Source organism: Populus trichocarpa, chromosome 14 (genome assembly GCF_000002775.5).
Source record: "Populus trichocarpa isolate Nisqually-1 chromosome 14, P.trichocarpa_v4.1, whole genome shotgun sequence".
Classification (NCBI taxonomy): Eukaryota; Viridiplantae; Streptophyta; class Magnoliopsida; order Malpighiales; family Salicaceae; genus Populus; species Populus trichocarpa.
Window position 1 is genome coordinate 8,617,043 of NC_037298.2, and position 227,501 is coordinate 8,844,543.

The 227,501-nt window shown below is 34.1% G+C and overlaps 34 protein-coding genes, 2 long non-coding RNA genes and 1 other non-coding gene across 66 annotated transcripts; 17 read left to right on the forward strand and 20 right to left on the reverse strand.

The window, feature by feature from the left end:
- Positions 1 to 1,337: 1,337 nt before the first annotated feature.
- Positions 1,338 to 8,001, forward strand: LOC7491297 (gamma-tubulin complex component 4 homolog). Its single transcript, XM_002320303.4, has 16 exons — positions 1,338 to 1,623; positions 1,719 to 1,998; positions 2,093 to 2,229; positions 2,390 to 2,488; positions 2,671 to 2,791; positions 3,335 to 3,607; positions 3,844 to 3,924; positions 4,009 to 4,092; positions 4,654 to 4,740; positions 4,892 to 4,947; positions 5,046 to 5,228; positions 5,440 to 5,665; positions 6,233 to 6,321; positions 6,477 to 6,630; positions 7,159 to 7,281; positions 7,361 to 8,001. Exons 1-16 carry the CDS (start codon positions 1,469 to 1,471, stop codon positions 7,427 to 7,429), a joined length of 2,217 nt encoding a protein of 738 aa, XP_002320339.2. The 5' UTR covers positions 1,338 to 1,468; the 3' UTR covers positions 7,430 to 8,001.
- Positions 8,002 to 11,895: 3,894 nt separating this feature from the next.
- LOC18105287 (blue-light photoreceptor PHR2-like) lies at positions 11,896 to 14,415 on the forward strand. The gene is made up of 4 exons (XM_006375392.3): positions 11,896 to 12,960; positions 13,504 to 13,730; positions 13,825 to 13,935; positions 14,158 to 14,415. The coding sequence occupies exons 1-4, from the start codon at positions 11,998 to 12,000 to the stop codon at positions 14,240 to 14,242; spliced, it is 1,386 nt and encodes a 461-aa protein (XP_006375454.3). The 5' UTR covers positions 11,896 to 11,997; the 3' UTR covers positions 14,243 to 14,415.
- LOC7491299 (magnesium/proton exchanger) lies at positions 14,155 to 21,043 on the reverse strand. 9 transcript variants are annotated; one of them, XR_008057338.1, is made up of 11 exons: positions 20,679 to 20,841; positions 19,896 to 20,358; positions 18,916 to 19,091; positions 18,269 to 18,387; positions 18,033 to 18,163; positions 17,204 to 17,328; positions 16,615 to 16,831; positions 16,375 to 16,504; positions 15,353 to 15,746; positions 14,988 to 15,248; positions 14,155 to 14,874 (listed from the first exon to the last, which is right to left on the reverse strand). XR_008057338.1 is itself a non-coding variant. In XM_052447236.1 (10 exons), the coding sequence occupies exons 2-9, from the start codon at positions 20,287 to 20,289 to the stop codon at positions 15,390 to 15,392; spliced, it is 1,503 nt and encodes a 500-aa protein (XP_052303196.1). In that variant the 5' UTR covers positions 20,290 to 20,358; positions 20,679 to 20,841; the 3' UTR covers positions 14,155 to 15,248; positions 15,353 to 15,389. The 9 variants fall into 9 exon arrangements, 6 of the variants coding, with proteins under 6 accessions (XP_052303196.1, XP_024440435.1, XP_024440431.1 ...); XR_008057337.1 differs by having other exon boundaries at positions 14,155 to 14,888; XR_008057336.1 differs by having other exon boundaries at positions 14,155 to 15,248.
- A 4,014-nt stretch (positions 21,044 to 25,057) lies between these two features.
- Positions 25,058 to 26,369, reverse strand: LOC7455994 (60S ribosomal protein L22-2). The gene is made up of 2 exons (XM_002321148.4): positions 26,029 to 26,369; positions 25,058 to 25,391 (listed from the first exon to the last, which is right to left on the reverse strand). The coding sequence occupies exons 1-2, from the start codon at positions 26,256 to 26,258 to the stop codon at positions 25,247 to 25,249; spliced, it is 375 nt and encodes a 124-aa protein (XP_002321184.3). The 5' UTR covers positions 26,259 to 26,369; the 3' UTR covers positions 25,058 to 25,246.
- A 142-nt stretch (positions 26,370 to 26,511) lies between these two features.
- On the forward strand, positions 26,512 to 30,604 carry LOC7495247 (outer envelope pore protein 16-4, chloroplastic). Of its 4 annotated transcripts, none has more exons than XR_008057340.1 (7): positions 26,512 to 26,680; positions 26,784 to 26,835; positions 26,921 to 26,952; positions 27,041 to 27,074; positions 27,571 to 27,638; positions 28,295 to 28,509; positions 30,299 to 30,604. XR_008057340.1 is itself a non-coding variant. In XM_002320305.4 (6 exons), the coding sequence occupies exons 1-6, from the start codon at positions 26,609 to 26,611 to the stop codon at positions 28,396 to 28,398; spliced, it is 393 nt and encodes a 130-aa protein (XP_002320341.1). In that variant the 5' UTR covers positions 26,512 to 26,608; the 3' UTR covers positions 28,399 to 28,679. The 4 variants fall into 4 exon arrangements, 2 of the variants coding, with proteins under 2 accessions (XP_002320341.1, XP_024441545.2); XR_008057339.1 differs by having other exon boundaries at positions 28,264 to 28,509; positions 30,299 to 30,593; XM_002320305.4 differs by lacking the exon at positions 30,299 to 30,604 and having other exon boundaries at positions 28,264 to 28,679.
- Positions 30,605 to 32,485: 1,881 nt separating this feature from the next.
- LOC18105288 (caffeoylshikimate esterase) lies at positions 32,486 to 36,894 on the forward strand. Its single transcript, XM_006375396.3, has 8 exons — positions 32,486 to 32,875; positions 32,971 to 33,067; positions 33,191 to 33,223; positions 35,520 to 35,666; positions 35,771 to 35,901; positions 35,998 to 36,135; positions 36,243 to 36,341; positions 36,425 to 36,894. The coding sequence occupies exons 1-8, from the start codon at positions 32,849 to 32,851 to the stop codon at positions 36,785 to 36,787; spliced, it is 1,035 nt and encodes a 344-aa protein (XP_006375458.2). The 5' UTR covers positions 32,486 to 32,848; the 3' UTR covers positions 36,788 to 36,894.
- Positions 36,895 to 38,607: 1,713 nt separating this feature from the next.
- LOC7491301 (uncharacterized) lies at positions 38,608 to 41,147 on the forward strand. The gene is made up of 6 exons (XM_002320306.4): positions 38,608 to 38,761; positions 38,868 to 38,915; positions 39,636 to 39,660; positions 40,140 to 40,214; positions 40,646 to 40,750; positions 40,852 to 41,147. Exons 2-6 carry the CDS (start codon positions 38,911 to 38,913, stop codon positions 40,966 to 40,968), a joined length of 327 nt encoding a protein of 108 aa, XP_002320342.1. The 5' UTR covers positions 38,608 to 38,761; positions 38,868 to 38,910; the 3' UTR covers positions 40,969 to 41,147.
- A 3,033-nt stretch (positions 41,148 to 44,180) lies between these two features.
- LOC7491302 (UDP-glucuronic acid decarboxylase 2) lies at positions 44,181 to 47,530 on the reverse strand. Its single transcript, XM_002320969.4, has 6 exons — positions 46,605 to 47,530; positions 46,097 to 46,176; positions 45,910 to 45,993; positions 45,683 to 45,757; positions 45,096 to 45,188; positions 44,181 to 44,677 (listed from the first exon to the last, which is right to left on the reverse strand). Exons 1-6 carry the CDS (start codon positions 47,371 to 47,373, stop codon positions 44,450 to 44,452), a joined length of 1,329 nt encoding a protein of 442 aa, XP_002321005.3. The 5' UTR covers positions 47,374 to 47,530; the 3' UTR covers positions 44,181 to 44,449.
- Positions 47,531 to 60,198: 12,668 nt separating this feature from the next.
- Positions 60,199 to 61,605, reverse strand: LOC7495248 (pectinesterase inhibitor 6). Its single transcript, XM_002320970.4, has one exon. It carries the CDS (start codon positions 61,179 to 61,181, stop codon positions 60,594 to 60,596), a length of 588 nt encoding a protein of 195 aa, XP_002321006.1. The 5' UTR covers positions 61,182 to 61,605; the 3' UTR covers positions 60,199 to 60,593.
- A 1,137-nt stretch (positions 61,606 to 62,742) lies between these two features.
- LOC7495249 (uncharacterized) lies at positions 62,743 to 64,100 on the reverse strand. Its single transcript, XM_002320971.4, has 2 exons — positions 63,230 to 64,100; positions 62,743 to 63,146 (listed from the first exon to the last, which is right to left on the reverse strand). Exons 1-2 carry the CDS (start codon positions 63,963 to 63,965, stop codon positions 63,043 to 63,045), a joined length of 840 nt encoding a protein of 279 aa, XP_002321007.2. The 5' UTR covers positions 63,966 to 64,100; the 3' UTR covers positions 62,743 to 63,042.
- Positions 64,101 to 68,671: 4,571 nt separating this feature from the next.
- Positions 68,672 to 72,143, forward strand: LOC7495250 (NADH dehydrogenase [ubiquinone] iron-sulfur protein 5-B). The gene is made up of 2 exons (XM_002320307.4): positions 68,672 to 69,073; positions 71,822 to 72,143. The coding sequence occupies exons 1-2, from the start codon at positions 68,924 to 68,926 to the stop codon at positions 71,918 to 71,920; spliced, it is 249 nt and encodes an 82-aa protein (XP_002320343.1). The 5' UTR covers positions 68,672 to 68,923; the 3' UTR covers positions 71,921 to 72,143.
- Positions 72,144 to 73,924: 1,781 nt separating this feature from the next.
- Positions 73,925 to 77,706, forward strand: LOC7491303 (peter Pan-like protein). 2 transcript variants are annotated; one of them, XM_002320308.4, is made up of 8 exons: positions 73,925 to 74,084; positions 74,424 to 74,513; positions 74,631 to 74,813; positions 75,029 to 75,259; positions 75,780 to 75,872; positions 75,958 to 76,145; positions 76,727 to 76,920; positions 77,390 to 77,706. In XM_002320308.4, the coding sequence occupies exons 2-8, from the start codon at positions 74,496 to 74,498 to the stop codon at positions 77,479 to 77,481; spliced, it is 999 nt and encodes a 332-aa protein (XP_002320344.3). In that variant the 5' UTR covers positions 73,925 to 74,084; positions 74,424 to 74,495; the 3' UTR covers positions 77,482 to 77,706. The 2 variants fall into 2 exon arrangements, with proteins under 2 accessions (XP_002320344.3, XP_024441482.1); XM_024585714.2 differs by having other exon boundaries at positions 73,926 to 74,084; positions 74,433 to 74,513.
- Positions 77,707 to 79,192: 1,486 nt separating this feature from the next.
- On the reverse strand, positions 79,193 to 79,970 carry LOC7491304 (mitochondrial zinc maintenance protein 1, mitochondrial). Its single transcript, XM_002320972.4, has 2 exons — positions 79,648 to 79,970; positions 79,193 to 79,514 (listed from the first exon to the last, which is right to left on the reverse strand). Exons 1-2 carry the CDS (start codon positions 79,889 to 79,891, stop codon positions 79,438 to 79,440), a joined length of 321 nt encoding a protein of 106 aa, XP_002321008.1. The 5' UTR covers positions 79,892 to 79,970; the 3' UTR covers positions 79,193 to 79,437.
- A 1,748-nt stretch (positions 79,971 to 81,718) lies between these two features.
- Positions 81,719 to 86,509, forward strand: LOC7462688 (serine/arginine-rich-splicing factor SR34). Of its 7 annotated transcripts, none has more exons than XR_008057342.1 (15): positions 81,764 to 81,837; positions 81,973 to 82,067; positions 82,321 to 82,386; positions 82,466 to 82,540; positions 82,642 to 82,753; positions 82,862 to 82,908; positions 83,071 to 83,128; positions 83,843 to 83,892; positions 84,002 to 84,058; positions 84,140 to 84,255; positions 84,328 to 84,423; positions 85,047 to 85,099; positions 85,188 to 85,703; positions 86,034 to 86,122; positions 86,250 to 86,509. XR_008057342.1 is itself a non-coding variant. In XM_002320309.4 (14 exons), the coding sequence occupies exons 2-14, from the start codon at positions 81,981 to 81,983 to the stop codon at positions 86,251 to 86,253; spliced, it is 891 nt and encodes a 296-aa protein (XP_002320345.4). In that variant the 5' UTR covers positions 81,764 to 81,837; positions 81,973 to 81,980; the 3' UTR covers positions 86,254 to 86,509. The 7 variants fall into 7 exon arrangements, 2 of the variants coding, with proteins under 2 accessions (XP_052303197.1, XP_002320345.4); XR_008057343.1 differs by having other exon boundaries at positions 85,538 to 85,703; XR_008057344.1 differs by having other exon boundaries at positions 85,670 to 85,703.
- Positions 86,510 to 87,717: 1,208 nt separating this feature from the next.
- On the forward strand, positions 87,718 to 89,234 carry LOC7491305 (phytochrome A-associated F-box protein). Its single transcript, XM_002320310.4, has one exon. The coding sequence runs from the start codon at positions 87,882 to 87,884 to the stop codon at positions 88,884 to 88,886; it is 1,005 nt and encodes a 334-aa protein (XP_002320346.1). The 5' UTR covers positions 87,718 to 87,881; the 3' UTR covers positions 88,887 to 89,234.
- Positions 89,235 to 90,454: 1,220 nt separating this feature from the next.
- Positions 90,455 to 92,269, reverse strand: LOC7491306 (universal stress protein PHOS34). The gene is made up of 4 exons (XM_002320973.4): positions 91,812 to 92,269; positions 91,611 to 91,705; positions 91,150 to 91,271; positions 90,455 to 90,750 (listed from the first exon to the last, which is right to left on the reverse strand). Exons 1-4 carry the CDS (start codon positions 91,993 to 91,995, stop codon positions 90,663 to 90,665), a joined length of 489 nt encoding a protein of 162 aa, XP_002321009.4. The 5' UTR covers positions 91,996 to 92,269; the 3' UTR covers positions 90,455 to 90,662.
- Positions 92,270 to 97,545: 5,276 nt separating this feature from the next.
- Positions 97,546 to 100,927, forward strand: LOC7457940 (probable E3 ubiquitin-protein ligase BAH1-like 1). Of its 3 annotated transcripts, XR_002977872.2 has the most exons (7): positions 97,547 to 97,941; positions 98,242 to 98,486; positions 98,587 to 98,841; positions 99,439 to 99,576; positions 100,280 to 100,338; positions 100,539 to 100,725; positions 100,757 to 100,927. XR_002977872.2 is itself a non-coding variant. In XM_002320311.4 (6 exons), exons 1-6 carry the CDS (start codon positions 97,782 to 97,784, stop codon positions 100,642 to 100,644), a joined length of 963 nt encoding a protein of 320 aa, XP_002320347.1. In that variant the 5' UTR covers positions 97,548 to 97,781; the 3' UTR covers positions 100,645 to 100,927. The 3 variants fall into 3 exon arrangements, 1 of the variants encoding a protein (XP_002320347.1); XM_002320311.4 differs by having other exon boundaries at positions 97,548 to 97,941; positions 100,539 to 100,927; XR_002977873.2 differs by lacking the exons at positions 100,539 to 100,725; positions 100,757 to 100,927 and having other exon boundaries at positions 97,546 to 97,941; positions 99,515 to 99,576.
- Positions 100,928 to 102,217: 1,290 nt separating this feature from the next.
- LOC7491307 (nucleolar protein 16) lies at positions 102,218 to 103,714 on the reverse strand. The gene is made up of 3 exons (XM_002320974.4): positions 103,294 to 103,714; positions 102,581 to 102,702; positions 102,218 to 102,499 (listed from the first exon to the last, which is right to left on the reverse strand). The coding sequence occupies exons 1-3, from the start codon at positions 103,634 to 103,636 to the stop codon at positions 102,374 to 102,376; spliced, it is 591 nt and encodes a 196-aa protein (XP_002321010.3). The 5' UTR covers positions 103,637 to 103,714; the 3' UTR covers positions 102,218 to 102,373.
- A 5,929-nt stretch (positions 103,715 to 109,643) lies between these two features.
- On the reverse strand, positions 109,644 to 117,954 carry LOC7457941 (ABC transporter C family member 14). Of its 3 annotated transcripts, none has more exons than XM_024584522.2 (12): positions 117,779 to 117,954; positions 115,002 to 117,181; positions 113,854 to 114,174; positions 113,493 to 113,579; positions 112,762 to 113,391; positions 112,446 to 112,610; positions 111,898 to 112,192; positions 111,297 to 111,511; positions 110,750 to 111,055; positions 110,567 to 110,630; positions 110,224 to 110,463; positions 109,644 to 109,988 (listed from the first exon to the last, which is right to left on the reverse strand). In XM_024584522.2, the coding sequence occupies exons 2-12, from the start codon at positions 117,099 to 117,101 to the stop codon at positions 109,888 to 109,890; spliced, it is 4,524 nt and encodes a 1,507-aa protein (XP_024440290.2). In that variant the 5' UTR covers positions 117,102 to 117,181; positions 117,779 to 117,954; the 3' UTR covers positions 109,644 to 109,887. The 3 variants fall into 3 exon arrangements, with proteins under 3 accessions (XP_024440290.2, XP_052303198.1, XP_002321011.4); XM_052447238.1 differs by having other exon boundaries at positions 115,002 to 117,177; positions 117,775 to 117,954; XM_002320975.4 differs by having other exon boundaries at positions 117,775 to 117,954.
- Positions 117,955 to 122,158: 4,204 nt separating this feature from the next.
- On the forward strand, positions 122,159 to 126,498 carry LOC7457942 (WD repeat-containing protein GTS1). Its single transcript, XM_002320312.4, has 7 exons — positions 122,159 to 122,622; positions 122,707 to 122,802; positions 122,909 to 122,983; positions 123,821 to 123,931; positions 124,902 to 124,993; positions 125,256 to 125,340; positions 125,910 to 126,498. The coding sequence occupies exons 1-7, from the start codon at positions 122,302 to 122,304 to the stop codon at positions 126,264 to 126,266; spliced, it is 1,137 nt and encodes a 378-aa protein (XP_002320348.2). The 5' UTR covers positions 122,159 to 122,301; the 3' UTR covers positions 126,267 to 126,498.
- Positions 126,499 to 129,753: 3,255 nt separating this feature from the next.
- Positions 129,754 to 132,300, reverse strand: LOC7491308 (probable U6 snRNA-associated Sm-like protein LSm4). The gene is made up of 8 exons (XM_002320976.4): positions 132,146 to 132,300; positions 131,875 to 131,911; positions 131,738 to 131,779; positions 131,495 to 131,593; positions 131,287 to 131,364; positions 130,936 to 130,975; positions 130,383 to 130,553; positions 129,754 to 130,110 (listed from the first exon to the last, which is right to left on the reverse strand). Exons 2-8 carry the CDS (start codon positions 131,875 to 131,877, stop codon positions 130,088 to 130,090), a joined length of 456 nt encoding a protein of 151 aa, XP_002321012.1. The 5' UTR covers positions 131,878 to 131,911; positions 132,146 to 132,300; the 3' UTR covers positions 129,754 to 130,087.
- A 1,515-nt stretch (positions 132,301 to 133,815) lies between these two features.
- LOC7457943 (DNA mismatch repair protein PMS1) lies at positions 133,816 to 140,446 on the reverse strand. 2 transcript variants are annotated; one of them, XM_002320977.4, is made up of 11 exons: positions 140,063 to 140,446; positions 139,659 to 139,982; positions 138,282 to 139,457; positions 137,860 to 138,131; positions 137,648 to 137,780; positions 137,268 to 137,336; positions 137,026 to 137,099; positions 135,626 to 135,691; positions 135,415 to 135,518; positions 134,498 to 134,679; positions 133,816 to 134,244 (listed from the first exon to the last, which is right to left on the reverse strand). In XM_002320977.4, the coding sequence occupies exons 1-11, from the start codon at positions 140,282 to 140,284 to the stop codon at positions 134,119 to 134,121; spliced, it is 2,748 nt and encodes a 915-aa protein (XP_002321013.2). In that variant the 5' UTR covers positions 140,285 to 140,446; the 3' UTR covers positions 133,816 to 134,118. The 2 variants fall into 2 exon arrangements, with proteins under 2 accessions (XP_002321013.2, XP_024440171.2); XM_024584403.2 differs by lacking the exons at positions 133,816 to 134,244; positions 134,498 to 134,679 and adding an exon at positions 134,686 to 134,835.
- Positions 140,447 to 145,197: 4,751 nt separating this feature from the next.
- LOC7457944 (thiamine pyrophosphokinase 1) lies at positions 145,198 to 150,101 on the forward strand. The gene is made up of 6 exons (XM_002320313.4): positions 145,198 to 145,699; positions 145,808 to 145,904; positions 146,595 to 146,667; positions 146,913 to 147,014; positions 147,531 to 147,780; positions 149,790 to 150,101. Exons 1-6 carry the CDS (start codon positions 145,573 to 145,575, stop codon positions 149,903 to 149,905), a joined length of 765 nt encoding a protein of 254 aa, XP_002320349.3. The 5' UTR covers positions 145,198 to 145,572; the 3' UTR covers positions 149,906 to 150,101.
- Positions 150,102 to 150,493: 392 nt separating this feature from the next.
- On the reverse strand, positions 150,494 to 163,638 carry LOC7491309 (uncharacterized). Its single transcript, XM_024584740.2, has 27 exons — positions 163,420 to 163,638; positions 163,169 to 163,343; positions 162,979 to 163,094; positions 161,355 to 161,471; positions 161,054 to 161,200; positions 160,183 to 160,829; positions 159,518 to 159,642; positions 159,331 to 159,422; positions 158,928 to 159,144; positions 158,739 to 158,805; positions 158,350 to 158,498; positions 158,165 to 158,235; positions 157,896 to 158,069; positions 157,712 to 157,783; positions 155,415 to 155,516; positions 155,232 to 155,321; positions 154,516 to 154,591; positions 154,303 to 154,399; positions 154,142 to 154,211; positions 153,875 to 154,054; positions 153,672 to 153,794; positions 153,490 to 153,573; positions 152,669 to 152,853; positions 152,444 to 152,582; positions 152,311 to 152,370; positions 151,501 to 151,605; positions 150,494 to 150,893 (listed from the first exon to the last, which is right to left on the reverse strand). Exons 1-27 carry the CDS (start codon positions 163,504 to 163,506, stop codon positions 150,780 to 150,782), a joined length of 3,681 nt encoding a protein of 1,226 aa, XP_024440508.1. The 5' UTR covers positions 163,507 to 163,638; the 3' UTR covers positions 150,494 to 150,779.
- Positions 163,639 to 169,031: 5,393 nt separating this feature from the next.
- Positions 169,032 to 171,387, reverse strand: LOC18105290 (uncharacterized). Of its 2 annotated transcripts, none has more exons than XR_002977734.2 (3): positions 170,567 to 171,387; positions 169,983 to 170,208; positions 169,032 to 169,290 (listed from the first exon to the last, which is right to left on the reverse strand). It is a non-coding gene; the product is annotated as an uncharacterized LOC18105290 (long non-coding RNA). The 2 variants fall into 2 exon arrangements; XR_002977735.2 differs by having other exon boundaries at positions 169,983 to 170,315.
- A 1,608-nt stretch (positions 171,388 to 172,995) lies between these two features.
- Positions 172,996 to 175,044, forward strand: LOC7457946 (uncharacterized). The gene is made up of 4 exons (XM_002320314.4): positions 172,996 to 173,333; positions 173,433 to 173,464; positions 173,591 to 173,797; positions 174,575 to 175,044. The coding sequence occupies exons 1-4, from the start codon at positions 173,117 to 173,119 to the stop codon at positions 174,887 to 174,889; spliced, it is 771 nt and encodes a 256-aa protein (XP_002320350.4). The 5' UTR covers positions 172,996 to 173,116; the 3' UTR covers positions 174,890 to 175,044.
- A 291-nt stretch (positions 175,045 to 175,335) lies between these two features.
- LOC7491310 (protein HIGH ARSENIC CONTENT 1, mitochondrial) lies at positions 175,336 to 177,981 on the reverse strand. The gene is made up of 6 exons (XM_002320980.4): positions 177,743 to 177,981; positions 177,560 to 177,637; positions 176,946 to 177,019; positions 176,316 to 176,386; positions 175,837 to 175,890; positions 175,336 to 175,610 (listed from the first exon to the last, which is right to left on the reverse strand). The coding sequence occupies exons 1-6, from the start codon at positions 177,757 to 177,759 to the stop codon at positions 175,497 to 175,499; spliced, it is 408 nt and encodes a 135-aa protein (XP_002321016.1). The 5' UTR covers positions 177,760 to 177,981; the 3' UTR covers positions 175,336 to 175,496.
- An 807-nt stretch (positions 177,982 to 178,788) lies between these two features.
- Positions 178,789 to 179,844, reverse strand: LOC7457947 (translocator protein homolog). Its single transcript, XM_002320981.4, has one exon. It carries the CDS (start codon positions 179,557 to 179,559, stop codon positions 178,960 to 178,962), a length of 600 nt encoding a protein of 199 aa, XP_002321017.3. The 5' UTR covers positions 179,560 to 179,844; the 3' UTR covers positions 178,789 to 178,959.
- A 6,126-nt stretch (positions 179,845 to 185,970) lies between these two features.
- Positions 185,971 to 193,168, forward strand: LOC7457948 (dol-P-Man:Man(5)GlcNAc(2)-PP-Dol alpha-1,3-mannosyltransferase). 3 transcript variants are annotated; one of them, XM_052447239.1, is made up of 13 exons: positions 185,971 to 186,264; positions 186,366 to 186,400; positions 186,550 to 186,687; positions 187,057 to 187,125; positions 188,012 to 188,169; positions 188,254 to 188,320; positions 188,399 to 188,452; positions 188,734 to 188,822; positions 190,336 to 190,452; positions 190,990 to 191,084; positions 191,228 to 191,342; positions 192,647 to 192,703; positions 192,806 to 193,168. In XM_052447239.1, exons 1-13 carry the CDS (start codon positions 186,123 to 186,125, stop codon positions 192,975 to 192,977), a joined length of 1,308 nt encoding a protein of 435 aa, XP_052303199.1. In that variant the 5' UTR covers positions 185,971 to 186,122; the 3' UTR covers positions 192,978 to 193,168. The 3 variants fall into 3 exon arrangements, with proteins under 3 accessions (XP_052303199.1, XP_052303201.1, XP_052303200.1); XM_052447240.1 differs by having other exon boundaries at positions 185,974 to 186,264; positions 191,228 to 191,306; XM_052447241.1 differs by lacking the exon at positions 192,647 to 192,703 and having other exon boundaries at positions 191,228 to 191,306; positions 192,823 to 193,168.
- Positions 193,169 to 193,926: 758 nt separating this feature from the next.
- Positions 193,927 to 195,478, forward strand: LOC7491311 (heat shock factor-binding protein). The gene is made up of 5 exons (XM_024585569.2): positions 193,927 to 194,130; positions 194,346 to 194,399; positions 194,738 to 194,761; positions 194,838 to 194,880; positions 195,108 to 195,478. Exons 1-5 carry the CDS (start codon positions 194,128 to 194,130, stop codon positions 195,236 to 195,238), a joined length of 255 nt encoding a protein of 84 aa, XP_024441337.1. The 5' UTR covers positions 193,927 to 194,127; the 3' UTR covers positions 195,239 to 195,478.
- Positions 195,479 to 196,274: 796 nt separating this feature from the next.
- Positions 196,275 to 196,872, reverse strand: LOC7491312 (protein RALF-like 1). The gene has a single exon (XM_002320982.4). It carries the CDS (start codon positions 196,787 to 196,789, stop codon positions 196,442 to 196,444), a length of 348 nt encoding a protein of 115 aa, XP_002321018.2. The 5' UTR covers positions 196,790 to 196,872; the 3' UTR covers positions 196,275 to 196,441.
- Positions 196,873 to 199,234: 2,362 nt separating this feature from the next.
- Positions 199,235 to 201,732, reverse strand: LOC112324094 (uncharacterized). Of its 2 annotated transcripts, XR_002977772.2 has the most exons (3): positions 201,581 to 201,732; positions 201,139 to 201,358; positions 199,235 to 200,913 (listed from the first exon to the last, which is right to left on the reverse strand). It is a non-coding gene; the product is annotated as an uncharacterized LOC112324094 (long non-coding RNA). The 2 variants fall into 2 exon arrangements; XR_002977771.2 differs by having other exon boundaries at positions 201,139 to 201,732.
- Positions 201,733 to 205,100: 3,368 nt separating this feature from the next.
- Positions 205,101 to 206,699, reverse strand: LOC7457950 (heavy metal-associated isoprenylated plant protein 36). The gene is made up of 3 exons (XM_002320983.4): positions 206,477 to 206,699; positions 206,277 to 206,352; positions 205,101 to 206,146 (listed from the first exon to the last, which is right to left on the reverse strand). Exons 1-3 carry the CDS (start codon positions 206,522 to 206,524, stop codon positions 205,389 to 205,391), a joined length of 882 nt encoding a protein of 293 aa, XP_002321019.1. The 5' UTR covers positions 206,525 to 206,699; the 3' UTR covers positions 205,101 to 205,388.
- A 6,831-nt stretch (positions 206,700 to 213,530) lies between these two features.
- On the forward strand, positions 213,531 to 213,601 carry TRNAG-CCC (transfer RNA glycine (anticodon CCC)). The gene has a single exon. It is a non-coding gene; the product is annotated as a tRNA-Gly (tRNA).
- A 43-nt stretch (positions 213,602 to 213,644) lies between these two features.
- LOC7457951 (pentatricopeptide repeat-containing protein At5g43790) lies at positions 213,645 to 215,938 on the forward strand. Its single transcript, XM_024584800.2, is given in 3 exon segments — positions 213,645 to 215,033; positions 215,035 to 215,429; positions 215,609 to 215,938. Coding segments are annotated over 2 exon segments (1,530 nt in total). The 3' UTR covers positions 215,176 to 215,429; positions 215,609 to 215,938.
- Positions 215,939 to 217,942: 2,004 nt separating this feature from the next.
- On the reverse strand, positions 217,943 to 221,915 carry LOC7491313 (glutathione S-transferase F13). Of its 3 annotated transcripts, XM_052447242.1 has the most exons (5): positions 221,726 to 221,915; positions 219,760 to 219,902; positions 219,516 to 219,650; positions 219,379 to 219,427; positions 217,943 to 218,685 (listed from the first exon to the last, which is right to left on the reverse strand). In XM_052447242.1, exons 3-5 carry the CDS (start codon positions 219,633 to 219,635, stop codon positions 218,228 to 218,230), a joined length of 627 nt encoding a protein of 208 aa, XP_052303202.1. In that variant the 5' UTR covers positions 219,636 to 219,650; positions 219,760 to 219,902; positions 221,726 to 221,915; the 3' UTR covers positions 217,943 to 218,227. The 3 variants fall into 3 exon arrangements, with proteins under 3 accessions (XP_052303202.1, XP_024440765.1, XP_002321020.2); XM_024584997.2 differs by lacking the exon at positions 221,726 to 221,915 and having other exon boundaries at positions 219,760 to 219,938; XM_002320984.4 differs by lacking the exons at positions 219,760 to 219,902; positions 221,726 to 221,915 and having other exon boundaries at positions 219,516 to 219,746.
- A 712-nt stretch (positions 221,916 to 222,627) lies between these two features.
- LOC7457952 (autophagy-related protein 18a) lies at positions 222,628 to 226,857 on the reverse strand. Its single transcript, XM_002320985.4, has 4 exons — positions 225,584 to 226,857; positions 224,378 to 224,585; positions 223,443 to 223,569; positions 222,628 to 222,922 (listed from the first exon to the last, which is right to left on the reverse strand). Exons 1-4 carry the CDS (start codon positions 226,481 to 226,483, stop codon positions 222,829 to 222,831), a joined length of 1,329 nt encoding a protein of 442 aa, XP_002321021.3. The 5' UTR covers positions 226,484 to 226,857; the 3' UTR covers positions 222,628 to 222,828.
- Positions 226,858 to 227,501: the final 644 nt, after the last annotated feature.

Sequence of the window (227,501 nt, forward strand, 5' to 3'; positions counted from 1 at the left end):
TTGAGATTTTAGATGTTGAGAAGTTTAAAAAGAATCCAAGATACTATTTGATAAATCAAGCATGATTTTTAATTAACTGTTAGATTGAGCTGAAATTTTGACTGAAAATTTTGGCTCTATAATCAGAGATTGAAAAGACGTGCTTGGAGATTATATTTATTTTCTTTACTGTATTTGGATTCTTTTTTTTATTTAAATTAAAATTTTAATTTAATTAATATTTTACTATTTAAAAATCTTGATGTAAAATAAATTTTATTAATGAAGTAAGTTTTTATTAGGAATCATTTCTCATAAAGAATTTAGAATTAATAGAAATAGAAATATAATTTATTTTAAAAAATTATTATTAAGAATTTTAATAAAAAACAAAATTTTCTTTAAAAGTTTATTTTTTTTAGTACGGCATGTTTGAAGTGTGATTACGGTTGTTTTTTACTCGAAAATATATTAAAATAATATTTTTTTTATTTTTAAAAATTATTTTTGACATCAACACTTTAAAATAATCTAAAATATTAATTTAAAATAAAAAAATAATTTTTTTAAATTTTTTTTAAAAGATACAAAAATAAATAAGACGAGGTTTATTTTTGAACCTCAAGGTTTGAAAACCCCATTTTTTATCCGCACTATACCTGGCATCAAAGTTTGAACTGGTTATGTTCGTGACCTGAGCTATGTAGTTCAGCAGGGCGTCAATCAACCTTGACGCTTGGTGTTTGAGCCGTTATTTGAAGCTGTGTTGTCGGTTTTTTTTGGTTCGAACTAAGAAAAATACCAAATCTTGTAGTTCTGTAGTTTGTGACTTTTTGTATTTCTCTCTCTGCCCTTCGAGAAAATAGGTATTCATTTCAAGATGAAAGTTTTATTTCAGATTATAGAATTTCAGTTTTTTTCCTCCGAAATGGCAACATACAACTTCTCTCTTCTTTTTTTTCTAATTTTATTTATTTTTGTATATGGAAAGTTTTTTTTTAATATTTTTTTTGTTTTTTTTAATTATTTTGATGAAGTAATATTACAAAAAATAATTTAAAAATTATAAAAATATTATTTCAGTATGTTTCTAAAAAAAAATAATTACATATTGAAAGGTTAAAAACAAATTTACACCGCCGTCCCGTTCCATCGATATTTGCCTTTTTGGTCAGCTTGGCTTCGTTTGATTGGTTGTGATACAGTTAAAAAAAGAATGATATGAATGTGAAAAATATTAAAAAATTATGTATCGTCGTCCACACATATATCCACGCTCCCAAACACTCTGTAATCTGTACAACCAAATCCGGCCATTCCGAGGCAAATTTCAAATCCACCCTTTACTCATATATTATTATTATTATTATTATTAGTATCCATAAAAAAGAAAGGGAAGCTACGAACACTACCACTGCACTAAATTATCAAATGAGAACAACTATGTACTAGCCAATTTGGTGATCAAAAACAGAAAAAGAAAAGGAAGATGTTACACGAGCTGTTACTCTCACTCTTAGGCTACACTGGAGATCTCATTATCGATGAGAGAGAACACCAGAACTCTCTCGGCATTCCCGTCTCCGACGAACACCGCTCTTTCAAGCTCGCTCCTGATATCTCCTTCATCCAACCCAGCGACAGGTACCCACCTCCCACACTCTTCGTTTTGTACTCCTCTTTCTTTTACCTATTTTACTAATTCTGATTTTTTTTAAAAAAATAAAATAAAATTGCAGGGATCTTATTGAGAGGATAATCAGTCTAGGGTTTTATTATAGAGAGCTTGATCGATTTGCGACAAAGTCTCGGAATCTGAGTTGGATTAGGTCTGCAAATCCTAATAATGAATTGTCGAACAAGAATGTACAGGACAAACAGAGTGTTTATCGCAGAGCTATTGCTAATGGCATTGTTGAGATTCTTTCAGTTTACAGATCTGCTGTTCTCCACATTGAACAGAAGTTACTGTCAGAGAGCATTCCTATTTTGGCTACTATCACACAAGGTCTTAACAAGGTTGGGTTCGGAACTTAAAAATGGTTTGATTTTCTTTTTATTGTTGGGGAATTTGCTGGTTTTTTTTTCTTAATTTCCGAATTATTTTTTGCAGTTTTTTGTTCTCTTGCCGCCACTTTATGAGCTTGTTCTTGAGATTGAGCGCGATGATATTCGCGGAGGACAACTTCTAAACCTTTTGCACAAAAGATGTCACTGTGGGGTTCCTGAATTGCAATCATGCATTCAAAGGTTTATTTTAGTGCTGTTTATTATTTTGGTTATCGCGAATTTAGCGTTGATTGTAATTTTATAGCATAAGAAATGAAACATGGTTGTTTATTTATCTACAAATGTGGAATTCCAAGGTAATGACCTTCTTTACTGTTTATTCCTGTGTCTAAAAGTATAGGCTTCTTTGGCATGGGCATCAGGTCATGTATAATCAACTTGCTTCCTGGGTGGTTTATGGGATTCTTCAGGATCAGCATGGTGAATTTTTCATCAGAAGGTAATGTGCAAAGTCATTTTTCTGACAATGATATGCTATGACATCATTCTGCTCTAATGACCAAAATTGGATGAGTTAAGATTAATTTACGCGGTGAAAGTTAAATAAACTTTGTTCTTTTTAGTTTACAACCTTCTTACAAAAACCACCAAAATTGGTTAAATAATTACATCAATTTTCAGGCAGGAAGATAGGGATGTGGAGCATGGCTCATCTAATCAAGACATGTCAGAAAAATTGGCTCGCTTGTCAACTGATGATGCATCTTTAACAGATTGGCACTTGGGATTTCATATTTTTTTGGTATCTCTAAACTCTCTCCTCCTATATTTATGTTCATCTCTCGCTTAACAATCAACACTAAAATCATGCTTTTGTTTTGCATATTAATGAAAGTGGTTGGGTAAGAGTTGGATGATGATAGGAATACTGACAATGATCAGTTAATGGCTTGTCTTTGACTTTCTCTTTCTTGTCTTTCATTCTTCTTTTATTTTTCATTCCCCCCTGCCCTCCTTTTGATTTTTATTCAATATGCAATTGCTTGAATGATAATCATTTTAATCCAAGTTAAAGCTTTTTTGTGGAAACAGTGTTTTCTTCTCATTCCTGCACGTGAAACTTTGATGGATTGATTTTCTTTCTTCAATGCCTGAAGAACTTTTGCGTTTCCTGTTCATACATCTGCTTTATATTTAACTTAGCATCTTTGCTCATTGCTTAAACAATGCTTCGATAAGAAGGATATTGGGCTTTCTTCAAGCCACAACAAACAGATCTGTTCTAATATACCTCTTTGGGATTCATTTTTTCTGATATATTTACTCTTTCAATGAATTTCCGCAGGATATGCTGCCTGAGTATGTCCATATGCGTGTTGCTGAATCAATTCTTTTTGCTGGAAAAGCCATCAGGGTTCTCCGGAATCCAAGCCCAGCATTTCAGTTTAAGGATCCTGTATATAATCAGCAGATACCAAAAGGTGCTCAAAAAAATCAAGTATCAACAGGACGCTTCCCCTTTCAGAAAGAGTCTTTTGAAGATACAAACTTGATTGGAGAAGAATTACTTCCACAGTCCGAGGCTGACAAGATTGAAAATATGCTTCGAGACCTAAAGGTTCACTTCCTCAATTTGGATCATCATAGATAACATCTTGTGCTGCCCTTTTCTTGATAGATAGCTACACTGGGAGACATTAATAGCTCCATATTGTATTTAATCCATTTCACAATAAATGCACCTATATTTAGTTGTAATTGTTTTGTATATTTGGATAGAATGGACCTTTCCCTTTTCATTGAACTATAATCCACAGCAGAGTGTATACTGAATTTTGGTTCCATTATATGTAGGAATCATCTGAATTTCACAAAAGATCATTTGAATGTGCTGTCGACTCTATTCGTGCTATCGCAGCTAGTCATCTTTGGCAGGTGCTGTATGCAACCCTCTTGTATTTATTTACTTTTATTTATCATAGCAACCCTGATTCACCTGTGTTTTCTTTACTTTTGAAGCTTGTGGTTGTGCGTGCTGACTTGAATGGCCACCTGAAGGCACTTAAAGACTATTTTCTTTTGGCGAAAGGAGATTTTTTCCAGGTGACGGACGGATAATATTTTATCTCTGCAAAATTGACATTTATCATGCCTCAAGTTTCTTTCCGGGGCCTTGCCCTTCCTAGAGTCACTGATATATTTAGCCTGCATCACTTTGTGAATCTATACAAACTTTGGAATGGATTACAGTGCAATTTGGATGAATGTGTAGCCTTTTTAGGAAGGATGCTCTTATTGAAATTATGTAGCTCTGTTTTGAGATAATTCATATTCCTATGCAATCTTTGGTTTGTGGTTTATACTTTGTAGGAACTTCTAAAATTCTATAACAAGATTGGTTCAGCATTGTTGCCTAATCACAAATAAACTACAACCGATCAAAATCATTCTTGCAGAAATTTCCTGAACTTTGGTCTAGGGTTTCACTGAACATATTTTTATTCAAAATTTTAATTTTCTATTGGTTGTTGGAAAGGTTTTTCTCACAAGTTAACTTTGCTTTAAAGTCCAGGAGTTTGAGATTGCGCTGACATTGGTGCGTATTTTGCAATTATAAAGTGAACAGAAATTTCAATTCTAACAAAGCAGGATTAATTATGCCAGTGTTTTCTTGAGGAAAGTCGGCAAATGATGCGTTTGCCTCCTCGACAATCAACTGCTGAAGCTGATCTCATGGTCCCATTCCAGCTGGTAAGCTTGGCACAACATATTTCCCTAGCAAACATAATTATACTCCTTGTTTTAACTTAAATGTTGATAATATCAGAATGCTCCACGTCAAATTCACTAATTGTCTACTATAAAAAAATTAAAAAAATCGTTTGCACTATTTGCTTTGTAGGCTGCTATAAAGACGATTGGTGAGGAGGAGAAGTACTTTTCCAGAGTATCCTTGCGGTTAGAACCTATATTTTTAATGAAAAATTTTATCTGACAATATTTCTATCAATCTTCATTTGATTTTAAATTTTATTAATTTTGGTTTTCCATACAAGGATGCCTTCATTTGGATCTGCGGTTAAATCCTCCCAAGTAGATTTACCCAAGACTGGGAGTACAAGTGCTTCATTATCAAATGCTTCTTCAGAGATTTCTCTGGATGGATGGGATGGTATTGCTCTGGAATACTCTGTTGATTGGCCCCTACAGTTGTTCTTTACTCAGGAAGTGTTGTCTCAGTAAGATGCTGCTGATACTTATGGATGCCACTCTGTCTTTCTCCTTCTCTTCTTCTTAATATGCATTCTTTTGCTATCTGATAAAGTTGAAAGATAGTTCCTTAATTGCTTATCAAATAATATTTAAAAAATACTACCACAAAATGTAGTTCATAGTTGCTGAATAATTCCTCTCTATCTCATGCACATGTTAACCTCAAGAATGTTCCAGGTACCTAAGGGTCTTTCAGTATTTGCTACGGCTGAAACGTACGCAAATGGAATTGGAGAAATCATGGGCTTCTGTGATGCATCAAGATCACACAGATTTTGCCAAGCGTCGCAATGACCGTTTGAACTGCTCAGTATCTCAGCAACGACGCCAACGTTTTAGGCCAATGTGGCATGTTAGAGAGCACATGGCATTCTTGATCAGAAATCTTCAGTTCTATATCCAGGTATTGATGCCATCTGTAGGTCAACTTTTTTTGAAGATAGTCTCTAAAAGACAATGCAACATAGGAATTGCCAAATTTTTTAATTATAAAGCAGCACGGGACTGGTGACTGATATGCATATCAGATCTTATCCAAGAACCTTGTTTTGGATAAGATGTTGAAAGTGTTGGACAAAATAAAGTCTTTACATTGGACAAGCCATATGCTGGTCACACGTAACTTGATAAATTAAATAATATTTTGTGATATCTTGAGAAAAGTTTAACCATCATCATGAAGGATGGTGGGAATAATACTAGGACAATGTAGGGAAATTGATTGTGACGTCTTTTTTTAAATTGTACCCCAATGATTGACTAGATAAAAAATTTATTGTTATGCTATATTTCTTTTTCTAATAACAGTCAGAAATGTTAGGAGATAAAACTTTATTTTCTTTATTTTTCAAGTCTGTTCACTTTTATTTACCCTTTTCTTTTCCCCCTTCCATGAGTTTATTCTATATTTTCCCTTTACTGGTTGATTTCAAGATCATTTTCTTTTTAATTTTTTGCATTTGTATTTTAGGTGGATGTAATAGAATCCCAATGGAATGTTTTGCAAGCTCATATTCGAGATTCTCATGACTTTACTGAACTTGTGGGCTTCCATCAAGAGTAAGTGAAGTGAATGGTTTCAGTAACCTCCTGCCTGTTTAATTCATTGAATTGCACACCTTTGTTCTACATAATTGCTGTTTTCTGAGTTTATACTCTGCTCATACATTGATAGTTGCAACATGATGCTTACACAACATGACATTAACTTGCAGGTATTTATCAGCTTTAATTTCACAATCGTTTTTGGACATTGGTTCCGTGTCAAGGATATTAGACAGCATAATGAAACTTTGCCTGCAATTCTGCTGGAGCATTGAAAACCAAGAAAACAATCCAAATACATCTGAACTGGAGCATTTAACGGAGGTATTTCTGCTAATGTTTTGTTATTTTGAGTTGGCAGTTCATGCTTTGCTGAAACATTAAGCTCTGAAAGTATCAAACCTCAATTTTGTGTGCCTTGTCTTATGCAAAAATTGCAAATTCACATTGTTGTTTGGTGCTTTTGCACTTCAATGATGGCTATTTTGCATTGTTTTCCATTGACATGCTTATCTCTTAAGCACTTGACCAAACACCATCTACTCTGGATTTCATTGGAAAGAGGAGTGTTTGTTATATAGATATGACATACGCCTATAACAAACATTTGATCTTGCCTTTGTGTTCCATTGGAGATTTGGAGTTGTGGGAAGTTGTCATGTTGGTGATCACATAATCATATATTTATTTTGGACATTCATTCCTGAAAGTCAGCAGTATATGTGTCAAATCTAGTTATGCTCTTCTAATAGACCAACTGTGTTTTTTTTAATAATAACCATTGATTATTTTAGCAATTTTGTTGCCACCAAATCTAAATGGTTCCTCGACTTTTAATGTTCTTTTCCCCAGGAATTTAACAAGAAATCAAATTCGTTATACACTATATTGCGCAGTAGTAGGCTAGCAGGGAGCCAGCGAGCTCCATTTCTCAGGCGTTTTCTTTTGCGTCTAAACTTTAATCTGTTCTTTGAGGTAATTCTTCCCTAAACACGTCATCTTATTTTAGTCCTTCAGTTTTATGACCTGTTTGATCACTTTTATTTTCTGACAGACAACTGCACAAGGTGTACTGAATATTGTTAGACCATCTCCAACACTCCCTGTTTTTAATCAACAATAGCAAAAGTTATTTACGAAGTCAAATCAGCTCCATGCAAGTACTGTTGTCATTTGTGTTGAGGAAGTATAATCTCACCCGAGGTTGGCAATAGACTCTGAAGCATACTTCCATTTGATCAGGCAGTCCTTTTGGTGGCTGTGATGAGGGTGCCTGTCTCCATAGCTTGAAGATTTTTCTATTAACAACCGTATTAGGTGGTTCTCTGCAAACTGGCTTGTTCAGGTTGCGGGTTGATTTTTTGCTTACTCCATGTTAACTAAAAAGTAACCATCCCCTGGAAGTGAGACAAATTTCAGTAGCCAGCATTGTCCGTTTCACACAGCTTGTTGACCCTGGCGTAGCATTCCTTGTCATTTGGTGCTTGTGGTAGGCAGCTCCATTTAGTGCTTATACCAACTCATCAATTGGTATTTAAGCTTGTACTTTATAGAGATGTGTATCCATAAGCTCCATTGCCAAAGTGAAGTTTCGTTTGTAAATGTGTGGTTTGCATCTGTGAAGTGAATTGTGGGGTTTGTAAGGCATTGACATGAAATATATAACGATTGAATGGAGGTTTTGATGCTTGCGGATATGCTTCACAGATTTGATGTCTTTCTGGCCAGGGAATTACAGTTAGAAAACTGTCTTCAGTTATTCAAATAAAAAGAAAAGTTGATTTTCATATTTGTATATAACATGGATGGAGTAAATAGCAGTCTCCATGTTGTAACTCATCTTCAACCAATATTGGAGCCGTAAGGTTATCCTAACAGTAATATTTCCTGCGCCAGGGTCCAGGAAGCCGCTGGGAAGCACAGTTAATTTTTCTTTATTTATGTAGTGGACCGACTCTTTAGGAGTGCGCAAGCAGGAGATACTCGTAGCAGAAGAAGTGGGCTCTTTCGATGGAGAAAAGATAGCAAGGTAAATTTTATCCATGTGGCTTTTAGCTCATAAAGTTCAAAAATTCCTATTGTCAATCAAAAAAATTTGAAATTTGTTTTAATGCCAACCTTCCAATCTAAGTTGATTAACAATAACCAATAAATCTTTGGATAAGATTGTTTGTCTTATAATTTACAAAATGTTCCAGTTTGATCCTTGAAGTTTGAAATCTCCCTATATCAACCTCAAGGTTTAAACATTGATATCTGAATGTTTAATAAAATCATCATGAAGCATTTCGTGTATTAGAATCAAATGTATTTGCTTTAAATAATGCTATTATGCTCGCTTTATGTTTTATATTTATAATTTTTAAATAATCATGAATGCATGCCTAATTTAATTATGATCATTATATGAATTTTGTTTTGCGCTATAATCCATGCATACCATACAGGGAGATTGAGGACTTCATCAAAACTCCCACTTCATTTCCAGATTACCTCTCATTGCTTCCATGCTGAAACCAAAAGGGAACCTGCGCATATATTCCCAATCCACACATACCATGCATGGAAATAGAGTGTCGTCACTACATTTAGCTCGTAGTTCTTCCATTGCTAAAACCAGACGTTTTCATCAAAGAACCTACCGAGAAGTGGGATATCAGGAATTGTAATTTGAAAAATTACAATAAATTGCAACATATGAGGATAATTCTGAATATTTTTGAACTGTAGGAACCAAAGTGAAAAATCTTGCAAACGATAGGGAGACACTATACTTTATATAAAAAAAAAAGATAAAAGGGGAGATGAAGAAACCGGAACAAGCAACAATTTTTGCTATTTAAAATGAAAGGCATGGTCATACTAATTTGTTTCGATAAAGAAAGTAGAGTTCAAAATAAACTTGGAGAATTGATCCAATGGCATTATTCTTTGTTTACATTAGAGCTCCTCGAACACTTCTTCACCCCCTTCCTCCTCAACCCTCTGTAATTCTCTCCTCCAAGTTTCCATCCGGCAAGAGAGAGAGAAGAAAAGATAACGAGAAGCAAATACATCAAATAGCTTGTGACATTGGTAAATCATCTTCACAGGAGCTTGATGCTTCTGGCATTTATAACCTAGTCATCTATTTCTCATGATAAGGAACAAAAACTGGAAAATCACGATACGAATGAATGTTCATATAGATGTGTTCAAGAAACACACTGCAGGGGAGAAAAGACAGAAGAGCAGAAGCACATCTTTGTTGTTGAACAACTTTATGCGACAATAACCTTTAGCATCAGAATGAAGAACTGTATAAGAAATATTTGTAATTTGACAGTTGCTAATCCTCGAAACATCAAGAGTTACAGTTACACATGCTTCAACATATATAGTTGTAGGTATGATTCCAATTACTGTCACTTTTTGAGAATTTTATATCAACAAATAGAGAATTAGGAGAGAAGGTATTTAATGATTAGGCCCCTCCCTTATCAAGCAAAACCACGAAATCCAACAGTAAGTGCTTTATATTCAGAATCATAAATAAGTTGCCACACATGATCATCTGAAAATTGCAATTGGTCTGCAACAAATAATATATATTCTTGTACTCTCCTGGTGCTACTTCCTTGCCTGAACTCCCAGCAACTTCATCATAGCCAATTATGTCCCTCCCGGAAGCCATTGCTCCTGAAGAGTTTGTTCATCCATTTCTCTGTGCTGGGCTGTGCGAGCGACCAGACAACAGGATAGGGCCTTGTTCATTGAGATAAAAGGTGAAGAAAAGAAAAGGCAGTTTTGAAGTCAGAATCTGACCTCGATCCCAATTTCAGTTTCTGCAAATCATGCAGGTAGTTTGCCCAGGAACAAACATAACAGGCAGTCCCTGTAAAACCCTGTGATAACAGTGATTCTCTCATTAATTTAACAAAGTTACATGTTAGAACAACTTCCTCACAAAGTAAAAGTGAAATATTATCAACCATCTAGGTGGTGGTCCAGTTATAAAAAGCTTGGGACCAAGAGGTTTGCTCCCTCTGTGGTCTCAGGTTCGAGCCCTGTGGTTGCTTATATGATGGCCACTGGAGGCTTACATGGTCGTTAACTTCAGGGTCCGTGGGATTAGTCGAGGTGCACGCAAGCTGACCCGGACACCCACGTTAAACTAAAAAAAGTGAAATATTATCAATGCAACATTAGAAGCCTCGACCCTTAAAAAAATATAGAAGCCTCAATCACCTGGATAGCACTTATACTAAGGAATTGGTCTTCCAAGATCATGACGCTACTCCCAACAATCTTTAGAAGGTTTGTACATGCATGATATATAACAGAGAATCAAACTATATTGAAGAATTTAGTGATTTTTATGTTTAGCTAGTGATACGCTTTAACACTAGTATACCCGTCAAGAAAAATTCCACAAAACTTTTTAGTATTGTCCAGAGGATGAGTCTACACGGATATATTTAAGGAGATTCAATTAGGAGATACTCAAGGTGGAAGAATTACTTGAGCCAATAGCCTTAAAAACTTTGATAAGAGGAGTAAAGGAACATGTACTCTAGAGAAAACTTTATGTCTTACCAGATAGAAACTTGTTCAAAAAGAAACAATTGATGAAAAATTATAAGGTAAAGGCTCAACCTTATTGGGTGCACGTAATCACTTAAATTTTTTTATAAATGATTGGCATGATACCCTCAATCTCTTAGAATTTTTCTGAGTACAGGTTTTTAATACTTTGTGTTTGAAAGAATTTTTCACTTTAAATTCATATTGTTTCCGGCTTACACCCTCTTTTTATATGAGAAAAACTCATCGATCTACCTGAACTGGAAAATTAATTAAAGTATTTGCATATTATTATATCACAAAGATTGAGAGTTATTGATGAATCAAAATTTTATTAGTATATATTTATATATCTTTGCCAAAAAAGTCAAATCAAGAAAAACATATGGGTATATTTTTCTTGAATTCTTGAGTGTGTTTGGTTGGCACGCGCCAGCACAAATACATCCTAATGCAGACGCACTGGGTCTGGCTAGCGCTAGAACCAGCCACGGTTGGGCTTGGCAATATGCCAAGACCCGGGCGTGTTAGGTCTCGCCAACACTAGACCCAATTATTGATGGGTCTGGTGTCAGCCAGACCCAGAAAACACCAGGGTTTGGTGCTGCCCGACCTAATATTTGGGTCTAATGCTGCTAGATCTATGTTGGGGCCTGTTGGGGCCAATCAATATTTGTCAGACCTAATATTTTTTACTTGAAAATATATTAATATAATATTATTATTATTTTTTTAAATTGATTTTTGATATTAATAAATCAAAACTATTTAAAATTAAAAAAAATTAACTTTCAAAAACTTTTTTAAATGTGAAAACAAAGAAACTCGAAATCTACATATCATAGTCATGGCAATAGAAAAATATATAACCTTTTAATGACTAACCAAATATTATTTGCATTTTGCTCGCAGGCAGCCTTCCACGTTCTACCAACCCAAGTGCGTAATTCCCAAAACACCCCTCCAAGTCCGAAGTCCAAGTTGGTGAGGTGAGGGCAGTCAGACACGAGGTTGATACATATAATAATAAAGTTTAAAAGAAACGAGAAGGAGCGAACCAAACACTCAACCAACTTTTCTCTCCCGCAACAACAACTCTTTCTTCCCCAAACCAAATCCAAAACCAAAATGGATTCCAAACTTCGAAACCCAGAAACCCCAGAATCCATTTCAGAAGAAGAAAAACAGCAACTTGCCATTGTCTCTTCATCCCCTTTTGCCACTGCTTCTCTTTCTCTTTCACTTTCTCTCTCCACCATTCTACCTACCCATTTTTTAACTCAACCTAAAATCTCAGCTCTTTTTTCCTCTCCACCAACCAAGGCGAAAATACCTACTCAAGCCACCTCTCTAACTCACCTCTCTCTCTTTTCCTCCACTTCTTCTCCTAAACGCTCCTTTAAGTCTACCATCTCTGCCAACCCTCTTCAAACCCCCCTCACTCTTGGCCCCCGCCGCCCCTCTGACCCCTCCAATGCTGCCGGAACTCGCCGAGCATGCATCGTTTGGTTTCGCAATGACTTGCGTGTCCATGACAATGAGTGCCTCAACTCTGCCAGCAACGACTCTATGTCTGTTTTGCCTGTTTATTGTTTTGACCCGAGAGATTATGGCAAATCCTCTTCTGGGTTTGATAAAACTGGACCTTATCGTGCCAATTTCTTGATTGAATCTGTCTCTGACCTGCGCAAGAACTTGCAGGCTAGAGGATCTGATCTTGTGGTGAGAGTGGGGAGACCGGAGACCGTGTTGGTTGAATTGGCAAAGGCTATTGGAGCTGATGCTGTGTATGCGCATAGAGAGGTGTCTCATGATGAGGTTAAGGCAGAGGACAAGATTGAGGAGGTTATGAAAGATGAGGGAGTTGAGGTTAAGTACTTTTGGGGAAGTACTTTGTATCATTTGGATGATTTGCCTTTCAAGTTGGAAGATATGCCATCGAATTATGGTGGGTTTAAGGAGAAAGTGCAGGTTTTGGAGATTAGGAAGACCGTTGAGACCTTGGATGAATTAAAGGGTTTGCCTTCAAGAGGAGATGTGGAGCCTGGGGATATCCCTAATCTATTGGATTTGGGTCTCAACCCAGCTCAGGTTCGGCCTCTTTATAACTGTTTTGTCTTTTTTTTCTATGCTTGTGTGCTTTGATTATCATGTTAGAGATGTTGGCATGGTTATGAAAACTGTGTTTATGATGACTGTGCTTTGCTAGGAAGAATGTGAATAGAAATTAGGCTTTGATTAGAAGGCTAAGATATAACTTGAAATGAAAAGGTTTTATAAGTGAACAATATGATGTTCAAATATGAAGGATGGATACTGGATGAAAACAGTGTTTATTTAGTAGATCAATCTTACCTCGTAATGCTATAATCTTGTAATCTGAATTGCCAACATTCTGCATCATTAGCCTGAATACTTTCTGATCCCAGGTTCTCATTTTTCAAAATGGATACACTGTTGAAAATTGGTCTTCTGTTTGCTACCTTTTTGGATTTCCATTCCTCTTGAAACTGCAACTTCTAATCCTGTTTGTCTTGCATATTCAGAAACCATTGATCCAAACAGAATGCTTTGCAACCTTCTTATCGTCACCTTTGATTGCACTGATGATACTGTCCTTCAATGAAAATGCAGGATGGGAAGGCAACTGCAAATGCTTCTATGGTGGGAGGCGAGGCTGAAGCACTACAGAGGCTCCAGAAATTTGCAGCTGAGTGCCAAGCACAACCTCCCAAGGGAACCAATGGCAGCCATGACAGCATATATGGCGCAAACTTTTCCTGCAAAATCTCTCCATGGCTCACAGTGGGATGCATCTCTCCCCGTTCCATGTTTGATGAGCTTAAGAAGACTGCTGCAAGGTGTGCCCTTAATTTTTTTCTCTTTTCTTTCCCTTTTAATGCTGTTGCAATATTTAGAAAGCATGCACTCATTAATGATACATTTGATTGATAGAACAATTTCTGGTGCCTCAAATTGCGGTGGTGGTGGTGGTGGTGGTAGCGGCTCACCTGATACTGGAATGAACTGGTTGATGTTTGAGTTGCTATGGAGGGATTTCTTCAGGTAACTTGAAAATTCATATAACTTGCATGCCTACATTTAGTATTCCATATTTCCTTGATTTCAATACCTTTGTTGGCATTTTATGGTGTGAGCATTGCATAAAGCAGGTTTTCCTTTAATTTCTGCGAGGTTATCTTATTCTTGTTCTCCATCTAAGTAAGCCGTTTTAATCTCTTAAAAAAAATGTTTTTGCCAGCTTCTTACATCATTGTTCTCTTGCAGATTCATTACCAAGAAATACAGTGCTCCAAGGAAACAGCTGGAAGCAACTCCAGCCACAGCTTGCACCACGGGTGCATTTGCTTAGGCAAGACATTGTTTTGTTGGCGAAAAGGAAATTTGTCCTGAATTGGGGGATCGTTTCCTACCCACTGATGAATGGAGCCGCTAGACGTTGTAGTAGGATTGTTAACGGGAGTTGCTGCAATAAATTGGTTGAATTGGGACTCCTGCCTTATTATTTAGAGAATTTTATATTCACGTGCCCTCTTGTGAATATGCATTAAGTATTTTTTTTTTTTCCCCTGCTTTTCGCTGAGGATCAAATTCACCTTGCAAAACTGGAATTATATTTTCACAAATTGGGTAGTTGATCCCCTAGCCAAGTCAGACAATGAGACAAATGCTTTTAAGTATTTGTCGCGTGTAATCCGAATTACTGAATGGTTTTTATCCATGAGAACGCTATAAAACTTAGAAACCTAAAAAAGACGAAAGTAGCTGTTTATACATGCTGTTACATCTCATTTTCCATCATCAGCTGCAGTGTTAGGTCCTAGCGTTTATCGGATTTCAACCCCAGAAGCTCGTCAAGATTATTGAGACCTAGGTTTGCTAGCATCTTGAATGAGGTGGTTCAAATTGTTAGATGTCATCTGGTGTTGGTACTTGATAGTACAGTCCTTGACAGTTCTGCTGCTTCCACAGCTTGCAGATGAACTGAGAAATCACCACTTCACGTAAACAATATTAGTATTTAGTTTTTACGGCCATGCCGCGGGGCTGTAGGGATGAAAGATGGATGCATTGATTTTATGTTCTTGCCATCTTACCTATTCTCTGCATGTGCTGGCCTCCAACGCTGTTGTCAGGTGATCCTTTTTTGCTTTGGAGCAAGATTCTTCTGTAGACAATGCACCTTGGTGTCTCACATCTGCTTTCAAGGCTTTACACAAAAAGTTACATGCTTGGCCATTGTGAAAACAAACATGAATGGCCAAATCGAGCAGCCTGTTAAAGTCTTGCCCACACTTAGCAAATTACAATACATGCGCACTGGATCTTTCTCGGGGTTAGTTCAAGCTAATGGGATCCTGTGTTGTGAGCAAAATTAGCATAGCAGATCAGACCAATGCCGTTGATTCGAATCTGTAGTGCTGTATTATAACAGAATGATACAAAGGGAATCCTAAAAGACCTTAATTGGAGAGAATTCAATGGATACAAGAGACCTTTCAAATAATGGAAAGCAACCCAAAAAGAACGGAAATAAATTTTAGCGAAAAGCTTTCTATCAAATAATGCCAGAGACTCTGAGGGAGGAGAGCACGACAAAAATAATCCAAAGCAACATGAAATACACAAAGGTTACCCATGCCCAGATCCTTGGCCCTCCAAGTTCTGCTTTCAGTGTCAAACGCCTGAGCACGAGAACAGCAATACAGCCTATAGAAGTACAGAAGAAAACAAGCAATGAAAAGCTGAGTCCAGCAGCATTTTGAATACGCAACGGTTCGTTGTACATGAAAAAATTGTAGGCAGTGTCAATAAGCCATGGAACACCGATTCCTACATATATGTTCACCGAATTGCTGGAAAGAAAAGAAAGGGGCAGATCAGTTCATGTTTGTGCAACTCCATCTGCATGATAATAGAATTTTATATCTCTCAGCAGGTGGTAAAACAAAGTTTCACAAAGAGAGAATTTGAAGGCTAGAAAGATGAGGAGAATAAACAAAACTCCAGTCCTTGTACATAGAATTCTCTACCTCTCAAATTTACCACTTGTAATTCCTAAGAGTATTATCATTTCGGAGAACATCTCTCCACTGTTAATTTGCTTGAACAACTTCAAAGAGATTGAAGATTTGGCACGTGTCCTCCTTTACCATTTCAGTTTTACATATCATAATAGTATTACATAAAGGTCAGCGTTAGACTTGCATGAATTTCTGTCTTTGGGTTTGGATTTTAACTTAAACAGCACACTACAACAAGATAAAAAAAAAAAATAGCTGTCTTTCCTTAATCTGACACCAAGATCCAGTATTCAGAGCCACAAGCATAACAAAAACCCATTACCAGCTATAATACTCAAACCAATGAGGTTTCCCTGAATCTCTTTTGGAATAAGAAACATTGTGATGGAAACATTTAGGTATTTGAAAACGACCAAATATTATGTAAGAATGTCCCAAATAAAGTACAGCAATGAAAAACCTGCAAGTGATGTTTGCAATGGCAGAGTCTGCTGTTGTCTGGCGTTCAGCAGCAATCTTACTCGCCACTAAATCCGGCCATGAAGTTCCACTAGCTAATGCTGTGAATGCAATGACATAAGCATTTATTCCTGCAATGATATAAACCATTTGTGAAAACAAAGGGTGAGTAGATATAGCATGATAATCAACAACTCCAGGAAAGGAAACTGGGATAATAATTTGTAGAGAGTTTGGAAACCTGTGACACAGCTTATGACATCAGTGAGCTTTGTTACAATGTAAGCTATTCCACTGATGAATAGTAGAGAGAAAATAAAGGCAATCCAGCCATGAGCAAAATGATATGGAGGCACAAAAGCGAACAAAAGTCTCCAAGGTGCAAGGATTAGTTGCCAGGAAATTCTTGCTACCCGTAGATGAATACTGTTTAGTTTTCTTGTTTCTAGACTTTCCAACTGTTTAAAAAAACTTGAAATTATTCCCCCAAAATAGCAGGAAAAGAAACGGAAAATAAGAAAATTTTGCAGACAACCATGAGCAAAAAGAAGGTTAATCGGTGCCAGACAATATTACAAATTTACAATGGCATGAGATGTGTGAAAATTTATTTAACACAGAGAGAAATGATCCCGAGCGTTATTATTTTTTACCAGTAAGGAAAACATATTGATTAAAGCAAAAGGTGACAAAAAAGGGAACGCCCATCTGGATACAGGAAGTATCCAAAGGACTCCTGGAATAATTCTTGGCCAGAAAGAATTAGCCATCAATTTCTTACAGCAGTCACTAAAAATACACACACATATATATAGCATGAGTTGCAATACCGTGAGTGCATCCACAAATTGCTCTTTCCAAAGAGAAAGCACATGTAAATCTTTCTCCTGGTGAAAATGTTTGTTGGAGGATTCAGCTGCGTCATCTGTTACAGGCACTTTTTGATAGACTGGACCTGAACAAAAAAAATTCTAGGTTGAAAATGATACAGTTACAAAAATTCATGGTTGGGTTCTAATCTGTCATCGTCTCACATATGCAAAACCTAATTGATGCAGCAACTTGATTGTTTGACTATAATGATTTCATTTAAACACTATACAGGGTGTCTTATCTTTCTAGCATTGAGTATGTATGTGCTTATTTGAGAAAAAAAGAGAGAAGCAAAGCATGCTCGATAGGCTAAAGGAAAAAGATTTACAGAAAAGATCCTAGCTAGAAAAGAATCCTTAAGCCTTGCTTAGGGAATAAGATATAATTTTAATGCCCCTTCACATAAAGAAAACCTCACAGTTCAGTTTAATTTCTCATTTTTTTGGTAAGAACATGGAAAGCATTAATACATATGTTCTTAATTAACATGTCTTAAGTTGCATTCCCATTCCACCACCAATTCTGTTAGTTGCAAGTTTAATATTCTATTATCATCTTATATCATTGTAATCTCACGGTGACTTTTAAGGCCTAATACTTCTATAAGATGAATCGGGTGGAAAAATATTTGCAGTGTTAACCATGCCAGTCACTCCCACAATTCATGACCACATATGAAAATTAACAATAAATGCTATGTGGCCCACTTTTCATGAACTGTCTAAGAGTAGAGTGCTGAGGTATCAAAGTTGTTAAACTACCATTAGTATTAATGCAGAAATGCACCTGTACCATTATTTGAATGGATAGAGAATATGTCAACAACATTCCTATTTTCTTCTCCATACACATTGTTCTCGTGCGTAGGAGAAGGGACCTCTCCCGGCACCCACTCCTCTGGCCTTTCCGTTCTTGGACTTCAAATTACAAGAAGCATCAGAAACAGGATGATTGAACACAGAGCCAGATAAGTGATTGCTTTTATTCAACAAGAAAATAAAAGGGGAGAAAGAAAGACATACATAGGAAGAGATAAGTAAGGCCAGCGCTTGTCTTGAGCATAAGCATGCATTAGCAGTAAACCATATTGCAATACCGTCAATAAGGCTTCCCAAAGCGTAATGACATTTGGGGTCCATACCTGCAACACAAGCAAGAGTCAAGACCTTTTTATTGCCAAGAAAGTGCTTGATATATGTAAACTTCAATCACAAATACATCTTTTCAAATGCAGTTAAGTTTTCTGCTTCTATTAAAAAAAAGGAAAGAAAAGAAAAAAACATGAGATAATCAGATCATGAACCCCACCTGTAGTGACATTATTTTATCCATTTGATGCAATCCAGATATAATTTCAAGAACCGCTAGTGGGGAACAGGGAGGTTTAGTTAATGACAACTATCCAGCTATAACATATCATAGCATGACCAGTCTATATTAAAATAAACTAATGCAAAATGCATATGTACATATGTAGTGGAGTTGAGAACATTGACAATATAACATAAGAGCAACAATATGAACATGTCCAGGAAAGTTAAAAGATCCAGTGGCTAAAAGCAAAAATGAAGATCTTAATCAATGAATCAAAACATATATAGCAAATCCATAATATACTCCAAAATTGTTCACTGTTGCAGTTCACATGAGAGGGGAATGCGGAAATTACCTCTAAAATTATATAAAGCCAAATGTATGCCCAGAAAGACCAAAACAGCTCCACCAGCCAAACTCCTATATCAGCTATCTTTTTCAATTCTCCAGCTTTCGGAACCACAACACAAACAGCATGGATTGGAAAAAGGTCAAATGCAGCAGAGCCAACAAGTGTTCCAGGACCCATCCCTATACATTAAGTAATTTTGCAAACTGTCAAAAATGTCAACTTGAGACACCACTAACTTTTCACACAAATTTTGCAAACTGTCAATAATAGGAAGCCAAATGATTCAAAATGTAAGACAAACATCACCAATCTGATTATTATCGACCACTACTAACATGTCAACAGGCAATAATACATACATTAAAAAAAGTTTATACAAGGATGAGAGAGGCGGTGAAAAAGATTGTTAACTTCATCAAATCAAACTTGATAGAATTTTATTTGCATCATTACAAATTAACAACATAATCAATACAGGAACATAAAAAAAAACAGCATATTCAATCTGTAAATTTCAAAACCTTATAACTTTTTTCTCTCACAATAACATTTTCACTGATTATAGATATGCAAGAACTTTCATTAACCATAGAAAATCAATCAGGTAACTCCAAGCTGAGCTCACTGATGGCCAACCCCACCCAGAATATGAAAGATATAAGGAAACAGTGATGTCATTTTCCTAATATTATTTGGCTTGGCAAGATGAGAGCAGGGCATAAATTGCCAACGCCTGGCAAAAACAAAGAGGCAAACAGCCTATAAATAAATAAATAAAATTGACTCCACTTGTTTCAACTGCTAGTGAGTGAGGGAATCATGGATGGCCGAAATAGTAAAGACAACAGCTTAGGATTAAACAACAAGCGCACAGGTTCAATATATATGATATCACAAACCTCATACTTATGCATCCAAATTCAATTGAAATGTCTGTATAGAAAGAAATTTGAAATGATTTACAAAAGTTACAATTTACAAACCTCCAGCATACAGGTTGCCAATATTTTGTATGGCATCAATAGTAGCTAGTGAAATCTGAGGAAAGCTGGTCCCGAAGGCAAGCAAAGAAATGTCTGCAATTGCATAATTCCACACCTTCTCATATCTGATAACTTCAGCATTCGTGTATGGGTCAATCTCCACCACTTTCCTCGACTGCTTAACAACATTCTCCATAGACCGGAAAAAACGAGCAGTTATAGCTGATAATCCAATGAAACAATAAGCAAGACCAAGAAAATATAAGAAGGTCCGAAAACCCTCTCCAAGGGTAGTTTCGCCTCGGAAAAGAAAGTAGCTTTCACATTTTTCATGCCCAACAATATTGGTATCTCCAAATCTGCCGCCATCACTTTGGTTATACGCGGAGGCCATCGTAGTAACCTCAAGCTGCAGCTTAAATGAGCTGCAGCATCAGCAATTATTGCAGAACACTAACAAAACCTGAAGAATTAACAACTAATAAGTGAGTCTAAGCCGCAGAGAAATCCAATAATTCAAGACCAAAATTTAATTTGTTTTTGCTCTCATTAAATGCCACTGTTAGATTGAACAAAGATGCTCTTGCTTGTTAATTTCTAAAATTAAATAATAATACTAAGAAGAAGAAAAACGATCATGTATCGAAAAATTAAATCTAACAGACTAAAACCAAATCAGATTAAGTAAATGCAATCTCGAGATGGAAAACTGTCTATGATCATGTACTAGAGACGCGCATTTTGATATGATACGTAGGAACTGGATTGATAAAGAAAACTAACCAAGAACAGGTTCACCGGACAATCGCTGACGACCGAACGGCAACAGATGAGGAGGGTGCGGGTTCAAATTGTTAATAATGTTTTTAGAGAAAAATATAGCGACAGGTGCTGCTTTGATTTGTCTCAATCCAAACTTTATTTACTATATTTGACTTCTTCATGTATATAATAAAGACGTGGAGCCATCATTTACCAATCCCTGCTAGAACTAAGATTCAATCAAGTGATTAAAGTACAAACTAGGTGAATTGAAATCAGATATTGTGTTTTTTAATTCTCGAATTAATTTATACATTAACTGAATTTTTTTTAATTATATAGTATGATGTATTTAGAGAAAAAAAAATCAAATAATAGACTTCTTTAGTCATAAAATCAACTCTTTAGAGTTATAAATGTTTACTTTTAACAGCTCCTTGTACGCGGAACCTATAAATGAAACAAATATGGAGCAATTATTATCTCTTTAGAAAAAAATATGCATGTTGTTTTTTAAATGTATTTTTTATTTAAAAATATATTAAAATATTTTTTAAATTTCTATTATATGAAAATCATCAATAAATATTAATTTAATAATTTTTTCAAGACAAACATATTTTTAAAAAACATCTAAAAGGGAAAGCTATTGCAATTCTAAATGGTACATAATATATAAAAATATTAATTTAATAATTTTTCAATATAAATATTCTCTTAAAAAATATATAAAAACAAAAGTAGATAGAAATAGGCAATGAACAAAGCATAAAAACGCGGTTCAAAGGAAAAAAAAAGAAAAAAAATGTGCCTAATTGAGTTTTTATTTGACAGGCATGTTATTGCTTAAGAAGAATGGCAGTGGCGTGAAAGGCTGGTACTTGCGTGTATCCGACACACGTTGATTTGATTGATGTTGCTAGCATCTAATAATCATGTTTAACCCATATTAAATGGTTATATAGTATTTTTAGTTGTTTTGTAAAATATTTTTTATTTAAAAATAAATTAAAATAATATTTTTTATTTTTTAAAAAGAATTAGTTTTAATATTAGAATATGAAAGGATATAAAAGCACGAAAAGTTATTAATTTAAAATAAAAAAATTAAATTTTTTTAAAAATATTTTTAAAATATAAAATCAAACGTGCTCTTAAAAAATATTTTGAGAACTTGCTTGTTAAAGATTTTTCCATTGGCCCACTATGTTCTCATTTCCCCTCTGCAGATATCCCTGTCCAAATAAATTGAAATTTTTTTCTATTTTATTTATTTTTTAAAATTAAATTTAAAAAATAATTAATACGGTGCTATTAATTATTTTTTCATTAACATAAAATTTCTATATTTATACTATTTGTTTAAGATTCAACGTTTTATGAAGTGCATAACGCATCATTCCATGGAAATCACGAATGTAGACAGTTGGGAGTGTCTTCTTCTTCCTCTACAGTATTGTTATTTTTGTCCATTGCTTTTAAGCAAGATATTAAGTGCCAAGTGAATACTCATAACCTATTTTACTACGTCATAAATCTCGTGTTTTAAATTATGGTTTAGGATTAAAAATATTATTTTGATTGTTTTTTATTTGAACCACAGTTTAAAACTCTAAACAAATAATACCGTATTTTAGCAGATGACGAATTAAATAATGTCGGTGTATCAGTTTTGACAAATTGGCCATCATTTGCTACCTCTTTTCTCTAGGAATGGACGTTGGCAAATCTTTCTTGTCGACGAAAGCATTTAATTAATGCCAGATATTTTGTAGATGTGAGTATTTTAATCTGAGTCATATGGTGCGTTAGAGTTTAGAAAAAAGTTTTGATTGTGTTTGTTATTGAGGTAATTTTCATAGTTATGAATTAAAAAAATAAATTTAAAATGTGTGTTTAAGTGTGGTTAGTTGAATTTAAATACGTGTTTGGTAAAAATTATAGTTGAAGTTTACGTGTAGCAAAAATCATGTATAACATGTTTACGAAACTCAGTTAAAAAAAACATGTAAAAACTGTTTCACAAAACCTACATTTCAAGCTCAATTTTTTAGTGCACCTTGCAGTACAAAACACAGTTTGGTTTGTTACCAAACACCTTGCTGTGTTTGTTGTACCGCAAACGCAAAAGCAGTTGCAAAAAAAAACGCAACAAAAAGAAATCATTGTTACCTCCTTTTAAAATATTATTCATTTAAACAATATCTTTTTATTTTAAATTTAGTGTTTTTTATCCTCTAATATTAACATTATATCTATTAAATATTGAGATTTATAATTTATTTTGATTTATTTTGATTTATTTTTTATAAAATTATTTTAATTTCATAATTCTGATCGTGGATTTTATGTATTAGCCCAGTTGACTTAGGTTTTTTGTCATTTTTGTTATTGAGTTTTTTTTTTCAATCTCATCCTTCAATATTTGGGTTCATTGGGAATAAAGCTTCACGATTTATTTTGGTTTGTTTTTTACAAAATTATCCTAGTCTCATGACCCGAGCCAATGGATTGACGTGTTGACCCGGGTTGGCTCAAGTTTTTTTTGTTCCTTTTTAATTGATTTATTTTTTAATCTCACCCTTCAACATTAAATTGATTGGTAATTGAGTTTCATAATTTATTTCGATTTGGTTTCTATTAGGTTATCCCGGTCTCGTAATTCAGGTTTGACAGATTAACCTAGATTGACACTGTTAATTTTTTTATTTCATCATTATACATTTGAACTGTTAGATATACATTCTATTTTTATTATCAAGTCTGGATTAGATTTGATAATATCCATACCCTATCCATTACCAGCAAGATAAGTTAACTATAAAAAAAACTCATTCATTAAGGTTGGGTCAGTATCTATTGGGTTATGATTAAATTGTCGTCCCTGGTTTGTAAGTGTTTATTTTTTTTGGATTTGTTTTTATTGACTGATTTTTTTTTATTTCATCATTTTATATTTAAATTGTTGAAAATTGATTAAAATTGGCGTAGCCTCACGACTCGAGTTATAAGTTTTTTATGCTAGCATAAGATGCTTTATTTTGTTATTTTTAATATTTATTTTCAATTTCATCATTTAATATTGAGTTATATTGAAATCCACCGTTATAATTTTTCCCCCTTTGACGAGCATTCTTTTCCTTATGGTCATTGTTATAATCTTTTCTTTAAAAATTCACTATATTTATTATTGCTATTTTTTCTATCATATAATTAAAAGAAACATCTAATTAGACATAGTAAAGTCTGTAGATTGAGTCGTGATTTTTTTTTCCCCTTCTTTAAAGCTTGCCAGCAACGTGTGGACATCATTTTTTACGTTATAAAAAAATCAACCCGGCTTCAATGAAACGCGGGCCACCCATACAGTGATATCCAAAATCTAGAGGTGCATATATTTATTTTCTATCAAATAATCCTTAACTTGAAGGGTATAATTTTTTTAAAAAATAAGATTCAAGGACTAAAATGTACACAGATCTCAAATGTTCCCCGCCCCACTCCGAGCATCCCCTGGTTTCTTGTTGGGTGAACTCAATCTTAACTTGCAACCAAGTTCTATAAAAAAGATTGAAGAGTTCGTGGAAAATCACCTTCTTCACGTCATAGTAGCTCGATGGGTGTAGATGCTAGAATTTAGGCAAGAGCTATAACCCACCCCACTTTGTTAATGTTGTCGAATTCCACCCTTATGTTAAGAATTTATTCAACCAGCTCCTGCATCATCTTATTTTGTTTAGTTTCAATCCATATCAACATTTTAAATCGGATGAAATTTAACAAAATTAAATGACATTACAAATTAACCAGATTTATAACAGATAATTAAATAATCATCCCAACATTAAAAAAAATCGATACGAATATAAATATAAAATAAAAGACGATGCATCATTCCATGATTGATTTGTTCATAATCCTAATAAATTAATGAAGCAGATTCACCTAATAATTTCTTTTAAAGAGGCACTTGCTATTTAAGCTTGGCCAATACAAGTATATTCTTCAGGTTTTGTGGTGTCAAAGATCATCTCAGAAGGACACGTGCATACAAGATTAAAACATTTACCGTCTTTGCAAATTGATAAGATATCTCTAAAATGATGAAATGCATGGCAGCACTTTTCAAAATATATTTTTTTATTTTTTTAAATTTATTTTTAATATCATACACAATTTAAAAATATCCCTTAAAATATGAAAGACAGCTACCAATTTCTCAATTCGAAGTCTACTTGATTCGACCAAATCTGCCATATTAGCCCCTTTAAAAATCATATAAAATAATAACATTTTGACTATTTTTTAAAAAAAAATCTATCGAGTTGTCTATCAACCTAAGATTATAACACCAAGGCAGAAACAAGAACCTTGCCGTGACAATCTCTATAGCCAAACCCTAGAAAGAAATTAGGATTGTATTAATAGCATCTAATACATGAAAATTGAAAATAGAAATCCACTTATCAGTAGCCAAAATTTCAAAGAACAAGCGAGGAAAACCCAACCGCTGATATCGATAACGGAGGCCCTAAAATGAGTAAACAGAACAGATAATCAGAAGAAATACTGAACCGAGTCTTCAGTCCTCAGTCTTCCTCCTCTCCCTCATTCTCGGCAATGTTAAAGTAGCGCAATTCGTAAACATTCCTGTCTTTGTTGGAAGAAATAACTCGAAGCCAGTCCCTCACATTGTGTTTCTTCAAGTACTTTTTGGTCAGGTACTTTAAATACCTGGAAAAAAAGAAGCACAAATTGTATGAAATAATATTTAGGTCAGACAACCAGTAGAAGTTGGATGCGAAATAGAAAATAATAACATCAGGGATCTTAAAATTCTATGCATGAACAACAATCAATATATTCCATCAATCCAAAGATACAAAGCGTGCTTCAGTCTAGCTGCTTGTTAGTCAATTGCATAACAAATAATATCGCAAAACAAAACTACAAATAATAATGCGTTATCCCCCATTTTCACTTAGTACCTTAGAAAATTATCAACCAGCCCAGTAGTCACATGAAGCATGTAATAAAGTGAGAAGGAGACGCTTGATTTTCATCATCTGCAACTACATTCAAGACTACGAGCATATTTTGTTCGTTTTTTTTTGAAATATATATTTATAATCAAGGATTGCTGAGACAATGATTTATTGTTCTTCCAGACAAAACAAAACGTATAGTTCTCATGAACATGAATCAAACTCCTAATTCTTAAGAAACTTGGTTATTTGCATCACCAACATAGAGGATTCCGTAAGAAGAATTTCAAGGATTGATTTTTATAGAAAAAAAATCTAAGCAGAGAAGAAACTGAATGAGGATGGATTCAAGCAACGAACATAAATAAAGATTGATGAGCAAGTACCGCTTAGAGAAGTTGCTGTCGGAGGTAACGGTGATCTTGTTCTTCTCACGAGTAACGGTAACAGAGTCACCAAGAGCACCGGCCTTTCCACCAACCTTGATCCTCTCCTGGAGGAACTTCTCGAGAGAGGCGATATCCATGATCTTATCCTCCACCGGCTTAGCGCAATCAATGACGAAGGACGCTCCCTTCTTCTTTCCCTTAGCTCCTGCTGCTGCCGCCCGACTCATTTTTGCTCTCTAATACACAGGTAAAAACTGAGCCCTCTTTCCCTCCGTCAGCTGAATAAAGAGCGCCGTGGGGGTGAGACAGAGACTGAATATATTGGGACGAGATGGAAAAGGGATCTAGGGTTTTTCTTTTCTTTTGGAGGGCCTCCTTTCCACGACGTCGTTCAAGGCCTTTTAGTAATTTACACATACGGGTTTTGCTGAAATAATGACGTCATCTTCGTAGATAAAAAGTAACACTTGCATACTACGTCGTTTTTATCCCTTTTCAGCTATGGCTTTGGTCTTGGTAACCGGAAGGTGAAAAGGGGGAGAGAAATGGGAATTCAGAAGTGGGAAAAGAGAGGGAGATGGAAGAAGAACTCATCGGCGCGGTGCCGTGCTCTTCCCTCGCTGTTGATTCCGTACTCCGTGTTGGAACGGTAATCATAACTCTCCAAAGGAACTCCATTGACAGACAGAGAGAAACCTAGACTGATTGTTTGATTACTGAAAACTGAATGAACCTTTGTGATTTCTGTTCAGGCAGGTGCAATTTGGGGGTCATGCATAGGTCCTTATGATGCTCGTAAAAGAGGTGCTTTCCTTCTCAACCTGTTAGTAGCTACCATCTATTCAAAATTGACACTTATTGAATTTGTTTTCTTTTTGTATACGTACAGGCCTGACTGGCGTAGCTCAGGCTTCCTTTGTGGTAAGATAGTTTCTATTACTATTTCATATCTTGAATCTTCTTCTTTTTCATTTAGCGTGGCTTTTTTTATTATTATTTTCATGTGCAGGCAAAGACAATAGGGAAATTCGGTTTCCAATGTGGTAATCCGCTGAATATCTCTTATTTGGTTGGCTTTTTGAAGCTATAGCATTGCACTTTAATTTATATTTCAGACAATGCTATCAGAGGGAGATGATTTAGGTGGTTTCCGACAAGCTTGTAACCAGTAGAAAAGCATAATGTATCTGGGGATCGGTCAGGTGCAAATGCAAATGGGCTTGGATGGGTGTGTAAGCACTTATCCATCCGATTACAACTGCATATGAAATAAAAGACATATCATGAGGTCGATAAAGAGTAAACCAATGAATTAGTCAATTAGGATTAGACATCTACGTTTTAGGAAATAGAATCATAGAGATGTAAGTTCTATGGTATGTGTAGCACTTTGATATTTAGTTATAATACAGCATCAGTGTATGATTATTACATATTGGCTGTTCCTTTCAAGACACATTTGCTGCTTCTTTCGGAACATTTATCAGCTGTTTCCGAAGCTCACTTATTTCGATCTTGCATTACTGTCTTATTGCTCAGGGCTTGTTGCTGGAGTTTTTACTGCTACTTGTTGTGGAATTCAAAGATATAGGAGGCAGAATGACTGGGTTAGTTATATATCAACCTTGTTGCCATTGCTACTCATAGATCAACACAACTTGAACCATTATCAGTTTGATAATTGTAAGATCTAAGTTATTGAAATATTTATTTTTTTCTCCTGCACGCATCAAATTGTTAGCGAGATCCCCTTTTTTAGGAGGGAGCTGCGCATGAGAAAAGCAAGGATAAAGATCATAATAATATGAACTTCATTTTATTATGAATATTATCAAGGGCAGTTTTAGACCGTATATTTTAGTCTCTGTTGTTTTCTTTTAAGGAAATATAATGTTTTAAGGCGATGATTTTATATAGTTTGCTCTTTACTGGGTCTTTCTACAAAGGCTCTACCCTTAGGTTGGTGTCGTTCCTATTTTCGCGAATTGTTGTTTCCACTCCACTATTATTTTCAGTGACTGATAAGATCTTATTCAATATTTGAATTATAATTTAAATTACAAATATCAAATAGATGCCTTTTGCATCTTTACATGGTTGTGTATTTAGGATGATTATTTGCAAGTTGTTGAATTGCACAAAAAAAAAAAAAAGTTCATTTATCAAGCACGGTGCTCTTGGAAACTCTTGATGATTAAGTGAAGAACATATCAAAGTTTTTTCTTCATACAGGTGAATCCTCTAATTGCGGGTGCTGTGGCAGGGGCAGCTGTTGCTGCTGGGACAAGAAGTTGGACACAGGTCGTTGGGATGGCTGGTCTGGTTTCTGCCTTTAGTGTTGCCGCTGACTATTCCAAAACCTTTTGATTTATCTGCTAAAAAATAACAGAGTTGGTCAAGCTAGGTGATCTTTCCTCGTTGGCCTCTACCATATACACCTGGTTACCATCTACATCCCACCTGTTTGATTTTTTTTAGGTAATTATCTGTTACTGGAACATTATTATCTGATTCATCTGAAATTGAACTTAGGGGAGTGTTACTTGCTTCCATTTGATAAAAGACTCGCCTAGCTAAATTTTCCAACATGGATTAGCTTTTCTTTCCTTATTTATTTGGATTAGGGTTGACCCCTACAATTAGCTATACCTTGAAGTGCCATCTTTCTTTCGAGTATATTTACTTCTTCCTATATCCTCTCTTAGGATTTCACCCTCAGATCTTTCTATTTCACGTTTCACGGCAGTGTCACCGATTCTTTTTATGAACGACTTATTCTTTTTATCATACATACTTTTCAGAATCGTTTTTTAACGGGCCCCTTTGATGAGCAACTGATTCTTTCTCTAACGATTGCGTGCATTACCAAGTCTTGCAGTTTTAAGGAAATGTTTACCTTCATTCGAAGATCATTATCATTCACCGAATCACCCTTTGGTAATGCATGGGAACAATTTTGGAATCAAAATATTTTCATATAAGAGGCAAAATATAAATTTTTGTTTCTGGCTTTCATGCTTCCATTAAATTGCTCACGTTAGTTATCTTTGTGCGGCATATAATGATTGCATTGCTCAATAACTCTACTAACTACAGCTTGCTTTCACCAATTTTGCACGAATTGGGAATGCAAACTGGAGCCCAAAAGCAAGGACTGTGAAATGATCCGTATTAGATGTGGCATGAACCAAGTTAATTAGGATTAGTTGTGGAATATGTAGTTAATCTTTAGATTACTGGGATGTTATATGGAAAGGTCATCTTGATTAAACTTGGAGAAAGTCCATACTCCATAGGGATGACCCAACTATTTACCCAGCAAGCGTATTAGAGCTTTGGTATGGTACAGCAATTAGTAGTGGAGCATTAGGTTAGTTTTGTGTCTGTTTTGTTGTTTGTGGAATTCTAAATTTAAAATTCTCTTATGATGAGCGAATTTTGTTTGTGGTAGTATTAGAGAGCACACTGTTGACGGGGAGGTTTAACCACTTGGTGTTCTATTGTTGCTGCCATGGAACACTTTGAGATAGTTTGTAAAAAGCATTTAAGATTGAACTATTTTGTTTCAACTCGGTACAATATAAGGCTTTAAGCTACTGTAGTAATGTGAAAGGTTGCTGGGTTTTTTAGTTTGTATCGAAGTGATACGAGATGTTTTAACTGATTATAGACCTCAATGCGTGGAAAAATATCATATAAAATATTTGATAGAATATACAAGTGTGAGTTAGCTTTTTTAAAGGCTTAATCAGGTTTTGTGCTAGTAGCCAATCTAGTCCAAACAATTATCAATGTGGATATAAAGGAAGAACCCTCTTTTGAGACCTTGTGTTTTCATGTTCATGCATGTACAGGGGTGTTTAGATTGTGTTTCTGAAAAATCTTGAATTTTTTTAGTTTTATTTTTGTGTATTTTTTAATTATTTAGATATGTTGATGTGAAAAATAAATTTAAATAATTAATAATAAGATATTATTTTAATTTATTTCTAAACTAAAAGGATTTTGAAAAGAAAACTCTATTATGGGTAAAATATTAATTACATGACACCCTATTTTGACTAAAATGCTCGGTTCTATTTTTTTTTTCGTAACAATAATTTTTTAATTTTTTTTCAAGTTAAAGATAGACCTGATATGAAAAATATTAATTGATAGGTGTTTTTTTTTAAAAAATCTTTTTCTATATTCAACTGCCACGTATTAATGTTTTGTTTTTTTATTATTATTACGGTAGAGAATCAAGACTAACTGATTTGTCCTTTAGCCAAAAACAAACAGCGTCTAAACTAGCAGCCATCTTGATTGGAACATGTGTCACCTGATTGGTGCAACGGGGAGAAAATTGAAAGGAAAGGTGCTCAAAAGACTGACCTATGGACAGAATATCCTCTGCAATCTGGCCCGACTCGTTGAAGATGGAAGAAGGATTTCTTAGAGCATGCACCACCTGGAGACAGCCCGTTTCCAGTAGCTCCATCCTGTAACCCATGTCTAAAGCAATTTGCAAATCAAAGCAAGCAGTCTGCTGGCAAAATTTTGGAAAAATTAACTCTATCTAACTAAAAATAACATTGTGTAAATTTTCAAAATTATTTTTAAAAATTATATGAAGTCTAAGTTTGACCAGTTTAGCCACACTACATCAGCTTCCATCCGATATATATTGAAACTCGATCTAAGTTATCTATTAAATAGGTTGAGTTTAGCAACTTATACCTCACCAAACACAACTATATAAGAGTCGACATTTAATGCTCTATTGAGTTTTATAGTTTTGATTTTTTTTTGTGTTAATGTACAGGGTCAAATTTTAACCTATTAGCATACTGGGATTGTGACTAATCACTTACTTGACGAATATATGTTCTTAATAAATATTTATTTAAACCTTTCTTTTTGTTTGTGTGCGCGCACTTGTGAGTTATTATGTACTGTGAGGATAGCGTATTTGAGATTCAAATCTAAGAGTTCTCTAAAATTATATATATTGATTCTAATAATTGTAGAATTTCTCCTCTTTGATTATAGATATATAGACATAGTTTAGCCACATAAAATCATTGTTCTGTTATGTGATTATTTCTTTTTGTGTATTGTTATGTTTTTATATCTTAATGTATGATTTAGAAAAAACACAAAAATGTTAAAAAAACAAGAAAGTCTTCGGATGAGAAATTTTATAGTGCTCCTAGGATAACTAATGACATCTTAGCAGTTATTTTAAGAATTTATCTTAAAAAAGAGACGGTATAAAAATAAAAAAAAATATAAAATTCATAATACACCAAAAATAATAAGAATATCTTTACGTATTAGTTCTCTCTTCTAGTTGTGTCTATTTTTTTAAAAAAATAGACTAAATAATAACTAATAGGATATCATTAGTTATTCACTGTGCACTATAAAATTTCTCATAAAATCTATATTTATTGTAGTAGTTTATTATCTAGACATGAGAGATCAGCTATAATAAAACCTTTTATTATATTTTTGAACATAATTAAAATGATTTTATATATTATAAAGTTCAAGCACAATGAAAATTGTTTTTGTTTTATGCGCGCTACTTCGGATATTTTTATAGCTCCTATTTAATTTAATTTTTCAGGCGTCAACATAACTTTTTCTCTCTCATTCATTTCAAAAACACGTCTGGGGCCACATCTTTATTTGTTTGTACTTTATTTTTTCTTTATCTTTCTTGACTGGGATAACGTGAGAGAATTTAGTAGACGAGGTAGATGAGAATGTCAAGTTTTTCACAAAACAACATTGTTTCTTGTGGAAAGACTCGACTAAGAACAGAAACTTCAGGTAACAAATTAAGCTTAAACAAAAATGAAGATCAAGACTATCTATACTACCTATATATATTCAAGAATTAAGGGTATTTTAACCATCTAGTAGATGATCAAATGGTAAAAACTTGAAACCAAGAAATTTGCTCCCATGTGATCTCAAGTTCGAGTCATGTGGTTGCTAATATGATGGTCACTGAAAACTTACATGGTCGTTAACTTCAGGGCCCGTGGGATTAGTCGAGGTACGCGCAAGCTGGACCAGACACCCACGTTAATAAAAAAAAAAGAATTAAGGATATTTTAAATATATAAAATCTGAATTGGTCATATACAAATCATATAATATGTTAATTTTAGTTTTGATGATAGAAATACAACGAAATGATAGATTAGAGACACAACAATATTTTAAAAATAAATTATATATTATTAAACATACAAGAATAAATTAGAATTGAGCTGAAGAAAATAGAGGAAATTAATTTAACAATTTATACTTGAGCTGAGCCGGACCCACCAACTACCGTTAAAAGAAAAGAAAGAAAAATAAAAATAAAAACTCTGAAGAACGGTGAATCACATTAAATAATTTAGTCAAAATTAGTATTATGGGTATATAAGTGATAAGGATGAGAATGGAGTTGGAAGGAATTTTGGAGGTGCTTGCAATCTTTGCTCTATTTTATTAATCTCCGTGCCAAGGCGGTGGCAGGATGGTCTGCACACGTGCCACCTCATAACTCGTGGAACTGCTCAACTCCTATAAATATTATCAAGGGATCCTAACTGTTCAAGGATTAAGGCTAGTAAACAATCCTCACCGGATCCCTCTCGGCTTTCCCCAAATATTTTCATTTTTTTCGTGTTAATATATATTTCTCTTCCGGTGTGGAGAAGAGTTCTCACCTTTTGACCTTAAGCCACTCATCATCTCCCTTCGATCTTTTCAAACTTTGATAATCAGTTTATGCCGCTTAATTTCTTAACGTTGTGTTCTTTCTCCTTAGTTCTGCATGAGGATGGAGTTTGAATATCGGGAGGTAACAATCTAAGGTTTTGAATCCATCTGTTTCTCTTTTCTGGGCTGTTAGTGGAGATATGTGTGATGATGATATTTATGATCGTGTTTCGACAGGAGTATATAAAAAGTTCGAGAGGAGTGCAGCTCTTTACATGTAGATGGTTGCCTGCGAATTCATGTTCTCCAAAAGCACTTGTTTTCCTTTGCCATGGTATTTTTCTTCCATGAACTCTATCTCTCTCTTTGTCTGGGATCTCTCAGTCTCATCAGTGGTACTGGTCTGTGTTGTTGGACGTTTGGTGTGAATTATTGAGCTCATTAATGGAGTTTGCAGGGTATGGCATGGAGTGCAGTGGTTTCATGAGAGGTAATGAATTCCCTTTAGTGCCGTCTTTTGTTTTTCTCTATGTTCTTTATTTTAGTTGCAACATCCTACTGTTAATGCTAGCTATTGAATGCTTGCCCTGTTTTCTTCTTCTGATCACTTGAAACCTAAAATCAAAGCTAAAAAAACAATTGATTTTGTGTTTCCTGTGAGCATGTTTGTCTTTCTGTACATGGTGTGATTTTTAAATAAACTTAATTCTTTTTATTTGTTATATCAAAAATAAATTTTAAAAAATAAAATATATATATTTTTTAAAAAAATATCTATTACAATACAAAATATTATATTAGACGAGTTTGAAAGTGGGTAGCGGTTGTGTTTTTTTGTTTATAAATATATTAAAATAATATTTGTTTTTGTTTTTTAAATTTACTTTTGCATTGATACATTATAATAATATAAAAAATTTAAATTATTGCAAACAGAGCGCAGTCCCAAAAATTAATTATATGGATATCATTTATTGATCGATTATAATACAACACCCACTACACCATGAGCTGCACCTTTTTGACCATCCTCCTGCCCGTTGGATTTAATGGTGACCTCATGCAGAACGACCACTTTATTTTTTATGGGTATTCCATCTATAGGCACTACCAATTTAGCAGTGACAGTAATTGCTTATGAAACATGACCAATTTAACTTTAAGGTATTCTGTCCATATCTTGCCGCAGTTTATTTTTAAATTTTAGAAGTGGATTTTGCAGAAAAGCTTGGTTCAATTTTTTGTATGGAAGGGAAGGCAGTCTAGGGTGCCCATTTAATTGAGTATTTTTTAATAATTATTCTTTCTTGTGAGTAATATATAGATATTATCAACTCAACTAGAAAATCCCATTTAATTCAAGATATATATATATATATTAGTATAATATAGCATGTATATGTAAGATATTTATAATTTTTTTTAATTCAATACATACTTAAATATCTAAAATTCAATAAATGTAATACAAATATCTTAATTTGTAAAGCTAATAACCCGAGTATAAATATAATAAAACTCTTACCCGTTCTCATTCCTAACCCCGACCAGAGCCTTTGCTTTCACACACACGACACATCTGTCGTCTTGCATGCATATAGTTAGAAAAATAGGGATAGTGCCAGACGGAATGGGCGATTAGTGCTAATAATCAGACAAGAGGTTGAAGCTGGCCATGGATGTCCAGTCAACTCATGTCCCACGCCTGTCATTTTTATGTTACATCACGATAAACTCAGGCCACTAAAAGGGAGGATCACGACGATATTGCTTATCTTATCCCCGTCACATCTTCATGGATTTGGGACACGCTCCTCCGTGAAGCCTTTCTTTGGCAACTTGAGCCCCATAACTCGGTGTCCACACGTGTCTATGCATGCTGAAGTTACTGTAAAATGGAGATCTTCTAGTCGGATTTCCATTGATCTAACTCCTAATTTCTTATGCTACTTTAACAACCTGGTTTGAATATGATTGTTAGTATTTTTTTATAGATTAAAGTAAGTTTACTAATTATTCCCACCACATTCGAGTATGAATTAGTGCACCTGAGTGGGTCAGCTAAAAATTATGGTTAGTAGGTTTGGCGACCGGTCTCTTGTTGGGCTGTAAGGCCCACCAGCATATTTTTTCTTGCACTTGCGTAACAGTTGTGACCTACCAGACTCTATGAAATAGAAATCGTAGGATTATTAATCTTTTTAAACATTAGTAACAAATTTTTGTTCAATGACATGCGTGTTACAATGTTGATTTGTTTGGTAAACAACTTGAAATTCACTAGCAGTTTCTTGGTGCTAAAGACACAAAAAGAAGAAGATGGGAACAAAGAGAAACATTAAACGAGGAGATACACGAAAGAAATTATTTTTCTCCTCGTGTCTCTCTCTTTTAATGCTGTAAATATTATTAATATTTACAATTTAGATAGTGTTTGAGATTATAATAGTAATTATTTTTTAAAATATTTTTTATTTGAAAATATATTGAAATAATATTATTTTAAAATTTATTTTTATCAGTATATCAAAACAATATAAAAAAAAAAAACATTTTTAACGCAAAAACAAAACTCTGACATATAATTTCTCCTGTCTAAATTTGGAACTGCTATGCGCCTATGCTTTACTGCAATACCTAACACTGTCTTTGATATAAATGTTGGATCGTAATTTAATGAAGCAAATTTTGATGCTAACCGCCTATGCTTTATTGCAATACCTAGCCACTGTCTTTGATATAAATGTTGGATCGTAATTTAATGAAGCAAATTTTGATTGGAATAGAATGTGGAGTCAGGCTAGCAAGTGCTAGATATGCTGTGTTTGGAATTGACTACGAGGGGCATGGACGGTCCTCTGGTTCTCGTTGTTACATCAAGAAGTTTGAAAACATAGTGAACGACTGCGATGAGTTTTTCAAGTCAGTTTGTGGTAAGCTAGCCACCAGTTTTCATCACTCGTTACCAAATGCTACGGTGAATTTATGACGGTGAACTGCAGACAGCTTAAATTAATTTGTTTGCATTGCTTTTCAGCCGAGAAAGAATACAGGTATAAGGGCAGGTTCCTGTATGGAGAGTCCATGGGAGGAGCAGTTGCCCTGTTACTCCACAAGAAGGAACCTTCTTTTTATAATGGCGCTGTTCTTGCCGCCCCTATGTGTAAGGTAAATAGTGTGTTGGCTAATCGCATATTTTATTTTCGATAGATATTTAACCATTACTGGGGATGCTTATTTACTGGGGTGGAATTTTTTTGATAGATATCGGAGAAGTTGAAGCCACACCAGGTGGTTATTAATATCTTGACTGGTTTTGAAGATCTTATACCAAAGTGGAAGATTGTCCCGTCAAAAGATGTCATTGACTCTGCCTTTAAAGACCCTGTTAAGAGAGAAGAGGTAAGCTTTTTTTCCCTTTGTTTAAAAATGATATGTTCTGATAAGGAAATTGCCGGAAATTTATAGAAGTAAAATTTTTCTGGTGACAACTCCTGATGATGGTTTAGATAAGGAATAACAAGCTGATATACCAAGACAAGCCTAGGCTGAAAACAGCGCTGGAAATGCTCAGAACTAGCATGAGGGTGGAGGAAAGTTTAAATAAGGCGAGTCACTAGCCCTGCTTTTAGCTCCCTTTATTGACGATGCATCTACAATGTTTGGTTAATTTGGGTTGTTGAATTTACAGGTGACACTACCATTCTTAGTGTTGCACGGTGACTCAGATACGGTGACGGACCCTGAAATAAGCAAGGCCTTGTATGAGCGAGCAAGCAGCATAGACAAGACCATGAAATTGTACCCTGGAATGTGGCATGGTTTGACGGCGGGAGAAACTGATGAAAACGTTGGAATCGTTTTTACCGATGTTGTAGCTTGGCTTGACAAGTACACCGCCGAGGGAAGTAATCTTGTTGTTGAACCATTGCATGAAACTTTCAACATTGGCATAGAGAAACTTCCATCTCCGCCGCCTACGACTTACAAGCCATCACTTGGTTGCTATCTTTGTGGATTTAAGGAAACCCGCACGCTTCATTCCGCTATGTAGCTCTTCTCCCATGGCTGTTATCCAAGAGCTTGGTTTTTTTCTTTTTACTGAAAATGTGAACATCATGTTCACAGGGAAAAGGAAATAAAGTGATTGTCTTTGTCCAAGTTACCTCCCCCTCTTTTCCTGCTGTTGTTTCATGGATGAGCTTATGTCTCCAAGCTTATTCGGAAACTAGCACATTAATCCATGCGAGGAGTACTGTTGAGTGAAAACTGATGGAGAGATGTGGGAGGAGTAAAATATCATCATACTATATATAAATAGAACCTCCCATGAAAATCTAAGTGGCTTAAAAAGGAACGATCCAAAATTTTATCTGGTTAATTGAGATGTACAAAGGTCGGAAACTTTGCAGTTAGCAAAATAGATCGGAAAAAAGCTCACAAGCTTCGTTAAAGTGGAAAATGTATCCCAAGTACGGCAAGGCACCGTATAATATTTTTTTTTAATTGTTTTATTACGTTGATATTAAAAATAAATTTAAAAAAATAAAAAAAATATATTTTATTATATTTTCAAACAAAAAATACTTTAAATAATAAACACTACCATAATATGAATTATAAAAATACAAATGTAACAGCCCAGCCTAACATGTTGTATATTGTCCGCTTTGAATCTTACCGCCCTCACGGTTTTGTTCTTGGTGACGCGAGCCCACTTATGAGCTTGACGCCCCAAAACACGTACAACATGTTAGCAACCAACACTACTAATAAGACCATGACTCTGGACGCTTGCTTTCGATGTGGGATATCACAATCCCCCCACCTTAAGACGAGCTGTCCTTGACTTTGATATCAAATGTAACAGCCCGACCCAGCATGTTGTATATTGTTCGTTTTAGGTCTTACCGTCCTCACGATTTTGTTATTGGTGACGCGAGCTCACTTCTGAGCCTGACATCCCAAAACATGTATAACATGTTAGTAACTAGCACTACTAATAAGGCCCTGACTCTGGATGCTCGCTTTCGATGTGGGATATCACAATAAATCCACGGAAAACCATATTACGCATTCTCAAATCCAAAATACTTGTTTTAAACTGGATTGAAGAAGCAAGATTAATTTTAATTTGTATAAACTCGCATGAGATTATCAACTAATTGTAACCAAGAGAAGAGAAAGGTAAAGAGGAATTCCTACATGCAATAACCTCACCATATTTATCAAACAGCTAATTTGAACAATTTTTTGGATTGTTTTCCAGATTATAATGTGGACAATGCATAATTAGAGTCATATACAATTCACATGCATAATTCATGCTATTAATTTATACAGAATGACATTATTGTAAGAGATTCATTGTAGATTTGACTACAAAACAAGTAGAAAGGTTGCAATCAAACATGTTGGGTGTCAAGAAAATATATATAGACAACTTAAAAAAAATAAATTGCCCTCCCTTTTATTAATTCTATGATCTAACATTAGGATAAACATTAGGTATAATTTAATTACGTGGTTGGCCGAGTTTTAAAAAAAATTAATTTTTTTTATATGTAAATATCAAAAATAAAATTTTAAAAAATAATAAAAAATATTATTTTAATATATTTTAAAATAAAAAATACTTTAAAAACCAAATACTATCACATAAACACTAACTAAATCCAAAACTTGCTGGACAAAAAAGGCAATGTAAAATCCTAAGCATTATCCTGGTGGTCGGAGTGGATTTATTTTAATGACAGATGCAGGAAAGCTGACCGAAAACAATTGGCAGCTCACAAAGAAAAAAAGAAAAAGACTAGCATGAAGATAATTGGGCCATGAATCTCAAAATTCGTATAGGATAAAAAAGCCCATTGGACCCACTACTACATGGTAAAGTGCCAACTGTATTATAGTACTAATCTGCACCGTCTCGGACCCCTTGTTATTTTGTTCCCCAATCGTCCAGATCTGAGTGGCGAAAGAAAGAAATCCCTAAACCCACACTCTAAACCCTAGCTTGCTCTTTCTTGTAAGTTCACAAAAATCCTCTTTTTTTCTCTTGCTTCGTCTCTTGATTACTACTTGCAGTTTCTCGTGGAGAAAAAAATACTAATTCTTTCTTTATTTATCTGCAGATTTTGATAGCTTGCTTCTAGAGATTCAAGCTCAAAAGTCAAAATGAGGTAACTTCGTCTAACCCTAATCTCCTTGTTTTTAGCTATGGATCGATTTATTTGATTCCTCTATCTACTTAGTAGCAAACTAGGGCATGTTTTAAGTGACAGTGTTGGTAAAATTTGTGCGTCGTTTTGAAACTCGAAGATCTTTATTATCGTTTACTTATTGAAATAGTAACTGATTATCATTATTATTTTTTATTTCTGGAGTTGCTTGCTGGAGATTAGAGAATGTTGTCATTTGAAAAGAAAAGAAAACAATTTTTTTTTGTCTTTGCTGTAATTCTTTATATGGTTTCACGAAGCTTAAAATGTGTTGATGCGTGTTCAATTTCTCAACAGTGAACACAGTTTTTATAAACTATTATGTTACCTCTGGACTACTGGGGAATGTGTAATTTGTCAATCACTTACTTTTTTTTTGGTGGCGAAGAAAATACAATTTTCATGGAACTCAAAAGCATGCTTTGTAAAATCATCTCATTTCGTTGATGTCTTTCTTTACTTGCACAGTCAAGATATTTCAGTTATAGTAATCAACCACGCCATGCTAGCATATTTTTGTATGACAATTTCCAAGGGAAACAGGTGCTGTGATTTGTCTGTTATTTCTTAGAAGTTGTACTCTTGATACTTATCTGAATGGGTACCCTTTTTTTTTCAATATTATATTAAACTTGACCATAAAATATACTAACAGTTAGTTTTTTCCTCTATCTTTTGCAGTCGGCCGATGGAAGAGGATGCCCCGGTATGTTACTTTTAGGAAATATAAGTGCTCTGTTTTATTTTTCCAAATGTTTAAACTTTTTGCTAGAGAGAAAATTAGATTGAATTAGATACAACTTGTTATTCTACCCAACTTTATTGTAACATGTGGGGAGCATTTGTGCTGGATTGATTCTCTTTCATGCTTTTTAAGTCAAGTTTTTGCACCTCTCTGTCTTCCTGAACCCGAAGAAAAATCAGTACCTTTATTTTTCTATGCGTATTTGAGCAATATCCTTTGCTGAGGGCAAACATTGTTAAAATTCTTACTTAGAGAGAATTGAATTCAAGTCAAATGTGATGTTCATTTTGCAATTCAACTAAGAATGAGCTATTACTATCCGTTGATAGACCAATTTACATCTGCTAGGAAAATGTTTTCAATTAGTTAGATGCCTAGTCACTACTTTTGTCTTATAACTTCTTTGGTTGCTTGTAACACTCCTTCAAACTGTTTTACAGAGCAAGAATGAGGAGGAGGAATTCAGCACTGGACCGCTCTCTGTTCTGATGATGAGTGTCAAAAATAATACCCAGGTAATGTTTTCAGACCTAGTATATCATTAAGGGATAAAGAATAGAACCATTAGATTACTAGTTTTGAAGTTAAAGTTGAGTTATTCATAAACATTCTGATTTGTGGCATTTTTGCTAATGGTGCGTTTTGGAGAAAACTTTGTTATGGTGAGTTTGCAGTAATGTAGACTTGTTTCCTAGGAATAAAGAGACTTTAAAAACATTGTTTTGTTGACTTCTTTCACCAGAACTAGTTTGTACCTTGCATGTTGGGCTCCAATCAAAGTTCCCTAATTAACAGATGCCATTTTTTGGAATTGGAGTTATCAGATTTATCAGATTTGATATTGGCTGATGAAATCACTTAACTGTATATTGAATAGGTATGATTTTGCTTATATGCTGTTAGAATCGTGGTCAGTTTTACATTCTAATGGTTGTTGGTCATTCAGGTACTAATTAACTGCCGCAACAACAAGAAGCTTCTTGGACGTGTGAGGGCATTCGATCGACATTGCAACATGGTTCTTGAAAATGTTAGGGAGATGTGGACTGAGGTTGGTTACTGACAGAGACTCTACAACTTCTAAGTCCTAAGCTGCATTTTCCATCTAAGTAACTACAGTATCAATTAAATGCTCATGGCTTTCTGTTTCAGGTGCCAAAAACTGGGAAAGGCAAGAAGAAAGCTCAGCCAGTCAACAAAGATAGATTCATCAGCAAAATGTTCCTCCGTGGTGATTCTGTTATTATTGTCCTTAGGAATCCGAAGTGAAATGTGATAATCCTGTGGGTCTTTATGTCGAACAAACTAATATGCCTTCATGTTTGATAGAATCTCTATTGAGAAATGGATGAGAACCATCTATCCTGTGTGGAACTAACATGCCATGCTTAAATTTTCGTTGTAGTACCATTACTTGAAAGTTTGTTTGCTTAAAAGCTATTTTGTTATGATGGGGCTGTTCCCTCTCCTTTCCAGCGAGCTGGTTAAGCTGTCCGAGGTTTTATGCTGTATTGATCATGACTGTTTCGAGTTTTTGATATGCTAGTCTAGTCAAGGAAACCAATGCATTTGCGCAGCTCAGATTGGTTTGTTTTGGTTGCTGCCATGCTGGACGCTCCATGGTCTCTGTATATTGCCATGTTTTACAATCAGACAGCTGACGGTTTGCCTGAAACATGTATATGATCGTGGTTGCTAAATTAAGGGAGAAGTCTGGTCTTTAATGATCAACATAGGGATGTGATGAGATCGTTTTAAGAGATGTCTATGAGTAAAGGATAATGCCAGGGATGTTTAGACTTTTGTTTATTAAATGATTTGGCAGTATATGATTCATGATTAATCAGTTAATGCATTATATAATTATTATCGCACCATCACATATGATAAGGTTATTTGTTATATAATTTGAAAATCTTTTACTATAATAAATATCAAATCACTTTCAAATATACATATAGACACACACACTCCTAGCTAGGTCTTAGGAGGCACACGGGAGTGGATTTGTTAACCAAAAAAGGTCTTGTAAAAGAGATTCACATGGATTGGTTTCCTGAAATGATACATACCACTTTTTATCAAATTAGCTAAAATTAGATACGACAAGCATCTAATTAAATAAATTAATAATTATTTATATATAATAACAAAACAAAAATTTAGAAAAAATAATAAATAGATAAATATAAATTAAAATATTTAATTTTATAAAATGAAGCTTTTAATCGATTGTGTTTACTGAATTTATTTATTTAAATTAATAATAGAAATACAAATACAAACGAAATTAATTGAATAACATAAAAGGTAAAAATTATTATGCAAGAACAAACATATTAGAAATATTATTTAAAAATAAATGTTTTTTTTATTTTGAAAACTAAAGTTCATGTGTATAAAACAAAAAAATATATAGATCAATCAGAATAATATCTTCAAAAATTAAGTATAAACAAAATATTTTTTTTTAAATAATGTAGAATGATAAAATCGTAAAAGAAAATGTGCAAAAAAAAAATGTCAAACTATATTAACTTTTCAAATTCGTAAGTCGGGTCATTAGATCAAAAGCATTACAAAAGTAAAAATGTGAAACTCAATCTCCAACAAATCAAATATTGAATGAAAAAATCAGAAAAAAAAGTTACACAAAAAGATCTAAAATAAATTATAATTAAAAGAATGAGGGTGAAAGTCAAAATAAAATATAAATTAGAGAGCAACAAAAAATGTTCAATTGAAAGAAAAATTAAAACAACGAAAACTTTGATTGAAAGATGAAATTGAAAACCAATAAAGCTTTAACAAAAAAGTCAAGGAAAAAAAATATAAATCAAGAGAGCAAGGACCTAAATGAAAAAAATAATACACGATAAATGGTAATTGAATGACTAAATTGAAAACAAACAAAACTTTTATAAAAGAGATAATAACATAAATAAATAAAATTGAAAAAATTAGGATTGAAATTGAAATGTCAAAAACAAAGGAGATAAATGTGTACTTTTTCGTGTAAGAGAGAGAAAAGAAGGGGGGAAGAAACAACTACTAGCAATAAATCGTCCATTATCCGTCGTCGCATGCCATACTCAGAGGAAAAGGACTCGATGATGTTTTCAAAGACACAATGAAACGATAAATTAGGTCACTGAATGGTATCGCACGAGCCACTCAAATAACTCACAATTATTTATTGTCTTTTTTAAGGGAAAAATGTTTCTTTACTGTAAAAACCTGAAAAGCCCTCAGTCATTTGATAAATAAATAATTTTATTGTTTTAAAGTTTTTGAAGGGCAAAAAAACATTTGATAAACTATTCTAAATTTTATTGATCATGAGGGTAAATATTTTATTTTATTGTGTAAAATATTAAAAAAAATAGCATGCCCTCTGACAATCTAAAAATTAAAAAAAAAACTAGTATATTTCTAACAATCTTTCAATAACCATTGAAAAAGAATAAACTACCCCCACTATCGAGGCTCTATTTTATCCATTCAAGAGCAAAATAATAATTTTATTTTTAATATCCATAATAAACTTTATCCAGTGTTACAATAAAATACCCACGTCCTATGTTGATTCTGTTCATTCTACTCATGACTAATAAATGGTAGATATTTGTTTGCGACATCTTTTCTAGCTATCCGATGAGGGGGATCCATAAATCAGATGATTCTGGATTTCCGGGGCCAGGGGATTTATCATTGTCTTTTCTTTTGACCTGACGGAACGGCGTCGTCTCTTCAGGGTATTACCCAAGTATTTTACTAGCCTCGCTTATATATATATATATTAATTGAAATTGATCCATCGTAGAAACACTAAATAATTGGTCCGTTGAAAAAAAAAAAACAATTGACACGTTAATTTGTATGAAATTCTTGTAAAACTTAATTGTTTGTATAGCGTTACTAAAAAGAAAATGAAGTGGAAAATTAATTGCAAATGCAAAAGTCTTCAATATTACGATGGGCGACAGCAAAATCGAGCTGCTCTCTCTCTCTCTCTCTCTCTCTCTCTATATATATATAAAATCTTGGTTCCTCCATTCACCGTGGTTTTGTTAAGGGTGTCTTTTCCTCTGATCAAAATATGGTGCGGTAGAAATGGCTCATGCATCTGAGCGGGGGAGCATGAAGATTTGCTTAAGGTTATTGTCACCAAAACAATAATGTAAAGTAATCCAACTCGAGATTTTACTACAATTCTTTCATGGTAAAGTCTCAAAACTTGTCTAGACGATGCACACGCTCGTTGTCAGGCAAGAACAGAAAATATCCTGCAAGCTTTAAAAGCCGTAGAACAATGGCTGCTACAAATGTCAATTCATTCAAACAATTAAATTCTTTCATGTGATTTCCAACTTTTCTTGTGGCAATAAGAAGACTTGGTGTATGAAACAAAACAAATTCATTCAAACAGTAAATGACAGGGCAGAGGTAAAGCTTATTTCTATGGCTGCTACACATGTCAATTGCATAAAAAAAACTAGTAAAATTTAATTTCGATTGCAGTGTTCACTGTCTAACATTCTTTAAAGGGGATAGTAACATTGAAATTACAAAGATGACTTCAAACAAAGGCCAAAAGAACAACTCCGAACCTATTCCTCATAGGACAATGCTCAGTTTGCTGCTACCACCGCTATCTATACTGCTTGGGATTGGGAAAAAATAAATTTGGTTATCCACTGGAAAGATTACCATTCTGTTGCCTCTCAAGCATATATATATATATGCCAACTTAAGATGTTGATGTATTGGTGGCCGTGCCTTCTTCCCTGTGGTCACCGAAGATGCGTTGCCTGAAGTCTGAGACCATCATTGGCAGACCTTTACGAAGGGGAATCTTGGGTTCCCATCCAAGGAGATCTTTAGCCTTGGTAATATCAGGTTTCCTCTTGTGTGGGTCATCTTCTGTGTTAGGCCTGAACTCTATCCTTGCATTTGGATCGATGGTTTCCTGGACCACCTGGACAAACACATGGAGATTTCTAAGCTTGCTGGAAACAGAAGCATCTGACCAATACACTACACAACACTTTCAGATCTAATGTAATGAACAGCAGTGCCATAGCTGGAAGAGATATAAAGCAATTACCTAGAGCACTTTCAGATCTAATGTAATGAAGAATAAATAAAAACAAGTTGCTAGCTCCTATTTTTAAAATTACCAAACCAGCTGCTGCCACAACCAGCACAATCTTTAAATAAAAATTACTACCAAGGTAATCTAGAACATACATACATTATGAGACCGCAAAAACAATTCATACATAAGAGAAATTCTCAGTTTTTTTATTTATTTATTTTTATAAAAGAAGAAAATAAGACGACAATCCTGAAACCTGAACCAGTAATAGGGATATCATCAACGGAAACACACTCACCTGAGCAAGCTCAAGCATGGTGAATTCACCCGGATTCCCAAGATTGAAAGGCCCTACATGTTCTCCTTCCATAAGGCGCATCAGGCCCTCAACCTATTTCAACACACATATAACAAGTTGGCTAAGTAAACCCTGCGCAGCAGCTATCAATGAGCACTCAAGAGTCAAGATGCTTAAACATGCATAAACTATCATATAATAATCATCAGAATATGTTATCTTGATGGAGAATGCTCTGCACCATAAAGCATAAAGAGAACTTTCAGATAACCGAGCAAGATATTCACATGCTGAAAGTTCAAAACCAATCACTGGTTGCCCAGCACCCATGTTTTCAGAGTTTGAAGTTGGAAGAGCACCCCACTCAAAGCAGAAATTGTTTTCCTTTAAAATGTGCGATGCACAAGCAGAATGAAATGTTCACAACCCATTTTCAAATTTGTATTGGACAACAAAAGTTAGTATAAAGAAAGCTAAATCAAAACGAAAAGCAATAAAGCATCAATCCAAGCACCAACAAACAGAATAAAAGTTTTGGCTTTTCTTTTTCTTTTTTAGAAAACAACCAGTGGGCTACAAAGGCTTACCAAATCAGAAACAAATTGAAAACTCCTAGTCTGTTTCCCATCACCATAAACAGTCATAGGTTCCTTCCTCAGTGCCTGCACAATACCAGGTAATTACTAAAAATAAATCATTTTTTATAGAAAAATTAACATTTGATTAGCAAATGCAACCCAATCAATGTATGTATTCGAGTGTCTAATATCTTCGAGTGTACACGCAGATTGGAAAATCATTAGAAGAAGAATACCTGAGCAACAAAATTACTAACAACACGGCCATCATCAATGCACATCCGGGGTCCATAAGTATTGAAGATTCTAGCAATCCTGACCTGAACAGTTTAGGTTACAAGCAATAATGCGTTGACTGTTAATAATGAGCTGGTTTTATTTTATATAAGAAAACGTGTTGGGTCACTATCAAATTACACCCACCTCAACACCGGCACCACGGTGATAGTCCATAGCCAATGTCTCTGCTGTTCTCTTTCCTTCATCGTAACAACTCCTGACACCTGTACAAACGAAATATATCGCAATTGTCAAGATCTCTGTCTTGAGAAAATGAAAAAATCAAAACTCGACTAGATCGCTACTTTTCTCTTGTTTACGAATTCTTTTGTTGTTTAATAACCGTCCGATTAACCGACCCACCAATCACGGGCTGCTCCTTCACCATACAAAACTGCCACCACCGGATCTAAGGTCCAAGAACCCCACTTCCACACCGGCCGCCACCGATGTCACACTTTTACCGAAAATAAATAATAAAGACAACAGGTCTGCATTGTCTTTTTCATAGTAACCTAGGCGGCACATGTTAGCTACAGGCTTTATTTCAATGCTATGATACACGAACCACAATATCTGTTAAAATATATCGATTACCGGCTATCAATTACAATTAAATTAATTGATTAATTAAAGAAAAGAAAAAACGCACCGATGGGATTAACGTTGCCCCAGTAAGTCTCGACCTGAGGATGCTGTAGAGGATCACCATAAACCTCGCTGGTACTGGTAAGCAAAAACCGAGCACCAACTCTCTTAGCCAAACCCAACATATTCAATGTGCCCACAACATTAGTTTTTATCGTCTTGACCGGATTGTGCTTGTAGTGGACAGGCGATGCAGGACAAGCAAGGTGGTAGATCTGGTCCACTTCTAACAACAGTGGCTCGACAACATCGTGTCTGATCAACTCAAATCTCGGGTTCTTAAAATGATGCATCACGTTCTCTTTCCTTCCCGTGAAAAAATTATCCACCACGATCACGCTATCTCCTCTAGCGATCAGACGGTCCACTAAGTGGGACCCAACAAACCCAGCTCCACCTGTAACGACAATTCGGAGCCCTTTTCTTTTGAGTCCAAGCGGAATCTTGCCGCCCGAATTGGCTGATTGGAATCCCACCTGAAGGGGCTCGTAGTATTTGTAACGCACAGGGGTTGTTAACTCGTGAGAGATGTGAGAGAAAGAGTCTGGGAGTGGATCATATTTGTGAGCATGCGGGGAAGAGGAAGGGAGGATAGTGAAGAAAACAGTAGCAATAGCCATGCCAACAAGGAAAAAGACGAGTCGCTTCTCGCGAAGCAGGTAACGAACGGGTCGGATGACGAAGAGCCATGGCTTCGCTGGTTTAGGCGAGTAAGCATCAGGTGTTGGTTGAGTCTCGTCGTGACCTCTAAAAATAAGCTCTGAAGATCCCATTTTTGTATCAGATCACAAGAACCAACAATGGATACAAAAATGTATGGGGAGTTGTTTGTTTTGGTCAATTCAAAAGGAGAGACAGAGTCGCCGGGAGATGGGGAGTGGGCTACTCTTCCTTTCGATTCACGGAGGTGGCGATGGTGTGGGTTTGGATGCGTGTTGGGTTTCGGTATTTAATGAGTAAGGGAGATTTAAACAAGGTTTGGAATTGCAAGGAATTACTGAGAACTGCCACTGCTTCGCTTTTATTGTTTTTGAAAAGTAAACGGTTTCGTTAGGAGAGATACCAAAGGAAAAAAAAGGGAAATTAATAAAAGAGTGGAGTATTTTGTATTAGTTATTTACTATTTTACCCTTACTAGTGGGGGCTCATTTCTCCGGTATCTGATTTGACTTCACTTTCATGGTTAAGTCCGTTTGGGGTAGTATTTAAACGTATTTTTTTAATTAAGATAATATTTTAAAAAAAGTTTAACTTTTAATATTAGTAAATAAAAAATATTTAAAAAACTATCATTTAATATTCTTTCATGCAAAAAAACTACTTAAAAAAAAAAGTTAAATAAATAAAAAAACATAATTTAAGTCAGATAATAAAGATGGATGTTTAATTGGGGAACCGAGGCTGATAGCGAGTGATCAACTCCAAACCTGGTCAAATGCTTCTAAACAATATGAGGGAAAAGCTTCATTAATGTACTAGGAATTATGGGGTGAGAGTAAAAAAAAAAAAAGGACAAAAGCAAACAGAGTGATTGACAGAGCTGGTTGGCATATTAAGGCTGATTTTGTGGTTGCAGAGGGTTTTTTTTATATAAATTTTTTAAAAAATAAAATTATTTTAATATATTTTAAATAATAAACGGCTGTTAAAACAATGTATGGTAGTGGTGATTATGCATGGAGGAAGATTTCGTGCTGTAATATCGAGGGGAAGCTTCATGTGTTACTGTTTTTTTCTTGTTTTATCTGTTTCTACTGTTTGTATGTGGACAGGACTTGTCTATTGATTGTCTGGCCAAGCATGTCCTAATATAATGCAATTATCAGTTAGGTAGGGATGTTGAAATAAGATAGTGTTTTCTTCAAAAAAAAAAAAAAAATTGATTTAGTTTTTTAGGGCCTTATTTTGTTTTTTTTGTTAGTTTTTATTACATGGTAGTATTAATTTGTACCATATACTAACCTCATGTGGATGAGATGTAACGTTGGTGTATCTAGCCTCCGTAAATATGTTTGATTTTAATTATTATTACTAAAAGTACAATAACCAAGATCTCACTAAATTAATATTATTTATTGTTTTAAAATAAATAAAAAATGAAGATGATAAGAACATAAGGGACATATCTCCTCACCCCTTTTATTTCAAAAGTATATAATTTAAAAAAAATAATCATAAAAAAACAAATTTATTTTATGTTTTTATTTTTATCTTTTTAATCAAATATGTTTTTGTCTTGTATGTATTTTTCTTTTATATCATGGAACACTAACCGGATACAACCCAAAAGAGTTTTTACCAAAAAAAAAATTTCATGAATAGATCAAATTTTGTTGCTATATATTATTTATTTTATATGTTAGTTTACAATATTGGTTTTTCATATATATATATATATATATATAAAAACTAATAACCCTCAATCTCTCGAAGTAGATTGTGAGAGAAAGCATTCTTCATTTGAGTAACGCTTCTTCTTTTTTTTTTTCAGTCGCTAAGATTTTTTAAACTTTTGGACCCTCAATTTGTTTTCTTCTAATTTAGTCCTTCAAATTACTATGATTTACAATTGGTCTTGGTGATGTGTTTTTTGTGCGTGCACACATGAATCTTAAAGTGTCAAGAAAATGTTACATTTCTTGATTAATTCTTGATTTTATGAAATAGAATTCAATTTAACTGATTTATATTAATTAAAGCTTCAATGATCGAATTTGAAATTTAAAAAAATATCCAGTCCCTTTTTGCATGGTCAAAAGGGAACTTCATGTATCTTTTTATATCTATCCGTCAACGTTTTTTTCAAGTTGATCCCTTCACGTTAGCTTTATTTAAAATTTGATTTTGTAGTTTATTTTGGTTTCCCTGGTACAAGGATCTTGTAATGTTGAGGGAATTTTTTTTATGCTTGGTTGATGCTCGGTTTTACAAAATAAAATAAAATTTAGCTAATTAAAAACAATTAAGTGTTAAGGGACCAAAATTAAAGCTAGAACAAGTATGGAGATCGAGATAAACAGGCAAAAAAATAGGTTAGTGTTTGCAATGCAAGTACTAACAGGTGAGATGTTTATGTAATATTTAAGTGGCACATGATGTATCTTTTTCTAGTTGAATGATGACTTTTGCAATGGGGTTGAAAGCATCACACCACATTCTTCTCAGTGGTGCGACGCATGTCAAAGGTGATGCAACAATTAGATTTTGATGAGTTTTTTCCTCTTTTTTTTTTCACTCTTTCCTCTTATCAGAAACCGCGCTGACCTGCAAGATTTAAAAGGTGTCGTGCCATCTGTTCATTGTATTAGATATAGTTCTCATTCTTTTGATTGCTATTTATTTTATTTTCAATTTTTTTATTGATTTTTTTCAATTTTTTTCTTAGCATTTGGTTTCATTTGATTATCGTTTTTTTTATTGATTTTTTTTTCAAATTCATCACTCATAATTTTGCTTTATTTTATCTTTGTGTCAAACTTGGTCAACAATTTTATAATAGCTATTTGTTTTTTTTCATTCTTTTATTATTTTTTTCTTAAATTTATCCCTCAATATTTTGTTGATTGGCAATTTGGCTTCATGATTTTTTTAAATTTATCTTTTATAGGGTTGGTTAAGGTTTCATGACTCGAGTCACAAGTTTGAAGATTAGTTTGGGTTGACTTCAGTTTTTGTGGTTCTTTTTTAAAATTGATATTTTTTTCAATTTCATCCTTCAACTTTGGTTTGGTTAGGTATTGGACTTCATGATTTTTTTCCATTACTTTCTATAAGGCTATTTCGATCTTATGTATCGGGTCACAAACTTAATGTGTTAACCAAGGTTGACTTGGGTCTTTTTTTTCTTTCCTTTGTTTTTTTTTTAATTTCACCCTTCAATGTTGGATTGTATGATATTTAAGCTCCATTATTTTACTCAATATGTTTTCTAAGAGATTATCTCGGTCTCACAACTAGAACATGTATTCGGTAGGCTGACTTAGGTGGACTAGATCACAGGTTGGGAGGGTCGACACGAGTAAATGCATAGATAAAAGTAATTATTATCATAGTTTTAAAATTCAACTTGAGAGTTGACTTTAGATAAGGTTCGTCAGGGGTCAGAAGGGTCAAATCGACTAACCCAAAGTGTTTTTTTTCTTAAAAAAAAGTCAACATGTTTTTTATCCGTGTTTTATCCTGGAATTTTTACTGAACGACGTCGATTCAATCATTTCTTTGTTTTTTTCTTAAACTCAAACTAGTTTAAGCTCTAGAACAACTCGTCAAACCAGTCCTGGTTTTATAAATAGGGTTATTATAATATTATTAATTTCAACACTCGATATACACACACATTTTGTTTTTTTAAAAAAAAACTTTCTAACTCAAGTATTAAATGAAAGATAAAAGAATTGTTTTTCAAGTAGTCGAGAAAGGTCTTTAGAGTATGTATGTTTTTATGGTTAAAAAGTGTTTTCAAGTTTTTACTTCAAATTAATTTTTCTATGTTTTTTATTGTTTTAACGTGCTAATGTCAAAAATAAATTTTAAAAAACAAAAAAATATTATTACAATATATTTTCAAATAAAAAACACCTGAAAAAATAATCGTCATCACAATTTCAAACACCATCTCTTTATTTTGTTTTTTTTTTTTAAAAAAAAGGGGGGGCTTTCTATCATCAACTCTTCTCGTAGCACTGGGACCTCATCCCTTTCTAGGCTAGCCAAAGTTTTACTTTCCTAAGCTAAAGCCTACAACCTGTCAAGGATCAACCTCTCGCTGGAGGTTTGAAACTTGCATCGTCGTTAATCATACGGCAAGGATAAGAGGGGAATTTAACTCACATATCTCTACATTGTCAAAGAAGAGCCAGAAATGATTTTTTTCTAAAAATGTTCTATTATTAAATAAATTAAAAAAAAAACTTTCAAGTTTCTAAGAACCCTTTTCATGTGATCAATAGCTTTATCCATCGAAGTGATTTTTTAAGGAAAAACCACATTTTGCGACCAAATGCCAGGGTTTGCATTTATTAGAAATTTGAGCTCCTCCTCCTCCTCCTCCTCCTCCTATATAGCTCTTCAAGCTTTTATTTCTCCATTAAGTTCGTTTTCTTTAATTTTCTAATAATTTAGCATCCATATTATGTACTTAGGTGCAAGAGTTGGAAGACAATCCTTTGAAATTTCTCCAAAAATGAACGCAACGTGCGATTGGGACGCTCTGTACATTTCCATCGCACGCCACTCATGGATGTATCAGCATCAACCTGGTTCCTCGATAACATCCTTCAAAGGCCTTGTATCAAGCTAGCCAGAGGAAAATATAATGTATGCAGACAATTGGCTGCCGTCATAACTTTAGAGACTGATAGATACATGTAAAAGCATGGAGGCTTTTCATATATATTTTCCTACACATCACAAACGGGGTTCCACCTGTAGCCTTCCTTTTCTTTTTTACAATAAAGTTGCATTTCTAAAACGCGTCCTACCAATGTTTTATAAAAATTTAATTTTTTAAAAAAATTAATTTTTTTATTTTTAGATCATTTTGATATATATATATATATCAATTGTTTTTACCCCAAACTATCCATTGAATTAAAATGGATAAAATCGAAATAATTACAAATGGCATGAGAGAATCCTTGTGTTCTTGTTTTAACCTTGCACTTCCACATTAATGTCATCTTGTGCTTATAGTCAAGATTTCACCGCCCCGTCTATGTCAATTGTGAAATTCCTCGTGTAAATTTCTTTTAATTGTTTGATATGTTACCTGGCTGGCATAACACAATCAAATATTAGTAGGACGCTTTGAGAGGAAGTTAAAGGTCTTGCTGAGCACTAGGCATGGTATTAGCTGCCCCTTTAATGGCTTCATAGGGTACTACTCAAAAGGCAATTCGGTGATAACTTGGAGTGTTTTGAACGCTCGTCGTTAGCTTTTGTGATAGCTTTGATGATTATAGTTTTTTTAAAAATATTTTTAATTATAATTAAAAAAACAATATATATTTAATTAAAATTGCTGTGAGGTAAGGTAGATTTTTATTTATAAAATAAACAAAGCCACTTAGATCTAAATTGCGTCATTAGCATTATTAATATTAAATGGTTTGATTCTTCCAAGGACAAAGCCACTTAGCGTTTACTAAGAATATTTCACTGATAATATGGACATCTTCACTTTGTAATTTGAGATTCTGAATTTATTTTTTAAAAATTACTAGTTTGAATTTTAAAAATTTTAAAATTATTAAAAATTTATATAATTATTAATTTTAAAATTCATAAAATTAATTAAAGTATATTCAAATTAACTCAACACCGATAATAATACAAAAAAAATATCAATTTTATATCAATACCCGGCATCGAAATTGCATGAACAGCTTTATCTACCTGAGATTTTGCTTTTTAAAGAGAGAGAGAGAGAGAGAGGCCGGAAGGGGGGCTAGACACGTGCATTTCATTCTGTGTAAAGCAAAGGTATGCTTTTAATATGCTTTTAAGAAAGAATCCCCTGATTTCCAGCTCTACCTCCTCTAAAATATGTTCTGGGAACGGGAGTCACCCCTACAAGATTGTCTAATAGCAACAGACAGAATTATCTATAGAATACTTTCCACATGATCTTATTATCCATGGCTAATTCGCCAATGCTACGTCAGTAATGCTCACTCAACGCCAATTTTTTTTTTGCGTGAATATTTTATTAGTGTAACTAAATTATTAATTGGCTTGAAATTCTAGACCAGATATTTGCCGACAACAATATTTTATCAGTAAATCCGTTTGTGATTACAAAATTACAGCTACAAAATATTCCTCGGGTGAAAATCAGTATTTTAGTCGTGAGTTGAAATTAATCAATTATTTTGAGAGATTTTGAGCGAGAAATTAAGTTCTATGTAAAGCAGAGAATATTATTTGTGAAGTTAGAAGACGATGACGATGAAGACCTTGCACCGTAAAACAAAATGTGGGGGCATCCGGTCGGCGGTCACCCTGGCGGACAACGGAGGAACTCAGCTGCTAGATTCTGTCACGAAGTAATAATCTAACTAATTTCACTTACGTCAATTTTGCATGTCTGTTATTTACTTTTCTATGATATGGACTGTGGATCAGTGCATTTCTAATTAACGCGTGTCTGCGTTGATATATCAAAATCATATATATAATATTTTTATAACCCAATTGTATTTTAAGAAGGGCTTTCAAGTAAATTACGTCCATATTTGTTTTTGTGTTTCAAAATTATATTTAAAAAATTTAAATTTTTTTTTTCAAATTAATATTTTTTTAGTGTTTTTAGATCATTTTGATATGTTGATATCAAAAATAAAATTTTTTTAAAAAAAATTATTTTGATATATTTTCGAGTGAAAAACATTCTAAAAAACAACCGCAACCACACTCACAAACACGCTCGTAACATCTATTACTTGTATTGTAGTAAACGATAGTGTGTAGCGAAACACGATTTCACTATAGATTACATTGTTACCTCACCATGCAATCTTTAAGAAGCTCACCATGCAATCTTTAAGAAGTTCAACTTAGTTCCTGAATTTTTGAAATTTTACTTTTTCATTCTTATAGTTTTAGTTCTTTATATTTTGGTTCTAAAATTTTATTTTTTAATGTTTTAATCCATATATATCTGTAAAAATTCAGCTTAGTCATTTAACTTAGATAAAATTTTAATTTGATCCTTAAATTTTATACACACACACACACACATTTCTATCCTTGCAGTTTTGGGTTCTTATGTTTTGATCCTACAGTTGTATTTTCAACTTGACCCATGTTTTTTTTTAACATTTTTATTTGTGGCTCTATTGTTTTAGATGTTTATGTTATGATCCCAAAACCTCATTTTCTTCTATTTCAGTCATTCTATGAGAAAAGTTTAATTTAGTCCTTAAAGTTTTTTTTTGTAAAAGTTAAATTTGGTTTTAATTTTTTTTACATCTTGGTCCTTGTAAATTTAAGTATTTGTGTTTTGGTCTTGAAATTTTATTTTTCACATGTTTCAGTTTTTGTTTGTTGAGAGAATGTTAGAGAGTAATATAAGATTATTATTAGAAGCTCACATAACAATTTAAGTTTTTAAGTGAAAATAGTTTTTTGTCATGATACTAGAGTCTTGATAACCAAATTATCATGAGTTAATTTCTCACCACCCTCGACAAATTAAATCAATAAATTAAGCATAAAATAATTGTGAGTTTATGTAAATTTAAAGCCCAAAAAGCTTTCACTTAATTAAATATATTAGGGTTGATCAATAGAAAGAGTAATATAAAATCATTATTGAGATTTTACCTATCAACTAATCAGTAAAAAGAATAGTATAAAATCATTATTAAGATCTCATATAACATATTAAACTCATAGGTTAAGATAGTTATTTGTCATGAAAAATTATATATAAAAAAAAGTAAAGAGAAGGATTTTGGTTTGCCACATTCTAGCCATTAAAAATCGATCTCGATATTAATAAGTTTTTTATTAAATGAGAGTTCAATGAAGGTGGGTCTACCATTTAACAATGTAGAAAAAAACAGATAGGGATCCATAATTTTTTTTATTTGGTTTGATTTTTGATATTTAAATTGATTAAATGATATTTTGGGTTTTCTTGAAAACAAAGTGAAATTTAGGGATCGGGGTCAAAGATCATGTTGCTAATAAAAAAAAACATGTTTTTGTTAGATCAAGAAAAAATACATAAATGAAAAATAAGAATTTTGATTAAAAAAATACATTTTTTATATAGAATTTTAATCCTTCAAACTCTTTCTAATATTTAATTTAAATGTCATGGAATTAAATAAAAATTGGCTTTGAATTATTCCACAATTTAATGCACCTATGAACCTATTAATCTTTAATTAATATTTACAGGTTATTAATTCGTATATTTTTTAATTTATTGTATTAAGCGCATGCATCATCATTTAATTTTTCAATAAACAAACTTCATGAATACTAAAAAAACATATCTATAACGCAAGGCTTTCTTCTTTCCTGTTACAAAAGTATAGCTTGGTGATAATAACTAGCAGGCGTTAAATTAAAATCTGATTTGCATAGTTTAATTAATTTGTATGGGCTTTTTGGGGATGGAGTTGAATTTATTTGTTTGTTGGAAAATGTTTCCTTGAAAAGCTTTTTCTTGACTTTCTCATATTGTGAAAACTAGTAGATAGAATTTACTTTCTTATCAAAGAAAAATATAAATTTTAGATGAAACAAAATGTTTTCATGTTTAAAAGATTGAAAAACATTTTCCATGAAGGATCTAGGAACTAAAATGGTATAATATTTTATTATTCTTTATAATAATAATAATAATAATAATAATAATAATAATAAGATGTTATTAAAATAATTTAAAATATAATATTATTAGAAAATAATAAATTACTAATATATTTACATAGAAAATAATATATTAGGATATATTAATATCCGATATAAAAACATATTAATTTGATATGCTAGTGCATATAATACTTTAATTTAGATAATATTATTATAAAATATACTCGAATAAAAAACATGTTATATTATATAATAATTATACATTTTAAATCATATAAATTGTGTTATAAAATTAATATACCATATAAAATACATTTCTTTTGAATGTTTTCCTAACACCAAAAAATATTTATATGTCTATAATGTTATATTTAAAATAGTTATATTAAATATATAGTTATATTTTGTAACATACACTATATTTAAATATATGATATAATAATTTTTTTTTCACCATTACCCTTTTTTACAAGTGGTCAAATAATTATATTTTATATATATTAGATAAACTTAAAAAGTAATATTAATAAATAAATTTTCAATTTATTTTACATAAAATAATTAAAAATTAAAAATTATTTTCAACTCATCTTCGCATTTTCAATCAGCAGGGAATAACTCACTTTTCAAGACTTGATATTTTATGGAAACCATTTCTTAAAATAAAAAATGTTAAAAACAATATTTGTTCAGGACGGGACTTCAATTGCACGTCGTCCGCAGGAAAGCAAAATTCGTTCTTAAGCAACGTTGACTCTTCTCCACCCACGTGGCACAGTTCCATCTGCATTTCCCACGTTTCTGCAACGTCTTGTTTAAGCCACCGAACTTCGCAAGTGTGGTTTTACACTACTAAGCAAAGTGTTTTTTTTTTTTATCTAAAAATATTTTAAATTATTGTTTTTTAAATATTTTTAAATGATTTTAATATTAAAAATAAAAAATATATTTTTAATTAAAAAGTATTTTACAATACAGCACCGAACACACAACATCAACATCAAGCCAGCGCCATTTCTCTTCGCTTTTCCATTTTTTTTAATTATCAAAATATCTCGAATTTTTCCTATGGTAATTAAGAGATAATATCAGTCTGTGAAATGCGAAAGACGTAGTATACGATCTAGTAAACTATATAGTATATAGTAATTATTATAGCTGATTAATTCTGAGTACATGAAGCTTCAATTACAACACGGAGGTGTTTATTGGTCATGAAATTCACTTCGTAGCTAATTTAAACTAATTTTATCATCTCTCATCTCTGCTTGCGTGATACCTACGCTCATCTATTTTTTCATTTAGTATTTACCTACGCGTAGGTGTTTATATCTCACTTAGATAATGATTTTTTTTTATTTTTAAATTTTTTTATTTTTATCATTCCATATATTTTTTAGAATTGATATTTATAATTTTGTTTTTTTTCATTTTTCTCTCTATGGATCTATCCTAATCGCGTGTTTATAATTGTACGATTAACGAGTTAACCCATATTAACTCATATCTTTTTTTTTCGTTGTTCTTTTTTCAAATATTTTTTTTTGTTTTGGCATTCAATAATTGGTTGTTTGAGTTTTATAGTTTTATTCAATTTTTTTTATAATAACTTTTTTTATTTTATATTAACATAGATAATCGTTTGATTAAACTAAAAAAATTATCATAAAAAATAAAGTTATTAAACACAATTAAGTGTATGGTCCATGTTGCGTATTCAAATATATATCTTAATTAGTGTGTAAAAACTAGATGTTGATGCATGCGCTGCTTAATATTAGACACAATGTTGTAGACCAAAGTGAAAATTGTAAAAACTAAAAGGACCAAGATTGTACCTGAAGCAATTTTGAAGGAGAAAAAACACAAAAAGGGGGAGGGCAACAGTGAAAAAAACCCTTATTTAACACATAATATCAAATTAGGTCCCTACATCCTCAATTTTTTTCAAGCAACAAAACACCCCCCTCCCCCTTTATTTTTTGCAAAAACCAGCGCAAACTAAATGCTAGAACATGTTATTGCCACCTCGAGCACCTCACAAGAAACCAATCAAAACAATTTCTCAGGTTCAAATGTGAAATAATACATTGTTCAGGGATAAAATAAAATAAAATAAAATAAATAAAACAGCCCAACTGTTGTTTTTTAATAGTGTCATGTTGGTGTACGCAAATAAATGTGCTGTGATTTTTTATTTTGTTAATAATATCTTTCAGGGCTATGAAAAAGTACTGGGAGCACAAAACAGCCCAGGTAAAACTGGCTAGAAGAATTTTCCTGGAAGATAAAGCCGTGGAGCATAATCAAAGAATGGAGATCTGAGGTCATATTCAGCATCGCATTAGACCATCTTATTTTTTCTAGCGCATGGTTCGGAGATGATGAGCATGTAATTGACACACAAACTTCACGTTAACTCGGAGTCAATGATGATTTGATGAGAAATTCCAATTTTTATTTCGCATACAGAGAAAGGGTGGGTTTCTCTCTTCGAAGACATTGTTGTTTGATCATTTCTCCCGAGCCCAGAAAGGGACCGCCATGAAGATCATTGGATTAAAAGCAGCGAGGGCCCTTGAAGAAGACTTCGAATAGACATTTCATCTCCTCTTTTTAGTTTTTATATAATCTGATTTGATACCGACAACTTTGAAAATCTCAGAACTAATTAGAAGATTGGAGTGGAAACGAATATGGTGTTGGGTCTCTATCTAAAAGCAAACTACCTGCGTTCTAAATTTATTTATTTTTTCTTTATTTAGAGAAAAAGGAACTGCTAATCTTGCACCCATTATTATTATTATTATTATTATTTTTATTATTAGCCCACCATCATGTTTGGTGAACCAATAATTGCTTAAACGGCCCAAAACGCATCTCCTACTATATATAGGTCGTCATATTGCAACATGGGAAGTGGAGGATAATTTGTGCGCTAACTAACTAGTTTATGGACATGCGCGGGTTAAATAAAATAAAAATTTAATGTAATAAAAATTATTCATAATTTTAAAGATTTATTTAATATTTTTATTAAACTTAGCTTTAGATATTAACCTTAAACCTTGTAACTTGACATCTTGTTTAGAAAATATGCAGGAATTATCCCGACATAACCTAGTTGACTTGATCAGTTCAAAGACATTCTGACCGACCGGTAAAAAAATATGAGGATAAAATTAACATAAAAACCTCTCGATTCAACTACTTGCTTAGCCCGTACTTAAAATGAAATCATGTGAAAGTTACTCTAACGTGATTCAACCAACCTGACTAATTCAAAAATAACTGGACTACTAGTAAAAAAAAGATTTAACGATAAAATAGAGAAAGAAAATGATGAAATTAACACGAAAAAAACAAAGGCAAATGATATAAAATAGTTAAGAAAATGATAGGCGGCTAGGAACCAAGGCAAATTATCATTGGGCGTCCGTTTTTTTTATTTTCAGCACTTGTGGTGTTCGTATATATGATTCTCGGTCTTTGCCATATAAATCTGCATTTTATCCTTTCCCCTCTATGTTTTGCACTTAGGCTATTTTTTTTTATGATGTCAAATTGCTCATAGGACCAATCTTTGTTTCTGTGTTTGTTTCTATGCTTATTTTGCACAAAGCCAACAGCTGAAAGCTTATGTACCAGTATATGTTTTTGAATGGTTTCATTGTCAGTCCAAACTCGACCTAGAAGAGCTTGAATTACGCTTTTAAACACCCTACTTGGCATATGGAGCCATTGGATGGAAGCATGGTTAAAGTTGCTTAAGCAATTAAAGGGTGTTTGAAATTATGATACCGGTTATTTTTTAAAGTGTTTTTACTCGGAAATATATTAAAATAATATTTTTTTATTTTTAAAAAATTATTTTTGATATCAGCACATCAAAATAATTTGTAAACAAAAAAAAATTAATTTAAAGTAAAAACAAATATAAAAAATATTCAGTTTTCTTTTTAAATACAAAAACTAAACATGCCCTGTAGTGTGGTTTATTTGAAGAGGAGTTGTAGTCAAATCAGTACCCGTAAGAACGGGAGAAACTGGGGGAGCAGAGGGTTACAGATATCATAGTCGTGACCATTGGAGAAGGGAAAAGAATGGTGGCAGACAAAACATCGCACGCGATAGCAAGTAGAGTGTCGCATGGTTCTCAACTGTAGTTATGGTATTGTAACAGTAAATACGTATCTTAGATATGAGACCTTTTTGTACACATTGTATCCATGGGGCTCTTGATGTGTACGGATGTGCAATAGAACAAACATGTCTGCTCTTTCAACAACAATCTATCTTCATTGATCATCATACAAGGTCCCCCCCAAGCAGTACCAGTACTTGAACAAACTAAGAGAGGCGTGGCAGCAGATATTAATCAATGAAAAATAATTCAAATAGCATAGATGGACAAGCAGAAATAATTTACAAGAACTTGTTCTGAAACCACTGTTGCTGCCCTGCTTTTATTTTCTGACTCAAGAAGCCAAGACGCAACGCTTGAGCCCAGGTTTTAACGCAGTAGCTATATACCAGCTGAGAAACCGAAGATACATAGGTAGCCATGACAACCAATTAAACAAGGGATAGATGTATTTTAGCTTTGATAGGCTAGATTATTCCATTTATATTCTGATTTATGACCCAGTTCCCTGTTGATATGACATGACTACGGACCATTTAGGCTTCCCAAGCCAGCGGCTGCAAGTTTGTTAACAAGAGCCAGTGCATTACTGGTGATATAAGTGACTCTTGAAACCTGATTCAGAAGCATTTTAACTTGTTTGCTGCTTCGATCTTCAAAACCATCCAAGCAAGTGTCTTCATCTGTGAGTGCAGCACTCAGCCATGTAGTTAGGTCCCCCATCTGTGTATCGAAGTTTGTTGCGTCAAGCTTTCTGAGTATGCCAAGTGATTTGTGAAGATTGTCAATCGCGTCTTGGAAGCACTCGATACAATCTGAAAGGGCAATCCTGTTTCTGCCTCTCATGATTCTATCTTTCTTCAATTTATTCAGATACTGACTAGCATTCTTAGCCTCGCCTATTGTCACCGAAACCCCAGCTCGTGCCCACTTGCTGGGACTTCTCCCAGCAGTGTGCGAAAAGGATGCTAGTGAGTGCATGCAAAGGTCATGATATCTAGTCACACTGCATGCTTCTCGAACATAAGTGTCCCCGTTGTCAGAACCCCGGCTCGTAGCACATGTTAGCCATGAAAGGAAAAGGAAAGTGATGAGAATGGAGATAGTTCTCATTCTATGATATTTATGATGCTTTCAAAAGAAGGAAAAGAAACGGAGGAATAAGATTAAAAATTGAGACTAAGAACACCTATGCTATGACCTCACAGATTATAGAATGAGAGACATTATATAGAAGAGCGGGAGAGAGACATTATATTGTTCCTTGCGAATGCAAAGTTGTGCAGGTAAGAGCCTTGATGGAAAGCTTTAAAGAGGGGCAGGGGGTGTGAATTCAATGAAGATAGGAGCTTTCCAAAGCGGGTTTGATAGAAAAGCAAGAGGCTGGTGAGTGCAATAAACAAGGGAAGAGTGGAGAAGGAAGCTGAAGTGAAATAGTTAGGTTTTGATGACAAAGAACATGTGACTAGGTAGGTGTGTCTCTCATGAATTTGGGCGAAGAGATCTGTTGGGTGTTTCCCTTTATATGGGTAACTGTGATGCATGAGCGAAAAAGATTTCAGCTGCATCACGGAGCTTGATCTCTCAGTGTCAGAAGTGATGGGTCAAATTAACAAAATAAATCATGGCAGCCTTGAGTTGATTATATGATAATGCTAATTGCTGACTGTAATGTACGATTATGCAGGAACATAGTAATGGTTTATAAAGATGTGGGTTTTGTGGAAAACCACAGAAACAAAGATCTGGAAGCGGGCCAAGTGTGAAAGGAAGTTGTTTTAGGTCAGGAAGCACTAAAAGCTGCGATGTTGTTGTTTTTAGTCAGGAGGCACTATAAGCTGCTATGTTCTAGTTCTCTTCTTGCGTGAAGCGGCTATTTTAGGCGTCAAAGCAGAGTTGCTTATAAGAGATCGCGATTACTCTTGGGTTGAATTCACGAGATTCTCTAAGCCAAAGATTCGGTCCACATCAAGGTAATAAATCACTACAACCACTGTACAGAGTCGTGGTCCAATACTTCAAAATGTAAATGGGATATTACTGGAATATACTGTACTCCCTTGGCTTTCATTTTGCTTTCCTGTCATGCATAATATCCAACAAATTACTCTTCTCGCAATATGCATATCCTACAATTTAACCTTTTTCATCGCATCTTACAATTAAATCTCACGATGCTTCAGAGTTCAGAGTTACCTCTCTTGTTCTTCTGCTTCATGTGACTCTTCCCGAGCCTCTGAATCACTATTACAGAGGTCAAGAAACAGCTCTCGAACTCTGAGGCTAACTTGTTCTGCATCAGTTATTCACAATTTCTTAACTTCTCTTAGCAGCACTCTGCTTGAAAGGTTTCTGATACACAACCAGGTCATCTCCTGGACAGAGATGCAGGGGATAACTCCAGTTCATAAATGAAGGATGAGAACCTGGTTTGAAGTCTTTGGATTTCCTACCCTTAATGGTGTTTTGCCAAATAAAAAGAAAAATTGGAAACAACTCAAAAGCAGCAACACCAGGTTAGTTGTTTCCTAAAAGGTATGGAGTTTGTGACATGGAAATTTCGGCAAATAAGACTGGAATAATCTGGCTCATGGGATGCCTCCAGTAACTTTCCTTGATTGATGTAATTAAAGGTAATTGTAGCTGAGCATTGAATCCAATTAGACAACACAAGTTCTTAAATAAAAAATTGTATAACTTACAGATTAACAACAATTCTTACAAGAGTTGTTTGAATGTAATGCACAAATAAACTACTTAGACATGTCACAGGCATTTAAACAAACAAGTATGGATCAATCCGCAAAAAGCAGCCGCTTGTTGTCCAACCTCGGCCGCAGAGATGAGATTCTAAAACAAAATTGGAGAGGAATTGAAAGCAGAGGGTTGCGAGAAATTAATACAGTAAATACTATCAAAACACCAGTGGCAAAAGGACCTCACTTTCTCCTCCTATTTCCAACAACCGGGTGAGTTATCTCAATGAGTCAACCATTCTATAATCATGCTTCCTGCGACGACATCTGTGATGGGTTTTTGGATCAAATGTGTTCTCTCCAACCATTTCCATCTTAGAATCTGCATCAGGAGGAGCAAGGAAAGGTTTGAACACAGTCAATAAAAAAATATCTTCAAAAAACATGGGAGAAAGCTGTGCGTACCTTGAAAATGGTGTCCCCAAAATAACAGCCTGGCATCATCCTCTTCCTCATCCACCTCATCTCCATAACCAAACTCAGCATCCCCCCTATACCCAGGTTCACTCCCATACCCAGACTCACTATCCAAATTCCCAAAAGCACTACCCACTCCCAACAAATTCTCTTTCTCCTCCCTCTCTTTTATCGAATTCTTGGCTTCACTTACATCCGACGCCCAATTCGCATCCCCATTCACAAACAGCTCCCCACTAGAGTCCGTCCCCACCGCCACAGGGAAATCCGAGCAAGTCCCATGAGCCGCACCAACAGAGCAACACCGCCAGGTTCCACTTCTATCGGAGCTCCGGCCGGACACGGACCGGGATCCTCTGCGACGCCTCTTGCGCTCGATAAGGCGTAAGGTACCTCGTTTGTAGGGACTATTGGTAACAGCTGGAGTGGCGGGGATAGGTTTGTTGTTGTTGTTGTCGTCGTCTTGGAGGAGAGAGAGCTTGGAAATGTCGATGGAATCGATGTTAGAAGGGAAAGAAGTGGCGCGATCGGAAAGGCAGGGGCGTTTAGGGAGAGTACGGGAAGATGCGTAGGGTTTAGAATTGGTGGGGGGGTCGGAATCGAGAAAGGGTCTCCATGAATGGAGCTGGAGAGTGCAGGAGTCTATGGAGTGCCGTGAATTGTGAGACATTACCATCGATTTTGATTGATCTTCTTGATTTTTATTAGGGTTTGTATGAGGCATGGATTCACAGATATCTACAATTGAATTATCATCGCTGTTGCACTTACTGGAGGATATTTCCAGGAAATGGAGGGGTCGTGAAAAAAACAAAGGTAGAAGGTAGAAGGTAGAGAAAGCAAGCTAAAGCTAAAGTAGAAGCAGCAAGCTGAATCACCGGTTATTTTTAAACTATTTTTTATTTTAAAATAATATTTTTTATTTTTTAAGATTTATTTTTAATATAATTACATTAAAAAAATTAAAAAAATCAATTAAAATTTTAAAAAAATCAAATATTTTTATAAATATTTTTAAAATACAAAATCAGACAGCGCTGCTGTCTCTGGCTAGCTTTTGTTTTGTTTTGTTTTTGAATGAATGAAGTTGAACAGCTGAAATCACGAATTTAAACAGTGGGTCTTTTAATAACAGATTATTTCTAGTAAGAGAAATTAAACGTTTTCTGCTTCCAAAACTTTAAAGTATAATCTCATTTTATATATTTTTAAAATATAACACTTACTTTCTTCTAATAATCTTGAAGGAGCTGACGAAATTATTCCACATGAGTTTTCATGATACCCGGGCACGAATCGAGATTTCAAGGTCACTATTAATGTTCAGTAGTGTAGTGTGTTTTTTTTTTAAAAAAAATTATTTAAAATATTTTTTTTAATTTTAATATGAACACATAAAAATATAAACCCTTGTCGGGTAGTTCAAAAAATATTTATAATCCTTGAATTGTTTTATTTTATTGAATCTATTTATTCTATTCAAAATATATACAAGAATAAATATTCATTAAATAACATTAATATTTATGAAAATAATTTTTACATCAATTTTTATGTTGATAGAAATACCAAGGATCCATAATATATTCTATATATTATTTTGTACGTAACATTAATGTGGACTATAATAGCCTTTAATCAACATTAATGATGATTGGACCAAGACAAACTTTTATAAGACTTTTATATGCCTAAAAATATAGATAAATGATTCTTTTATATCCTTAACATTTTACGTTGAGGACTATAAAATAGCCTTGTGACTTGGTACGGAGACTAAAAAAACTTTCAATTATGAGTATATTAGAACCTGGATTAATTCTAAACCTAAGGATATTGAGTCGGGTATATTGTTTGACTCACATGCACTCAAGCTCAGTACGTAACGAAACCTAAAGGATGTTGGGTCTAGTATCTTGTTAAACTCGTAGACACTTGGTCTCAACGCGTGGCTGATCCTAATGGTACTGGGTCTGATGTTTTGCGAGAGCCACTTGCACTCCGGCTCGGCGCGTAAATCAGTCCAAGGGTGTTGGGTCTAACGTCTTGCCACACTCATAGAAAGTTGGGTTCAATGCGTAGTTAAGCTTAGAGATATTGAGTCCAACATCTTGTTAGACCCGTAGACACACAGGCTCAACGCGTAGCTGAGCCTGAGGGCATTCGAATTGGCATCTTACCAGGCCTATAGGTACTTGGACTCAATGCGTAGTTGAGTCTAAGGACGTTTTGGACGACATCTTGTCATAATTGTAAACACTTAGGGTCAACATGTATCTGATTCCAAGTTTGTTGGGACTGGTATCTTGTCAAATCGCTATGCACATAGCTAAATCCAAAGGTGTTGGGTCTGATATCTTGCTAGATTTATATATACTTGGGCTCAATATATAACTAAATCCAAGAATATTGAGTTTGACATCTCGTCAGATTCACATGCATATAAAATCAACACATAGTTAAGCTCAAGATATTGAGTCTAATCATTTACCAAAGAAACATGTGTTTAAATTCATAACATAGTTGAACCAGCGCTGAAAGCAAACCAAACCCATGTTATTTTTGTTTGACATTCTATTAAGCCAGGAATACTGGGTTGGTAAACAGTAAACTGTCTTTGCCCTTTTCACGATGGTTTTTTTAAATAAACAGGTCGTGTATAGAATTTACTGAACCATGAGGATGAAAGTCTCAAGCAGTCCTCCTCTTATATGAATTATTTTTTTTATTTTTTTTCCTGGGCGAGTAAGTTCAGTCGGGAGGTTCCTCGGCTGACGAGTTCTGTTTTCTGCTTGGGGTCCTTAGTAGAGTGTTCGGTTGATGAGGACACAGTCACGTGGTATTTTGATCCCTACCATGCAATGCTTGAAAATATACGGGTTTTCATTTTCAGTCACTAGAAGTAGAATGGGAGGCCAGGCCTTGCTTAGGATCCCTCAATTTACTTCGTTCAAAAGAAAGTTACACGTGGCCGGGTAAAAATAAAATAGAAACAGTAACAACTTTCTTTGGCATGCTGCAGCAATTTGTAAATTTTGTCTTGGCATTTCGAAGAAAGAGAGAAAAACCTTAGCCTTTTTTTGGTTAACATTTTCTTTATTTATGTACTTTTTATCATGGCCAAGTTTCTTAATGGAAAAAAAAGATGTTTTAGCATTTTATAAAATGTTTTTTTTGGCATTTTCTTCCAAAAAAATACACAAAAATATCTTAAATGTATATTTGAACTTTATAACAAATTTATGAAGTATATTAGGACTTGATCAAAATTAAAAAATCTATTTTACCCACATATCTAAATTTCTAAAGTATTAAAATCATTAACATTATATTTTAAAATCAAAAAATATTTTGTATTCATGTTTGGGGCTAATGGACTCATACCGAGCCATGCCTTGAACATTAAAAAATAATAACTCAATTCCTAATTTTTCAAGAAGAATAAAAATAATAATTCAAAATGATTTTTATTTACTGATATTCAGAGTTGAGAATACCATCTTGGACTGATATCCACCAATGTTAAAATTAGAAATATCATCTTTAATATTCATTAATGTCAAAGTCAATAATATTTGTATACATCAATGTCATGATTGTGAATACCCTTGATGTTTACAAACTCTAAAGTTAGAAATGTTAACACTAGAATTGGAAATAACTTTGAACCCCAATATTCACTGACGTCAAAATCAAGAATATCATATCTTTTCTCTAGGTAATACTTATCGATGTTAGAGTTTGAAGTATCTTTAGTTTAATATTCATTGATGTTAGAGTCGAGAATATTATAATTAAACTATCAATAGTATAATACAACAACCCCTTGACAATTTAAGGTAGAGCCATTAATGCAGTCTACTTCAAGTAGGATGTTCAAATAGTGATAATATATTCTCTTTAGCGTAGCTAGTTTTATACCATACAATCTCTTTTAACTAATTAGAGTTTCTATTGACCATAATATTAGGTGACAACTCTTTAAATATGACATTTCCCTTCATATAACAAGATGTTAAATATATATTTTTTAGCATAGCAATGATTTTTTATTAGATCGCCGTGATGTCAGATAACGACACGAGATATAATAGGATAATTTTTCTGGGTAAGACCTTGTATAGGAAAGATATGATTGAAATCCTGTCAAATCTAATAAGTTTTTTAAATAACTGTTAGATATATTGTTAAATGGATGTTGTTATAGGAAATAAATATAAAGAGTGAAGATTTAGTAATGTTATGAATACAAATCGAGTATTGAAATGTGTTATAGTATCTATGTTGAAATAACACAAATGGTAATTCATCTTCCTTTTCTATACAAAATGTATGTAAAGTTTAAAAGATAATTTAATTGATACATGATAATAAATAACTAGCAATAAGAAGAATAGAAAAATACGGGAGTTGTTATTTAAAATAGAAAGTTCAGTGGCATGGAAAATACAAATTCATATTGAAAGTAAATAAGGTGGTAAAAGAAGTGATATTGAATTCGGCTAGAAGTGATATATATATAACCCAATTCTCATTAATGTTATAGTTTTTTTTGTTTTTTTTTTATTTTTTTTAATATGGAATTGATTAGAAATTGATCTTCATGATTTATCTTGATTTGTTTTTTATATGATTATTATGGTTTCTTGACCCGGTTTGTTAGTTTCACAAATTTACTCGGGTGGGTTGATACAATATATCACAATTTTGATATTTAAAAAAATATCATATAATACGCCACTATATCAATATTTTTAAAATATCTTGCTCAACATGCATAATGTTTTGCAGGGGTGAGAAAAAAAAAGGATTAAACCAAGAAAAAAAACCTTGAAAAATAAGAAAATTGATAGAAAACAAATAAAAAAGATAGAAAACCAAAAAAAAATCAGGTCCGATTTGGTTTTGGTTCAAGGCTTTTGAAATTGATTGAACCAAACCAAATAAACTGATTTAACCAAAAAAAATTAAAAATTATGTTAACGTAATTGATTGAACCGAACCAAATAAACTGATATAACCAAAAAAAAATAAAATTTATGTTAACTTAACAGAGGTATAAATAGAAAATTATATTTCAAATACTGGAGCCCTAAAATTCATTGTGATAGCTGCAAGCCCCCTTCCCCCTTCTCTCCTAATCTCCTCCCCTGCTCCACCTACAACTCACCCTTAAGATCTGTATCATTTCATTAAAATATGAAGTTCCCGCTTAATAGAATTTGGTTTGGTTGTTGTTTTATCGAAAATCAAATAGAACTGAAAAAATTCACGCTTAATATTTTAAATTTATAATTAAATTTTTTACTAAAAAACATATTATCAATACATCAATATTATTTCTATATTAAAAAAATAATATGTAATCTAATGATTCTAATATGCAAGGAGATCTAAAGCTTCATTTTTTTTTAAGGACGCAGTTGACATCGTCCCTATGCCTCCATTGGACCACTACTCTTCAATTCCTTCAAGGCCACAAATGGTTCTGGACCACTGGTAGGAGTATCAGGACTTGTATGAAAAGCCCAAACCCGCTTATAACACCAGTGAGTTGATGGGTAGCTCCGCTTATGAATTGGACTTTGTGTTCTAGCAGTTGAGGGCAGCACAAAATACTCCCTTCGTCAATAACATCATCGGATAGATCATCGAGTAGAGCGAGGCAGAGCCTAGGAAGAAATGGCATCCGGGTGGGGAATCACAGGAAACAAAGGCAGGTGCTACGATTTTTGGATGGATTTCAGCGAGTGCATGTCTCAATGCAGAGAACCCAAGGACTGCGCTTTCCTCCGTGAAGATTACCTCGAGTGCCTCCACCACTCCAAAGAGGTCCCCCCCTATCATTTATTTGTTCAATCCACATATTTTCAATCTGATGTAAATTACATTAATTTGAGACCTGCTAATTTTTGGGTTTTTGTCAAAATCTTAACCCACTCGTGGGTTTTTTTTTTAAATCTTCATCTACTTCTTGCTGTTTGGGGATATTTCGAGCTCTGATCATTTACTTCTATTTTTTCTCTCGGAATGCTGTATTTTACGTGATTACTTTCTGACATGTTCTTTAGACTGTACCGGATCCTGTGTTCCTGGTACAATTAAAAAACCGTAGTTTCACTGAGTCAAAGGAAACAGTCTGGTTGAGAATATATCTGATATGTTCTTTTTATTTAGATTCGTTGCACATAGCCATGTCTGCTACACTTTGGTAACAACTTTGCTTGTTTAGACCACTCTTTTCTCTGCATTTTTATCTGATTGAGTATTTTTGCTATTTGGGTAGGATCTATACTTCAAAATATTCAGATATGTATGCCTTTAGGTCGAGAAATTAATTTCATGGATACCTATGGACGGTAAAATGAAGGGAAGGTTTGTTCTATAAGATTTCACTTCTCAGATGCCAACTTTCGAGTCTTTTAAAGGCTGATTCTGGCTAGTGTCGGCAACTAGTCTGGTCTAACAGCTATCTTTTAATCTGCATTGAAGTGTTGGCGAGGTCCATTCTCCTTTGGTACAGTTGCCCCCCTGCTTTTCCATTTAGTTGGTTTCCATTCACGCACACTGATAGTGCATAAAAGCATGGCATTCAGTCCTCTTACAACCAGTTGCCTTACCTTACTAGTAAATGATCTAATCAGTTTCAGTTAGTCAAACTGGCAAGATTGTTGATGAAGCCTTTTCCTATATTGAAGCTCCTTTGTTAGATGAAAGGCTTGCTTTATTTGCCACTTAAATCCACTTGGTCGGCCATGTTTCATTATTGCTACTCAGATTTGTCACTCTGTGTAAAACCATTGTGAGGCCAAAAGTGGCTCTATTTATTGACAATGATAGGAAACATGATTAGGAGATTGTACGTCAAGGGATAATGATGGAGCGATTCTTATTCATGCTTAATGGTTTAACTTGTCAGGCCAGAAGTGTAGAAAGAATATCACTTGTCAACTCTTGGCAAATCGCAAAAACAATTCTAGTAGATATAGAGTTTTTCAGAGAGATGCTACTTCTTAGTTGGCATCTTAGGTGAGATTGGTCAGTGTTGCTTTGATGAGATGCTACTGACTTGCGTGCTCTAGAGAGCAAATGACCGCTTAACATGCAAAGTAGACTAGCATCTATTGACTTCCTGGTTGGCAGGCAGTTAGAATAAAAATAGGAGAGGTTGGTTGTTTAACAGAAGTTACAGCATTAAAATGTATGAGGGACATGCATCATGTATAGGGAAGGCAATGGGTATCTATGGATACAAATATTAGTATAACCATACCCATACCCAAATAAAAAACCAATAACCATAACCTAACCATTACCATCAGGTACTGCGGCCGTGAACTTCCAGGGCTGGGCCTTATACTTGTTTGTTATTTAGTTTATTTTCATTAAGTGTGTTCTTTGGACACTGTTCTATTTCTAATTTAGATCATGCCATCTGCTAGCACTTTTGGTCATGAACTGAATTTGGAGAGACCGTTTTCTCTTTTACACTTGTACCAAAAAAAATTGACTGTTGAATAAATTACTGTTTGAAACTTTTGTTTTTTTATGGCACACTCGTGAAAACTTTACATATAATATTGTCCTTACATTTTCTTTATGGAGCACTAGATTTCTATACATGACCAGTAAACCCTAGTGAACATATTTCTAGACTTTTTGCAATGATGGGAGGTTCGCTGACAAGCAAACCCTAACAAGCATATTTCTTAGTGTCATCTATCAGAATGAAATTTTTTTCAGGTTCATCGTTGATGGTCACATCAAGGTATTTCTTGCCTTGGAATTAGCTACAGGCTAAAGTTGATCTCATCTTGTTTAGGCTTACGGCTAACTTTGTCCAATGGTTTTCAAGTTTTGCATCTCTCTGGTTGTAATGCCAGGCCATCCAAGTTGATGCTCTTTGGACCTTATAAGAATGAATTTTCAACCTCATATGCATGTTTTTTCATTGGCAAATGTGTGAATTCTGAAATATGAACTTCTTAGTTATCTCGGTTAGGTCAGCCGTTAAGGCTGTTAAGTTTGGGATTCTTGCTTGGGATCAGTCAGGTATCTGTGGACCAATGACAAATTGCATGACCAGTGACGGTGAAAGATAACTACTCTTACATGCTCAGTATTAGCACATCCCAGAATTCATATGAAAGAAGGCTTCAGAATAACTAGTTTCCAAGTTGGAGATAAGTATGCAATAGTCAAAGCTATCCATTTCTGTCAACTGACTGGGTTGCAAATGATCTGGATCTTTGCATGCAGTAATTGTGATTATAGCAACCGCTTCCCATATGGTGCCTTTTCTTTTCATTTTTTTATTTCTTCTGATAATCCTTGTGTTGCAATTTCTAGTGACTTCTGAATTCCTCTTTTTAGATTGTAGGGTGGTGGTGTCATTGGTGTCCAGTATATCAGTCGCAATGGAATTGGATTTAATGGCCTTGTTTTATTCTTTATGTCTCATGTTATCTTGTATTTCATCCTGTCTATTGATTCTTATCTCATGGATCCAGTGTGGCGTGACTCTTAGTTTTTGTTGGCAATATTCATCACAGACATGGTTCATTTGATTTTTTATTGCAGTTCCAACGAAGAAATCGAATTTACAAGGAGGAACAGCGCAAACTAAGAGCTGCTTCTCAGAAAGCGGACGGAGGAGATGGCAAAGATAACCATCATTGATAGCCAAAATTGATCGTCTTTTTGAATTCTAGCAATAAGACTGATGTGGAGATGTTTGAACTTTTGTCATCTGGTACTTCAAGGTTGTTTAAATTGACTGTTCTTTTTATCCCAAAATGGAATTGATTTGAGCACTTTGTGTTTGTGCAATAAGGTGAAAATTGGTGCTTTGTGACATTGATTTGCTAAGTGAATGAATCTCGGTATCTAGGGTTGAAGTGCATTTCCACCCGCATGCAAGTATGTACAAGAAGCATTTTTATGCAGGATTTTAGAACTCCTTTTGTGATCCCTTCTTTTCCTTCAAGGTTTTTACATTGTTTCCGCAACGGGAATTACTTTTTCCTCCTAATCAGAAATGTTTATGCTTCAATTTACAGAAGAAAAACTTAGCAGCTTGACGATGTCTGTTCAATGAAGCCAGGAGTTTCCAGCTGTTTTAATCTGAATCTCCTGAATAGAAAGCTCTTCGTTGACTACAAATTACAAATAAATGATCTAAATGCCTCGTAAATTATTATAGATGCGAGCTCAAAATTCTCGACCTAAGCTTAAATTTGCGCTATAGACACCCGGAGCCTGGATAACTTTCACCAGGAGCCACGCTCTTTTCCTGCCCTTTGTTTTCCGGTAGGGTTAAAATATGATTTTATGGCGAGTGGCCATCTAATTTCTGACCAATTTAATTATATGAATATATATGTTTTTAATACAAATTTATGCAATTATAAATGGAGCATGTAAAATTGGCTTTACCTCTTTAACAGGTATTTTGACTCCCCTTTTTTATACTAACTGTTAAATTGGTATGATTTTTTTATGTATATATATATAAAAAAAAATACTATTTGTGTTCTCCACAATCATTCATGTTGTGATCGAATCTTTGAGGTTGTTTCCGAAAGTGGCTGGTCATTCGTTTCTAAAATATTTGAATTTATTTTTTTATTTAAAATTATTTTTTTATATTTTTGAATTATAAATTTTAAAAAATAAAAAAATATATTATTTAAATATATTTTTAAATAAAAAATATTTTTAAAAATAATCATTATATAATATCAAATACACTTTTAAAAACCATTACGAATTTAGTGATTCAGACATGGACATGCCATCTCATAAATACATCAATGCAAGATTTTTAATTAGAGACTTTAAATTACCCGAGTCTTGAATCTGTTTGGGAGTATGATTGTGGTTGCTTTTCAAAATATTTTTCGTACCGAAATACATTAAAATGATATTTTTTTATTTTTTAAAAATTATTTTTGAGATTAGCGCATCAAAACGATTCAAAACACGAAAAAAATTAAATTTTTGAGGAATATGATTTGCACCGCGTTTCCAAACGGCGCCCAACCTTAAACTTAGATCGGTGTAATAGTAAAATTTTTAATCTAATTATGACAAAAGCAAAAATTTAAATACTTAAAAAATCTTTAAAACTGTTTGCTTTAATTGAATTTACACCAAAAGAGAATAAACTGAAATTGGAGCGTGTTCTTGTAAATCAACTCCATCAAAATTTATTCAAACTCGAGGGACCACATTTACACCGGTATTTAAGAAAAAAAACTCCCCTTTTCTTTCTGTTTTCATGATTTTACTTGTTAAAACGTGTTAATTATAATTTAGCCCCCACCTTTTTAATTTTTTTTTATCAAAACTAATTAATTAATTCAGAAACTTTATATTTACTCCTTTTTAAAATTTATTAATAATATACTAAGTAGTCCTTGATTGATGTTGAACATGCTTAATTTAATAGTATGTTATTTACCCCCCCTATATTTTTTAACTTTTTTTTTTTTTGCTTTATCTACTTATTGAAAAACAAAATAGTTGAAAAAAAACATGAAATGGATAAAAAAGATTAAGTTTTGATAGAACAGAGATTGATTATTTTTGTGTTGTTGTTAAACTACAATAACTAAGCTATAATTTACTCATAATAAACAAATATAATTAAATCTTTTTTTTTAAAGCCAGCTTGTCATTAAAAAAAGAGAAAAAAGAAAAAATGCAAACTGGGTTTTAGCGTTTTTTGCTTTTTGGTTCTCTACCGCAACCCGCGCCTGCCTCACCTCTCGCACTCCTTCGACATCCTCTCTCCCTGTCCGTAGAAGTCCAAGCAGTGGAGCTAGAAGATCTATCTCAACAGGTGAACGTCTCTCTTCTTATAACAAATTATTTGTCTCTCTTCTTAACTTGATTTTGTTCATGCTAATATTCGCCGTTTGGGGTTTTGATTTTGTGTGAGAAAGACAAGCTTCTTTTAGGAATATAAAATACATGTTGTTTGATTCTAGATCGAATTTTAATGCCTCAAATTACTAATCTTAAGTCAAATCAGCTTAAAATCATATGGCTCTAATCTGTTTTATTCAACTTGAAAAATTATGTTAAAAAAAACCCTAGAGTTTGCTGTTATACTCGTTCTATTTTTTTTTTAATTATAATTATTCTCACAGCGTTCTCTTTTTTTTCACGTTCATTCAAGGTGCTGTAGCTATTTAATTAGGAAGATTTGAAGCTTTGACTGAAATTCAGTTTGCCAGTATCCGACAAAGCAATGGCTCGTTTACGAAATGTAAGTCAATGATACTGAGGAAAAACTAAATTGATTTTGATGTTTTTCTTAATACATTTTTATGTCTTTTTTTTTTCTCTAACGGGTTTGTTATTATTGTTGTTGGAATTCATACAGAAAAATAAGAAGATGTTCGTGAAGCCAACATCGAAAAAGAAACAGGCCGACGTGGATCATATCACTGGTGATAAGATCCCTAAGAGCTTTGTTTTTGCAAGAGGGAAGTTGCCTGGCCCACTCAGGCAACTTCAGATGAACTTGAGAAAGTTGATGCTTCCCTTTACTGCTCTCAAGCTCAAGGTAAATGTTTGTTCGCTTCTCTGTTTTCTTAAACTCCTTTTTTTTTATTTTGTGAGCATCAATTGTTTGTATTGAGATATATGTACTGAAGTGGTATCTCTCACCAGTTTCTATTTGAGATTTTTTTCTTATATGGGTTTTTAATCCTCATGTGGTTCTATTATAACTTATTAAATACACTGATTTGTTTCTTACATTTTGCATTTTGGTTTCAGGAGAAGAAACGGAATAGTCTTAAGGACTTTTTGAATGTTGCCGGGCCTATGGGTGTTACCCACTTCCTTATGTTGTCGAAAACCGAAACTGCACCCTATCTGAGGGTTGCAAGGACCCCACAAGGCCCAACTCTTACGTTTAAGATACATGAGTATTCATTGGCAGTTGATGTTGCTCAATCTCAATTGCACCCTAGATGTCCACAAGATCTTTTCAAAAATGCCCCTTTGGTAAAATTTTGCATTCTCTCAAAACACATGCAAGCATGCATTCACTTCACTTTTGGAACTGACTGCTCATTTTCATCCTTGCCCGGTATATACTTGGATATCACCAGCATTTGGCATGACAGGTGACAAGTGTGTTTATTTGAAATCATGCCTTACGAATTGGGTTCTAGAGTACAAAATACCATTTTCTGTTGACAGATAGATACCACATGACTCCTAATGAAAATGGAAGGCCATTTACTTGATTTTTCTTCTAGACACCACATGCTGTTCCATTCTCCATTTCAGTTATTGGTTTTAAATTTTAACCATACAAGGTTATAAACTACCGAGAAGATTTCAGTGCAGAATATCTCATAGTTGCAACAGAAGGATTGTGGATGCAGCTCGCCTGTGTTCCCATTCTTACATTTTAGTTTAACACATATTTTTGCATGTTTTAAATGGGTGATTGAACTCTCAATTTATCATCGCGTCTTTGACTTCTATCTCCAAACATTGATTTGTGCTTTTTTTGCAGATTGTTCTTTCTGGTTTTGGGTCTGGAGAACAACACTTAAAACTCACAACTGTGATGTTTCAGAATATCTTTCCAGCCATTGATGTTAATACTGTAAGTGCTTAAGAAAATTCTACTTAAATGTTGGAATCAGCCAAGACTGCTAGCCTTCCTAATATACTCGTGTGGGATGTTCCAGGTCAAACTTTCTTCTTGCCAGAGAATTGTGTTACTTAATTACAATAAAGACACAAAACTTATTGATTTTCGGCATTATTCCATCAGACTCCAGCCTGTAGGTGTCTCCCGTAGACTCAGAAAGTTTGTGCAGAACCGCCAAGTCCCTGATCTTAGGAATCTCCAAGACGTGAGCGATTTTGTCTCTAAGTAAGAATCTTTTTTTATTTGTAATTTTACGTCAACTATGATATTTATTAATTTATCTGGAGTTGGCATTTGAATCTACTAAGAAAACATGTTTGCTAAAGAATGAAGAGGATGTACATTATAGTATAACTAGTTACATGTTTCCTGTCTTTAGCCTCCATAGTATCATTGCTAGCATGTCTTAAATAGAGACATGAGGATTTCAAAAGTCATGATATCCTGTTAGAAATTACAGAAGAGGGTAAAGAAGACTTAAGAGTTTGGTTATATACTGACCAATCCTTTTGTGGCTGCGCTGAATAGATGGAACATATTGATTTGCTCCACCACTGTAGGGCTGGTTTTGAGGGAACATCAGTCTTATGGCATTGGCTTTATGGTAGAATTGTACCCTAATCTTATTTTGTGCAAAATAATTAACCAGCCTATCCCAGTCTAAGCATATCCATGCCATAAACTCGTTATCAAATTGAATAAAAAGAGAAACAAACAAGGAAAATAGGAAATGAAACTTAGTTTATGTAGTTATTATAGACTACTTTGCTCATGTCTTATTGTTCATTTTTGTGCGATCTATGAAGGGCTGGTTATGGATCAGAAAGTGAAGGAGATGATGAAGCAGCAACAGTAACTCTAGCAAATGATCTTGGTAGAGTCAATAAAGCTTCTACGAAAAGCGCTGTGAAGCTCCAAGAAATTGGCCCCAGAATGACTCTTCAACTTGTGAAGATTGAGGAAGGATTATGTTCTGGTGGTGTCATCTTCAGTGAATATGGTATGTTTATTATATAGGTTATGGAATATCCATGATCCTAATGTTTTGGTAATTTCCTTTTTTATGGCATAGGTTATGGAACATTCATGATCCTAATATTGTGCTAATTTCCCTTTTCATTTCATCAAATCTTTAGTTCGTTGCTCACCCTTAATTCTTGGTTTCCTCCCTGTGCGCATGCAACTACACATGTATTTGGCCACCAAATTGCCTGGAGCTCTTTTAGGCTTTAGCATCGTACCAATCCCTGGAACTGAGACATGTTAGTCTCTCTTTCCTGCATGCACCAAACAATTAAAATAGCATAAATCCTTGGGTAGACCCAAAGTGCTGCTGGGTGCTAGTTTCTGTTGAATGATGTTGTCCTTTTTCCTGGAAGTTTTGGCTTTCTTCCACTCGGTCATCTTCTGTTAAAAAATTTACTGAACAATGAATTGTTAGACTCACGTCCCAATGCTTGTTTACTCAGGAACTGCAAGTGAGAACGGGCAGGAAAAGAATCAGAACAATGGGGAAGATGATAATGATGATGTCGAAGAAAATGATGAAGATAGTGACTAGCCAAGTCAGCAATTGGAGTGAACGGCAGTAAACATCCGGAGTCATTCAGTGGTGGTGAGAAAGTCGGCAGTCTCAACCCAAATGTGCCTATATAGGGAGAGGATACTAATTTAGAGAAATTTTGGGAGTTTTGTGAAGCAGTAGCACTTCTCGTTCAGTTTATTTTTGTTTTGTGACTTTTGTAGCACTTCTCTTGAGAAGCTGAGCAATGAATTTTTTTTTTCACTCGTGGCCACTGAAGAAGAAAGCTTCGATACTTTTTCTTTAACCTTATTTCCACTCGCCAGAAAAAAAGGGGAAAATAAAAAAACAGAGAAGAAGAAGAAAAGCGTTGTAAGCTTTTTCAAAGGAGTTCAATGTGCAAACTTCACAATTAAGAAAAAGCTGAGTCATACTGCGACCAACAATCAGATTTTAGGGGGCTGCTTCACCTAAATGTAGGTGGGTGGAGTCTTGCACTAGGATTTTAACTTGAGAGCATGAAATAGTGAGCAGCGCGAGCCTAGAGTTTTGCAGTTTCCATATAGGGTCTTCATGCACAAGGACACAGTAAAGCTGTCAATTGGCATGGACAGCTCATAGCAGGTCAAGGGTCCGGGTGCTTGATTTCCCTGTTAGCACGCTCAAAACTAAGTTTTCAAGGGTGTCAGGGCATAGAACATGGCGAATGGGTGATCGTTAGCAAATCAGAGGTGATTGTTCTTAACAAGGTTTGAGAGACTACGCAGATGAATACAAAGGTGGTTGAAGCTATAGCAGCAATGGAGTCCTGAGAATTCAACTTGAAAGACCAGTTAAGCCTGAAATTTAATAGAATGAGAACTGAGGAAGAGCAACAACTTGAGAGAATACACAAATGATAAGTAAAAAACCCTCAAGGCAACGGCCTTCATATGTTATAGACATTGAATGATAGTGACTATCAGTGCAGAAGCTGTTGGCAACAAACCGTACACGGAAAATTACTGCTTCAATAATGGATGAACACAACACGTAAAATAACAAAATTCTGCTCAAAGCACTCGCAATAGAATATGTCACTGGAGTTTACCTTCCATCCTCCCATATACAGTAGCAGAAGATCATGAAACAACCTTCAACTTCTTTTTTATACTGTACAGGATTTAATATGCAGTGTAACGTTCACAAAAAGCACAATGATAACAAAGCTGACATGATATGCGGGAGCCCAAGTTTCAATTTTTTAAATAGGCGCAGGCACAAGGAGGCACTGTCACTTGGCATCATGGGCAGCTCATAGCAGATCCAGGCTGCAGGTGATTAAGTAGCCTAGATAACACACCCAAATCAAACTTCTTAAGGGTGTCCACAACATAAAAACTTGGCAAACATGGGTGGTTCTGAAAAATAAAGAGGTGATTGCTCTTGGCCAGGTTTGAGAGACTGTGTGAGGAAAAGGAGAAAGGCCGTTGAAGCTACGACGAAAAGGCATTGTTGGCAAATTGACCTGTTGGATCAGTAGCTTTTCTTGTAGAAAGTGATGCTGAAAGCCTGAAATATACGAAAGAGCTCAAATCCAATAGAGGGTGAGGACAGAGCTGCCCAAATGTTCATACATTGCTGCTGCAATTGTATATTTAAAGGTCTAGTTTGCAGATCCTGCCTTGGGCAAGAAAATTTAATTGAAACTGATATTTGCTACTTGAAAATAACCCCACCAATAAAAACAATAAAGGATAAAAGAGAAGACTGAGAAAAACAAAAACCAGTGCAACGGCTTTATATCTAGTTATTCAGTAAATCTGCATAAGTCGGTAACGTGGAGCACAAATGCCGGGGAAAAATGCTTCAATAATAGATAAACCACAAAAAATCTTTCTCAGGGAACTCCAAATAGAATGTCATTAGAGTTGGCCATAGAAGAAGAATTTGAAACTGATACATGTCTTTGTTTTTTGGTGTGTTCCAAGTCTATTCTTCTTCTTCTTCATCTCCTTAGACAGATTTCCGAAGAATCTCTTCGGATGGAATCTCAAGTGTTGCTCCAGCATGGTCTTTGTCAGGCTTCACTTCTGCAGCAATAATTTATTACAATATCGTCGCAGTACATTCAGATACAGTGAGATGAGCAATTTAATGAACAGTTGGAGTGCGTAAAGATAACGTGACAGACATAGAGAAATAAGATGGTAATTGATTTATTACCGTAGCCGCCTCGGTCGTTGAGTTTAGCTTGGACGATCATGGTAGCTATGAAATGGGAAGCTTCCCGGGCCTCTTCGAGGAGCTTCTGGATCTCAGTCTCGGAGCTTACATCACGATTCTCCTCGAATTTCTTCCTAACCTCGGAGGCTGATGCCTTCAGCATCAGTGAGTCGCCCGTGAATGATTTTCGAGTCGCTCTTAGCAACGCTCTGTATGCACTCAATGCTTCTCCTCCTCTCACCATCTCTCCCTCTAGGGCTGTCGCTTGCACCACCCGCCGTAGCCAAAATACCGTTCTTACTTTCTTGCCAGCACTATACTACGTCGTTTTCTTTCCCCTCCTTTTTCTTCGTTTGGAAAACTACAAATTAAATTTATTTTTATTTTTATTTTTTAAAAAAAAATAATTGCCTTCGAAAATTCACAATTGTGTTTGGAAACGCGGTGCAATCCGTATTTTTAAAATTTTTATCTTTTTACTAAAAATTAATTTTTTTTATATTTTGGATTGTTTTGATACGCTGATTTCAAAAATAATTTTAAAAAAATATCATTTTGATGCATTTTGGCATGGAAAACGCTTTGAAAAACAATCACAACCATACTCCCAAACAATAGTATTTTTTTACCCTTAAGTTTTTCTACTCTATTAATCAATTTTTTTAAAACATTATTTTTAATTTATTTTGATGGCTATAAATTAAGTTTGATAATTTATTTTAATTTTTTTATGAGATTATAATAATATTAAAAAAAAAATTAATATTCAATTGAAGCTTGATTTTGAAAAAAACTTGATTTCATTATTTGCAAATTATTAAAAATAGAAGGACTGTAATAAAGAATCAAATATCATGTTTTCTTTTTTAAAATTGTTCATGGAGCAACTTTTCAAAGATTTTATCATTTTTAGTTCAAAGCTTTTATATTTTAATCTAAAATTTTATTTTATTTATACTTTGATTTTTAAATTCAATAGAGGAAAGAGAATTATCGAAAAATAACAAAGGAAAGAGAATGCAGTCATTTTGTGAGATTTCACGAACAAAAAAACCAAATTTAATGTCAATGTGTTTCTTTCAGTGAAAAGAATGTCATTTATGTGTTTTTCAAGTTTTAATGATGTATTTTTCATATTTTAAAATTGGTTTAATAGTGATTTGGGATGATGAATTAATTTATTGAGATTATAAAGTATTTTTGGATCAAAATATGTTAAATTTTGGTCATTAGAGTGAAAAAAACTTCAGCAGCTGAAATTTAAGCAAACAAATAATACATGATCTACTTAATATTTTTTTAAAATAAAATAAAAAGGGTGGAAAAAAACAAGTTTAGGCATGTATGTCTATCTTTGCAGTAGGGTGATTATTTTCGGTTCGATTGATTTTTATAAAAAAAAAGTAACAAAATCAATTTTTTTTTTAAAAACCAAAACCGGTTCAAACTGACCGGTTGCGGTTTAGTTTTTTTGGACAAAACCGGTTTGGCTCGGTTTTTCTGGTTTGACTTGTTTTTTTGGTTTGGCTCGGTTTTTTTCGATTTGGATTCGGTTTTTTCGGTTTCAGGGTTATAAAACCAAACCGAACCGGTTAGTTTTTTCAAAATTTTAATCAGTTTTTTTTCACCATTTGGTTTTTTTGATTATTTTTTTTCCAGTTTTCTCGGTTTAATCGATTTTTTAATTTTTTGCTCACCCATACCCTACAGACCTTGCATGTTGGGCCTTTTTTAAGTTGGGTTAGGTGTATGTAGTTCTATTTGTTTCGTGTGTGAGTTCAAATATATTTTTTTAATTTTAATTAAAATGCACTGTAAAAAATATTTAATATAATATTTTAATTGTAAAAAAATATTTTTTAATTGTTATTCAATTTTTTTATGATTCTTAAATAATATTTTGGTTTTTATGATAATGTTAACATTTGTTTTTTAATTATTATACGTCTAATATGTCAAGAAATTTTTTTTTCTCAAAGAAGTGGGTCCTTGAATGAGAAGGACACGTCGACGTTACTCCACCAGTTGATTGAAATAAAGGCAAGGTGCACAAGATGAAAGCGTAGTTTGCGTAACAGGCAAACACTACCATAATAATACCCCTTATATGTTTACTAATCCACCCTTGGTTTCCCAACCTTTCAAAACCCTAGTCTTCCAAGCTGCTCCGATCATCAAATTCATCGAAAGGTAAGAACTCTGCATATTTTCCTTAAAAACAGAATGATAAAACTCGTTGTCTGGTCAGGCTTTCAGAAATTTCATCAGTTTCTTGTTGTTTTGATCACATTTTGACGATTGTTGAATTGAACTTGACTATTTTAGGGGGAAAAATGAGTAGCCGAGCGAGCAGGACTCTCTATGTTGGAAATCTGCCTGGCGATATTCGCGAGAGAGAAGTCGAAGATCTATTCTACAAGGTAATTCAATTTTCCTCTTTGTTGTTTCTTGGAAATTCGAATATATATCATAGCTTCTGATTTTCACTGTTTGGAATGAAAGAAATTATCGAACTTGGTTTTCTAGGAAATTTTTGTTAGGGTTTTCGAACAAATGCACAAAAGTACTCCTATCTTTGACAATAATGGCTGATGAATACAGTCGAGAAGCTTGTACTTTTTTTTTTTTTTTTCCTGTTCTTGCAGTCTTATAACGATTTTCCTTTCGTTGCAGTATGGACCTATTGCTCACATTGATTTGAAGATCCCACCAAGACCCCCTGGTTATGCCTTTGTTGAGGTGAGTTTTGGGAATGTGCTTTCTACGTTCTTTTCATTTGTACTTGGTTTTCAACTTTCCTTCAAAAAAAATTTCACAGTTTGAAGAGGCACGAGATGCTGAGGATGCAATTCGTGGTCGTGATGGCTATGATTTTGATGGGCATCGTTTAAGGGTTAGCTATTTATTTATTTCTTGTAATTATTTTAGCTGCCGGCTAGGTGTTAGTTGTGAGTTGAGACTCGTGCATCTTATGATCTCACACCTATCATATAGGTGGAACTTGCACATGGTGGGCGTGGACATTCATCCTCAGATCGTCATAGTAGCTATAGTGGTAGTGGTGGTCGTGGGCGTGGGGGAGTATCCAGGCGCTCTGAATATCGTGGTGTGTGGTACATATAATGCATTTTATACCATGCTACATGTTATAAAAGGGATAAGTAAACTAGTTAGCTCATCATGTCTTTAATTTGAGGCTTGCTTCACCATGCAGTTGTAGTCACTGGGTTACCATCTTCTGCTTCATGGCAAGACCTTAAGGTGGGCCCAAATTCCTTTCTCTTTAAATCAACACTTGGCAATATTCCTTCCATGGCCGCACCTACTTCCCTTTCCATCTGCATGTATTGAAGTTAGGATGGTGTCATTTCCTAGTGTTGTTTCTTACTTAGGGTTAACTTTGATGTCTCATATAATTTTTAGGATCACATGCGCCGGGCAGGAGATGTCTGTTTCTCCCAAGTGTTCCGTGATGGTAGTGGTAAGATACTTAAGACATTTGAGTCTCTGCTTCTATCTGTGGTACTGATATACTGCCAGTATTCATGATATTCTTGTTTTAATTTGCTTGGAATGGCTCCTGTGTAGCTAGCATATTTGCTATGTTTTTTCCACTCGATACAGATTTTACGTACTTTGTTTTCTTTTGTTCTTTTTAATTTATATTTTTAATTTTGAGAAAATGAACTGGAGTTTGTAATGAAGATTAGGACATTTAAAATAGTTTGCTTTGGGGCTGTCACTGAAATTATTGATGCTAGGGCTGTCACTGTGCTGGATTATAAAAATCCAATATGTTTCCAGATTAATTGGTTGGATAGTGTGCTGCAGAGAAGTTTTGATCTGGTTATCCCATTCTAATTTGAAACCAGCAATCCATTTATTAAAAAATCAGGCATACATTTATAGTAATCTGATTGGATACACGAAAAATCTATTGGATGACCAAATTCTTTAGGATTTAGATGTAGACTAAAATATCAAGTATTAACTGGATTATATTGAATTAGATTCAGTAATTCCTTTACCAGTTTGAACTTATAGTACACCTTGGTTCTGTCCAAATCTTTTGACTTAAACGTGATGGTGTTTATTTTAATTGCTCTAAACTGTTGTTTACTGGACTTGGTTTTAGAGAAGAGTGAGTAATGCTGGATTAATGTTTTGCACGTTGTTGTGTTATCGTTGCTTTTAGGCACTACAGGAATTGTAGATTACACGAACTATGAAGACATGAAATATGCAGTGAGTTATCTCTCTGATTTTGCATTGACAGTTTGAATAATCTCTGAACTTTCCCAACAGGTTCGATGTTTTTATCATTTCAGATTCTTTGGTTTGTTTTCCTCTGCAGATTAAGAAGCTTGATGACTCTGAGTTTCGAAATGCATTTTCTCGGGCATATGTTCGTGTATGGTTCAAATTCCTCTTCCTCTATTCACACATGCATGCATACATGTTGTGTTACTCATATTTCACATTTTACTTGCAGGTGAGGGAATATGATTCCAAACGGGACTCATCTAGGAGCCCTAGTCGTGGTCGATCTCATTCTAGAGGCCGCAGTGATAGCCGCGGTCGAAGTTTAAGTCAGAGCAGGAGCCGAAGGTTTGTGTGTAACAATTGTCTTGGTGATAAGTTGGTGTGTAGTTGTTTCTCAACCTTGACATTGTTATGCAGCAAGTCTCCTAAAAACAAATCTACACGTCGATCACCTGCAAGGTCTCGATCGAGGTCTGTTTCTCGCTCTGGGTCAAGGGCACGCTCTCTATCAAGGTATTAATTCTTTTTTGCTTAATTGTTGAGGTTCTGATTTGTACTTTTATGTTTTAACATGCATTTTATTTTTTGGTGTGTGTATGAGAGGGGGAGAGCAATACACAAGAAGATGCGCTTTACTCTTTGTGGCTTCGAAAGCTTCCGATTTGTGATGGAGTTATTCCATGTTTGCATTAAATTAACTATGTTTTACAAAGTGGTCGCTTGCACTTATTCTATTGGTCTTGCCACCTGACCTTGCCCGTGTAGCTTTTTTGCTTCAACTTTCAAAGTCAAATAATATATATATATACATACCAGCAGCATAACAAAGTTGTGCCTTGCAGCTACAACAAGTTCACAATTACTAATGCTATGATAATTTTACCCGTAGGTTATTTTTATACGTCGAATTGTGGGTCTCAGTTGTAGAAATGTGCTTGAGAGGGGATTTGATTTTGAATTTAAAAAGTATTGTCTTGGGATTCATTTTTCTTTCTGCAATTGTCTGAAACCTTTTTCACTTTAATGATTTGTTTCATTGAGTGGATGGGGTAATTGGAAAACAATTCGGATTTTCAAACCATCTTTAGCTTCTTTCTTTTTACTGTATGAAAATTGCCTTCTTTGATATATTGCAGTGACATGGGGATTGGATATTAGGATCTTGATGGGATATGGTTCAGTTGTAGAGGTATGCTGTTTTTCAGATGGCAGCTTTGGAAACCTTCATAGTGTCACTGTTCTAATGTATTTAGCATCATAATGTCCATGGGTGCTAGACTGGGAACAAAGGAGATTATGCATTGCAATAATAAGGCTGGATATCAGTGAACTAACTGCCAGTGGATCTGGAAGTCTGGTCAACATTGAGCGGTAGAAACTGTCATTATCTTTTTCTACTCCAACTATTGCCAAGCTATTAGGACCTTCTGGCTGGACTCGTTGTGGGATTTTCCTGTACAGCAGGGAAGCATGCCTCTGTACTGTCAGATGGTGTCTTCAAACACATTATAGTTCTTTAATTGATATGTATTAACTTTTTTACTAGTTATTTTATTGAGGTCTCATTTTTATGAAATGGTGCCTGATTTGTTTTTTTTTTTTTTTTGGCTCTCTTGAATTGCTAAAGTTTATAGCTTTTCATATAATCATTTATGAATGTGGTTACTCTGACGTGGAAGAGGCATCAAGGCTCTTGGATGAGAGTTGTTAAAAGGAACGTGTGGATTTTAAATTTGGGTTGTTTCTGGAACTTTTGCAGATCCCGTTCAAGATCAAGATCTCCACTTCCATCTGTAAGTTATTTCTCATGTAGGTTTAGGCAGATATGAAGAAACCTGTTTCTTAGTGGATAATCTTGCGCTAGCAGTTGTCTTTCCTAGTTGGCTTGACCATGGAATAAAATTGCTTTTAAGATGGAGTTCCCAGGCAGCATAACAGAATGGGACCATTCATCATATTGGTAATATAATAAAGTAGGCTTTGCTTCTCCACCCGCCACTTGAATGCACCAGTTCTCCCTGCTGGTCAATAACCAATCTATGGTTTTAGTCATTGTAGTTGTGCCTGCTTGCCATGCACACTATATCATTTTTTTGGTTAATATTGATGTTCTTGTGCATCAGAAACGCACTAGCAAAAGCCCTAAAAAGCACAGTGTTAGCAGGAGCCCCAGGGATAGCAGAAGCAGAAGCAGAAGCAAGAGTTTATCACGGTCTCATTCTCGTCTGCTAATTTATTCTTAGTTACTGATGTTGAAACATGTTATTCTCAAGATGTTTTGATTGGTGACCCATTATTGTACTTGAGTATTGACTTGGTATTTGCAAATTTGTTGGCAGGTGAGGTGGTGATAATGGCTTATCCATGGACCACGGATTCAGGGAAAGCTGAAAGTATGTGGTTTGAACTTTTGAATGAATAAGTAATTGGTGAACAATGCACAAGGAAAAGAGTCGTGAACAATATGTTTTAATTTTACCAAGTGCACCATGTTCAGATTCTTGTGCCTAGGCCTGACTTGGATTGTATGTTTGAATTGTTATCGTTTACCTTATTGGATTTTATTAGCTATAATATATTTGATTCTCGGTTATTTGGATGGGTTGCTTTTTCTCATTTTTTCTTTGCACGGTGGCGCAACATGTGCGATGGCATGGTTAAAGCATACTTATATTTCCTGGACCTTTCAGAATATGCGTGTCTGGCTAATTTTTTTTTGGTTAACTTTGTAGAGTGTTTTTGGCTGGGATTTGCTTCCTGGAAATGATTTTTACGAATTCGATGTTTGCATGGGAGGTTTCTTTCACAGTTAGGATTTTGAACACGGAAGTGACTGTCAAAGCAGTTCCAATGGCTCCTTGGCAAGCCTGCCTAGAGGGTTGTGTTTTTTTTTTTTGTGTGTGTATGAGTGTGTGTGTGTCTAGAGCCTGATTGATCTTGGGGAATATAAATCTTTCTTGAAGCTGCAGCAGGGAAATATGAACCGACACGTGAATGCGACCCCATGTGTATGGCATTTAGGAGAAATGGTGGGCAGGTGTTAGTGCGTGGATGGGTTTTGCTGATATATATCTATTATAGGACCCTCTTGTTTGGAGAGAGGGTCCTGTTCATTGACCCCATGAGGTTGGTTAGTGCTGCTAAAAATTAAAAAAGTGAGGGTATATATATATATATAATGATGCGCCCGCACTGCAAAGGTGGATCTGTGTTCTGGGATAGAATCTGTGTTCTGACATAGAATCTGTACTTTGGGTGCTGCGCATTTCGTAACTTTAAACTATTAAAATAATGCTTTTTAAAATAAATTATATTTTTTGAGAAATAACGATTTGAACGCAATTCTAAACACACGGCACTACCCCAATTCCACCGCCGCAATGCTAGCAATACGGAGTTTTATAAAAATTGTGGATTGCTTCGTTTTTTCGCTTTATATCATTATTACTTGCACACGGTAAAGTACGATACGGTGTAGTATTAAAACTTCAGTACTCCCTGCTGTGGTGCTGAAGTCATGTGATTTATGGAATGAATGTTGGCACATGACGATTAACGATGGGCTCGAGTGGTGGAAGCTCAAATTACAGAATGCGATGCCCTCTATAGAGCAGCCCTTCACAAAATTCATCAGTCCTCTGCTACCCGTCTCAAAAAAAAAAAAAAAAAAAAAACTGCCCTGGTTGATTAAACTAATTGGAAAAATGCAATAACATAATAATGAGGGTGGCAGGCAGTGGATAGATTAAACAGTGGAGTCGTGTCACCTCACCATCCATCAATAAATAGCTAGTCTCCAGAACCAATCGCGGACCGCCACCTGATTCTATCACCACACCACCCTCTTCTCTACCTCAAGAAAACACTTCTCCTTCAAATTCACAATTGGATTAGATATTAGACTACCAAAAACACCCCCGGCTTCCTCTGTTTTGAGTTTTCATTTTCCGACTTAGCAAACGGAAAAAGAAATGACAGTGACCACGGATTTCTCAAGACTCTCAGAAGACGTGGTCCTCAACATCCTCTCCAAACTAGAAGACGATCCACGCAACTGGGCCCGCCTCGCTTGTGTCTGCTCCAGATTCTCCTCTCTTGTACGCGACATCTGCTGGAGATCCAAGTGCAATAAAACCATCCCCTCTGTCGTCGCCGATCTCCTCCCCTCCCCTGACTCCTCCTTCCCCGGCGGCTGGTCTGCCCTCTACAAGCTCGCCGTTTGCTGCCCTGGCCTCCTCCACGCCGGCGTCCTTCTCGAGCTCTCCGATTTTGGCCTCGAACGCGAGCTTGGCCCCGACGATTATTTCCGCAAATCGAAAACCACACCGCCCATACCCCACCAACCACAACAAGCGTCTGATTCTTGTTCTAATTTAGAAAACTGCGATTCATCCTGGTCCTTATTTGACGATTTATATTACGACACCGTCTACAACGTATCTGAATCACAGGATGGGCCTGCTGCTAGCTGTGAAGGGAATGAAGATGTTATCGGTGATAATGACGATAAAAGCGTTGATGTTGTTGACAAGGCAGGCGTCGATTTTTCTGTAAGCAAGAGAAGGAAAGTTTGTTGTAGATCTTCGAGGTCTCATTTGGCATCTGGGGTTTGGAATTTGTGCAGAGAACAAGGGAATAAGCTATTAGCGAGTCGGTTTCGAGGGGATTGCTTGTACATTTGTGATTGGCCCGGCTGTGTTCACACTGAAGAGAAGAGGAGTTATATGTTGTTTAGAGGGATTTTTAAGAATTTTAAGAAATCGAGGGTTTGGAGAACGGTGCATGATGGGAATAGGAGCAAGACTGATTTGAATTGTGCGTTTTGTGAGTGTAAGGAGACTTGGGATTTGAATTCTGCATTTTGTTTGAAGAGAGGGTGCGGGTATCATGATGATGGCGAGCCTGTTGTTCGGGCTTATGTTTGTGAAAATGGGCATGTCTCCGGTGCTTGGACTGATTGGCCATTGTACACTTGATGCTTCTTGTTTTAGAGTTTCTCTCGCATTATGGTTTAACTTATTTTAATGTGGTTTTCAAAGTATTTTACATAAAAAAATTATTATTAAATTGATGTTTTTTTAATGCATTTTAATGATTTTGATATGTATTTTTAGGTTTGTTTTTTTAATTATTTCAATATGTTTATATTCAACGGTATTTTAATTAAAAAATATCGTTGATATTACCGAACAATTTGAATTGGTTATGTTTTTAATTAGTTCTGTCATGTGTTTTTTTCTTTTTTTCATCTTCTATGCTATTGTTGTCTCTTTTGATGATGTAATGCTCAATTTTAATAAAAGAATTGTGTCTTATTTTCAAAATGGTGTTTGGATTTTTGATTTTTTTTTTTCTAACTCGTTGTCTAACTAATAAATTGTAATATGTTAAAACAACGAGTGTAAGATAAGCAGAATAGTTCAACAATCTTGTTTCTGTGAACTTGTGTTATCTTAGCTTAGCTTGTAGGCGTGTGCTTGTGTTAAATCTTTGTCGTACGAGGTTCTATATTCCATCAAGCAGTAGTGGAACTCGAACTTGAAATTCCACAATTAGTGCCCGCATTTTCTATAATTTTTCGGTCTCCATTTATGGAAGGAAACTTAGCAGCTCGGTGATTTGATCCACTTTGTAAAACATCGCTTCCGGAGTTCATCTCGAGAGAAATGGTTTTGGATGAGACTTCTGAACCGTGGGCATACAGTCAAATGAAAATATTGTTTTTTGAGCTGCAAAAGTTAGATGTTATAACAATTTGCCTCCAGGTCTGCTGCTCCCTTTCTCGGCTAGTCTGGATAATCCTTACTGCTCTCCTGTTGGATTTAAAAATCATCTGGGTATTGTCTGGGATTGTGTTTTTTTTTTTTAGTTTTGATGTTGTGATAATGTAAAAAAAATATTTTTTTAAAAAATATTATTATCACTACGAGAAGGAAGGGTCCAACAATAATCCGAGACCTAGCTCTCCCCAAAAATAGAACTATTCAGCAAGCTCACTATCAGATTTGTTGAGAAGGAGAAGTAAGAAAAGGAGAAGGAAGGGAAGATGAAGAGATTGAATAATATGATTAAAAGTTTGGTGTAGATCAAGTCATTAATGACCAGTATTAAGAGTGTATTAAAAGTGTTTTGGGAATTGATTTTTGACCGCTTTATTTGAATGAGTTGCACGTTAGAGGATGACAGCACCAGCATGATGACAAGAACTGGAGGATGAGTTTTTTTCCAACCCGAGAAGAATGATATAGCCAAGCATGTAGAGATTGCAAAGATTGGGGGATCTAAGTAATTATATGGAAATTTATCACTTCCAGGTGAGAAACAGATTATATAGATGACCTAACAAAATGGTTATATGGATGGCCTAAATTTAATGGAGTTTACAGGGCTGTTTAATGGATTTTGTTAACAGGTTTGGATGGAAAATTGATGGCACTCATGGAAGGGTAGAATGAATAAAAAATCTCAAGTAGAAGCACAGGTAAAATTGAAAGATACAAATGATGGAAGTTAACACTGACAACAACCATGGAGGAGGAGTATCTTTGCAGTAATCCAAACATCAACTATCAATTTAACCCAGACCCAAACATAGATACACAGATAGTAGCAGCAATAGCATACACAAAATAGTCCTATAACAATACTACGCAGCATATGAAATACACGACGGTATATCCCATATGTTTATTTGACAACAATGACCAATTACATTGTTTGAATATTGTTAATTCGGAAGCAGTTAAATCATCTCACTGTTTGATCTTAGGCCTCTTCACAATCATGACAGTGCAGTGAGCATGGTGAGCACAATAGTCACTCACACTACCTAGAACTACCCTGCAAGAGAAATATGAAAACACGTTAAAACAAACTTTCTGCAGGCAAACAAGTGCTTTGGACAGCACAAAACCATGTGTAAAGGAGCTGTGGCCAAGCTTCCTAAGAGCTTTTCAACGGTTTACACTGAATATCTAACAGGAAACGATATATAGCCTCAGGATTTCAATGTCATTTCAGGATTAAAAGCTAGATTAATGCACTAGATTGAAAACAAAATAAGATACATTTCACAGGAAAAAAAGGCATCTGTAACATTTGAGAGTACAGTGTATAGCTTGCCTTGTTAAATATCTGCAACCTATATTCATGAAAGATCGAGAGTACCCGGTATCGGGTTTCATAGTACCATTGGGTAATTCCAAAAAAAGAAAAGAAAAGGAAAGATAAAATCAAGACCTTTTAATAGCTCCATAACCATGGCTTCCCACAACCAGTATTGAAGCATTGTGTTTGTCTACAGCCTCGCAAAGAACATTTCTAGCATCACCTTCCACCAGTTCAAAAACCACATCACTCACCTGCAGAGAAGCTGAAATGATCAGGAAAACAGCCAACGGAATGCTAGATGCCGCACAAAATATCAGGGAAAAAAGTCGTCATATATACCTGCTTTCACTAAGCAAAGCCAATCCAAATAACAAATTAAGCCCTCATTTCTTCTCTCTTTTGGACCGTAGTTAACGCATTTTCTTACAATAGATTGAAGTTAAATTAAACACAAGTTTTTCTTTTCCTAATCAAACTTCCCTTCAAAATTTAAATAGTGATTGCATCCCCATTCGATTAGATGAAGTAATAGGAATTAACTAATCGATTTTAGAAAGCATGGAATTAGTTAACAAGAGATGATGATTTACCGATTTACTGGTGCAAGTTCCCTTAGCCTTTTCAATAACTCTAGCGGCTATCTTCTTCAAGTCCGACTCCACAAATGGCAAAACTTCAGCAGCCCCTGAAAACAAAGAAGAAAAACAACTTTATTCACTTAAAGCCAGAGAGAAAATATTGAATATTGTTCTTGAAAAAGGAAAGACGAAAATAAATAAATAAAGAGGTACCAGGTCCAGCAAAACCGACTGCCGAGGAAGCAGAAGGTTTGGCATAGACAACAACTAGCTTGAAAAGTGAATTGAAACCCAGAGAGGGAGTGAAGAAGTGATCCAAAGTCCACTCCAAAGCGTATGTGCTGTGCTCGCTATCATCAATCCCAACCACCATCACTTGCTTCTCTAAGGTTGCCATATTGATGCTTACACTATTTCTCTCTCTCTCTCTCTCTCTGTTAATATCAGAAAAGGTTGAAAAACTAGAGAGGATTTCTCTTTGGATTTGATGATAGCGTCTGTGATTTTTCAGTGTTTTTGTTTAAAAATTTATTATAACATTTTTTATTATTTTTTAAATTTATTTTTAATATTACTATATTAAATAATTTAAAAATATATTATTTTTTTTTCGAAAACACGTAAACCCCAGAATCAAACACTAACACTGAAAATAATTTTATATAAATATATTTTTAAATATTCTTGGGAAAGCCAGAAAAAACCTAGAAGGGACGTGTTACGTTTTTATACGCCAACTGACAAGGATTGGAATCAATGCCCTTCTCGAAAGAACGATTGTTATCTGGATAAATCGATAGAGGAGACGATGTCGTTTGTAAGATGCCGGGGGTACAGTGAACGTGTTGCGATGTGATACGCAAAGACCGCTTAAGAATTTAGGGTAAATTTGATGTTGGATTTTTAAAGTGTTTTTTATTTAAAAATATATTAAAAATATATTTTTTATTTTTTTAAATTTAATTTTAATATTAGCATATTAAAACAATTTGAAAATATAAAAAGAAATTCAAAAACAATTTCAATTTTTTTTTCAAAAATACCTTTAAAATACAAAAATAAACAATAATTTAATCCAAGTAAAACCGAAAATCATGTCCGGAGGAGATAACAGTATAAAACTAGACTATGTGCCTGAGTTGTTTATCATGAAGATTCTGCCTATTAATGTCACGTATTTTTGCTATTAAAAACTATATATAATAATTATTAGCTTTACCCTTGAAATCTTGAATTAACGAATGCTATCGGATCATAACAATTAACGTTTGCAAGTGAATTAAAGAGCCAAACCTTAAATTAATCTTTGCACAAAAATCCATACATTATTATACTAGGAGATTAAGGATAGCATTTGTAACGGAGTCTTCAAAATTCTAGAACAGCATGCCTGTTTTTTTTTTTTATTATTTTTATGAGTGTTTGTGTCAGTTTACGTGTATTTTTAGTACTAAACCACTTATAATCTTTTTTTTATTATTATTTTCAGTGTTGTTAACCAGAAAAGCACCTAATTTCTCTCTTTTCAAGAATTCTCTTGCATAATGTGGATTCTTTGCCCGACACATCTAGTTGCTTGTCTTTACCCTTGTGCTTGAATCCTCTCCCATCGATTTTTTTCACTTTCTTCCCACTTATCCTTTGCTTTGGATTTGAAGGTGGCGCAACAAACCCATGCCTATTTGCCACACCAATGGCCGAAGACAGATTAGTTACCTTTTGTAGTCTTAATTCTGCTTGGGCCGAACACCACAAACCCAGTAGAAAATTGAATAGCTTATCCTCTTCATACATATTTAAAGAAATTGATAGATAGCTTGAATAAAATAAATGGGTAGCTGCCAGGAGTTACCATGAATAGAATAAGTGATAATTACCTGAAAATTATCTTGAATTTTTTTTATTTAAAGAAGGTAAAGTATCTAAAAAGAAGATAACTATCAACTCAACAAAACAACAATAATTGCATTGCAATTTAATCAAATTTATAAAATCTTCAAAACCTGTTTATCAAGTAAGCATGTAATTGTAGATTGATAATAAGTAGATGTTTATCAAGTAAGCATGTAATTGTAGATTGATAATAAGTAGATGAGAACTTGTAGAAGTAGGTGATAACTTTGTAAACGATAATTAAGTAGACTTGTAATTTTTTTTTATAATCAGTAAGCTTATAGTTTTTGTTTTAAAAATAAAAAATACCAAAAAAATATTCAATTATTTAGAAGTTTCAATTCGTGGATGTAATCAAAGTATGAATCACTCTATGAATGTAAGTATTATTTTCTCATTACAATTATTGAATTTACTTTACATTAAAGTTTTTTTTTTAATTTTTTGGTTATTTTTTTAATTGAACTAATATCTATATACAAGTGAATTTAATTATATTAATTCCCATATAACTTTGTAATATAGATTTAAAATTACGGAAGTAGATCTAGGATTAAATGAGAGTTCAAACCAATTAACTCTACAAAGACATATAAAAAAACCAATATAAAAGACAACTCATTTATTCATTTGAATTTTATTTCATCATATTCATTGCATCCATTGTCACATCAATAGCATTAAAATTAATTTTTAAGAATAAAGGGCATTCCTTCCAAATCCTGCATGGACGAAAATTAAACACCAAAGTTATTCTATCCTTCGTTTTCATTGCATAGATAAATGCTAAGAAATTAGCCTGCAACCAAATCCTAAATTGTTACTCCACTATCAAAGTAATCAAGAATGTTTTGTCGTGGCCTAGCGGTCATTGCAGGGATTTGTTTCCTTTCTCAGCATTCAGATTAATTCTCTCTGTGCACGCATGTTATTCCCGCAGTGCCTTACCTGCCTACTAGGCTTGCAAGGGTGTTCAGTAGGTTCGGGGATTAGATACGGTACGCGCAAGCTGACCCGGACACCCCGGGCTATCAAAAACAAAAAAAAGAATGTTTCTAATAAATAAAATCCAAACTGTGACGAGTACTCGAATGGGTCCAAGATTAATCTCAAAGAATCTAGCCAAAGCCAATGAAAAAAAATGATTCATTCGTCAAAAAGGAAAAAAAAAGAAAGAAGAAGAAAAGGCCAAGAGAGTGGTCGAGGCTTCTGCTCATCGGCTTCCGCCTTTTTATCCCCTTGATGTATGGGCTTAATTAATTTCATTGAGTTTGCTCTTATATGTGGTGGGCCTTTAGCTGGACAGCGGCTCACCCGACCACAGATCGTGTTCTTAATTCTTGGACCACTGAGTCAGTGCCTTGCCTTTTTATCGATAGACGAGTCTCCTCTTTTTAAAGTCCTGTGCCATGTTTCCCATTTTTTTGTGTTTGATTTATCTTCAGAATCCATTTTTTTTTTAAAAAAAGAAAACTAAGCAGAAATAATATTTGTAAGGGTTTAACTATAACTTATTCACAAGCTCTGATCATTTATTATATCTATATATATATATATATATATATATATAAAAGAGAATATAAAAAGAAAAGTTGGAGGATCTGTGCTTTACAGTGGACAGTCCACTCAACAAATGCTTCCCATAAAGCATTCCAATAATGCTAAGATTGTTATCGAGTCGAGCTTTCGTCATGTGTGCTGTGTGAAGACTTTATCATGAACAATAACCTAAGTGAAATCATGACATACATCACTCAACAACCACTGGGAAATGCTCCATTGGTTTATAGCATATGGGGAATTACTTGTATAATAAAAGTTGTGGGATTTTTTTATTACTGTGCAAAGCTTTTTCAGTTTTATCCTCAAACTTTATTTTTAGCCGATCAAGTCCTATTAAAAGCGCAATTGATTTCAAATTTTAATAAAAAGATAGGATTAAAAAAGAAGAATCGAAATGAAAAATGAAATGAAAAATGCAATAAATATAGGTAATGACAAACATTATATAAGTTTTGAAAATATTTATTTTGGTCTTTCAAATTAAATAATTATACAAATTATATAATTACAGTTCCTTAAAATTATTTTAATTTTAATTTTATTTTTATATAAAAATTTATGTGACGGTTCAAATTATACAAGTTTTTCAATCAAAAGAATATAGATTTTATCATGAAATTTGTAAACAAGAAGAGGTGGTGTAAACAAAAACAAACATGGCCTTATAATAAAAGAGGTTGATGCCACCTGGAAAGGCGTCAAATGCTGTCTTTTCCGTTAACGACAAGCAACGACAATAGAAGCTATTTTATATCCATCTATTGGCTTACCTGGGACGTAAAAAAGGGATGCCCCCTGTTTCACCCACCGCATCCTCCCTGACGTGGCAACCGGAAGCTTCTCAGCGTGGCATAAATATCAGACTGCGTTGTCATATCGGTGGTCTCTATCCCTTGGATGCCTACGCCTACACACGTAGAGCTCTTGAAAACTTTTCTTGTGAGCACTAAAGGAGCCTGTAGTTAATGATGATAGCCATATAAATACCTTCAAATCCACTGTTATGGCGGTTGGGGCTGCGAGGATGCTTAAAATATACTTCTTTGCGGGATCTGGAGAATATCTGCTGCTCATTCCATGAAAGATTTGATTTTTTTTGGTTAATTTATTTATTGAAAAATATTATTTTTTAAAAAATAAATTTTAAAAAAATAAATTATTTTTTTGATATTTAATAGTATAATAAAAAATAATTTTAAAAATATTTTTCAGTATTTGATAATGAGAATTGGATTCATTTAACAAAAACTTAATAAGGAGGGCTACCATTGTTACCCTCTTCATTTTTATTGTAACACTAATAATTTTTTAAAATTAAAATTAATTAATTAATTAATTAATTATACCTTTTAATATTAAATTTATTAGAAAACAAACTTCCAATAAAATCATATTGCGCACGGCTTTTCTTATTAGTGAGAAACCGCCCCCACGAGGCAAAATTCAAAAGAGACTTTAAGATGTCTCATTGCTTAAAATTCAAGCATGAACTCTCCTTTTCTATTCTGTTTATAAATATAATTTTGGTTGTTTTTTAAATGGATTTTTATTTAAAAATATATTAAAATAATATTATTTTTATTTTTTAAAAATAAAAAAATAATTTTTAATATTAACGCATCAAAATAATTTAAAAATACAAAAAATATTAATTTAAAATAAAAAAATAAAAAATTTTAAATTTTTTCAAAAATATTTTTTTCTCCTTTCATAAACTCAACTCAAATCACACGCCTTGTCAGCAAGACTTTCTTCCCTAACTGACTAAACAAGAGGACTTTAAGAACATTTGGTTTTATACAACACGAGATAGTTAGACACAATAAAATTATTCCAATAATGTATTTATTCTACATGATTTTACTTACATATATATATATATATATATATATATATATATATATATATCTATATATGATAAGTTAAATCTATTTTTCAAATATTACAAACTGAAAAATCATTAAGTAATCTGAGCATAACATGTGAAAAGGAAAGGAAAGAAAAAAGAAAAGGCATTATTAACCCAGACGGTTACAAGGAACTTCCCTGACATATTTGCTTTTGGACAAGAAACTTCCATGCATCATCTTCTTCTTTTCGAATTTATTAAGGTTTGTCTCAAGGACAAAAATTACTACAAGGTTTTTTTATTTTTTTAGAATCATAAAAATTATGAGGTTAACATGGCTATTGCCAAAATCAGTCCTTTTTATTATCACTTCATCTACTGTTTTTTTTTTTTTATCATTTTATTTCATTTTCAAGCAAAAAGTCAAAAATAGGATATTCCCACTACTATTTTTTTTTATTATTATTTCTTATAAACTTACTCTCTCAAAGTTAAAAGTATTTTTTTTTGCCCGAAGCAGTGACTGCTTTACTTGGAAGTTAAAGAATATGGTAATGAGTGACGTGTCGACTGTGGATAATTGAAAAAAGAAAAAAGGTGAAAAATAACTGATAAATGGAGATCAGGTTGCGGAAAAAGATTCCATAATATCTAAGAAATTGACTCCTCCTTTCTGTCATCTCCTCAGGTTTGGTCTAGATACACGTCTCTCAGCACTCCAAGCCGTTGATATGCAGACAGAGAAAGTAACGTCCTCTCCTTCCATTAGATAAAGAACTAAGTCGGTGGATACGAGACTAGCATCCTTAATTCCTTAACAAGAAAGATCAAAAGGAGCTAGAGGCTAGCTTTGGCTGGTTCTTGAGAAAGAAAAAAACATGAAGTTTTGCAAGAAATATCAGGAGTACATGCAAGGACAGCAGAAACAACTACCCGGGGTTGATTTCAAAAAGCTCAAAAAGATTTTGAAGAAGTGTAGGAAAGACTTTGAATCTCACCAGGACCATGATGGCCAGTCCTGTCCTCACCATTGTCCCGGTACTCAATTCTATTGCAAATGATTGTTATCCACTGTTTCTTATTTATTTGTAGCATTGGTTAGTTTGTAGGGATATGATAGTTTCTGTTTCTTTCTATTCCTAGGATATTGGTGTCTCTTAGCAGGTTTGTCTGATTTTACAGAAGAACGTGAAGTTTTGTTCTTATTGGAGTGATGTTTACATCGATTTAAATTTTTCTTTTTGAAGTGGCATCTTATGTTTTTTGTTATAATGATTTTTTTTTATAGGTTTGTTCTTTGTATCTGCTATTCCTTCTTTAACTCAAATTCACTTGCAGTGTGCGATGGTACCTTTTTCCCATCCCTTGTGAAGGAAATGTCTGCAGTAGTTGGTTGCTTCAATAAACGTGCCCAGAAATTACTTGAGCTGCACCTGGCATCTGGGTTTCGAAAATACTTCATGTGGTTCCAAGGCAGGTTACAAAAAGACCACGCTGCCTTGATTCAAGAAGGCAAGGATCTGGTTACCTATGCACTGATCAATGCTATTGCAGTTCGAAAAATACTAAAGAAATATGACAAGGTATGCTTGTCTCAAAATAAGATGAATGGATTACAATACTGAATTCGAACGATCTGTTTTAGGTTAGCAAGCTTGATATATCTTCCCTCTATGGTTACAGATCCATTACTCCAAGCAAGGACAGGCCTTCAAGTCAAAAGCTCAAAGTATGCACATTGAGATCCTTCAGTCCCCATGGCTTTGTGAGCTTATGGCTTTTCACATTAATTTAAGGGAGACAAAGGTCAAGCCAAACAAGGCCCCTGCATTGTTCGAGGGGTGCTCGCTAACTTTTGATGATGACAAACCATCACTCTCTTGTGAGCTTTTTGACTCCATCAAGCTTGATATTGATTTGACCTGTTCTATATGCTTGGTAAGTTACTAAATTTCATTTTGCTACGAAATATGCTCTACATAATATCCAGTAATTGTTTGTTTAAAATCTGATGTCTCGCCTAATCTTCAATGAAAAGAAGCAAATAAAATTTCACAACTGGATTCAAGGTCTAATTTACAATGACTGCAGCAAGAGCTGGTAGAATTTGTTGACTTTTTCTGGAAAACATCATTTATGCATGAGATACCTTATGGATTGACACACTAGCTGCTGCTCCTCCTTTTCTAGTTCCATATATCACTCGGGACCTGTTAGATCGTAGACCAATCTTACTTTTTACCCGACAGTGAGTCTCTATGGTGAATTAAGAGATATGGCCAATTTGAACCCGGCCTTTTACACTGAATTTGGCATCTGCTCTCCTCAAGATCAGACGAATAATTCTGGTCTAATTAGCTTTTCTTTCATAATTTACTATTTATAAGTGCATACGCTGTTCTCCGCATGCGTGCATGTATTGAGCTACATAGCTATCGTTACAAGAGTGTAAAGCGTGTGCATTGAGTTTGTTATCATTGTGATTTGATGACCGGTATCTGATTTAGATTGTTTAATTATCTCTACTGGTGACAGGATACTGTATTTGATCCAGTTTCTCTAACATGTGGCCATATATTCTGCTATATGTGTGCTTGTTCTGCTGCTTCAGTGACCATTGTCGATGGACTCAAGGCAGCAGAACCTAAAGAAAAATGCCCTCTATGCCGGAAGGTTAGTTAACATTATTTAGTAGTTATTCTCCTCTCTCTCTCTCTCTCACTCTCTTTTCCTTTGAAGCAATATGCCCGCTAAGCATCGCTGCAATTTTGCTTCGAGATGATTTTAAATGATCCTTTTGAAGTTAGGAAATTAGACTCGGAAAATGAAACTGATGCTACACGACAGGTTCTTGAATATTAGCCTTGTTCGATCCCTACCATTACTTCAATCCATCGCCTATTGCTCATCTGAATTCACAGGGACTCCACGCAATTTGACTTATTTTTTCCGTCCTTATTTTTGTCACTGGCTCTGTACTGTAGAAGGAAATAACCTATCCATTCTGATTGAACCATTTCCTCCCCTGGTTTCTTTAATTGGCATCATGCACAATGTTCTTGATGAACACGATATTTCGCCTCCCTTTTCATCATCAAGTTTACTGTTGATACTGGTCCAGTGCTTCGTTTAAAAGTTATAGAAGTGTCTTGTGTTGCACTATGAAGAAAGGCTTATATCTTTAATCAAATGTAGGAAAATCAGTTGGATTGTGTAATGCTGGCAGATTCAATGAAAACCCTGAAGTATCAGATGCATGTTTCTGGCAATAACAATAACAATCTGCTTATTTCATTTCTTTTTTTGCACGGTCTGTTTTTTTTCTTTTTCGTTTTCTAAGAATCTTCATTTTCTAACTTTATTTTTGTTATTGTAGACCGGAGTTTACGAAGGTGCCCTACACTTGGAAGAGCTTAATATTTTATTAAGCAGAAGGTATCCTTTTCTCTTCATGACAAATCAGTTTGATTATACTTTAGCTGTAAGTTTAAGATTCTCGTCATCACGTGTTCTTCCTCGCTCAGAGGGACTCACAAGAAACAGGAAGGGAAGAGAGAAGGAGGGACATGCTACCTGTGTTTTTCACATTTTATACCTTTTGCTAATTTCTTGCTTTCATTGGAATTTCGAAACAGTTTCCACAAGTACTGGGAGCAACGACTTCAGACGGAAAGGATAGAGAGGATTCGGCAGGTGAAGGAGCACTGGGAATCTCAGTGTCGAGCATTCATGGGTGTCTAGTTCGGAATTTCTTCTCCTAGTTGTCAATAGATCGATTTAGGCGCAGATAACATGCTGTAAATCTTTCCCAATTCCCATAATGTTACTGTGTTAATGTCTTCCGTTCCTCAAGCCAGGATTTCGTATGTGTTGATGTATAAATGCCGCTGCAATTCAAGTTAGTGGACAGGAGATGTTGATCTGCTTGGCTTGATCGGAACACTGTTACGTTGCACGTGTTGATTTACAACCTCAGAGATTGAGAATAGATTATTGCTTTAAATGAAAGGAATCTGTTTTTTTCTTCGCTCTCTCCCCACCTCTTGAATGAAACAGTGCAGCAGACTATCTTGGTCACATATGATTCTGCATCTTGTGGAGAGTGAGCTAAGCTCCCACAAGAGCTGCCGCGGTACGGGCAAACTCAAAGTTAGGGCTGCAAATAAGTTGCAACATCACATGATATCACTTCAGGTTCGGTTATGAAGGCTATAATTTTACCACTCTAGCAACAAGGATCACCATGAAGAAACCGGTTTGTAAGATCTCCCAGCTCCAGCCAAGGACACCAAAAATCCTTCCTAACTCCACTTTTTTTTTTTTTTTGCTAGAAGCCGTACAGCTACCATGGTTAATGGCATTTGTCACCTTGGTATTATGTTTTACATGAGATTAGATAAAATTTAAAAAAATTATTTTTTTATTTTTTTAATATATTAATATCAAAAATAATTATTTTAATATATTTTAAAATAAAAAATATTTTAAAAAATAATTGCCGCTCACAGGCACTCTCTTTGCTCATCAACTATTTTGGTGGTTCCAAAAAACAGGACTGCCATCCTCCCGTCCATCCAATTTAAGTTTTTGAACTTGACTCTACTTCGGACCCCACTCATACATGTATTCTGATATACTGAAAGTTGACGGGTTCACTGTCAGGTCAACATACCTCTTCCAATTTTACAAAAATAAATATATTAATGAAACTAAAAAAAATATTGAATTAAAACAAAATCTAACTTGAAAAGAATTTATCTAAAAAGAAATAAAAAAATCAACTCTTTATCAAAAAACTAGAAATTCAAAAACCCAAACCAACCCCTGTTTCTTACAACACAATTTAAAACGAAACGATTGCTAGCTTATTAGAATTGAATTGCGTTTTTTGGAACTACCAGGTTTAATGTGCAAAAATCACAATAGTTGAGGGACGATAAGTGCCGTTAAACGCAGATACCGGAGTCCACAATCCAAATCTTTTTCAACACTGTTGTGAATGCTGTTCAGGCCAAGGCCAAGGCCAAGAAGGATAAAAAGAAGGGCATAAGTGAGTTTGTCAGTCATATATTCTATGAACCAAATTCTGAGAGGGCGATTGCAATCCAACCAAATCAATTACTATGCGAATGAATATTGCTAATTATGCTTCACTCCAGTTGATTTTCCTGCCAGACCAACCCACTTTATTATATACCATCAAGAATGGCATGCATTTAATCAGTTATTCATCTGGGGTGGCCTTGGCTTTGTTTTGCACTAATTTTCCTTTAAGATTTAGAAGAAACACTTCTGCATCCACGCTCCAACCACATTCAATCCAAAGACAACACTAATTTCTTGAATATTTAGTAGTTTTGAGAAGCAAAAGATGAAAACAACAGATAGTTCCTGGACAAAACTTGGTTTGATTACCCATATAACAATCAAGATAACAGACATTAAAATAGGTAACAGACGAGACCTCACTTCAACGAGTTTGAATACTCCTTATCAGAGGATTTTTATCTTTATGCATATGGTATCTTCCGCACAACTTCTCTAGAGTTGCAACTGAATGCTGCATAGCATTTAGCTTCGTGTCCATAAACATCCTCTGCAAAAAAGAGAAGTCAAAGGGAGTCACACAACCACCACAAACATTATACAAATCCAGAAACAAGAATTGGCAACCAACCCTATAGTCATCTCCATATTTCTCAACAAGCTGACCAATATGAACACGCTGCATTTTGGTCAATGGTTGCAAAGGTGCATGTTCTCCGTCTCTCCGCTTCTTCCCTAGAGCAGATTTCAAATCTACACAACCAAAATATTAACATCACAAATTAAATCATAGAGAGAGGACAAATTCATTCCAAATTTTAGCTTTCAAGTTCCAAGCATCCATATCATCCTTAAACTAATTGGAAAATTCCAAGAAGAGCTTACATGCGAGTAACACACATTCACTTCACAGCACTTTTAGCTTTTCTGTAGTCAATTATGATGGGAAATAAGATCCATAATTTTCAACCGTGTATGAACATTTTCTAAGAAACAGAACCATCGGCATTCCAAATAGATTAAAGAAAAATGATGGCAAACAAGCTAAAGGCTAGAACAAAGATGTCAGAACTAGAAAAAAAAAAAAGAGGAAATCTTCAGCTTTTTTCATACCATATACTACGATACGTTTCTATGAGTAATTTCTCCAAAAAAGTAAATTCCATTATGAAATTATTTAATTTTTTTGAGCATGTGAATTAAGCTAAAGTTGTGTGTGCTAAGAAACAGCATTAACCTCAAAATCAGAAAATTAATTAATTAGGATACAATAAGGGATTAATTCGATTTATATCTTTAAAAAAGGAACGCAAAATCATAGCTGAAGCAAAGAATAGGACTGACCATCTTCTTCGAGGTCGCTTCCAGAATCAATGGGTTCGAACTCATCTGCGGACCCATCATCCAATTGTTCCTGGGATGGAGCGACTTGGAGCGATTCGGTCTCAATGATATGAGAAGTACGGGACCTGACGCCTAGGAAGTTAGGGTTTGAAACGACACCAAAAGACTTGTAGTTTTGGATAACACTGGCCTTATCGTCCCATTTGGAGATGTCGGCGCCAGCAAGGGAGCGAAGCTTTGGAGGGAGATTGAAGGCTGGCTTGAACACGTGAGGGTTTTTCTTTGGGAGACCCACTCGTACTTTTGGCCTTGAATTCTTGTATTTCCTTCTTGACCCTCCCATCTCTGTCTTTCTTTTTGGGGCAACACCAGAGGAAGAGAGAAAGATGAGAAGGTAACTAGGGTTTATGAAGGGGATTGGCTAGGATGTGAATTGGAGTATATAGTTCAACGGCGCGTTTTACGATTTCCTGAAAAACGCTGCGTTTTCTTTCTCTTTTTTTTCTTTTTTTTTCCCTTTGAAACTTATTGTTTTTATTTTTCAAAGAAAAGAACCGTTTTCTTTTGAAACAATGACGCAAAATCGAGTTAATAATTAAAAAAATAAATAAAAGAAGTAATTTATGTAGCTGTTTTCTTTTAATCAAAATATAAATACCAATAATATTCTCGTATTCATTCATGCCATTCTATCAGATTCGGGCGGCATAAAATCATTGTATTTATTATTAATAATAAAAAGAGTGTTTTGTTTCTCATGAGTAAATATTTATTTAATTCAATTTTAAGCAAGAAATTCGAACGAAAAGATCCTTTTCCACAACAATTCTTGTATATGCGAAATGGATACTGAGAATATAGAGAGCATACTAATTTATCAATCCGGATAAGCCTTCAAGGATAGCATAGCAACAAAGCAATGGCAATTGTAAATGTTTCGAGATACTTTATCTGAGTTTCTTCGCGAGTTAGATATTTTTTTAACAAAAAAAATTATATATATGATTTTTTCAACACTTCATTATAGTTTTAAAAAATCTAAATAAAAATTAAAAAATTTATATACACATATAATTAAAAAAATTAAGCATTATATGTGTTAATAAATAAAGATAAATAAACGATAAATTATAACTAAAAATAAAAATAAAAAAATTAAAAGATAAGTATAGATCAAGATATTTAATCTCGTAAGAATGGATATTTATTCGATTGTGTTTGCTATATTTATTTATTAAAATAATTTTTTATTCAATTAAATAATAATAGAAATAAACACACGTTAATTGATTGAATAAAATAAAATAAAATTATTATGTTTAGAAATATTATCTCCATATAAATTTTTTCCTCACCAAAACAAAGTTCATATATACAAAAGATTAAAAAAAATAAGAAAAACCTTTTCAAAAATTAAATGCATAACCAAAAAATAATCGTCATTTAAAAGAGGTTCCCTAAACAAAATAAAAGAGAGAAAGATATTAATCTAAATACAAATAAAGTAAAAAAAAATACATAAAATACATAAAAAGCATAAATAGAAAGAAAAAAATAAAAAAGGACAAGTGCTGGTGGGTCTAACCTATTTCTTTAGGGCCCACACGAGTGACTGAGCCTTTAATTTATTTTTGGCTGCATTTATCTCTCGCTCAGAAATTTTTTGCAAAATAAAAATCATACAATGCATCATTTAATGCTGCCTGGATTTCTTCGGCTATCACAATGAACGGAATATCAAACTTCAACTTTTTTGGACCCAAAAAATCATTTTTCAAACAATTTTCAACCCGAATACTTAGAAAACTCATTAGAAACCATGAAAATCTTTATCAACAGCCTAAATAAAACAAATTCACCCCAAAAACCAAAATTAGCCTGAAACCAAAAACTAAACCAACCTCACATCTATGTTTTCAAGGACTTTCAAAGCAAAAACAACACCTAATATGAACTACTCAAATCAAATAAAATCATTTGACACAAATATCAACCGTTTTGGTGACCTAAATCGGTATCAATGATATTTTTCATTTCATTCCCTCTTCTTACCTCATCCTTTTCATTTCAATCCCTGTTCTTTCAATCTTATATTTTCCTAAGAAATCACAATCAATTAACCTTCAATTATGACTAAATCATCAGGAAAAATTTTTGAGAACCAAATGAATTTTTGACAAATACACGGTGCAACACAATGCCATCCACAATGATTTGCGTGTGTGTGGATAGTACCTGCCTCCATGCAAAAAAACCATGTGTTTTAAGTTATAGTATTAGTTATGTGACTCACGCTCCGCCATGGGTAAAATATTTTTATTTCTTAAAAAAAATTATATGTGCAGGTTTTTTAAACGTGTTTTTGTAGTTTAAAAAAATTAAGTTAAATTAAAAAAATTTATGAATACATGTAATTAAATAAATAGAGAACCATATATGCTAATAAATAAATAAAAAGTCATTAACGATACCAAAAAATAAAACTTGAAAAATAAAAAAAAAACAGATGTAGATCAAGGTATTTAATCTTGAAAAACAAAAAATTTACCTGGTTATATTTGCTAAATTTATTTATTAATTTATTTATTCAAGTTAATGATAATAGAAATAAAAACACAAATTAAATTGATTGAATAAAATAAATGGGGGAAAAGCACCATGCAAGGATGCACATATTATAAATATTATTTGAATATATATATTTTTTCAAAACTAAAGTTTATCCATACAAAAAATAAAAAAAAAATTATAAATGAATCAAAAAAAAATTAAGTTAAATGTATAACAAAAAAAAAATCATCATTTAAAAGAGGTTCTTTAAACAAAATGAAAGAGAAAAGGGGTACTAGTCTAAATATAAATTAAAAACCATAAAAAATCATTAATTTAAAACAAGAATTAGAAAAAGAAAAGAAAAATAATTAGAAAAAAAAATCAAAGGTCAAGCATTACTGGGCCTAGCAAGCCAGCCCAACCCGCCTCACCTATTTTATTAAGGTCAACGCATCAGATTACCTTAACAATCCTACGTGACTAAGCCTTTTTCTTTTTGTTGCAACTTTTTTTGGAAAAAAAATCAGATGACGTGTCATCTAATTTGCCCATATTCCAGCCTTTGCGGTGGTCGAAAAATCAAGGCTTAAGTTTTTTTTACCAAAAATCTGTTTTCAATTCATTTTTTACCCAAAAAACCTATAAAACACCTTATGAACTATGATAAACATATTCATGGTCTCAAAAAAGGTTTCAAAAATCAACCCGAGCTCAGATTTGTTTTTTCACGAACTTTAAAGATAAACAAAACCTAATATGAACTCCCCTTATTAAATGGAACTATTTGACACGGATATCATTTATTTTGTTGGCCTAAATCAATATCAACAACGTGCTCTCTCTACTGCGCTGAATCCGGTGACCTCTCTCTCTTCTCTCTCAATCAAGGAATAAAAATAATAAAAATAAATTTTTGTATCAAAATTGAATTTAAAAAATATTGAGGTATCAAAATTGTATAACTTGCATTGTTTTTGAAGTTTGAGAACCAAAATTATTTTTTTCAAAACTTATGACTTGCTACCCATAGATAGCAAACATTGTCGTTTTCCTACCAGTATGAAACCGATGTTTGCAAATCAGGGCAATAAGCACACCTATATTCCTATTTGTTTTTCAATTGGAACCAACAAAATGCAACGAAGCTCTTCTACTCTCGTATATACACACATAATACCAAGCTTCTAAAGGAAAATATATAACTTAAATCGCTTCTCTTAGAAACAAACTAGAAATATTGGCATATGTTATGCTACGGTAGAATCAAATTTTTTAATGTAAAAAAAAAACCATGCCTTACTAACATGTTTTCTAGTAAAAATATTAATTATGAAATCAAAATATAATGCATATTAAACAATATATTTTTTAGATATTGATATGGTGACATATAGAATGATATTTGTTTTTTCAACTATTGAGAAGACGACAAACTCTGGTTAACCTGTCAAATCTGTAACTTAGATATAAGATCATGATAATCCTATAGAAAGTAAATCAAAATAAATTATGAAGATCAATTATTAATCAACTCAATGTTGAAGAACAAAATTAAAAAAAAAAAGAAAAAACAACCTGGATCAACATGGGTTAACTTGCCAAACCAGTGAACCGAATCATGAGATCAAGATAATCCTGTAAAAAGTAAATAAAAAACGGAACTCAATTTCTAACTAACTCATTATTGAAGGATGAAATAAAAAAATCAATTAAAAAAAGATAATAAAACAACTCAAGTTAATTCGGGTTAACATATTAAACCTATGATCTGGACTATAAGACCGAGATAACTTTATAAAAAAATAAAAAAACAATTATGAAACTCTATTTCCAACAAATTCAATGTTGAAGGTTGAAATTGAAAAAAATAAATAAACTTCATAGAAAGAAAATTAAAAAAAAAATTACGAAGCTCAATTCTCAAACAATCTAATATTGAAGTATAAAATTAAAGACAATAAAAAAAAATTGGGTTGTTAGAGGGTGAAATTGAAAATAAAATGAATTAAAAAATGTTAAGAAAAATAAATCGATTCAACCTAGGTTAACTTACCAAACTCGGAATCCAGGTTATGAAATCGAGATAACTCCATAGAAAGTAAATAAAAAAAATTATAAAGTCTAATGGCCAACTAACCCAATACTAAAGGATGAAATTGAAAAAAAAATCAATTAGAAAAGACAACAAAAAATAGACTTGAATCAACTTGAGTTAACATGTTAAACTCATGATCTTAGTAATGAGATTAGGCTAAATTCATAGAAAATAAATAAAAAAAATATCGTAGTTTTAATAGATCTAATATTAAAGGTTCAAATAGAAAAAGAAAAATCTAAGAGATCGGTAACATAAAAAGAAAAAATTATGAATCACACTTCTTAAAATAATTTAATATTGAAAAATAAAATTGAAAAAAATAGATAAAAAAACAAGAAGAAGATTGAGTTGTTGGAGGGTGAAATTGAAAAAAAAATCTAAAAAAAATCACAAAACATTATTCTAGTGAATTGTGTTTTGCGAGTGTAGTATTAACCGAGTCAACTCAGGTTAACCTGCAAAACCAGCAATTCGAGTCATGAAATCGGGATAAATTAAAAAAAACAAATAAAAAAAACTCTGTAACTCAATTTTCAACCAATCCAATATTAAAGGAAGAAATCTAAAAAAAATCAATTAAAAAAATAAGCAAAAAAAAACATGAGTTGATCTGAATTAATCTGCTAAACTCGCGACTTGAATCATGAGATTGAACTAAACCCTTAGAAATAAAAAAATATATGAAGGCTCTCTTCCAATATATTTAATATTGAAAGTTAAAATTGTGAAAATAAAATTTATGAGATTGCTATATAAGACAATAAAAAGAAAATAAAAAAAATATGAATTACAATTCTCAAAACAACTAACATTGAAGAATAGAATAAAAAAATAAGAAGAAAATTGGATTGTTGAAAAGTAAAATGAAAAAAAAATCATAAAATATTATTTTAGAAAATAGTGTTTTGTAAGTGTAATTACAATTATTTAGTCATAACCTTTAGTTTTTTTATTAATTATTTTACTTGGTTAACTTTAATAAGAACGAAAACTTTCAGCTCAAAATACCAGAATTTAATTATTATTTTTAAAAGGTTTTTGATCAATGATAATAATCAAATCAAATAGATGGATATTATCTGCTTTCACATACAAAATTGACCAAATCAATAGCACACATAAACTTACCACAACCTCCAATAGTTCAGGGTAAGAAATTGACATTAAACCAAAAATTAATAAAAGTGCTACAAGCTCATTTGGTCTTTGCAAAAAACATTTTGGACAGATAAAACAATATGGTTTGAATAGTTAAATGACATAGTTATTAAACCCGGTCCGGTGATTGACCCGACCAAGGAGCCGAGTCCTGTGTTTTATGGGTCAACTCGGAAAAATTAAAATTTTAATATTTTATATGAAAAAATTAAGAAAAAATCCATGTAAATATAGGCTATACATATTGTAAATAATGACGTTTAAAAGAATATTTTAAAAATCTTTTTATCCCACATTAAAAATATATTATGTTAAGTTTTTAAGCTGAAGTATTTAAACCAAATTTTTTTTTTATCTCACATTGAAAAAATATAACTTTTTTCTTAGGAGCATAGAGTATATATACTAATGGGTATCAAACCTCACATTTTTAAAAAAAAATATCGGGTCTCGCCCGGGTCACGGGTTATTTAAATTATTCTTATTTCAATTCATTATTTAATTATTATCATTTCAATTAAATAATTATACCACGAAAAAATATAAAAAAGACTGAAATATCCATTAAACAATGAATTGAGGGCAAAATAGTATTTGCTTATCCAATCCACGTTGAGTTCTACAGTACTTTAGGTTTTTGTTAATAACACTTTCAGGTAACATCGCAGCAAATTGGTAAAAGAGTGAAGGCACTCCTCCAACAGTGTGGATCAAGATATGCATCTCGGGAGATTCTTACCAATATTAACACAGCAGGATAGTGCCAGTGATCAAAGACTGTTTGCTTATAATTCAGCCGAGCGGTTGGCATACTCCCGAACCAATGCCCCAAACAGTGATGGCCTCTCAAGCAACCGAGAGGGTTTATCAAATTCTTTCGACCGTCCTGTTATAAACAGGAAACAAAGCGAGTCAGAATAGCCAGCCGATTGTCTTGAATGCGTGAAAATACTCTGAGAACCAGAATTCTCAGCTTGTAAGTTGAAAGATTGTCGTTACAAATGAACCATGCCTTCTAGTGTAATATAGACAGACCAGTCTACAGTTGTGTGGGATTTTAAAAACTCTTTCCTTGAGGTTTAAAACGAAGAAGACAACAGTAGAAAGAAGAGCATATATACCTGCATCGATAACTAAAACCCTGTCACAGTCCATGATTGTGGGTATTCTGTGAGCAATGCTGATAATTGTACAATCAGCAAATTCCTCTCTAATGATCTTCTGAATCACAGCGTCAGTTTGCGAATCAACTGAAGCAGTTGCTTCATCCATAAACAACAGACGACTGTGCTTTAGCATAACTCTCCCCAAACAAAGAAGCTGCCTTTGCCCGACGCTCCAGTTGTCTCCGTTATCAGTCACTATGAAAGTGAAAGTTTTCATAAATTATTGTTCCAATAACACGTTCCACTTAACAAGTTTGGAAGAGTGAAAACTGTGAAACAAATGACAGTCAAATTTCACCTGGAGAATCAAGTTTTTCGGGTTTTGCAGCCACAACATCTTTCAGTTGACAGCGTTCAAGACTCTACAAAACCATCAAGTTTTTCAGCTTGCAAACTCTTAAGAAAAGGTTTCTCACAATATATATATAATAATAATAATAATAATGTGAAGTGGATCAAGAAATGGGAACCACGTGGTTACCTCCCATATCTCCTCGTCTGTATACTGTCCAACAGGATCCACGTTGCTTCTCACGGTTCCTTCAAAGAGGACAGGTTCTTGAGGAATTATGCCAAAACGAGACCTGAGATCATGGAGTCCTAACATGCAGATATCAATGCCATCGATAATTATTTTTCCGCCTGTTGGTTCAACCAGCCTAAAGAAGACTTGGATCATAGTTGACTTTCCACTCCCTGTACGTCCAACAACACCTATCTTCTCTCCACCTTGAATGCTGAGAGTAATGCCCTTGAGAACCAGAGGAGTGTTTGGACGATATCTAACCTGTTATCCAAAAGGTTAAATAGATCGAGCATGGATATATTACCAAAGATGTCAAGTTCAATGACAATGACAAAGTGCTATCAATGCATGCATAATGTGCTTTGATGCCTGAAAATATCATTTGCTTTTCACTTCCTCAGCCTAAAAGAGCTATTAGGATAGTGTGTGAATTGCATCTCTATAATAAATGAAAACTTAAACTGATTTCTTTATCAATAAGAACTACTGTAATGCCTTTTACCTGCAAGTCCTTTAGATCAACATTGCCAATGGCAGGCCAGTTTGGAGGAGGAACCCTGTCCTCTATCTTCCATGCTGCCTCTGATGAAATATTAGTGAATTGTTTGATCCTCTCAACAGAGACCATTCTATTTTCCACAAAGCAACTTAAATATATGCACCAGAACAGCACAGAATTGAGGGATAGCCCGTAGGAGAGAGATAAACCAACGTTCTCTGTATCAAGCAGAATTTGGTCAGTTTCCTGGAACGCAAGCATTTAAAGATCTGATGGATTTAAGAAATACGAGTATCTGCTGTTAGATTAACATAAAAAACATTGTTTTGATGCTTCAATCCATGATTTAAGAAACAAATAAGCCTCATAGTATGTAAAAAGGAACACTAGTAATAAGACAGCATATGAATTAAGTAGAACCAAAGAAACATAATATGCAGATGTTTGTGCATTAATGGAAGAATGATACTCTTTTGCCAAGAACACTTTGAATCACTTGGTCCAGAAAACTCATATATAGAAGAGCATGCATTATATCAACTTTGATGAATCAAATCCTTGAGAGATATTGTCCAGTGGCAATAACACGTTAGCATTCAATTACCTGGCCTTATAATGCTGCTAGGTAATAGAATCAAGAACATAGCAGAAGCGCAAAGTATGATGCTCCCAATCAGTTCCAAACGGAAACCCAACCACTCATTTGATCCGTTGTTGTGAAAATCCATGCACAAATTGGCATTCACTCGGCTAACATTTTCCTGACAGAATCTATCCTGTTTTCTGAAAGACCTAATTGTCATAACTCCAGAGATGCTTTCTGAAAAGTGATGAATCACAGGAGCTTTGGTAATTGAGTCGAGTCGAGTTAATTCTCGCGATGCTGCAAGAAAGTATCCCTGCAACCAAGAAAGATAAATCATCATTATAGATTTTCCTACTCAATCTGGAGATAAAAATCTACTCTTGAATCCGAGTATTACAATCATGATTTACAAGTTAGGATGAGGATCACATTAGAAAGCTTTCAAGATAGTAGAAAATTCTTTAAATGAGAAACATATGCATATCCGTGGCATGATATGTCATTTATATGTGCGTGCGGAATTACATGCTGTAAATGCTACAGCAAGATAAAAAAAAAGCCCGTACCCGGTACCACCAGTTTAGCCAGCCAAGCGGAATTATTAAGAACACAGTTGGCCAAGTATACTGACATACAATTACAATGATGCTGAATACTGTGACGTACATTGCAATTGCATGGGAGAACATAAAGGGAAGGAAGATATCGACGTTGGTTTGATCAGCTGATGCCTGCAGGAAACAAAATACAAGGAAAATAAAAAACAGCAACAATTTAAGCATCTTTATCCAATATCCTGCTATAGATTTCAGGAGGAATACAATCATAGTTGAAAGCACAGACTATGGGAAAAAAAATCATAGTTGGGTCTTGAACCCTTACTCGACTTAATATTCTTCCTGAAGGTGTGGTGTCAAAAAATGACATGGGTGCGTGCAAGATACTTCGAAGAATACCGCCAAAAAAATTTTGGGCTGTCTTAAGCCCCATTAGCGTGAAGAAAAGGGATCTCATTATTAAGAACACCACTGATACAGCTGCAATAATTCCATAGACAGATATAAATAGTGAAGGCTTGAATGTTGCAGCCCGCTCATCTGCAGTTTCAAAAGCCAACCAATAATCTCCAGCCATTAGAGATGCTTGCCATACCAGGGACAATAGCAAAGCCACAACTGCACCCCACCATCCAAAAGCTTCGGTGCAGTATTGTTTATACACATGCAGTCCTACGTTACCAGTTGCTCTTTCCTCTTCTTCAATGAGCTTTGAATTTCCCTTATCTGACTTTGGTTGATCTAGAAGCTTGTTTTCATCATTTTCTTCCCCAATTTTGGAGAGGCCTTGAGAGAACTTCGGTGGCGTGGGTGAGTTTTCACTAGGAATTTCAGCACTGACTTCTAGAAGTTCCATAGAAGTTTCATGAGCAGCTACTAGTGCTCCAAAATCCAATCCAGACGCTAATAGATCATTGTATTTTCCTGATTGTACTATCTGTCCATCTCGCATGACCTGGGTATTGAGAGAAGCTTCAATTTTTTTCAGAAATTACTGATCATCATAAACGCTTATCTGCGTGGAGGGGAACGATAAAAAATGGTTTTGCTACTTACTGAGATAAGATCAACATTGTGCAAGAAGTCGACTTGGTGGGTCACAAGTAAGATAGTCTTTCCCTTCAGTGCGCCTCTAACACATTGCTGCAGAAAGCATTGATATAACTTAAAACTGCCATTCAATTTCCAGATCGCAGAGAAGATTTTCATGCCTATTTAACAGGAGATTACAGAGAAGACACATTTGACTCTTATCCATTATCGAAATTTTCTAATACAAGTGATTTCTGTACTTTCTACTCGCTGACACTGAATTTCCATTATAAATTAAAGCACCTATGACCAAAATGGCATCAAGAGTAAATCATTTCACTTCAACTGAATGTCCATACTTTAAAGCAATTAAATTTAGTGTCACCTTAAATATATCAGTCCCAGTATGCGCATCAACAGCACTAAAAATATCATCAAGAAGATAGATATCACAGTCCTGATAAACAGCCCTCGCAAGTTGTATCCGCTGCTTTTGCCCACCACTGAGGTTGATGCCACGCTCTCCAATTTCAGTCTGATCTCCGAACTCCATCATCTCCAAGTCTTTCTCCAAGCAACAAACCCTGAGAACTTCCTTGTATCTCTCCTTATTCATTGGCAAACCAAATAATATGTTATCCTCAATGGTGCCATTTTGAATCCATGATGTTTGGGCAACATAGGCAGTTGTTCCACAAATCCTGATCTGTTGAAGGAATAGTAAAATATTTCAGTAAAACATTTCAAGTTCATCAATTCGATTGCAACCATACAGTGGGATTTAGCAACAAAATGAGGAAAGTTGTGTTACATGGATTGCATATAAGCACCAAAAGTAATAGCTGAAAAAGTGTAAGCCAAGGAAGAAAATCTATTCCAAAAAAAGGTGATAAAAGAAAAAAAAAAAACAAAAAACCTCTGAAACCCCAGGGAAGAGGTAACAAGAATGATGAACAAGATAGCCTTCAACTTATTGTGGTATAACATGGACCCAAATTGAGCAAGATGGAAATAGAGAAGTCTCACTACTGACTTTGAGTAGCCAAATTCTGAGCTTCAATAAAATGAGTTCAGTGTCGTGCATAAATGCATTCCAACTGCATGAAATTTACAAGGAACAAACAAACCAAAAAGACACCGGATATCGGCAAGTCTCAGAGTTAATGAAAAATACTCTGGCTATTAAATGTGGAGCTAACTACATTAGCATTTCAAAATTGTTTTTGCAAAGAGCCAAGAGAGCCTCTGAAAATATATATTCCAGCAATAGAAGCATGAAATGCACATCTCATTGTGGAACATGAGAACAAAGTATCTGTCAAGAAACTCAGTGCTTACATTATTGACAATGCCTAAATGATTGGGTGAATTTTTTATGATTTCAAATCTAAACTTGGCGTTACCAGCTAAGAGCGTGATGATCATGAAACACGCACAAAAAACAAAAACAGATCTATGAGGTTGATGAAGAACACCAAAATACAAGAATCAATGAATGGATAAATCCCACAAGTTTTGTTTCGTAATCCATACCTTTCCAGATATTTTGTGCATCTCACCGAGGATTGAGGCAAGGAGAGAAGATTTCCCAGATCCCACAGTCCCAACAATAGCAGTAAGCTTCCCTTTTTTTATCTCCAAATTTATATTGTTCAAAACCTCACCTTTAGCTTCATCATCCCAACTAAATATCCCACCCTTAACCTCCACAGCGATTCTACCATCGCAAGCATCCACTCTTTCTACCGACTCTTCCACCAATTCCTTGCTTAGCATGTAACAATCCAACCTCGCAAGAGATACCATTGCTTGTGAAAGTGATATCATAGCTTGAGGGAATACCCTGATAGGCTCCTGCAACATTTTAAAGATAGATGTCGTTGTGAATACTGTCCCTGCATCAAGCGGGACTCCCAACAGGAGAGCGGTACCAAATGTCAGAGTTGATACTAGCAATGGTGTGCTCCACATCACAATCGTGTTGATAGAGATTGAGTACAAAAACTTGGAAATCCATCCAAATTCTGAATCACGAAAATCTTGGATTCTCTTGTTGAAGTGGTCTTCCCATGCTTGGAATTTGATCACACGCATGTAATTCAGCATCTCATTTGTTGCCTTCATCCTTGAATCGCGATTTATCATCACATTTCTCTGGAACTTATTATTTCTTTTGTTGCTAAACACAGCAAACACAATAACACCAAGAGTTCCAATCAATGCTGTGACTGCCGAGGTACCTAGAGCATTGTATAGGAGCGCTAAGCCAACACCAACTTGCAATGGCATTAACCATATAGAGTGCAACTGCAACATCATATCAGAGAGCTGCTGGGCATCAACGGCCATGTAATTCACAATCTGTCCAACTCCGTGAGCTTGACGAGCAGAACATGATAACATAAGCCCTTTCTTGTATAAAGAAGTGATGAGAGTACATCTAATGAGCATCCCAAGTTTCCGAGAATTGAAGTTAAATTGATGGTCAGTCAAAACCTCAACAAATTTTGCGACAAGAAGAATCAATACAAGGTAATATCCTTCATAGGGAGAGGTTCTTTTCCCAGATGTGTAATCGACAAAGCTTTGGATGAGCATAGGCCCAACATACATGACAGAGAGCCGCAAGATTGCAAGGAACGCAGTGAAGGAAATTTCCTTCCAAAAGCACCTCAACAACGTGGTTCGAACAGGGTGGTTTGACTTTTCATGTGGTTTAGGCCAACTGGATTCAAAGAGCTGTGACATTTTTTCAGCTCTATGCTCTGGTGAAAGAGTAGGCACATCATCTATCTTGAGCGGAGATTTGTAGCCCTTACGCAGTAGGGGATTCATCCAAAGCCAAAAGGACTTAGATATTATAGAAGCCGTAGCAAAGCCAGTCACATTGGATTTTCCCAAAAGAGGTTCATGTAATTTGGTGTCATCATGCATTACTGATTCAGAATGCCTGATTACAGTAATCCCAGTCGATCCTTTAATGGCAACGGAAAAAAGAACAATTGATAACGTGAAAGCCATTGCAGAAACTATATCATCAAATAACAAGTTGTGTTCCAGAGCTACCAATCGAATGATCCCTGATGACATAAACATACTAATGATGATGAAATTTGCAACCCAATAAATTCGAAGAGATAGTGGATGAGTGACAGCATGAAACCTCTTTTCATGAATTATCAAGATTGCAACCACTAGTTGAGTTATTGCTTGAACTAACCAAAACACTCCATCAAGCACCTTCCAACGTGGCAACTGAGTGCTTTGACTGAATGCTAGAATGGAGACGACAATGTAACACAAAGCTAAAAAGACTGGTACAATCAAAGAGAGCTTGAACCAAATAGAAGTTGTGATATGAGCTCTGCTGTTTCCATTTCCAACAAGGGGATAGTTGATGTCAGAGCCGGAGTATCCACTGGAAGTGAATCTAGAATGCAGCTTTTGAGCCGCAAATCCGAGGAGGAAAAGCAAGAACAAAAGGTCAACTGAAGATAACAGAGCTCTTTGAGGACATGGAGAAAGGAAAATGAATCTTAACCATTGAAATATCAATGGAATAGATGTTTCCCCTGAAGACTGAACCACATAGCTTGAGCATGAGAGAGAGTTGATCCATGATGAAGAACTCATGCTCCCTAAACTTCAAGTGAATAAAATAAAATCACAGAAAAACCACTCGATGCTCTGATCAATCTCCTCCCTCCTGCTCCCTGCATAGTTAACAGAAAACTTTAACGGTAAGTGAGGACTAAAAGAAATGACCCACCAAAAAGGAGTTTCGAACTAGAGTCGTGGAATTATGGTGCCATAGCAGGACCACGGATAAAAATGAGCACTTCAAGAAGAAAATGATTACAATAAATAATATAGAAAGATGAGTTTTCTTTTTCTTTTTCTTTCCAAGCCTTCGAGACCTAGCATATGGGGTCTCTGCAACTTCAGTTAAATGCGATCTAAGAAAATCATAAACTCAACACACAAAATGATACCGGCAATTTATTGCAGTTTGAGAGGAAGAGATATGCAAACTATATAAAATCAAGATAAACAAAAAACAGTGTTATTAATTTAAGGAGCAGGTATCAGACCGTAGATGTTGCCGGCGATGGATCAGTTGCAATAACTCAATAAAGAAAACAAGAAAAACGATGGAGATTGGAGAAGATGAAAATAGAATACTACTGAAGTTGCCAAGGACAAGTAAAATTCATGAACTTGAACCGTATGCATGTATGTACATGTAGACACAACCTTCAAAAAAGATGATCTAGTTTTCTATAAAAGCTGAAAGGCAATAAATTACTTGCTTTAAAAGCTGCAGGTGCAGCGCAACCAGAAACGTGGATCCCGGTTCCTGACGGAGAAGTCTGTGCCGGGGAATGTAAGGTAAACCACAGTATACTAGGACGAGTGAGAGTGAGAAAGACATAAAAAAACAACCAAACTGAGTTTGGGTTCGCTGACAGTTATACTTCGCAGCAGAACTAGTGTCGTGTATATTAAATTAAACTAAAAAGTAACAAAAGGACAAGATGAAACTGGTTCCCTAAAGCCGGCCATGGTATTAGATACAGTGTTTTGGATTCCATTCTTTTCTGAATATTTTTTTAAATTTATTTTTGATATTAAAATATCAAAAATATATAGAAACACCCAAAATAAAATTAATTAAAAAATTAAAAATGCAACTGATCACTGGAATCACCACACGCAAGACACCCCCACCAACACTGTCTTTTATCCTCGCGCGTGTGAAAGAAACAACAATGATTTTTTTTAAAAAAAAACATGTTTATTCTTGATTATTTCATTTCTAAATGTGTTTTAAATCTATAAATTGTGATATGCAGAGTAGAGTAAATTCTTCGGGGATGTATGGATGTGAAAAATGTCCATGTTCTTGGGAAACCTATTTAGAAACTCATTTTATTTGGAAGAAACAGGAAAAACAATGTTTCTGTCACAGTGATGTCTCATGCAGGGTATCTGATCGTAAATTTTCTTCATCAAATTATTATGTATCAAAATATATGTTTTTTTAAATATGTAAATCATAAAGTTCTAAGATCATGAATATTATATGTATATTTGAATGTAAAAATCATAAAGTTTTAATCAAAATGCATGTATTATTAATTAAATTTGAGTTGTCAAGACTCAAAATATGTTAAAGCAAGCAAAATATGCATGTATTATTAACTTTCAATTCTGCATAAATTGTTGTTCTTAAATTGTTGAATAGTTTAACAATTATTAGTCACAACAAATAATTGATTCTATAATTTATAATAAATATATTGTTGATAAACCTATAAAAAATAAACTATAAAAAATAATATTAGAAATATATCAAAGACAAAGAAAGTTTAATATTTTGAATGATTATGTTGCATATCTAGAATAGTTATAATTTGACTTGAAAAATGATGATGATTCAGTGTTGGTTTTATAATTTATAATAAAGATATTGATGATAAACCTATAAAAAATAGTATTATATATCAAAAAAAAAGAAAGTTTAATATTTTAGATGATTATGTGGCATATCTAGAATAGTTATAATTTTACTTGAAAAATGATGATGATTTAGTTTTATTTTCACGGGCCATTAATAATGGTAATTATAATAAATAGATAGATATCATAAAACATGAATTAAAATTTATAAAACAAGATGAAGTATGAGAACATGTTAAAATATCTAGATATTGTAAAAAGTCAGATATAAATGGATCTTTAAAACCAAACGAGATTCAAATGATAACATTGAATAATACAATGACATACTTGTTACTAAATGTTTTTACTAAAAACAAATGACATTAATAATAAAAAGATGTCTTTATCGGTCTCTATAAAATACTTATTTAGAATTCCATGATTTTAGTATTTTATTATGATTTAGAATTATATCAAATAGATATGAAAATCGCATTTTTAAATGGGAATGTAGTAGAAGAAGTTTATATGGATCGATTGAGATTTTCAGTTGAATGAAACAAGCATATAGTGTGTAAACTTAAGAAATCAATATATAAACTTAAATAAGTTTCAAAACAATGGTATATCGAGTTTAATGATATTGTTGTTTTCTTTATATTTAAGAAAAATATTATTGATCAATATATATATCTTAAGATCAGTAAAATTTTATTTATTTTATATATTGATGATATCTTATTTGTAATTAGTAATTTTAGTTTATTATAAAATCTTGAGTTTGGATATTTAGATTTAGATTTTTATTGAATGCGTCGATACCAATAAAATCTATATTATAATATTTCTTCATTTTAGGTTGAGGAGAAATCTTATGAAATAATTCAAAATAATTTATTATTATTGCATTTATTATAAAAGTCGAATACGTGGCATGCTTTGAAATAATAGTTCAATAAGTAACCAATGGGATGTCAACATTAAAAAACTGCAATTTCCAGAATTTAACCTCGAGAACAATGACAGGCTTGATCATGGTAAGAATGATAAGGATCAAATGCATAATTAAGTAAAATTAATAAGAGATGATGGTATGATTAGAGTTTTTGATTAAGACATTCTATAAGTCAACTCTCTTGGAATATCTCCAATAAATACCAGGATTATTTTCATAATTTGCTGCATTTGTTTTTTGTTAAGATTAATGTAGGCTATAAAAGTATAAATAATTAAGGAATGTTGAACATCCAACGAGCCATAATAATAATAATAATAAAACCATCTAGGTGGTGGTCCAGTGGTAAGAACTTGAAATCAAGATGATTGTTCCCTCTATGGTCTCAAGTTCGAGCCCTGTGGTTGCTTATATGATGGTCACTAGAGGCTTACATGGTCGTTAACTTCAGGACCCGTGGGATTAGTCGAGGTACGCGCAAACTGACCCGGACATCCACGTTAAACTAAAATAATTATAATAATAATAATACAGAACTTCAAATAATTTTGAAAGTCTTTAAGTCTTTCTCATCCCTTTTCATTCCAGTATTTTATCACCACATGATTTGAGATTGCAGTGTAAAGAAAATATATTAAAATAATATTTTTATATTTTTAATATTAAAACAATAAAAAAATATTAATTCAATTTTTCTTATATAAAAAAAAAATAGATGCCAACCTCACTCCTGAACAATACAAAATAAGACACGCGCATAGCCGTCATGATTGGCACCATGCGGCAGATAAATTGACTTCACAACTACAACTATATATTATACACAAAGAGGAATCTAATTATGTACTTGTATTAGCACATAAAAAACAAAAGCGGAAGACATTGCTCTTTGTTGTTTTCTACTCTTGCCTTGTTTATTAGATGGAAGCGTGTCCCTGATGGAGACGACATGGGGTATCAGTACAGCAACAACAGACTGGTCGTGTCGATGTTAATAACTGGCGGTCATATGCTGAATTATCACCACAAACACATGAATAACTTATAACCTATAGTCCATGTCGCAATTATTATTTTTTCTATTTTTTTAATGTATAATAGTAAGATAGAAGCATAACCTCTCTGACTAGGAAGCGTGGACCTTATATAATTGACTTATATACAACCTGTATGTATACTTTAATATCTACATGTATAATTGATACTGTATGTGTTTTCATAATTCCAATTAAATTTTAAAACTAGTAGGTTACTTTTTAAGAACTTAAATTTTAAAAACCATCTGGTAGGTAGCTCAGTGATAAGAGTTTGAAACTAAGGAGTTTGCTCCCCTGTGATTTCAGGTTTGAGCCATGTGGTTGCTAATATGATAATCACTGGAGATTTACATGGTCATTAACTTCAGGAATCGTGGGATTAGTCGAGGTATGCGCAAGCTGACCTGAACATTCACATTAATAAAAATAAAAACTTAGATTTTAGAGTCTTAAATTCTTAATTCAAAAAAGAATGGAGGGCCTTCATGGTATGGAAGCAAGCAAACATGTTAGGGAGTATCGAATGTCATTATTAATATTAATTAGTCTTATACCCGATGATAAAATTCCATAATCAAGTGATCAAACCACCTAAATCTTTGTTTCATTTAGATTCAATTTAATTGCTTATTTTATTTATGTTTTTTTTTTTCTAATCTCTGCTGGAGGTACCCCATTTTGGAGGCATGTCTGCACTGGAGTAATCAAATCGAACCACCTAAATCTTTCCTTAACAAAACTAAAATATAAAAAAGTTATTACATTTTTTTTATTGGCATCCTTCTGTACTTTTATTGTTTTGATTTTAATACATAAATCATAGAGTATTTGACACTCCTTTGTTCTTGTTGTTCATCACCGGGGCGGGGAACCCACCATTCTAGCTTTCAAATTACCTTTTAAAAAAATTACTTTCAGCCTTGCAAACAAAATATCAATATAAAGCAGATGTAAAATTCAGGTTTTTATTTTTAGACCCAAGATTTTAGAGTCTTAAATATCCCAAATTTGATGATGGTTAAGTCCAAGATTAATATAAATAAATTGTGGCTAGAAGATTCTTTCTTTCTTTCTTTCTTTCTTTTATATTGGTGGTGGTAGTCTCAATCAATGGCGGCTGAAGCTGAACAGTTAGGGTATCATTGAGATATTATCTTAATATATTTTTAAATAAAAAATATTTTTAAAAACAACTAGAATACCTTTATTTGCGTTAATTTGTACCAAAAAGCAACCGTACAAGTACTGTTGTGAGCATGACATGGCAGTATATGTACGGGAGTTTTAGCGAGCACTGAGCGCAGAGGATTATGCCCTAAAACCCTAAAACCCTAAAATCCTGGCACTAGGTTTCTTTCTGGTTTCCAAAATAAGCAGACCGACACAGAGCACAGCGAAGATGGAAGGAACGACAGAGATGGAGATTGAGGAACCGAAATCAAAGAAATTCGGGCTAAAAAACTCAATTCAAACCAATTTCGGCAACGACTATGTTTTCCAAATTGTCCCAAAGGATGACTGGTCGTCAGTGGCGGTGTCGCTATCGACAAAAGCAGTGAAGCTTTATTCTCCAGTGACAGGTCAGTTCCAAGGAGAGTGTAAAGGTCACTCTGATACTATCAATCAAATTGCATTCTCTGTTTCATCGTCTCCGCATCTTTTGCATTCTTGCTCTTCTGACGGTACTATCAGAGCTTGGGACACCAGAAATTTCCAACAGGTACTTTCCCTTTTTCTTTTTTCTCATTTTCCTCTGTATGTTTTTATATGGGAGTACTCTGTGAATGAATTGATTGTGTTGCAGGTTTCGTGTATAGATTCCGGCTCTTCTCAAGAGATTTTCAGCTTTTCATTTGGAGGTTCTAATGATAATCTTCTTGCTGCTGGCGCTAAGTCTCAGGTTCTAACAGTTTCATTTCTCAATTTACTGGTACGTTTAACTCTAATTAAATTGAATTTATTATGAATTGTTTGATGATTTGGATATGGGTTTCTTGGTAATTCAGGTACTTTTCTGGGATTGGAGGAATGGGAAGCAAGTTGCATGTTTGGAGGAATCTCATATTGAAGATGTTACTCAGGTTTTTTTTTCCCGTTCTTTCTTCAACTTGACAGGAAGTTTGTTTCATTTCTTATTGCACAATGTTTAATATTGTGGCTGTTCATGACTATTTGCTATTTAACTAGGAAGTTGGTTTCCAATATGAAGTTGTGTTAGAATTTTAACCGATGTTTTAGGTTGCAATGTCTATGGTTGAAGTTGAAGATTATGTAAATGCATGTAGGTGGATACACCAAACTTAGTGGCTTTCACCCAGTATGCGATGCATTGTTTTCTGCTTTGTGCTAAGGTGGTCATGACTGGATCCCCATTGTTATGTCGCCATTTGTAACCTGGAATGTAGGTATTTTATCCCAAGCCGTGATGCTCTTTTCAACTGCCTGGTCTGCCAAATTATATTAGTTAAACAAACCAAAAGATATAAAATACAATGCCTTAAAAAAGTTTAAAATTAGACTTAAAAAATCAGTCATGTGCTAGGATTTCTAGGGATAAGAAAAACATACAGGAAGCTGTTTATCACTGCATGGTTATGTTGTGTTTGCAAAATACATCTGTAATGCATGGACTTGATTATACCACCAGCTTTTTGGCGCTAACATGGTGTTGTTCGAAATGGCTTCTATGCATTTTTCTGGCATGTGTTATATTGTCCAATTGAGCTGAGCTGAAATCCCGCTGTCATCTTTCACTGAAATATCTGTAAAGATTTGTCAAGTTTATATGTTTTGGACTGCCAGCATTCCTGTTTAGGAATTGGAGTAATTGTTCATTTTATTACTGGATTCATATTTTCATCCATGAATTTTGTTTTTGTTCTATTTTGTCAAGTTCATAACTTGCTGACTTTTAATAGGTTCACTTTGTCCCTGACAATAGAAACAAGCTTCTTTCAGCTTCCGTTGATGGGTTGATGTGTATATTTAATACTGATGGGGATATCAACGATGACGATGATCTGGAATCAGTAAGTGCAGGCTTCTAATTCTCGGTACTGTTTACATCATTCCTAATTTTATATGCATGGGTTCATTGAAAGATAAACGAATTGTTAGGTATTTTGTGAGGTCCAAATGGGCAGACTTGTCAAAGCAGTTGTTTGGCCATTCAAATAACAATTGCTGAAAAAATGCAACTACATGATTGCTACTTGTTAGAGTTGGACATCAAGTACCATAGAGCATGGTCTTCATGTGAAATATGCTTCATTCTTTCAAGTCTATCAGAGATTTAGCATCTTAAACTACTTAATAAAAAATGTCTGATGGTGCCTTCTTAGTGTACCATATTCATTGGAATATCATTACTATCAAACTTATAGTAACTGTAACATACTTGAAAAAAAAAGCCATTTTGTTAGGTGGGTTGATAACTTATCCTTTCTTTTTTCTTTGGATTTGACAAAAAAAAAAGGTGCATTTCCTTTTCTGCATGTGAAGCAGTTTTTGAGAGGATAGTCAGGACATGGTCTTTCAATTATTATTTTAGCCTGCAGCTCTGCTATAAAGGATCTATGCTTGAATTTTTGTTTTTTTTACAAAAAAAATTTTATGGAAGAGCTTTGGTTGCATTTGGATATGCAACTGATTTTTGAGCAATGTTCCTTTAGTCTCCCTCTGTCCATTTTTTATTATATTTGTTGCAATACATTCATTCAATTTGTTAATGATCTTTTTTATTATCATTTCTTTGAGAGGAGTATATTTTGTTGTTGCTTCCAAAAATAATAATTTCTGATCTCTGATAGTTAATTTTGCACTGCCTGTTTCTTCCAAAACGTAAGTATATACTTAATCCTTTGTCCAAGAATACCAGACTTTTTTCCAGACTGGTTGAAAACTGTTTAACATGTCTTGTGCAATAAGAGTTCAACTAGTCCCATAACTGCTCCTAGTCTTTCCTGTACATATTTCAGATGAACTTTTACAATCTTGTAGGTGATTAATGTTGGAACTTCAATCGGGAAAGTGGGGTTTTTTGGAGAGACATATCAGAAGCTCTGGTGTTTGACACATATCGAAAGTTTAAGGTACTGTTGAATTTATTGGCTCTTTATGATACAGTGGAAGATGGTTTTACTATGTATGTCAGTAAAAAATGGAAGTCAGCAGTCTGCTAGTGACTTATGGTTACCATCCCTGTAGGGGTTTGCAAAATCACAGGAAAAAGGAAATGAAAAGGAGTTCTTGTAACCATGCATGTTACATTCAAAAACAATCTTTTTGGTAACCATAGTTTAAGCCTGACTCTGATGTGCATTACCTTTTGTTTTCTAAAAAACGAAACTGCAGTATTTGGGATTGGAAGGATTCAAGAAATGAAGCAAACTTTCTGGAAGCTCGCTCATTAGCCTCTGACAGCTGGACATTAGACCATGTAAGTTTTTTCCATGTGATGGAATCCACTTTATTTAGTGGATTACAGAACAACTGTATTTCTTGTCTTTACATGCAATTTCTCTTTTCTGTAAGTATGGTGTATCATAAACTACTGTATTTAGTTGATGTTTTAGAACAAGAAGCTCTTACAAGAGCAAACAAGAATGGTTTAGAACTTAATTATCATTTTCTCGCTTAACTTTCCTACGGTGTCTGACAAAAATAGTTGAGAAAACTCAAATATGGCACAAGTGCAGTTGAGTTGTAAGCATCAATTATGGAAGCCCGGACTCCCTAATGGTATATGAAATTGTCCAAGATACCAGTGACACATGATACAGCTAAGTTGCTGTTTGAAGAGTCCTTGGGCTTCCATCTCGAGCAACAATTTTTTTTCTCATAGACAATGCTATGTAGGATGGAATACATAGACCAGAAGACAGAATATACGGATCTTCTAATTTATGAATTAGCAGGATACATGCAGTATGTTTGGTACAATATATTTATTTTTAATTATGGTTCAAATTCAGATTCTTGGTTTAAACTTCTCTGTTGTCTTGGCAGGTTGATTATTTTGTTGATTGCCACTACCCCGGAGAAGGTGATAGTTTATGGTTAATCGGTGGCACTAATGCCGGTGCTTTAGGTTATTTTCCTGTAAATCATAAAGGAATTGGATCTCCAGAAGCAATTCTTGGAGGGGGGCACACAGGTGTTGTCAGGAGTGTATTGCCCATGTCAAGCATGAAGGGGGGACCTGCCCAAAGCCGAGGCATATTTGGATGGACAGGTGGTGAGGATGGTCGACTATGTTGCTGGTTGTCCGACGATTCCACTGGGATAAATCGATCATGGATTTCAAGTGCATTGGTTAAGAAATCACCAAAGGCTCGCAAGAAAAAACGGCGTACTCCTTACTAGAGCACGCCTGTATGTTTTTTCTTGCCGTATCTTCTCAAAATCTTACAGAGCCCCCCTGTTTTCTTTAGTTCCTTTCAACTTTTATTTCTCTCTCCTTCGAGCTTTGTATTTTCGGTTTTGTAGTTTAAGAAAATCATGGCGTCAGATGTGCATTGCATGCATCGTCATTGAATTGTGGAAAGTAAAATGCCTACCCTTTTAATTCCATACTCAATCCGGCCACTTTATCCCATATGTCGCTATTTCTTGTTTTCTGTTTCTTTTTTTCTTTTTTATTATTGTTGCAATGTCTTTCTTTTCACCTACATCCACAACTATATATATATATATAATATTGCAACTCAGGACTTTGATTCCATTGCGTTGAATGATTTTCTTAACTAAAATCAATTTTTAATTTAATCAAGTAATAAAAAAATAAATATAATTAAATAAAATGAAATGAAAAAATATCATGTAAGGTTATACATATTAAAAATTTTATCCAAAAATAAATATTTTTATTTATATAAAACATAACAAAAAACTCGATAATCTTTACAAATTAAATATATAAAAACTAACTAAAATATAATTGTCATTTAAATCAGGGTATATAAACAAAAATAAAAGAGAGAATGAATATTAATTTAAATAAATATAAAAAGCATCAATTAAAAATAATTTAGAAAAAAAAAAGTAAAAAGTTATGCGATGTTGGACTTGACAAGCCAAGCTAGCCCACTTGACTCATTTTGTAAGGACCCGCATGCAGCTTAATATATTTTTTTAGCATATGGGGTGGATGAGATGTCATCCACCTCAATTTTTTTAAAAAAAAATAAAAAAAATAATGTATTATCTGATTTTTTTCAAATTCTTACTACTATGATGGTTAGACATCGAGACTAAAGGTTTTTTTATTTAAAAATTTATTTCAACTTATTTTGTTTTTTCTAAAACTCCTAGAAAACACCTTAGACACCTTAATAAATCTATATATAGCCTCAAAAACCCAAAATATCATTTCAAAACCCAAAATCAACTCGTAATCAAAAATATTCCAAAGCTGAGATATGTTTTTCCACACTTTATAGGTAAAAAAAGCATTTATGCCAAACTTTCTTCATCAAATGAAACCATTTGATACAAAGATCGATCATTTAGTGTATGAAATTGACGCCAATAATATTTTTCTTTCTCTATAGCTAGAATTAGGTGACATTTCTCTCTCTCCTCTCTCTAACCAGAAACTGAAAATAATAAAAATAAATTTTTATACCAAAAGGAAATTTTAAAAGTTTAAAGGGACCTAAATTGTATAAATTATATTATTTTTAAATATCGAGGATCCAAATATATTTTTAAAAAACAATGGATACACCATTCATTATTGATATCTTTTTTATTGTGGTCCCTCTTTTTCCAATCCCATTATTTCTTAAAAAATAAAAAATAAACAATTAGCCTTTAATCAAGATCAAATAGTCCAAAATTAAGTTTTTTCAACAGTAAACAGGTCATGCCTTTTAGATTTTTACTTATAGGGTCGGGATGGACAATTGAGATTAATTTAAGTAATGGACAATTGAGATTAATTTAAAACTGTCCTCAACTAATCACATCTAGCAACCAATTAAGTAATGGACACACTTCACTATGAATTAAATTTTTTAAAAAATATATATGTAAAAAAGAATATTTAAATATTGCTAATGTATTATTTAGCAGCAAAAAAAATTAATTAGGAAGTCAAAATTAGATACATACATTTAATATAATAGATTAAGGATTATATACGTCCATAGATATTAAAAAAAATTGTTAACGTTAACTAAAATGAAGTCATGAAGTTGGTAAACAGATGCAGGCTAAGATATCTGATCTTAATTTATTGGGAGCCCTTTAATTTCATATTTAATTATATGGCAATGATTTTTTCTAATAAAAAGGATAATAATTTAAATTTCATCAAAACAAACTAATTAACAAGAAAACTAAAGCTCCTATTAAAATTATTGTGCATTTAGAAACAATCCATTATGGATTGTAACAGTAAATGTTCTTTGGTTTTATTTTTGGCTTTTGTCTGTATTTAGAAAGTGTGTTTTTCTTGGTAGTTATGCATTTTAGTGAGTTTTTATTATGGGATGGCAACCCACAATTAAATTAAATCATTAAAAAAAATTAAAAGTGCTCATATTTTTATTGTAGAGTGTGATGAAATCACACAATATTTCTCTTCTATTTCTTATCTTTCTTTGTTGTTTTATGTCATTCATTTAATAAAAATAAAAAATAATCATACAACATACTAAAAAAAAATTGAATGATTCAAAATAAAAATAAAAAAATATCTCAAATTAAAACCATTTTTTCTAATTATAACGTGCTCATTTCTTTTTATGGAAATGCAAGGAAAACAAAAACATGAAGGTGAAAAAATCGAAAACGACATAATCTTATCAGAAAACCAATAACAAATCAAATGATATTTTATTTAATAATATCACAAGAGTATTTTTAATGTATTTATTTTAATGAGTTTCAAATGACCTTTCTTTTTTTTCCCACTTGATCCAAGGTGAGAATGATTATTTAAGAAAAAAAAAACAAGTGTCATCTATATTTTTAAATTGTGGCTTTTTTAATTTAAAAAACTATTTATCAACCCATTTTAATTAAAACAACCTCTAAGAAACCCTTATAACATCAATAAACTTATTTTTCAATCCAAAACACTTCTAAATTAATAAAAAAAAAACACAATTAAATTGAAAAAAATCATTTCTCAACCCAATATATTTTCCCGGCAAAATATATAATCAAAAAACACTTCAATAACACTCATCTCAAAATAGAATATAATAGCATTCGTGACATTTTTTTATTTTTTTTAGAATATGAACAAGTAATCACTTTTTCTCTCCTGTTTTATTTTTCAATAATTTTTTTCTCTTTCAATAATTCTTCTCAACAAAAATATATAAATTTCAACTAAAAGATCAAAATAAAAATTGCAATGCAATTTTTTCCTAGAAGACGTTGAATGAATTAAAAAAAACTGCATTTTCCCATCACTTTCAATTTTAATGCCTTTATTTTTAATTTTTTTATAAAAAGTAAATTTTTTTTTTTTTACAAAATCAATCATCAACCCGATGTCATAATGTTTTTTTTTTTGACATTATAATAATTCAATAAATAACAAATCAAAATAAATTATCTAACTCAATCTTTAAAAAACCAATAAAATTAAAAAAAAATTGATAACTAAAGTAAAAAAAAAACTAAAAGACAAAAAAAAATAGAGAATTACCATTCCAATCCATGCACACAAAGTTTTTAGTTAATTAGCATGGCATTGTTACCACGTTGTATGTACTTATCTCCGGTTAAGGATGCAGTTGAACTAGGTAAAAAACAACACCCTTAATGCGAGACAAACCACTGTGACAACCACCAATCAGCAGGCAAGTATCCACAGTAGAGAGAGAGAGAGAGAGAGTTAAGAGAAAAACCAGAGAATTAACTGGTGAATGATCAAACCAACAACGCAAGACATGTTCAGAAAAGGCAATTCACAATACAAGCTCTTTAATTCTGTTTCTCTGTAATACTATGTAGTACCTACATTAGAATTCGAAATCAACCATTCAACAGGAATATGCTAAGGAGAGAACATTTCACATGGAAAGTTGGGCGCAAAATGCCTCTAAAAGTAGCAGACTCGCCCAAAGCATCCGGGCACCGTCACCGACATTAACCCCGGCCTCGCCCAGCACCTGTCCTCTAAAAGTAGCAGACTCGCCCAAAGCATTGTCTGGGCACCATCACCCACATTAACCTCGGCCTCGCCCTGCACCTGTCACCAAAAAGTAGAATGACATGTTTGCTTGTTCAAATTAAGCTTTCGAAAATGTGATGCATATGCAGACCAAAATAACCACAGTTCCAAACATAGTGACGGAAAAAAAAGAGAGGTAGGTTGTCAAATCACAAAGCTGTTTTTAATTTAGATACCAGCAACTTATAATAGGCGATAATATAATATGATGGCCTCCATAAATGCGTGCTTTTAACTTGAAAAAACTATGAGCAATTTTTTTCTTTTTCATCGCTCTAACCAAGTCTTACCTCTGCTCCCACCAGTCTTTCCACCTGGACCACCTCTACCACGGCCACCACCCATGCCCTTGGGACCTCCATCATCAGCAAGGCCACGCCCAATCCCTTTTGCTGGCCTTCCACCGGGACCATCTTCTCTACCTCTTCCTCTTCCACGCCCCACCCCTGGTGGCTTCCGATCTAAAAGAAAAAAAAAAGTCAATCAATTAAATATGCAAGGTTCTGTATTTCTCAATATGCAAATGCAGAAATTTAAACCAATCAATTAACCAACAAAATTGAAAATCTCAGCTTTTCTGAATTTGTAAAACACAAAAGAACACAGAACTTAAGGCAGAGCATAAAGTAGCATAAACAACTACAAGATTAACTGCAACACTACTCAGTACAAGTATCTACGCACACTCAGCTAAAGGCTATATATTTTAATACAAAAGTAACACATATAGTGGTTTTGAACTGACCAATCTTCAAAGATATTGTATTTCAAGATCAATACCCCATCATTCATTGATGTTCAGAGTATAATAATAGACCATAATTGAGAAAACATAAACCATACCTGAGCGACTCTTGGTTTCTTCTTGAACTTTATCAATTACCTACAACACAAATCAAGATCATTGGATTAGCAAAATAACCACCAAAACATTCACAAGAAAGAAGATATTGAACCACGTATCAATAAAGACTAATCAGTTTTTCAAAGCATTAGTTTATTATCAAAATCTCTCCCAAATAACAAATTTCACAAATATATTGAAATCAGGGTCCTGTGAAGCAACAATGCTAGATGGAAATCTTGCAAAGCAGTTAAATGCTACATTTTTTACACCAGTTCAGTGTGTTTTTATTAGTGGTTTCACCACCTTTTCACTATTATTCTTCAAAAACAGCCAAACATGATAGGTACCTCATCAGGAACTCGAAGATACTTGATAGTATTCCCACGAATGTAGCATTCAGGCGTTCGCCAAAACCTATCTCCATCCTACATCAAATTCCAACCCAAAACCCATATGTTAATCTCAAAAAAAGAAAACAAATTAAAAAAAAATACCACTATTTCTGCAAAAACAAAAATACTAAAAGTTGAATTAAAAAAAAAAACATATTGACACCTTGGAGGTGCAGATGACTTCACGGAGATGGATGTTCATCCAAGTATCACAATTGACCAAATGCCCATTATAAGTCTCTCCATTTTTCAGTTCCACCAACTGTTACAACATACAAGCACCATGAATTACAAGCTGCATCAAAAAAAATGAAAAGGCCGTAAAACAAAGTCTACAAATTTGCACAAAGTTCTGGGCTCACAAGGTCAAATAACACAACAAGAAAAACAGAGATCTCTTGCTTACCATAGGGTGGCCTTGAGCAGTCTTAAGTAGAGAAAGAGGAAGCTGCAGATAACCCAAAACAAAACAAATGTGTCAGAGAAAGCAGGGGAAAGATGGGAGATTTAAGAAAAACCAAAGCCAGCAGTTGAGATTGTTACCATGTTTTAGGGCACAAAAAAAATAAAATCAAGCAACCTGCAAGAAAAGCCAAGCACATGAAAAAGAAAGCATGAAAAAACTTAGGAAAGCACAACAGATCGAGGAGATATTAGGGTTAGAGAATATTAAAAGCTAAAAAAACCATTTGTAGTTGTTGAAAACCCTAGTTTCCAAAGAGAAGAATTTAACGAGGAAGATGACAGGGTTTCTGCGAGCGATAGAGGGAGTACAAGAAAAAGAAAAGGAGGAGGAGAGGCAATCGAAACTTACCAGAGAAAGCGAATTCTTTAATGGAGAAAGTCGAGCGACCACCTTCGATATCTCTCTGCTCTAAGCGCCTCTCTGTGAAAAATGGACGCTAGTTATTACAATTACCCCTGATACTAACAATTATGGTAGCCTCTCTTTTAAAGATGAAGTCAACTATGTGACGGCACATTTTGTTAATTTATAAAACTATATATATATATATATATATATATATATATATATATATATATATATATATATATATATATATATATAAGTTGAACGTGGCTGTCCGGGCCAGTTTGCGTTCACCTCGACTAATCCCACGGGTCCTGAAGTTAACGACCATGTAAACTTCCAGCGGCCATCATATGAGCAACCACAGGGCTCGAACTTAAGACCACAAAGATAGCAAATCTCTTAATTCTAAATTTTTATCACTGGCCACCACCTAAATGGTTTAAAACTAAATATAATTTAACCTTAAGAGGTTGGCTATTGAAAAAAAAAAAAATAACCGAAATGGATATCTCATACTATAGATCCATTTTTATCCTTCTTGCATGGCTAATATTTTCTGTGCATTGAACAATATAAATGTTGACGAACTCGGAAACCTTTGATGGGTTTTCGGAATTTTTTTTAATGTTTTTTTAAGTTGGGTTTGGTCCGTAGTTCATATAGACATTCTTCTTCTTTTTTTTTTTTTTTTTGATTTACGTGGGGTGTCCGGGCCAGCTTACGCGCACCACGACTATTCCCCACGACCCACTGGACATCCTGCAAACCCAGGAGCAGGTAAGGCACCGCGGGGATGACAAGCGTGCACATAGAGGGTCGAACCTGGGACGGGGACGGAACAAATCACACGATTGACCACAGCAGCCAGGCCCTCAGCATATAGACATTCTTTTCTTCCATGTTTAAGGTGGCAAAGTACAAAGAAAAATGTAGCTTGATGTTGCCTTGACGTTGGGCTCACCTTTGAGCCCAGTATCTTTCATTGAACTCGATTTTTAGCCTATGGTTTCCTTCATGCTTTCGACAGTTGTTGTCTTTGAGGTTGGGCTCTAGTTTGAACCCAACATCCCCTCCTTGGACTTGGTTTTGAGCCCAAGGTTTTCCTCCTTGTCTGGCAACTTTTTTTTTGGTTGTTAGGCTTGGTTTTGAGACCAATATTTACTCTTTTGAGTCCAAGGTTTTTCTCCTCAACGATTGGCAACTTCTTTCTTGTTTGTTGCTGATCTCTGTTTTGAGCCCAACATTCTTGTTGTTGGGCTTTTCCTTGAGCCTAACTTTCCCTGATTGAGCCCGGTCAAAACACAAAAACGTCTAGGTAAATCACTATAATCACAGTCACACAATACTATTTATTATAATTTATTTTAATTCTGTTAGGTTATATATTAATTTTATGAATTTAATTTTTTTTTTATATGTTTTGATATTCTGATCTTAAAAATAATTTTTAAAAAATAAAAAAAATATCATTTTAATACATTTCAACACGTAAAGCACTTTGAAAAGCAATACAACCACACTTCCAAACACTTCTAGAACTACAACCACACTCCCAAACACGACTATTAGAGCCCATTTCAATACGAGTGTTATGCTAAAAATCATTTGTTCTTTTCGGGTTGAACCTGGATCTGCTTTATGACGGTTGAAAATATGCTAGAAAAAGAAGATACGAGGAAGTGGGTTTTCTCAGGGTAGATGAAGCAAGGGGCTCTCACGACAAATCCACGAGAAAAAAGGATTTACAACTCGCAGAGGGAGCCAGAGACCAACCATTACAAGGATGTTTTTAGAGTACAGCTTCATGTTTTTTTTGTAATAAAAACCAGCGAAACAAATTGATTTACAACCCAGAGGAAGCCAGAGTTCCACCGCTTGATAAATGCATCGTAAGATTCAGGACGACTTGCAGAGTCCATGTAACCTAAGTTAAGAAGGGCATTAGGAGCTAGTAACTGCCATTGGAAGGTCCATCACAAGCCCGCTTCCGTTTCATCTGGCCTTTCGTAAATGGATGACATGTCAATCAAATGGCGCATGGTTGGTCTGCCATGGGGGCAATTCCAGGGGGACTTTAGATCGACCAAATGCTCAAGTATCTGAGAAAGAAAAAATACGGGGGGAAAAAAGGCCAGGATAATTTAGTAAGCTTTATTGATATGCCTAAATTCAAAATAATGAGTGGCATCCTGCAGAAAATGATCATTAGAAATACTAGAAACAAAAAAAAAAACAATGTAAGGCGTCCACACACACAATTGAGCAAACAGACATTGAAAACTACTTGCTTCTCATAGATGATAGAGTTTCATGGTGGAAACAATATGTGCAGTACTAACACATGGTTAATACCTTCTGCATTTCATTCCTCCCTAGTGCATCTCCAATCATAACCGATGATCTGCATGCACGTGATGCAAACATTGCATGAACTCTTGATGGGCAGACGGAATCAGCAGTGTCCATTTTGTATCTACTGATTATGGAGCATTCCCCTTGACTATCAGCAAGAGTAGAAATCAGATCCTTCACATCTGTTTCAAAAGAGCGCGCTACTAATCAACTTTTCCAAGCATGTTGGTCCAACAATAGTTTGATATACGTTGATTTTTACCAAGAGAAATCACTATAGTATTGCATGGGGCAAGAAATTCATCTTCAGAGAAGGACCAGCACACAATAGGCATGCCCTATAATAGTCCAAATGGCCATGCCAATCAGCACATTTTGGAACAAACATATAGAACTGTTAGCCGAAGCAACATAGAGTTGAGGACACTTATGAAAATCACAAAGTCAGACACACAACTCCTCAGCATGCCTTAAAATATTCTTCTTCTATCTTGTAATAATATAAAAGTTGATAAGATGGCACAATGAGACAACTTTCAACCAAAACAAGTCTCTAATCATGCTTCCAAATTACTTAGAAAAAGAACACAACTTTTCAGGAAATAAATGCAATTAATGCGACTAGAAGATGATCCTGTCATCAATTATAGATTTATGTAATCGCAAACTAGCAAGTGCCAGCACATTATGTGCATGTTATAGATCATGTTTGTGCCATTTTTATCTCTTTTTTCTTGGCTTTTGTCTTTTTTCTAAAGATATAAATTAAGTAAACTAAAAACTTTCATGATGTGCTAATGTTCTGAATCCATGTCAGCCTCCATGGAAATGCAACAAAACCACAAGCTAACTAGTAAACTTTTGATTTCATAACATCCCATTTGCTTAGAGAAAGAAAAATAAAAGGCATTTATTACCTTCAACTCCAAAAGTTATGTTCTTACTAAAGGGAACAGCTTTCAATTTAAAATGATGCCCAGGTAGTGCATGTGGATCCTCTTCCAAAGCAAATCCATTTTTTCTGACCATCGGAAACACCAGAACACGCATCATTAAAAGCATAGAAATTTTAGCAGAAAGTAGAAATTACAAACAGAAAAGGCTAGTGACGATTAAACCATATTTCACCTGATTATGTCTAGGTTCATTGAAGCAACTACTTCCTCTTCTGGAGATAACTCCAGCCTCAGTGGCCTGTGCATGATTTTCAAAGAAAGAGAGCAGAATTTGATGATTAATAAAGTACTGGCTTATTCAAAGCAATAAGTGAAAAGTGCATCAAAAATAGAAGTGATGCAAAGGAACTACCAACAATGTAACCTAATACATTGCAACGTATTATCCCTCGCTATTGCTTTCACATCCAAATATCCAGGTGAAAAATATGTGCCCGAGAGCCCATAATGCTTTAGTATATGGAGAACACAATAGTAATCCTAGTATCTCTCACTCTATTCCTTGACTGACAAGCTACATGCAAAATTGAGTTGAAAGACATACTCAAGATGCAATTTAAACAGCATATAGAAATGCAGCAACTAACTTCAAGGACACTAAGTGCCCATTTCGGAGTGTGATAGCTTCTGCTTTAGGTGTTTTTCAAAAGTGCATTTCACTTGAAAATGCATCAAAATAAATTTTTTTCGGATTTTGTTTTTTATTTTTGACATTAGCACGTCAAAATCATTGTAAAGCACTAAAAAAACATCAATTCAATGTATTTTCGGGGTAAACACACTTTTATAACGCACTCAAACATAGTTGCAAACGCAATATAAAACAAGCACTGAGTGATAAAGTGGATAAGTCCCAGATAATGTAAATATCCAATTCCACAGGTCCAATCCCCCTCTTGACAAGTGAGCAAAGGGATGTACAATTTCTCTTTCCCTTGATAATAATCTTTCAAGTCCATTTTGATTTTCAATGGCTGGATTACGACGAACTCATATAATGTAGGCAAAAAAAACAGGTGATGTTGGCTCTTCTTTGCTTAACAGGAGGCTCACTCAATGGTTCAATTGGTTTATGTTTTCTCTTAAATTCAGGAATTTTGGTTCTCTGTCGTTATAATGACAAACCCTTGGAATTCAGGAATGGGAATTTAAACAGTTTGAGATACTTTATACTACTGTTGAATATAGAAGAGCCTCAAAGCAGCAAAAAAGCACCGGGAGGGAATCTTTCGAAATAAATCTTACGCAAAATATGCTACATTAGAGAGAGTGGATAAACAACACTGGGGGGCGGGGGGGAACTTTTCCACAGTCCAGAATATGGTGTTGATCTCTATTACTTAGGTGTGATGGCAGGGGACAACTTACTAGTGGACTCCCTGTTCATTAGATAGATCTGCAACTTATTTTGATTAAAAGGATTTTAGATCGTGTAGGTATTTTAACACTGATTTAATCCAAGATCCACATTCAATCATCAACATTGCAATTTAGAAACTATATCAAGCATCTTACATTCCCAACTTACAAGAGAGTTAGCAAGAGCAATTCAAGAGGTCATAAACTCCTTACCGAAGCAAGGGCTGCTGGTTTAAAATGGTTGATTGACAGAGTCTCTCAAAATTATACTTCTCATCAGCAGCATGCTAAAAAAAATGGAAAACAGTATGAGAATTCTACACATTCTCCGTGTAAGTGCAGTCTCAAGGCAATTAAACACAAGCATTTAATCAACTTCAGTGTTCAAATGAAATAATCAGAACACACAAATGATGAAAAATAGATGCCATACACAATCTTGGATAGAAAATCACCTGATCCACGATAAACAAATCCTGATCTAATTTCCCAATGATAAAACCAAGATTAAATTGACCAATCACCTACAGGGAAAAAAAAACAGTAACCATGGGTCATTCACCAGTTTGTTGTCATCATAGAAAGCATTCTTGCTAAAAATTTGGCTACCCTAAAGTTTCACAAACAGACCAGCCCAATTTAAAAAGGGCCAACCACAATGCTGAAAAACTCTTGTTTAAAGATCTTCACAAGACACTGAATTGATTCATGAAATGATGAATAGGACAGCAAAAAAATAGAAAAGGAAAGACTATGTACACATGAAAATTTATGCTTCTACTTAACTATGTGCACTGTTCAAGCATATGATCAAATAAATAGAGTAAACAACAACCTTCATTCTACCAAAGTCTTCTTTTCTGAATAGTCTTTCTAACTCAGTTGTAGCAGCAGCTAAAGCCCTTAATTTCCGCTCCTCATTGTCTGGTTGAGAGAGCTCCAGTGTAGCAGCAGCATAGCTCCTATGACTGAGCAAGAAAAACCAAGTTGGTTACGAACAGAAGAATTTATATTTCTCGACTTGAAGAAAGTCATTAATTTGTAGACCTTCTCTTTGAGCCTCCAAACGTGAATTTGCCAGATTGCAACCTTGACAGCCTCTGCATCCTTCTTGAATGCAGGTCTTGAAAGCTAAATTGCAAGGTGGAGCATATCTGTTGGGCAGAAAAAGGCACTGGAGCATCTAATAATTCGATGGAAGATTGAGCTGGAGGAGAGGCAACAGGAAGATCCTCTAACAAATTTCCAAGCCCTTTGCAAGGGGTAGTAATTGATGGGACATCATCAGGAGAAGATGAATTTTGCTCACCTGATGGATCCTGCGGATAAAGTAGTAAAACTCACACATCAAGAGTTTAGGCTGCAATCGTGCATTAGGTCACACATGCATTCATGTGAAAAAGTAAAAAAGGTTTTCACAATCAAACAAGAAAGGGAGGAATTATTTTGAAGAGCTAAGAACCACGTACCTCCGCAAGTTTAGGCTGCAATCCTGAATTATTCCTTGTTTTATTGATGATCACATCTGTGCTGTGATGTTTGGGGGGCTCAGCATCAGTAAACTCAGTAGAATCATCAATGTGGTGATGATTAAAAGGAAGACTTGTAACCGCATCATGAATGTCAATATCACTTTTCTTCAATTGACATTCAGAGGTCTGATTTCTTAGAACAGGAACTTCAGACAATTGTGTAGTAATGTCTTCACGCTTTCTCTTATTGACAGTTAAAAAATTGCTGAGTTTTGATTGAAAGGAGCCTGAAGGACCATTTGAATCCCCCTTTACTCGCTCAACCACTCTTGACGGGCATTGTGCATTTTGATCCGTCACAATATTGAGATGTGTCGTTGCTTTGCAGCTGTTACTGTTTGTAAGACTATCAGTTTTCTTAATGCCATGTAATCTAAGAGCAAAGTCCTTCATCATAAACTTTTCTTCGATGTCATGGATAGATCTTTCTCCAACTTGAAAGGGCTTAGATTTGACTTCAACTGTCATGAGTGGACTGCTGTCCTCTGCATCTGTTTGAGTTTCTTCACTATCATTGCCATTTGCAGATGATTGTTTTGATAACATATTAGATTTCTCGCGAGGAGAGCACAGCTGAGAGCTATCTGCTGCCTTAGCATGATTCTCAAATTTATTAACAGAATAACAGGAATTACTTGAAGAATAATTTTTTTCCAGTCCCTCCCTTAGAGCAAGCAGTATAGAGCTCTCATCAGAAAAGAATATTTTTCTTTTGTCAGGAGTCACATTAACATCACACGCTGTAGTTGGAATGGTGAAATTCATGATTGCGATGGGATATTGTCGGGAGTTTGCACCTTTGTATAGTTCATTCACAAGCTTGCTGACTTTAGGCATGTCCACTGGTCGACCATTTACAAAATAGTATTGTCTATCACCCAAATTGCGACCACTGCCTTGACCAGACTTAGAAAGGAAGCCTTCAACCTTGCAACTGCCTGATATATCTATATCCACAGGTTCTAAGCAGCTGAAGGTGTTCACGCCAAACACTGTTATGATGTTATCTTTAAGGGAATCACTTCCTTGGGTTTTTAGTACTACAGACTTTGCATTTTTACCAGTTGTGTTAGAGCAGACTATGCGAACGCCTTTTGAAATAAGAGCATAGGCCTGAAAATAAGGAAAAGGTCTTTAATTTAAATGGATAATCAGAAGACATCATCATATAGCAGAATTACTATATTCTGTTTCATAGGCACACCACATAGCATTTCTTTGAAGTTCAATCAAAACCCTCGTATCCAAAACACTAAATCTAATAGACACAAATGTTATGAAATGAAGAGAGAATAAACATCAGAAAACACTCACATTCAATAAAGAAATAAGCTTTCCGTATTCCTTGCGAATGTTGCGGCTAAATTCTTTGCTTCGCACCGGCAAACTGGAAAACAACTTCTTAACAGTGACTGTCGTGCCAACCTGTCGGGCTGTCTTTCTCTCGGCTGTTAACAAACCTGAATGATTAAAAGTCAAGTGTGTAGCCACCGGCTCGTTTTTGGTCCTTGTTTCAACAGTGAGGTCTCCTAACACGCAAAGCGAACTCAATGCCTCTCCTCTGAAACCAAATGTGGTCAAAGACTGAAGATCATGAAAGTCCCCCAATTTGGAGGTGTGGTGCTTAAGTGCCAGAACCTGCGGCAACAAGCACGCAAGCAACATAACCAAATACTCAATGCTTAATCAATCAATCAATAAAAAAAAAATTATATTACCTTGAAATTATTAGGAGAGACGCCGCAGCCATTATCGATGACCTGGAAGGATTCCAGGCCGTAGTCTTTCAAAGAGATTTCGATGGAAGTAGCGCCAGCATCCAAGCTGTTTTCAACAAGCTCCTTGACTGCGGATGAGAGGTCCAAAATCACTTGACCAGCGCAGATTCTGTGGACAGCGGCTTTGTTTATAGGCCTGATAGTGATTGCGGAGGATTCCATAGAAGCCTTAAATTGAACATTAACCCAAGAAACTTGATTTTGTAGAGCAAAGAAGAGAGAAAACAAGTGGGGTAGAATCTATTTGGTTAGGGAGCTAGGGTTTTGGATTTGGTAGTGAGAGAGAGAGAGAGTTGGGGACTGGAAACTGTTGCGCTAGTTGATTTGCCGCCAAAAAGAAAGGTTGGATTTTTTTTACGATACGTTGTAATTAATTTTTAAAATATTTTTTATGTTAAAATATATTAAAATAATATATTTTTAATTTTTAAAAATTATTTTTAAAAATTGTACATCAAAATGATTTAAAATATAAAAAAAATTATTTTAGTAAAAAAAAATTTAATTTTTTTAAAAACATGATTTGCACCACATTCCAAACAACTTCTAATTATTATTTTTAAAAATATTTTTTATTTAAAAATATATTAAAATAATATTTTTATTTTTTATTTTTTTATATGAATGCATCAAAATAATATAAAAATATTAAAAAATAATAATTTATACATGCTTTCAAACTTAAAAAACAAATAAAACCTTAATTCAAACATGATAGATATCAACTTTATCCTGTTTGAATAAATAAATATTTTTTGAATAGTTATTTTATTCGATAAATAATAAATATGGTATAACTTTTTGAACATAACTCAAAATATGTATTTATAATATATAAATATATTTATAGAATATTTAGATTTTTTTAATTATATATATATATATATAGAGAGAGAGGGGGGGCGGGGGGGGGGGCGGACTCACACTCCGCGGACGAACCTTGCTAAGGAATCCTTAGGTTTATTGTATCCTCACCAATATTTGAGTTACTCGAGCCAACATTCTCACTTCTGCTTCATCCATCCTTGCTGGTGCAGGTATTTCTCTTTAAGCGAAACGCTCCTCTGTTGATGTATTTTTACATCTTATATATTAATTTTTTTTTATTAAATGATAAATAATAGTAAGATAATGAATACCTAAAATATAATAAATAGTTTAAATAATAAATAAAACATGAGTACTAACTAATATTATAAAACGTGTGTGGGAAAATTACTATAATTTTTTCACATGTTTTTTTTTCATTTTGGTTTTTTTATCTGTTTTGTCATTTATTTTTGTTTTGTTTTTTTTTTCCTTTTTTTTCCCAATATTTGTTTTCCGTTCCCCCCTCCTTTCTTTTTGTTTTACATGTTTTTTTATCAAGATTGTCTTCTTCTTTTTTTATATTTTTTTTCAAAATTATTTTTGTCTATTTTTTTTAAATATTGAACTGGTTGAGAATTTAGTTAATTGTTTTCTTTAAGATATTATGGATTACTATAATATTTCCTTACATAATTTTTTTTTATAATTTTTTTTTTCCAAAATAATCTTTGTTAATTTTATTTTTTTTATATTAAGCTGGTTGAGAATTTTGTTTCGTAAATTTTTTAAAAAATACTGTAAATTGTTATAATATTTCCTTACATGATTTTTGTTTTATTATAGTATTTTTCTATATATATTTTTTAAAAAAATTATCTTTTTTAGAGTGATTTTTTTAGGAGGACTTGTGAAATCTTATTTTGTTGTAGCAAGTTTCCATGTGTGGTTACGTTTTCGTGACATAATAATATGTGCCTGCTAGGGAAAAAAAAAAAGTTTAATGACGCTGCAAGGTAGTTTTGGTATGATAGACAATATAATTTTTTTATGAAGTACATCTTTGAATAATATAAAAAAAATTAAATTTTATCCTGTTTTAGATTCTTTCAGGGAAGAATTTTTGTTTCACTAAAATTAGTAAGACAAGTTTGTCTAATTCTATACATAATTAGAGGTAATTATTTTTTGTTCGATTCGGTTTTTATTAAAAAAATCTAACCAAACCGAATTTAAAAACAAAAAAACCAAAATCGGTTCAGACCGACCAATTTTGGTCTGTTTTTTAGGATAAAAACCGGTTCAAACCGATTTGACTTGATTTTTCAGCTTGGCTCGATTTTTTCGGTTTGGGCTCGGTTTAGTTTTTTCTGTTTTAGGCTTATAAAACCGAACCGGTCGGTTTTTTAAAATTTTAATCTGTTTTATCGGTTTTTTTTCAGGGTTCAGTTTTTTCGGTTATTTTTTTCTGGTTTTCTTGGTTTAATTAGTTTTTCGGGTTTTTTTGCTCACCCATATACACAATGGTTAACTAGGGTTTATTTGAGTCAACATAAGAATAAAAATGGTTATTATCATAGTTTTAAAGTCCGATCATGAAGTTGATCTGAAGCAAGGCCAGGGTTACGGATTGGATTGACCATTAATCTGAGTCAACGTGAGGATAAAAGTGCTTATTATTATATTTCAAAACTTGACTCGAGGTAGACCCGAGGCATAGCCCAGGTCATGTTGAAAATTGACCCGAGTCAACACAATGATAGAAGTGATTATTATTAGGGGTGTGCAAAAAAACCGGAAAACCGAATAAACCAAGAAAACCGATAAAAAATTAACCGATAAAAAAAACCGACTAAACCAATTAGAATAGTTAGAAAAAATCCCGGTTCGATTCGGTTTTCGGTTTTGTAATTCAGGAACCGGTTAACCTGGACCGAACTGAACCGGTTCAAATAGAAATAAAAAAACCAGTACTATAAATACCTTCCAAACCTATCTATAGTTCTACATTTCAGTCTCTTCTTCTAACCTAGCCGCCCCCCCCACTCACTCCCTCTTGATTAAATCTTCATCTCTTCTCTATTCTCTCCCATCAACAGTTTAGTTCTACTTCTACATTTCAGTCTTTTCTTTTAACCTAGCCGCTGCCCCCCCCACTCCCTCTTGATCAAATCTTCATCTCTATTCTCTCCCATCTACAGATCTGCTTTGTAGTTTCTTCTTTTAACCCTAGCAAATCTAGTCGCCGCCCCCCTCCCTCTTATTCAATCTCTCGATCAGATCTTCATCTCTCCCATATAAAAATCTACTTTTTAGTTTCTTCTTCCAACCCTAGCAAACTCAGTTGCCGCCCCCTCCCTCTTGTTCAATCTCTCAATCAAATCTTGATCTCTTAATTTTTTTGTCTTTAAATCAAAACTAACAGTCGCTCCTTCAAGCTCTTTGTCTCTCCAAGTTGGATATGTCTATTCTCTTTTCTATATTGTTTTTTCTTTTTATTTTTTAATTTTCATCAGTTTATATTAACCTATTTTGTTAAACTTTTCAGGTGAACTATTCAAGAGAACCAAATGAACTTTTAATGTCTATGCTTGCGCGCCTCAATAGTTGGTTTTTTTCTTTGCAATTTCTTCTCACTTGGTTTCTAAGAAAATACAAGCAATAAAATATTGAAGGCATATGGTTTACTTAACAATAATATTAAAATAGCAATATCTTTTCTTTTGTTTTGTTTTTGTGAGTGCCGGGAGAGAGACTGTTGATGCGTTTTATTTCAATTTCAAGGACTCCTGCAGATTGTATTTCTTTAGTTTTATCATATGCATTGTTTTCTTGGTTTAAGTGTTATTTGTTGTATAATTTTATTTTGCATTTTGATTAGAGTTGATTAGTTTGAGAAAATTGGGGTGCAAATTAAAAGATATTTCTTCTGTAATTTGAGATAAATTCTGGTAAAGAAAAGTTAAACAATGAATATAGGTTTTTTTATATCGATTATAAATTTTCAAGCCTTTTAAATGACCCCATCAAAATTCATAAAAAAGCCATAAAAAATAAACTGGTTTTTCCGGTTTTTCTATTCAATTAACCGAACCAAAACTGGTCGGTTTGAACCGGTTTCGGTTTTTTTAAAAAAAAAACTAGTTTGGTTAATTTTTTAGATGAAAACCGGACCGAACCGGAAATGCTCACCCCTAATTATTATCATTGTTTTAAAACCTGACTAAGAGGTCGATCCGGGGCAAATCCCGGGTCATGGGTCAGGCTCAGGTTACGAGTTTGGTTAATTATTGACCCATGTCAACGTAAGGATGAAATTAATTATTATAATAGTCTTAAAACTCGATTTAAAAGTCGACCCGATGTGAGGCTTGGGTTATGAGTCAGGTTAACTATTGACCTGAGTCAATATAAAGATAAAAATAATAATTATTAAGTTTGAGCATTTTTTGTTCAGTTTGGTTTCAGACCAAAACGAACAACCAAACTGAAATTATTTGTTTTCAAGTTTTTAAACCAAACAAAAAACTAATTCAAACCGATCCGTTCCAACTTTTTTTTTTTTTTTTCATTTCAAACCAAAATCATTCAAATTTTTGGTTTTTTACTGCCTGTCGATGTCAATATGCAAGGTCCACTACTGAAAATGCGTTTAGGATTGGATCCGGAACTATGCCATTATTTGACAGGATTAGAGAAATCTTTTAGCTTTCCATGTATGATTAAATAAAAAGAGCCAGAGCCATGCGATATAAAGCTTAACTTTAAAGTGCAAAAACTAAAATTTTGCATTTTAGTCGTCTAATTGATTATAGATTATAAAGTAAGGAAAGAAAGTAATCGGTCCCCATAAACTAAAAACTGTATGTAGGATTAAAAAAAAAATGAAAAATAAAAGAAAAATGCTCTCGCCAGTAACAACAGCTAAAAAAAAACCCCAGAAGACTCTCAACATCTAGAGAAAAAATCGCATAGAAGATGATTGAAATTTTAATAAAAAATAACAAGAAGAATAATGTTATATAAATAAATTTTTTTTTATAAAATTATAATACGAACACACGCTTCAGTTATTTTATTCATGAACGGTCAATGAATTGATCCTAATATTAACGGGGTCAGCACTTTATAACTAAAAAGTTTACATATCCATAAACGGCAACACTTTGACTACACTTGCCTCTCCATGTCTCACACCGTAAGAGGAATTATTGTAGGGAATGGCCAGGGATGCGACAAACACGGCTTTCGCTCCCATTGTTTATTAGTCAACTCTTTCATAATCACAACAACCAAAAAGTCGTGATTTGATTTTTTTTTAAAAAAATCTCTAATCACCACTGATTATTTTTTGTGGGGATATTTTATGCAGTTTGGAGAGAATCTGTGGAAAAACCTTGAGGTAAAAGTAGAATTCCTAAATAGTTTGCTGCCAGGTGGATAAGAATATGTTGCCAAGAGGTGATTGCAAGTTGCAAAATTAAGTTGAAATCAGTGCCGCCGCCACCGCCACCGCCACCACCGCACCTTAAATATTCAATTTCTGTATGAATTTTTGAGCATTGAAAAAGAACATCTGTATAGAAAAGCAGAAAGACGTCTCCGCTTTTATTTTCAGTTTAATTTAATTAAATAAGCAGAAAATGGAGGTGATGACCCATTCTTCCACGTTCCTTCTTCCCAGTAACCACCACAGCTCCTCTGTAACCTACGCACTTGTCGTCCTTAACCGACCCCTCCCCAGATTCACCCCGCTTCTCTGGAACCACGGTTCGGTTTCCCTTGTGGCTTTATCTTTCTTTCTTTGCTCGCCAGCGTGAGCGTGACAAATTTTTTTTTTTTTCTGGTTTTTGGGGGTGTGTTTTATGTGTATAACAGCACAGGTGAGGGTGTGTGCTGATGGAGGTGCCAATCGGGTGTTCGACGAGATGCCTCTTTTGTTCCCTAGCGATGACGCTCTTGATGTTCGACAAAGGTCTTTCTCTGTTTAATTTTATATATATAGAGAGGTTGCTTTTGAGATTTTACATGATAAAAATCTGTTCATTCATTTTACTATTGGGTCTTAAACTGGTTTTGATTGACACAAAAACGAAATCTTTTTTGACGGGATCTATGCTAATGGTGGATTCATGGCTGAATGAGATCAGCAAGGCCAAGTCAGGTGTGGGTAGAGTTGTTCTAAAATGAACGAACCCGGAATTATTTATTTGTGTTGGAGAATCTTGATGCTTGTTTTGAAGTTTTCTGGGAAAGAATACGTATTCGTGCGCAATTATCTGCCTCTTAAAACGTTTGAGGGACTGTTGAGACCCAACTCAAAGTTCTACATTGGATTAGGTTTGTCACGGTGTCCAAACATGTTAGGCAATTTAGAATTCTTAAAAGTTTCTAAAACTTATATTTTTATTTCCAAACAACCTTTGTGCTTTTCTGATTGACATCTACTGAGCATATCATCGTACTCTTCCTCCAGCAAGGCAGTTCATGAAGGCTGCTGTCTGAGCAGACAAGAGTGAACACTATAGAGTTTTAGATGATTTGGAATATTAGTTAGACATATCATACTTTAGAGACATGAATTATGTGTGGTGGTTCTTGACACCATGGTTCTCAAATCACTGCCTGTCATCTTCAGTAATTCTGACTAGTAGCTTTCAACCAGGTACAAGCCGGACATAATCAAAGGAGACATGGACTCAGTTCGGACAGAAGTACTGGACTTCTATTCCAACCTGGTAATTCAGTCTCTTTGCCCCACTTATATCACTGTAGTATCAGCAGGATGTTTTCCTTTTATTCTTCCGAAGTATCTTCGTTTCATGCCCTGCCAACTTATCGTGCTAGGAGTTGGCACCTTATGATTGAAGCTCTTTTTTAATTTTCTCAACTGATTTCTGGGCCATGCTTTTACATGATTTTTCCCCCCGAGTGTGTTCAGTCAAACCTTGTTCAGATACTTTTGCTTGCTTCCAAAATGCAGGGAACCAAGGTAGTTGATGAATCTCATGATCAGGACTCCACAGATCTACATAAGTGTGTAGCCTACATACGGGACCTCACTCCAAACTTGGATAAATCGAATGTAAGATAAACTTATTCATATCCAAATCTTCCTTTTCCAAGGTGCCTCCTCATCTCGTGCATGTACCATCTTCTACCTGGACACTTGTATAAATAATTTTGGTTGATTTACTTTTTGAGTCCCTGTGATTTGGTGAGTGCAGTGCCTGCCTAAAGCGTGCATGTGTGTAGATTTTACGATAGCATATATTTGAGACACTAAGCTTTTAGTGCAGCTTAACTTTCACTTCTTGTAAAACTAACACAATAATTTCTGACATTATATGATTCCAGTCTTTGCCTGTTTCCATATGCACCCCTGGAAGTCATTTCGTTGCTTTAAAAGTACAAAGTTCAAACTTTCTGAACTTTCGAGAGTTGCAAAATAAATTCCCAGAACCCTGTTCTTCATAACAATCCTGGCTAGTTTTTGCTTAGGAACTTGTCAGTATTAATTAAACTGCACCACCAAAGTTGTGACTGTTCCCTACTCAGATTGGCATTATGACAGGTTTTTAGCTTTTGCTTTAATTTGCAGCTCTGCATTCTTGTAGCTGGAGCACTTGGTGGACGATTTGACCACGAGGCTGGAAACATGAACGTGCTGTATCGTTTCTCAACCATGCGACTAATTCTTCTATCGGATGATTGCCTAATCTACTTACTTCCAAGTACTCACCTTCATGAGATTTATATTCAATCTTCCGTCGAGGGTCCGCATTGCGGACTCATTCCAATAGGGATGCCATCTGTGAGCACCACAACAACAGGGCTTCAATGGGATCTCAGTAAGTATATTGCTTTGAAATTATTCTGGTGATTGCTCTCATTTGCTGAGCTAACAAGCAGAAATATGTAGAGTTAAAATCCTGACTCTTGTGTTCTCTGGTCATCATCAACAAAAACTTCAAACTTTTCATAAAATTGCCGTATACCTACTCAAACCTACTCACACATTATTATTCACTGTAACAGTGTAATTACAGTTTTCCCGACACAGGAGGCAATGAGATCTTTTCACCATGATTTCTTCTATTGTCATTTTTAAATTATACGAGGATATCTTGATCTTTTTACCTTTTTTTCATAGTAAAATAAAAAAAAAATATTGGTCACCTTAAAATAAAAAAATATTAAAACTTATGTCTAGAGGCTTTGTAGTTTTTTCAATTTTAGCACAGTAAAATGATTTCTAGTTTTTTTAATTTTAGCACAGTAACATGATTTAACTATGTTTCGAGAAAAGTTTATTAAACTTCTTTCTAGGGGTTTTTTCATATTTTTTGATCTAAGGGCATTTTTGTATTTGAATAAATATTAATTATTATTAAAAAGACTTAGTGGTGCGTGTAATGCACATGCAAGTGGGCAGCTCATGTGGCGCATGCGGGGTTGTTTGGTGATCAAACGTTGCTTTCCGCGGCGGCGTTTGAATCTTCTTGGTGTCCTCTTCGTGATGTGGCGGTGCGTGTAGCCAATAATTCTCTAGTTTGGCGTCGACGACCTTTCCTCTCGTTCTTTTCTCTCTCCTTGATTTTAACGTTGCACTTTAAAAATTCAAAGTGACCATTCAATTTTTTATTCCTTTAGATTTGATCTTTTTTCTTTTGATTATTATTTGTTTTATTTAGAATAATTTATAAAATTGAAGTTGTTTTTTAATTTCATCCCTTTTTAATTTTTTAACGTTTCAAATTTGATCTTTATTTTTTTTATTTTTTACTTTGACAATTTTTTGAAAATGATTTTTTTTATTTCATGTTTTTACATTAAATTGGTTGAGAATTGAACTTCTTGATTGAGCCCGGTCTAGGATTTCATGGGTTACGAGTTTTAGACATTAACCTAAGTTTATGAGATTTACTTGAGTTTGCTTGTTTTTTTCGCTTTTTTAAAACTTATGTTTTTTTAGTTTTATAATTCAATATTTATTTAATCGGAGATTGAGATATCTTATTTTAATTTTTTTGCTTTTTATAGAATTTTTTTCTAATTTAAAAATCATTTGGGTTATCTCGATTCTTTTTATTGTCATTATTTGTTAAATTTATTTTAATAATTTTTTTAAATTGATATTTTTTTTAATTCTTTTCTTAGATTGATTGAGAATTAATTTTTCTTTTCAGTTCTATCCTTTAAGGCTCGAGTTTTTTTTAATATTGGGTTTTGTGATTTTCATCAATTTTCTTTCTACTCATCTATCCCAGTCCCAACACTTAGACTAGGGGTTCAACGAGTTAGCCCAAGTTGGCTCAATTTGTTTTTGGATTGTTTTTTTTTTAAATTAATATTTATTACGTTTCATTCTTAAACATTGAGTTGTTTTGGAATAAGCTTTGTAATCTTTTCTGATTTGCTTGCTATTGTTTTATCTCTTTCGCATTATTCGGGTCACAAAGTTTGGTTAGCTTGCTTGATTTGATGGTTGTTTTTTATTTTTTATTTTTTTTATCCCTTAATATTTAATTTGTTTACAATTGGATTTTGATTTTTTTTTTTATGTTGGCTTATCTTGGTCGTATGATCTAGCTTATATATTTGATATACTCATTTCCCTATCTCATTCGCATGATTCGGGTCGCAAAGTTTGGTTGACTTGCTTGATTTGATGGGTGTTTTTTATTTTATTTTTTAATTTTATCTTTTAATATTTGATTTGTTTATAATTAGACTTTAATTATTTTATTTTATTTTATTTTATGTTGGCTTGTCTTGGTCATTTAGCTTATGTATTTGATATACTCATTTCCCTAGGGGTTTGGTTTACAGATTAATTAATTAATTAATTTTTGTGCAGATAACACGGAGATGAGGTTTGGTGATGTGGTAAGTACGTCAAACTTAGTCCGAGGAGAAAAAATAACGGTGCAGTCCAGTTCCGATCTTCTTTGGACGATATCCATTAAGGTGTAAAGGCTAGCCCTATTCTATTAAAGAAGAGCGGTGGGACTGGTTTGTTCATATAGAATTATTATTCGGAGGGAACGCTTTATTTTATGCAGTATTAGCATTCCTTTTTCCAGCCCTACTAGGCTTCTCCTATTTTTGTACTTCGCCTCCAGTACAATGAGGAAATAATTGTAACAGGTTTGCCATTGTTTGGTTTTCATTGACCGCCTTCTTGTTTGTTTATTTTGTAATTTTATGATATTTTTAAATTATTTTGATGAATTGATATAAAAAATAATTTTTTTAAAAAAAAAAATTTAATTTAATATATTTTCAAACAATTTGAAAAAAACAATTACTTACTTTGCCTAGAGGAAATTCTCATGATAATGTGTAAGAACAAGTAATATGACCTAATTTCTCTTTCGTTCGAATACCTCTTTTCTTCAAAATGAGAGGTATCCCTGTCATCAACATCTCTCCTCCTTCAAAAGGTTTTTAAACTTAAACCTCTTCTGTGTGATAAAAAAAAACAGAGGGGGGCATCTTTTCATGATCCTGATCGTTTAAATTTAGATATATCACAATTAATATTAAGATACGAGAGGCGAATAAGGTAAAAACTGCTTTATTCATTGATCAAAACTAGTATTTACATGCTAACAAGATGGGGGAAATTGAATTAAGAAGAGAAAAAAAAGCAGCTGAGGCCAAGTAACCTGCAAATAAATATTGGTAAAAGTCCTAAACGCGGTGAATAAATTAAAACCTACTCTATGGTACAGGGGGGGGACCCTGCAACGGAATTTCCAAAAAATACAGGTCCCCACCTTTTGGGTGAATCAGGCGACTCAAGAACAAATTAAACAAGAAATGCCTATACATAAAGATAGGATCTCTACATGAAATAGCTGAGCGATTTCTTCTTTCTAGATCCACCTTCTCCATAAAGATCATTCCATTGGAGAAGTTCGTTCATGTTTGTGGACTCTGATGACACACTTGCGCACACCTGCAATTAAAGTATCAAGTATGACCTGAGGTTCATGACTTTCTCCGCCCTCCATGAATAAATTAAAACCAACCCATGGAATATTAGACATGATCAAATGACAATGCTATTGTTGTTTAGGTTTGCGGGGATTTTAAAAGTACAGGGACTGACTGGTGTTCAACCAGACTAAAACATCAGAATATAAATTAACAAAATTATGCAAAAGGGGTTAAGTGATATAACCCATTATGCTCTCTCTTCCTCAAAGTTATGTCGCATTACTATAGCTGACACATTATTTACTAGAATTTTTAGTCATATTAATTCAAATTTTAATTTAACATTTATTGGGCCACACCATCATGCAATTTTTACACATCTACCAAACCTCATTTAATGTTTCACTCACCCCTTAACATCCATCTAAATGCAACCTTAAAAGAAAAACCTCCCAACCAAGTGAAGACTTGACCAAACTATCATCCACACGGAGAAACTAGACCAGACATCCAAAAGAACATATCCGAGCCAAGCTGTGAAATTAACAAGCTACATTGAAATGAGTATAATATCCTACTCAGTCCACACCCCAAACAATTAATGTATAAGTTCTAAATTATCATACCTGTTCATGTGCATATCTAAAATCCTCCATCTTGAGAGGGCGGATGTCAGCACTGCTGTACAATATGGGTAAAGGACTATTCTCAGCCAATGCCAGAGTTCTTTCCTGAAATTTGCGGCCCCCAAAAGTCAATGCATAGCCAATAAGTGAACAAAATCATGTGCGAAAGTCAAATCACCATGTATAGGATTTGAAAAGGCAAGCAAGCCAGTAGTTTAGAATTTTATCACGCTAAGTTTCCTACCAAAATTTGTCTAAAAGCATCAGCACAACCAAATAAAAATGATTAAAATAGGTCCAAAAGTTGAATCAGGACATCTTGAGTTTATAAGTCAACAAGCGACTATATTTGAATTTCAAAGAAAACCCTAAATGCAGTAGATGGTTAACTAAAATGTTCACTGGCAATGTGACAAGTCTTCACATTACATACTGGGACCTGGTACTTCCATATCATATTTGGAGCAGCCACGCTAAAGTTCCAAGAATGTATCTACAAACATAAACCACATGGCACTTTCATAACTGGTAGCCGCTCCCTGAGTTCCAAGAATGTAGTCTTCTTGGCTCACTAACAACTTAACAGGAAGAAGCAGGCAAGTAATTATGAGCAAAATTTGTATCACAACAGTGTGAACTAAAATGACTTCTAGGCATGGAACATTTCATGGAATACATATCCACAACCAGTAACAATAGTCAGAATCTACACACATTGCACTTAAAGAACTAGATATAGGGTTTCAATTAGACATCTTCTATAATACAAAAAAAAAAATTGCATTAAACTAGTAGCAGTGTCCAACAAACCTTCTTTTCCTTCTCTAATATTTCTCTTATAGGACAATGAGCAGCAGTAACACATAGATTCTGAAGAGAGAGAGAGAGGATTAGAGGAAAATAACAAGGGAAAAATCAAATGCTATGTAAAGAGTAAAACAACCTTTAGATCGCTTCCAGAATAGCCATCGGTCATATTTGCAACAGCTTCTAAATCAACATCAGGTGCCAAATCCTCTTTGGCCAAGATAACCCTCACAATTTTTTCTCTATTCGGTGCATCCGGCAGGTTAACCATTAATCTGCCAACCATTTGTAGAAGAAAGTCAATGATGTTGCTGCTGTGCTAGTTTAAAGAAAAGGGCAAGATAAACATGAGATAGAGTACCTCCGGGGAAGCCTCCTAATAACAGCCTCATCAAGGTCAAAGGGCCTGTTTGTGGCAGCAAGTACCAACACTCGTTCTTTGTCTTTTGTACGCAGACCATCCCAATTCACCATGAACTCATTCTTCATCTTACGCATAGCCTCATGTTCCCCTGGATTTTCACGTCTTCCCAACATGCTATCCACCTAACAAACATAAGCCAAGTGAGGCGAACATCTATTTCAAACAGACTCGAATGCAGTTGTTGTTGCTATAATTACCATGATGACAATGATGGCATGCAATATAGCCTCTTATGCATTTTGTTAATTGCCTTTTGTTGTGAGTTCACACTTATTTCCTTAAATATCTGGAAAGACATGTTTGAGAAGTTGGGAACTTTAAAAGACTACTAAACAGAGAGAGAGAGAAATGGTGGGCAACAGTCTAATAAGGGCAAAAGAAACACTATCTTTCTTAAAAAATGCTGGTCGCAGGCCTTATAACAAAAGGTTATCTTAAAAAATCTATACTGTTCATATATGTTGATTCAATTATTCCATTAACATCATTCCAAATTAATTATTATGTTTCAGTTGTATGACCAGCAACTGCTTTTGTATTATTTGATAGAAATTCTATAGGCCTTTTAGGAAATTTAGCTTTTAACATCGCTGAATACAACAGGAGAAAAAAAGGAACCAAAAACAGGGATAAAATGAAGAAAAAAATGTGAATCCAATCTATCAGCCTACCAGCAATGGCCATGGACAAGCAGGGGGTAGGGGTTTGAAAATCAACTATCAGAATATCAGAGCGACCAGGAGATGTAATGCACAAACCTCATCAACAAAAACAACACTGGGAGAAATTTTACTAGCTAAAGAGAACACTGCCTTGACATACTTTTCGCCTTCTCCAAACCACTGCAATAAATATTGATGCAAACATTTCAATAAACACTCGCAATGCTCAAGTGAAAGCTCCCAGAATAACAAATAGTGCACCATGTACACATCAGTACCTTCGAAGTAATGCTCGACATAGATATATTTATAAAGTTTGCACCAGCCTCAGTTGCAACAGCCTTTGCGAGCATTGTTTTCCCAGTACCAGGAGGCCCAAAAAGCAATATTCCCTTACAAGGCTGTAAAAGGAATACCATCTTGTAAAGACAGAAACACACATACATGTAGCAGGAAAAAAAGACTGTATTTTGCAATTAACCTTAGTCAGCTGTCCTTTGCAAAACAATTCAGGTCTTTGCAGAGGAAGCATAACCAGTTCCTTCAAGGTATCCTTCACATTTTCTAAGGCTCCAATGTCGTCAAAGGTAACTCCAATGTCACTAGGAGGAATAACATCTGCTAGAAGTTTCTTCTCAAATTCATTCTCAGTGACCACATCCTGAAAGATCTTCTATGTGAATTTAATATGTAATGAAAACAAATATTAGATAAGTATCATCTGAATAGATATGGCCATCAACTTTACCTTTAGTGAATTCTTCAAGCTCTTGTTTTCATTTTGTATGCCCTGAAGAATGCTTAATCCATACATGACACTGCAGCATATACATCAAAGAAAATATTAATACACGATATGAGTGGCATTTCGTAATTAATGAAGGAAAAAAATATGGAGAAAAAAATAACCTTTCAGAAGATATAAGAAGTTTGGAATCTTTGACGGAGGCTTCAGAACATTGCATGAAGTGGTGACTCAAAGCCCATCCCACCATTTTCTCCACACCTATTTAAGTAAAATAATAGCACCATTGAAATATTGCAGTTTAAAGTAAATATCAAAAAATAAATAAAAATAGAGAAGACAAGAAGAAATGCAAGACTTGAGTCAACAACTCTTACTATCAGTCGCAAGGGCCTGATCTTTAACACATACGGTTTCAAGGTCAGGGCAACACAAACCAACTCGGCTAAGAACCTGCATGCATCACGTGGAATGTAAATACGCAAATAACACAAGTCAGAAACAACATTATAGTTTCTAATTTCTAAATTTAGAAAACCAAAAAGCTTTAAAACAACATAACAGGGGGGGAATGTAAGATACAAAGCAAAGGCTTAAGTTGAAATCTTCAAACGGATCCATATAGATAGGATTGGAATAACATCTAATGTGGAAAACATGTGTAACTTGGCAAAAAAATGGTTCTTCATAGGCAAATCTAAAGCAGAGAGTCCACAACAGCATGTGAGGACCTAAATAGAAAATTTTTCTAAGATAGGAGGAATCTGAGTGTTTGGAAGCCACACACAAGTATGAAATGAATCATCATTTGACTATATGCAGGGGCACATCAAAAGCAGTAAAACTGCAACAGTATCAGACAACCAAACAAGAACAATGTTTGATTTTAAGCATGGAAGCATCTGTGTGTTTTGATGCCATGGGCGAGAGCAATGCTACTCATCATTATAAGCAACTTCAACTGCATAAAGGTTGGCTACCACGCATACACTAGAGGAAGTCATTTCAAGACAAGCAGCTGCCATGTAGAAAGTAGGAAGATCAAGATGAAACTGGAAGTAACAGGTCAGGATACAGAAGAGATAACACTCACTGAACGAACGCTAGCAATGTTGGCCTGCACTTTCAGAGTTTCAATATCACGTTCCAGCTGCTGTTTCCAGTCCACAAGCAAAGCTTCATCCTGCCAGGATGCTCAAAAATATAGGCTAAGGCATGCAAGGGATGGAGAATAAAAAAGCTTGTCTAGATTATGAACTGAATGCATGAACAATACCTGAGGCAACTGTACTGTCACTTTGTTTGGGAAAAGCCGTGAGAGCTGCTTCATTGCCTTGGGTGTTTCTTTGCTCCTATCACTCAGTCTACCAAAGCTATCCTGAATGAGAGGCAATACTTGCATCATTATCATTCTTCAGTGATGTAAAATTAGTGTAAATGACCCAAAACAACCAGCATGGAAGCTTTTGAAATTCTGGATAGTAGTAAAATGAATCCAGTCCAAATAGCATCATAGTCCGATAAAAATCCATTGTGTATGATTATAATCAATGAACTCCACTTGCACATAAGAGGTAACGTACAAAAACTTTAAAGTTTTACAGTGAGAAAGGGTACAAGTAAGAGCAAACAAGATTGTCTATATAAGAGCTGTGCCGAGCAATCAAATCTGTAATCACCTCACCACTGCACTCTTGGTCTGGTTATGTCATGGGTAGTAGTTAAGCTTTATACCAGGTGAAAAGATGCATCAGGTGTCAAGAGAATCATGCATAACAGATTTTATACTAAAAAGAATTAAAGAAAAATTGCATCCATAGCCAGGCTACTAAGGAGAGTAATCCATGCACTGAGAAATAATAACAGGAAAATAACTCAGGTTAAAGATCCTAATGTTGTAGAGTTTCTCAATCATCGATAATCCTAATGCTATAGCATTTCTCAGTAGTTAATTAATGGACTTGCATGATCCTCAGCCTATCCCACTACATGTCAACCACAAGTACTATGATTCTAAAATAACAGAAATTCACACAGAATAACAAAATCAGTTCCTTTTAATTTAGATGTCTTCAAATGGGCTAGTGAAACACAAGGATTTGCCTCGTTATAAGGTTCCTCCTGGAGTTGGATTCTGCAATATGTAGAAGATCAATCTGAATTCATTTCAAAATATTTGGAAATGTTTCTATAAGTTCCTGAGATAAAATGCTTTTTACTTCATAACTGCAAGCTTTGTAGCATAAGTGTGCAAACAACAATAGTCAAACTAGAGAATGAAGGAGTTTCATGTTATAGTTTCATCACATGTAGGAGACTGGCATTGAATTCTTTTCTTGCCAGTATGACATCTTATTTTAAAGTTTTCCTGTCTTATAGCTTATCACATGCCGATTTCTAGGAATACTTCAAGGAAAGAAATCAATTTTTTCACACAAATGCTGATCATGAAACCTATTGACTTGATTTAATATATGATGTTGAAAGCTACTAGCTAAATTAGTCTTTTTAATCTTCTATGATTTTAAGTCAAGTAATAAATACCGAGTTTAACAGGAGTTCAGATCCAATTGCTGGAATAGAAAACGTTTATACATTTTTGCTGGGCAATTTGTTACCATTATTTAGGTCCAATAGGGAAACCTCCTTTTATTCTGCATTCAAATGAATTCTTCCAGAAATCAGCAAGATTCGGCCATCATATCATCACCAATCAAGTCTTTTCAGCCCAATCTAATTCCTAATCTCACCCAAGGCATAACCTAATTGTTCACGCCTATCTCTACAAAAAGGGAGGTTTCTTGTACAAACCTACCCACTGCCAAAACCATCAAACTATCAAGAAACATAACGCCAGAATGTACTTGTATTTGTTGAGGAGATCTGCATTGGAGAGTCACTTAGGCCTATACATGGGCTTGCAAGCGTGAAGGCTTACACACAAGTTTGGACACCAGTTTAACCCAAAAGCCTAAATTATTTGGTTATGGGTCCATCTTATATTTAAGCACCTCACTTTTCTCATTCCCTTTCAATATGGGATAGTGATAGCTATCACTCACATGTGCACCTAACAGTATTAATCCATAATCCATAGAGCAAGCCAAAAAAAGGAGGCAATGAACAAATGATAGGAGAATAGTTCAAATTTACATCATTTTTTACCCAAAAAATCATTGGAAGCATAATTGTAAAATTTGCAGCATAAAGATTTGCCTAGCACAAGCCTGGATAATAATATGATTAAATATGCCCAAGCTATATCTGTTTAAATATACCTCATCACATACAATGACAAAGCCTTTATCTCAAAATTGTTGATACAAATTACCAGGTATCCAAGTAAACAAACGTGGCTATCATGAGAAGAGAATGGTTATGTAGTTGATTCTATCTCTATACGCACAAATGTACACACACATGCACTATTGGGGGGGGGGGAGCAGATCAGCCATCAATCAGAAATGCATATAAATAGAAGTTACTCTCTGTACAATCATGAATTTGAGAAGATCAATATGGAATAGAAAGAAAAAAATACGTCCATAATCATTATGGCAATGCTTTGCATACCGGGAAAGCAAGATCTAGTAATGCAGTGTGGTTGCCTCCAAACTTTGTAAATAGAAGACCACCAGCATGGGACTGTAAGATAAGAAGTCAGAAAATGTATGAAATTGTCAGGGTATTGAAAAACTTCAGTGTCAAAATAGCAAAGATAAAAATACAGTTACCAGAATATCTGCAACCTGCTTACCTTCTCCTTACGATTGTCAATCTGGGTATGGCAGCCAACCACGACAACTTTCTCTGGTAAACTTTCAAGCTTACTCTTTAAGGAAGAGTATGCATCTTGATTTCCCACCACTGACTTTTCTAAGTCTTTCACAAACAAGATCAGGGGGCCATTTTTACTTTCATTTAAAGCAACCTATGAACATGAGAACATTCAGCTCAGAGCCTTATATGAGAAGAAGAAAAGGAAGAAAGCACCAACCAACATCACTCAGTGAAAGCAGCACGGACCTCAAAGAGCTCATTAATAGCAAGCCTGTCAACATCTTCTCCTCCAGAAATATCCAAACGAAGTGAATTCGCTGCAGAGTAAATAAGGCATTAGTGATATTGGATTATGGATTGTGGCAAGCAAGTACCACCATCAAATTATCTAATAAACCAGTGAAAGAGTCTAGATGGTTCAAGAAAAGCACCAGTACAATAGAAACCATGATCCTCTTCACAACGACCACCCAGATCATTGCCTTCTGGGATGGATCTATCAAATCTAACTCCAATTTTAGAGGAGTCATTTCCTTCAAAAGCAAGGACCACCTTGCCTCGTAAACCAATTGTCGGTCCCCTATCGAGAGAGAAAAGGTTCCAATCAAAACAGAAAGGAATGCTTTCACAAAAACTAAGCACCTGGTTGAGTATGGTATCCAGGAAGCTGGGCAATTTTGAAATTCAGCCCAAGGCACTTATGACATAACCAAGAAGCTTGAATTCAAGACAATTAAAACCCCGTGTACTTGGGAGAGCTGCAGCCAATAAAATGGAAGGAACCCAACAAGACACTTTAAGATAAAAGAAAGAAAAATACTTCAAAGGAGGCTGCAAAGAAGAGATTGCAGATGCTAAAGAGGCGCCCACAAACTTCACTCTGTCACCTGCAATTTAACAAACTGTAAGCTCAGCTAGCAATTTAGGTATTAACTCTTAAGGTAGTCTATGAAACCAGAACTAAAAGACAATTATCTCAAAAAAACTGCTGTTATATAAGCAAATATGCCTGTTTTAAAAGTGTAGTTTTTGGATGATGCGGTAGAAGTTTCCTGCTTTGGCCGAGCATGAGAGCTGAATGTGGAGCAACCAGTTATGTCGGCCTCAACACTAGAAGTAGGTTTCTTAGATTGTAATGCCGCCTGCACGGCTCTTTTGGCAAACACAGAGACTCTTTCAGATTTTGAACTTTCTCTAGAAGAATCAGCTTCTTTGGGTATTGATCCCTGAATTTATTAGAGCGCAGTGTGAGAAGAAATTAGTCACCTAAAAAATGCTTACTTGGTGCTCCAAAAAAGCAGCATATCCTAATATGGATGGAAATTTGTGTGAGACATGCCTTAAGGTATGGTAAAGCATGCTCACATACAAAGAACAAAAATATAGATTCTGAAGATATCCAAAAAGCTTACACCAGGCAGTTGAAGTGAATCCACAATTAGTAGTCTAGCACCAACATCTTTGGCAAGTGCCTTTGTCAGAGTCTCCTGATATATTTCTGAACCTACAACAAAATTTCACAAGAATAGGAGCCAGTAACGATGAACATACAAAATGAGGCACAAAAATAAATCATAAAACAAATACAAGGGGGACTACCTGCAGGACCAGATAGTAACATGCGTGGGGACACAGTAGGGAGATCGCAAGCAAACTTTGCAACTTTGTTACCGCACTTCAAATGGATGAATGCAGCACTTATCAAAACTTTCTTAGTTGTATCACTGTAAGAGAGCTCATTGTCAGTAAAAATACCAACCTCCAAAACACTTGAGATCAATTTACAATAAGTAGTATCAATTTGGTCCAGCACAAGAAGAAATAAGATAACAAAACAAATGGCGTATCAGTTATGAAGAGCTTGATTAGATTAGTGACTTCTGTGGAATTCAACTCAATTCATTGCCCTTTTCCAATTCCATTGTTCAGTAGTGAACTAGAGTATACTTGAATTGAAAGGGAGAATTTGATACAAGTGCTAGTACTGCCTTTTATAATCTAAAAAGGTTTGATTTTCTTAAATTAGCACATCCTTTTCACAAATCTGAGAAGAGGTTAGATCCCACCAAGCAACGGTCATATCTAACCATTTTTAGATTTGTTAGTACACGGTTTTGTCCTTACTCCTTGTGTTTTAAGTCGTAAGGGACACACAAGCATGCAGAGTGTGAATAATTTCCATGCTGAACTGGTTCATAGCTGAGAATAAAATATTCAATGAGATAAGTATTTTATTCAACTACTTAACACATGAGAATATGCACCTTAGATAATATGGGAAACTGTCAAATGAAACTTCAATCTCTTCAGGATTTAGAATTCCTTTTTGTAAACTATCCTTGAACAATTGCCGTCTAGTGGACATCAGAACTGGTGGAGTATCAAGATCCTTGAGGATTTCTCTCCTTTCCCTCTCATCAAATATTTTATCAAGTTCAGAAGATGAACCTGCAAGCATCCGCAACAGTGGCTTTAATTCATAAGTTGAATTTGGAATCCTTCCAATAACCGCATCCGTACAAGCACCCGATCCCATGCTATCAACATTAGCATTTTCACTGGCAGCGTTAGAAGAAGGAACAGCAGCTTTCTCCCTAGGGAAGACATCAGCAGTATCATTATTGCATGTGCCGTCCTTCATTTCAACATCTGGAATACGATCTTCAGATGCTTCACAACCAGAGGGCAAGATGGAGAAGTCTGTATTTTGCTGCGTATCCTCACCAGTTTTGGCAGCAGGTGGAAGAAGATGTGACAAAGAAGCCAATATTGAAGCGCCTGCATAATCTGAGGGATCTCTAGGCCTTGCCTCAATATGAATCCCTTTTATAGGAGCACTCTGGGCTTCTAAGATGCTCACAGAAGGCATACCTGGAGTGCCTAAGTTATTGCTTGTTAGCTGCTGAAAAATCTAGAATTCCCATTAAGGAATTCAGTGATCCTTAGAGGAGGTGATGGACATTTTAGTCAAATGATACAATGCAAACAAACAAAAATCTAGATAGGAAAAGGAATTTTCCTGCTATGCTTTCACAGAGACAGAATAGTAATACAAACAAGAAAATAATGATGATGATGATGATGATAAATAAAGCCACATTATTTTGCCAAAGGCAAAGCAAAGAAAAAGGATACATATGCATGTTTTCCAGAGGTAGTGAAAATCACTTCATCGCCTCCGTTTAATACTAAACTTTCATTCTTCTGATAAAGTTTGCCATTTACTTGGACTGCTCCTTTCCCCCCAGTGATTTCCAATAAGACAACAGATGCACCTCCACGCTGCAGGGTGATTATAAACAGATTACCAAAGAGGAGAACAGGTTTACATTACATAATAATAGAAAATGATGCAGTGTCTTACTTTGATGCATTTGTTTTTTGTTAATTAAGAAGTAAAAACATTACAGACATTAGATTGTGCAAAGAGTACTACCTCTATGTGCTTCAGTTTGCATAAAACAGTACTGATGGATGGATCGTTAAGCCATAAATTGCATTGACGACTTTGACCAACAGAGAAAAGAGTGCTATTCATCAGCTTGTGAGGATTCTGGAATGAATAAACGGTTAAAACCATCACAAACAATCACTTATTCAATTCCATAAAATATGGTAAAACATCCAGATCAATCTTCAGAATTCTGCCTTTAAGACAGAAGAGGTAAACAAAATTCAGCACTAGTTTTCCAGTTGCTGTCATAACTTGGAGAACGAAAAAAAGAACCAGGCATCAATTTCTAAAAAATAAAATAAATAATCCCATTTTCCCAATTGAAAAAAAATCATGACATTAACAAAGCAAAAAAAAAATTACAGGCTAATATAAAATCTTCTCAGCTTCCATTCATTTTTCAAAACCAAATCAACAATCCTTGCATAGGGGAATTAAGAAAAATAACATATTAATCACAACAATTTTTGTTTCAACAGCTGCTTATATACTTGAAAAGCAACAGAATGACCTGGATACGATAAAGTAAATGATCTCAACTCAACGTAACAAGAATATACAACTAGCCTTATTAAACAGAGATATGAACCACAAAACGAAATGAGCAAAGAAACCCTGAAATTCCATTCCCTCCCGTCTTGAAATAAATTTTACAAGATTTTTCCCAAGTAACAAATTGACAATAAATAGACAATTTGAGACCCTCACTAGACAGCACTTGGAACCTCACAAGAAAAAGATCCAATCAAATTTCCCCACAATTTTTTCCAGGTAGCCACATATCTAGAAATGAGCTAGACCTTTATGTAGAGCACTTAAATACCCTGTGAGACACAATCCCAAGTAACTTAAAATGTGACATTAATGGTATATGTCTAAATCAATACACGCACTTGTAAAATGCATGCAACCGTGAAAGAAGCCACTAACTCACATAAAGAAAGTTTTTTCGTTCTTAATTTCATAGTGATATAAAGATGTCTTCATCAATACGCACACTCATAGCCTGCACAAAATGCATGCAACCACGAAAGAAGCCCTAACTCACATAAAGAAAGATTTTTTTGTTTTTAATTTCACAATGATTTAAAGAACTCTTAATCATCTCAACTAGATTCACAATTACTACCCTCAAAAATCCAAAGACTGAAAACATGCTAAAACAAAGGTTTATTAGTGAGTCGCCTGGCAATAATGGTCTGAAAGGTTTCAGCAAAAAAATAATTGCCAAGCAAGAAGTCTGAATTTGTGTCAACAACGCAGGAAGAAACTCGTAGAGTGATACCATCTCATGTCTAAAACAACCTTCCTCCTGATATGCTCTCTAAACATGAACCATAAACATAATACTAAGTGCAGAAAAAGTCGAATAAGAATACAAATGATAAAGATCTTAAAGATCATGGAATAACATAGCTGTGTATAAAACCAAGGCGGATGAACTAAACAAATATTGGCAACATGCAGACCCAGTGGGGAGCTAATAGCCCAGAATTGTGAAAACAAAACTCCAATTAACAAACATGGAATATGGCAGTACAGCATCCCCAGACTAAATTAAAATTCATCATCTTTTCATAATCAATCAAGCACACCATCGACTCACCTGTGAACATTGCGACAACAATTGGCCCCATGCAGCTTTGGCACTAGATTTTACTGATTTTGGTACTCGTTTCTTTGACTTATTCAGCAGTACCGCAGCCTTGGATTTCTCTCCAGCTGTAATCTCATACAAAATCAGAAAAGGAACTTTTTTTTTCAACAGCAAAAATAGAATAGAAAGAAGATCGCACCTAGAGACATCGAGTCCTCAGCTTGGACATCAGCGGATTTCTCCTCCTCGGGCGGATCTAATTCAGGTGGTGACCCGGATTCCTTTTCCGGACTTGTACTTTCCAAGGGAAGCGCCGGGGGCGGTGTATCGCTTGTCGATGATGACACCTCTAATGCAGCAGCAGCCGCAGCAGCCTATAAAAAAAAATCAAAAAATCAAAACGTATCACAGTGAAAAAAAATCTAATATGTAGATGAAGAGAGGGAGTACTTTGCATCTTTTGGAAGAGGGAGGAGGAGGAGAAGAGGGAGGAAGGGAGCGTTTGGAGGAGGAGGAGCTGCGTCTGGTTTCGACCATATTATTGCTGTCGTTTTGCGTCCTGCTGTTCGGTCGTTTTGATTCAGGAGAGGTTTGGTTGTTTGCTTTTGATAGAGAGAATCGACAGAGAGGAAGATTGAATGATTTGAGAGAGAGTGTTTTTGTGAAACGTTTGTTTTTTATATCTTCAATTTTTAGTGGCTACTAAATAAGAAAAATATTTTAATATTCAATTGGGGCAAGCGGAGGAGGTTATGGTAACAAAGGAAAAAGACCTTTCGGTTGGTGAAATCTACTAATTTATAACACAAACAGAGTAACTAATTACGGTGCTTGCTCAGCGGATTCGGATCAAAAATTAATTTTAATATAAAAATATCTCCTGACGCCGTTAGGATTTTGAGAAAAAATTGAATACAAACTGAAAATTTGACGAATCATTAAAATTAACATTAACCTTTAAAAAAAATTAAGAAAAGTGGTGTTTGTTTTTTATGTGTATCCCCTAGCAAAATATTATTTATTGTAATAATTTTTTTATTTTATTTCTTTTAAATATTTAGTTTATTGAAAATTAAATTTCATAACTTGTTTTAGGTTTTTTTTGTTTACATGATTATCTCAATATCATGATTCATGTCGTAGGTTTGGTGAGTTAACCCAATTGATTCGATTTTTTTTTAATTTCATTTTTCAACATCGGGTTGATTGAGAATTAGGCTTTATGATTTGTTTAAGTTTATTTTCTACAAGGTTATCTTGGTCTCATAACCCGTCATGGGTTTTTCAAGTTAACCGATTAAACTCGAGTCATTTTATTGTGTCCTTTATTTAGATTGAATTTATTCCAATTTCATTCTTTTGCAGTGAGTTTGTAGGGATTGAGCTTCATTATTTGTCTCGATTTGCTTTTCTATAAGGTTGTTTTAATATCATGTTTAGGGTTGTGAGTGTCACAGGTTAAACTTGGTTGACTTGAGTTATTCTTTTGTTTACTTTTTATGAGATTACCCTGATCTTATAATCAGGGTCATAGGTTTGGTAAGTTAGCTCGGATCAACTTAAATCGTTTTATTTGTGTCAATTTTTAATTGATTTTTTTTTCAACCTCAACATTTAATTGGTTAGGAATTGAGTTTCATTATTTGTTTTGATTTACTTTTTATGTAGTTATCCTGGGTTTGAAAGGTTAACTCATGTCATTTCTTTGTGTTCTTTTTTTAATCACTTGTTTCGATTTCATCATTTACCATTGAATTGATAAGAAATCGAGCTTTATAATCTGTCTAGTTGTTGATTTGGTAGGTTTACTCGTATTAACCCGTGTCAATCTAATATGTTGTTGTCTCAATATTCTTTAAATGTTTTTTAGTCAAACTACATTTCTACCGGTTGTTCAAGTTGTCCTTAAACTTGCCAAGTCAATCAAGTTGTCAATCCCGCACAATTTATTTATTTTTACTAGAAAAACATTAGCGAAGCCTAAATATTTTTTACGTTAAAAAAAAATTATATGACCCCAGCATAACGCAAGCCAGAAATCTAATATAGACTAATTAACATTAACAATTAAAAAAAATGGAAGAAGTGGTGTTTTGATTTTGCACCACTTCACATAACACTATTCATTTACAATAGTAGTTTTCTTTTTAATCTAAGTTTTTTTTTTATTTTATCATTTGATATTATACAATATACTAGTATATCAATATATTAGTGAATCACTGTAGAAATAGTAATTTTGTAAATTTTTCTATAGATGGAAAATCTGTAATTTTTTATTCTGGGAAAAACAATTTTTATTTGCCTCCTTTTCCTTTACATTCAACTTCATTATCACTCCATACTTAAAATGTTTATAATCATTCATTTTGTTCTTGTTTTTATTTTCTTGTAATTTATTTTTTGTGATTTTTTCTTTTTTTTTCTTTATAATGGGGCGAACAACACTGTACATTTTAATGCCTATGCATGTGAGCCCTTGTTTTTTCCTTGTTAATGGGACAAATAACATGTAATTTGACTTTTTTAAAATGAGTTAGGTGTGTATGTGTATAAAATATATGTATAAGTTTTTTTTATTTATAATTATAATTTTTTTTAACAAAAGATGTGTTGAAAATGCCTTTGTATTCTTTCTTTTTTTTTTCTAAAAAAAAATATATGACATGTGATAGAGTGATGGTTAAATAGCTAGTGAAAAAACTAAAAGATGTGGTGTTTTCACTTTACATCGCCTCATAAAATACTATTCATTTGCAATAGTATTTTTTAAAAATCTATGTTTTTTTATTTCATCATTTAATATTTAGTTTATTGAAGATTATGCTTCATAATTTGTTTTGTTTTTTAAACTAAAAGAGACGGTGCTTTCGTTTTACATTGCCTCATGAAACATTGTTCATTGCAATAGTTTCTTTTTTACTCTTTTTTTAAAAAAAAATATATGTTTTTTTTTAATTTTATCGTTTAACATCTAGTTTATTGGGGATCAACCTTTACAATTTCTTTTGATTTATTTTATATGAAGTAATCATGGTTTAATGACTCAGGTCGTGGATTTGATAGGTTCACTCAAATTAAGCCAGGTTGATCTAATATGTTGTTATCTCAATATTTTTTTATTTAAAGGACGTCATATTGAATTTATTTATTTTTTAATCAAACTAAGTTTTTAATAGTCATTTGAGTTGTCTTCGAGCCCACCAAGTCAATCAGGTTATATTGAATCAACTATAATATAATTTCATTTTTTTTATTAGAAAGAAGTTAGTGACGCCTAAAAATTTGTTTTTACTTAAAAAGAATTGATTTAACCTACAATATATAGAAAGGGTCAATAATATAGTAAATACAAAAAAGAATTTATGCTAATAATAAAAAATTAAATTGGGAAGATGAGGGGTAAATATAGATGAAGAAACATGTTATTTTGTCATGTTATGCTATTTAAGTTTTTTAGAAAATGTAAACATTAAAAGTCACTGGAAAAAAATATTTTTCTAAAATAGTTTCTTTTTTTATTTTTATTTTTTTATCAACTTGACTTAGCTTTACTACATGGCCTTTTGCACAAGCTCAATTTAAAATTAAAACATGTTGAACTTGGTTTAATGTGACATGCCTTGCCTAGCGGGTCCAGCTCTTACTTAATTGTTTAATTCAAAACTTAATTTTTTAAAAACAAATCCAGGCAACAAACATTTTATTTATTTATTTCAAGAAGACAAAATTTTTTATTTACTTAGATTGACTCATTAAACTTGTCATATGGATTATAAACTCGGCTAAGTTCAATTTTTTTTATTTAATTATATAATAATAAAAATAGACATGCAAAAAAAATATGAATAAAATATAAAAAAAAAACAAAAACAAATACCATGGATGGCTATACAAATACAGCAGTTGTTAATATTAGATAAACTTATTAAAAAAAGTTGAGCTATACTTTATTAAATAATATTTCAAATAAAGTCTATGCTGATGACTAGTATTGTGGCACTTAAAAAGTTATCCTAATCTCGTAATTTATTATATGTGTTTGATAGATTAACCTAATTTGATTTAGATTTTTTGTTATTTTTAATTATTATTATTTTAATTTTATCTTTTAATATTGCTTTGATTGAGAATTGAACCTCATAATTTATTTTGATTTGTTTTCTATGGGGTTTTTCTGGTCTCATGTCTTGGGTTGCGGATTTGGTGGGTTAACTTGAATTGACACAAGTCTCTTTTTGTTTCTTTTTCAATTGATTTTTTTTAAAATTAATTCTTTAACTTTGAGTTGATTAAAAATTAGGCTTCATAATCTATTTTAATTTGTTTTTTATTGGGTTATTCTGGTTTTATGACCCAGGTTGTAGATTAACCTGGATTGACCCGAGTTTTTTTTTTATTTATTTTTTTCTTTTCAATTTGATTCTTCTACACTTAATTGACTGGGAATTGAGTTTCACAATTTGTTTTTTATTTTCTTTACATGAGATTATTACAATCTCTTAACTTGAATAGCGTATTTAATAAGTTAATTTAAGTCGATTCAATATATGGTCGTTTCAATTTTTTTTTTAAATATCATTTTGATTTTTTTAATAAATTATATTTTTATTTATTATCCTAATTGTTTTTTATTGTTCCACATTGTTTGGATAACATTGAATCAACCCCGCATGACTTTAAATATTTTTACTATAAAACACTTTAACAGTATCAGAACCTCTTTTCCTATGTGCACGCATGTCACCCCCGCGGTGCTTTACCTGCTCCTGGGCTTGCAGGATGTCCAGTGGGCCGTGGGGAATAGTCGTGGTGCGCGTAAGCTGGCCCGGACACCCCACGTAAAAAAAAAAAAAAAAATGATCCAACTTGCAGCACAAGTCAGTAATCTAAGCCAACCTCTAAGTATAAATTCTCATCCACCAAAAAAATATGATTTTTGTAGGATGGATTGTTTCCCTTCTTTATTTTTTTTGTCGTTTTAGCAAAGCTATTTTCATGTAAAACAAAATAGTTCTTAACATGGTTAGTTTTAGATTTTAGTAATTTTGATTTTTTATTTAAAATAATTTTGAAATTATAATTTTATTTTACTTGTAGCATTTATTATTACTTACTACGCTCTTAGTTGGAAATGAAGATTTAATTTGGAGATTAATTTTTTGTTTTTCTAAGCATATTGAATTTCCTTTTCTATTTATGCAAAAATTAAAAATAAAATTAATTTTTCTATTTCTATTAGAAAATGGACACATGTCAAATCATCAATTGATTCAATTTTGTTGGCTAAAGATTAAGAAAAAAATTAAAAGGTAGAGGGAAAACTTCATTCACCTGCATTCATGATATTATGAATAACAATAGTAATACACAATGATAATGATGATTTTTATTTCTATTTTTTCGCATTCTGATCCTTTTTTTATGTGGTTATCAAATTTTTGTTTTTTTTTCAAACTAGTTCTTAGCAAGGGTGAGCAAAAAAACCGAATAGTGAAAAAAAACCGATTAAAATTTTGAAAAAACCGACCGGTCCTAAATAAAAAAAACCAGAAAAAACCGAGCCAAACCGAAAAAACCGACCCAAAATCGAGCCAGTTGTTGTCATAAAAAACCGAACCGAAATCAGTCAGTTTGAACCGGTTTCGGTTTTTTTTAAAAACAATTTCGGTTTGGTTCAAACCAGACTGAAAATGATCAACTCTAGTTCTTAGTTTGTGTGTTTATTAGGATTTAAAGTTGATAACTTATTTTAATTTGCCTTTTATATTTTTATCATGATATCAAAAAAATATTCTAGCATCAAGTTGATGCTCAATTTTATAAAATAGAATTTAGTTTTGTTGTTTGAACAAAATTTGAAACCGAGTGACCCAAAAAAAGATGAAAGAACAACCCTTTAGTTGTTTTTAAAAAAGGTGTTTTTAAGTCTATCCTTTGTTTTTTGTGTTTTTTTTGTTATTAATATTTTTTATTTTAATTTCATCATTCGATAATATGTTATTTAAAATTTTTTATTGATAATTTATTTCGATATGTTTTTAAGAATAAAAAAACATGTAAGTCTCAAATGATCCTAAAATTTGTAAAACTCGAACCGGTAACTTATAAGCAACACAACCAGGATTTAACCGGTTAAGATGTATCCCTCATTATATATATATATATATATATATATATATACACACACGTTCATCGCCGCGTCCACCACACCAGCTCGCTGAACTTCACAGGCTACAGCTCGAGCTTGACACGACACCCACTTCACTTGTGAATTTGTGATGGCACTTGCCTGTCCAATTCCCTCAAAGATTCATCAATCTGCCTCCCGGGAGTCCATAAGGAAAAATGAAACTTCGTCTCATACACAGATCAATTAAATGCAAAATATAAATAGAAAATTAAGAAATATTAGACCCCATTATCAAGATTTTGAAGCATAAATCTTCCAAGAACATGTACGGCTGAAATATTCAAGAAAATTATCTAGATTTCATGGTTCATTTCTAGAAAAACTATATTCTATAGCTACGAGATTTATGCTTCAATTTAAAAAAAAAGAAAAAGAAAAGGAAAAAATATATAACACTGATACCGATAAAAAAAAATTTATTTATTAGCTGGGTACAAGGTAAACAATTCCACAAAACAGAGATAAAACTATTTTGAGTGCCTAAACTTATATATTTTTTATAATTAAACGTCTGATCTTTAATTTTACTTAAATAGTTATACGATATTTTTATTTTTAAAATAAAATATCTAAAGTAGATGTATTTTGATGAAATGATGATATAAATACTAACATCTAACAAAATATTTAAGGTTGACGTCATTAATAAAATGTCAAAGCAATTAAATAAAAAGGAAAACTCATTCCAAATCCAGTTGAAAATTAAAAGACTATATATATATATATTAGAAAAATAAACACACTTAAATCAAGTGATATAGGTGGTAATTAGTTGCCCGGTTGCGAAATAGATTTGGAATTGGAGAAAAGAAAAACTGACCTTGTGATCGACGAATTTGAGAAGCTGGAAGGGGACATCATGGAACTTGTCGTGGACCGGTCCGATGACAGTTCTGACGGTGTCCTCGACAGTTCGGACCCCCGGTTTCAGTGGACCAGAATTTTCCTTGGCATATCTGTAGACGCTTGAAAAACAGACCACCACGTAGATCGGCACCACTTGAACAAAATCTACATACTTGAGCTTTTTTCTCCTTGTCTTCAACCTAATTGAACATATATATATATATATATATCAGAATGATTTTAGCTCTGGCACACCAAAAACGAGTTTCTTCTCGTCAGAATATAAACCGGGCATCTCTCTGGGTTCCTGCGCAAGTAATGGGAGTTCATGGGAATTGAAGCCCCATTTAAAATATTTCATTCATACAAATCCTCCTTGGCTTTATATAAATTAATCAAAAAACCCCACCCTCTTGGGTTCTTGGATTATATATTCATCTGGTAAGCGAGCTAGATACCTCTCTGTTTTCTAGCATCTTTCTAGGTAACAAATAAGCATGAAAAAGGTTAAGGTGAAAATCAATCAGAACAGCTCTTGCATACTAAAGTTGGGCTTACCATCTCTGTTCGCTGTTTAGGTTCTAATTTCGCCATTTCCTCTCATCAGCGACTCTAATTCCCATAGTTTTGAAACCCGGACCGGCCCGGCGGGTTGACCCGGGACCCGGCCGACCCGGGCCTGGGACCGGTCCGGGTCTAAGTAAAAACCCGACTGGGAGTTGGCCCGGCGAAACCCGGTCGACCCGGCGGATCGACCTGGAACCCGGTCGACCCGGGTAAACCCGGCTGAGACCCGGCCTAAGGAGTGTGCTGGCAAGAAGTCGGGCTAAGGACGCTTCACCCTCGATTCTTAGCATCTCAAGAAGAAGATCCACTGGAGAAGAACATCTGAAACTCTATCTCTTGAAATGAATACCCATTTCTTGGCTTATGCCATTTACCTGAACAAGCAAAGAAAGACTTCAAACTTTGAATCTGTGTCGGCACTTATAGCAGAGAAAGATTTAATCAGCAGTCGGCCGTAAAGAGAAGAGCCAAAGGATAGTGCAAAGCGAGGGAGTCGTTACTTAAATCAAGAGGGGCACTTATAGCTTCTGTATGCAATCATGGAAGGTAGGAACTTACTCCTCTTCTCCTTCTATATGTGTCTGCTACTGTAGCAGCTAGAGAGATAATTGGCTTAAGATTACTTGCTTTTGAGTTTTGAGAGGACAGGTTCTTTGAGAAGAGATTACTTGCTTTTGAGTTTTGAGAGGAGAGGTTCTTTGAGAAGAGAAGAGAAGAGAAGACAGACGCAAGACTCATCTCGATGGATGCGAGACAACAGAGGATGTGGGAGCTGCGGGTGCTGTGGTTGGGCACGAGAAACTAGAAGAGAGAGAGAGAGAAAGGTCGTGCAATTTTAGAGAGAAAGAGATTTTTTTTGGGTTGACCCGGGTCAACCCATCTGACCCGTGACCCGATCATTATACCGGGTCGACTACCGGGTCGGGTTTAAAAACTTTGCTAATTCCTTGAGCGAACCCTTCCAAATAAACGGGAACTTCTGGCAATATTTTTTTAAATTATTTTGATACAATAGCTGATATTAAAACTGGTTCAAATTAATATTTTTTTAGTATTTTTAAATTATTTTGATGCGTTGATATTAAAAATAATTTTTTAAAAATAAAAAAAAAATCATTAAATAAAAAACACTTTGAGAACCAACCACAACCACATTCCCAAATAGGCTATTAGCCTCTCCGTGGAATCGCTATTACTAGTTTTTTAATTATTATTATTTTTTAATTTTAATTTTTAATATTAGATTGTATTGATACATAATTAAACTTTATAATTACTTTCTGATTTATTTTTTATAGGTTTATCACGATCTCATAATTTAGGTCGTAAATTTTACGAGTTAACCAGATTGATTTATGTTTTTTTTATTAAATATTTTTTTTTAATTTCATCTTCCAACATTGTATTGATTGAGAACTAGACTTTATATTTTTTTATTTGTTTTTTATGGAGTTATCGTGATCTTCTCACCTAGATTTCTCAGGCTAACTTGGGTTGATTTTAGTTATTTTTTATTATTTTAATCCTTTAATATCAGGTTGATTTAAATTTTGGTTTCATATTTTTTTTATTTGCTTTCTATGGAGTTATCACGGTCTTATGACCGGGTCATGGGTTAAGCCGGTCGACTTAAGTTTTTTTGGTCCTTTAATATTGGGTTGATTAAAAATAATACTTTATAATTTGTTTCGGTTTGCATTCTATGAGGTTATCCCAATCTTATGATCCGGGTAATAAGTTTGGTCGGTTAACTCGGTTTGACTCATGTTGTTTTTTGTGTTTTTTTTTAAACTGACTTGTTTTTTAATTTCATCCTTCAATATTGAATTGATTGAGAATCAAGCTATATAATTTGTTTAGATTTGCTTTCTACAGAGTTATCTTAGTCTTATGACCTAGATTTGATAGGTTCATCTGAGTTGACTTAACTAATTTTTAGTTGGATTTTGTTTTCAATTTTATTATTCAACAATTTTTTTTTTATTACAGATTCATTATTCAATATTGATTTGATTAAGAAGTGGATTTGATATTTTTTTTATTTGTTTTTTACAGGGTTATCAGAGTCTCATGAATTGAGTGGTGAATTTAACAAGTTAACCTGAGTTGATCCGAGTCGACATAATATGTTATTGTTTTAATATATATATTTTAAATATTATTTTGATTTTTTTTAGCTAAATTATATTTTTTTTAGCTGTCTAAATTGTTATTAAACCTTTTAAACCCATCATGTTATGTCATGTAATTTAATTTCTTTTACTAAAAAAAACATATTGACAATATCTAGAATTTTTTTCACATCCAAAAAATTGATTTAGCCTGTAATGTAGCGTTACTTTGAAAATGTGTACAATTAGTCATAAAAATACGAACATGCTCTTAAATTACATAAATAAAAATAAGCAGCTACAGAAATTGCAACAGTCGCTTTAGTTTTTCTTAAATAAAATCAGGGCAAACTGCGAACCCAAAAACAAGCAGGACTCCGTCTCCCAGCCAGAAAACCTTTTGACCGAATTCGCGAAACCAAAAAAAAAAATGGAAGCGCTTCTAAGACAAGTCTTTGGCGACTCATCAGACAGCGAAGACAAAAGTGAAGAGAAAGAAGATTCGATAGACGATGTTGGATGCCACTCAACCTCGGACCCAAACTACCCTACCTGGGAACCAATCAAGGAAATCAAAGGTTTATGGTTGTGCCGACACTTTCTCTCCCCTCATCAACAATCTACCTTCCTCTCCGCTATTCAAAACGGTGCGTGCGTTTCCATCCAATGCTTTCATTCTTCTTTTCTTGGTTTAATTTAATTAATATTCAAGAGAATTTCGCTTCTTATAATCCGTGGAAATGCAGAGGGATGGTTCCTTGAAGCCTCCAACAATCAGGTGGGTACACGGCCTAGAACTGAACTCGATTTTTTTTTGAATCAGAATTAGTGTTTTAGAGTTTAACATAATCATGGGCTGGAATATTGATGTGATTTTGTGATGGATATTCACTGTTTCTTGTAGGCTATGAGATTTGGAGATCTTCCATCCTGGGCCATTGAGCTCTCTAATTCTATTCGTGAGGTGGTTCTATACGGTGATCGTATCCATGAACCTCCTAGCTGTGCTGGCTCTGATAGGGGTGAAGCCGCCTGCTGGCTGCCGCCTGATTTGCTGTCGAGAGAACCCTTTTTTGATCAACTAATTGTAAATGTATACCAACCAGGTGAGGTGCGACTTCACTTTCTATATGGTCTGCAGATAAATTTTTCATGTGAACTTTTATACTGCTAAGCAAACTATGGTCGAACCATATCATTTTAATGGCAATGATACTTTCCTTCGTATGCGGTTGCTTTATTGAGCATTTGCAATGTTTACTAAATTGCTATAATCTGCATACATGGATACCAGTATCAGTTTCCTGTATAGAGATCCAAAGCGAAAACAGAAACTGGAAATTCAAGACATTGATATGCATTTTGCCTATGGCATTTATATTATAGAAGCATTTCAAATAATTGCCAAACCAATCAATTTACTCTGTTAGTCTTTTTTTCTTAACAAGTATACATAGGTGGGACAGATAGCTATAAGTTGTGGTTAGAGAAGGCTAAGAATCATTCCTTGTACTGTTTATACTTGTAAAATTTCAAGTACACTCTATTTTGCTGTTATACATGTCTTGCTTGAAGTCTCCGTAATGCATAATTTAATGTGTCTTATGTTGCCTTGGAAACATAGCTTGAGAGCAATTGGGGATAGGACTGCCTGATAACGTTAACATCAATTCATAATGTTGCAATTCTATACAGTAAATTTTATCTTTTAGCACTTTGCATTAATATGTTCCATCTTGAGCAACTAAGATAATCCTGTTTGCTTTTGGTTGCTAGTTGAGCTTATTTTTTGATTCCATCACTGGTAGATTCAATGTTCTGTAGAGACAGAGTGAATATATTACTTTACCTAGATGTTCCTTCAATGATAAGATGTTTGCATTTGAAGGGGATCTGTGCACATGTTGACCTCATGCGCTTTGAAGATGGAATTGCCATCGTTTCCTTGGAGTCCTCCTGCGTGATGCACTTCACGCAAGTTGGAGAGGTCTCTGACTGTGGCAAGGAACAACCAGAGCTGCCCATGATAAAGATTCCTGTTTTCTTGATGCCAGGATCTCTAGTTCTATTGTTTGGGGATGCCCGGTACCTATGGAAGCATGAGATTAATCGAAAACCAGGATTTCAGATGTGGGAAGGGCAGGAAGTAAATCAGGAGAGGAGAACCTCTATAACTCTGAGAAAGCTTTGCCATGCCGAGTAGCAAGGCAATAGCACATTTTCAACCAGAGCATGAACTAATTTCTTTTGCTTTTCCAATTTTTTCCTCCTGGCACAGCATGTGCTAATTTGGTGCTTGAGTTCATCAGGATATCTTAGACAGTACAAATACATATCTGATTTATAGCATTTTTGGAAGCATTTGGGTCCATCGTTTATATCTGATTAGCATACATGTTACTTTTAAAATAAATTGACAAAAACTTAAAATTAAACCTCACAACATATCTGCAAAGAATGCATAAGCATTCAGAGGTGGAGCTAGAACAGTAACAACTGGAGGGCAATGCGAGCCAATGAGTAGGATGAGAATGTAAAAATATTGCTCAGGTAAATAACTAAAACAGTGAGCCACTAGAGTAAATAAGTGAACTTTGAAGCCATATTTCTCGGTACAAAAAGATACGATGTGGAGGATAGAGAAGGGAATTTCATGAACAACATAAAAGGTTGTTATGTCATCAGCTAATATACAAGTGCATTTCATTTTCATGATAAAAGAAGAAAAAAAGAGGCATTTCATTTTGACATATTAGTCAGTAACAAGATAAGCCACACGGGCTATTATCCCTTAAAGGGAAACATTCACTTCAAGGGCGGAACTTGCAAAACGTTTTGAGCTCTTCTGCTGGTTTATCTCCTGCAAATCCACTGTCAACCCAGGCAGAGTAACCCCCTTCCATGTTTGTTACATGCTCGAAGCCCTGCCATCACCAAATCTTTCCATGAATGTTTTCATAGTTGAATTTCATGAACATATATAGTTGAGAATATTTAGCGCGTGTCTATGTTAATCTGCTTTTAATTAGCTAAAACAAAGCCCATCTACTACGAGGCTAAGATAAATTTCTTACAGCTGAATACTCAATTCTATGGTTTATACTAAAAATGTACATAGAAATGCTCTGTTAGAATTTGAAGCAAGCTTACCGCACCCAGAAGATCAATACAGGCACGGAGTGATCTGCCTCCGCTGTTGCAACCCTTCACAATTTCGAACAATTTCCAGAGTTAGATGCAAAGTTTTAAATCTGCATTTCTCGTAGAGGTGCTCGACTCCAAAGAGCTAAAAACACCAAATACTTCTTTTCATAAAATGAAAGGCGATCCGACTAAATAGCAACTTAGATTTGTATTTGATAGTGCAGTCCGCTTTTTGAGAAACAAGATCTTAAAACTCCACTTTGGTGCTGATGGATTGTATCAGAAAATTAGTCTCCCTTAACAATAAATTATTGTTCTAAGTATTCTCTTGAAGCAGTATGTAACTAAAAATAATCAATCTCATATTTATATAAAGTTTAACAGATTTTATTATTTCGTTTGGTTCATTTCATGCCATGCACATAGCAAATATATTGTAGAAAAAAAAAGGTAAATGCTTTCCAGCACTATGATCTAGGATTTACCACCACAAGATAGTCATCCTTGCTGCAAATTGAGGCAACCTTGCTGAGAAATTCAGGATTTTTCACTCTGCCTGCTTGTTGCAAGAAAAACCAACAGAAGCTCGTTAGTTTAAATCAATTATTATGCAATTCTTGTTGGGCTTCTTCATAAAACAATCTTATCATGTTAAAATAATCAAAGGAAAGTAATTAGATTTCACCAGTTTTTTCATGAAACAGTACTTTTATTCATATTTTATTCATAGTTATAAAATCTGCTTCATCCATTTAAGACCGTATCAATCTAAATGATTTTATTATAAGATTTTTTTTTTTAAAACTGAAACGATATTGTTCTATTTTTTTTTAGAAAAAAAATCAAATAAGTTTAAGCTAGGTTTTACAACAATGCTAGGGAAGTTTTACTATACTGATTGTTTTTATATTTTAAAAATGTTTTTAAAAAAATTAATTTTTTTTTCTTTGTTTTAAATTAATATTTTTTTGTATTTTTATATTATTTTAATATATTGATATTAAAAATAATTTTTAAAAAATAAAAAAAATATTATTTTAATATATTTTAAAATAAAAAATATTTTAAAAAATAATTACAACCATATTCCCTCCAATAAAAATATTTCAATTTACCTTCATCAGTTTTGAACATAAAAGGAACGTTCAAGGCATTGTCTACGTGGCTCTTGTTGAACTCCTCGGCGGTTCTACAACAATGAAATGATTGTCAAACATTTCTCTCTCGGTTCTGAAACACTATATATATATATATATATATATATATATATATATATATATATAAAATAAAGAACTCCTCCACGTTTAATTAATATTACAAAAACATCCTTTTAAATAAATAATGCCGTTAATTATTATTTAAGAAAGGTAGTTAAATTAAGAACTAAAAAAAAATAGAGAAAGGATATAAAAAAAAATGGGACATGCATTTTTTTTAGTAAATGAATAATATTAATTTCAGTTAATTTTGTTTTGAGTTTTCTTTTTAATTTTTTTCTTCTAATTTTTAAAATTTCTTGATTGAACTATTTTTTTCTTCTTCTTCTAAACATTGATTAAGGGCATTTGTGATACCTCAGGCAGTCAGGGTTGTTATAATTTATCTCTTTTTTTTTAATGTATAATCAAATACGTTTCATTTTTCAAAAATTGGAGTGAGAAGTTGCTCTTTCCCCAAGAAGGCAAGAACCAAGCGATCATAATTTGATTTCAAGGCCAAGAACACCTACCTCACGTCCAAATAACGGTGACCGGAGGCGATGAGACCTTTGGCCGCATGAACATCGACAGTGATAACATCTTGAGGCCTACATACAATGAAAAAGGAGGTGAAAGAACCGGGGAAGGGGGATTATTACAGTCTGTATTGCAGCTTCATGAAAGAATATTTGAATTAAGATGGGAAAGTTTACCTCTGGGTGGCATCCATATGGAAGATTTGCAGTGAAGGCAATCTCTCTAGCGTTGTCGGACCTGAAACTTCAGGAGGAATGCGCCAATCATACAGACCTCTGGTTATACAGATGAGAAAATAGAACCCTTAATTTGCTCTAACAATTTGACCTTTGATCTCAATAAACAATCCATAAACTATCATTCTCGCCCTTTTCTTCCGGCCGCGGACGTCTGGAATGACTAATGTGTAGCTCCTACGGACACGGCATTATACTATTATATGCAATGCAATTTGCAAATGATAACTTAGCTGACTTTAGCTTTTTTTTTCTTTATTTTTGGGAAGTTGACTTTAGGATGGCACTTCAACATGGAGCTCCATTCTTTATTTTGCTCCTATAGATCTATCTACCTTTGCTCGATTGCCTCTGTAGTTTTAAGATTTTGCAATTTCATCCATGTAGTTTCTTACAAGTTGCAATATTATCCCTAATCACTCTCTCAGATAAATCAAAGACATCATTAATTCATCTATATTCTCTCATAATTTATTTTAATTTATTCATATTTACTTCTGATATGGCAATGCAGGTGAAGGTAACTGTTTTAAAAAAGTAAGAAAAATTTGGACTCGGGATATTGGTTCGAAGGAGTTCAATAATTTTAATTAATTCAATAATATGATTAAAAAGAGTCAATAATATAAAAAAGATCAATGACTAATTGAAAAAAATGAGCACTTGCTAGTATTATAAAAAAAATATCATTTAAATATTTTTAAAATGTCTTAATAATCTTATTTGATAACAAATTATTATATATTTTAATGATTAATAAAATAATTTAATAGTAAATTTCAAGATTTACAAAAAAATTTAAAAATAAAAATTTTAATTTAATAAACACTAACAATATTTACTTAATAGTTGAATAATACCAAAAAGTATTATTTAATAATTGAATAATACACGTGCAATGTCATGATGAAAATGCCTCTCAATTAAAAGAAGTAATAGTTTTTGTTTTGTTTTAATGGTTGGAAAGGTATTTTCACAAACAAAAATTAAAAAAAAAACATAATTTTAATATATTTATAAATAAAAAATATAAATAAATATTTTTAACCACAAATGCTATCACCCTCCCCTCCCATCGCACAAAAACACCTTTTGACAAAAGTTTTATAGAATTAAACTACAAATATATACGAACACACCGGTGTCCTATTAACTTTTCAAAGAAAAAGGAGCTTAAGATTTACAATGGCTAAAAACGAAGCCCATGCCAAACAGGGCTTAACCAGATCGCCTGCAATGGGATTCACCTCTTTGAACTGCCGAGAACATCCAACAAGAGCCGCAAACGTAGCTAAACAAACTAGCAACCCTACCCACGGCGCTGCCATCCGAAACACAATCGGGTCCCAAGCCAAACTCAAGCCTAGCTGAGCCAAGTAAAGATAGAGAGCCGCTGGGTTCCTGTGGAATCCGCCTTCAGCCCAAACAAGCCAGGCCGAGAGTCCCATCAAGAAACTCGACGTCATGCAGGTCAAGTGCAAGGCCCACGGAGGTGGGAACCAGAAGGGCATAGATATACTCCCAGTGCTCGTTCCGTAGCCCCTAGTTGTGCCGAAGAAATACAGGTTAGAGATGGTCAAGGAGAGAGGAAGAGCAACGGCTATGGCTAGTGATCTAATTCCACGTTTGGCCATAGCTACTCTCTTTTCGCGTTTGAGTCTTACGGTCTTGCTGTTGTCTTTGCTCTTGGTGGGGTTGGAGATGTTGGGATCGTAGTCTGTGTCTCTGATACGCTGTTTAGCATTTTGGGAGTCCATTCTGAATTAGATTGAGAGAAATTTAGACAGAGAAACAGAGAGAGATGTTATGGGAGGAATTTAAATTTAAGGGGAGGCTGTTTTAAAGAAGAGCCATGCGTGTGTATTTTTTTTCTTGGTTTGGGTCATTTTTGGAGAGGCGAGGAGGAAGAGATGAGTGATACGTGGGCGAACGAGGTGGAAAGAAGTGGAGAAGAAGGGTAACACGTGGCTGACAAAAGGGCACAGAGAGATTTGGTCTTCCATGCTCAGAATAGACTAGCTCAGTGCGGTGACGATGCTGGAGGAGGAGAGTGCTTCTAACGTGTTTGATAATGCATTTACGCTTTAAATTGAAAAATTGATGATTTTTAAATATAAAAACGTCGTCTTTTTCATAACCTTGGAGTGCTTACACGTGCCCATGGCTTTTGACTTCGTTAGCTGCCTGGATTAAATTTTGTGACGGTGGTTACTGGTTATCCTCAGGCTCTAATTAGATTTCATTTTCCACATTAAAATGATTTAGAATTAAGTTTTTAATTTAACCTGAATTCAAGATTCCATGGATTACAAGTTTCTGGATTGGACTAAGTTTAGAATATTTGTGCAGAGTTTGTTTGGTTTTTTTTTTCTCGTCCTTTAATATTTAATAAATTAAAGATTCAATTCCCTTTTTATTTATTTATTGGTTTTCTGTAGAGTTTTTTTTTTTTTTTTTTTGCTAGTCTTTAACATTATCTTAATTATCTTAAGTCTTTTTTTATTTTTTTTAGTTATAAGTTGGTAATTTTTTTAGCTAATTTTTTAAATTGATATGTTTTTTTTTCAATTCCATCATGTAATATATTTGAAATACTTTTTGTTAAAACAATTTATAATTTTTTTTTAATTTCATCGCTTTTTATTTTTTTAATCTTTTGAATTTAGCCCCCATTCTTTATTATTATTATTTTTGTTGCTTTGATAAATTTTTTAAATTTATATATTTTTTAATTTCACTATTTAATATTAGATTGATTGAAAATTATGATTTTTTTATTGAACTAGAGTCTATGATTTCTCGTGCTTTGGGTTTTAGAGATTAACCTGAGTTTGAGAAGTTTGCCCGGATTTTTTTAGTTTTTTTTCCTTTCTTTAAGCTATATATATGGTTTTACATTTCATGCTTTAACATTTATTCAATTAATTAGAGGTTGGACTCCGTTATTTTTATTTATTGGCTTTTTGTATATTTTTCTTTGATTATAAAAATGATAGGGGTTTTATCTTGTTTTTTTATTTGTTATTCTTTATTTAAATTGGTTGAAAATTGAGTTTTATAATTCAACCCAAGTTTATGATTTAATAGGTTACGAGTTTGTGATCTTATGTTAGGTTTAGAAGGTTCGCCCGTGTTTCCTTGGTTTTTTTTAAAAAAATATTATATATTTTCAATTTCATCACTAATCATTTATATTATTAGCAATCAAACTATATTTTTTTTTCTATCAATTTTTTATATCATTTTTTTGTGAATTTTTAAAACGATTCAAGTTATCTTGAATGTTTTTATTTATAATTTTTATAGGGTTCCATTCTTTTTTCTCAGTCAATTCTACATCTCGAGTTTTATTTTTTTAAAACTTTATTAAAACACAATTGCATTACCTGAACATTTTATTATTATTATTATTATTATTTTGATAAAAACATGTCTTCGCCTATGCAGTACCATAAATCTAAGTAAAGATACCGTGCAAGGAGCCAAAAATAAAATAAAATCAATGAGGCCCCCTTCACAGCAAATTTTTAACCAATCAAATTTCATATTTTAATTTATACATTACTGTACACAAGGGCGGAGCCTTTCACAAGGCTCCGGTGGGCTGTAGCCCAGGTAGGATAATAATAAAAAATAAAAAAGGAAGCAAGTTCCAAATAGGGTTTTTCTTCTTTGTTAAAGTTTCTGTTTCCAAGGGTTTATCATCATCATTAGCCAAGTAAGAAAAGTGACGCAGAGGAAGCACAAGGAGAAGACAAAACTCTATTATAATCCCTTTTAAAAGGTTTACGGTACTATCGTAGGAAAGTTCAGGATTTTCTTTAAATTTTAAAAATTTTATTTTAAAATTAATTTTTTAAATATTTTTATGTAATTTATCAAAAATAAATTTTAAAAATAAAATAAATTATTTTAATATATAAAAAAAACACTTTAAAAACATCTATCATACTCCTAAACAAACCTATATATCGCAAAATAAGTCGAGAAACCAACTATATTAGTTACTTTTTGGATAAATTATAAAATTAGCATAGTTAGTTTTAAATTTAGGTAGAATAATATATTTCAAAAAAGTTATGGTGATATAACACGCTTCTTTTGCATATAACTATTGAGAATCAAGATATTTAAATGATGTCATATATTATAACCGTGACATTTAAATCAATGTTATAATTGGGGATCATAATAAAATTTTAATTAATATCGTAATTGATTTTTCTATTTGATTAGTTGCAGCAGCTAGAAATGAGATTTCTATTTGGTTATTTTTCTCAAAATTGACAACCATTATCGATCTTATTAGTGCTTCTCTCACACGTCATACCGAGTTGCATGATGCTCAGGCTATAGAAATTGCGCATATGGTAGCTACTGGAGAACGTGAGACTGGTAGAAGGGCTAATCAAATCGATAATTTACATCGAAGTGGAACTACTCGCTGGAGCTCTCATTTTGATTCTATTTGCAGTTTAATAAATATGTATGGTGCAACTATTATTGTGCTTGAAAGTATGGTTTAAGAAGGATCTTCTAACTCTATAGGTGGAGAAGTTGGTGGTCGTTTGATTGTAATGAAATCTTTTGAATTTATATTCATCTTATATTTGATGCATAAATAATGGGGATTATTTATTTACGTTGTTGAGCTTTGCAACAAAAATCTCTTGACATCTTAAATGCAATGGATCTTGTATCAACCACTAAAGCATTGCTTCGAACTTTGAGAGATGCTGAATTTGATCTTCTTCTTGCAAATGTGCAATCTGTTTGCACAAAATATAAGATTGACATACCACATATGAATGCTTCGTATAAAAAGACTACAGGTCGTTCATGTCAACAATAAGGTTCAGTGACAGTTTACCATCATTATCATTATGATATATTTAACTCAACAATAGATTTTCAGTTGGAAGAATTAAATTCTAAATTCAGTGATGGGACAGTGGAACTCCTTGTACTTAGCTCTACTTTAGAACCTAAGAACAACTTTAAATCATTTAAAACTGATGCTATTTACAAGCTTGCTAAGAAATTTTATCCTGAAGATTTCAATGAACAAGAGATGTATTATTTGAGATCTCAGCTAGAGCATTATCAGATTGATGTAATTCATCATGAGAGCTTTCAGAATATGTCTACCATTTCTAAATTATGTCGAGGATTAGCTGAAACAAATAAATCGCAGCACTATCATTTGATTGACAAGTTGATTCGTCTTGTTTTGACTTTTCCTGTTTCCACTGCCACTACAGAGCGGGCATTTTCGACTATGAAACATGTTAAAACTGTGCTTCGCAATAAAATGAAAAAGGAGTTCTTAGTAGATTCTATGATGATTTACATTGAACGAGAGCTTGTTGAAGATATTGATTCGGATTCAATCATAGATGAATTATATTCTACAAAACATCGAAGGGTACAACTTTAATAGTGTAATTTATTTTTATTTTTATTTTGAATTTTATGTACTTTAAATTTTATTTTTTATATATTTTATATTATGTATTTGAATTGAAATTTTATTGTTAACTTAACAAATTTATATATTCGAGTTAATGATTGATCTTAAAAAATAATTTATGTACATTTATATTATAGCCCAGGACAAGAAAAATTTCTAGCTCCGCCCCTGACTGTACATATATTTAAAAATAGAGAAATATCTGTTACAGAAGTTGCAGTAAATTTGTAGCTAAAATGTAGCTGTGAAAGTACTTGTTGGCGCCAAAAAAAACAGTTACGCGGGTAGTTTTCAAAAGTGATACCGAGAAAATATTAAGTTAATATTTTTTTATAATTTTAATATGTTAATATTAAAAATAAAAAAATATTTTAATATATTTTTAAATAAAAAGATACTTTAAAAATATCATGCCGTAATAATCCTAGTCAACTATTTCCCGTTTTCTACTCATGCAAGCCTATATCCTTCAGCCAATCATACTGAAAACATGCTGTCATGCATCTATTTTTGACGAGTTTTAATTCAAAACAATAATAATAATAAAAAAACTTTACGAAAATAAGGTTTTAGTATTCTTCTTTACTCAGGGAGTGGTAAGAAGAGAAAATACTGACCAGATGAAAGTAAAAGAGCACAGGAAAAGAACAACAAAGGCGGTGTTCAAAAATGAAAGAAGAAGAAGAAGAAGAAGAAGAAAAAGATCTACGAATGAAATCATCAATATAACTCCAACGTGGAATATTCGACAAGTCATTCATTCACAATCCATGAAGCAATCAACAGCTCACAGTGGACCCTACCCGGTCTGACTTGATGTCGCTGCGTGAGAAGATGGACGTGAAAGGATTGAGGAAATACATGAAGAAGAACGCTAACAGACGGGGTGAGATCCGGGACAAGCTCTCGGGTGCAATGTCGGTTGCCCCGGACCCGGGAACATTAGTTCTGGATGCAATGGAAGGGTTTTATTCATCAAAAGGCGACAAGGATACTGAATGGTGTCGTTTAAGGAGGACTCGCTTGGAGTTGTTAGAGGCCTTAACAAAACACAAGCCAACCCTGAGCATGGAAAGGAGGGAAAAGAGCTAAAAAGTTAGCTTTGGAGTGGAAACGAAAAGTGAGTTTGAAAGGGGACAGCCCTTCTTATGCACCGGGGTTCTTGCATTTATTGGTGGCTTACAATTTGGAGATGAGTTTGATGTTGATGAACTTGTGAAGTACTTTGTTGTTGCTGCCAGGTTCAAGCAGGCTATATTCCTGTGTCGAGCTATTGATTTGGACGAGAAAACTGCTGGTTATAAGATTGTGTTGATTTAGATTATCAAGTGAGTTGTTTATATCCGTGTTTGTGTTTATTTTGTTTATGTTTGATGGTTATGATTGTATTCAGTGTTTATGGCAATGCAAATAGGCGAAGACTTTGAGTTGAATTGGTTCAATCATTTTTGGTTGAATTCTTCTGTGACTGCATTGACAAACCATGATAATGGGGGTAGAGTTTGAGTATAGATTGCAGAGTTAAGTACAAATTACAGTGAGGTTGACAAAATTATGCTATAGGATCGATTGTAAGTATAGACTACAGTGAGAAAGATCGAATACAGAGAAATCGGGGGATATAAGCCTTTGAACTTTGACTCCAGGGACAAAATGAAGGTGAACCAGGGAAGGGCCAGTTAATAGTGAACGTAAAAAAGTACAGCTATTATGTTCTTATGTAATGGTTGATTTTCTGTCAGCAGTGAACGTAAAGAAGTAACTTGTTGTTCTTTTTCCGTGGGATTATTTTAGCAGAATAAGCGTGCAGACAAGCAGCATTTTCCATCTTAATTTCATGGTCTCATTAGAAACACTCTAGAAAGTTCTGTCAGGTTGAAAAATCCCCAAGTAATTTCTTCTACGATGTTTATACAGTGCAGTCTAATTAGTCACTAGGTTATTACAGTAGCACTGGATGAGATGGTCTCTCTCTGACACTTCAGAAGCCTAAAATGGACAGTATGTGAAATAGAATGATGAATGGAACAGTTTAATTAGGGACTTGGTGGAAAGCAGGAAACTTGAAACATTGATGGAGTTACTTCCTTCGAGGAATGGATTGATGTCACAAAGTGTTGGAATAAATTTAGTGGTTATTTTTTAAAATATTTTTTATTTAAAAATATATTAAAATAATATTTTTTTTATTTTTTAAAAATTATTTTTAATATTAGTATATATATATAAATATAAAAAAATATTAATTTAAAATAAAAAATAAAATTTTTTTAATTTTTTTAAAATATTTTTAAAACAGAATTAATAGAGATTAAATAGAAAATTTACAGATGGTTTTTTCACACCTGATCATATGTTCACAGATTGATAGCAAACTTGTAACGGGTCAGCTCGCTTTTCGCTAATTAAATTATATTTTTAATATAATTAATAAACAATAAAATATTTTTAAAATTTTCACAATTTTTAAAAAATATTTTCCGAATATTTTCTTATAAATCAAACAAAATTTGTTTTTATTTAAAAAATATTTTCCGTGCCAATTTTATTAATAATAAAAAATATAATAAAAATTAAAAAATAATTTAGAGAAAATCACTTTTGATGAACTAAACGGATTCTAAAAGAATTTGATAATTTATAAATGTTTTTTTGAAGCGGTAAAAAAATAAAAAGAAAACCCTTTTATTTTCTAGGAATGCCTAACAAATTGAACTAAAAAAACCAATTCCAGGCAGCTCTCCTTTATTCTCTATCATTAGCTCCAGGGCATGTATTCTTGCCTCTCTCTTTCTTTCAATCGTAACTGTAACGAAGCATAGCAGGGAGACGACAAAGGAAAGCCATCCCATGGCTCTCAAACCAGGCAGAAAGCTACAACCCTCACGCTCACGAAGACCCCAGATTTTCAAAAACCCCAAAGCGGCCTTCGCATTGGCTTTAATTTTCATGGATGCCCTCCTCGTCGCTCTTATCATCGCTTACGTTCCCTGTAAGCTCATTATTTCCACTTCCTTTTGTTTCTTTCTATATATTTATCTGGCCTTTTGTTTTTTCGTTGGCATAAAAATGCTTGGTTTCATTGATTCTCAGATACCAAAATTGACTGGGACGCTTACATGTCACAGGTGCTGATTATTTATTTTCTCTATGAGTGCATGTTTTGTAATTGCACTGAAAAATGACTGAGATTCAATTAATAAAATTTTGACTTTTGGGCATCTTTAATTATTAGTTGAAACAACTAATGAAGGGGATAATGCAAAATAACAAACAGGTTACTGGGTTTCTTGGAGGAGAAAGGGACTACACTAACTTGAAAGGCGATACGGGGCCACTGGTTTATCCTGCTGGTTTTCTGTATATTTACTCAGCCATTCGATTTATTACAGGAGGGGAGGTTTATCCAGCTCAGGTAATCAATTTAAGTCCCATTTTGGACCATTGTAGGGCGTGGAATAAGTACTTCTCTTCGTTACTGCTTATCATTGCTATATGATGCAAAAGACCCTGTTTTGAACAACTTGCCTGGTGAAATCGTGTTTGTGTTATCAATTCATTGAGGGCTGCGATTAAACGGGTTTCGTCCCTTATAATTATTGGTTTTGATTGCGAAAAATTGAAGTCTGTGACTGCTAATCAGTAATACACCTTTGTCTGCTTTGTCCCTTCTACCAACTTCTTGTTTCTTTTGGTTGTGTTACAGATGTTCCTTGTAAGCAGTTTGCTTTTGTGCTTGCATGAAATTATTACCTCACTGTTTCTGTTCATTTTGTGATTGCAGATCTTGTTTGGCATCTTATACATCATAAACCTGTCTATCGTCATCTTCATCTATGTGAAAACTGAAGTGGTATGAAAATTTTCTGCAGTTTTCTTAAAATAGTGTTTTTTGCATCACTAGACATCTACATGAAACTGATGTGTGGTCAAAAGCAATGCGAATAAAATGTAGCATTTGTTATTTGACGCCTGAATCTGGAAATTTAAATGATGGTATATTGTTATTATCCTAGTATAGTCAGAGCATCCATTTTTGTGGTGTTCTGAGCTGCCAAAATCTCCCACTTTATGCTTATTAAACAATTTGATGGCAGCAGAACAATCCTATTGAGTTGGGAATTAAGTAATAAGAGTTTGCTGAGGCTCCAGCAAGTGCAGATGGGTCCTTCACTGTAGTCACTAAATGATGAGGTAGGAGCAAAATTGTGAAGATGTGATGAAAGCATAACAGCTGCTGCTGCTGGACACATACGTTCGATTTAGGCTCATCAAACCATATTTTAGTACAAGTATAAAATCAAATCTGTTGCACTCTCCAGTCACTAGACATAATCCAGCATTGATAATTATCACAATGCTTTCTCTGATAGCTTCACTGGTGGTCGTGTTGATATCCTAAATCTTTGAATTGCTTCAATTTTAAGGGGAAAGCACATTTATATGATGAGTTAGAGGGGAAAACGCATTTATGTAATGAATTATCTTCTTAAGACGTATTGCTTAGGTAAAAAAAATGTAGTTTTTTGTGGGGCTTTACGCCAATAGTTGTTGGACATCTGGGATTCAAGCTTTAATAACTGTGTATATCTAACACCTCAAACAGTACTCTCAGTTGTGCACCTAACCAATCTTAGTAAGAAAATTCCCATTTAGGTTTATTATTTCTTTCTAGATTATTCACGAGTTTTCTTTACTCCACACCTTGATAGTGGCTCACATTTTTTCTTAATTCGCAGCTTCCTTGGTGGGCTCTTATCCTGCTTTCTCTCTCAAAAAGAGTGCACTCGATCTTTGTTCTTCGCCTCTTCAATGACTGTTTTGCAATGACACTCCTCCATGCTGCATTGGCCACGATTCTTTACCAAAAGTGGCATCTGGGACTGATTCTTTTCAGGTTGTGCATTTACCTTCTTTGTGCAGAATTTGATATTAATAATAGATATGTAACTATCTATATGTGTGTGTGTATTTTGTGCAGTGGGGCTGTTTCGATAAAGATGAATGTGCTCCTCTATGCTCCACCTTTGTTACTCCTCATGTTGAAGGTATTTTATTATTTACTCATTTAAGTTTCTCAGAATGTACATCTGAATTTCTCAAGTTATTGGAAACATTTTCTGCAGGCTATGAATATCTACGGGGTGATATCGGCTTTAGCTTGTGCAGCCCTGGTTCAGGTGCTCTACCTTTCCCTCTTTTGTTCTCAGGGATGGATTATGTACACATCAAAATGTCCCTCAACATTAGGCACTTAAATCTTGTGTCCAATCATGATATTTCTTTTCATGAAATATACTTGCAGAGTGTTTCTAATGTTGGAAGTTCGGACACATGATTCTAAATTTCTTTTCCACTGTGGTTAGGTGAGTTGGACTGCAACTGCAATTAATGTGGTGAAGAGGCCTTTGTCTTAGCAATTTCTTCATTCATTTCACATCATTGGTCAATGGTTCTGCAGATTTTGGCGGGGCTGCCCTTTTTAGTCTCACATCCGATCGCATATATATCAAGAGCCTTCAATCTTGGTCGTGTGTTCATCCACTTTTGGTACTACTTTTTTAGTCCTTGTTCAAAAGATTCTTAAGAACTGTTTAGAATGTACTTATGTATGTGCATTTTTGCACATGTTTTAGGAAATTCTCATTAGACATGACAGTTATAGATAGATCAATGGGATATGTTGCTATTAACTAGGTTGTAGTGGAGAAGGGATGCAGTAGACAGAGGCTTGGGGGGGGAGGAGCAGGCTATCTTGAGAGTACAAAATGTTCTCAGCGTAACTATGTGTTCTCTTGAACACATTAATCCAAGCCTCTGACACCCTAGGCATTTGGCACAATCCTATTGGGGCCTTTTGATCATTCACTCAAATGAGAGCTTCTCTCTCTAACCTCACTTTCTCTCACTATATAACCTTTTCCTCCTCAGTGCTTGTTTATTCTCTTATGTTGTGCGCTCCCAAAGTACTCCTTGGACACCCCCATTTACCACACAATCATCACCTCAATATTGGAGTGCTTTGTCACTTCACACCCCACTAATACTCTTAAGTCCTCACCTGCCACAACACTCTTTACTGTCAAGATTTCCAGCTTCTACTACATCCCTTCCCCATAACATCATTGCTATTATACAACACTACCTCATTGCTAGTACCTTGAAGAACCCCACATTTACAACAGTCAATGCTAGTACTTTGTGAAGATCCAAAGAATATAATTATAGAATTCCTTATGGCAGTTTCTACAGATTAAAATCATTTTAGGAACTGCATAACCACAATACCTGACATTGATCCATCAATTTACTGAAGGGTGGGGTATGAAAAGTTTTCCATAGCTTGCCAGCTGGAAAGTGACGAGAATTTTGTATAGATAGCATTGTTTGTTGTTTGTTGTCTGTTCATTTTATTCATTAAGTTCTCACTACGCATTGCAGCTAATTTATGGTTAATATTAGTTTTTTTTTTGTTTACTAGGAGGTCCAATGGGTCTTGGGCTACACAGTGGGCCTAGCCTTCTCCACCTCCTAAATCCCACCCTACCCCTCCTAGGGTTCAATAGCTAGTGCAAGATATTTTTGGTGCATTTGTTGTGTAAAATATTTTCAAATGTTTGGTATTCGATTACAAAAAAAAAGGGTTATGATTGAGAATTGATTATGGTGGTCAGTTGGGTAAGTTGATGTTGGTTGTGGTAGTGGTGATTGATGAGACAACAATGAGAATTTTAGTGGTGGGGTGGTTTTGTGGTTGAAGTCGTTGGATACTGATGTTAATGGGAGAAAGGGAGTTTGTAACTCTCTATAAAATATTCTCCCCATATCATGATATGAAAATATGTTCTTCTATGATGAACAAATATTTCTGGTTGATTAGAAAACTGTTTATTTTGATGAAGTTTCCTGTGCTGCCCAAATAAAGGAAAATGTGGATTATGTAAAATATTTTATGCAGAACCCTATGTGATTTGGTGCTCTTTATTAGTTAGGCTTTGTACTATTTTCTTTTGTGATCATTGCGATTGCTTTTTTGTTGAATCATATCTTTGTTTTCTATTAGGTCTGTTAACTTCAAGTTCATTCCTGAACCAGTTTTTGTATCAAAGCAATTTGCAATCTCTTTGCTGATTGCTCACCTTGGGTTGCTTGCTACTTTTGCTCATTATAAATGGTGCAGGTAATTACAGAGTCAATTCTCTCTATTGCAAGTACTAAATCCATATCTGTGATAACTATTGGGGCTATGAGATGTTATGGTGGAGACTGAAAATATTTTATGAGAAGCTACTTAAGTGTTTAAGTATTATGATTCTATGTATTCGTCCCTGAATCATAGATATACTCCATGCACAGGATCATATCTTATTTGATGTAGTAAATTCACTAATTGAAGTCAAACAATGTCTAATTTGACAGCTGTCTTACTCTCTTATCTTTCTATTTTTGGCCATACTGGATAGATAACCATGTCTGTGTCCATATAAATTGGAACAAGATGGCTCTAGCTGATGTTTTTCCATGTCTGCATAGAGAATTGGTTCAGCAGATTCAAATTCTGCATTTTTTGAGCGCTATTGTGGAAACTTTGCTCTAAAATGCTCATTTTAATACACTTGTGACAATTTCTCAAAAAAAAGAGAGGGAGAGAGAGAAAACGCACCCGTGGATCTTTCTGGAGTTGTTCACTCAATACTTATTGATATTTTCATTTCAGGCACGAAGGACGACTTTTTAAGTTTTTGCATTCTAAAGTTACATCTGCACTTTCAAGTTCTAGCAGTTCAGGCCTTAAGATTCTCAAGGAAGAACGTAAGTTGTGACTATCTTAGTCTAAGGATGGCAGGGATCCTTTTCCTTTGCTTCTCTATTAATTAAGTAGCTGTCTTCCTTCCACCGCCTCAGTTTTTCCCTCTTCTTGTTTTGTACTCTAAATTTTGGTGTGATGGATTCAGATATCATGACAACTCTGTTTGCTGGGAACTTCATTGGCATTGTATGCGCTCGCTCGCTGCATTATCAATTTTATTCTTGGTATGTTCTTTTGCTGCACTATCAATTTTATTCTTGGTATGCTCTTTTGACATGACTCGTGTTTTTCCTGGGCTACATCTTTCTGTCCTTCCCTTTTCTGTGTTTGTCTGTTTGTTTGTGATTGTGTTCGCCTCCATTTTTTGGTACATCTGTTATGCAAATCCATTACTGTGATAACTGCTCATAATACATCAACTTTTCTCCAACCAGGATTTTTTGTACCTCGATTTAACTAGATGTGAGGAAAAACCTTATGAAACTTGAAGCCTGCTCATTTGAATGAACTATTTTTTTCACCCAGTCTGAATGTTTTCAATATCTCTAACAACCAGCTTGTCAGAGTATATTAAGGAGGGAAAATGCAGTATGTGAAGGAGGGAAGAGGCATACCTTGTAGGGTATGACCAAAGCGCCTCCTAATTACCTTTGTGATGGCTGTCCATGCCATGTCCTTGAATGTATATGTCTTCTCACCTGTCTGGAAAGCTGATGCTTTTATTAACGAACTGCAAAACAATTCTCTATTCCACTTGTGTTTTCTGGATACAAATAGAATTCATAAAACCAATTGTACAAGTGCACATAATCCAGTAAACTTGACTGCAAATTGTAATCTTTTATGGCCCAATTCCATTTAGCCTCTCTACTATCTGTCAAGGGTGGTCCACTCCCATCTTTCCTCTCATTCTTCTTAATGAAAGCAGAAGAACAAAAATAAGATGGACATGCTTTATGTCAGGGCTAGTAGTAATCAATAGAATGTTTTAAATTTTTTGTTTGTTTGTTTGAAATGAACATATCAATGTTCATGAGGTAGAGTTTGTCTGCATTTCTAGCTATGTATTTTCAATAGTAGCTCCTGGTGAATCATCCATTTTATTTCCTCAATGTCTATAAAGCACCAACTTAGAGCTTTGCCTCCATGTTGACGTAAATATATATGCATTGACTCATTCACAGTAGAAAGATATGACTATGAGGAGAGTACAATAGTAATCTATCATGATATGATGATCCGCTTTGTAACCAGCGTCATTGGTTTTCTAAGTGTCTTTATTATTCCTATTTTTTCTTCATTTATCTTTTCATTAGGATGGTGTTATCATGCCCCAAAAAATACAAGCCTCACACGAGGCATGTCTCTTTAATAGATTTATATTTCTTTCATTCGTTGAATATTTTCTGCTGCATCTATATATTCCTGTGAAGATGGTACTTGGCCGGCCCAAATTCATGACTCGGGATGATATTGGAAAAGTATGAAAATTTGGCATTTAAATTTCATGTTCTGCTTTTCGTGTGAATGAAATAGTAATGTAATGGCACATCTCCTACTTCAGGTACTTCTATAGCTTGCCTTACCTATTGTGGAAAACACATTTCCCAACATCACTCCGGTAAAATTTTCCCACTTTGCTTTCCTGCCCCAACAATATTTGCATAACTTTTCTGCTTTATCATGATCATTATATAATCAGTTTTGGTGCTCTGGCATGCAGTTTGATTTTGTTTGTAGGTGTGGAGTTTTGCTGGAATGTCTATCCTTCAAACAATTATTCATCTGCTCTTCTTCTCTGTCTCCATTTACTTATACTATGGGGCCTATGGTCTGCTCAATCTGAATATCCTTATGTGGAGGAGAAATTGTCCACTAGAAAGAAGGAAAAATGAGTCTCCAAGGTTTTTTTTGTTTTGTTTCAGAAGAATTCTCTCTTTCCCCCGATGTAATTTTGGAACTCAAAATCAAATATGGAAAAGCAACATGAATGCAAAACAGAGAGAACAACAGAGTAGCTCCTTCCTCTGCACTCCTTTTTATTTTTATCTTCGTTTAACAAATCGAAATCTCTTATTTGCTTTTATGGTTTGATTGTGCCAGACTCTCGTTTTTTTCTTGACCTGGGAAGATGTCTTTTCTCTTCTGCACATGCTTGTTTTCTTTATGCTAATGTTTTGGTACTTGTTTCGGGTTATTAGGTGGGTGTTATTATAGCAGTCAACCATCACTTAAATTTCAATCCTGAACTACATTTGTTCTGGGGTTAATCGCCATCTCCATTTCTTCTTGACTGGGGCAGTTCACTCTCTCTCTCTCGCTCTCACCAATCTGTAGTTCATAGTTTATACACAAAGGGTGTAGTTCATAGTTTATACACAAAGGGTGTGATGGCATGTTCCAAGTACAAAAATGACTAGTTTAGGGATGATGATTTAATCCCAAATGAGTGTATTTTTGGATAGTTATGTAATTTTATGGATGATGGGCATTATGAATACTGTTAAACACAATCCAAAACCTGGACGTCGAAATATTTTAATACAATAATATATATATGAATTATTTTATTTTTTATTGAATAATATATATTAGTAGATAATAGATATCGATAGATAATTTATGAATTTCTAAATATTTTACCTGATAAATAATGAATAATATCAAGAAATTCAAATACTTGATACGCTCTGAAAAAATGGGGTTATTAATTCTTTATAGTTGGTTTTGAACTTCCAAACCTTACTTAAAGGGCTGGAAAAAAAAAAGAGAAAAGATTTTGCGAGTGGACCGGCAGATGGGTCTTTTAGCCGGTTTGCTAAATTTGAAATTTGAAATTTGAAATTCAAATTTTGTTAATGGCATATGGGTAAATTAATCATCATCACCAGAAGAAAATTTTTGATAAACGCGAGCCTGTCCTTTTCCTTTCGTTTTCACTCTCCTTGTTTCTCCTTCAACGCTCAGTGCTTTATACTATCAGTACTAGTATCATTACAGCCACTCTAGTACCGTGCAGACAGAGACCAACCAGCATAGCAAGCAATGGTTACTTCTTTTTTCCTCTCTTTCCACTCTTACCTCTTCTGATTTGCATGGTTTTAGGGTTTCAGAAAATTTAATTTTCAAAATGTAGCTTTTGGTGCTTGATCAGATCTTTTCTATCAAGCTAATCAATTTTTTTATTTTCATTTACGGCAAGATTTATCCTTTAGTTTTAGGTTAGAGAATGTTGTTTATCGAGATGGTGGTTATTTTGACAGGAAGGACATGATTCCGAGGATCCCAAGCAAAGCACTGCCGACATGACTGCTTTTGTGAGTTCCTTAACGTTCTCCATGTTTTTGAATGGTCGCTTTAAATACTCAATTAATCCTTGGTTTGCAACAACAAAAAAAATACTCTAGACTCTGTTTTTTTTTTTTTTTTTAACGAAGTTGGAACATGAAAAATCTGAGCAATGGTTTGTTTGGCTGATATGGTTTCTAATTTTTAAAATTTCTTGTGTTTTGCTATTCCTTAGAATTTGAAACGTACTTTCTAGAAATTAGCGGAGCCAAGCAAGGATGATTTGATGGGACTGTGTTTTTTTTTTTTGATGAACCTATGTTATATTTAAACCATAATTCTGACTTAATTGTATTGGCTTTTTCAGGTCCAACATCTTCTTCAGCAGATGGTGAGTTGTCATTTAGATCTCGCTTCTCCTTTTAGCTTATGCTATCGTTACTGGCTGATGAATCTTTTTTTGGCAGCAAAGTAGGTTCCAAACAATGTCGGACTCCATTGTTTCGAAGAATATCCTTACTATTGTTTTTACTTCTCTAATTTGGAGGGGTGGGAATCTGACATGGGGTACGAACAGACATATTCTAACTTGCTCTGTGATTGATATTAATGGGAGGTGCCTGTCATGTATACTATGATCTTTTATGCAGAAAAGGTTTCTGATATTCTTGTCTGTGCTTTTCACTATTTATGGGTCCATGGACATTGTTTATTTTGTTTCCTTGACTTCAATGCACTTGATGAAATGGGAAACCGCATAGATGACTTGGAGAAAAGCATTGACGAGCTTAGAGAAGAAATGGGAGTTGAGGGTTCTCCATCTCCATTGGCTCCATCCAAGTTTAAGACAGAGGAAGGTTCTGCTTAGAATTAGTCAAGCACGTATTCTGTGGAAATCCAAGGACAAGTTTAATTTCATGCTGACTTCTCAACATTTATGTTGCGAGAAATCTAAATTTGTGTTTTGTATTTTGCTCCTAGCCCTGTTTGTCCTCTCGTGGTCAGTAATAGTTACTTGTGTAGAAGAAACTTGCTTACAAGTTTGGGATGATGTATGGCGATTGAAAATTAATCCGCCTGTGCCTTCTAATTTAATATGGTTTCATCATGTGTACTCTGTAACTTGCTATAAGATTGCTGGCCGTTATCCTATATAATGGCACTACTTAAGGTTAGACTAGCTATTAATTTTGCTTAAGTGTTTTTTTTATCTGCACATGAGCTTTTGATCACGGTGAACCACCAAGTCTGAGCCTATCCGCACTGCCTAATTTGCCTGAAATTTGATTTCTGGTATTTGCACGAGCTTCCAGTTAGGAAGGCTTTTCAAGTTTCCACCTTTTGGAGGTTTTGCTGGAACAATACTTGTTATATATCTATTCTGCTTTGCAGCTTAATGCTTTTCATTAGATACTCTTCTCCTGGTAGGAAAATTGCAGGCAAGGACCTGAGAAATTAGCAGAACTACAGGTCTTTAATCCCCGACAATTAGCAGAACTGCAGGTCTTTCTCTATTGCAAACGGCTGATATTTTGTCAACTGAGAGATTCGAATCATAGAATTCACGGCGTGGGGAGATTTGTCAACTACTGTCTTCTTTCAATTGCCCTTTTAGTTTCAACGCTTTGAAGCCATAAAAACAGGCTATTCAACGGTTATAATTTTTCTCATGCCTTGACCATAACAATGGACATTGAAATGGAAGGATCAAGGGCTCCCTTGCATCTTTCAGAAGAAGAACACCAAGCATGTGATGTCCTCTCACTCTCCCAAATGGTCATGGTTTAACAAACTAAACCCCTCAAAAATTCTTGCAACTTGTATAATTAGTAAACAAGAAGATAGCCAGGAAATGGAAAGTAGCAGAGAAGAAAAGCAGGAAGCAACGAGGACATGGCCATGTATATCAATGGAAAAACAGATTGCTGCATTTATATGTGACCCTTCACATTTCATTTAGAAAAAACAAGATTGACCATGCGTTTCAAAAAGAAAAAACAACAATTAAACAAACTACATACCATACACAAAACATTGCAGTGGTAGTTTAAGAAGAAAAACAAAAAATCACTCAACTACGGCAGCGAGTAATAGCACTGCAACCACGGCTATAAGGGTTGGCCTCTGCACCTGTCTTGCAATTGTAATAGGATGCACCTCTCTGGGAACATGGTACGTTGTTCTTCCCCAAAGCATCGTAGCTTATGTAGTTGCTAGTCGCCAATATGCGCCTGTTTATCTCCGAGTCCATCTCAAACTCATCGTTTCCCATGCATTCTGCCACCGTTCCTTGGCATCCTCTGGCTCTCGTTGGGACCCAGTTGAGGTTGTGGTCTTCACTCGCATCGACGGTGGATGAAGAGATGATCAGAGCTGAAAGGAGCAACACGAGGAAGAGATAGCGGTAGGAATTGGCCATTGTTTTTCTTCTTTGTTTTCTCTTGCTTCTCTTCTATGTTTCTTTTCTCCTGTGTTGCATCTTCTTCACAGAAGCGTAATTTAATAACAAAGCTGGCCAGCAACTTGGTTACGAGTGGTTCATTGTGAAGACAAATGACCTTAATCTTGTCATTATTTACAAATATGACACCCTGATCTCGTCATCACCAGTTGAATATGAAATTGTTTTATTCATTATTTAATGTGTTTGGTAACATGATAGGTATATGTCTTTATAAAAGTGCACATAAATTGAAAAAAAAATTAATTTTTATTTTTATTTATTTTTGATGATTTTGACATCTTTATATATTAAAAGCTTTAAAATATTAATTTTAGTCTATGAGCTCATTCATAATTATTAATTAGGTTAATAATGAATTGCAATAATTGGTACTTAAGCGAAATGGAAACATGGTGCTTATGGTAGTTCTGCAATTAGATGGATGTTGCTGCCCTTTTTGTACGGAAAACATGCTTGTAATTGTAATAGAATTTGTTTTTAAAAGTATTTTTTATTTAGAAATTTATTAAAATAATATTTTTTTATTTTTTAAAAAATAATTTTAATATTAAAACATCAAAACAATTTAAAAAATAATAAAAAATTAATTTTAAATTAAAAAAAAACCTAAATTTTCATGAAACGTAACGGTGCAAGTCCGCCCAAACGTCCAAATCTAAGGACTATAAAATAATCAGCACAAGAACACGAAGCAAAACCTAACCCGAGAATCGAGAATTTTTTAATAATAGGTGAAGTCAAATCTTTGACCAGGCTCGTTCCTTTCACGGAACAAGTTCAAACTGGTTCTAACTAGCATGAGGAAAATCTGATAATTCTTGAACTGTTCAATACCTACTAGGAGAAATTGATAAAAAAAAGAAAGGGAAGAAAACGAAGAATATGCCACCACCCATTTTGTCGTATGTTGAGAACTTCCCTGAGCATACACACACGGTTAAACGATTACAAATGAAACATGCTGCCAAGAGTTGAGGTCTGCAGCTCATATCCAGTTCATAATTGAGAGAGAAAATGTGTCTTAACTTGGGAAATTCACTGCAACAGTCTATCTTTTAAGATGGAACCCTAGCTTGAGAAAGAGTCTCACCAAGAACAAATCTAGTGGCCATTGGAGTAAAGTTGAGTTCTTCATGAATGTAAGAGAAGTATACTGCAGTGTCCCAACCAGTACGAGCTGTGGATTTTGCTTTTCCCTTTCAATAATTATCATGTATTTGGTGGATTCTTACTCAAATCTTTCTACATCTCCAAAAGGAATCTGGGAAACCTGATTTGCAAAGACCGATATTTGGAAAAACGAAATTACATTATTTATGATGCAGAACGTGCATTCAAATCTTGGAAGCCAATGAGCAGCTCAGTTCCCTGAGAACGTTGTTCAAGAATCCAAGAAACAAAGGGTTAATAAAGGCAAGGCGTGGCGTTTGGGACATCATGATCCGAATGGAAGTTGATTATATAAATAAATAAAACCGAGAAGCTCTGCTGTACGATAGAATACGTGAACCACCACAGTACTTTCTAGTCAACAATATCTGTATCTCCATTCTCTTAAATATTTGCATGGTAAAATTCACAATAATTAGAAAAAATAAATGGATTATAGGTTTTCTGTAATGCGGCAAACTTTCTTCCATTAAAACCACTTTTATAACAGAGATGGCACAATGAGATATCACCAAGCATGGTATACAGATCACAACATCGATCACAAAAGAGGCAGAAAGAACGTGCTTATTTTTGTTTTCCCTCAAAATTCTTTGAATTGCCAGAACCACTGACTGCTATCTTTCCAGCTTGCTCAAGAATGCTTCTATTGGTGGCAACTCCTTTACAATTTGTGGCCGGTCAGGCATGCCCTGCAGAGAAATAGGAGTCACCGACGATAGCAGAATACGAGAAATTGTAAATTCTAATTACAGTTCAAGAAGTCGTGCTCTGACATAAACCAGTCAGATGGTAGCTCAAGAATTGCGAAATCGGTATATAACATGGATTCAACAGCTAGATGCTTTACAAACATCAATGCTGATGCTGGATAACTGATGAAAGACAGGAATAATTTTGATGAATTCCAGACTTCCAATCTTTACTGCATTAAGTGACCAAATCAAGTAATAAAAACTGTTATCTCTACAATGTGACCTTCAACACAGCTCAAGTTTCCCTGGTAATAGTACAATCTCCACTAAGCACGCCGAATGATACCATAAGCACTTACTTTCCCTGATCTCCGAACTCGACCATCAAGGTGAAGTATCACGTAGACATCCTCACCAGGAGAAACTCCTTCAGACTTCTGTCGACCCCTTATCCGCCTAAATAAATTAAAAAAGTCTTACTAACCGGAAGAAAACTAAGATCTACAAGTTAAGCAGGGGTCAAAAACAGTAAGGCGAGACAAACAATTTTCTGCTTATAATTCATTCATCCATGATCATGAAAGGTACAAAATTGTATGATCCCAGGATAAGTAAATTGGCATAATGCTTACATGAAGAACCTAAAAATGACAACAAGTACAAGAAGTCAAATATCCATTTGTTTCAAAAATGAACTACAGTCTAACTTTTGTGACGGTGGAAAGATGAATACAAATGGAGCAGCATCTGACCTTTCCCATTCAGCTGGTGACACAACCTAGACTCTAAATCAAATCTCAGCTTTCAACTTTGATTTTGCAATCACAGAATGAGTTCATTTCTCGAAATCTTCCTACCATGGTGTCATCAAAGCTAAGAGGAAAAAAAAAAAAAGGGAACAAAAGTTCTACTAAGCTATTCGATCCCAAACGAGATAAGGCTGGGAATAGCGAGAAAGAAATCCCTAGAAAATGAACCTGACGTTGACAGCATACTAATGGAAAAAAGCTGCAATACTGTCCCCACATATCCTTAGGAGCGAAAGAAAGAAACACTCAAGGAACCTTTATATCTGACCCCAGTAGAAGGAAGAGGAGTAGCTGCTTTTTGAGGAACACCAAACCCTTTCTTCTCTACTTCAGGAGCCCTGCTTTCACCCCAAATAACAGGAAGTAAAAGAGCACCTTGCCGGAGGAGCTCAGTTCAGAACCTCTCAGCTTTCTGCACGGCCGGGGAAACGGTCTCCTTTCCCTGCTAAAACCACCTTAAACCCAAGCCACATAATTTAGGGCATTAAACAGATAATATTTTGGATGCTAAAATAAGATGCTGCAAAATGTTTTGAAAGTGAGATACGTAGCTGGCTGGTAAAAGTGGAGCTAACAATCTTAACTGTTTCAATCACTTCAACACAGCAGAAAGTATCACGATACAATATTATGGTGCACTTTCAGATGGTGTTTTCCTTATTTAGAATGGAGGACAAGGCAATATTTTCATAGCTATCTGTTCATATATTTAGACCAGACATTAGCGAAAAAGTGCAGGAAAGTACTTTGTTGTTATTAAGTTTGTAATTATGAGACCACAATGTATGTAATTTGATGGGTAAAAAACAAAAAAGTCTTGTTACTAACTGGTCTAACGGTGTCTCGAAGCTGGACAAGTTCAACAACCTGATTTGTGGAAAGGTGAAAAGGCAAGCTTGACAGAGTTTCGTCTTTTGTAATCTCTGCAAGTTGCTCTTCCCCTCTCTTGTTGTCCCAGAAAAATAATGCCACAAGAACTATGATGCCTGTAGATTGCTGATTCAAAACCTTAGTCATTTTAGAACCAAGCTACAAGGGTCAGTCAATGATCATATTCAGTGCACTCATCAATTATACAAGTAAACAGAGGAAAATAACTAAATTCAAAGTTTCTCTCACCAACTACAGTATAGATCAATCCAACTTTGTTTTTATGTATGAGAGACAAAGGTACCTCCAGTGTTGGTGGCAGCATTTCCAGCAGTTTCCCAGAGGTCAGGGCATCACCACCACCTTTAATAGCACGAAAAAGCCTTGGAATTGTGAACAACAGTGAAATACCTGCAGCTGCTGAGAATGCCGCATAAAAGAATCTTGTAACACTGCGAGATGGGGCTTGGACCTCACTAATAAGTTTGAGATCTCGATTAAAACCATAGCCTATGTCTTCTCCATCTAACCTAGCCTGTAAACGTGCTAAGTGTTATGAGAGATAATGTCAAAGGATTTAAAGTTTAAACCTTTCAACTGTAAAAGCCAAGAGCTGCCAAAATTCAATTATATAGTATCATAATCCAGAGACTCGAGGTTAAGCTCATGTAGAATAAAGAATGTTTAGGTGCAAACCATACTGACATGACATGTTTATTTTCACAATCTGCCCACACGAGGTTGGGGTATTAAGAACTACCTGAGATTGAAGTACAAATGTTAACCCAGAAAAAGTGATTCGACAAGCTTAATATGTGAGAGAGAAAGCTGAGTGGAAACCCCTTCTTGCTATTCCCTGAACTCAGGCAAAGCTCTAAATGAGGCCAAGTCAGGATAATTCAAAATGGTGCCAAATTTGAGGTTATATTCCGTCAAAGCAGTACATAGGCAATCCAAGGCTTTCTTCCCTTCCCCTCTTCCTTAAAAAAAGAAAAGAAAAGAAAAAAGCAATGCTGAGATAGCTTCAAGTGTCAAATCTCATGGTTCACAGAGGAAAATAGAAGCTTCAATAAAGACTCAAACCAGAACTACTTTTCATCCTACAAAGGAAAGATACATGGAAGTTGAGAAGTGATCAGGTTTGATGTGAAAGAATAGAAATTATTGTTAAGCTTGTGGCGTTGACAGATTGAAGGCTTTACCTGAAACTCTTCCAAAGTTTGAATTTTGAGTTAAGTGTCAGGTATTAAACAAGGAATAGACATTTTGAATACAACATTGTCATCAATTTATGTATGGAAGCAACTCCCTGCAAATGCCCCATTTTAAGGTCCATGCTGAATCATTTCTCAAGTTTCAGTATAGTTATCACTCTACTCTCCTACTCAGCATCATTGTATCATTTCCCATGAGCAAGTAGCATGATTATTGATAATAACCAAATATCTCCTTTTGCACGGAACAAAATCCTAAAATTACAAATATAGTTTTAAATTATAACATTCAGGTTAGGGTTATGAATACCCGATAAGTATCGAAACCGATCAGTTGGGTTTGAGTATAAAAATTTCGTACCTTTTTGAGTCGGGTTCGAGTAGTTATTTTGAATTCAGATTTGAATATGGATAATACAAAACCTTACTTTGCCATCCCTAACTATGCATTGGATATGTTCAAAACACCTCAAATTCTAAAAAAATTTAATAATTTAAAAAATAATACAATAACAATAACAATAATAATAATGAAAATGCCCCCTCCCTCTGCAGAAATTAAAATCGACTATATCAAAGGAATAGACATTTTGAATACAATATTGTTTGTTCCAAATATCTTAAATCTTATTTCAACAAAGATATTTTGATGCAGAATTTCTAAACCTAGCTAGTGCCTAAATTTCAATATGATATTGTTTTTGCTAGATTCTTTTGTTCTAGCTATAAAGGATGGCCTTTTTGGAAGCAATGACTATATTCTCTCCAGGAGCATCATCTTTATTAGACTCATCAGATTCGTTTTCTAAATTGTCATCCTCATCGCTCTTCTTTTACAAAACTCTTGAAGCAGCTAGGGTTACACTTTTGGTTTTCCCATCACCTGCGTAATTGACTCATCAGAACCATATGCATCATCACTTTGGCAATCTAGTCCTCTATATTTTTTTTCTCCTTACTATTTGAGAAAATCTTTGTTTTAATATTCAAAATAAAACAGCCACTTCATAATCGAAGGTCACACAGACTGAACAAATGGTTAGAAGCTAGCATTTTCCTTTGGACTACAATGATTCTCTTTGAACCTTTTTCTTTATCGATCATGAATAGTCTAACATTTCCGTCCGTGTTCATTTCCTTTCTTTCACATCAAGATCCTTACTTTGTCTCTTCCATGTCCGACGTCCTAGCTAATGCTCCACGATATTTTCCCTGCCCCTGCAGTTATTTTATCAAGTTTGACTACTATTCTTATTAACAGACATCCACACCTTTATATTTACATATGCTAGACATTATAATTCATCAAGGAACATTCATGTGAAGTTTGGCTTCAATTTTATCAATAAATTATAAAATTTAATTTTAAGCTTGTTTTAATTAGTTATACTATTATTTATTTATGTTTTAGTTTATTATAGAGCATGCGACATTTAATAGTTATTTAAGTTTTGTTTTATTTTATTATTTTAGTTATTTTGAGCTTTTAATATGTTAATATCTATCTATCTATCTATCAAGTTTAGGTCAATTAAATAAAATTAGGGTCAACTATCTACTATATATATAAACCAATTGTTAGCTTTCTCTTTGTATGGTTAAGTGATTTCTGTACTAAATTCTTGATAGAACTTGCAAATTCTTTGATAGATTGATCAATTTTATTGTGATTTATACTTCTTGTCCGTGTCTTGTTATGGATGTAGGGTAAGAATGATCAAATTGCATATAATTTTGGTTCTTCAAGGTAAAATTTCTTTAAAACCTCAAATTAACAATTTAAGGTACAATTTCACATCAAAACGGGTTACAACAAAAAAATGGATAATTTTGCTTACTCGATATGATGAATCTTAAAAAAAAATATTAGACCAAAACAAGGATACTGATAGACTGAGTGTTGAGGTGGTTAAATTTATGATGATGAGAGCTTGATTTATGACAAAATGAGGGGGGAAGGGCGTTGTTTTCTGCAAAAAAAAAAAAAAAAAAAAAAAAAAAAAAAAAAAAAAAAAAAAAAAAAAGGAAGAAAAAGAAGAAGTAGAAATGGGGGAGGGGAGTTGTCCAGCATGTTATAACTTAAATATTAGCGATATATATATTTTATCGGTAATTCTGTTTGTAATACTGACACGTCATATTTTCATTTTTTTTCATTCTTTAATTTCCACCTATAATTCCCTCGATATTCACAGACCGAAATTTCTTGTTTGTGAATACCAAGGGAAATGACGATGTTATTTTCTGTCAGTAAATATAATTGTAATTTATCAATTGTATTTATTCTGTTGGTAGTTCTGTTTCTATTTAATAATTTTCTAGTAGCAGCAACGCGGTTTAAATGACTAGTTATTTAACTATTGAGCGTTATCTGGATCCTCGAATATCAATATGCTAATATTTTTCATGTAGTGGAAAATAATAGGTAATTAACTACTGATAGTATATGCTTTTCCTTTCACGATATGCACGGGAGCAAGTATAGTCCACCATGGATATTCTACTATGGATTAAAAGGAGAAGTCAAGGTGGAGGATATGGGTTCCCAAAGTGATCATGCTTGGGATTCAAGGTTCTTCTTGTCGCAAAGCATCTTCATTTTCAAGTAGTTGACAGTGAAAGCTGCTTTTCAATCTCTACCTGTTAATTAATCAGATTTTGGAACATAAAAAATACCCTCTAAATAATTAAGAGAATGCATCTACCCCGAATGCATGGTCACCTGCAGGGTGATGGAATCATCTATGTAATCAATCAAGTTAATTATATATCACACAAACTAGAAATTCTAAGTACGTCTAATCCTGTCGACGATTGAGAAAAGGAATTGCCGATCACTTGATGGTCCCAATTGCCAGAATGCAATCTAGAAAGGACGAGAAAAAGCTAAAACCGACCATACAAGCTAGCTAGCTTTCATGTTAAAAGTGGGAACCTGCTGGTATCCCTCGAACGCATTGAAAGCAAAAGACGGTGCACGTATAGGAATATCCATTTGGAAAATGCAAATCTTCATATATCAACTGTCATGAAAACATCCACCTGTAGAAGGTCGAAAGTGTGGAAGCAACGTCCTGCAAATGCTCCGATATCTGTATTATAGAATAATATAAATTATATTTTAATACCTTATTAAGATTTAAGTTTTTGAGTTGAATTGGTTTATTAAAAAATAGTATCAAAGTCTTGATAATCAAGCAGTCACGAGTTCAAATCTTATAATCTTTATTTATTTGATAAAAATAAAACACAAGATAATATGAATCTCTATAAGTTTGAAGTCCAAAAAATATCTTTATTTAAAAAAATATTTTAAAAAATAATATATATTATATCATAAAACCGTTCCACTAGCAACTTAAATTTCTCAACTTTCTTATCACTTCTGTTTCAGTATAGTTATCAATCTATTCCTACTCAGCATCATTGTATCTTTTCCCACGAGTAACTAGCATGATTATATTGATAATAACCAAATATCTCCTTCACACAGAACAAAAACCTAAAATTAACCAAACATTAAAAGGCTATATATAAAGTATAAACCAAAAGCAGCGAACAAGCTAAATAAAGACAACATTTTTTTTTCTTACATAAAAAATGAAGACAAAACATTAAACTGCTTGAACCCCATAACAGCCCTTTTTTATTTCTCCCTAGCTTTCCTCTGACTTCTCATTGATGTTACATGCATGTTGCAAAACTAATCCCCCCACCTTCCCGCACAAGATACTTGATTATATTAGCTACCTAGTTTAAATTAACTTCATGTGTATACCCCCACATCACAAATATTTCACATCACTGAACATCCGGTCTCATTATCATCATCACCGTACTCATTGATTGGATCGGAGGGTGGAGCTGGTGGCTGGTACCTATTCTGGTAATAGTGAATATGATCGTGCATGGGATGTGTATAATAGGACTCACTAGCACTAGGATATGCTGTTCTGTAATTTATTCCATAAGCTGGAGGAGGTGGGTAATGCATTGGCGGATACGGGTATACAGGCGGTTGGGGAGGGCTATGAATCATCAAGGGCATAGGAGGAGCTGAGTAAAGATCAGCTACGGAAGAACCAGTATCAGCCGGTACACCACCAGATTCAGCACCATTGGCGCCATTGTTAGAATTGCCGTTTGGCCTTTTCTTCTTCTTCTTCTTCTTCTTATTTTTACCACTGCCAACACCACTGGCGGCCGCAGCGACAGGAGCAGCACTTTCTTCACCAGCATCATCACTTTCAGCATCTGAGTTTTGATCATCACCACCATTTCCGCTACTAGTTTTTGCGTCCGTCTCAGGATTTTCAGCTGGAGTACTCTTCTGATGATGGCCATCATTACCAACTTCTTGAACATCTTTTGGGCTCTTCTGCTTGTCATTGTTCTTCGATTTTCCAGACCTTTTCTCCTTATTCTCATAGTTTTCAGGCCAAAGCTCAGCGTGTTTTCCTGATCTCATCAGTCTCTTGATAAGAGTCTGTGCGTCCACGTTGCCAGTTACAGTAACCTTATGCCGATGAGAATCAACATCTGTCTTGTAAACACCTGGTCAAAGAATAAAAGAGAATACGCAAAGTGATGCATTCAAACAATAAGTTGATATTGAAATGATTTACAAATCAAATATAAATAAAGAATCAAGTATTTAATTTGAATAGAACATATAACATAATACCATCAATGCTTTGAAGAACTTTCTTAACTTTCTTCTTGCATCCTTCACAGTGGATTGAAACTTTCAAGAACCATGTCTGAAAAAACAATTGAGAAATGAACTCAGAAAGCGAAAACAAAAAACGCTAGAAACGATGAAAGAAAGTACTAGGAGTAGGTGGTCGACGTCCACGCACACACACATATAAGAGCCTTCTTTACCTGGTATTTTAGCATGTCTAAAGCCTCCTCAGCTGGTTTTGTGGCCATATTGTAGAGATGGAAAGTTATGGCCTATTAGGTTAGAGAGGAAGGAAAGGACAGCTTTCGAGTGTGTAGGCAATCGCTTAAGAATTAAAAGGAAGGAATGGAGTCATGAGAGGGTAAAAAGAGTGGGAGATGAAGAATGGAATGGAGAGAGAGAGAAGAAACATTGGGAGTGGAGTGGATGCCACGTCATGACCAGTGGACCCAATAAACTCAAACTAGAGAATATATAATGTGTCAGATGTGTGTGTGTGTGTGTGTGTGTGTGTGAGAGAGAGAGAGAGAGAGAGAGAGAGAGAGAGATTTGCTTGTTTAAAATGAAAGACATTATGATAGCTCAACATTTTAAGACTATTCGATGAGTTCAAATTCATATGAGTTTCATAAGTTATCAGACTTAATATTCTTGAACTTAGTTACGTGTTGAGTCTAAGTATTTGTGTGTCTGACAAGATATCAAACCCAATATCCCTGAGTTTCATATCTTACCAAGCCCAGATGGATATAGAACTGATGATCTTTCTAGACCCTAACATTTCTGGACTCAACTACGCGCTGATCACATGTACATGTGAGTCTAGCAAGCTACCAGACCTAACATCCTTGAACTCAACTACGAGCTTATCACATGTTCATGTGAGTTTGACAAGCTACAGACCCAACATCCTTGTGTTCAGTTACATATTAAACCCAAATACATGTGGGTCTGATAAGTTGTCAGACCCAATATTCATAGGCTCAACATCTCGAGCGAGCCTAGATGAATATAGAACTAATGATCTTTTTAAATCTTATATTGGACCACAAGATTTCACTTGTTTTTTATTGTGATTCTTAACATAAAATGACATTCATCTCTCTACACTCCTAAGTGTATAAAAGTTTTCAAAATGACCTAAAACTTATCCCTCATTAATGATGTGTAATAAATATTTATCCTTTCAATGAGCTAGGTGGAAGAAATATTTATCTCTCTTTAAAACTATCATGATAAAATGACATTTCAGCCCCTTTTCTCCACAAAATAACAAGATTTATGAGTTATAAATATATTATGAATTCTTTAAAGATAGGGATACACAATCTCTTTATTCTCAATATTTTTAGTGTATATATTCTCAAAGTCTATCTCTTTAAAATATAAATTTTTTATCGTAAAAATATATTTACTTAAGCATAAGAGATTTTCAAATCTATCAAAAAAAAATTTTTGTAGGTACCAGCAGGGGCGGAAGCAGGGGGGGCAAGCAGGGGCCCGGGCCCCCTAAAACATTTTAATTTTTTTTCATTACCCAGAGATTAAGGTGGCTTTATTACAGTGATTTTACTCTTGGCATATTGGCATACGTGGAAAGAAAAAAATATAAAGAAATTGCTTTGTGAAATAAAAAGCAGAGCCAAGCCTTCAATTTACTGATTTTCAATTTACTCTTGGCATATTGGCATACGCGGACAGAAAAAATATAAAGAAATTGCTTTGTGAAATAAAGAGCAGAGCCAAGCCTTCAATTTACTGATTTTCAATTTACTCTTGGCATATTGGCATACGTGGACAGAAAAAAATATAAAAAAATTGCTTTGTGAAATAAAAAATAAAGCCAAGTAAAATTCAATTTATACTAATATAAATCCTGCAGCCGATCAAACAGAGAAATAAAAACATAAATTACAAGCAAAATTTTTCTGTAAAAAAATTAAAACAAAGTCATTAATTAATTTATCTTTTATCAAACAAAACAAGGTAATTTAAATTTAAAATCTATTTTTATTTTGTTTTAAGATGTTTGTTAATAATTTGATGAGGTTTTTTTATAATTCTACCATTTTTGCTCCCTTTTTTTTCTCAGATCTGCTAGTTCTACCAATTATTTTTTGAATTCTTGTTATAATGATTTTTTTTCTAATTAATTAGATATATTTTATTAGTTTGTTTTGATTATGTTTGGATTTTTTTTATGTTTTGTTTTTAGCAGAGCCATCAAAATTATCAATTTTTTCTTACGATATATGTTTTGATCTTAGGTTGAACCATGAACAAAATAAGAAGAATTGATTCTTTTTTTGAAAAAAAAATATTTATGACTCACAGCCTAGTGAACCAACTCCAATGTGTAATGTTGAAGTTATGGTTGAGCAGCCCCAATGTGCTTCAATTTACAAAAAATCTGAGTTGATTAGTGAGCAACCTCTTACCAGAATTGACATTGCTCATTTAATTAGAAATCCAAGTAATCATCCTCAAATTTAGGAATACTCGGTTAATCAACAAGATAAAATTCAAAGGGCATACATTAATCTGGGACCATATCAACCTTTAATGTCTGAATATCTGCTGACTGGTAAAAAACATCCTCGTCAATTTCAGTCTCATTGGGTTAAAAGTTATCCATGGTTTGAATATTCAGAGAAACAAATATTATATCTTATTATATTAATTTTGGCCCCCTCTAACAAATAATTCTAGCTCCGTCACTGGGTACCAGCCACTTTAACCTACCAAATACTAAATGCTAGTTACCAATCATAGAATTAAGAAATTAATTGATTATCTAATATATAAATATGACTCCTTAACTAATTGAATTTTTTTGTTACCTCATCAGTATATTAACACAATAAGCATATCACGTGTTCAAGTCACGTGACAGCCACAGGATCATTTGTCTCCTTGTATCCTGTAGGCAACTCAGCCCCTGGAATGTAATCGTCACAAGCTTATATAAAGGAGAAACTTCCAGGACTATCAGCTATGGCATGTGGTGGAACTTGTACACCTACTAGTCTTACTAACAGTGTCTTAAAAGGATACGTTATCTGTTGAAAAATCTGGATTCTGGGTTATTTAACGTCTCAATTTCAAGACTAAGGGAGATGGATGGAAGTTTGAAGTTGAAAAGCACCTATCAAACTGTGATCATTTAAGTTCTTACCACACTTTTTAACCATAACGACACTTTTACAGGGTTGATCTAAGATATATTAATTGACCTAATAAACAAAATAATAATAATTAAAAAAATATATAGTTTTTAGCAGTAGGAAAATGTACCTACCACACCAGGAAACAAGAATTTCCAGTTTCAACAGATCAAGAGAGAGCAAGTGACCAGTTTAGTTATGCATCGTGAAAATGAAGTTCCGGACCCCGTCTAGACCAAGGATACAAGTAATGTCTCCACGTATGTAATGTCGCTAAATCATATGCAAACGACTTTACAGCTTTATAAATTAAAAAAAACTGTACTTGCCATTATTTTTAAGAAAAGGTTTGGAAGGTTGTTCATTTTTCCAGTAGATTCTAACAAGTTGCTTAGAGAATGGTAAAACCTAATTAAGACTTCTTTGAATCTAAACAGCCAACTTTACTCTCCATGCCTTTAAATTTTCTGAGATTTTAGCCAATCTCAATTTGGCAGGCGAGCCACTCCTTTTCCACTGATCGGCCAGGAAAACAGAGAATTGTAGGAAGAGTTTCAAGTAAGAACAGGTGACAAAGGGTACGCCATAACTTTATAATGCTTTCCACGCTCAATTCGAACTCCTAATGTACAGTCATTTGCTTTGAGTAGCTAGGTCCATTTTTCTTTTCGTGTACTTGGTTCAGGAAAAGAGGACTTCAAGAAAATGACTTTCTTCCTTTGTCAACATCATGATGTTTCTGACTAAAAGAACTGATATAATTTCGTTCTGTCCTATAAAACTTCAACTTCTGTTATCTTTCTTCTTTATTTGTAAGGATAGCCCATCGCTTTTCTCAAACTCTTGGCAGCACGTTTGCCTCGATAAGCTATTACATCTTCTATATTCAGCTATGATGTGTATATATAGTTCATATTACAAGCCAGCAAAGATTTAGCAGGCTAGCAGCAGTATTTATCATTTGATGTCTAATTCATCACTGACCATTCTATTACCTGGATTTCATCCACCATAAATTCTACCATCTTGGGGAGCAGACCATGCTCAATCGGTGCCTCCACCTTCTATGGAAAAGTCACTGAGGACCAAGATAAAGCTTAACGAGAAACCCCTGTTGCACTGGGTGGCAAGCAATGGATGTTACCAATCAAACCGGTATAAACCGGTATAAACAGGCATATTACGTCAAAATATAAAATTATTGCCACCCATTAGCTGCCAACTTTAGTTCAAAGCAGGACAAACAGTCTTTAATAATGCAGCATGTTGTTTATAAACTATCCACGGTTCTCGCAAGTAGACACTCCATATTGAGACAAAAGAGAAAATCATGCTGTGCAAGAGATGATGGTCAACATTTTCAAGAAAAGGAGCTAATCACTTCTTGGCACTTCTTGATTATCATTTAGCAGATAGAATTCTAAAGCAGGACAAATAAAAATCTCTAAAAAAGCCAATATTTTTCTAATATACCACTTTATTCGAGCCAATGGGCTTGCAAAGCTTTTACTACTAGTGTGACTTGTGACAACACTTGGCACTCGCAACAGCTATCGCCTATCGCTTTATATTCTGTATACAATAGCCAGTAGAATAAAAAAGAAAAAAAAGAAGAAAAGGAGTTAAACACCATGAAAAGTATTATGGTCATCCAAACCTAATTAGTAAATGATATCTATAATTTATAATTCTAATGCGGTACACAGCCTCACATTGAAGTGAATTTGGCTGTTCTTGAGATAGGACCATATGCAGATTCATCAAAAGAGAAGGAAAAGGCAACACGATATGCTTGAAGTGATATTCATATTCAGCTTGGCCAATTGAGACGCAAGTGGAGATGTGGCCTTTCAGAAGGCTCAACTTCGCGGAAAACGACACCATTAAGAAAGTCATCAATTATGACCCATCGTCCATAGAAAGGGATCTATGTGCACTGGAAACCAAGCTTTTTGACAGAGATATCATCTGTAGCAAGCTTTTGAAGGCATAAGAGATTTTCCAGCTGGAGTGACAGAATGCAATTACAATTACAATTACTGGGAAGCAGAATCAGTCCTTTAAAGTGATAGTATATTGGTATCATTATTCATGGATTAAGGGAAACTAATAAAACAAGTTCTAGACAAGAAAAGGCATTCTTTTCCTCACAAGATCATCTGGGTAAAGGCTGTATTTTACATACTTGAAAGGGTCGCGAAGTTAAAAATCTAAAGAAGGGTAGCAAGTCATTTTACAAATGCCTTACCATTGTTTCACTTTCAAAGCTTGAGCTTCTTCACCAATGTCCTACAACAAAACTCTTCCAAACTCAACAGATAAAACTCGACCTCTTCAGAAGCAGCAACGTATCTATAGTGAATTATCTGTATGAGAAAACATGACAGTATATGTACTTCTTACATAGTCTGGAAATATGAATTCAAGGCCTAGTTTCTATTCTTAAATCAGGAACAGCTCCTCTGTTTTGCGACAAAGCACACATAAAGACATTTACCGTCATGATGAAGCACAGATTCAGATCCAAAACAGCTGAAAATCTAATTTTGAAAATAAAATAGACTTCACAATGTCAAGCAATACAAATTCAAGATTCTCTACTATAATGAGCTAAAACCTTTTTCCCTGCACGGCTGCACCCCCAGTAATAGTGGACAGAACAGCCGAGAAGGCTCCCTGTATTGAAAGCCAGAATTCAGATTATGTAGAAGGCAATGTAACCTGGAATAATACCTTCTGAAGCTGCTTCTCCAGGTAGAGCCAGTGTTATCGATGACAATGTCAGCCTCGGACCTAAAATTAAACACCCTTTTTTAGTTAGCACATTTTCACTGTTTGTCTAGCATTATTCCTATTATTGTCACTTTAGATTAGATTTTCTATGAGATAAATAATTATTTGAGTGTTTTCTTCCTTTATTGATAAAAATTATACATATTATGAATATTTAAACTCAAAAATAAAATATACAAATGGTATTAGATACTACAAAATACGTATTAAACTAATAAACTTCACAATTCATACTGATTCATTTTAATTTCATTCACCTAAAGTTTTTTAAATTAATTAAAATATTTAAATAGAATTTATAGATTTACCCACAGCAATACGCGGGCATTATACTAGTAATAGGCTAATAGCTATGAGATTTACCTAGATATAGCAGCTGCTATACAAGGAATCAAGAGCCTGCATGGAAACAACAGCCAAACAGAGGAGGATTTAGCACGTCATTACATCCGATCTCGAGGAAGTTCATGCTTAACGTACTCAAAATACCATAAGAAATAAAATATTTTTAGAATTAATATATTTAAATGATGTTTATTTATTAATTTAATATTAATATTTTATTAATATTAGATTAATTTCTTGCTACAAGATAATAAAAAGCCATATATATACTTTTTTTTTTTAGTTTAACGTGGGTGTCCGGGCCAGCTTGTGCGCACCTCAACTAATCCCACGGGCCCTGAAGTTAACGACCATGTAAGCCTCCAGTGGCTATCATATGAGCAACCACGGGGCTCGAACCTGAGACCACAGAGGGAGCAAACCTCTTGATCCCAAGTTCTTACTACTGGGCAACCACCTAGATGGTTAAGCCATATATATACTTAATAATATTAACGACGAACACAAAAGATATGTTTATGTGGCTCGATGATTCAATATTTTCTATAATAAACTTAAAAATTTTAAAAAGATGTTAATTTTTAATAATGTTATAGTAAAAGACAAGATTACTCGGATAAAAACAAAAACAAGATACAATTATGCTATTAATGAACTGAATCATTCAGTAAATAATGTAAATATAGATAGATAAATAGATAAGTTATATTGATATATTTTAATTACAAAAATGTTATAAAATAACTACGATGGCTACTAAAATTTAATTAACATCATGATATACTATTTTACCAAAACTTCTTTCTATATATATTAATTCATCTATTCCTTTTATTTTCTATTCTAATTGCCCGATTCTCCTTGAGAGTTTCCACCGGGCACTAGCTAGAAGGCCTCTCCACATCGCTCAATGGTACCTTGATGAAATTGATTATAAGAATGAACAGCAGAAGCGCATCTAGTGTAGTGGTATCATAGTACCCTCCCACGGTACTGACCGGGGTTCGATTCCCCGGATGCGCATTTATATATATGTTTTTTTTTGTTTTTTTTTCTCTTCGATTCCATGGATCTCAGAATTTCTTATACGCAAAAGGGTGAAAGAATCAATCACTCACTGTTGACGGCTGTGGCTTTCTTATACATTGATTTGCTGAAGAACACCAGTTTCGGGGCTGCTTCCCCCGCACATGTCATGAGAACATTCCAAGAGCTGAGCCCCATGATAAACAAGATAATCAATCTCCTAAACAAATGTGCTTCTCCAACTCACATCCACCAAATCCAATCCCAAATCATCCTCCATCATCTCCATTCCAACACCACACTTGCCTACCACTTCATTACTGCCTCCCAAAACTTTTCCCTCTTACGCTCATCCTTACCCCTCTTCTTCACCCACCTCCATAGACCCCATGTTTTCATTTGCAACACTCTCATCAGAGCCTTCTCTCGTATCCATGACCCTCACATTCCTTACTCAATTTACATCCACATGCACTACAACTCTATCCTTCCTAATAACTACACCTTCCCTTTTCTTTTCAAGTCCTTGTCGGACTGTAGGGACTACCTCAAATGCCAATGTGTTCATGCCCATGTCATAAGATTAGGTCATTTGAATGATATTTATGTCCAGAACTCTTTGCTTGATGTCTATGCTTCGTGCGGTTACATGGGGTTGTGCCGTGAAGTGTTTGATGAAATGTCTGACAGAGATGTTGTGTCGTGGACTGTTTTGATTATGGGGTACAGGAATGCTAAGAATTATGCTGATGCTTTAATTGCGTTTGAGAAAATGCAATATGCGGGCGTGGTGCCTAATCATGTTACTATGGTGAATGCATTGGGTGCGTGTGGGAGTTTTAGAGCGATTGAAATGGGTGTTTGGATACATGATTTTATAAGTAGGAATGGATGGGATTTGGATGTGATTTTGGGAACTTCTTTGGTTGAAATGTATTTGAAATGCGGGAGGATTGATGAAGGGTTGAATGCTTTTAGAAGCATGAAAGAGAAGAATGTTTTTACTTGGAATGTTGTTATTCAAGGGCTAGGTTTTGCTAAAAGCGGGCAGGAAGCTGTTTGGTGGTTCAACAGAATGGAGGAAGAAGGATTCGAGGCGGATGAAGTCACTTTGGCTAACGTGCTTAATGCTTGCATCCACTCAGGGTTGGTTGATATGGGTCGACAGATATTTAGTTCTTTGATCAATGGAAATTATGGATTCTCGCCTAGTCTGAAGCATTATGCATGTATGATTGACCTCTTGACACGCGCCGGTTGTCTTGATGAAGCTTTCAAATTAATCAAAGAAATGCCTTTTGAACCCTCGAAGTCTATCTGGGGATCATTTCTGACTGGTTGTAGAGCTTGTGGAAACTTAGAATTAAGTGAGCTTGCAGCTAAGAAGCTTGCGGAACTGGAGTCAGATAATGGCACTTATTTTGTTTCTTCTATCTAATTTATATGTTGAGGTGAGAAGATGGAGTTATGTTTCAAAAGTGAAGGAGGTAATGAAAGAAAGGGAACTTGAGAAGGACTTTGGTTGTACTTCTGTTGAATCTGGAGTCTGGAACATGATTATGAATTGCTGATGCAAGGAGTCTCTTTGCCTTTTCATGCACAGAAATAGCATCCACTTCTGTGCACTATAGATATTAACCAAGCCATGTCTAATGTGATCTTGATGCCCCTGTCAATGCTTTGTCGTTGACAAATACTGACTTTAAGGACTGATTTTTACTGTCCGACGGTCTAATAGTTATAAGACACTGAAGCCACCGGCAACTTTTTGCAGCAAGCCTTACTTAACTCTCCACCTGCCATTGGCATTCTGAATTCATTACAGGTAAATGATATTTCAATATTTCACGCTTGCTTAAAATCCTTTACTTATTTATCTTTCAGATAAGTAGAAAAAAACGCTCTTTATTTTAAACTGGTCACTGCACGGGGTCTATCCTAGGGCTATGAATGATCCATCCATTTCAGTGACTTTTTTGAATGGCAAATCTTTTGTTGGTTCAGGTTAACAATTAGCATCAGGAACTGTTCCTAATAGTCTTCAACCCTTTATGTTCGGAGGCTGGAACTTGACCAGATCGTTGCATCATCCTGAGAAACAGATGCTACATGGTGACAGAACTTCGGGATTTTAAGAAACGCATTGTCGCACTCCCTCTTGACAGAACATTGTCTGGTGACCTTGTAAACAATGAGTGCATGACGTGGTCAATCTTCCAGGGAAGATTCATTTGGGTATGTGTCAGGAAGTCGAAATGGTGTTGTGGATGGGCCGAAAAACTATCCTATCATTTTTAAATACATTAAAATAATAATATTTTTTAATTTTTAAAATTTATTTTTAATATTAACAAATTAAAACAATCTAAAAATACTAATAAAAAATAATTTAAAAAATAAATAAATAAATTTTGGTAAAAAACCAACCCACCCGCCAAACAAGATCTCATGAATGTGTTTTATTGAAATGGTTCTGAAGGAGGTTTATTTTCATTGGTGTGATTCAAATCCATGAAAGCAATAGATAGGGAGAGTTATTAAATATAAAGCTTAAAGGTACGAAGAAAATATTGTTTCTCCAACATTCATTAGTATTGTGAATTACAATATTTTATTTTTTGCATTTTGGTTCCTTTTTTTTTCTTTGGTTTCTTTTTTTTTTAGTTGTTATATAATATATTTATAGGAATTTAGAGTTAATAATTTATTTTAATTTATTTTAATTTACCTTTTATATGGTTATCAATGTATCGAAAAAATATCCCAACATCAGTTGGTTTCAGAAAAATATCTCAGCATCGCGATATAATCTATTTTCATAAAAAAAATAGTTAAATAAAAAATGATTTGAAAAAAAACTAGGATAATAAACTTTGTGGAGTCAATAACCCGGTTTGCAAGTTTGGTGAGGTAACCCTGGTTATTCCAGTTTGCGGGTTTAGCAGTAGTTTTTCTTTTACTAATTTAACTCGATTATGTGATCATCTATTTTTCTTTTTATCATATAGTTAAGAAAAAAATAGTTTTAAAAAAAAATCATGTTATTAAATTTTAGAAAGTTCATGGGCCTATGAAAGGTTTAACAAGTTTAACTTTTATTTTTTTCTTTTTTTTTAAATTCATTTTTTTAGACTTCATCCTTTAATATTGAATTGATTAAGAATTGAGTTTTATAATTTGTTTAATTTTGCATTTTATGAGGATATCACAGTCTTAAAAAAAAAATTGGACTAATTGAGAATTGATTAAACGTTCGATTTTGCAATTGTTTATTTTTGTTATCATATAGTTAAATAAAAATTAGTTTGGAAGAAAAAAAAACAAGTTATTAATCCTAATGGATTCCATTAACTGATTTGCAGGTTTGAACTGTTGACCTAGGTTTCCCGATTCACGAGTTTACCTATCAAACCTGATATGTTTGTTTTTTAGTTTGTGGTCCTTTAATTTTTTATTATTATTATTATTTCATTCTTCTACAATATTGGATTGGTTAGTAAATGAAATTCATGATTTATTTTTTTCTACTTTCTATAGGGTTACCATGATCTCAAATAAATATTTTTTTAGGATTGATACTCGATTTTGCAAGCATCTGATTTTATTATAAAATTAAATAAAAATAATTTACAAAAACAACAAAATTATTAAACTCATTGAAGTCTATGATCTAGATCGCAAGGTGACCGAAGTCGATTCAATTTGGCATCGTCTCAATATTAAAAAATAAATTATCGTTTTAAAATTTCTTTAAAAGTTATGTCATATTTTTACCGATCATTCATGTTGTCTTTAAATCCATTAAATTAAATTATTCACATTGTATCAGCTCCTACGTGGTTTAATTCGAAACTTAAAGTAAATAAATAGTCAAGTTAATATGTTTTAAAATTAAACTACTTAATTGAATTTAATAATATTATCAAAAATAAATTTATACTCTTCATATATTTTTAACTTTTTTAAAAAATAATCTGATCCGAAACCGAAATGAATTGCAACGGCAAAGAAGTAGTCTTTCCCGAATTCCGGTTAACGGTGCTGGTCATCCTATTATTCTCGGAGCAATCATTTTGTTTAATGGATTTGCACTTGTTGTTCACTTCTCTTGTTCCCAGACTTCACTAATCCTACGGGTCTATGGACCCATCACCCACCAATGGTGCTACCATGCTCGTATCATTTTGTTTTATCCTCTGTTCATGCACTTACTCCGACTGGGGAGATAAAACAAAATTACTCTTTATCTGTAATGCAAACGTAGCCGTCGCTCCCTTTCATCCTTTGTTTAGACAATCAATGATAATTTTAACTAAACAAAGGGTGAAAGAAAAAAGCTTAAGATCACAATAATCCCTCATGTGCCAATTGAAATTAGATGGTCGATCGAGTTTTCAGCAATGAATACCAATTATGTTGGTGTGGCTACATTTACTGTAGCAATGGTGGTTTCAAGACCATGGAATAGTTTTTGCAGAAACCAAATTAATATTCTACGACAGCCACATGGGGCACTCCCCCACAATTTTCCTAAATTGTTTCGAAGCTTCAATGCATTAAGATCACAACCAACGCATATTCGTCAAAATACTTGAAATAAAACAACAGAACCCTCTTCAAGTTTCATTTCTCACCAAAATTCATGCCCTCTGCCACTTTCTTAAAAGCTGGCCTAGAGGAAATGTCCTCCCACCATGCCTTAACATGCGGGCGCTCATTTACCACCGAAGCTGCGGGGGTCTTCATGAGATAATACGCGTAAGGTAGGTGGTGAAGGTCAGCCAAGCTGTAGAAATCTCCAGCAAGGTACTTGGTGCTAGTCAGCTTAGCTTCATATATGTCAAGCACTTTTCCTAGCTTCTCTAAGTTGGTGTCAATGATTGTTTGATCAGGTAAATTGCCTTGAAGTGGAGCCACTAAGAATTGAAAGATAATCGGTGCTATCGCAGGGTGGAATTGTTGGGATTCTACCTCTGTCCAAACCTTCACCAGTGCAGCTTCTTTGATGTTTTGGTGCCTTATAAGATCGTAGCCAGTTTCCTTGAATCTTTCAGCAACGTACGATGTGATTGCTCTAGATTCTGGTAAAGACATCAAACATTGCCGTCAAGTTATTATAAAGAGACCTTAAGATGGCTATGGACTAAAGAGTTAATGCTTCCACCAAGAAAAGAAACTCCATAATATCGTACATAAACTCAGTTAAGAGTCTTCGAACTACAAGCCAATCTTATGAAGACATGCTTTGGCGTAGGACCAGCAATGAGCTGACCAGTCAACTGTTCAAAACCTTATCGTCCAGTTACACCCTAAAGTCTGCCCCATCAATTAATCTTGGTCCAAAACAGAGCACCTAAGAACACATACTAGCCACTGGTTTGCAGGTCCAAGTAATTAGACAATTTATTGATTCTTGCTAAGATTGCATGAGATACTACAATTATAATCTGTTAAATACATTCATTTATTGCACCAGAGAAGCCATATATATAACCATTTTGTGGATTAACTAGTTAATCCCCTGATCACTGTGATTAGGGATAATCAAGTGGGATTATGACTTATAAAGCGTCTTGCTACCCTACAGATGCATTGATATGATCATGTTAGATCGTGGCGAAACAAACCAGTCGTTTTAATCGCAGTTTATCAATGTATGGGTGGAGCAGAGGCACCCTATTGAAATATATAATAATATCAGATGTAGAGCAAGTTGATTATTTCACAAACAAAGTGTAGTCGCCTGTTGTGTTAGTGAATAAATCATGGCTTACCAAATAAAGTAAGATCATCATCTTCAAGTGCTGGAATCTGACCAAAGGGCTGCATGCATGTAAAATACAATTCATTAACAGTGAAGGACGGTGGAATCAGATACCAACACAAAACAAAATGAAAATTCGGAGCTTACATTTTTGGCTAGGAAAGGAGGCTGCTTGTGTTCGCCGGCGAAAAGATCAACTATGACAAGCTCAAAATCTAAGTCCTTCTCATGCAGACAAGTCAGAACACGAGAGGTGCAAGTGGACATGGGTGCTCCATACAACTTAAGCGCCATTGATGAAGACAGAGCAATAGATTTCACTAATAATTTTTTTCTTTTTTTTTAAAGATGAAAGAAAACCAAACTCCTTCACTCCTCTTATACTAGTTACCTGCTGCCTGGCTAGTTACTTCTTTTTTTGGCTTTTCTACCAAGTTAGCTACTGGCTTCTCTGAGATGCATGTGCTCGCTGTAGTTTTTCTCTGTGTTTTCCTTGTTCTTGTTCACGGGAAACGTGTAAGCCTGCCGGTCAATCTTTCAAGAACAAGAGTTTTGACTAACTGGATTAAAAAAAAATTATAATAAAAAAAAATGTGAGTACTAGCCAGTTCATTATCTTGTTTAATCTATGATTATTTTTTTTTCTTAATGATAGTTTAATCTATGATTTTGAAAGAGTGTTTGACGCCTTTTCAACCGTGCTGGTTTTTAATCCTAAAGTATTTTGGAAAACATTATATATATTCTTAATTATAAATTGGGGTAAAAAACGAGTGAAAAAAATAAAATTGCTTTTCCACGTGGATATTTCACGATTTAAATAAAATAAAATAATATTTTAGAGAATCCTTCAGATTTTGTCTTGTCATGGACCAAACCTGACGTTAATCTGAGATTGTTTTTCACTGAATATCACATGGGAGAGTTATGCTAAATTTCATGCATACGCTCGGTGCTCTTTTGTGCAAATATTTTTATTTATTTATATATATACATAAAGCTAGTTCGCAAGATTCTGCTCCGCGAGTAAATATAAAAATGAAGGAATTTTTCTGAATAATATTAATTCAAAAGCAATGTGAATTCATCCTGTATATACAGAAATTAACATGTTATGCTAGTTGTTTAAAAATTAAAATTAAAAAATATATATTACACGAATAAAAATAATGGTGTGAGCTCGTCAGATAAACAATGTGATGATTACGTCACTCTTACCAGATGACAGAAGAGCAGCATTGACCTCTGTCTTCCGAGGCACATGGGCAATGAGAACTAAAGCTTTGATGCTCTTTAAGATTTAATTACCAGTATTAACTATTAAGTGTGGCTACGGGTACATACATTAATAATAATAATAATAATAATTAGGAATAGCTGGTTAAGATTTGATCCAGTCAAACCGCAATTCCCAGTGCATTATTATTAAAATGCCTGTCAGCATCCATCTTGAGATTTGCTCTCCCTCTTTTTTCTAATGTAAGTGGCAAAAAAGCAAGGTTTTATCGACCGATGGAAATCAATTTATGAGCGAATATGCTCTCACTCTACTTAATTTAATTCTTATAAAACTTGTATACACTCACTAATCTCAATGTAGATATTTTTTTTTTTACTGAATTGGAAAAGTGGATTTAATTTTGATGTATGAATGATGGCACGAAGTTTTTGAACTTGAAAGGGAAAAAAAAAGATCGGAGAAAGAGAGAAGTGGTGTGCTTCTTCAATATATAAGAAGTAATCTCGTTTGGCAGTGGGTATAGTTATAACATCATGGAATCTTGTCCTTTGAAATCTTGTGGAAGCAGGGGCTGAATTCATTGGAACGATTATGGGCAAGAGCACCATTTGTTTGATCCGACACAGAACCTTTGTTCACCGGCTAGAATGAAACTTATCCTCAAAATATATGAAAAAGAAGGAAAGGAGAACAAGTGTTGAAGTCTTGAGGCAATTTGTTGCGATTATTTACCATGGTTTAATGGGTTAACCCGAGATTTTAACAGGATTTTATATTATACGAACTCAAAAACATAATTCATCTAGTCAAATCCGAATATGAAGTCCTGATTTTTTTTTTTTAATAAACTCCAAAATATAAATTAATTTATGAATTCATAGCCTTTTATATTTGTTGTATAATTTATAAACTTTTAAATACGGAATAATTATATCAGACTTCATGCTCTCTCTATATATATATTTTTATTCTATATCCATACGAATCTACCGTGTGACTCGGAACTCGATGTCTGGGCGAGGAGGGAGGACTGTATCAGTAGACAGAAAACAAAATGAGTGTGTGGGCCTCGCTCGGCCCAAGCCAAAAGTAAAAAGGCAGCAGGAACGGAAGATACCTGTACGGCGTTGTATTTAAATGATATAAGCCACCAAAAGATGCGCCGCATATGGATCTGCCCATCTCATTTTAGATACGGTAGGCATCGAGCCACATAGTTCACACGTGCTGGTGGGGAAGGAGTCGGTTTTGAGCAGCAGGTGCTGAGATTTGACAGCAGAGTACGTTTTATTCCACAAAGGTATGTATGGTTACTATTTTTTAAAAAAATGTTTTTAATTATTAAAATAATATTATTTTTTTCAAAAATCATTTTTAATATCAGTATATTAATATAATCTAAAAACAAAAAAAAATTAATTTAAAACAAAAAAAACATATAAAAATTTTAAATTTTTTTAAAAAATATTTTTAAAAAGTAAAAATAAAAAGTAATTAATACAATGCACAGTTATAAGCCTTCAGGGTTCAGCCTTTCTCAAGCCTTAAAGAACGAAGCAGGGTTATGAGTTTCTTTGAGTTTTACTGGGAAAAGTGGTTATCGTGCAATAATTATAAAAGCGTAGAACAAGTTTGGTTCAGTTTCAAATGATTGGAGTTGTATTTAGACTTGCAAGACACAGATATTAAATAATGTCATTAAAACACATTAGATCACTCTTTAACAAAGTAGAATTGTGATTTTAAATTCAATGGATTTTTGGGGAGAGAGTAGAATTTGGTTATCAGCACTTTCCAAAACGAAACCATTTGCATGTTGAACAAGGAATGGGAGGAGGTGGGGCAAGAGAAGCAACGCCTGAACTGAGATCTACTGATAATGTCAAGCCAGGCCTGAGAGAACATGTACAATTTACTGGTTTGTGCCTTCTCAAGCCACACATCCAAATATGCGTTTTCCTAATCCATCCTGCAAAATCGGACAGTTAATATGAAAAGAGAGATGCCATTTTAACATAATTTGCGATTCAAAATGGCTTCCACATTACATTAAATCATCTCATTCTTTTTCCCTTTCTTTTTGCATTTTTTTCACGTACTTTACATTTTTATAGTTGCATATTTACAGCATAATAAAGCCATCTGGATGAGGCAATGCGGGGAAATAGCGAAAAAGGGAGAAAAAGACATGTATTTTCAAAGTGAAGACGAGATGCCTTTTTATAAGATTGCTTCTGGCGGGTTCAAGAAGTTGTGATATTCCAGCTGAGTCATCTCTCCACCATTCACAGGGTCATACTGACATCGATAGAAACTGCAATCACAACCAACTCTGTCAACAATTTTATTCCACCTGTTTCTTTTATCATGGAATTAACTTATCGAGCAAGAAAATCTTAATGGCTAGAAGCAGACACCATTACAGCGAGGAGAGGCAGGGTGAGAGTAGGGGGCGAATGTGGAGACCAGAGAAAGAGCATTGGGGGAAGAGATTGGGGGAAAAAAAAGAAGAACAAAGGCTAGACTGGAGCGCGACTTTATAGGGAAAATTCCCAAGAAAAAACTGGCACTTCCATCCCCCCCGCCCCAACCCCCCTAAAAAAAAAACCTGATTTATCTTGAAGGCTTTTTCAACAGGGGGGAGGTTGGTTCTCCTTTTCAGGCGGTGCATTAACAGAACATATAGGTTGTCTGGAAATTACCATGGAAGCTGTAACTTATTCACAGAAACAAATTCTACCCATCACTATAAGAAGAAATTTATAGCAAAATGAAATGAAATCAACGTAAAACTTCTACAGCAGTAGAATAGAACACATGCATTATTTTCTCACCTTCCATCCAAACCAAGGATAACCACTGTATTCTTTTGGTGACCAAAAGCAACAATGTACTGAGAACCCTCAGGCAAGTGAAACTGAGCCACTGACCACTCTGAGCTAAAATACTTCGGTAAAACTCCTGCAGATGAAATCATAATTAAAATACAGAGACAAAATAATGCATGTATAAATTGTCCTGATACTGCAGTGGGGATTGGAAAATAAAAACTTTTTCAGTGGATAGATGTAAACACCCACTTGCTGTACTTACAAGTGCTCTATTGAAAGCAACACACTTTTAGGAGACAGTTAAATAGAGTCAATGACTTTTCATTATTAATGTTCTTTAACCAGCAATGGTATTCAGACATAACAAACTGCTAAAAAAGACCTGTATTTAGGGTTCGATATCAGATGATTCTGCAGATGAAATCATAATTAAAATACAGAGACAAAATAATGCATGTATAAATTGTCCTGATACTGCAGTGGGGATTGGAAAATAAAAACTTTTTCAGTGGATAGATGTAAACACCCACTTGCTGTACTTACAAGTGCTCTATTGAAAGCAACACACTTTTAGGAGACAGTTAAATAGAGTCAATGACTTTTCATTATTAATGTTCTTTAACCAGCAATGGTATTCAGACATAACAAACTGCTAAAAAAGACCTGTATTTAGGGTTCGATATCAGATGATTCCTCGTCCTTTTCTTCTATTTACAAATGGAAAACATTCACATACTTTTTTAAACAGAAGTTGCAAGACTTTGTTTCACTAAACTTGTGAAATATTTTAGTAATTTTGCAAATGCTGGTTCTCAATGTCTTCTCCATAAATATTCCATTGACATGAAAAGGGATAGAGTTACGATGCTCAAAAAGTGACAACAGCATAATGTTCAAACATTTTACAATGGAAGAAGAGACGGGTTAAGGCCATTTACCTTTGAAGAAAGATAAAGAGGAGGCAGGTGATGTAACAGCAAGATTAGGCTCATCTGTGCTCTGTGACCTGTCAATTCCTGGAGATCCTGGATTAATCTTAAGGCTGAAAACATGGACAGTGCCCTTATCACTCGAGACAGCTAGCCATTGGGCAGTTGAAGAGAATGCCAAACTATAAATTTCTGCTCTATCCGCACCCCTCCTCACCTACATTTGTGTATCTAGTTAGTTTGGGCATATAAAGAATTTCACGAGACTGTAACTTTATAAGAATCACCCTCACCGAACAGTGAACGAGAAAAAAAAAAACCTTACTTCTCTACAATATACACAGAAAATAACAGTGGAAATGCAGACATGCCATAGCCGAGGAGTTGGGGTACAAGCCAAGATCAGGATAGAAAGAGGACATTAATTCATTGAAGGGCATGAAATGGAGATTACATAAGAACCAAAATGTCATAGGCCAATTATTTAAACAACGACTTTAATTCGAAGCACAAATGTAAATATAAGAATAAATCAACTGAAAGGATTCAGAACAGAGTTAGCACCCACATGCAGCATTACAAAAACAGTTTAAAGATCCCCACAAAATATCCAGTTTCCCCTTCAAAGATTGCATTTGCTTGCCAATACATTGAAAGCACCGACAATCTCTACATCATATTTCATATGCCATTATGAAAACCACAAAGGAAAGAACTTTCCTTACATTTTGACCTGAATTACCTCAACTATTACAGCAGGAGCAGGTGGCATGATATCACAAATTGATAAGAGCAAACACCTAATTCATGGTACAGACTAGAAATCATATCCAATTTCTATTTAAAAAGTACAAAGAAGAGGTTAACAAAAGCCCCAGATAGTGGATACATCCAAAGCTAACGTTTGTCTAGATCAACTAACACTAAATGGTCATTCATAACGCTTCCTTCGTTTTGGGAAGTGTTAAAACGAGATTCAACTCCTCGCAACTAATTTTCAAATCCTTTCGAGAGTCACAAAAAACACACCCAAACAACCAGCTCCACAGCAATATATTTCACTTCCAGCAACCTCAACTATTTCCGAACCACATTACACCAACACTACTTCAAACTCAATACAGCTAGCTATATAAATTCACATAACTTCAAAAATACAATCCACGTAAACAAAGTCACAAAACACAAACAAAAGAAAAGATAATACTCACACACCTCTTGAAGCAGGGTACCATCAGCTGTATTGAAAACCCGAACGAGTGTCCCCTTAGTGCTAGCAGTAACCAACAACTGCCCATCCTGCGTGAGGGAAAAACACGCAATCCTCGAATCATGCGCCATAATAAACTTAGTTCGTTTCGACGCGTAATGCTCCACCCGAACCTGTCCTTTCTGCAATCCTGGACAAACCAAAACTAACGATCCTGCACCATGTGAAACCGCACAAAGCCCTTTCGGATTCGCAATTGTTTCAATCTGATGCAAAAGCTTCAAATCCGCAAAGTTATAAACAAATATCTTCTGCTCCAAGACAACAATAATCCTATCCCGTCTTAGCTTCACAGACCGGACCTCGGACCGAAACGATAGCTCCCCGATGCATCGGCTCTGATGGTCGTCCCAGATCATGACCTTGTTTGGAGAGTACTGGGGGTCAGGTCCACCACCAACAATAGCTAAAATATTGCATCTAAAAAGCATCTCAACCACTCCAATCCCTCCTCCACCGCTATTTCCATCGCCATCGAAATCGCGACGGAAGATCTCGCGTAAGGGGTCACAGTTGTAGATACGAAACCCGTGGTCAGTTCCAGCAGCGAAACACCCAAAATCCTGGTTGAAGGAGAGATGGAGGAGAGAAATCAGAGGAGGCGTTGAGGTTGATTGAGGTGGAGAAGATATAGAGGTGTTGTGATTGGTAATGGGATTTGGGTTCGGGTTCGGGTTCGGGTCCGGATCCGGATCCGGAGGCATAATAGACGACAGCGAATCGTTAGATTGAGACTCGGACGGGGAATGAGCTTGCGAATCGATTTCATCTTGAGTTGAGAGAAGGTCCGAGTTAGGATTTGAATTTGGCCATGGAGGAGAGGAGTAAGCTGAGAGAGTAGCCATGGATGCCGGCCCTAAAAGAGAATTTTCAAGTTTAAGGGGATTGTTATGAAATGGAGACAGCAATCATAGCATGGGCGTCCGGGTTAAGTTGAAATTACTATATTGTACATCTTGATTGGCTTGTTGGAGAATTGAAAACGGGGATAGTCTTGTCCTAGTGATCGTACGATGTTGTGTCGTTTAATGATATCAAATACTCAAATAGTATGTGGTGATTGGTTTATTTTTGGACACGTGTCGTTTTTGAGAGGATTGAGGGGGTGATGATAGCTTCGTCTTCAAGGAAATTTTTCGCAATGGTCTAGAGGAAGACTGCTTCTCCCGTGCAAGTTACTAATTATAAATTATATAAATATTTAAATGTCCTTTTGTTTTTTAAATGTTTCAAAAATTTATCAATCTAATGATTATGTTATATTACATTTAGTTGTTGCGTGGCGTGACCAACAAGTTTATATGTGGTTATTGATTAATGCGGACTCTGTTTGGTAAAAAAAAATAAAAAATCAATGATTCTCCGATATAACTTCTTTCATTAAAGTTTTTTCATCTAGATTATATTTTTTTTATTCCAAAAAACCCCCTAAATTATATAAGGATATGATAAAAACAATTAAAAATATGGGTATAACAGAGACTCGCCCATTGTATAATTTATTATAAATATTTTTTTGAAAAAAGCTTGAGAGAAAAATAATAAGTTGGTTGTAAAATTTTAGGGAAAAATAACAAAAAAAAAAAAAGTAATCAAGGGAGTTTGGAGAGCCATGTCCTATAAATCAAGCCACACAGCACTTGATTGTACTGTTTTTTCTTTGATATTAATGGGATAATTACAAAAACAAAATATTTATTTTATAATTATTTTTATACACACTACTATTTTTTCTTTAAAATTTATACACGCTAATATTTAATATTTTAAAAAAAATTCAATAAAAAATATTTAATTATTTATAAATTTATTATTATATTTATTTTAATGACTAAAGAGCTATTGAGACATTAAAATAAATAA

Excerpts from the sequence above, each read along its gene's own strand:
- LOC7491297 (XM_002320303.4), top strand. The coding sequence starts at position 1,469 with ATGTTACACGAGCTGTTACTCTCACTCTTAGGCTACACTGGAGATCTC. Across the intron at positions 4,093-4,653 it reads CGAAAGGAGATTTTTTCCAG|TGTTTTCTTGAGGAAAGTCG; the intron begins GTGACGGACGGA and ends TAATTATGCCAG. Across the intron at positions 6,631-7,158 it reads AACTGGAGCATTTAACGGAG|GAATTTAACAAGAAATCAAA; the intron begins GTATTTCTGCTA and ends TCTTTTCCCCAG.
- LOC18105287 (XM_006375392.3), top strand. The coding sequence starts at position 11,998 with ATGGATTCCAAACTTCGAAACCCAGAAACCCCAGAATCCATTTCAGAA. Across the intron at positions 13,731-13,824 it reads CTTAAGAAGACTGCTGCAAG|AACAATTTCTGGTGCCTCAA; the intron begins GTGTGCCCTTAA and ends TTTGATTGATAG. Across the intron at positions 13,936-14,157 it reads CTATGGAGGGATTTCTTCAG|ATTCATTACCAAGAAATACA; the intron begins GTAACTTGAAAA and ends GTTCTCTTGCAG.
- LOC7491299 (XM_024584663.2), bottom strand. The coding sequence starts at position 20,289 with ATGGCCTCCGCGTATAACCAAAGTGATGGCGGCAGATTTGGAGATACC. Across the intron at positions 19,092-19,895 it reads TGGCAACCTGTATGCTGGAG|GGATGGGTCCTGGAACACTT; the intron begins GTTTGTAAATTG and ends CTTAATGTATAG. Across the intron at positions 17,329-18,032 it reads CCATTCAAATAATGGTACAG|GTCCAGTCTATCAAAAAGTG; the intron begins GTGCATTTCTGC and ends TTTTTTGTTCAG.
- LOC7455994 (XM_002321148.4), bottom strand. The coding sequence starts at position 26,258 with ATGAGTCGGGCGGCAGCAGCAGGAGCTAAGGGAAAGAAGAAGGGAGCG. Across the intron at positions 25,392-26,028 it reads GACAGCAACTTCTCTAAGCG|GTATTTAAAGTACCTGACCA; the intron begins GTACTTGCTCAT and ends CTTTTTTTCCAG.
- LOC7495247 (XM_002320305.4), top strand. The coding sequence starts at position 26,609 with ATGGAAGAAGAACTCATCGGCGCGGTGCCGTGCTCTTCCCTCGCTGTT. Across the intron at positions 26,836-26,920 it reads TTATGATGCTCGTAAAAGAG|GCCTGACTGGCGTAGCTCAG; the intron begins GTGCTTTCCTTC and ends GTATACGTACAG. Across the intron at positions 26,953-27,040 it reads TAGCTCAGGCTTCCTTTGTG|GCAAAGACAATAGGGAAATT; the intron begins GTAAGATAGTTT and ends TTTCATGTGCAG.
- LOC18105288 (XM_006375396.3), top strand. The coding sequence starts at position 32,849 with ATGAGGATGGAGTTTGAATATCGGGAG. Across the intron at positions 32,876-32,970 it reads TGGAGTTTGAATATCGGGAG|GAGTATATAAAAAGTTCGAG; the intron begins GTAACAATCTAA and ends GTGTTTCGACAG. Across the intron at positions 36,136-36,242 it reads ACCCTGTTAAGAGAGAAGAG|ATAAGGAATAACAAGCTGAT; the intron begins GTAAGCTTTTTT and ends ATGATGGTTTAG.
- LOC7491301 (XM_002320306.4), top strand. Across the intron at positions 39,661-40,139 it reads CGATGGAAGAGGATGCCCCG|AGCAAGAATGAGGAGGAGGA; the intron begins GTATGTTACTTT and ends ACTGTTTTACAG. Across the intron at positions 40,751-40,851 it reads TTAGGGAGATGTGGACTGAG|GTGCCAAAAACTGGGAAAGG; the intron begins GTTGGTTACTGA and ends TTTCTGTTTCAG.
- LOC7491302 (XM_002320969.4), bottom strand. The coding sequence starts at position 47,373 with ATGGGATCTTCAGAGCTTATTTTTAGAGGTCACGACGAGACTCAACCA. Across the intron at positions 46,177-46,604 it reads GGGCAACGTTAATCCCATCG|GTGTCAGGAGTTGTTACGAT; the intron begins GTGCGTTTTTTC and ends TCGTTTGTACAG. Across the intron at positions 45,189-45,682 it reads TTCAATTTGTTTCTGATTTG|GTTGAGGGCCTGATGCGCCT; the intron begins GTAAGCCTTTGT and ends GTGTTGAAATAG.
- LOC7495248 (XM_002320970.4), bottom strand. The coding sequence starts at position 61,181 with ATGAGAACTATCTCCATTCTCATCACTTTCCTTTTCCTTTCATGGCTA.
- LOC7495249 (XM_002320971.4), bottom strand. The coding sequence starts at position 63,965 with ATGCCTCATACAAACCCTAATAAAAATCAAGAAGATCAATCAAAATCG. Across the intron at positions 63,147-63,229 it reads TTGGGGACACCATTTTCAAG|ATTCTAAGATGGAAATGGTT; the intron begins GTACGCACAGCT and ends CTCCTGATGCAG.
- LOC7495250 (XM_002320307.4), top strand. The coding sequence starts at position 68,924 with ATGGCATCCGGGTGGGGAATCACAGGAAACAAAGGCAGGTGCTACGAT. Across the intron at positions 69,074-71,821 it reads GCCTCCACCACTCCAAAGAG|TTCCAACGAAGAAATCGAAT; the intron begins GTCCCCCCCTAT and ends TTTTTATTGCAG.
- LOC7491303 (XM_002320308.4), top strand. Across the intron at positions 75,873-75,957 it reads CAGCCATTGATGTTAATACT|GTCAAACTTTCTTCTTGCCA; the intron begins GTAAGTGCTTAA and ends GGGATGTTCCAG. Across the intron at positions 76,146-76,726 it reads GTGAGCGATTTTGTCTCTAA|GGCTGGTTATGGATCAGAAA; the intron begins GTAAGAATCTTT and ends CGATCTATGAAG.
- LOC7491304 (XM_002320972.4), bottom strand. The coding sequence starts at position 79,891 with ATGGTGAGAGGAGGAGAAGCATTGAGTGCATACAGAGCGTTGCTAAGA. Across the intron at positions 79,515-79,647 it reads CAACGACCGAGGCGGCTACG|AAGTGAAGCCTGACAAAGAC; the intron begins GTAATAAATCAA and ends TTATTGCTGCAG.
- LOC7462688 (XM_052447237.1), top strand. The coding sequence starts at position 81,981 with ATGAGTAGCCGAGCGAGCAGGACTCTCTATGTTGGAAATCTGCCTGGC. Across the intron at positions 83,893-84,001 it reads ATGAAGACATGAAATATGCA|ATTAAGAAGCTTGATGACTC; the intron begins GTGAGTTATCTC and ends TTTCCTCTGCAG. Across the intron at positions 84,424-85,669 it reads AGGGCACGCTCTCTATCAAG|ATCCCGTTCAAGATCAAGAT; the intron begins GTATTAATTCTT and ends GAACTTTTGCAG.
- LOC7491305 (XM_002320310.4), top strand. The coding sequence starts at position 87,882 with ATGACAGTGACCACGGATTTCTCAAGACTCTCAGAAGACGTGGTCCTC.
- LOC7491306 (XM_002320973.4), bottom strand. The coding sequence starts at position 91,995 with ATGGCAACCTTAGAGAAGCAAGTGATGGTGGTTGGGATTGATGATAGC. Across the intron at positions 91,272-91,610 it reads GAACTTGCACCAGTAAATCG|GTGAGTGATGTGGTTTTTGA; the intron begins GTAAATCATCAT and ends GCTTCTCTGCAG. Across the intron at positions 90,751-91,149 it reads GGTTATGGAGCTATTAAAAG|GGTAGTTCTAGGTAGTGTGA; the intron begins GTCTTGATTTTA and ends TTTCTCTTGCAG.
- LOC7457940 (XM_002320311.4), top strand. The coding sequence starts at position 97,782 with ATGAAGTTTTGCAAGAAATATCAGGAGTACATGCAAGGACAGCAGAAA. Across the intron at positions 98,487-98,586 it reads TACTAAAGAAATATGACAAG|ATCCATTACTCCAAGCAAGG; the intron begins GTATGCTTGTCT and ends CTATGGTTACAG. Across the intron at positions 98,842-99,438 it reads TGACCTGTTCTATATGCTTG|GATACTGTATTTGATCCAGT; the intron begins GTAAGTTACTAA and ends TACTGGTGACAG.
- LOC7491307 (XM_002320974.4), bottom strand. The coding sequence starts at position 103,636 with ATGGGAGGGTCAAGAAGGAAATACAAGAATTCAAGGCCAAAAGTACGA. Across the intron at positions 102,703-103,293 it reads AAGCGACCTCGAAGAAGATG|ATTTGAAATCTGCTCTAGGG; the intron begins GTCAGTCCTATT and ends TTGGTTGTGTAG. Across the intron at positions 102,500-102,580 it reads AATATGGAGATGACTATAGG|AGGATGTTTATGGACACGAA; the intron begins GTTGGTTGCCAA and ends TCTTTTTTGCAG.
- LOC7457941 (XM_024584522.2), bottom strand. The coding sequence starts at position 117,101 with ATGAGTTCTTCATCATGGATCAACTCTCTCTCATGCTCAAGCTATGTG. Across the intron at positions 111,512-111,897 it reads TAGCAGCATTATAAGGCCAG|AGAACGTTGGTTTATCTCTC; the intron begins GTAATTGAATGC and ends TGCTTGATACAG. Across the intron at positions 109,989-110,223 it reads GGTTTTAGTTATCGATGCAG|GACGGTCGAAAGAATTTGAT; the intron begins GTATATATGCTC and ends TGTTTATAACAG.
- LOC7457942 (XM_002320312.4), top strand. The coding sequence starts at position 122,302 with ATGGAAGGAACGACAGAGATGGAGATTGAGGAACCGAAATCAAAGAAA. Across the intron at positions 122,623-122,706 it reads ACACCAGAAATTTCCAACAG|GTTTCGTGTATAGATTCCGG; the intron begins GTACTTTCCCTT and ends ATTGTGTTGCAG. Across the intron at positions 124,994-125,255 it reads ACACATATCGAAAGTTTAAG|TATTTGGGATTGGAAGGATT; the intron begins GTACTGTTGAAT and ends ACGAAACTGCAG.
- LOC7491308 (XM_002320976.4), bottom strand. Across the intron at positions 131,594-131,737 it reads CTGCTCAAGGCCACCCTATG|TTGGTGGAACTGAAAAATGG; the intron begins GTAAGCAAGAGA and ends ATGTTGTAACAG. Across the intron at positions 131,365-131,494 it reads AAGTCATCTGCACCTCCAAG|GATGGAGATAGGTTTTGGCG; the intron begins GTGTCAATATGT and ends AATTTGATGTAG.
- LOC7457943 (XM_002320977.4), bottom strand. The coding sequence starts at position 140,284 with ATGGAATCCTCCGCAATCACTATCAGGCCTATAAACAAAGCCGCTGTC. Across the intron at positions 137,781-137,859 it reads TTTGGAGGCTCAAAGAGAAG|TCATAGGAGCTATGCTGCTG; the intron begins GTCTACAAATTA and ends TTTCTTGCTCAG. Across the intron at positions 137,100-137,267 it reads ATTTGTTTATCGTGGATCAG|CATGCTGCTGATGAGAAGTA; the intron begins GTGATTTTCTAT and ends CATTTTTTTTAG.
- LOC7457944 (XM_002320313.4), top strand. The coding sequence starts at position 145,573 with ATGGAGGTGATGACCCATTCTTCCACGTTCCTTCTTCCCAGTAACCAC. Across the intron at positions 147,015-147,530 it reads CAAACTTGGATAAATCGAAT|CTCTGCATTCTTGTAGCTGG; the intron begins GTAAGATAAACT and ends TTTAATTTGCAG. Across the intron at positions 147,781-149,789 it reads AGGGCTTCAATGGGATCTCA|ATAACACGGAGATGAGGTTT; the intron begins GTAAGTATATTG and ends ATTTTTGTGCAG.
- LOC7491309 (XM_024584740.2), bottom strand. The coding sequence starts at position 163,506 with ATGGTCGAAACCAGACGCAGCTCCTCCTCCTCCAAACGCTCCCTTCCT. Across the intron at positions 159,145-159,330 it reads ATTCACTTCAACTGCCTGGT|GGATCAATACCCAAAGAAGC; the intron begins GTAAGCTTTTTG and ends TAATAAATTCAG. Across the intron at positions 158,070-158,164 it reads CTATTAATGAGCTCTTTGAG|GTTGCTTTAAATGAAAGTAA; the intron begins GTCCGTGCTGCT and ends TCATGTTCATAG.
- LOC7457946 (XM_002320314.4), top strand. The coding sequence starts at position 173,117 with ATGGAAGCGCTTCTAAGACAAGTCTTTGGCGACTCATCAGACAGCGAA. Across the intron at positions 173,334-173,432 it reads CCTCTCCGCTATTCAAAACG|AGGGATGGTTCCTTGAAGCC; the intron begins GTGCGTGCGTTT and ends GTGGAAATGCAG. Across the intron at positions 173,465-173,590 it reads TTGAAGCCTCCAACAATCAG|GCTATGAGATTTGGAGATCT; the intron begins GTGGGTACACGG and ends TGTTTCTTGTAG.
- LOC7491310 (XM_002320980.4), bottom strand. Across the intron at positions 177,020-177,559 it reads CACCGTTATTTGGACGTGAG|AACCGCCGAGGAGTTCAACA; the intron begins GTAGGTGTTCTT and ends TCATTGTTGTAG. Across the intron at positions 176,387-176,945 it reads TATGTTCAAAACTGATGAAG|GCAGAGTGAAAAATCCTGAA; the intron begins GTAAATTGAAAT and ends TGCAACAAGCAG.
- LOC7457947 (XM_002320981.4), bottom strand. The coding sequence starts at position 179,559 with ATGGACTCCCAAAATGCTAAACAGCGTATCAGAGACACAGACTACGAT.
- LOC7457948 (XM_052447239.1), top strand. The coding sequence starts at position 186,123 with ATGGCTCTCAAACCAGGCAGAAAGCTACAACCCTCACGCTCACGAAGA. Across the intron at positions 186,401-186,549 it reads GGGACGCTTACATGTCACAG|GTTACTGGGTTTCTTGGAGG; the intron begins GTGCTGATTATT and ends AATAACAAACAG. Across the intron at positions 188,823-190,335 it reads CGTGTGTTCATCCACTTTTG|GTCTGTTAACTTCAAGTTCA; the intron begins GTACTACTTTTT and ends GTTTTCTATTAG.
- LOC7491311 (XM_024585569.2), top strand. Across the intron at positions 194,400-194,737 it reads CTGCCGACATGACTGCTTTT|GTCCAACATCTTCTTCAGCA; the intron begins GTGAGTTCCTTA and ends TGGCTTTTTCAG. Across the intron at positions 194,762-194,837 it reads AACATCTTCTTCAGCAGATG|CAAAGTAGGTTCCAAACAAT; the intron begins GTGAGTTGTCAT and ends TTTTTTTGGCAG.
- LOC7491312 (XM_002320982.4), bottom strand. The coding sequence starts at position 196,789 with ATGGCCAATTCCTACCGCTATCTCTTCCTCGTGTTGCTCCTTTCAGCT.
- LOC7457950 (XM_002320983.4), bottom strand. The coding sequence starts at position 206,524 with ATGGCCACAAAACCAGCTGAGGAGGCTTTAGACATGCTAAAATACCAG. Across the intron at positions 206,353-206,476 it reads TAGACATGCTAAAATACCAG|ACATGGTTCTTGAAAGTTTC; the intron begins GTAAAGAAGGCT and ends TTGTTTTTTCAG. Across the intron at positions 206,147-206,276 it reads AGTTCTTCAAAGCATTGATG|GTGTTTACAAGACAGATGTT; the intron begins GTATTATGTTAT and ends TTCTTTGACCAG.
- LOC7491313 (XM_002320984.4), bottom strand. The coding sequence starts at position 219,662 with ATGGCGCTTAAGTTGTATGGAGCACCCATGTCCACTTGCACCTCTCGT. Across the intron at positions 219,428-219,515 it reads CTCCTTTCCTAGCCAAAAAT|CCCTTTGGTCAGATTCCAGC; the intron begins GTAAGCTCCGAA and ends ACATGCATGCAG. Across the intron at positions 218,686-219,378 it reads TGATGATCTTACTTTATTTG|AATCTAGAGCAATCACATCG; the intron begins GTAAGCCATGAT and ends TGTCTTTACCAG.
- LOC7457952 (XM_002320985.4), bottom strand. The coding sequence starts at position 226,483 with ATGGCTACTCTCTCAGCTTACTCCTCTCCTCCATGGCCAAATTCAAAT. Across the intron at positions 224,586-225,583 it reads ATGGTACCCTGCTTCAAGAG|GTGAGGAGGGGTGCGGATAG; the intron begins GTGTGTGAGTAT and ends ACACAAATGTAG. Across the intron at positions 223,570-224,377 it reads CTCTTTATCTTTCTTCAAAG|GAGTTTTACCGAAGTATTTT; the intron begins GTAAATGGCCTT and ends TTTCATCTGCAG.